This window comes from Sciurus carolinensis, chromosome X (genome assembly GCF_902686445.1).
Source record: "Sciurus carolinensis chromosome X, mSciCar1.2, whole genome shotgun sequence".
NCBI lineage: Eukaryota > Metazoa > Chordata > Mammalia > Rodentia > Sciuridae > Sciurus > Sciurus carolinensis.
Window position 1 is genome coordinate 3,469,400 of NC_062232.1, and position 288,358 is coordinate 3,757,757.

At 51.6% G+C, this 288,358-nt stretch overlaps 2 protein-coding genes across 6 annotated transcripts; one reads left to right on the forward strand and one right to left on the reverse strand.

Annotated features, from left to right (window-relative positions):
• Nucleotides 1-6,381: 6,381 nt before the first annotated feature.
• Nucleotides 6,382-76,598, reverse strand: Pudp (pseudouridine 5'-phosphatase). Of its 2 annotated transcripts, none has more exons than XM_047536364.1 (4): nucleotides 76,466-76,598; nucleotides 52,469-52,687; nucleotides 20,988-21,217; nucleotides 6,382-7,065 (listed from the first exon to the last, which is right to left on the reverse strand). In XM_047536364.1, the coding sequence occupies exons 1-4, from the start codon at nucleotides 76,539-76,541 to the stop codon at nucleotides 6,889-6,891; spliced, it is 702 nt and encodes a 233-aa protein (XP_047392320.1). In that variant the 5' UTR covers nucleotides 76,542-76,598; the 3' UTR covers nucleotides 6,382-6,888. The 2 variants fall into 2 exon arrangements, with proteins under 2 accessions (XP_047392320.1, XP_047392319.1); XM_047536363.1 differs by lacking the exon at nucleotides 76,466-76,598 and adding an exon at nucleotides 72,394-72,710.
• On the forward strand, nucleotides 75,225-219,512 carry Sts (steroid sulfatase). Of its 4 annotated transcripts, none has more exons than XM_047536361.1 (11): nucleotides 75,225-75,334; nucleotides 104,815-104,936; nucleotides 141,650-141,790; nucleotides 145,331-145,452; nucleotides 145,560-145,682; nucleotides 147,674-148,097; nucleotides 159,516-159,652; nucleotides 183,771-183,908; nucleotides 197,196-197,355; nucleotides 205,248-205,369; nucleotides 218,372-219,512. In XM_047536361.1, exons 2-11 carry the CDS (start codon nucleotides 104,872-104,874, stop codon nucleotides 218,746-218,748), a joined length of 1,809 nt encoding a protein of 602 aa, XP_047392317.1. In that variant the 5' UTR covers nucleotides 75,225-75,334; nucleotides 104,815-104,871; the 3' UTR covers nucleotides 218,749-219,512. The 4 variants fall into 4 exon arrangements, with proteins under 4 accessions (XP_047392317.1, XP_047392318.1, XP_047392315.1 ...); XM_047536362.1 differs by lacking the exon at nucleotides 75,225-75,334 and adding an exon at nucleotides 75,912-76,095; XM_047536359.1 differs by lacking the exon at nucleotides 75,225-75,334 and adding an exon at nucleotides 76,265-76,496.
• Nucleotides 219,513-288,358: the final 68,846 nt, after the last annotated feature.

The window sequence follows — 288,358 nt, forward strand, 5'->3', positions numbered from 1 at the left end:
AGCTTGGCGGTTGAACACACCTGGGCTCAATTCCCAGTACCATAAAAAAAATGAAAGGAAAAGAAGAAGAAGAAACGGCCAGGTTAACTCTCCTCCTCATGGACCTTACCGTCTGCGGGGCGCCGTCTCACGCATGGAGGAGCCGCACCCAGCAAGCAGGCCTCTCAAACTCGTTCCAGCTTCCCGAGGGGCTGAAGACCAGCTGTGGCCGGAACGTCCTCCATTTCCAAACTCCGCACAGACTCAGCGCTCCCAAGACCCACCTGCCCCAGTGGGACTGTGTCGGGAAGGTAACGAGAGATCCTGCCGTATCTCAGGTCTGCAGTGGCCCCCAAGCACCCACGTGCTCAGGGTCTGTCTCCAGCCTGTGGGGCTCTCGGGAGGCGGTGGAACCTTCAGGAAGCAGGACCTCAGGGGAGGAAGTGAGGTCACTGGTGCCGTGCCCTGAGGGGGACATGAGACCCTGGCCCTGTTCTTCCTCTCTTTTGCTTTCTGTTGGCATGAGGTACTGCGTTGCTATAGGCCCCAAAGCAATGGGGCCAGCCCATCCTGAACTCTGAGTCAAAACAAACCTTTCCTCTTTTAAGCTGACGGTGTGTCAGGTGTTTTTATCACAGTCACCGAAAAGATGCCAAACTTTTTTTTTTTTTTATATAATTCTAATTGCCAAGAAATCGTCTTCCCTCCAATGGTGCAAGATGCTGATATCGGGATATGGTCATGCTTTCTGGCGTGTGAAGTAGATACACGCCGTGACTTTAACTCTGGGTACGCTGGGTAACCGCACTGAGCCTCTATTCCTCGAGGGTACACAGGGAAAGCTCAGCTACGATCAGGGGGGCAACTGAGACACGAGGGTGAAGCCAAAGCCAAAGTGTCAAGTCCAGTACTGCAGCAACCTCCCGGGACCTGCTTCTGCGGAAATTGAGAGTCTCGTGCAGTTTCCCGGTTGATCAGCGCGTGGCAGTCCATCTATACTGATTAAACGTGTTTTCGGGTTTCCACAGTTCAGCCGTCGGCCTGCGCTCGGCCTTCTCTTCTCTGGTGAGCACTACCTACCAGCAGAGCTTAGCGAATCTCCATTTGGCTTCCTGGAAGACACAGAGCAGGCCTCCCACCCAACAAGGCGGGAGGTTCCCCTCGGGGTGCAGACCGCGCGGGGCTCTGTCCTGGGGCGCGAGCGGGTGCCTGGCTCGTGGTCCCGGGGTTTCTAAACTCCGATGGCTGGATCCCTGGTGGGGAGGGCATCCGTCCACACTGGCTGGAATCGGCCTGCTGGATTCTGGTGGGTTTTAGCAATCTGGCCATACTGCAAGCGCCCAGGCGTTCAAGCTTCCCGCCTCAGTGGTCTCGCTTTGTGCGGGCTCAGGCACGTGGGGCCTGGCTCAGAGGGGACAGGGACTGCTACTGGGACATTCGGACAGACGCTGACAGGTTTGGTCCCTCATAAAACGAACCGCAGGCTCATGAAGATCCACAAAGTCAACACCAGGCTGGGGAAAGCCAGAGACCAGAGAGCAACCGGAATGTCTCAGGAGCGGCTGGGCACAGCCAGACTGTCCTCCAAGGTGGGAAGGCTGAGACCAGGGCTCACTTTAGGAACGCTCGAAAGCCAGACAAGGAAGCCAAACCATTAGATGGTGAGAGTGAGGTCCCCAGGGTGGTCTGACCCCAGGACCTTGGGACATGCCTGTGTATGGAGGACAGGTCTTTACAGAGGTGACTGAGGTGCAGTGAGGTCCCGGGTGGCCCTGACCCCACAGGACTGCGGTCCTTGTAAGAAGAGGAGGTGAGGACACAGACGCACACAGAGGGATGACCCTGTGAGGACCCAGGGAGAAGACGGTGTCTGTAAGTCCAGGACAGCGGCCTCAGGAGGAGTCACCCTGCCCACACCTGGACCTCGGACCTCCAGCCTCCAGTGCTGGGGACAATATATGCCTGTTGTTTAAGCCCCAGGCTGTGGGACTTTGCTATGGCAGTCCTAGCAAACTAATACAGTTTGCTTCCAACCTTTGTTTTGTTTTTGTTTTAAATTATTTTTGGAGACAGGGTCCTTGCTAAATGTTCCAGGTTGGCCTCAAACTCATGATCCTCCTGCCTCGGCCTCCAAGGTAGCAGGAATTACAGGTGTGTAGGACCCTGCCCGGCTCGTTTCTGACTTTTAAATGAAATGTGTGTTTTAGGAGCAAGCTCCGTATTCACTGTTGGTTCATGAGGAAATAGATACCCGTTATCGTCACTCTTGATCCAGTGAGACAGCGAAGGCGGAAAGCACGCTGTGTTCTGAAGTGGACTTTGCTGAGTTACTCTGCTTAACGCGTGAACCCCCAGCTCCGTGACCAGGCTTCTAAGGAAGGAGTGGACGTCTATGTTGTGGGCTGGCAAAGGCTTCATGAGGCTGGGGCCAGAGGTTCCCAGGTAGAGTGCTTGCTGGGTGTGGTGAGGCCTTGGGTTCTAATTCCCCGCAGCACAAAAAAGGGGAGAGGAGAAAAAAAGCAGCCAGGTTCCAGCCCTGAGGAGAGGTTAGGGAGTATCAGAATTCGCCGGATGTGGACTTCTTTTCTAAAAGTTCTGTTCCCTAGAGGAAGACATTTTTAACCTCCTGTTAAATATCTGGAAACAGTTTAACGACAAAATGATTGTTTCTGAGCGAGGTCGCAGACACCAGGTCGCCCTCGGGAATCGGGCCCATTTGCCGTTCCCAGAGAGCAATGCTGGGATATAAGGTGACAGCTAGCTGGCTGGCTTCCTGGCCTGGTGACCGGCCCCTGTCGCTCGGTGGGGAGGAAGTGGACTTTGCTTAGCACCTCTGGAGGCGATGGGTCATCTTTCAAAGGCGACTGGGGCCGCCGGATGAAGAGGACACCTGGTCCGCTGGAGTGCGTCGTGGAGTCGGGCAGCACATCCATCTGCTTCGACCTTGAATCCGGACATTTCCTTCCGCTGACGGCGCTGGCCTGATGCCGACTCCTACGGGAGGGACCTGGGACGTCCCCCGGGAGTGGAGGCCGGTCCCCGGGGCAGCAGGGTTCAGAGGGAGCCTTTGGGCAACGATCGGACGGTGCGGGCGCTGCCCTTGCCAGCGGATGGATCCACTCGGCGGGACCCGCAGTGGCTGGGCGGAGTCCTGGAAAGCGGGACGCGGCTGAGGAAGCAGCCCAGCGCGCCAGGCGAGGGCAGCAGCCCAGCGCGCCAGGCGAGGGCTGCCCCTGCCCCTGCCCCTGCCCCTCCGCTCTGCTTCTGGCCGCGGAGCTGAACGGGGGCTCCGCCCGCCCCTCGGCCTCGTTGGTCTGCCTCCCCCGAGGCCCAGGCCCCGAGGGCGAAGCCTGGACTGAGCCACGGGCGGCGGTTTGGGCTGCCGACTCGGGCAGCTGGGAACGCAGCCACCAGGGGCGTTGAGGCCAAGTCCCTCCGCCGCCCTGACCGAGGAAGTCGCGCTGCTGAACGGGACAAGCTTAGGGCAGTTCTGGAAGGCGGGGGTTCGAGGGCCGGGCCCGGGCAGGTCGGTGCTGGGTCCGGGGCCCATCTCTGCTCTAGGGTGTCATCCTGAATGCTGGGACCTCAGAGGAGGAGAGGACACGTCCACACTAGTCCCTGAGTCCTGGCTGAAGGCACAGAGGCATCCATGAGAACAGGGTCCTCGCCCGCAGTCACGTCCCCGAAGGCCCCCTAATGTCACCACGGTGGGGACCAAGCCCCCAGCGCACGTGGGGGGCACGCCCTCCGACCCCAGTGGGCACACCTGCCAATCATCGTGGGGCACACCTGCCAACCATCGTGGGGCACACCTGCCAACCATGGTGGGGCACGCCTCCGACCCTAGCGGCACACCTGCCCAGCACAGCGCCAACCCCGCCCTCTGCAGCCCCTGAAGGAGACCCGTTCCCCCAGGCTGCGTGCCCGCGGTGGCGCGCAGACCAGGTGACAGCGTCTTGAAGCAATTCCACTTTAGTGACAGGTTTTCTGCTAAGGAGGGGTGCGGCTCGTGGGGAGCCCGCGGCTGACGGGAGATAAGACTGCGCTGGCGTGCACAGGCGTCTTCTGCTCCAGAGGCGCAGGGACGCACGCCTGGAGGCGTCCTGGGGACCTGCCTCAGGACCTGCTGGGAGCTCTTCAGTCTACACCCGTAGAAGGCAAGTCCGCTCAACCAGCGAACGGCATCCGGGAGCGCCCAGGGCCGCGGAGAACCACACGGGGTCCGCTCCCCGCTCGGCGTGAATCAGGTTCCGGTCAGAGAGCAAGGCTGGAGGACCCACCCAGGAGGAGGGCTGCGTATGTCTGATGGTCGGGAGGGCCCAGGGCACGGTCGCCTGCCCCCTGCTTTGGGTCTGTGGTGGGGACTCCGCGGCGCACGGCCTCTTTCGGTTTGCGGCACCTTCCAGAGTGCCCCCGGGACCAGACCGTCAACAGGGGGGCCTGTGTGGGGCAGCCCGGGTGCAAACCAGGGCCTCCTCGTCCATAGGAGGAAGCCTGGAACCGTGCACGAGAGTGAACCCGGAGGGACCCTGTTGCTCCCGGCCGTCCGTAAATATGACGAGGCTGAAGCCGTGGATCAGGCCCAGCAAGAGACTCTCAGCAACCCAGGTGCTCGGGAGCTCCGTCCACGCCCACGTTCAGCAGGGCCTTACAGGGGCGGCGGGCTCACCGTAGGTGTCACGAGGTGCACACCAGCTTCTTCGGGTTTCGAGACAACACTCAGAGCAAGCCAGGTCTAGCTGGACGCTAACCCAGCTGCCCACGGGCTGCACCCCAAGAATCGCGAGCTGCAGCACCTGGAGAGGGACCCCATCTCAGGTGGGGCTGGCGACCGTCCTTCCTGCTCCTAGCGCGTGCAGCCCTTCTCCGTGGGAAGGGCCCTTGCAGACGGCTCTTCTCTGAGACGCATCCTCGACTCGCCCGGGGCTATTCGGTGGGGAGATCTGTGACGGGGGCAACCGGTAAGCCCTCAGCGGGGCGGGGCGTGTTTCCCAGAAGGAAGGGAGGAGACCGAGGACGCCCACTCTCAGGCGCTGCCGCAGACACCCGAGGACCCACGGCGCCTGAGCGAACAGGAGCTGCGAGCCGGGGCACAGGCCTGGTCTGGTCTCCTCTTCGCGCATCCCAGGCAGGACACGCTGCCGGGGAGCTGAGACTTGGCGGTCGTCGGACTCTGGGGGCCTTCCCGGCACTAGCCCCTCCGAAGACCGCGCTCCGCTCCGCACCTCCGGAAGTCGGGGTTGTCAGCGGAGTGACCCCTGAAGGGCTCGGAGCTCGACTCGGACGAATAAAAAGGGTCTGCGCGCTGGCCAAGCGCCACGTCCTGGGACTTCCCGTCCCTCCGAGGCTCCAGCCTTGGCCAAGGCCACCCCTGAGGCAGGATCTACCAGAGGGAAGCGGACCCAGGGTGACCGGCTGCATTTAAACGGCACCACCCCGAATGCCAGGGACCAGGTGTGGAACCCCTGCAGGAAGGCCGGGTGGTGTATGACTTAGGGCGCGAGTTGTGAGAACCTTAACCGTGCGACTGTGCGGACCGCGGTAAGAATGGGAACACAATGAGTGACAAGTCGTCAAACATCATAACAGGTAAGCCCTGGATCATGATTTTCAGAGCATCTGCACGTGCCTGCGTGCATCTGGTTAAACATTCACGGAACGAAAACCTGGGGCTTGCCTGGTTCCAGCCTCAGTCCTGTCGGCGGGGACGGCGTAAGGATTAGAAGACGCTCTCGGGACGTGCCTGCGTACAGGGACCAGACACCCAATCAGACAAGTGCCCGATATACCCGGGCGTCCTCCTACGGCAGCCAGGGCGCTGCGGCTCTCAGGAGCAGACGAGTATCACTCGACAGGCGGGGGTTGGAAAGGAAAGGGCGGCGCGTGAGTCAGGATCCGGGTCTGTATTCGCGAGGGCGCAGTTTTTAAAGGGGAGGTCGCCACCCCAGGCGCGGACCCCAAGCACCTGCGCGCAGGGTTTTATCACAGTAAGCCGATGGGTGAGGAAGCCAGGAAGGCGTCACCGCTGCGCTGAAGGATCCCAGGGGCGGGCCGGCCCCACCCCAGCTGCAGGAGGGCCGCGTGGACGCGCTCACCGCGGAGCCGGCCAGGCCGGCCATCAGCAGCGTCGCTCCTCAGTAAACGCGCCTCTGCATTTTGTCCGCAAGCTGCAGCGCTGAAAATCAGCTTCGCCGGATGGAGGACGGGGACCTTGGACAGGAGTGTCACCCAAAAGTGGGCACTGCTCCCCTCTTCCATCTCAGCGCTTCAGGGCGTCCCGCCGAGGATTGGCAGCCACGTTCCTCGACAGGGCAGAACGATCTAGAAAAGGGTGCAGGCTGCCCGGGCCCCGGACCCGCGGCGCTCAGGTTTCCCAAGTACCGACTCGGACATCCAACTGTCTCCACCAGAGACGTGGAAGGACACGTCGTGTGTTTATTAAGGGGAGAAATGACTTCCTGAGGTAGAAAACAACCAAGGTGGACAAGGATGCAGACACACGGGCGGGAAACGGGAGGACGGGGAGGATGCGGAGGCCGGGCTCCGGGGAGTCAGCCCGGAGACGTCCAGGAGGAACGCCAGAGGGACTCGTCCCTAAGGCTCGTGATGCAAGGCCTTCCCGCTCGGGCATCAGGGCCTGTTCACCTGGACCCCAAGAGGGAGCAGAAGCAGAGGGGGATGCACACGCACGTGCACACACGCACACGTGAAAGCACACGCACGCACACATGAGAAAGCACAAACACATGAGAAAGCACACACGTGCACACACACGGGAAAGCACAAACACATGAGAAAGCACACACGCCCACGGGAAAGCACGTGCACAGGGAGCTGACGGTTTCCAGCCGCCAACGTGGGGGCGGGGCCGCGTGGCATTGCGCCTGCGGGGGAGACGGAGGCTGCCCCTCACTCGAAGGGCGGGAGGCCGAACAGCTCGGGCCGCAGGTCCTGCAGAGAGTTCAGCACCAGGGTGGCCTTGGTCGTCAGGTCGCGGCTGAGGTTGGCGTCGGGAACCATGACCACCTGCATCCCGGCCGCCAGGGCCGCCTCCACCCCGTTGGGCGCGTCTTCTAAGACCAGGCACTGCGGGCAGAAGAGGAGAGCGTGGGTGCCTGGGGGCCATCCTCCGCTGGGCTCCGCCCCGCCCCGGCCACTGGACAACACGGTGGGCGCGGCTTCCGGCTCACAGGGAGCGAGAGCGTGTGCCAAGGACCCCACAGGGACAGTGCGGGACGGGCTTGTCACCACCTGCTGAGTCTCTAGGGGTTTTCAGGTGGAAACTTCGTTTCATTTGGATCCTAACAACCTGCTGGATGGGTGGCTTGACACACGGGGGTCAGAGGTCAGAGGCCAGAGGGCGTCAGACAAGACGAGAACACCACGTCCTGCTCTGCAGGCGCCACCGCTTCAGAGCGGCTGGGGTCTCGGGTTCTGTTGTGGACAATGGACGGCCGGGCCTGTGAGCGCAAGCTCTGCCCCTGGGTGCACGTGCTGCGCGACGGGTCAACCTCAGGGACACTGAGGCTGGATGGCCGTGTGTCCTCCTGGAGGATGGGACGGCCACTGCTCGCCCTGCCTCGCGCCCTCCTCACGGTGCCCAGTGCTGGCCCTGGGTGTCCGTGGGGGGGCGAGCACAGGCCGCTTCCCTGCCCCTCCTTCCTGCCCTCTCTTCTGTCCTCCACGCCTCTGGCCACCACTGCCCATGCGCCACCTGTGTGAAGCCCGCCCTCACAGCGCGCTAGGCCACAGGCGCAGCCTGCGGGGGCGGAGGTGGGGGCACAGGGCCTTGCTGCCCCGTCTGGGCGGTCCCGGGTGGCCTCAGGTCCGCCTGGCCGCCTGCCTTGGGAGGGCAGGAGGTGCCCAGCGAGGGTCACCAGGTCTGCTGTCCCAGCTGCACTGCCTGGCTCAGCCTCTCCCTGCTGTGTCCGTCCCCAGCCTTGCAGCATCGCGACCTGGCTGGATCCTAATCTGCGGCACCTGGGAGCACCCAGGCGCGGAGGTGTCTGAGGACAGGGCGGGTGGATGCCACCAACCCGGGGACCTGGGGGCGGGTGCCATCTGCTCACAGGACGGGGCAGGGAACGCTTGTGCCCATGCCCGGTGACTCGCTCGGCTCAGGTCGGGAAACGGCCTTTCCCGCCACCTGGCCTGCGGGAGCGGCTTGGAGCTCGGCGGGAAGGGAGGCTGAGGGCGGGCCGCCCAGGGAGCGGGTCTGGCAGCCCTGGAGCCAGGCAGCAAGGCCCCACGCGGCCTCTCCCCGCGAGAGCTCGCAAGGCTGCACTCGAGGTCCCGGGCAGGACCCTGGGCACGCCCACCCGTCAGGAGAGGGACGGACCCCGCCCCTCAGGAGCGCCCAGCTTCCTCGCGGCCAGGAGCTCTGCGGGAGAGAGAACCTGGCACCCGGGAGTGTCAGGCACGGCCAGGGCACGGCCTGGCCCCTGCGGAAGCCACGGCCAGTCTCCCAGTCCTGTGGAAGGACTGCCTGCAAATCTCAGGACGTAGGGTCACAGAAAGAAGCACAAAGCCAAGAGCCCAGCCCACAGCCTCTGGACAGGACGCCAACACAGCAGCTTGGGTCTCACACAGTCAGAAGCAGGAGTGTCTGTCCACCCAGACCAGGCCTCTGCCGCGGCCTCTGGCTGACACACCCGGCCTGGGACCGAGCTGCGCCTGGCTTCACCCTCGGGGACCAGCCTGCTCCTCCTGCGCTCCACCCAGTGGACCTTAAACGCCTTCCGTCCAGGACACGCCCAGTGAATCGGGCCTGTCACCTTGGCATCTGGGGGAAGGAACCTTTCCCCCTCCGCAAAGGGACTGCAGCCACCACCAGGGGACAAGCTGGCCTTCGCCTCCCAGGATCTGGGGAAGAGGCCTCGGAGGGCGGCCTGGGCGGGGGTGGGAGCGCCCATCCACCTGTGCTTCGTTCCACGTGGCCCTGCAGAGGGACGGGCCACCTGCTCCCGGAGGCTCTTCCTCGGGAGACGCCCTCTGGTTCCGCTGCTCGGCTCCCGAGGCAGGACCTGCGCGCCTGGTGGTCACGTGGACCTCCTGGGGCGGCGCCTGGTGAGCGGAGCGCAGGCACCCCCTGGACAGGCCTGGCGCAGCCCGGTGACCTCGGAGTCTCTTCTGCCGCGGGTGCTGCCTCTGGGCAGCGCCTGGCGGCCACGGAGCCCTCTCAAGGTGCCAGGCCCACCGCTGGCGTCCCGCTGAGGCCTGTCAAGGTGCTGGGTGGGGCGGGCGTCCAGGTACAGCCGGCCAGGGCTGCAGGCTGGGGCGGGCGGTGGCCAGGCACCTGTCCTCTGTGTGGCCAGAGCGGCGCCCGGGGAAGATTCGAGGTGAGTGCTGGGTCCAGGCCCTCGGGCCATGAACAGGTTCCAGGTCTGCGGAGGTAAGCGGTGTCCTGCCCCCTCTCCAGGCTCAAGGCCGAGAGACCTGCTTCCCAGCTGCCGGAGGGGGCGGAGCTTGATCGACGGGCAGCTGGAGGGACCTGAGGTGGAGAGAAGGACTTCTCTGGCTGGCAGGGGAGACGCACCTGGGCAAGGAGCACCTGGAGGGCTGGACTTGCCTCTCCAAAGCAGCTGAAGGTCCGCTGTGGCCTCCGGGCCAGGCGCCGTCCCTGAGCGTCACCTGGTCTGCTCACCAGCTCCACCAGAGTGACACAGTTCTGTCCTTTCCTCCTCTACAGGTGAATATCACAGCTGGGCACTCCTGTGATCCCAGCCACTCGGGAGGCTGAGGTAAGAGGATCACGAGTTCGAGGCCAGCCTCAGCCACCCAGCAAGACCCTGGTCTCAAAGTGAACAACAGGAAGTGCCGAGAAGCACCTCGGCTAACAGTGGCCGGGGGTCTTCATCTGTGGGTGTGGTCACGAAGCTCCACAGCCGGGTGGCTTCCATGGCACCGTGGCTCGTCCCCCGTTCCCAGGCTGGGGCGCAGGGCCCAGGCCGGGCTGAGTCCGAGTGGGCTCAGGGCTGCTTCCTGGTTCTCTGGAAGAACTGGCTTATTACAAGGACTTGAATGCGGGACTGTAGAGCGTGGCCATGTGGAGACGCCTGTCCACAACCTTCCCACAGCGATGGGGATGCGATGCCGGGCGGCTGGCCAGCGCCCATGCACGTACGTGGGCTGCTGTTATGAGGACGGCCAGATGCAGCGTGGACGCTGTGGAAGGTTCACTGGGGGCTGTCAGAGTGTCCGCGCAGGGCACGGCGCCAGGCCCTCCCCACTGAGCGTCTGCACCACAGCGAGGGCGTCAACAAGCTGCGAATGGACGGCCTGTGGCCTCCGGGGTCCACCGCCGTGAGGCTCTCAAGAATGCACGTCCCCGGGACGCGCCGGGCTGTGTTCCCAGCCATCGGCAGCTGGGGCCACTTGCTGGGTCCCGCCGTGCCGTGGGGGAAGGAGAAGACGGGGAGGAGAGCGGACGGCCCTGGGCCTCCGGGCTTTCCATCCCAGCCCGCCTGGAGGCAGCTCGTGAGCGCGGCTGAGGGCGTGCAGGGGCCCTGAGTCCATCCCCAGGGCCCGGAGGTGTGTCTGCAGGGGCTGGTTTGGGAGGACGGTCAGAGGTGTTCCCTCAGCCAGGCCAGCGCTGCGGGGACAGTCCCGCCATGGACGCAGCGAGAGCTGAGGTATGGCTCCGGATTCCAGGCAGAGGAGGGCGCCACTGAGCTGCGGACGCAGCTAAGGCCCAGGCGCGGAGAGGCTCCTCCGGATGTGACAGGCACCTGACAGAGCGTCTGAGGGAGGGAGGAGAGAGGCTAATGGGGATCCCGAGGGCATCTCAGCCACTGCTTCTTCCCGGGACACCAAGCGGGTGACTTGTAAAGAAAGAGCATCATGCAGCTCATTCTGGAGGCTGGAAGTCCACCGTGACGGCGCGGGTGCTGGCTCTGGTGGGAGCCCGGCCTCTACCCGGTACGTCCCATTGCGGTGGACAGCGCCCCATGGGAGTGCCCTTGAGAGGCAGAGGCCTGTGGCCAGGCAGGAAGCCAGAGCGGGTGGAGGGGCTGCTTTGCTCTTTCACAACAACACGCTCTCGCAAGAAGATGCGGAGGGTCCTGTGGGATCTATCTGATTCCCGCCTGCAGCACCACCCCACGGACACATCAGCTGCCAGAGGCCCCGCCTCCGACACCACCAAACTGAGGACCAAGCTCCAGCATGTGAGCCTTAGGGGACGAAGTCCAGTTGCATCGTGACCACAGCAGGGCACAGAGAACCAAGCGGCCAGGCCAGGAGAGGGATGGATGGATGGATGGATGGATGAACAGATAGATAGACACATACATACATGGATGGATGGATAGATGATGATATGGGTTGATGGGATGGATGGATGGATGGATGGATAGATATATACATGGATGGATGGATGGATAAATGGATGGATAGATACATACATCGGTGGATGGATGGATGGATGGATAGATAAGATGATGGGATGGGTTGATGGGGTGGATGGATGGATAGATACATACATGGATGGATGGATGGATGGATGGATAGAGACATACATGGATGGATGGATGGATGGATAGATACATACGTGGATGAATGGATGGATGGATAAATGGATGGATGGATACATACATACATGGATGATGCATGGATAGACAGATGATGAGATGGGTTGGTGGAATGGATGGATGGATAAATGGAAGGACAGATACATACATACATACACATGGATAGATGGTAACCCTCACCCCGTCCTAGGGTCCTGTCTACACCTCAGAGATTGTCTGAGAGCCGGGCTCCTCCACTAATGATGGGAAACCCACACGTGGCCCCCGTGCGTCTCTGGCGTGTGAACATCTCCTTCTGTGACATGGGCTGGACCAGGCTCCCTAGACGGCTGTGAGGACGACCTAACGAGAGCCGTCCTTCTCTGGAACCAGCACTGGCGGAGACGCCAGCTCATGTACCCACATGGAGAGCAGAGGAAGCACTCGCAGGTGCTGGGACGAGGCCTGAAGATCGAGGAGGGAGCCCCGGAGAAAGGCGGGGGCAGGAGAGCAGAAAGCGCCTCCGGTTCCTCTCGCTGGCGACTCTCATCCTGCTGGGTAAGTGTGTCTGCCTCTGAATCCGAAGAAGGAGAAAGGTTAATTGCTCAGCAGTCTATTCCGAGCACGCACGGAATTAGAAGGAAGCGAAGCGTCGCCAGCAGAGCAGGTGGGCAGCTGCGTGGCTCCTGGTCTCTGCAGGTGGGAGAGGCACGGCCACTGCCCTAGGGGTGCGTGCTCAACTCTGTTGACCTGGGCAGCGGGGAGCGACGGGGACACTGACGGGCTACACTGACTGTGAAGCAGAGGAAGGCCGCCAGGCTGGTCTGCAAGGAGGCCGTGGAGCTGAGCCGACCGCCGTCCTCGTGCGTTTACTGCGGTGGACACAGGAGCTCCCGTGTCACACACCCGAGCCTGGTACCCACTGCTCCGTGTGAATCCCAGGCCCAGGAACCACAGCACAGTGGTCACCATCCGCTGTGCATGTGAGAAAATGCAAGGGAGCTAGAGGAGAGGTGACGGCTATGAGCCTTCACCTGACCAGGGCAGTGACCCCTGGCGGGGACTGACCGTGAGGTGACCATAGACAGCCGGGGTGTGGCTGGAGGAGGGTCACGGGGCACCTGCCTTTGGGGTTTATATCTGGTCCCTGGTGAGCAGAGCTCTCTCTGCTTCCTGGTGCCACATCCTGAGCTGCTCTCCTCCTCCAGGCCCTTCCGCCATTTTGTTCTGCCTCACCTTGGGCCAGAGCCATGGAGTTGGCCCACCCTGGACTGGACCTCTGACACCATGAGCCCCAAATCAACTCCTCCAGCTCTACAATGTTCTGGTCTGGTCTTTGGTCCTAGCAGTGAAAATCTGACTAAAATAACGTGCATTTCTTAATGGCCACCCCAATCCTATGAACAGTCAACCACGACCACAGGGTGTGTGCTCTGGTGTCCACCTCAAGGACAGGAGAAAGCAGATTGCACCTCTTCCTGGGAAGCACTGGCGCCTCCTTCTCGCGGCGGACGGAAGGTCCTTATGAGACAGAGAAGCTGGATATGGCTGTAAGGTCGGCATGAACTCAAGAGCGAAGCCAGCGCACACGGCCCAAGCACACGGGTTCCGGACAGGCGAGGTCCGCAGCCGCAAAGCGCCCATCAGCAGGGCCACGAGGGCATGCCACACGCCAGGGTGCGGCGTGGGGTATTCTGCTGAGGATGGAGCGGCCTCGGCGCCTGCAGAGGGGCCTTCTGTACCTGTGGCGCAGGAGCAGGAGAGGGGAGCCGACTCCTTGCCCGTCGTGCTCCCAGTCAGCTGCACTGGGTGGGAGATGTGCTTCAGTGGCCGGGTGCACACCCAGGCTACGCTCTGAGAGACTCCCAGAGGTCCCCTGATGGCACTGCATGGTCCAGAAATCCTTCTGGAACTTTCTTTCCATGGAAGGTTGTGTTTGCAGAGTGCACACAGAGACCTTGGGGAGTCTCTGACTCCCTGGCTTCCAGAATCTCCCAGGCCGTCCCCAGAAGGTCCCGATCCCTCAGGTTGTAGGAATGAAGCTCACACCAAGGGCCTGCTTGAGCCACAAATGGTGCCTTTTGACAGAAGGAGGCTTTCTTGGCTCTTGCCAGAGCACCCAGATACAGGAGTAGGAGCTTTAGGTCCGTCAGCCGAAACCCGACTCATCCAGGGAGCAGCCACTAACGTTTAGGTGTTTACAAACAGACCAGTCCTCCCTCCATGTTTTTTTCCTTCCTTTTTAAACAGCACAGGGTCTGTCCTGCCACTCGGAACTCTGAAGAAGGGACCAGCGTGCGAACGACCACTCACCCCGCCAGCTCAGACGGCGGGAGCCGGCAGCCCGTCCTTCTGCAGAACACAGCACCGTGCGGGGCAGCCGTGGCCCGGCCCACGCTCAGGTCAGAGGTGCTGGAAGCGCCCACCCTGCAAGGCCCTCGCCTCTGCTGCCACCTGCACCCTGCCGGACACTCCAGCTCAGGGTCCCAGGCCCATTCCCGGGTCCACACGGTCCCAGGTCATTCCCCGGTCCACACGGCCAGCTCTCCGCCCATGCTCCTGCCTCTGGTGGCTTTCACGCCACGCTGACGTCTGCAGAAGCCTGTGGAGAAGCAGCTGGGCCCGTGTGCCCACAGGCTGGGTGCCCAGCCGTGATGGAGCCCGTCCTGCACAGGCACGGTGACAAGGTGACAGCGTGTGACATTGTGGGCTCCCGGGTTGCAGCGGGAAATCCTACCCTGGGAACTGCTCTGCGGGGACTTCAGGACAAGTGACTGCCTGGGGGAAACGCTGCGGCCCCTTTCTGTAGCTGCTACCTCCCCTCCGAGGCGCCTCGCTTGGCCCGAGCCCTGCAGAGACTCCGCCGAGGAGTCAGGCCCGTGGCCCCCGCTGCTGGCATTGGACGCCCCCACCCCCACGGTGGAGGCCACTCTGAGGCAGGGAGGACAGATCCCTGCGCACACACGCTGGTCCTGTGCCGGCAGGGACCCTGCTTCGGAGCGGCCATGTCGTCACCAAGAGGCCAGCCCAGTATGCCGGTGCAGGTCCCGGTGACGGCTTCTCAGGACGCTGCGGACAGGAAGACCGCAGGCCCTGGGTGAGCCGCAGGGAGGCCAGGCTGGCAGCCCGGGAGACCACGCCCCTGGGAACCCGCCTCCCGCACGCGCCCTAAGACACAGGCGGGCCGCAGAACTTTTCCCCAGAATTTGCTGCGGGGCCAGCTCGCCGCTGGGGGAAGCAGACCAGGAGCGCCTACTGCCAAAAAGGACGCCCGGGTTCACGCGGGAAAATCAGAATTCCAGACAACGGGCATCGCCGGCCGCGAGGCTGGCAGCGCCCCCGGATGCGGGCTCCTCCGAGGACACGGTGACAGGGACAGTGTGCGTTTCTGATGTGGTCACGATGAAAGAAGGCGTCAGCAGTGCGGGGACCTCATTCTTCAGTGAGCCAGGATTTCGCAATGGACACCTAATGTCACCAGGCCAGGCCCGGATGCCGGGGAGCAGAGGCCGTGATCAGTTCTGAGGCCTCAGTGTCCACCCTGCGACGGCCGGAAACCACGGCGGGCTGAATTTTAATGAGACGTCAAAGAAAAATAGCTTGAATTGCCTGAAAGTACTATTTGAATACCTCTCTTCCAGCTCATGATCTGCACCAGGCCAGACTTTGGCTGGACACGTCCCAAGGCCAGGGCTCAAAGAGACTGCACGCGAAGAGCAAGACCAAGACGTGGTCTCTTCCGTCAAGAAAGCGCAACCAGGACTGTGATACTACACACGTGGAGAACAAGTGAGTCTCAAAATATGCTGTTTATACTGCCATGAAATCAGTTTCTTATACTTCTTTTAAAATGAGTACTTTTAAAATGTCAGCTTAACTTTTAACTCAGTAAATAAGAAGATGCCTAATCCACATAAACCAAAGCTCTTCTGTGAACCCTGCAAAATGTTCAAGACTGGAAAGAAACCCTGAGATTCCAAAATGCCGGAAAAGTGCTGTTCTTCCAAGCTGTACACAAGCGAGACGCCCTGACCCCTCGAATGAAGATCATGGCTGAGTAGCAACTTTAAACTTTGCATTTCAAGCAGCATAGTTTCTTTTTCTTCTTAATTACAGCAAGATTTCCTCCCTGCCAGGCGTAGTGGTGCACACTGCAATACCAGCTGTTCAGGAGGCTGAGGCAGGAGGAGCACAAGCCTGAGGCCAGGCTGAGCAACGCAGAGGGCTGGGGCGAGGCCCAGTGGTCGAGAGCTCGCCAGCGAGCAGGACCCCTGAGCCAACCACAGCCCTGCACACTCGAACCTCACATCTGCCTTTAAAACTCTGCACACACGGGTACACCCGGAAGCACACGCACGCTCATGTGTGCACACAAGTGCAAGGGAACTAGGGACGTAGGAAATCAACACGCTCTGCAATCCTGCCTCCGCTCAGAGATGACCCAACAGCACCAGGGCCATTTTTAAAAAGCTGCTTCAGACAACAAGTCCTTTCTGCTGGTACACAGATGGCCTCACTGGACAGCCATCGCCCTGAGATCGGCTCTACCGCCTGGGGAAGCAGAGGCAGGAACGCGGGCTGTCCTCTAGGTCCCAGCCACGCTGCATGGAGGTGGCTGTGCAGCCAGCTCCCGCAGGGACAGGGCATTTCCGCTGGGTCCTGAGAGCGAGGGGACAGGCTTCCTGCAGGCCTGCGCTCCCGCCTGGAGGGGCACACGTGTCCCCTTCTGTGTCTGGGCTCCTCCTGGATGTGAGGTCTGGGGACGGCCATGCCGGCTCAGGGACCTCCCTGCTGCAGGCCTGGGCCTGCCCGACGTCCTTGTGACACACAGATGACAACGGCAGGCTCTGCACCCCAGGGCCTGCCCCCTACGCTACCTGCACTGCCACCCGTCGTCTCTGCACCACCACGTCTACCACCTCACACAACTGTCTTCAGTATCCACCTATCCACAGGAACCCTCCACCTGCCACCTCCATCTTCACATCTGCCCTCCACCCACCTATCACCACCTGCCACCTCCATCTTCTGCATCTGCCCTCCACCCACCTATCACCACCTGCCCACCCTCCATCTTCTCCATCTGCCCTCCACCCACCTATCACCACCTGCCACCTCCATCTTCTCCATCTGCCCTCCACCCACCTATCACCACCTGCCCACCTCCATCTTCTCCATCTGCCCATCCACCTACCTATCACCACCTGCCCACCCTCCATCTTCTCCATCTGCCCATCCACCTACCTATCACCCACTGCCCACCTCCATCTTCTCCATCTGCCCATCCACCTACCTATCACCACCTGCCACCTCCATCTTCTCCATCTGCCCATCCACCTATCACCACCCACCCACCCTCCATCTTCTCCATCTGCCCTCCACCCACCTATCACCACCTGCCACCTCCATCTTCTCCATCTGCCCTCCACCCACCTATCACCACCTGCCCACCTCCATCTTCTCCATCTGCCCATCCACCTACCTATCACCACCTGCCCACCCTCCATCTTCTCCATCTGCCCATCCACCTACCTATCACCCACTGCCCACCTCCATCTTCTCCATCTGCCCATCCACCTACCTATCACCACCTGCCACCTCCATCTTCTCCATCTGCCCATCCACCTATCACCACCTGCCCACCCTCCATCTTCTCCATCTGCCCTCCACCCACCTATCACCACCCTTTCTTCCTCGTTCCTCATACCTGGCGCACACAACCCGTGTTCTCTTGTCAACCGCACCTCAAGCCCCCACCCGCAACCCAGCAGGGCGAAGGGCATGCTTGCTTCCCGACTCTGGGGTTGGGTGAAGCGTGCAAGCCCTTGCGTGCGGGGCACTCAGGAGGACCAGCCCGAAGGCCAGTTCCAGTCACAAAGGAAACGCGCAGGGAGTCCACGCCCAGGGAACATGGATCTTTTCACAAGGACGTAGGCGGGGCTGCTGGGAGTGGACCAGGAACTGGGCCAGGTTCGGGCTTGCTCAGGGGCTGTGAGCGGCAGCAGCAGCAGGAGGGGTCCGGAGGCGGGTCAGTGGGGACAGAGCAACAGGTGGGGCACGGCGAGCCTCGCCCTGCAGAGGCAGCTGCACCTCGCCCCCTCCTGGGGGAGGACACAGCGCAGAGGAGCGCAGAGCGCGGGCGCTGAGCCCCGTGCACTCGCCCACCCCTCGCCCGGCCGCCTCCCTTCTGAGCCGCGCTTCAGCCCTGTCCTGCTGGCTGCGCGGGTCTCCCCCAGGGTCGAGCGCCTGGAGCCCCCAGCCACGCCCGCCCTCACTGCTGAGCCGGCTCCTGCTGCCAGGCGCCTCTGGGTGGCTCAGCTCCACGGCCGCACAGGGGCCGCTCCCCTGGCAGGTCCTCCCAGAGCCCGAGTGGCCCCGTGTCTGACTTGGTCCACGTCCTTCCTCGGCCGCCTTCCTGCAGAGACCTGAGCCGGGCCAGGCCCCGAGATGGCCTTGCACCCCGGCACCCAGGCGTCCCTCCCCAGGGCTGTGCTCTGGAAACTGTGGACAGCACTTGGAGGATTCCCCGGGACACCGAGGTGGGAGCGTGTCGGGTGAGCGTGACTCCGCGGGCTGTGTCTGAGCCCCTGCGAGCCGCCCTGCCTGCGAACACGTCCACACCCGTGCAGGCCCAAAATGAAGAGGCCAGCGCCCCCTGTCCCATCTCAGAGGGCGGCCTCACCGATTCGGCTCGGGCCGCACAGAGATGCTCAGTGCACACTGGGTCCTGCCTGAGGCCCCCAGGTGCGGGGCTGGGGCACAGCAGCAGAGTGCGCTCGCACAGAGGGCGGCCTCGCAGCTGCTGCGTCACACGTAGGACTGTAAGAGCGTGAGAGGGCAGGTAAGGGGCATGGAGCGCCATCTCCACACAGACACGTGCACCGGCATGGAGACAGCATGGAGAACGCGCCACCTGTCCAGGCAGGCGGAAACCCCGTGTCTGACGCGCCTGGGCTCCGGTGTTCAGGATCTGGGAATATCTGCACATACACCCTGAGACTCCGAGGCGGCGGGACCCAAGGGCGCACCTGAAGTTTGCTTTGTGCACGACCTGGGTATGTGGGCTGGTGAGCCTGGGCCCTGGCTGTGCCCCTTGCGGGAGGCCAGGCGTGGGGCTTCAGCCTCAGGTGCCACCTGGGCGCTCCAGAGGTCTCAGCGTGTGGATCTGGGGATCCTGCCACTCAACCCGTGTCGGCGACATGCAGGCGGGGCCCAAGTCACAGCAGGCTGTCTGCAGACACGGCCCGCACCCTGTCCAGGTCAAGCACATCTGGTATCGCACTTGTTTTGCTTGTTTAACTGAATGAAAGTCTCACGTGCGGAGTTTCCTGAAGACAGAACAACAGCAAAGCCAAGTCCGTGACTGCGATCCTGAGACCCAGAACCGTCTGGGAGACAACACGGGTGGGAGACCCCAGAGTGGAGTGTGGCTGTGCTGGGCTTTCCCAGCCCGTTTCCGGGGTGAAGGGCACGTGGGACAGCCACAGGAGGCACCCGGGAAGGACGCCCACACTGGAAATCTACCACACAGACATGTCTCTGTGGCCCGGACCTCGGCTGTCGGAGGGGACACACGCAGCCCGGGAGAGGCGCACCTGCTGCAGGACCGGGGCTGCCTCAGGCCGGCAGGTCACCAGGACCCCAGGCAGCAGGGCTGAAGCCCCAGCTCCACCCCAGGGCCACTGAGATCAGAGGGGTCAGCGCAGAGCTGGGCACAGCAGGAGCCCCCAGGCCGGCTCCGCAGCCTGACAGGGGCTTCCGTGGACTTCTGCCGGAGGCGTCCCGGCCCCGGCTCACGGAAGCACCAGAGAACGCGGTGCCTTGGGACGCCCAGGGCTGTCTTCAGGCCTGGACCCACGGCCTTTATCTCTATGCCGTGCTCAGCAGCGAACGCAGGCCTCCCACGTGCTGGGCAAGCGCTCGGCCACTCAGCCACCGCCCAGCCCCAGGCTGTTCAAAGCGTGACTGGAAAGAAGACACTCCCAGAGAGAACGCAGCTCTCCCGGAGGCTCCGCCGGCCACGCGAGTACAGAGGCCATCACCAGTCCCCTGCTGCCCCTTGGCTCTGGGTATTTCTTCCACACCCAACAGGCCTGATTCCGTGGCTCCCTGTGTTCTGAATTCTGACTCCCCTGGGGAAGCCACAGGACAAGAAAAGGACCGGTGTTACCCACCAGTCCTGCAGCCCTACCCGGGGACAACCCCCAACACCCTGGGAGCCTCAGGACCAGGATCCTGTGAGACTCTCCTCGGACACCTGCAGGTGAACGGCACAGGGAGGCCCAGGCTGCGGGCTGTCCAGGAGCCGGTCACCACAGGCTCTGTAGACACCTCCACCTGCAGGGCACAGGGAGGCCCAGGCTGCGGGCTGTCCAGGAGCCCGTCACCACAGGCTCTGTAGACACCTCCACCTGCAGGGCACAGGGAGGCCCAGGCTGCGGGCTGTCCAGGAGCCGGTCACCACAGGCTCTGTAGACACCTCCACCTGCAGGGCACAGGGAGGCCCAGGCTGCGGGCTGTCCAGGAGCCCGTCACCACAGGCTCTGTAGACACCTCCACCTGCAGGGCACAGGGAGGCCCAGGCTGCGGGCTGTCCAGGAGCTGGTCACCACAGGCTCTGTAGACACCTCCACCTGCAGGGCACAGGGAGGCCCAGGCTGCGGGCTGTGAGCACACAAGACACCGGGTGGCCTCACAGCTGCAGCAGAGACCTGCTCATGGCCAACACAGGTGCCAACAGGGAGGCAGGAGCCGGGAGCTGGTTGCTCTCCATACGGGAAGGGCTGCTTTTCCTGTGGGCAGGAGCCACCTCGCCCTGCAGAACAGAGCCATGTGCAGCCCCGCCTGTGGACAGGGACCGCCAGCCACCCCAGCTTCTGCACCTGCAGCCAGGCCTGCCCACCGCCTCCACTGCCCACAGAATGTGGACTCAGCCCTGAGGACCCTACCCTGAATGACCTGCTGGACCCGTGGGAAGGACCTTGGAGTGGCCACAGCAGGAAGTCACAGGCCACGCAGCCCTGGAGGCCGTGCTGGGGAGGAGTCACAGCCCTGTCACCAGCTGTCTGTCACCAGCTGTCTGTCCCTGGGGAAACAGTCTCAGGCCAAAACTTATGACGGAAACACCTGGTGCGGAGCTAAGCCCCTGGCCCTGCGGCGTGTGGTTTGCGAGCAGCTGGGGTCAGGGAGTCCTGCCTGGCGCCCCTGCAGGACCGGGAGTGGCTCTGACTTGCTGGGGTGGCCCTGGTTGGAGTGGGGATACCGTAGCCCCAAGTCACCCAGCCTTCCTCTGCAGTGTCCCCTCAGTCGCGGGCTGTCCAGCCTGGGCCTCTGAGAGCCGCTCTGCCACCAGCAGAGGCTGGCCCAGGGTCACTGGGGACTGGGCGCAGGGTCACTGGGGACCGGGCGCAGCTCTGGCCCCGCCGTGCCTACGCTCTGTCCAGGAGAGGCGCCCGCTCGGGTTCAGCGGGTGCCGTGTGGCCCTGCGGGGCAGCCACTTACCTGCTGCACGGGCGGCGCCGGAGAGAACCTGCGGGCACAGGCGAGGAAGATGTCGGGGCTGGGCTTGCCGCTCCGCACCTCAGGGTCGTCCCCCAGCACCACGTGGTCAAACCGCGCGAAGAAGCCCTTGTGCCTCCTTGTCTTCATTTCGAAGGACGCGGTCCCCGAGCTGGTGGCCAGGGCGAAGGGGATGCCATGCTTCTGCAGGTGGCGGATCAGCTCCTCAGCCCCTGGGAGAAGGAGCGGGGCCTCGTGAGCGGACCGGCCTCCTCCAGAGTGCGCTCCGGGGGGGCTGCGGGCCACCGGGGTGAGGGCGGGTCCCCAGGCTCCGCAGTGGGGAGGAGGCCCTGCAGGGGGCGGGGCCTGGGACGGTGGTGGGCGGGGCTGGGGGCGGGGCCTGGGGCGGCGGTGGGCGTGGCTGGGGGCGGGGGGCGGGGTCCTGGCCACGAAGGAGAGGGGTCGCCAGCTTCTGCTCCTTCTCTGCCTCCTCTGGGCCTCCTCAACCTCCTGCTCCACCCAGTGACAGGCGCCGGGGCCAGGGACCCAGACCTCTGCATCTGCGAGGCCAGGTCACTCTGTTTTCCTTAAAAGCTGGCTTATCTCGGGTGTTGGGACACAGCGGTGGGATGTGGCCCAGTAGGCGGCACCAGGCTCTATTGACCTCTCTGATCTGGGGGGACTGTGCAAGAGGGGCCACCAGCTCGGACACATCCCTACTCAGAGGTGAGGAAACAGAAATCAGAGGAGCGGCTGCGGCATCCCGGGGAGCAGAGGACGGTTTTCCTGGAAAGGAGCGTGGCTGGTCGTGGATCCGCTGGTGCCTAAGGCCCAGGACGGCTGGACGGCGAGCTGAGGGAGGCGGGAGACGGCCTGCGGTGGCAGGGCGCGCGGGAAGGCGTGTCTCTGACCTCATCAGTGGCTGGGCAGGGACCGCGCTTTGGGTTAAACTGAGAATGACATACATGTGACATCGTGCATCACACAACTCGGGGACTCCCCACTGCTGGGGACACGGAAAGTGCCCACAGCGCCAGCAGAGGCGGGAAAGGTCAGGCTGAAGGTTAGCTGCAGTGCCCAGCCAGCAGGCACCAGGGAAGAAATAAGCCTGCTCCCTTAACAACTCAGGAGCAGTGCCAGACACGGGCACCCACGCAGCCACTGAAGGAGCGCCAACCACAGGACATGGGGACACAGGGGTCCGAGGGGCCAAGGAAGACAGGTTGACCCTCGAGAGGTTCTCAGATCACAGGTGCACCTCCCACCGGCACTGAGACCCAGAGCACCAGGAAGGGACCCCAGGCCCACGGAGCCACAAGGGCTGACCTGCAGGTGTTTCAGACAATTGGTGTCACTGAACGTGGCACCAGGCAGTCCCTCCAGCCTGTCAGCAGCGACCCAGAGACAGCCACGCTGCAAATCATCCTGCCAGGGGACAGATCTGCAAGAGGTGACCATCGGTTCCCAGTCGAGGGGGAAAGGCAGGCGCGGGAGGTGCCCTCCATGCGGGGCACAGAGTTGAACCAGGCAAATCAAGAGACCCTGCACCCGCCGGAGGTGAAAGGCAGCGCCCAAGACCAGCCCACAAACCAGTCTCCCAAAAACCGAGGACCGCGACTGGGCCCAGAGGAAGACAGGGATCAAGAGAAGCAGCCCCAGGACGAGCCAGAGGATGGGCTCAGCAGAACCCGACCTGGAAGCCTCTGGAAGGTCCCAGGGCGCCAGCAGAGACGGGAACCCAAGGTGGAAACCTAGGACCTGCTGCTACAGAACCGGACTCAGACGCAGACACACAAATGGAAACAATGACAAGTACAGATGCCGCGGCTCCTCCTGGGAAGAGCTGCACTCGTGACAGGCCAGGGGACCGCAGAATGATGAATGGCCATTATCAGAGGGGACACGGGGGACACTGCACGGTGATCACACGCAGTTCATCACAGCAGAGAGCTCTTGATGTCCACGCGCCACACGGCACGGCTTCACATCTTCACGGTATGTAAAGCAAGTCACTGAAAAGGGATGGGGACACAGGCAAGCATGGACGGAAGTCTCTCTTTCCTGTCCTGATGATTGACAGGAAGTCAGCAAGGACAGAGCAGACCCCAGGGACCTGGCCTCATGTGCCTTCCTGGAAGACGACCTGAGCAGCAGACCCCGCGCTACTGCCGGGCTGCACGGAGCGTTCAAGAAGACAGGAGGTCCTGGCACCCAGAGTACCATCCTCCAAGTCTTAATCGTCGAAACCACGGGAAATCTGTCCCCTGACGGAGACAGAGGGAAATTGATGTCGATCATAGGAAGCCGTTTGGAAAAGCACGAACGTGGATGTGAACCAACACACTTCCGGTTAAGACGGACGCCAGCAGGGAACGCAGAGGACGGTCTGCAGAGGCCAGAACCATCAGACCGCGCTGGATCGCGGGCACAGTGGCAGCCGAGAACCAGCAGCGCCCAGCACCGAGGAGGAGAGCCGGCCGGCGGCCCAGCTCCTCAGGTGGAGGAACGGGACCCAGGGCATCAGCTCCTTAAGGGAAGGGAGGCCATTATCCCAAAGGAAACAGCGGGAAGGCAGGAAGGAGGAGGAAACAGTGAACGAGAAAAGGGAAAACGAGCGGAACCGAGAGCCGGTTCTTCGAAAAGATCAAGTTAAATGGTGGGCACAGCCAGACTGGCCGAGAGAAAAGGAGGAGGATCCCAAGTCTCCAGGGTCAGCGGAGTCACCGAGAGGATGACAGTGGCATCAGGAGCCACTTAACGCCAGCGGCCCGGAGCACCCCTAGCTGGCCGGCGACAGACTCCAAGCCACTGAGAAGACAGGGGGGCAAGGCCGGGTCTGCGGAGGGGCGTCCCCACCCAGGACCCCACGGCCTCATCCGCGGATCTGCCAGCGGCCACGGGGAGACGTGCGGCCCCCCATCAGGAAGCTGCGGTCGCCCCTGCCCCGCACACGCAGGCCCCGCCCCCGGGAAGAGGGCCCCAGGACAACGGTGCACACACAGGAGCCTCCAGGGAGCCGCGTCCCGCCCTGAAGACACCAGAGGCCACGCGCAGAGCTGGCCGCCAACCCCTGCGGACCAGCCTCCTGCCTGACCCAACGTGTGAGCGGATTTCCCAGACAGACCTCGGCGGGGCCGGGTGATGTGACAGAATGGCATCCCAAGGGTCGGGCAATAATGTTCTTCCTTCTGGATACACAGCGGTGACAGCTGAGGACCAGAACCACCCCGCTGAGAAGGAGATGCACCAGTTACTACTTTATACAGCCTTAACCAAGTTCCCGAGGCAAAGGGCGCGCGCTTGTCCTGAAATACACTATAAAAACAAAACAATTGTTAAAGTTCTTCGGTGCTACGAATTCTTAAAATGTAACTGTGACTTAGTTTGTTTCAGCTTACGCCAGTCACGTTGTTCTCTCTGTGACTATTTTGCAAGGAACCTAACGTGGTGGCAGCATAGTGATGATAGCGCCGTTTGTTTGCTGTGACAGTTCTGCCTCCTCAGGTGCTGAGTCTGAACCCTAGAGAGGCACACGCCCAGGCCAGCGTGCGAAGCAGGTTTTATTTACAGGTGACAATACAGTCTTCTCCCGGAGGGGACAAGGGGCAGTGGTTGAAGTCCTAGGGTCCCAGGAAGTGAGTCGCCTTTGTTCTGTTCTTTGTCCCCTTATCTCTGCTTCCTGCCTCCGTGACTGGGCCCAGGAGTTGCTGGTGACAGAGAGAAACGGTGAGCAGCAGGTGGCGGGCAGGGCCGTGGAGGATCCAGGCAGCAGGGTCCAGGGGGCATTCCTTAGCAACGCCCTGCCTGCAGCACTGTGGGAGGGGTAGTTGGGCAGGTCACCCTGGGGACCAAGAGGGCACTGGGGACACCACAGTCCAATCTCCCCGGGGCCGCCTCCAACTTCCCAGACCCTGGTGGCTGGCACGGCCTCCATGTCCTCCATTTGATTCCCTAGTCTACACTACCTGCCTGTCCCCAGTTGTGGCTTCAGTAACAGCCACAAAAGCAGATCCCACTGCAGGGCAGCCCGTCCCCTTGCAGGGCAGCCTCCCGGGTGGGGCTCCAGGTTCCTGCTTCCTTTCGGCGGTGTGGGGGGAACTGGCCAGGCCACCTTCCACAGCCATTCCATTTAGCACGGCCGCCGAGCCTTCGAGCGTGGCGGGCAGTGTGAAGGCCCGGACAGAGGTCGGAGGGCGGTTGGAGGGCTTGGGACAGCGGATTCCCTCCTCCGGCCTCGCTTGTGCCAAGGGTCCAGCGGCGCTGGCGGGCTTCCCCTGGAGCTGCCGAGGGGCGTGCGCCAGAGGACACGGCCGGCCCCTCCAGCACGCAGGGAGGCCTGTCCACGCCAGCCGCGCCCTCAGGAGCCAGGAGCCTGCCTGGTGTCTGCAGAAGCCCCGGGACGGGGACCCAGCATTCCCTGGGCCGCCCCCTCGGAAGGCAGGGCTGCAGAGATGTACCTGAGCTCAGTCCCAGGGAGGAGCTGGCCGGCGGCCGTGCAGAGGAGCCCTGCAGCCCCCAGGCTGGCGAGCAGCGGGCTGAGGGCGGCCGCTTCCAGGTCCTCCCAGGGCAGGGCACGGGAAGAGCCGACCGCCATCCTAGACCAGGAGGGGAGAGCGGGCTGCTGCAGTCACAGGGCCCCGGGGAAGGAAGGGAAGGCGCGGAAGGCCGAGCCGTCAGCAGGTTACCGTGTGCTCCGGGGACCCGGGAGTGACCTGTCCAGGCAAACCCTGCTGGCTCGGGCGCCTGCTGCAGTGCCCTGCCCTGGGCCCCGGCCCCGCAGCGAGGAAGGGGAGGAGCACAGGCCGCGGGAGCCACACGCGGGAGCCTGGGAGCATTGGCACGGCGTCCACACCATGGGGGAGCTCAGGGTGACGGCTCGCGGCCAGAGACGTGGAGGGGAGCCACTGTGGAGGGACCATGTGGACGGTGGGCCAAAGCCACCCAGCCACCCAGCCACCCAGCCACCGGACGCCCACAGTGCTGTGCAGGGACCTGACCCAACGGTGTCTCTGCCGACTGCACCCCTCTGCTGCCCCAGAGCACCCCACCCAAGCTGCTAGCACACCTCTGCCAGCAGCTTGGGGACGGGGACCAACGCCACGCACACCTGGGGACAGGGGACCAACCCCACGCACACCTGGGGACGAGGACCAACGCCACGCACACCTGGGGACGGGGACCAACGCCACGCACACCTGGGGACGGGGACCAACGCCACGCACACCTGGGGACGGGGACCAACGCCACGCACACCTGGGGACGGGGACCAACGCCACGCACACCTGGGGACGGGGACCAACGCCACGCACACCTGGGGACGGGGACCAACGCCACGCACACCTGGGGACGGGGACCAACGCCACGCACACCTGGGGACGGGGACCAACGCCACGCACACCTGGGGACGGGGACCAACGCCACGCACACCTGGGGACGGGGACCAACGCCACGCACACCTGGGGACAGGGGACCAACCCCACGCGCACCTGGGGACGGGGACCAACGCCACGCACACCTGGGGACAGGGGACCAACCCCACGCACACCTGGGGACAGGGGACCAACCCCACGCACACCTGGGGACGGGGACCAACGCCACGCACACCTGGGGACAGGGGACCAACGCCACGCACACCTGGGGACAGGGGACCAACGCCACCCACACCTGGGGACGGGGACCAACGCCACGCACACCTGGGGACGGGGACCAACGCCACGCACACCTGGGGACAGGGGACCAACGCCACGCACACCTGGGGACAGGGGACCAACCCCACGCACACCTGGGGACAGGGGACCAACCCCACGCACACATGGGGACGGGGACCAACGCCACGCACACCTGGGGACAGGGGACCAACGCCACACACACCGGGGGACGGGGACCAACGCCACCCACACCTGGGGACGGGGACCAACGCCACGCACACCTGGGGACAGGGGACCAACCCCACGCACACCTGGGGACAGGGGACCAACCCCACGCACACCTGGGGACAGGGGACCAACCCCACGCACACCTGGGGACGGGGACCAACGCCACGCACACCTGGGGACAGGGGACCAACGCCACACACACCTGGGGACGGGGACCAACGCCACCCACACCTGGGGACGGGGACCAACGCCACGCACACCTGGGGACGGGGACCAACGCCACGCACACCTGGGGACGGGGACCAACCCCACGCACACCTGGGGACGGGGACCAACGCCACGCACACCTGGGTACGGGGACCAACGCCACGCACACCTGGGGACGGGGACCAACCCCACGCGCACCTGGGGACGGGGACCAACGCCACGCGCACCTGGGGACGGGGACCAACGCCACGCACACCTGGGTACGGGGACCAACGCCACGCACACCTGGGGACGGGGACCAACCCCACGCGCACCTGGGGACGGGGACCAACGCCACGCACACCTGGGGACAGGGGACCAACCCCACGCACACCTGGGGACAGGGGACCAACCCCACGCACACCTGGGGACGGGGACCAACGCCACGCACGCCTGGGGACGGGGACCAACGCCACGCACACCTGGGGACGGGGACCAACGCCACGCACGCCTGGGGACGGGGACCAACGCCACGCACGCCTGGGGACGGGGACCAACGCCACGCACGCCACAGAGGTCACAGGACCAAGAGGGGTTGCATGGTGACCGTGAGACACCCGCCAGCCCTCAACCTGGCACTTGTCCACACGACCTCATCTGGAGACGGCGTCTCTACAGACGCAGGTAAGTGAAGGAGCCTCCTGGTCAGGTGGCCCTGAGGCCACGGCCGTGTCCTCACAAGAGACAGAAGAGGAGACACGGACACAGAGGAGGAGCCACGTGGAGACGGAGGCAGAGGCTGGAGGGCTGGGGCCACCAGCCCAGGGCCACCCGGAGCCCAGGAGCTGGAGAGGCAGGAAGGAGCCTCCCGGAGCCTGTGCAGGGCTCAGCCCTGACTCAGAAGTGGGCTCCGCAGGCTGGGAGTCGGGGAGCGCATGTCCTGACAGAAGTCCCCGTTTCGGCGGCCTCAGGAAAGGGGTGCACAGGTGCCCTGCTACTGAACGTGAAGGAGCCCAGCACGCGCTGCTCCAGCGTGAAAGTCACGCAGGCAGGAGAGGAACCTGCTGGAAGCATTGACAACCCAGGGGAAAAGCTGGTCACAGGAATAGTCATCGTGACGATCAGGGCTCACAGGGACGTGGACATCGCGGGGTCCCTAGAACAAGAACAGAAAGCTACAGAGGAGGCACCCTCAGAACCAGAAAGAGCTCTTGAAGCTCAACGTGGAGAAACGCTCCGCTGTGGTCTGGATCTGCAGTGTCCCCCAAAGGCCTGGGCACTGAGGGCTGGGCCCCAGTTTGGCACAGGAGGAAGGGGAAGGGACCCTCAGGGGGTGGGGCCTGGGGCAGCTCTTTGTGTTTCCAAGGGGACTCTGGGACCCCCGTCTCTTCTTCGCCCTCCACTTTCTGGGTCACCCTGAGGGGAAGGCTTCGCTTCCCCATGGACCCTGCATGACACGCTTCACTGGCCATGGCCTGGACCCTGGACCGGGAGCCAACAGAGACTCCTCCTAAGCTGATCATGGCAACACCGGCTCTTGGGAACACGGGCAGAGGAGAGGTGGAGCAGGAAGTGTCCGTGACAGGGGTCCACCCAGGTGAGTCGGGCGGCGTTCCTTCTCGGAGGCCCGTGAGTCACCCTGGACGTCCAAACAAGAGACAATGCTGAAAACAACCTGCGCAGGGCCTGGCCGCTCCCTGGCTCCCGGGAGGCAGAGTCACTTCCCTGCTCCCAAGCCCGCTGTGGACGCCCCTCCACTGCCCTCCAGACCCTGCCCGCTGGACGCTCTGGACCCGTGGGTTCCTGCTTCTGCCAAGGCCCCGACAGGTCCCTCTGCCCGCTGTGCCCTGGGAACGAGCCCCGGGCTCACATCCCTGGAAGCTGCCGCCCTCCCCACCAGGCCCAAGAGGACAGTCCCACCTGGGAGGCCTCAGAGGCTCACGGGAACCTGGCAACATGGCTGCACCGCGCAGGAGGCGGCTGAGCATCATCAACCTTGTTCAGGGACGAGGAAGGGTCTCCATCCGCAGGAGTCCAGGCTCAGGCATACCTGGCGGGTTGCTGTGCTCCCTCCTATGAACCCAGGTGTGCTGTGCTCCCTCCTCACTATGAGCCCAGGTGTGCTGTGCTCCCTCCATATGAACCCAGGTGTGCTGTGCTCCCTCCATATGAACCCAGGTGTGCTGTGCTCCCTCCATATGAACCCAGGTGTGCTGTGCTCCCTCCTCACTATGAACCCAGGTGTGCTGTGCTCCCTCCTCACTATGAACCCAGGTGTGCTGTGCTCCCTCCTCACTATGAACCCAGGTGTGCTGTGCTCCCTCCTCACTATGAGCCCAGGTGTGCTGTGCTCCCTCCTCACTATGAACCCAGGTGTGCTGTGCTCCCTCCTCACTATGAACCCAGGTGTGCTGTGCTCCCTCCTCACTATGAACCCAGGTGTGCTGTGCTCCCTCCTCACTATGAACCCAGGTGTGCTGTGCTCCCTCCATATGAACCCAGGTGTGCTGTGCTCCCTCCATATGAACCCAGGTGTGCTGTGCTCCCTCCTCACTATGAACCCAGGTGTGCTGTGCTCCCTCCTCACTATGAACCCAGGTGTGCTGTGCTCCCTCCATATGAACCCAGCTGTGCTGTGCTCCCTCCTCACTATGAGCCCAGGTGTGCTGTGCTCCCTCCTCACTATGAACCCAGGTGTGCTGTGCTCCCTCCATATGAACCCAGGTGTGCTGTGCTCCCTCCATATGAACCCAGGTGTGCTGTGCTCCCTCCTCACTATGAACCCAGGTGTGCTGTGCTCCCTCCTCACTATGAACCCAGGTGTGCTGTGCTCCCTCCATATGAACCCAGCTGTGCTGTGCTCCCTCCTCACTATGAGCCCAGGTGTGCTGTGCTCCCTCCTCACTATGAACCCAGGTGTGCTGTGCTCCCTCCATATGAACCCAGGTGTGCTGTGCTCCCTCCTCACTATGAACCCAGCTGTGCTGTGCTCCCTCCTCACTATGAACCCAGGTGTGCTGTGCTCCCTCCTCACTATGAACCCAGGTGTGCTGTGCTCCCTCCTCACTATGAACCCAGCTGTGCTGTGCTCCCTCCTCACTATGAACCCAGGTGTGCTGTGCTCCCTCCATATGAACCCAGGTGTGCTGTGCTCCCTCCTCACTATGAACCCAGGTGTGCTGTGCTCCCTCCATATGAACCCAGCTGTGCTGTGCTCCCTCCTCACTATGAACCCAGGTGTGCTGTGCTCCCTCCATATGAACCCAGCTGTGCTGTGCTCCCTCCTCACTATGAGCCCAGGTGTGCTGTGCTCCCTCCTCACTATGAACCCAGGTGTGCTGTGCTCCCTCCATATGAACCCAGGTGTGCTGTGCTCCCTCCTCACTATGAACCCAGCTGTGCTGTGCTCCCTCCTCACTATGAACCCAGGTGTGCTGTGCTCCCTCCTCACTATGAACCCAGGTGTGCTGTGCTCCCTCCATATGAACCCAGCTGTGCTGTGCTCCCTCCTCACTATGAGCCCAGGTGTGCTGTGCTCCCTCCATATGAACCCAGGTGTGCTGTGCTCCCTCCTCACTATGAACCCAGGTGTGCTGTGCTCCCTCCTATGAACCCAGCTGTGCTGTGCTCCCTCCATATGAACCCAGGTGTGCTGTGTGCTCCCTCCTCACTATGAGCCCAGCTGTGCTGTGTGCTCCCTCCTCACTGTGAACCCAGGTGTGCTGTGTGCTCCCTCCTCACTGTGAACCCAGCTGTGCTGTGCTCCCTCCTCACTGTGAACCCAGCTGTGCTGTGCTCCCTCCTCACTGTGAACCCAGCTGTGCTGTGCTCCCTCCTCACTGTGAACCCAGGTGTGCTGTGCTCCCTCCTATGAACCCAGCTGTGCTGTGCTCCCTCCTCACTGTGAACCCAGCTGTGCTGTGTGCTCCTCCACGTGAGCCCAGCCGTGCTGTGTGCCCCTCCATGTGAGCCCAGCTGTGCTGTGTGCTCCTCCATGTGAGCCCAGCTGTGCTGTGTGCTCCTCCATGTGAGCCCAGCTGTGCTGTGTGCTCCTCCATGTGAGCCCAGCTGTGCTGTGTGCCCCTCCATGTGAGCCCAGATGTGCTGTGCTCCCTCCTCACTATGAACCCAGGTGTGCTGTGCTCCCTCCTCACTGTGAACCCAGCTGTGCTGTGCTCCCTCCATATGAGCCCAGGTGTGCTGTGCTCCCTCCTCACTGTGAGCCCAGCCGTGCTGTGTGCCCCTCCATGTGAGCCCAGCTGTGCTGTGTGCTCCTCCATGTGAGCCCAGCTGTGCTGTGTGCTCCTCCATGTGAGCCCAGCTGTGCTGTGTGCCCCTCCATGTGAGCCCAGATGTGCTGTGTGCCCCTCCACGTGAGCCCAGCTGTGCTGTGTGCCCCTCCACGTGAGCCAGGAGGGACAGGCGTGCTCGTAGAGCTGCCCCCACTTCCCTCGGATCGCACGCCTTCGCCTGTCCTACTCACTCGCTGACCTTGGCCGACCTCTCTGCACTGAGGAGAGGATTCGCCAGAGCAGGGCAGCATGTGGTCCTCCCTGCCCACAGGCTCCTCCGGCACCTGCTTGACCTTCACCTCAGACTCCAACTCGCACTAACCTCGAGGCTGCCTTTGCAGGTGAACAGAGCCCCTGCGAGTGACCCAGGGAAAACTCACGGCTGCCAAGAGAACCCACCTTGCTCCAGCTCAGACCTCCAGACAGGGCCCCTGTGCCTCGGCCTCCCTGGGAGGCCAGGAGCCTGACCTCTACAAGCTACAGCTAGTAACCGGCTCACCGGGACGGATCCCCTCACCTCCAGCAGGTGGACGCTGGGGGCCCAGCTCACTCCTTCCTACCCCCTCACTTCCCTTCACACGCCCCCGGCTCCTCCTGACAAACTGAAGCCCACGCTGGACGCGTCCCCCAGAGCCATGCTGGAGAGCTGAGGGACATCTGTGCTGACCACGCCTGTTGGCTCTGTTCATCTTACACCAGAAAATACTGGGACTCAACGCCCCAGGACAGACGGGGCAGTCGGGGCACGCAGAGGCTTTAAAGTGGTAATCGAAAGCTAAAGGAAAGGGCGCGTAATTCACAAGTGGGGCTGGAAACAGATTTTTTTTAGAATTCTTGCATATTCAACCAGGAATATGGAAATGTCCTGCCAAACACCAGCTGCTGGGCTTGCTGGCCCCTCAGGCCTGGGGGGCACACTCACTGGTTTGGCACAGGGCCCCCTTCTGGTCCCCAGCTGTCCGAATGGAGCCTGGCTCTGAGAAGGAGCCTGTGGCCACAGAGCAGCCCTGGCGGGGTCCAGGCCTCGGGCGCAGGGACAAGGGGCTCTGCGGGGAAAGTGCACAGGTGTCACAGCTACGGGTGGAACGTCCCTCCTGGACCTGGGGCCTGGCTCTGGCAGGTGGGGCAGGTGGTGGGAAAGGGGTGGACCAAGGGGGAAGAGGGCTGGGTGCAGAGGGGGCGTGCGACTCGGCAGGAAGGGCAGGAGCCCCGGACCCTCCGCAGCAGGCCCGGCTCGGGGCGGAGCGAGGGGCGGCACCCGGGTCCCGCCAGGCGGGCTGCAGTGGGAGCCCAGCTGGACGGCCCTGCTGCCCTCTGCACTGGGATGTCCCCACAGCTCCTGGGAACCACGTGGTCCCAGCCTGCGGTGCTACTGTAGGAGGTGGGCCTGGGGGGACAGGTCACCTAGGAGGTGGGCCTGGGGGGGACAGGTCACCTAGGAGGTGGGCCTGGGGGGGGGACAGGTCACCTAGGAGGTGGGCCTGGGGGGGACAGGTCACCTAGGAGGTGGGCCTGGTGGGGGGACAGGTCACCTATGAGGTGGGCCTGGTGGGGGACAGGTCACCTAGGAGGTGGGCCTGGTGGGGGACAGGTCACCTAGGAGGTGGGCCTGGGGGGACAGGTCACCTAGGAGGTAGGCCTGTGGGGGGGGACAGGTCACCTAGGAGGTGGGCCTGGGGGGGGACAGGTCACCTAGGAGGTGGGTCTGGGGGGGGGACAGGTCACCTAGGAGGTGGGCCTGGGGGGACAGGTCACCTAGGAGGTGGACCTGGGGGGGACAGGTCACCTAGAAGGTGGGCCTCGGGGGGAAAGGTCACCTAGGAGGTGGGCCTGGTGGGACAGGGGCCAGGCTGTGCCTTGAGGGGCCCTGGGACCCAGCGCCTCCTGTCCCCTCACCGTGGACTGGTGGGGACAGGTCGGCTGCACTGCGGGCTCCCCTGGCGCTGTGATGGGCTGCCAAGCTCGAGGCCAGCAGAGACCACTGGCCATGGACTGAGGCCTCTGCTCCTCACCGGGCTTGACCTCAGGCGTCCTGCTGCAGCCAGGGGCCTGACCGCTCAACTGTGCTGCCCACAGGCTCAATCCACTCAGCATCTGGCCACAGGGTCTCTGCAGCGGTCACCAAGTTAGCCTAGCCACGCTGGACTCCTGCACACACTCCCCTCTGCCCCCGTCCAGGGCTGCCTCGGGACACCTGCACCGCCGCAGGTCCTCTGCCACCCGTGTTCCAGTGCTGCCTCCTCAGGTGCTGAAGCAGGCGGAGGGAGCCCAGGAAGCAGGCTTTAGTTAAGGTGACCAGCCAAGGGCCGCAGCTGACCCCCTAGGGTCCCAGGAAGCAGGCTTTAGCTAAGGTGACCAGCCAAGGGCCGCGGCTGACCCCCTGGGGTCCCAGGAAGCAGGCTTTAGTTAAGGTGACCACCCAGCCAAGGGCCGCGGCTGACCCCCTGGGGTCCCAGGAAGCAGGCTTTAGCTAAGGTAAAGGCCCAGCCAAGGGCCGTGGCTGACCCCCTAGGGTCCCAGGAAGCAGGCTTTAGTTAAGGTGAGGGCCCAGTCAAGGGCCGCGGCTGACCCCCTGGGGTCCCAGGAAGCAGGCTTTAGTTAAGGTGAGGGCCCAGTCAAGGGCCGTGGCTGACCCCCTAGGGTCCCAGGAAGCAGGCTTTAGTTAAGGTGAGGGCCCAGTCAAGGGCCGCGGCTGACCCCCTGGGGTCCCAGGAAGCAGGCTTTAGTTAAGGTGACCAGCCAAGGGCCGCAGCTGACCCCCTGGGATCCCAGGAAGCAGGCTTTAGTTAAGGTGATCGCCCAGCCAAGGGCCGCGGCTGACACCCTGGGGTCCCAGGAAGCAGGCTTTAGCTAAGGTAAAGGCCCAGCCAAGGGCCGTGGCTGACCCCCTAGGGTCCCAGGAAGCAGGCTTTAGTTAAGGTTAGGGCCCAGTCAAGGGCCGCGGCTGACCCCCTGGGGTCCCAGGAAGCAGGCTTTAGTTAAGGGGACGGCATAGACCAAGGGGCGCGGCTGACCCCCTAGGGTCCCAGGAAGCAGGCTTTAGCTAAAGTGAAGGCCCAGCCAAGGGCCGCGGCTGACCCCCTAGGGTCCCAGGAAGCAGGCTTTAGCTAAGGTGAAGGCCCAGCCAAGGGCCGTGGCTGACCCCCTGGGGTCCCAGGAAGCAGGCTTTAGTTAAGGGGACGGCATAGACCAAGGGGCGCGGCTGACCCCCTAGGGTCCCAGGAAGCAGGCTTTAGCTAAGGTGAAGGCCCAGCCAAGGGCCGCGGCTGACCCCCTGGGGTCCCAGGAAGCAGGCTTTAGTTAAGGTGAGGGCCCAGTCAAGGGCCGCGGCTGACCCCCTGGGGTCCCAGGAAGCAGGCTTTAGTTAAGGGGACGGCATAGACCAAGGGGCGCGGCTGACCCCCTAGGGTCCCAGGAAGCAGGCTTTAGCTAAGGTGAAGGCCCAGCCAAGGGCCGCGGCTGACCCCCTGGGGTCCCAGGAAGCAGGCTTTAGTTAAGGTGAGGGCCCAGTCAAGGGCCGCGGCTGACCCCCTGGGGTCCCAGGAAGCAGGCTTTAGTTAAGGGGACGGCATAGACCAAGGGGCGCGGCTGACCCCCTAGGGTCCCAGGAAGCAGGCTTTAGCTAAGGTGAAGGCCCAGCCAAGGGCCGCGGCTGACCCCCTGGGGTCCCAGGAAGCAGGCTTTAGTTAAGGTGAGGGCCCAGTCAAGGGCCGCGGCTGACCCCCTGGGGTCCCAGGAAGCAGGCTTTAGTTAAGGGGACGGCATAGACCAAGGGGCGCGGCTGACCCCCTAGGGTCCCAGGAAGCAGGCTTTAGCTAAGGTGAAGGCCCAGCCAAGGGCCGCGGCTGACCCCCTGGGGTCCCAGGAAGCAGGCTTTAGCTAAGGTGAAGGCCCAGCCAAGGGCTGTGGCTGACCCTCTAGGGTCCCAGGAAGCAGGCTTTAGCTAGGTGACCAGCCAAGGGCCACGGCTGACCCCCTGGGGTCCCAGGAAGCAGGCTTTAGTTAAGGGGACGGCATAGACCAAGGGGCGCGGCTGACCCCCTAGGGTCCCAGGAAGCAGGCTTTAGCTAAGGTGAAGGCCCAGCCAAGGGCCGCGGCTGACCCCCTGGGGTCCCAGGAAGCAGGCTTTAGTTAAGGTGACCAGCCAAGGGGCGCGGCTGACCCCCTAGGGTCCCAGGAAGCAGGCTTTAGCTAAGGTGAGGGCCCAGCCAAGGGCCGCGGCTGACCCCCTGGGGTCCCAGGAAGCAGGCTTTAGTTAAGGTGACCAGCCAAGGGGCGCGGCTGACCCCCTGGGGTCCCAGGAAGCAGGCTTTAGCTAAGGTGACCAGCCAAGGGCCGCGGCTGACCCCCTGGGGTCCCAGGAAGCAGGCTTTAGCTAAGGTGACCAGCCAAGGGCCGCGGCTGACCCCCTGGGGTCCCAGGAAGCAGGCTTTAGCTAAGGTGACCAGCCAAGGGCCGCGGCTGACCCCCTGGGGTCCCAGGAAGGGAGTGCGCCCTCCCTCTGTACAGGTGAGGGCCGTGCTCTCCAGCGCCCCGTCCCTCTCCTCCCTGCTCGGCGACTCGGCCGGCTCTGTAGGTGCGATGGCAGCTGAGGGGACATTCACGAGCAGCTCCCGCCTGCAGTCCCTGGCCAGTGCATGAGACTTGGTGACCAGTGGGCTCTGGAGGTCCTTGGCACTCCCTTCTCCGGGGCGGGCTCACTTCCAGAGGCCGAGGCTCCCGTGGCCTCCCTTTCCTCCATCTGACGTGATGCCCTACTTCTGCGCTAACTGCCCGTCACCTAGGAGGTGGCTCCCCTCGGACTCCCGCCCTTTGACCCTGCGGAGGAGGGAGCCTGGCCCTTCCCCACAGAGGCACTGTGAGCAGCGCAGGCCGTGGACAGCGTGCTATTGGGGTGGGGCTCGGACAGCCGCCCAGGAGGGGGTCTGCCTCTGTGCGTCCTCTGTCCCCCACACGGTCATCTCCCTAGTCTGCGTGGAGGAACCCTAAGTCCCCTCCTCTGTGCGTCCTCTGTCCCCCGCACGGTCATCTCCCCAGTCTGAGTGGAGGAACCCTAAGTCCTGTCCCTGGGCAGGTCATAGGAAGCACAGCCCTTCGGCCCCACAGCCACAAGGCCCGCCACCTCCCTCCGCCCCGAGCGGCAGGAAGGACTGAGCGAGCAGGCCGCTGGGGCGGCTCCCCGCCTGTGAGCACACGCCCGGAGCAGCTGGGAAGAGGAGAGTCATTCTTCGTGGTTTCCGAGGTCTCAGTGACCGGTCACCTGGCTCCACGCCCTGGGCCCCAGGGGCCACAGCACTGTGGCGGAAGGAAGCGGGCGGGGGCAGCTGCCCTGGCCGCAGAGGGGAGCGGGCGGCCGGAGAGAAGAGGGCTCCTCCAGGAGGCGCCCCCTGCAACCAGGAGCCCCAGCCCGGGCTCAGTCAGGACGAGGCCACGGCCGCCCGGTCCAACGCACCCCGTGTGGGTCGCTGCTTCCAAGGATCTGTCACCTCAAAGTCAAAGTCTAAGCATCCACGTGCAGGCGTCAGCAACCGCCAGAGAAGAGCGTCCGCAGAAGACGTCCGCAGCTCCAGGGTCTTCAGGACCCTGCTCCGCTCCGCCAGGCCCGACAACCCAAAGGCGGTGCCAGGAAAGCACAGGAGCCCTCGGCGGGGATCCGCGCAAGGCACCGGCCCGCTGTACGGAGAGCCCTGCTTGATTCTCTCGCGGCTCCAAGCCCCTCAGCCCTGACCCTCTCCCTTCCCCTCCCTGCGTCCTCCCTTCGGATGCAAGGGGACCAACCCTGCCGCCCCCTCTCAAGCCCACCGCACACTCCCTGGGCAGAGGCCCTCCGTGGGCCCGCGGAGCCGGCTTGCTCCCCCTGCGCAGGGCTCAGTGGAGGCGGGAAAGCCGCAGGAGAGCCAGGGCCTCCACTGGGGCAGGGCCGGGCAGGGCCCCTGCAGACACGGGACAGGAAGGGAAGGAGGGAGTCTAGAAGGACAGGACACCCGAGCAGAGGGCGGGTCCCACACACGCAAGCAGGAACACCCTGGGGACAAGCCGGCCAGCAAGCAGGAACACCCTGGGGACAAGCCGGCCAGCAAGCAGGAACACCCTGGGGACAAACAGGACCAGCCTGCAGGGCAGCACTGGCTCCCGGGCCTGGCTGGCTGGGTCCTCCGGTGACGCTGGGCAGGGAGGACGCCAGCATGGGAAGGGGTGGGGTTCGGAGCAAGGGCCGGCCTTCTGGGGACCACCCGGGCCACCTGCAGTGGGCGCCGGGCACAGAGCTCCACTCCGGGTCTCGGGCAGTGCCAGGTCTCTGTGCTGCTGTGACCACGTCCCCGAGGCTGGGAGGCCGTGACGGACGCAGGCTCACTTCTGCAGCCCCGGGCCGTGACAGTGTGAGGTCCACCCGGGACAAGGGAAGGACCTGGCACTCTGACACACGGTGGCCTGGTGCCCGTTCACGCGTCCCCCAGGGGCAGAGGGCGCATCCTCAAGGGCAGAGCAGAGGGACGCAGGGGCCTCTCCCTCAGCCCCTCTGAGAGTGAAGCCAGAAGTGGGGACCGGCAGGTGGAGTAGAAATAGGGGCCGGGTCACATGGAGGAAAGGGAGGCCCCAAGGCCGTCTGCCTCTGGAAGCTGGAGCCGCCCGGGAGAAGGGAGCGTCGAGCACCTCGGGAGCCCCGTTACCAAGTCCGCCTGCGCTGGTCAGGGACTGCAGGCGGGAGCTGCTCGTGAGTGACCCGGGGCCCGGCCTGCCTGGACCACTGTGGCCCTGCCCGCCACCTGCTGCTATGTCACTGGCAACTCCTGGGCCTAGTCACGTAGGCAGGAAGCAGAGATAAGGGACAGAGAACAGGACACGGGAGACCCTGACCTACAGCAGACGCAGGCGGCTCACTTCCTGGGACCCGGGAGAAGCCGGGGTCACGCTTTCACATAAAACCTGCTCCGCAGGCGGCCTGGCTGCTCCTCCAGGGTTCAGCCCTCAGCACCTGGGGAGGCGGAACGGGCACGGGAGAAGTGAAGGCGGGCTCAGGGACACAGCCCAGCCCCACGGGCCGGCCCTCAGCACACACCCTGCCCTACGCGTCCCCCTGACCCAGCACCCGCGACCTCCCGGTCATCAGTCCTGGGCGCACAGTCAGACCACAGCCCTCCGCGGGGATGCCGGTGCTCCCCACCTCCTGCGGCGACCCTGACCCTGACCCCACCACCACGCAGCCCGCGCCTGGACCAGGGGCCCAGCACCCTGCTGTCCTCCTGCCGGCTCCAGGTGGTCTGCTGGGAACGGGCAGCGGAGAGAACCGCAGTCAGGGCTGCTGCAGGACAGTCCAGCCTCGGGGAGGCCCTGCGTGGCAGAGGACCATCTGTGAGGGACAGGGCAGCTGCCTGGGAGGTCACTGACCTGCAGAGCCTCCCCCCCTCCCCGGGCACCAGACACCACCCTCCATGGAAACAGGTGGGAGAGGAGACGGGCAGCAGGAGGTCCTGGGGCCTTCCACGCCACAAAGACGGAGGCAGCCACCTTCCAGGCGGCGGCTTCTGATCCGGAGCCCTGCAAGCGAGGGCAGGGCTGGGGGCCAAGGAGCAGGCAGAACGGGCCCACGCAAGCCTCGCTGGAATGCGGCCCCGGGTACGGGTCAGGGTGCAGAGCCGAGAAGGCGCGCGAGGCCAGAACAGGCAGACACCTCGGAGCCCCAAGGACGCACCTGTGTGAAAACTTGGTGAGCTGAGGCGAGGAAGCACGCGCACTGTCCTGCTGAGCGCTCCGCGGAGAAGGCCGCGTCCCGCCTCGCCTGTCCACGCTGTGCCCACTCCAGGCGAGGGAGACCCAGCAGCACTGGCTTCTCACCTTCCAGCGGGACCTACGCAGCGTCCAGGGATGAACCACTGAGGAGCAGGCGCCCACCACTCATCCCTCTGCACCCCTCCTGCTGCGGGACCACCAGGCCAGCGCCTGTGCAGACAGGCGAAGCACAGCCTGGGGACACTGCTGAGGCACAACCACGCAGACGCACCGTGCATCACAGTCAGGCACAGACACACCACTGCATCACAGTCAGGCAGACACACCACTGCATCACAGTCAGGCAGACACACCACTGCATCACAGTCAGGCACAGACACACCACTGCATCACAGTCAGGCACAGACACACCACTGCATCACAGTCAGGCACAGACACACCACTGCATCACAGTCAGGCAGACACACCACTGCATCACAGTCAGCAGACACACCACTGCATCACAGTCAGGCACAGACACACCACTGCATCACAGCCAGGCACAGACACACCACTGCATCACAGTCAGGCAGACACACCACTGCATCACAGTCAGGCACAGACACACCACTGCATCACAGTCAGGCACAGACACACCTCTGCATCACAGTCAGGCAGACACACCACTGCATCACAGTCAGGCACAGACACACCACTGCATCACAGTCAGGCACAGACACACCACTGCATCACAGTCAGGCAGACACACCACTGCATCACAGTCAGGCACAGACACACCACTGCATCACAGTCAGGCACAGACACACCACTGCATCACAGTCAGGCACAGACACACCACTGCATCACAGTCAGGCACAGACACACCACTGCATCACAGCCAGGCACAGACACACCACTGCATCACAGTCAGGCAGACACACCACTGCATCACAGTCAGGCACAGACACACCACTGCATCACAGTCAGGCACAGTCACACCACTGCATCACAGTCAGACACAGACACACCACTGCATCACAGTCAGCAGACACACCACTGCATCACAGTCACACCACTGCATCACAGTCAGGCACAGACACACCACTGCATCACAGTCAGGCAGACACACACTGCATCACAGTCAGGCACAGACACACCACTGCATCACAGTCAGACACAGACACACCACTGCATCACAGTCAGACACAGACACACCACTGCATCACAGTCAGGCACAGACACACCACTGCATCACAGCCAGGCACAGACACACCACTGCATCACAGTCAGGCAGACACACCACTGCATCACAGGCAGGCACAGACACACCACTGCATCACAGTCACACCACTGCATCACAGTCAGCAGACACACCTCTGCATCACAGTCAGGCACAGACACACCACTGCATCACAGTGAGGCACAGACACACCACTGCATCACAGTGAGGCACAGACACACCACTGCATCACAGTGAGGCACAGACACACACTGCATCACAGTCAGGCACAGACACACCACTGCATCACAGTCAGGCACAGACACACCACTGCATCACAGTCAGCAGACACACCACTGCATCACAGTCAGGCACAGACACACCACTGCATCACAGTCAGACACAGACACACCACTGCATCACAGTCAGACACAGACACACCACTGCATCACAGTCAGGCAGACACACCACTGCATCACAGTCAGGCACAGACACACCACTGCATCACAGTCAGACACAGACACACCACTGCATCACAGTCAGGCAGACACACCACTGCATCACAGTCAGGCACAGACACACCACTGCATCACAGTCAGGCACAGACACACCACTGCATCACAGTCAGGCACAGACACACCACTGCATCACAGTCAGACACAGACACACCACTGCATCACAGTCAGACACAGACACACCACTGCATCACAGTCAGACACAGACACACCACTGCATCACAGTCAGGCACAGACACACCACTGCATCACAGTCAGGCACAGACACACCACTGCATCACAGTCAGGCAGACACACCACTGCATCACAGTGAGGCACAGACACACCACTGCATCACAGTGAGGCACAGACACACCACTGCATCACAGTGAGGCACAGACACACACTGCATCACAGTCAGGCACAGACACACCACTGCATCACAGTCAGGCACAGACACACCACTGCATCACAGTCAGCAGACACACCACTGCATCACAGTCAGGCACAGACACACCACTGCATCACAGTCAGACACAGACACACCACTGCATCACAGTCAGACACAGACACACCACTGCATCACAGTCAGACACAGACACACCACTGCATCACAGTCAGGCACAGACACACCACTGCATCACAGTCAGGCACAGACACACCACTGCATCACAGTCAGCAGACACACCTCTGCATCACAGTCAGGCACAGACACACCACTGCATCACAGTCAGGCACAGACACACCACTGCATCACAGTCAGGCAGACACACCACTGCATCACAGTGAGGCACAGACACACCACTGCATCACAGTCAGGCACAGACACACCACTGCATCACAGTCAGGCACAGACACACCACTGCATCACAGTGAGGCACAGACACACCACTGCATCACAGTCAGCAGACACACCACTGCATCACAGTCAGACACAGACACACCACTGCATCACAGTCAGACACAGACACACCACTGCATCACAGTCAGACACAGACACACCACTGCATCACAGTCAGGCAGACACACCACTGCATCACAGTCAGGCACAGACACACCACTGCATCACAGTCAGGCACAGACACACCACTGCATCACAGTCAGGCAGACACACCACTGCATCACAGTCAGGCACAGACACACCACTGCATCACAGTCAGGCACAGACACACCACTGCATCACAGTCAGGCACAGACACACCACTGCATCACAGTCAGCAGACACACCACTGCATCACAGTCAGCAGACACACCACTGCATCACAGTCAGCAGACACACCACTGCATCACAGTCAGCAGACACACCACTGCATCACAGTCAGCAGACACACCACTGCATCACAGTCAGCAGACACACCACTGCATCACAGTCAGGCACAGACACACCACTGCATCACAGTCAGGCACAGACACACCACTGCATCACAGTCAGGCACAGACACACCACTGCATCACAGTCAGACACAGACACACCACTGCATCACAGTCAGACACAGACACACCACTGCATCACAGTCAGGCAGACACACCACTGCATCACAGTCAGGCACAGACACACCACTGCATCACAGTCAGACACAGACACACCACTGCATCACAGTCAGGCAGACACACCACTGCATCACAGTCAGGCACAGACACACCACTGCATCACAGTCAGGCACAGACACACCACTGCATCACAGTCAGGCACAGACACACCACTGCATCACAGTCAGACACAGACACACCACTGCATCACAGTCAGACACAGACACACCACTGCATCACAGTCAGACACAGACACACCACTGCATCACAGTCAGGCACAGACACACCACTGCATCACAGTCAGGCACAGACACACCACTGCATCACAGTCAGGCAGACACACCACTGCATCACAGTGAGGCACAGACACACCACTGCATCACAGTGAGGCACAGACACACCACTGCATCACAGTGAGGCACAGACACACACTGCATCACAGTCAGGCACAGACACACCACTGCATCACAGTCAGGCACAGACACACCACTGCATCACAGTCAGCAGACACACCACTGCATCACAGTCAGGCACAGACACACCACTGCATCACAGTCAGACACAGACACACCACTGCATCACAGTCAGACACAGACACACCACTGCATCACAGTCAGACACAGACACACCACTGCATCACAGTCAGGCACAGACACACCACTGCATCACAGTCAGGCACAGACACACCACTGCATCACAGTCAGCAGACACACCTCTGCATCACAGTCAGGCACAGACACACCACTGCATCACAGTCAGGCACAGACACACCACTGCATCACAGTCAGCAGACACACCTCTGCATCACAGTCAGGCACAGACACACCACTGCATCACAGTCAGGCACAGACACACCACTGCATCACAGTCAGGCAGACACACCACTGCATCACAGTGAGGCACAGACACACCACTGCATCACAGTCAGGCACAGACACACCACTGCATCACAGTCAGGCACAGACACACCACTGCATCACAGTGAGGCACAGACACACCACTGCATCACAGTCAGCAGACACACCACTGCATCACAGTCAGACACAGACACACCACTGCATCACAGTCAGACACAGACACACCACTGCATCACAGTCAGACACAGACACACCACTGCATCACAGTCAGGCAGACACACCACTGCATCACAGTCAGGCACAGACACACCACTGCATCACAGTCAGACACAGACACACCACTGCATCACAGTCAGGCAGACACACCACTGCATCACAGTCAGGCACAGACACACCACTGCATCACAGTCAGGCACAGACACACCACTGCATCACAGTCAGGCACAGACACACCACTGCATCACAGTCAGCAGACACACCACTGCATCACAGTCAGCAGACACACCACTGCATCACAGTCAGCAGACACACCACTGCATCACAGTCAGCAGACACACCACTGCATCACAGTCAGCAGACACACCACTGCATCACAGTCAGCAGACACACCACTGCATCACAGTCAGGCACAGACACACCACTGCATCACAGTCAGGCACAGACACACCACTGCATCACAGTCAGGCACAGACACACCACTGCATCACAGTCAGACACAGACACACCACTGCATCACAGTCAGACACAGACACACCACTGCATCACAGTCAGGCAGACACACCACTGCATCACAGTCAGGCACAGACACACCACTGCATCACAGTCAGACACAGACACACCACTGCATCACAGTCAGGCAGACACACCACTGCATCACAGTCAGGCACAGACACACCACTGCATCACAGTCAGGCACAGACACACCACTGCATCACAGTCAGACACAGACACACCACTGCATCACAGTCAGACACAGACACACCACTGCATCACAGTCAGACACAGACACACCACTGCATCACAGTCAGGCACAGACACACCACTGCATCACAGTCAGGCACAGACACACCACTGCATCACAGTCAGGCACAGACACACCACTGCATCACAGTCAGGCAGACACACCACTGCATCACAGTGAGGCACAGACACACCACTGCATCACAGTGAGGCACAGACACACCACTGCATCACAGTGAGGCACAGACACACACTGCATCACAGTCAGGCACAGACACACCACTGCATCACAGTCAGGCACAGACACACCACTGCATCACAGTCAGCAGACACACCACTGCATCACAGTCAGGCACAGACACACCACTGCATCACAGTCAGACACAGACACACCACTGCATCACAGTCAGACACAGACACACCACTGCATCACAGTCAGACACAGACACACCACTGCATCACAGTCAGGCACAGACACACCACTGCATCACAGTCAGGCACAGACACACCACTGCATCACAGTCAGCAGACACACCTCTGCATCACAGTCAGGCACAGACACACCACTGCATCACAGTCAGGCACAGACACACCACTGCATCACAGTCAGGCAGACACACCACTGCATCACAGTGAGGCACAGACACACCACTGCATCACAGTCAGGCACAGACACACCACTGCATCACAGTCAGGCACAGACACACCACTGCATCACAGTGAGGCACAGACACACCACTGCATCACAGTCAGCAGACACACCACTGCATCACAGTCAGACACAGACACACCACTGCATCACAGTCAGACACAGACACACCACTGCATCACAGTCAGACACAGACACACCACTGCATCACAGTCAGGCAGACACACCACTGCATCACAGTCAGGCACAGACACACCACTGCATCACAGTCAGACACAGACACACCACTGCATCACAGTCAGGCAGACACACCACTGCATCACAGTCAGGCACAGACACACCACTGCATCACAGTCAGGCACAGACACACCACTGCATCACAGTCAGGCACAGACACACCACTGCATCACAGTCAGCAGACACACCACTGCATCACAGTCAGCAGACACACCACTGCATCACAGTCAGCAGACACACCACTGCATCACAGTCAGCAGACACACCACTGCATCACAGTCAGCAGACACACCACTGCATCACAGTCAGCAGACACACCACTGCATCACAGTCAGGCACAGACACACCACTGCATCACAGTCAGGCACAGACACACCACTGCATCACAGTCAGGCACAGACACACCACTGCATCACAGTCAGGCACAGACACACCACTGCATCACAGTCAGACACAGACACACCACTGCATCACAGTCAGACACAGACACACCACTGCATCACAGTCAGGCAGACACACCACTGCATCACAGTGAGGCACAGACACACCACTGCATCACAGTCAGCAGACACACCACTGCATCACAGTCAGACACAGACACACCACTGCATCACAGTCAGACACAGACACACCACTGCATCACAGTCAGACACAGACACACCACTGCATCACAGTCAGGCAGACACACCACTGCATCACAGTCAGGCACAGACACACCACTGCATCACAGTCAGACACAGACACACCACTGCATCACAGTCAGGCAGACACACCACTGCATCACAGTCAGGCACAGACACACCACTGCATCACAGTCAGGCACAGACACACCACTGCATCACAGTCAGGCACAGACACACCACTGCATCACAGTCAGGCACAGACACACCACTGCATCACAGTCAGACACAGACACACCACTGCATCACAGTCAGGCAGACACACCACTGCATCACAGTCAGACACAGACACACCACTGCATCACAGTCAGACACAGACACACCACTGCATCACAGTCAGGCAGACACACCACTGCATCACAGTCAGACACAGACACACCACTGCATCACAGGGAGGCACAGACACACCACTGCATCACAGTCAGGCAGACACACCACTGCATCACAGTCAGACACAGACACACCACTGCATCACAGTCAGACACAGACACACCACTGCATTACAGTCAGGTAGACACACCACTGCATCACAGTCAGACACAGACACACCACTGCATCACAGTCAGAAACAGACACACCACTGCATCACAGTCAGCAGACACACCACTGCATCACAGTCAGGCACAGACACACCACTGCATCACAGTCAGGCACAGACACACCACTGCATCACAGTCAGGCACAGACACACCACTGCATCACAGTCAGACACAGACACACCACTGCATCACAGTCAGGCAGACACACCACTGCATCACAGTGAGGCACAGACACACCACTGCATCACAGTCAGCAGACACACCACTGCATCACAGTCAGACACAGACACACCACTGCATCACAGTCAGACACAGACACACCACTGCATCACAGTCAGACACAGACACACCACTGCATCACAGTCAGGCAGACACACCACTGCATCACAGTCAGGCACAGACACACCACTGCATCACAGTCAGACACAGACACACCACTGCATCACAGTCAGGCAGACACACCACTGCATCACAGTCAGGCACAGACACACCACTGCATCACAGTCAGACACAGACACACCACTGCATCACAGTCAGACACAGACACACCACTGCATCACAGTCAGGCAGACACAGCACTGCATCACAGTCAGGCACAGACACACCACTGCATCACAGTCAGGCAGACACACCACTGCATCACAGTCACACCACTGCATCATAGTCAGGCACAGTCACACCACTGCATCACAGTCAGGCACAGACACACCACTGCATCACAGTCAGGCAGACACACCACTGCATCACAGTCAGGCAGACACACCACTGCATCACAGTCAGGCAGACACACCACTGCATCACAGTCAGGCACAGACACACACTGCATCATAGTCAGACACACCACTGCATCACAGTCAGGCACAGACACACCACTGCATCATAGTCAGACAGACACACCAGTGCATCACAGTCAGGCAGACACACCACTGCATCACAGTCAGGCACAGACACACCACTGCATCACAGTCAGGCACAGACACACACTGCATCATAGTCAGACACACCACTGCATCACAGTCAGACACAGACACACCACTGCATCACAGCCAGGCACAGACACACCACTGCATCACAGCCAGGCACAGACACACCACTGCATCACAGTCAGGCACAGACACACCACTGCATCACAGTCAGGCACAGACACACCACTGCATCACAGCCAGGCACAGACACACCACTGCATCACAGCCAGGCACAGACACACCACTGCATCACAGTCAGGCACAGACACACCACTGCATCACAGTCAGCAGACACACCACTGCATCACAGTCAGCAGACACACCACTGCATCACAGTCAGGCAGACACACCACTGCATCACAGTCAGGCACAGACACACCACTGCATCACAGTCAGCAGACACACCACTGCATCACAGTCAGGCACAGACACACCACTGCATCACAGTCAGGCAGACACACCACTGCATCACAGTCAGGCACAGACACACCACTGCATCACAGTCAGCAGACACACCACTGCATTACAGTCAGGTAGACACACCACTGCATCACAGCCAGGCACAGACACACCACTGCATCACAGCCAGGCACAGACACACCACTGCATCACAGTCAGGCAGACACACCACTGCATCACAGTCAGGCACAGACACACCACTGCATCACAGTCAGCAGACACACCACTGCATCCCACCTCTGCGGCACACACCCCCTGTACTACACCCAGTTAAGGACACAGCCTTGCCTACAATCATGGGAAAGAAAGAGCCCGGGTGGCTGCGCAGGCGGACACGCACTGCACGCCGCTCAGGCAGCTGGGCCACACAACATCGGGGTGCTTCCCTGGGCCTACCACGTGCTCCTGCCCCAATTCACTTGCTGAAAACGCTCCCTGGTCACCGTGGGGCTCAGAAGCAGGGGAGGCAGGAGTGGCATTGCACCACCCTCCCTACAAGTCACCCTCCTTCCTAACCAGCTCCCAGCAACGTCCACAGCCTAACTCCTCCCACAGGAGGCTGCCAGAAAAAGGGTAAATCAAGTCAGAAAGGGGAAGAATGGGACCATGAAGCAGGGGCACTCTGCAACACTGGTGACCTCGGAGGAGGTCGGTCCTGCTGCAATGAAAACTGTCACCACCACAGACACAGGAGGCGCCCTGTGTCAGCAGAGGGGTTTGCTCAGGTCAAGGAGATGGGCGGATGCAGAGAGGATGGATACTGAGACCAAGGCACATGCTCAGGACAGAAGAGAGACCCTGGGAAGCTCTGTCTGTTGATCCTGGGGCTTGGGCACCACCCGTGGGTCCCTACAATGCTGTCCCAGCCCTGCACCTCCAGGCCACCATCAACCTCCTCTGGTCTCCAACCCTGCACCTCCAAGTCACCATCTCGATCCTCTGTGTCCCCAGCCCTAATCTCCAGGCCACCATCTCCTCCTTGGTGTCCCCAGCTCTGCACCTCCAGGCCACCATCTCCTCCTCTGTGTCCCCACCCTGCACCTTCAGGACACCATCTCCTCCTCTGTATCCCCACCCTGCATCTCCAGGTCACCATCTCCTCCTCTGTGTCCCAGCTCTACACCTCCAGGACACCATCTCCTCCTCTGTGTCCCCACCCTGCACCTCCAGGACACCATCTCCTCCTCTGTGTCCCCACCCTGCACCTCCAGGACACCATCTCCTCCTCTGTGTCCCCACCCTGCACCTCCAGGCCACCATCTCCTCCTCTGTGTCCCAGCTCTGCACCTCCAGGACACCATCTCCTCCTCTGTGTCCCCAGCTCTACACCTCCAGGTCACCATCTCCTCCTCTGTGTCCCAGCTCTACACCTCCAGGCCACCATCTCCTCCTCTGTGTCCCAGCTCTGCACCTCCAGGACACCATCTCCTCCTCTGTGTCCCCACCCTGCACCTCCAGGACACCATCTCCTCCTCTGTGTCCCAGCTCTGCACCTCCAGGACACCATCTCGATCCTCTGTGTCCCCAGCCCTGCACCTCCAGGTCACCATCTCCTCCTCTGTGTCCCCAGCTCTACACCTCCAGGTCACCATCTCCTCCTCTGTGTCCCCACCGTACACCTCCAGGACACCATCTCCTCCTCTGTGTCCCCACCCTGCACCTCCAGGACACCATCTCCTCCTCTGTGTCCCCAGCTCTACACCTCCAGGACACCATCTCCTCCTCTGTGTCCCCAGCTCTGCACCTCCAGGCCACCATCTCCTCCTCTGTGTCCCCAGCTCTGCACCTCCAGGCCACCATCTCCTCCTCTGTGTCCCCAGCTCTGCACCTCCAGGTCACCATCTCCCTCTCTACCCTCTCCCTTCTCTTTCTTCCCCTCAGCTTAGGGGTGACTGTCCATTACTCCTTCCCCCCACCTCCTCTCTGGTGTCATAGTGGCGTCCCCTGACCCGACCCCTGTCACAGCCTGATCCAGTCTCCCCTACGCGAGGCCACCTTGCAGCTTGTCTACACCCAGTCTTGTGCACGTGGTTTTCAGGGTCCTGCCAATACCGAGCCTCCGTGCTGTGGACAGGACCTGGGGCTTCCAGAGACCGCCCTGGCCCTGGGCGCTGAGTGCCTACTCTCTGGGGGCAGAAGCACACAGGCGCGGAATCTCATGCCGAGGGATGATAGTGAAGCTTGACGAGGACGGAGAAGGAGCTCCGGCCAGCCTCTCTCAGGGAGAGAAGGTGCGGAGAGAAGTCGCCCTCCAGGTAGCTCCAGGCCCGTGCTACACGACTTTGCAGATCCGGCGACTGGGTGGCTGTTCACCTCCCGGGTTTCCTCTGCGCGTTGCCCTCTTCATGTGCTGCCCGGCTCCTGGAAGGCCAACCGAGGGCGGAACCCGGGGAGCAGGCCACAGCCTCCTCCTAACAGATTCACTGCTGCCAGCCACGCGTCCAGACTAGCGAGCCAGCACGTTCAGGACCCAGCGGATCGGATCCCAGCACCTGTGAGCACACGGCACTGCAACTCGGGAAGGACAGGGGTCCACAGGACCGGGTGAAGGTGGGGGAGAAAGGGACGGACCTGCCACTTGCTATGGCCGCTTCATTCACGGCAGAGAGACTCCAATGACCGAACGTACCCGATGAGCACACCCTGAGCCGTTCACGGGCAAGGAAGCCGGGAAGGCTGGACTCGGAAGGGAAAGAGGAGGAACGGAGGTGAAGCCACAGAAGGAAGGAGGAGAGGAGGACGCTGTTGGAGTAACGCCAACGAAGGCCCCGAGGAAAGGGGCCGTGGAGACGCTCACACCAAGCACGCCGGAGTCGCCAGGAAAGAAACCGAGCCAGCCCCAGAGAGCAGGAGGCTCACCGGAGGCGTCTCAGCCAGCTTCCTGTGGGCAGGCTGGGAGCAGGCCTGCAGGGCAGGATCCCAACAAGTGGCAGCAGGAAACCAGGGCCCTGTCCCTCCCTGCCCAGCAAACATCGAGGCCAAAGTTCAGGTTCAAGGGTGGATCTGAGGGAACAGGCGGCTCACTCCTGGGCAGCAAGCCGAGTTCAAGCCGCTGACAGAGGGTAGCAGCCCACGGCCACCTCCTCGGGGGCAGAGAGGCAACTGCACTTCCCTCCTGACAGACAGACAGCAGCGGAGCAACAGACGCAGCTGACCATGGTCAGGAGGGAGCCGGAGCCGCCCGCCCAGGCCTGCGCCAACCAGAGGCCGTAACACGGCCACAAGTCCCCGCTACAGCCATTAGGAAGGGGAAGAAAGAACCGGAATCCCAAGTGGGAAAGAAGCCAAGTGATCTGCTGGCAGATCAGAGAGACCCGGCTGTGGAGCAGATGCTTAGGGTGGGACGCTGGGTGCGCCAAGCCGCTGAGGAAACAGACCCCTCCAGACAGGTTGCAGGACATAAAACCCAGCAGAAGGCAGCCGCATTTCACAGGCTGACCATGAACAGTTCCAGAGGGAACTGACGGAAGCAGGGCCCTTCAGGATTGCTTCAGGGAGAAAACCAGGCTCGGGAACAGACCCGCTGGAACTGCAGGCCCGCACACCGAAATCGCAGGCGGCGGGAAGAAATCACAACCAACGCCAACAGACGCACGAGTCCTAACACGGCTAACTGCTCAGAGCAGGGAACGCCGTCCAGGAATCCAAAGCAACCCTAAAGCAACACCTATCGGAATCCCAAAGGAAAGGCCTTCACAGGTAGAGAAACCCACCCGGAAATCCATCTGGGATTTTCAGGGACCAGAACAGCCACAGCGACCTGGGAACCGGAAGGCAGAGTGGAGGCTCACACTTGCTGCTCTCACCAGACCCCCGAACCCGCAGGGATCCCGACAGCGAGGTTGTGGAGTCTCGGAGCCCAGACACCCAGACACGGGGACGGACACTGTGACAAGGGCAGGACCCCCCGCCGAGGGCCAGGGAAGAGGGGCAGCACTTGGCAGGGACAGCAGCACGTTCCCACGACAGAAAAGGAGGTCGGACCTTCAAGAGGCCACGTGGGAAATTCAGCCAGAGCGGAGGCAAGTCGGAACGTACGGCCTGAAGCGACCAGACCCCTAGGCCACGGCGAGGAAGCATCAAGACATGGGTAGAAGCCGCGGTTCCTTCAGACAAGACCCGACGGGACAGGACGCAGAGGCAAACGCTGACAGACGGGTCTACACCAAAGGAATGAGCTTCCGCCCGCTTAAGGACACACCGGGAGAGTGGAAAGGGGCCCACGTCCCCTGCCCAGGAGAACCGCACGCAGGCCAAGAAGTGGCCCCGCTGGGCGGGAGGCGGGTGGCTGGGAGGGCAGCCCCTCCCAGACCTGGCGGGCCCTGGGTGGCGTCCCCAGCGCCCCTGCACGACACTGAAACACAAAAAGGCCTACCCGACACGCAAACGAACAGGTGAAAACGAACCGGCTGTGACTTTGTGGAGACCAAGCCTCTTGGGGAGACTCAGCTGCTTATCCCTCGTTAAAAGCCTGAAGAGCCCCTGAAATATGAATCCTAGGCCTGATGTTGCCAAGAACAAGGCAAAGCCACCCCTGCAGGCCACTGAAGGGGGGCCGTGGGGGACTCAGGAGAGGGGACGCGGGCAGCGCGGGCTGGGGCTCCGCGGCGCAGAGTTTGCCCGGCCGAGCCAGGCCCGGGGCTTGATCCCAGCTCTGGGAAAAGAAGGGCAGATCGCCATAGAGACAGCCCGCCGCCTGCCGGATGCCGGGGGGTGGGGGGGACGAGGGCACCACCCACCCCAGGTCCAGCCGCCTTAAGACACAGCGCAGACCGAGCCCGGCGGACCCGCGCTGGTTCCGGCGCGGCCCTGCAGGCGGAGGGCGGCGCACCTGGCATGAGCGCGGCGGTGGGGAAGAGCTCCTGCAGCCTGGCCTGGCTCTCCTCCACCAGCTCCTCCTTGGACAGCGGGAGCTGCAGGACGTCGATGATGACCTGAGCCGCCTCCAGGGCCGTCTTCCCCATGACCCGCGACTTGACATCCCAGCTGTAGGCCTTGGCGTAGCGGCCGCAGATCTCCTGGAACACCTCCGAATACAGCCGTTCCGTATCTGCAGAGGGAGAGACGGGCAGTCAGCGCGCAGGTCACTGGAAGGGCGGAGGGTCACTGCCATCGCAGGGTCAGGACGCGGTCCACCCCACAGTCCTACACACGGGGAAGGCCCGCCTCCGGGCTTGGGGGCGCCGCCTCCGCCCGCGGCATTACCTGGCGTTCCCAGCATGCTGAGCGCCGTCGGGCTTGAGGTCGGACTTGTCCCACTGGCCCTGGACGGACCCCGTCACCGGGTGCCTGGCCGTGCCTGCGGCTGTGGCCCTTTTGGGTGAGAACGCTCACGTGTGTGTGTGTGTGCGTGTCACAGGCTGGTGACAAGCTGGCCGGGCGCTGGCTCCCAGCTCTGAGGAGGGGTTCCAGGTGAACCACATGGTCCCCAGGTGCAGGCGGGGCAGGTCCACGTGGATAGGGAGCACATGGAAAGACGACGCAGGGTCCCCCACGACCACCCAAATGCCGGTGAACGGTGTTGCGTGTGAACTGCCAGCACCTGAGACTTCAGCAGGTCTGCCCCCAGGCCACCTCTCCTCCCCAGAGGCCATGCCCAGGGCCGCTGCACGGTGCCCTGTGGCCGTCTCCCTGAGTCCCGGTGACCAGGCTGCTGGCCGCCGCACGTTGTCCTTTGCCTCTACCTCACAAGGGGGCCGGGGGACCCTGTGAGGACCCAGGGCTCCAGCCACCCAGCCGCCCAGCCCCTCTGCAGAACCCAGGGCAGCGAAGGCAGAGAGGCTGTCCTGCCAGCCCGAGGCTCCTGCAGGCCCAGGCCTCTGCGGTCGAGGACTCCTGGAGCTGCAGGGCGCTCTGCTGGACACTGCTGCTGGGAGCCCCCGGCCCGGCCTCTGGCATCTGCGGAGGCCGCCCTGCAGGCCTCCCTGGGGCCGCAGAGCTCACCGCACCCTGCAGGGAACGCTCCGTCCCTCCTGAGGACGGGCGGAGGCAGCCCTGGCTTCTGCCTGGACTGGCAGAGTCCAGCGGTGGGAACGGGTCCTCCCTGGGCTTCCTGGTGGGCTGCCAGCCTGCCCCCCACCTCCTGCTCCGGTGTGCGGAGCCCCCCGGAAGCCTTCTTCCCCGTGGCGGCCCTGGGCCCTCGGGCCCTGAATGGACGCCTGGGCCTCAGCGCTGAGCAGCAACTGGAAGACCTCCGGTTGCTCTCTCTGCTCTGGGCGGCAAAGGCACCCCAACCCCACGCGCAGCGGCCGCTTGATCCTGCAGTGGGGTCTCCCCGGCTCCTCTGCTGCGGGCTGTTCTATCCGGGGCTGTGAAGGCTCTAACCACCCTCAGCGCCTCCGCCCCTGGAGTGCTGAGGCCTGTCCTCGGTGGGCCCAGAGACAATGGGACTCTGAGCCGAGGCTTCCCGGGGCTTTGTGCAGGAAACCGCCCTTCAGGTAACAACGCGAGGAACTGGAGGTTTTCTGGACGGCGGCTTCACCCCTCTGCAGAACTGACGGACAGAGAGGCGGCGCGTCCGCTGTGCTCCTCGGGGGCAGCGGAGGGAAGAGGCTTGTGGGAAGGCAGGTCGCGCACTCCTGAGCGCCTTCCATTTCCTTGGAACTTCCCGTGCCTGCGTGGAGGAAGCAGGGCTCTGGGCAAGGTGGCGGCCGGCAACCAGGTGGCCTTCCTTTGCCTTCCTCTCCAGCAGGGGGACAGCAGGGAGGGAGGGAAGCAGAAGCTTCCAGGCCAGCACGGGGCGGGGAGGGGGAGCGAGAGGAGACCAAATTCCAAAGACCGAAAAAGAGCTGCGTCCTTTGAAGAGGGTTTTGACAGTGTTTATTTAAAGCGTAAAATGTCACGGAGCTTTTAATTTAAAACACACCGCGCTGGCGGATTACAAATCTGTAGGGGACTGCGCAGACAGCCACTTTTCTTCACAATTTAGATGAAATCACCCTAAATCCTCCGTGGAACGAGGAAGGATCTAAACAAGTAATTAAATTCCTCCGATCAAAGTGCTGCTGCTGCTGCTGCTGCACCAGCCGATGACAGAGCCTGGGAATTAAAGGCGCAGCGCTTCCGGAAGGGCCACGGCGCTAAAGTAAACGCGGGCGGCCGGGCTATGGCCCGCGTTCTGCCCAGCCCAGGACGCGGCCTCCACAGCCTGCTGCCATTTCTCCCAGGAAGCTCGACTCTGCTTCCAACGTGCTGCCACTGGGTACAACCAGCTGCCTTGGGTGACTTAGAAGGGCACTTGGGTGGACCGCGGCCAGCAGGGCTCCATGCAGCCCAGGTGGGCGGCAGGCGGGTCCAGGCAGGCAGGCAGGGCCGGGAAGGATCGGGAAGGCGCCCAGGCCAGAGAGGCTGCTGCGTGGAGCCCAGCAGCAGGCAGCCTCCCGGGTGGGAGGCCAGGCCGCCCTGCTTCCGGGGAGGACAGGCCTGCAGAAGGAGCCGGGCCGAGGAAGGCCGTGCCCAGAGCCCCTCAGTACCTGGGGCAGCAGGACGATTCCGCAGGCTCTTCTGTGCCCGCGCCCCCGTCACCGGTGGTCCACCCGCCCATGGGCTGACAGCAGGGCATGCGGTCCGCCCCGCGCAGGCGCAGGGGACGCGGGTTGCCGCCATCGTCCCTGCGCACTCCAGCGTGAGAGCCGTGTCACGGCACTGACCCCCGCTGGGTGGGATGCACCCGAACACGGAGGGGACTGCGGTGCAGGGGGAGGAGGGTGGGCTCCGCTGGGCGGGAAGGGGCTCCGCCGAAGCACCTGGTCACCGCGGTCTCTCCAGGGGTCCGCGGATGCCGAGGCGACTCACGGAAGCCACCAGAGCGTGACCCCGAGCCGTTCCCTGGGGCGTGCGACCCGCGCCTCCTGAGCCCCGTCCCTCCGAGGGTGCTCCCTGGTCACACCGGGGGACGCACGCGCCTCTGCAGAAGCTGTCTCTGCAGATCGGCGTCCATGAGCCCTGTCCACTCGCATGGCCGGCCGGCTGGCCAGGTACAGTGGCCGCAGGACTGTGCCGCTCCCCACCGCCGGCCCACGTTGCTCATTCACGCTGCGCACGCAAGCGCACGCGCACGCGCACACACACGCACACAGAGAAACGGTACAAGTGGAATGTTCCGCCTGGATTCCAGTTCAGCCCGAGGTTCAGGAGACCAAGGGCCGAGGTCCGTCTGGGACAAACGCCTTCAGGTGGAAGCAGCCTGCACGGCAAAGGCGGAGAGGGAACGGGTCCCGGGAAGCCTGGGGAGAAGCAGGCGCCCAGCTCGGAACGCCAGGAAGGCGGGCGCCTGGAAGGCGAGCCCTCCGATCACACCCGCGTGGACGGGGCGCCAGCCTGGGGCTCGACCAGGGCGGACCCGGCTACGGAGGCCACGAGGGTCGATCGGAGCAGAAAGGAAAAGACGGCTCACGTTTCCTCGGACCCGAGGGACCAAGGGATGCCTGCGAGGGGTGAGACTCTCCGCAGAGTGACGGGGAGAAGGCCGGTGGCTCTCAGAGGCTGTCCTCGGTCAGTCTCCGGCCCACCGACCTGGCCACCCGGGCCGCCTGCCGCTGCTGCGCTCCGCATCACGGAGAGGGGCCTGGTCCTCGGCCACCGTCTGGCCTCTGCGGGAGCCGGCAGGTACAGGGAGCACGGCCCTGGGTCCGCGAGTCCTTCGCGCGCAGGACATGGGGTCTGGCTGACCTCTGCCCAGCGAGAGACGTGCCTGGCACATTGCCCCCTGCGGCCGCGGCCGCCCCTGCTGACTGTGCAACAGGAACCAGACAGCGGCTTCCAGCTTCCGCCAAGTCCACTCCCGGTGCCTGCAGCCTGCCAGGCCAAGGGTCACTGGGGTGGTGTCCAGGGACGCACCTGCTCTGTGCTGCCCGGGTGAGCCCACAGAACCACGGCGTGCTCCCAGGAGGAGGGCCGAGGCCACATCCAGGGCCGGGGAGCAGGGACACAGCTGCCCCTGGGGAGCCTCGGAGGCACACAGGCCCGGGACCTGGACCCACCCACGACTTCTGCCTCCCGCGCTGAGGTAAGAGACCTGCGTGGCCCAGGGCACCATGGCGGCAGAGGAGTGTCACAGCTGTTGACGAGCGGCCCACACGGCCCGGCAGACTCTGCACTCTGAGAGAAAGTGAAGCTCTCCCCAGAGGACGGACTCACGCCAGCCCGGTAACGGCCATCACGCAATCCGTGACCCAAACAGGGAAGGCCTGTGTGGGCCTGGGCTCAGGGGTCCTGGGCCCTGACCACCTGGGCCTGTTGCTGTGCACCTGAGGGGCACACGGTGGCCTGTTCACCCCTGCCTGGGTCCAGAGAGAGTCCCAGGGAGACTCGGGGCTCACCATCCCCAGAGGACAACCCTCTGGTGACCCAAAGCCTCCAGGAGGCCCTGCCTCTTGAAGGTTCTCCTAGCTCCTGGCAGGACCAAGCTGGGGACCAAGATTCCCTGCAGCATGGGACCACTGGGGTACAGTGAGGTACTCTCCAGATCCAAGGACAGTCAAATCATGGGTTCAGTACAGGATTCACAGCAGCAGGTTTACGTGGAGTAGAAAACTGGAAACCATACAAATTCAAACCGTGGCCCATTCCCAATGGGATACTATGCAGCCATGAAAAAGGATGGCAGCATTCTGTGCACACTACCCGGACGAGCTCCCAACACACACGTCATGGAATCAGAGGGCACACTGTTGTAACCAAGTCCCTGAGGCGGATGCTTTATGAAGACCAGAGGTCCTTTAAGCTTCCATGTCTGCAGGTCCAAGAGCGTGGGGCCCACAGCTCAGTTCAGTGAGGGCCCCTGGGGGTCACGCCACCATGGTGGGGTGTGCTGAAGAGGGACTGGGGGCCGGGCTTGCGTAGGACAACCCAGTCTCCTGCCCCGCAGAGAGGTGACAACACTGGTGTTACAGGACAGGCTCCCTGACCTACTGCCCTGGACTGGGGACTGGGCTCCCTACCTCACGGCTCAGCCCTGGACATGGTCACACTCCCACTGCGAGAACCAGGGGCGCCATCCCCGGGGTCCCGCCCCTGTCCCTGTCCTTCCCAAGGCCCAGGTGAGCAGCCAGGAACCCTTAGGGTGCCTGCGGCCCCGCCCACACCCGCTGGGCTAACAGCCGGCTCGGCTCTCTTTGCTGGCCGGCTAATTATGGGGCAGGTGGGCCGGAAGGGGAGGCCAAGCCAGGTGCCCGGCTCCCAGGGTGCAGACGGGCCCACACGGAGCACGGGAGGCAGGCAGCGCGGAGGGAAGACGCCCCCAGGTAGGCGGCCCGGCTGGGAGGGTCCGGGGGCTCAAGGCTCCCGCGTGCTGCGCAGCAACGCAGCCATCAGCCCCAGGAGACGGGCGGGCGCACCGCTCGCTCAGGACCTGGGCGTCCGCCTGGCTCTGGGCTCCTCTCAGTATGTGGCAGGGGACGGAAGGCCTTTGACGCCGCTCCTTCAGGGCCACAGAGCCCGAGGCCCCTGCTGGCCTCTCCCTCCTCCTCTGTCCTCAAGGACTTCGCGGTAGATTCTCAGAGCGCCTTCCGCCTTCCCCAGGAAGGGCAGGCTTGGCTGGCCCTGCGCCCTCCCTGTGAATCCGGCTCCGTCAGAAAGGGTCCCCTGCTGCAGCCGCCCTGCAGGGTGGCCCCGTCTGAGCCGCGGGCGAGGGCAGGCGTTCAGCTCGCGGGAGCGGGCGCTCTTCCCCGGTTCCGCTCCAGGGATTTCTGGGCAAAGACCTTCGTCCCAGGCCAGCCTCACTGGGGACCCTGACCTGACGGGCCCGAGTTTGACTCTGTCCCCCTCCAGCCCTGCTTCCAAAGCCAGCCAAAGCAACGTGCTGACCTGAAGGTGCAGTTTGGCTGGGATCCTCGCGGGCTGGGGCGCAGCGGAGCGCTGGACCTGCCCAGGGCAGCAGGGCCCCGGGTCCACCACCAGGACCCAAGCCAGACCGCAAACAGAAACTGACGGCTGGTTTTTTTCTTTTCCTGAATTTTACTTTACCGTTTTGGAAAATATCATCTAACCAGGTGTGAAAACACTTAAAATGGTAACGCCTTTCACACATGAGTTCTTGAAGGGATCGTCCTCCAATGAGCAAATCAGAAACACCTCTGGTGATTTTTCCCGACTGTGCCAATTCCTTTAAAATGAGATCAAGAACAGTGGTGCTCTTACACACACACACACACACACACACACATACACACACACACACACGGGCACATGGATACACGCTCCACCTATTTGTTCATGATTAGGGATCCATGTGATTATTTGTCTGTGAATCTTTTTTCTTTCTTTTTTGTGCGACTGGGGTGGAACGCAGGCACGCCCGACCACTGAGCCACATCCCCAGCCCTTTTTATTTTGAGACAGGGTCTAAGTTGCTGGGGCTGGTCTTGAACTGCGATCCCCCTGATCCAGCCCCGAGTCCCTGGGATTGAGTGTGTGCCTCTGCGCCCAGTCATAAATCTTGTTATTCTTCCTATCTGCTTTAAAAGAAAACTGCAAGAATTAAAGGTTGTAAATCTCTGTTGATGGGCACACAACGTGGAAAGGGGTAATTTGTCTGTCACCAGCACAAAGGAGACCTGAGGATGAAGCTACGTAGGAGAGACGGGTCCGCGTCCTATTTAAAATCAGCTGGCGTTAACACAAACTAGGTGGCTGTCAATCAGGACGGTCACTGTCATCTGCACTAGGGAGGTGACTAAACACTCTCGGGTGCACCCGGGAAATTCTCCAGGAGAGGCAAATGCCAGGCTGTAACAGGAGTCTCCCAACGTAAGAGAACAGAAATCCGCAGAGTACCTCCCAGTCACCAATGAAACAAAACCGGAAATCAGGGACAGAAGAATATCTGGGAGTTGGTGCAGATTACCTCACACACTTCTGAACACCCCAGGTCTGAGAAATCACAGGAGAAATCAGAAGATGCTCCGAGGAACTGGGACATACCAAAACTGATGGGATGAGGGAAGGCCCGGGCGGAGAGCAGGTGGTGGCCACGGGTGCCCGCATTAAAACACACCGGCCAGAGGGATGCGGGGGGGGGGGAGCCGTGAGCCCAGAATCCCGGTGGCCTCTGAGAGCAGAGGGAGGCCAGGACTCTCCCCAGAGCCTCCAGCCTCCAGAACCTGCCTCCTCATGTCCCCACTCATGGTCACTTGTTAGCACAGTGACAGAAATCAAGCACATTAAGAGACCGTAGTGTTTCCCCCTAACTGGGCTTCTGCACAATGACTCTCAAACACGTCAGTCACAATCCGAGAGCAGTGTTTTCTCAATGCTTCCTGTACAACCTGAGGACCGTGGAGCTACTGACCCCTGAGGACCGTGGAGCTACTGACGGGCGTGGCGACGTCCCGGCCGGGGCCTGTGATCTGAGGACAGTGCGTGCCAGCCTCCGTGATGGCGGTGCACCGTCGCGCCCGCAGCATCTCACTCGTGATGTCTGCACATGCGGGTCTCGCTTCTTCCCAAGGGGTCACCTCAGGACGCGTCTCTCAGCTGAGCTGCGTGACCTGGACTCTTGCGTGTTGGGAGATGAGCGCAGGATCCCAGGCTCCGTGGGGCATCCCTCTGCCCAAATGCTGGGCTTCAGAGCCAGACTCCCAGCAGGCCCTGGGCTGACCCTCAGGGCGCATGGGCTTTAGGGTGACCGCATCCTGCCATCCTTCCTAAGGGCCCCCGTCAGGGCCGCCTGCTACCCCTTCTGCATCTGTCTTACTGTCGGCCACCGAGGCTTCCTCTGCTGTGCACCTGGGGACGGTCACCAGGAACCTGGGCATCGCGGGGCGACGATGGCAGATGACATGCAGAGATCCTGCAGGCCGGGCCACTCCTTACAGGACCGAGGAGACGACCCGCTGGTGCGTGGGCTGCTGGCCATCAGGGCGTTTTGCTCGCTTAGGTACCGTGTCCGTGGGAACAGAGGGACGTGGAGGCGCGTGTCGAGGTGACAGCTGAGACTGGAGGCACTCTGTGAACCCTGGGCCAGGGCGGGAACCCCGCAGCCCTCGACGTCCTGCAAGCCTGCGAGGCTGGCCCAGGCGCACTGTCCTTCACAGAATCGAGAACTCTGGAGTCCCGAGTGGACGCGCCGACTGGAGTGTGGACAGATCAGTGGGTAGGTAGATAGGTAGGCAGACAACAGAGAGACAGACACAAAGCTATGAAGCCATAAGACCTGCTGTCCCCCAGTCCTGCAAGCTGAAGTCTACGGTCCAGGCGTGGGCAGGGCTGGCTCCTCCGAGGCCTCTCTCCTGGGCTTGCAGACGCCGTCTTCTCCCTGTGTCCTCATGGGGTCGTCCCTCTGTGTGCATCTGTGTCCTCACCTCCTCTTCTACAAGAACCCCATCCTGTGGGGTCAGGGCCACCCTGGGGACCTCACTGCACCTCAGTCACCTCTGCAAAGACCCGTCTCCACACACAGGCATGTCCCAAGGTCCTGGGGTCAGGGCCACCCTGGGGATCTCACTGCCCCTCAGTCACCTCTGCAAAGACCCTTCCCACATACAGAGAATTCTGAAGGACTATGAATTTGGGTGGTGCTGCTGGGATGCAGCGGGCCCTTTAAGAGATGGGCTGGTGTCTCCTCCTCCTGAGCCTCCTGTGCACCCGGCCAGGGCCCAGCGATTCTGCTCCAGCACACACTCCGCCTGATGCAGGACGTGCTACCACGGCCCAGGCAACGGTCCACCTTCACAACTCAGGCAGGATGACCTCCCCCTTTTGAGGAGCCCCTGGGATTGACCCCAGGGCTGCTGCAGCCCTGAGCCACGTCCCCGGCCCGTTTCACTTTGGTTTTATTTTATTCCGAGGCAGGGTCTCCACCTTGCCGTGGCGGGCAGCACACTGGCCTGGCGCTGGTCCTACAGGCGTGGGCGGCTGCGCCTGGTGACGCGTCTCTTCCTAGGCTGAAGATCGTGGGCATTTATCCTGGTGACGGAGAGCAGGGTGACGGGACTCGACGAGGCAAGGAAACACGTCGGCTCTGCAAACGTGGCCCACCAAGTGCAAAGGTCGTGCGAAGGTCGGGTCCAGGGAGGGTGCAGCAGCTCTCCGCAGCCCTGGTTGAGGGCTCTGCACGGCGACCCGTCAAAGGCACTTAATTCACAAGGAGAAGAGCAGAGGCAAGGGTCTCGGGAAGAGCCAAGTCTCCTAGTCCCCAGGGTGGGCAGACCCCACAGAGGTCCCAGGGGTTACCACCCGCCCAGACACTGCTCTTGGTCTGCACTCTGGTGTGCACGGCGTGGACCAGGGTCAGGCAGCCGTGGGGCAGCACGGAGCCCGTCAAGCACTCACACCTGTGTGCGTGGGTGTGCACACCTCTGCACAGGAGTGCACTCCTGAGCACAGATCCCCGTCCCGGCACCCGGAGGCGGGTCACCAACAGCCCTTGATGAAGCAGGGTGGCATCTGCACGCAGCTGCCTCTGAGCCCTGACGGGGGAATTACAGGCCAAACCCAGACCTCTGGGGCAGAGGGACAGAGGGCCCTAGCCGGGGGCTCTTCCGCCAGCCACGGCTGCGGACGTAATTAGAGAGCGGACGTGGGAAAGAGGTGCCACAGTGTAATTAGTGACGCCCCAGCACTTCATTAGCCAGGTTTAATGGCGCTCAGAGATCACAGGCCGTTCAGGTCCACGGTCCCCCTTCCTGTGTTACAGCCTCGCATGGCCTGCCCGTCTGGGGAAGGGTGTGGAGGGAGGAGGCCCCCACGCACCGCCCGGCCCAGGCCCGCCTGTGTGCGGCAGGAGCCTTCCGAACGCACTGCACCCCAGCCCTGCAGGGACCCGGGTGGTCCAGGACCCAGGGTCCACGTACGGGAGCTCTGCTCCTGGTCCCAGCAGACAGAAGCAAAGCTCTGGGCCCTCAGACTAGTGCCACCTCACTGCGCATTCCCCAAAGAACTGCATGCAGGGACTAAGCTGCAGGCAGAGACATGATCTGCATGCAGAGACTGTGACCTGCATGCAGAGACCGTGACCTGCATGCAGAGACCGTGACCTGCAGGCTGAGACCGTGACCTGCAGGCTGAGACCATGACCTGCATGCAGAGACCGTGACCTGCAGGCAGAGACCACGATCTGTAGGCAGAGACCGTGACCTGCATGTAGAGACCGCGACCTGCATACAGAGACCGTGACCTGCATACAGAGACCGAGACCTGCATGCAGAGACCGTGACCTGCATGCAGAGACCGTGACCTGCATGCAGAGACCGAGACCTGCATGCAGAGACCGAGACCTGCAGGCAGAGACCGAGACCTGCAGGCAGAGACCGCGACCTGCAGGCAGAGACCGCGACCTGCAGGCAGAGACCGCGACCTGCAGGCAGAGACCGCGACCTGCAGGCAGAGACCGCGACCTGCAGGCAGAGACCGCGACCTGCAGGCAGAGACCGAGACCTGCAGGCAGAGACCGAGACCTGCATGCAGAGACCGAGACCTGCAGGCAGAGACCGAGACCTGCAGGCAGAGACCGAGACCTGCAGGCAGAGACCGTGACCTGCAGGCAGAGACCGTGACCTGCAGGCAGAGACCGTGACCTGCAGGCAGAGACCGTGACCTGCAGGCAGAGACCGAGACCTGCAGGCAGAGACCGTGACCTGCAGGCAGAGACCGAGACCTGCAGGCAGAGACCGTGACCTGCAGGCAGAGACCGTGACCTGCAGGCAGAGACCGTGACCTGCATGCAGAGACTGTGACCTGCATGCAGAGACTGCGACCCGCAGCCGCCGCCCCTCCGGGCAGCACCGCTGACCCACAGCCATTTCATCACGGAGCTGCCTGGGCGTTTCCTCCGGAGTAGGGTCTGTTCCTCCTTCAGGGACCTGGGCTTCCACAGTACCCGTGTGTGGCTGAGCAGGGTGACTGGGACTCAGGGAAAGAGGGCACTCCTGACTTGTGTCACCACGGGAAACCGCGTCCTCAGGGGAGGTGCCACAGCCACAGGCCTGAGCAGCGAGGCTGGCGAGCACAGCCACACTGGGCACAGAACCAGCACAGCACCGTCCAGCACGGTGCGCCCAGGGTGGCCGTCTCCAGGGCACTCCAGGGGTGGCGTGGGGGGCCGCCTCCTCACCCGCTCTGGAAAAGGAGCTGCGGCATCTAGAAACATGGCCGGCCAGCCCACTGCCACGAAGTAAGCTCCTCGGGGCTGCAGCCTGCCCTCTGCCCAGGGACAGGTGCCACCACAGAGGGAGATCAGGAAGGAAAGGGGGGCCGTGACTTCCCTCCTGGGGAAGGGCCGACCTAGAGGAGGGCGCCTGCAGTGGCAGGGTGGCACGGGCAGAGCCAGCGCCTGGCCCTCCTCCAGGGTGGCACACCCTCCTTTCGGCTCACATGCCTTTCCTATGTCCAGGCAAGCAATTTAAGAGAGGAGGAGGGGGAGGAGGAGAGGGAAGAGAAGGGGGAGGAGGAGGAGGAGGGGGAGGAGGAGGGGGAGGAGGAGGAGGAGGAGGAGGAGGGGGAGGGGGAGGAAGAGGAGGGGGAAGAGGGGCAAGAGGAGGGGGAGGAGGAGGGGGAGGAAAAGGAGGGGGAGGAAAAGGAGGGGGAGGAGGAGGAGGGGGAAGAGGAGGAGGGGGAGGAAAAGGAGGGGGAGGAGGAGGGGGAAGGAAAGGGCCAGAATGACTGATAGGAGGTGGAGGTGGAGCCAGAGGAGGAGGACAATCACAGGAAGCAGAGGAGGAGGAGGAGCAGGAGAACAGCCACCCCCCCCACTGAGAGGCGGAGGTGCTGAGGCCCCTTGCCGCCCTTCCCCTTCCCCGAGCAGCCGGGAGCTGGCCTGGGAGCTCAGAAGCTCCGGGGGCTGCTGTGCACAGGGGCAGCTCCGGGGCCTCCTGGATCAGTTTTCCTGGTGGGATGGCGAGACCCAGGGTTTTGTGCTTCCGAGAGAAAATCACGGGAGGCCTCCATGCAGGATACTGACCTAGGGACACATGGCCTCCCCCTGCCTGAAGCCTGGGGCTGAGTCCGGCCCTCTCCGCTGGCCGCTTCCTCGTCCTCTGCTCCAGCTGTGTCCCCGCCAGGCCACCAGGAACCCTCACCATGTGCTGCGAAGTCAGCTCAGCAGCTGCCCAAACAGCTTTCCTCTCCCTCCAGTTCCCACATACAGGTCCTCGGCGTGGGCAGTGGTCCCCAAATCGGCTGTCCACCTCCCCAACCCCAGGACCTTATCTGGGAAAAGGGTCTCAGGAGGCCTCCTGTGGTACTGAGGCCCCACACTCACTGACTGGTGTCCTGGGGAGGAGAGAAAGGACACCTGGTGCAGGAGGGGGCGCCCTGGAGGGCCCTCGCCCGCCAGCACCCTGGTTCTGTGTGCCCCGCCCCCACCAGCACCCTGGTTCTGGGTGCCCAGCCCGCAGACCGTCAGAGAACAAGACCTGCAGTCCTAGGCCACCGGGGGTGGGGCAGGGCACCACGGCAGCCCCTGGACTCCTGCAGACCTCTGTCTCGCCTGCACAGGGAAGGGCTGCCAGTGCCGTCGCCCCCGCAGGACCCTTGCGCGGCAGCTCTGCCGGCAAGGCTGCAGGAGGGCCGCCGACGGGATCACGGGGCTCCCACCCCCTGCTGCTGCCGCTGCTGCTGGCAGTGACCCCGCCCCACCTCCGCACAGCAGTGCCCCCTGTCCCGGGACACTCGGGCCCTCCTCCGCCTCCACCTGCTGACACCCCGGCTCTGCATGGCGCTCAGGACGCGAGCTCCGAGCTCCGGGAGGCGCCCCAGGAAACTGAGGTCCCTGCAGCAGACGACTCCTCAGGAGGGAAGGCGATCACCTCCCCACAGGTTCCCTAGGTGGGGTTGCAACTGTCCCGGGGCCTGGTCACCTGGGGTTCAGGTCATGGAAGCTGCAGGGCTCGTGGGCGGAGGGGTCACCCTGCGTATCCCATGGTGCCCTCACGCCCTGCGGGGCACTGCACTGTGCAGAGTTCCCAGGACTCAGAGCCTGCCCGGAACCAGCCGTCGGCCCAGAGGGAGCCCATGTGGCCGCTGGAGGAGGGCCCTCCTTTGCCTGCCTGCGGCTGGCCACCAGCATCGCTCAAGGACCCACTGGAGGTCAGACGGTGCTGCGATAAGGCACGGCCACCAGGAGGGAAGAGGCCCAGGGCTGCACCCAGGGACAGCCTGCCTGTTGGCATTAAGGCCACAGAGCCAAGCACCGCAAAGCCTGGGGCAGAGACGCGGGGCAGAGCAGGCCACAGGCCAAGCTCCAGCTGTCTCCACACACGGCGCCCCCACCCGCAAAGCACCAGAGGGGCAGCCACAACCCAATTCCGGGGCGAAGTCATCGAGGAAAACACTGCGCTGGGAGGTGGGGATGTGAACGAGGAGGTCTGGGGAATCCTACCCTCCAAACACACCTGGGCCCAGGACGCTCAGTCATCCATGAAAACACCCGCACGTGCAGCCGCCACCGATCCTTCCGCAGGCAACAAGCACGTAGAACCACCGGGTGCGCGTGGAGCCAAGGGGCGCGCACGGAGCCAAGGGGCGCGCACAGAGCCACGGGGCGCACGGGGAACCAAGGGGCGCGCACGAAGCCACGGGCGCACTCGGAGCCACCGCATACATGCGGAACCACGGGGGTACGCGGAACCAAGGGGTGCGCGCCGAGTCACTGGGCGCACGTGGAACCGAGGGGCGAACGGAGAACCAAGGGGCGCGCAGAACCAAGGGGCGCGCAGAACCAAGGGGCGCACGCGGAACCACAGGCGCACGCGGAGCTACAGGGCGGCACGCGGGGAATCTCAAATGAGGTCACCACCCAGGAGGAGGCCTGAGAGTCTGGGACAAGAATGGCAGCTGGAAGGCCACCAGCCGGGCTTTGAAATACTGTTCAACAGGGCGGCCCTGGAGTGAGTGTAGTGGAGGCGGCCAGAATCCCGATGAGGAGACCCCCAGCTGGGGCTGAGTGGGCTCCCTGGGGTTTTCCCGCTAAGCGCTGGCCCTGGGCCACTCGGAGGGAAGGGCAGGTGGGTGCTGGGAGGCACTGAAGCACCCAGGACGCAGGCCAGGTCAGCAGCCTCCCAGCACAAGCCTCTGCTGCAGCCAGGAGCAGAGGTCTCCAGGGGGCAGAAGGGACACCAAGAAAAGTCCCAGGGGCGCCACCCAGAGGCTGAGGTCACCAGGCAGGGGCCAGAGAGGAGCTGGCAGAGCGGCCACAGGAACGGCTTCCCGGGAGAGGGCAGACGCCTCAAGAGCCACAGGTGCTGGAGCGAGGAGAGCACAGCGCCCTGGGGTTCAGGGCTGAGAAGCCACAGCAGAGAGGAGACCGGGAGGGAGCGAGCAGGGACCTGAACACAGCGGCCGGGCTCTTCCCAGGAGCCGGCCGGGAATGGAGGCGGAAGAGAGATAAGCCAGTTTCAGAAGACGCCTTCGGCAGGGACACTGGCCTCCCGCGGCCCAGCTGGGAGGCACCTTCAGTGGACAAACACCAGGACAGGTGCCGGCAGGCCCGCGTCAGAGACAGGATGGCGGAAGGACGTCCGGCCTCCCACCACGTGAGGACGCCACGCTGCCTGACCTGGTGACAAACACCGGTCAGGACCAAGGTCCACGGACGCCCTCAGAGCCGTCCCTCCCTTCTGCGAGATCCAGTTATAAAGCCCAGGGCCGGCCTGGCCAGGGGCGGGGAGACGGTCCCCGGCTGCTCAGGACGGAGCCCCAGGAGGTGGGAGTTCCGAGAGCCGGTTCTGGGGGCTCTTCCACGGCTGCCCAGGCGGGCAGAGGGCGCAGGTCAGTAAGCCCCATCCCAGCCTCGAAGGCAACCCACGCCAAAGTGCGTGTCGTCTCCACACAGGGCCTTAGAGATGATGTGCCCACGGAACGGCCCCCTCAGCACTCGGGGTCACCACAGGGAAGAACTTAGCTCGACGTCTACGCTACCTCCATTCTACGTACTGGTCACTCACGCAAAAAGAAAATGGGCACTTTCATCTCCCTGTCTACGCACACCGAACACGCTACGTGTTTACCAAGGGCACGGACGCTAGGTGAGGACCGAGGAGAGAAGACACAGCAAGGGCCGCGGAGAAGACGGGACCCACGGAGCTGCAGCCAGTAGCCAACGCCTGCTACTCAATGAAACCCGTGACCCCGTGTCCCGGAGACAGAAGCAGGCGCAGACACCACTCAGGAAGTGCAGTCCGCCCTGGTGTGCGCAGGCCGGACCACCGAGAGGCACAGGCGGCCCTGGCACAGCCCTGCAGCCCAGCCGGAGGCCACGCAGCCGGAGCCCTGCCAGGTCTCAGGCAGGGGACGGGAAGACGCCCGTAACACTAGGAAGCCCTTGTCCCTAGTCAGCCTGCGACCTTCTAAGGAAACCAGACTTCCATTTAAGACACCCCACGAGCAAAGGAGGAGGGTCTGCGAATCCCGAGGCGGCACGTGGAGGGCGGGAGCAAGCAGTGGGCTCCCCCAGAAGGCTCGCTGCGACACCGAGGCTGAGCCGTCTGCCAACACCCTGGTCCCCAGACGCTGGAGGCTCGGGGACGCCGTCCAGCTCCTCCCACGGTGCACCCTGTCAAGACGCAGGCTGCAGCTCTGGGAGGTACCAGCGCGAGGGGACAGCAACGCTCCTCCACACTGCGCCCCTACGCAGGGCCCGCGCAACGCCAGACACCAGACCTACCTACCTCTATCCCACAGGACGAGGAGACTGCACAACCAAGCAGCACCAGCGAAGCCTGGCCCAGGGACAGTTACACACCATGACCGGAAGCCCCAGGGCACGCAGCGGCTACCCTCATCACCAACCTGTCCCTTACAGACGCCCTCCCTAAAGGAAGCCGTGTCCCTTTAGCTTTCCGTTACTGTGACACCCACCTGAGGAAATCCACTGATAAAGATAAAAGGTTCGTGCAGACTCAGTTTTGGTGGTTTCCATGCGTGACTGAGAAGCTCAGCGGCGTCTGAGCAGCACGTGGCGTGGGCAGAGTGTGCTCACCATGGGGCCAGGAAGCCGAGAAAAGCAGGAGGAGACCAGGGTCCCACCGTCCCCTGGAGGGCAAACCCCAGGGACCTCCATCCCAGCAGGTCCCAACCCTTAAAGGCTCCGCCCCCTCCAAGGTGCAGGCGGGGATCTTTAAAGCCTGGACCTCGGGCGGGTTACCCGGCCACAGCGCTGCTGTGCGCTAGAGGAGCCTGCCTCCACTGTGCCCGTGACACTGGACAGCCTCAGGAACAGGCCAGTGACCCTGCCAGCCGCCCCGCGTTCTGGATCTGCCTGGCCGTTTCCCCTGGGCCACGCCACCACCCCGCGTCCCCAACTGCACCCCTCAGGAGACACGCCGTGACACCCTGGAGAGCCACTCAGACCCACGGCCCATGGGTGGCTGCAGAACGGTCCCCTCTGCCTTCCAGCCAGTGTTCCCGGCCTCCGTGGGGACGGCGTGCCCCGTTCAGGTGGGGCCTCGCGTGGGTGGCCGGCCCGCTCGCCCGTACTGTGACTGGCTTTCTTCCTCCGGGGCTTCCCCGCTGCGCCCCCTGCTCTCCTGAGCAGCCTACGGACTCCTCTTTCCCTGGCGGGATATTATGGTCTGCACGTGCGTCCACGCACCGCCACGCGCCCTGTGTGGAGAATCCACTCTACGGCAGGCGCTGACCTTCCATTGCAGGCCCCTCGCGCCTGGCCGGTGGGAGTGCCTGCGTCCGCCCGGGTGCTCTGCGCTGGCCCTGGACTGGGAAGCGGGCACTTCCCTTGGGGTCTGGCTCCCTCCCCCAGGGCAGGGTCTAGAAATCAGTGCTCCCTGGTTGCGCTTGGTGCTGGTGGGCCTGCCTGGGTCCACAGGCCCCTCAGGTGGGGCCACCAAGCCTGCCTGTCCTGAGCAGCAGCAGGCGACCGGCTTCCCGTGAACCTGTGCCTTCCAGCGAGCCGGGCCAAGGCCGCCATCCGCTGGGCGAACAGCCCCCCAGAGGCCGCTGGGCCCCCCGCCCTCCCTGAGCTCCCCAGCTCCCTCTGCACTTCTGACTGACTGTGCCCACCGCGCGGCCATTCCTGTCCCCGCTCCTACTCGCCCCGACCGCAGCTGTCCTCTCGCCTGACCCACCTCCTGAGGTCTGGGTCCCTAATGCACCCTGGGACCCTAACAGACTCATTCGGAAGCCCCCAGCCCCCTGCACGACGCTTTCTGCACAGACACAGGGCGAGTGGGTCTGTAGGACTGGAGTGGGTGGGTGGCCACTGGCATCTGAGTCCAGGTGAACAGGATGAGAACTTCCCTTCCCTGGGGCCCCAGGCCCTTGGCCAGGCCTGTCTGCCAGCTGGGCCCTGCCTGGGCAGCGCAGGCTGGAGCACGCCCGCTTGGCAGAAGGTCCCGCCAGCTGGCAGGTGCCAGTCTGCAGAGAGGTGGGAGCAGAGTTCGCAGGAGGAACACCTTCTCCTGGTCCCGCAGGAGGGTGGCGAGGGAGGCAGGGAGGCCCGGTGCTTATGTGCCTTTGGGCTCCAAGCCCTCCAGCGAGCTGGGGCATCAACTGGGTGCTCTGCCTTCCCTGCCTGGCAAGGCAGGCCCTCGTGGGCTCAGGCAGACTTTGGTTTGCTCTGTGACCCATCTGAATGGCCCGTCACCTGCAGCAGATCTTAAACAGGTCACTGATGCAAGAGAGCACGTCACTCAGTCCAGGTCCCAGAACTAGGGACGGAGAGTAAAGGGGTGCGGAGGGCCCACCAGGGTCAAGGGCAGCAATGCTGGGGACGTGGTAGCTGAAGGTCGGAACCACAGGAAAGGACCAGGGAGCCGGGGACGAGGCCTCGGGGGAGTGGGAGATCTGCGCCCAGACCTGGCTGGACACTGGCCTCCGGGGCACCCTGCAGAGCCGGGAGGGAGTTTCCCTCGGAGCGCTCTCCCAGGCACAGACGCACGCAGAGGGTCTCACTGTCCATTTCAGTCCGCGTTTTCGCCGCTCTGACTAAAAGACCCGACCAGAAGAGTGTCGGGGAGGAAAAGATGGAGGGCGCACGGTTCCCGAGGCCTCAGTCCAGAGACAGCTGGCTCCGTTCCTCGGGACTGGAGGTGGGTGGATCAGGGCGGAAGAGGGTGGCGGAGGGAAGCAGCTCACGTGATGACCAGGGAGCGGACAGTCCACTCCCCAGCCACAAATACATACCCCAGGCCACAGCCACGGCCCACGTCCTCCAGCCACGCCAGCATCCCAGGCCCCACTCAGCGAATCCCTGCGGGGTGGAAGCTCTCGCACCCCAGGCGTTTCTCCCTAAAGCTTCTTGCACTGTCTCACACGTGAGCTTCACATCCAAACCCTAACACTGTCCAAGAAGGCTCCTGCTAAGAACCAAAGGGGCCATTTTAAACCACAAGTATCTGTACCAAGATCCCCCGCCCCAACACAGAAACCCAGCCGAACGAAGCTTGCAACAGATTAGATGCTGCGTATGTCCGTCACTGGCGATCACCGACACTTCATGTTGGAAACTATCTGAAAATGCAGTTCATTCCGACAGGACACAGGCTGCCGTCTCGGCTGCTATGACAACACGCCTTACGCTGGGTGACGAATAAAGACGGGAAAGGGACTGCTCACGGTTCTGGTGTGTCCAGGCTCAATGTGTCAGCGGACCGGGTGCTGGAGAGGGCCCGCTCTCTGCCTCAGGGATGGCACCTCCTTGCTGGGTGCTCTTGAGCAGGCAGGCAGGACCCGCAGGCCCCAGGGGACTCTCCCAAGAGGCCAGGAACCCCATTCCTGAGGCCGGAGCCCCCCTGACCTGATCCCGTCTCTTCACGCTACTGCACTGGGACAGGTCTCGAGAGCCGCTGGAGGGGGCAGTTATTCAGGCCACTGCAGCGGGGTATCCACAGCTTTTCAAACACCTCGCGAAAAGGTCACCTGGGAATCTAGAGAGTGTCTTCGGCAGACATTTCTTAGGTGGCCTGCCCTTCTGCATGGCTATATATATCCAAATACTCCGAAAAAGGACAGAGTGACTGAAACTTCAAGTACAGAAGTTGAAAAAAAAAAAAAAAAGACAAATGATCAGAATGACACAAGGACCCAACAATCCCCAGCGTCCAGCTCTTGCAGGAGAAAGGGCCAAGTAAGACCTGTCCCCAAAGCACCGAACGTGGCAGCCACGACCACGGTGCCGTGATTCTGCCCCGGTCGCTCAGCTAGAGTCCAGATTTCGCCAAGGGGAGGAAGAGGAGCGGAAGGGAGGGGTCCTCTCCACCTGCGAGAGCAGAAACGTCCCAAGACTCTACTCACACGGCCAGCGGGACAGGAGGCCCATCGGCCTGCAGAATTCTGCCACTGAAACCGCCACCCTTCTGCATGACTCCAGACACGAGAGCAGCTGGCTGGACACTGTGAGCCACTGCAGGACGAACCCTGGGTGGCCGAGGTCCAGGTGTGTGAGGAAACCGAACTCCCGGGGGCAAGACCTTCTGTGCCAGTCCTTCTCCTACGCTACTGACTCCAGGGCTGGCTGCATCCTCAACAGGGACACGGGTCTCCAGAAACCACAGACCCTGAGTCGCTGATGACAGTCAGATGGAGGCCCCTTGCTGGAGGCTGGCCTCCATCCCAAAGCCTCAGTGTGGCCTCCACGTATCACCCAGCAAGGGGAAATGAAACCCCGGGTGCACACAGCCCTCGGGAGAACCAGGGCAAAGACAGAATGTGAACCAACCGCTGCAGTCGCCCTGACTTCCAAAACCTCACCCAGCACGGCGTGGCCAGGGTCACCAAAGCAGAGAAGAGGGCGAGATCCTGCCTCCCTCCAGAGAGCACTCCGCAGGTTCCCAGGAGGGACGAGAAGCCAGGCAAAGGCGCGCTTACCCTGAGAAACACGCCTAAAGGAGCGGCCCCAGGAACGAGCCGGTGACACAGGGACAGGCGCCTTCAACATCCGGAGCTCCTGACCGCCCCTCTCAAGCCTCAGCTGCATCGGGTTAAAAGGAAGGAGGTCTGCGCTCCTCCAAACGCCAACCCAGGGCCCTGCTGCTGCGCCTCGGCTGCATAAGGGGAGTCTACGTCCGTCCTGGGGTCTGAGAAGGTTTCAGGGTTGACAGGCCTGTGGGGTGTTGACCACAACTGCCCGCCGCTCAGCGAACCCAGTATTCCCCGGGGCCAGGACCCTGCCTCCAGGACCTGCGGGTGTCACCTGGGACCGTGTCAGTGGGGTGGTGCTACGGGAGGGCGAGGGGCAGAGAACAGGGCGGCCCAGCACAGTCTGCTGCCACTCGTAATCCCGCCTCTGTGGACTTTGGGAGGTGTGACCTAACAGGATCGAAACGCAAATATTTTTACTTCCCTCCCAGACTTCTTATTTCCTGCAGCTTCTCTCTCTCACTCACACTCACACACACACACACCAGCGCACACGTGTGGTACTGGGGATAAGACTCACCACCACCTTGTGCGTGGTAAATGCTCTACCACTGAGCTACAGCCCGGTCCCTGCTGCTGATTCGCTTATATTCCCTCCCTGCGTCTTTGGGGTCTTACCTAACTGCTGGAGGAGACTGCTAGAAAACACACCTCCCACGTCGCTGTACACTAACTCTGTGTTCTTGACCTCCACCCCGGCCTGGCCTTCCCTCCTCAGCCTTCATGCGGACCAGACTCCAGGGGCTGCTGTCCCCAAACCTGGGCCTGTGTTCTCCAGCCAGTGAGCAGCCAGTGAGCCCTCCAAGTGGGGCTGGTTCACACTGAGATGTGTGGAGTGTAAAACAGACTTTGAGGACCTAGGATTAGAAACACATGTAAGAAACTCCACGTTTTTTATGCTATGTGCTGATTTCTGGGGCATATCAGGTTAGACAAAAGCATCAGCATCATCCGAATCAGTTTTTTCTAGATCCTTTTGCGTTTCTAAAGCTGCTCAGAAAACACTGTGGCTTCCCTGCATTCCTCTGAGACCGAGCCTCTCTGGACAGCAAAATTCCTCCTCTTTTGAAGAAACTGGGGTCTTGTCTTCTCCTCCTTTCAGCAATTTACAAACTAGACAGTCTTTCCTGCCCTCAAAATCCTGTCCCATTCACACATAACTTCAGTTCCCTCTTCCTTCTCTGAATGTCATTGGAAAGCCAAAATGACTACTTAAGTCACAGCTGATGCATTGCTACCTGTCTCAACAACAGCGACAAAAAAAAACCAAAAGTGTGCTTTCTGTTTAAAAGGACAACCCACAGCCCCATGCACTGGAAAAGTACTGTGAAGTGCCCCCGCGTGTCCTTGAGGACATGAATGACTTCCTCATTCTTGGATTCCAGAAGCTAACCCTGCAACACAAGCATTCCCCAGGAAACTTCCCTGGGAACTGCAGTACCCGGCCGGGCTCCCTGGACAAAGGCAGCCTCCCAAGGAAATGCATTCAAAACTCCAGAGAAAAACAGACCCTCAGAGAGAGGAGCCCTCGGGAACTGATGACAGACAGTTATGCAAAGGAGACACACTGAAGTCAGGCACTAAAGGAGGAGAGGAGGCAGAATTTGGTCCTTGAAAGGGCATGAAAACTGTGCACTTTGGAAAGCTGTGTTTTACTGGAGACAGTTTATGAAAGAAGAAAAAAGCAAAGGTGAATTTCCAGGTTCTGTGAGGTCTAAGCATTCAAAGGAGAGTTAAAGACCAGGAGGAACAGGACAGAAAACAGGGAAGGCTAAAAGGGTTAGTTAGGTCTTATCTCTCCAAACAGCAGGAATGCAACTATCTGATCACGGGGGATGGGCTAACAGTGCAGGTCAAAGTCTGATAAACCATCCAGCTGGCCCCAGCTGGCCGAGACCCTGCTGGTAATTCCCTAACACAGCACCCCCACCCCCACCCCCACCCCCACCCCAAGCAACGCAAGGAACCACTTTCATGGTTTCAGGGTATATGGCTCTATGTGCACCTAGGGTCAAAACCAGGCATCAAGCTAATTTACAAGTTAAGTTTAATGAGACACCTTAGTTTGCATTTAAAATTCATGAGCCTCTTGGAACAGGTCACTGGACTCTCCACCAGGGGATAAGGAATTTATTTGACAATTAAACTTCTTGACCACTTGAGTAAGAAAATTCACATCTAGGAACTATACTTATGAATCCCAGAAGGCTTTTGAAATTGAGTCATTTCAAATTTAGCACCTGCAAGACACTGCTTGTTCCAATTAGGGACCTCTGTGGGGATTTCTTCCCCTTTTGGAATTCATCAATTTACATCTGTGTGCCTAAAACGAACAGACTAGTTTGTGTGTCTTAAAAAAGAAAAAAAATCAGTCTCATTACTACTGAATACTCAGCAGTATGATCACAGAGACCAAGGTCACATTCAAAAATTAAGAGGAGCTAATTATCACATATATTTAGAAGCAAAGCAATTCAGAATCGGTCTCGGCTCTCTTCTGTACTAGCTGTGAGACCGTGGACAAGTAGTTGTAGGTTTCTTAGGAACCCAAGGGTTCCCATACTGAAATGTGGTCCCCAATGCACCAATGTCCAGAGGTGGGGCTTTGGGTAGCGGTTGGATCCTGAGGGCTCTGACCTCAGTGGATAAATCCACTGGTGGATTTGAATTTAATGGCATTTTCGGGAGGTGGTGGAAACTGCAGTAGGTGGGACCTGGTAGAAGGGAGTGGGTCTCTGGGGGTGTGCCCTTGGGGACTATATCTTTCTCCCCACCACTTCCTCTCTGTCTGCTTCCCAGTGGCCACCAGGTGACCGGGTCTGCTCCGCCATGGTGTTTGTCCGCAGCACAGGCCCGGGCCAGTGGAGACAGCCCATCGTGGACTGAAACCGTGAGCCAAAACAAATCTCTCCTCCTCTAAAGTTGTTTTTCTCAGGTGTTTTATCACAGGGACAGAATGCTGACTTGACACCTCTCTGAGCTTCAGCCTTTGTTTTTAATTAGTCAAATGCAAATATTTCCTCCTACCTAGCAGTGTTCTGAGATGAAGCAATCAGCTATGCACACGGAGAGGTCAGCAGTCTCAAGAGTCTGTGGGCTGTTTACTCATCCCGAGGAAGGCGGGAGATGTGAGCTGGGAACACATGTTTCACAGTGTTGGTTCTGCTGAGGTTTTGGGGAGGGTTCGGCACCCTCCTGTCTGGAGTTAGCATTAGTGAACTTCCCCCTATACCGCCGCTGATTGATTTGGGTACGAGGTGGAGGACCTGTCCAGCCTCAGACCTGCAAAGCTGCACTGCTCAAACTTTCAGGCGGTTGGGTTCAAATGCTGATTCTGATCGGCCAGGGGCGGGCAGGGGCACCGGCCTCTGCATTTCCCTGGTAATGCCCTTGGTGCTGGCGAGGCTGGGCGGCCAGGCCGCTTGGCAGGGCTTCCCCACCTCTGCACCACAGACACCTGGGGATGGATAGGTCCTTGTCATGCTTGCTCTGGGGCTGTCTTGTGCAACGGGCTGCAGTCCACTAGGTGCAAGGAACCGCGCCTCCCTACTCCGGCGGGGACATTCGAAATGCCTCTGAACACCACCAGGTCCCCAGGGGGGCACGGTCACCGGGTCCAGCACCTGTACCTTCCGGGGCAGTGCAATCAAGGTGCGCTCACCTCGGCGGGCAGCCCGGGCGCAGGCGGGCAGGTACCCTCGGACGCTTGTGCAGATGGGGAAACTGAGGCCGGGCGCCGGGGCGGGTGGCGGGAAGGCCAGGGGGTCCCCGGGGACGGCGCCTACGTGCTCCGGCCCCGCCGGAAGCGGGCGCTGGGGCCGCGGAGACGCGGCAGCTACGCGCGCCCGGCAGCCTGGTCATGGGACCGCGGGCTCCGGCCGCCGCCCGACTTCGGGGACGGCCCGGGGCGGAGCGCGCGGAAGCCCGAGGGTCCCGGCCAGGCGGCCGTGGCGCCGCGGGTCCCCGGCCCTGAAAGACCCCGCCCCGCCCCGCCCCCGCGCCCTGACCGGAGGCTACCCACCCAGAAGCAGGCCGTCCATGTCGAAGATGAGGTGGGTGACGGGCCGCGGCGGGGGCGCGGGCGCGGGCGCCGCCATCTCTGCCGGGGAGGGGGCGGGGAAGAGGCGCGCGCGCCCGACGGCCCCGCGCACGCGCACCGCGCGTCTCTCCACGCGGCAGCCGCACTGCGCACGCGCACTGCCGGCCGCCCGGCCGCCGCGAGCCTCAGGCGCCCCCGCGCACGCGCGATCCCGGCCGGACTCGCGCCGCTCCGCGCACGCGCGCCTGGGCCCTGGGCCGCCGCAGCTTCGTCGGCAGCCGCCACCACCAAACGCCCAGGCGGCGCGTGGGGGAGCAGACGTTCACCGGTTTCCAGAAACCGGCTGAGCCTCTCGGCCCCAGGCCGCGCAGAGTCGGGTGCCTTCTCTGCGGGGGGAAAATGCGTGACTTGGATGTGAAAGGGAGTCGAGGAGGAAGGAGGAGGGAGCGGGCAGGGGGCTGGGGAGGGGGCGAGCAGAGACGCCCCGAGTGCCGTCACCGTCCGCCACCCATTGCACACTAATGTCCTCGCCCCCGGCGCCCCGCGGTGAGCTCATCCGAGCCCCAAGAGCAGACCGACTCCGGGACCTGGGCGAGTCTCCCTTTGGGTTTTTCCCGCCCGCTTGCCTGCGGCCCTGGACCAGGTCCGAGGGCGTGCGGCGCATGCGCAGTGCAGCGCCTGCATCTGAGCATCTCTGCGGTGCCTGCCCAGCGCGAAGCTGCAGCAGAAACCTGGGAGTTAAGCAGCCTGCCCGACTGACAGCCCTTTCTGAAAAAGCCCTGCAGCCCTCCTCCCGCTCTTTGCCTACTCTGTTCCTTTTTTTCTTTTGTAACCTTTCAGAGGGCAACCTGGAAAGCTTCTCCCAAGCCCCCATCCTCAGGGAAATACCATGAAAGATGGGATCATCCGAGAAGCAGAAATAAGACAGTTACCGAGACTTTAAAACGTGAGGGTGTATTTCTAGTCAAGGGCATAGACACCCCAGCATTCAGCTTAAAGATGATAGAGGCGGCAGGGGTGCATCTAGGCCTTAACCTTCCTCCAGTATCAAATAATGGTGCCAAATGAGAAGAGGCGAGGGAATCCCGTGGTACTAGGGAAGAGTATATGTTCGATAAAAGTGCATCATTTTATAGCCGCTGTCCACCAGGTAATGCAAACCTGATTTCCCCTTGAGGATGCTGGACCTCAGGGAAGACCCGGGATGGTGACCCTAATGCAAGCATTCATGGATTCCGTGAGTTTACTATGCCCACCGTGACACAGTACTACCAATCAGGGGATCTGAACATCAGAAATGTCTCGTCTCTCTTATAAGAACCAGCAGTCCTAAATCAAGGTGATTTCAGGGTTGATTCCTTCCGAGCACTGTTGGCAAAGAATCTATTCCAGGCCCCTCTCCTTGGCTTGTGTGTGGTTGTTATTTCCCTGTATCCTGGTCTATCATATTCCCTCTGTGAGTCTCTCTGTCCAAATTTGCTCCTTTTCTAAGAACTCCTATCCTAGCAAGTCAAGGTCTACCCAAATACCACATTGCAACATGATTATCTCTGTAAAGACTCTACTTTCAGATAAGGTCACTTTTTTGAGGCACTGGTGGTGAGCAATCCAACATCTCTTTTTGGGAGATACAGTTCAGTCCACAGAAAATCCATTGCAGAAACGTTGATGGGCTTTCTACCATGTGCCAACACTCACAAGCTGGAGTCTTTAGAGTCGTCCTCAATTTCCTTCCGTTCTCTGGAATGGAAAAAAAAAAAAAGGATATCCAGGTGGGAAAGTTATTTTTGAGTGTTCTTGTCACATCACAACGTTCTTATTTGTTAGTCTTGTCTTTTTTTTTTTTTTTTTTTTTAACGTTCGTTTAAAAAGGAAAAAAAACTTTCAATGCCAGGACTAAGAATTAAAAACCACAGCAGGAACTAGCTGGTGTGTTGTGAAGGGTCTCTGTGTCAAGGAGAGTGTCTTCCTAGCTGTGAGCCCAGGGAGCCGCCTGTCTTTTGAAACCTCCTGGAGATTTGCTGCAAAAATAAGTCAAGGTTTAGAAGAAGAGCTTGTGAATGGCCGTGTTCCAAGGACCTGAGATACTTGTGAGGGTCACGCTTGCTAGAGTTCCTCCACTTCATCCCAAGGCGTGAACTGCGGGAGACAATGCAGTGTGTTCCTTTTTAGGAATCCCAGTGCTAGCAAGGAATTTGGGTGCACTGCAGCTGCAGGGGCAAAGCGGCTGGTGAACTGCAGAGGAGAACACCAGAGAACCTCCTGGTCGTGGGCTGCTTCTTTATTGCTCCCCAGATGTGAAAACGCGGTTGGTGATTTTTAGGAGTTTTTTTTTTTTTTTTTTTTAATTCATCCTTATATGCTCAGAAGCTAGCATATTATTGGGAAAGGCTCATTTTCCACATTGTTTTGAAACATCCCTTGCATGCATAAGATGGGAGACAGCTCTTGAAAATCAAATACAGCTCGGGTTGCAGTGGTATATTCTTGCAATCCCAGTGGCTCCCAAGGCCGAGGCAGGAGGTCGGAACTTGGAGGTCAGCCTCAGCAACTGAACCAGGCCCTGAGCTACTCAACAAGACCCTGTCTGTAAATAAAATATTAAAAGGGTAGGGATGTTGCTGAGTGGTCCTGTGCCCCTGGGTTCCATCTCCAGTACCGTCCCCCAGCCCCCGCCAAAAAAATTCAAACAATCCAGGAAAGAGGAATGCATGCCTCTTGGACACAAGCTAGGTTGGAGTGATTGGCCTTGTACAAACAAGCAGCTAGTTACGCTTTAGCTCCTTTATGATTCTGCTAACAGCCAAACACAGACAGCTCCTATGGAGAAGTTGTAAGCTCACAGCCCACCAAGGACAGAGGCAGGAGACAGAGAGCAAACCTCCGATCAGCAAGCTTTCCTTGATTCTGCAGCAAGGTCTGTGGATCAGGCAAGGGAGAGTTCATTTTCTGGGTGTGGAACTGGTCCCTGGGTTTCAGAAGGAGCCTGGGTTTTAGGGTTTCATTGGAGACTGCGGACGTGCCATTGGACAGTCCGGCTGGTGGTGCAGGTGAGAACTTTAACTCAGGAAGGTCGTTGTTAAAAGGCCTAAGCTCATTGTTCTCTGGGGAGCTGGGAGTCCAGATCCTGAGGATGGGTACTCAAATCTGGCCCGTTGCTTTTCTTTCTCTGGGATCCCTTGTTTCCCAGAGTTTCAGGATTTGCCGGGTCTCCATTTAGGGCTAATTCGCAATGGGGGAAGGTCAAAGTTCAGGGCCCAGCATTCAGTATCCACCCCTTTTCTCTAAGGCCTATTGTTATTGGGAAAGGATTTACTGGGAGAGGTTTAATGTTTGGCCAATTTCCCCCCCTCCTCCCTGAGCCACACTGACCCTCCGTTTTTCTTGGGGAACTGTCTTGTAGGAATATAATTTTCCAAAATCCTCCAGAAGTAGGATTCATTTCCTTCTGTGAATTACAGTATACATTTGCAAAATGATGTTTAGCCCATGGGACCAGGTCTAGCTTCTCCGGATCACTTTCAGATGCACCAGATAAGATCCAGGCAACTGCGTGTGATACCGTCACAACACATGAAAGGCTGATGGAACGGAAACAGGCGCTCTTTTCTCTCACCATAAAGTCAAACGTGCCGCTTACGACGTGGCGTGTATTTTTATACATACACCGCATCCTTCGTAGAGTCTTGGTTTATCTCAGCTTCCTTACTTTGCTTTCTTGGGGCAGGAGTCTGGGTGCACGCGTTATCTGTTGTGTTTGGAAGGCTGCGTGAAGCCTCCGTTATCTTTGGATGCCCTCCTGGCTCTGAGGTTCACCAGGGAGAAGCTGGGAGCCAGCTGTGTGCAGGAGGAGACTCAGCCAGGGTGTCAGCTTAATAGCCTTCGCTAAGGATGGGGGAGGATGGCACTGTTCTAAAAGGCAATTGCAAAACAAGGGTGGATTCTGCAACCTGAGACTCTGCCTTCCAATTCCTTGGCCTAGGGGGATCCTGCATCTCCCGGGCTCAGCAGGAGCTGTGTTCACCAAAGCATTGTTCTGGGGAGCTCCTGAAGCCTCTCTCTGCAGCCTCCTCCCCCCCAGCCCTGCTATCCTCTTCCCTGGGCATGCTGAGGGCCCTGTCTGACAAGTGCCTTGCAGAGTTGCTTCTGATGAAACCTGGCTTGGATTCTGCGTTTATATCTAGAGTTGCACCAGGCCACAGTACGTCTCCCACAAAGGGGGACGGAATCTTCCAAATCGTATCGTTACGTTGCGTGCACGTACAAATGTGTGACCTTGAATTCCACTATTATGTGTGATTATAATGCGCTAAGAAAATTTTTTTAAAAAAGAAATATTCTAAAGATAAATGAAAGATTAGTTGCTCAAGGTAAAAATTGTCTCCTAATTTCAGAACTTCTGTGGAAGCAGCCACGAACTCTCAAAGGGCTGGGACTCACTACTTTATCAGCCATCTCTTGTTCCGTCAACCACCCCACACAGTAGGTAATGCGGTGCTTCTCATAGAAATAAGGAGCTTCCGAGAAGTGAAGTCCCCTGTCATGGGGGGTAAGACCTCTGGAAAGGGACAGGGCAGAGAGTTGGAACTTGGTCTTCCTTTCTCTAAATAGCAAAACTGTTATTATATTTTCCTATACGTTTAAAAAAGTCCTTAGGTTGTATTTAAGTAATCAAACCCATAGCCTGAATGGGCAATTAATAGAAAAGTAAAATCCAATAATGAGTGTACCAATAAAGGAAAAGTACTCTAGCAACCACCAAAAAAAAAAAAACAACAAACAATAAAGCTTCAACAAATGAAGAACAAGGCACTTTCTAACCTTCAGCAACTCAGATGGCGATCCTGCGTGGCGAGAGCCACCAACCCGTCCCATCCCTTGTAGAACGTCAATGAGCCAGGCATGGTGGTGCCCACCTGTAATCCCAGAAACTCCGGAGGCTGAGGCTGGAGGATGAGGAGTTCAGAGCCAGCCTCAGCAACTTAGGGAGGCCCTGTCTCAAAATAAAAAATAAAAAGTGTTGGGGATAGGGCTCAGTGGGTTCCAAAAAGAAAAGAAAAAGAAGAAAAAGAAATGCCAGATGATTCTTACACTGGGAATCCCTTCTGATTTTCAAATTTTCTCTTCCTTAACCAAATACCTGGAAGCAATCAGTTTGTGAGAACTCAGGATCTGGTCCAGTAACACAGGGAAATAGCCCAGTAAATTTATGTAGTAAAATCCACAGATTCAGAATCTTTTTAAGAACCTCAAAGAATTGAACATTTGAGGATATTAAGGATAGTAGGATGCGTACGTATATGGAGTACGTGTGTAGACGTGCATCCACGTACACGTTGACTATAGAAGCAGATGAGAGATCGATGTGGTGACTTTAAGAAACTCACAAGGGGGCATGCCTTTGTGGGTGATTTAAATATATTTCATTCATGTGCAAATACCGTGTTATATGTTATATGAAATTTGTAATATATATATTAGGTAAGGCGTGCACTTTTAAGAAAGTTAAGAAAAATGTCAAATGCAAATTCAATTCATTTGTGGTGTGTATTTATGCATATTATTTATGCTAGTAATATATGTACTATGTATCATATGCTAATAAGTATATATTACATATAATATATAAGCATATATATAAAATATATAAGCATATAAGTATATAAATGTACATTTATGTGATACATATATATTTTGTATATATGTATTGATTTTAAATTTTAACTAACTATTTATTCCAATTAGTTGCACATGACAGCAGAAGGCATTTGCACATTTTGACAGATCAGACATAAATGGAGGGTCACCTCTCATTTTTCTGACTGTCCATGTTGCAGGATCACATGGTCATGCAGTCACACATGCACATGAGTCAGCATGTCTGTTCACTCTTCTGTCCTTCCCGCCCCACACCCTTCCCTCCCTTCACTCCCCTCTACCTAATCTAAAGCACCTCTATTCTTCCCTAGCCCCGTCTTGTTGTGAATTAGCATCCACACATCAGAGAAAACATTCCACCTTTGGTTTTTGGAGTTCCGCTTATTTCACTTATGATATTCTTTAACTCCATCTATTTACCAACAAATGCCATCATTTCATTCTTCTTAAAAGCTGCATAATAGTCCATATATCTTACATGTACATTTAATATGCATTGTGTTCATATATACAAATATACACCACATACCAGATATATATGTTCCCCAACTATGATGGGATTACATCTCTAGTCAGTTGGAAATGCATTTACTGCATTTAACCTACCAAATGCTCACAGGCTCTCCTAGCCTATTTTTGGGGGGTAGGGGTACTGGCGATTAAGTGCTCAACCACTGGACCACATCACCGGACCTTTTTATTTTTTTATTTTGAGACAGGGTCTCACTAAGTTGCTTAGGGCCTCACTAGTAGCTGAGGCTGGCCTCCAACTTACGATCCTCCTGTCTCAGCCTCCTGAGCTGCTGAGATTACAGATGTGTACCACTGCACCTGGCTACCCAGCTTATCTTCAATATGCTCACACCCCATACCTGAGCCTCTCCTCTACTGTGTGGGTTCTGTGATCCTGGGGCTGATGGGAGGCTTCCTGGCATTGCCAGAGTCTCGCACACCATCTGACCAGCTCGGGAAGAAGATCACAATCCAGCTTTGGGGGTACAGTTTCTACTGAATATCTATCACTTTCACTCCATTGGACAGTTAAAAAAAAAAACCCAAGTTCAAGCCTCCCAAGTCAGGGGCCACCTGGATATAGACACACATGTGTGGTTATATAAGACACTTAAAACTTGGCCTGTGTGTGCATATATATATATTTAAATATAATTGCATTGGTTGTATAATAGGTAAAATTGCATAATAGGTAAAAGAAGTCCATGCATCAGACAGGTACAATTTGTGTATCTTTGTTCTTTTGTGGGTACAATGTGTGTATTTTGTGTTCTCTAGTTGGTCTATTGGTGGGCTGCTGGGGTATTAATGTATGAAGAATAACGTTTAAGAAACATATATTTCAGCTCGATTTCCTAGGGCTATTTAAACGACTCTGGAAAACCGTAGAGGCAATCAATTTCCCTGGCTCTTTCCTCCTGGAGTAAACTCGAAGGCTATTTAAAGAAAGGTAATTTACTAGGACTTAGTTTTTGCTTTAATAATAAAGCTATAACTTCAGACGGCAGAATGCAATCTATCAGGGAGGAAAGCCATGACTAGGCCTGTATAGAACAGGAGCGGAATGCTAATTAAAAGTCACAATACCCTAAAACAGCCACACTGAGAGTCCTCGGAATTTCCCATCTTCCTTTTCTGATCTGCCCAGTTATGAGTAACAGGTGGAGGCAGGTTTCTGGGAGGGAGGGAGTTTCCTATGACTTTTTCCCCCTGTGTGTGACCTTACAAGCTTCATTTCAATTGCTAAGGAGGGTCCCAAGACCAGAGGCAGGACAGTTGAGATGCTGTGTTAGCTTGATGTGACTGTAACAAATGCCTGGAGATCATCAACTTATAAAGAAGAAAGGTCCCTGTGGGCTTGCAGTTTTGGAGGTTCCTGTCCATGATCCATCGGCTCTGTTTGCTTTGGACCCGTGACTAGTGAGCAGATCGTGGTGGGAACAGGTGGCGGAAGAATATTTCCCACCTGAGGGCCAGGGAGCCAAAGAGAGGAAGAGACCGGGGTCCTTCAGTCCCCTTCAAGGACCTGGCCCCAATAACCACAAGACTTCCACCACCCCACAGCACGGCCCCAGTGACGGAGCCTTTACTAAGAGGGCATTATAAAAGGGACACTCCAGATCCAAACTGTAGCAGGTGTTCAACATTCGTGGCTTGGAGAAGAGCTGAGTCTCTGCCGGGCGGGTGCAGTTCTCTGATGCCGAGTCTGTCTGATGCACATGGTCCAGTGGGGGGCGTCGTGGATTGCATTCTGGGGCTCTGGGCTGCTGCTTCCCCTGTGGCTAAGAGAAGCCCTTCTCTAAGCTCCGTGCTGCTCCATCCCCATGGACCGGGTTTTCAGGGAACCTCGGGTGTCTTGCGCCAGGGCCCTCCTTACCAAGCCTCAGTCTGTGCTCCTGGAGAGTGAGTCTTTCCTTGCTGAACTCTGCTGCTCTCATTCCCTGGGACTCCGATGGGATTTCCCGCCGGCAGCCTCTACGTTGGTAAAGTTTAAGGAGATGGTGACCAGGGTCGCTCGTGGGTTCCTGAGTGGTGATCGGCGTGATCACAGGAATGTCAATCACCAGGCAGGTTCGACCCTGGGCGAGTCCGCGGGGCGCCTGCGTGGATTCCTGTAACGGACCCCCCTCTGCTTTATCAAAGCACAGCGTTTTTCGTCTGAATTGAGATCTCCTCCCTTGGGTGCTATTAAAATCGCCAAAAAGCAGCATCTAGGTCTCTGCCAGGTGCAAAGGCCTGGGCGGTCATGGCTCATCAATAACGGTGCCTGAAGTGTGTCCTCCTGCCTGCCCCCCAGGGCGGGCGCTGGTGTCCAGCAGATGCAAACCTCCCTGGAACCCAGGGTGCTAGGCGGTGCCGGAATCGAGTCAGGTCCGTCTGACCCAGCGTCCTCCTTCCTGAAATAGGAGCAGGCTTCTGAGTGAGCACTTGTCAGAACAGGATGCTCAGTGGACCGCGTCATCAGCTGAGCGGAAAGACACGGTGTTGGAGAAATGTCTCCGGAACCCTGGGGAAGGCGGACCTCCCAGAAGGCGAGGGAAGAGACTCGCCAGCAGCTTTCGGGACCACTGGAGCCCGGCCAGCTCTCTCTCGACCTCAGATCTGGGAGGAGGTCCCCGTCTGACTGCACCTTTCTGGGGACACCAGAAATGACCATGCCGGATGCCCGGCCAGGGCATGTGTCGGCAGAGACCTCATTTCCAAGCATCTCTCAAAGAAGTGTGTGAGATCAGAAGACGCCCAAGACCAGCCGGGGACCGGCAGGGAGGAAGCTCGCGGCCCTTTGGATTTGTGCTTCAGGGACGCTCTTGGGGGGCAGTGTGGCAGCCCCCGCCTGCAATCCCAGCCACTGCGGAGGGCAACGTCGGGAGACCCTTGTCTCAAAATAAAATAGAAAGCAGATACGGGTTGGCTCAGCGCTTGCTGAGTAGGTGGCTTCAATGTCTATGCCCCAAATAAAACAAGAATAAAGAGAAGAAAAGCATTCCTGGAAGGAGGCCGGAGAGAGGCCTCCAAGAGGGGAGAGAAACCCGGGTGCTGCCGTAGGCACGCAGGACGCACCCAAGCACGCTTCTGCCGGAGGTGGGCCGGGGAGAAAAGGAGGAAGTCCTACCCCCAAATCAAAAGTGCAGAGGTTTAATATCCCAAGGGACGGTCCGTCTTCAAGCTTGAACGCATTCCGCACGTGGAAGCCGCATGGCGCCCTGGCTGGCACAGAGCATGTGTGCAAGGAACAGGTTTTACTGAGACCCCGGGAGACAGGACGGCGCCTCTGGGTGGGGGTTCCTTCGGGTGGCATGAGAGTCCCTCATTCTCGTGCACGCACGTGGCAGGGGTCAGCGTCCTCTGATCCCTCCAGGCTGGGAAGGATGTCATGCCACGTGCCGGGCATGGCCACCAGGGGCACACAGAGGCATCCCACAGAAGCCGGGTGGGCCACGTGGCAGAGAAGCAAGGCGAGTGATCTTCTGAGGCTCCGGGGATTTCGTCAGCGTCGCCTGGCACCCAGGAAGCTGCCTTCCTGACACCCTAGCCTCACCCGGGCGTGGCGAGCTAGAGAATGAATTCCTCCGGGCGTCTGAACTGGGGCCTCTGGAACTCACTGAGGTGCCGATCACGGGCCACGTCACCCTGGCTGCGGCCGCCTCCGGTCCTTCTGTGTGCACCGCAGGTTACCAACCTCTGCCCTCCTGCTGGACGCCAGAAATGCACACTGCAGGGTGCTCGGGAAAGGTGCCCGGGGGCCTGGCGTCCCTCCCGAGGTCCCCTGAGGTCGGGGGTCACCAGGTGAATAAGGATTGCGGGGAGGTATTTGGAGCTGGTACGCTGAGCCCCCGGAGGTGACTGCGCCTTATCTCTGACTGGTATCTGAAGCACGTGGGGCACGGGGGCAGGCAGGCGGGGAGGCTCCGGCAGCCGCATAACTTCTCCATGATCGCCGGGTCCGTGACCCCGGATGACCTCTGCTCCAGGGACGGTCGGATATAACTGCCAGGCTTGTCAAGTCCAGGTTCACACCCGGCGAGCTTCTGTCCGGTGAGACGATGTGACAGCCTGCCCCGGATCCTGGAAGGACAGGTCCAGCGCGCCGGAGCCTCCCCGGGAGCAGCCAGATCCCAAAGCCACACAGCAAGGCAGCCGGTGAGTTGGATGGGACGGTGGCTCTGAGCCGCTCTGCCCAGCAGACACTGCGACAGGGCAGAGAGAAAGAAGAGAGGCTTCTGCATCTTGACTCTTCCCAGGAAGCCTAGCGGCTTCTCGGTCGCCTTGTCTTCCTGCAACGGCTGAGGAGCACGTGGTGGGGGAGGGTTGATAGAAGAGGGGGAGAGCCATGTCTTGGCCCCATTGGGGTTTTCAGCTCTCTTGGTGGGGCTCAGGGAAAGGTGGGGAGTTTTCGTCTGGGGAGTTTTCATCTGTGGCGTTGAAGGAAATCAGGGGGAAACGAAAGAAGAAAAAACTCCAACAATGTATCCATAGGATGGATCTTGTTATCTGCAGGTTTAAAGGAAATCACTGGGAAGAAGGAGAAGGGAGAGGAGGAGAAGGGGGAGGAGGGAGAAGAGGAGGAGGAGAGGGAGGAGGACGGGGAGGAGGAGGAGGAGGAGAGGAGGAGGAGGAGGGGGAGGAGGAGGAGGAGAAGCAGGAGGAGAGGAGGATGGGGAGGAGGAGGAAGATAGGAGGAGGAGGGGGAGGAAGAGGAGTAGGAGAAGGAGGACAGGAGAAGGGGTGGAGGGGGAGCAGGAGGAGTAGGAGAAGGAGGACAGGAAAAGGGGAGGAAGGGGAGCAGGAGGAGGAGGGGAGGAGGAGGAGGAGAAGAAGGGGAGGAGGGGGAGCAGGAGGAGGAGGGGGAGGAGAAGGGGAGGAGGGGGAGCAGGAGGAGGAGGGGGAGGAGAAGGGGGGAGGAGGAGGAGAGGAGGAGGAGGAGAAGAAGGGGAGGAGGGGGAGCAGGAGGAGGAGGGGGAGGAGAAGGGGAGGAGGGGGAGCAGGAGGAGGAGGGGGAGGAGAAGGGGGGAGGAGGAGGAGGGGAGGAGGGGGAGGAGAAGGGGAGGAGGGGGAGCAGGAGGAGGAGGGGGAGGAGAAGGGGGGAGGAGGAGGAGGGGAGGAGGAGGGGGAGGAGAAGGGGAGGAGGGGGAGCAGGAGGAGAAGGGGGGAGGAGGAGGAGGGGGAGGAGAAGGGGGGAGGAGGAGGAGAAGAAGGGGAGGAGGGGGAGCAGGAGGAGGAGGGGGAGGAGAAGGGGGAGGAGGAGAAGGGGGGAGGAGGAGGAGGGGAGGAGGGGGAGCAGGAGGAGGAGGGGGAGGAGAAGGGGGGAGGAGGAGGAGAAGAAGGGGAGGAGGGGGAGCAGGAGGAGGAGGGGGAGGAGCAGGAGGGGGAGGAGAAGGGGGGAGGAGGAGGAGGGGAGGAGGGGGAGCAGGTTGAGGAGGGGGAGGAGGAGCAGGAGAAGGAGGAGAGGAGAAGGGGAGGAGGGGGAGGAGCAGGAGGAGGAGGAGGAGGAGGGGAGGAGGAGGAAAGGGGGAGGAGGAGGAGGATAAGGGGGAGGAGGAGAAGGAGAAGGAGGAGAAGGGGAGGAGGGGGAGCAGGAGGAGGAGGGGGAGGAGAAGGGAGCAGGAGGAGAAGGAGGAGGGAGAAGAGGAGGAGAGGAGGAGGAGGAGCAGGAGGAGGAGGGGGAGGAGGAGGAGAGGGAGCAGGAGGAGGGGGAGGAGGAGGAGGAGAGGAAGGAGGAGAAGGGGAGGAGGGGGAGCAGGAGGAGGAGGAGAGGGAGGAGGAGAAGGGGAGGAGGGGGAGGAGGAGGAGGAGGAAACAACTACAACAATGTATCCATTAGTTCTTTTCCCTGAAACAAGGTGCTCTTTAAGGAGAAGGAGGAATGGCCAAATGCGCTTTCTGGATTAGAGCAGTAGTCTGGAAACACAGGCTTTAGTGAAATACAGTCACGGGAGCTCAGAGGAAAGACGCTGTCCGGCACGGCGCAAAGGAAAGGTGCATTTGCATTAGAGCGCATACCAAGGGAAAACGCGTTGGTTAGCCTGACGGATTAAGGGTTAGATCCACTGCTTCCCAAGAGGATATGACCAATATGAGACAGACCTCCTCTCCATTCAACGTAGGTCGTGCAAGACTGGGGTTCTTCTAACTCTGTCATCTGTTGCTTTTCTGGGGGAAAAAAATTGTAAATAGCAGTTGATAGTACTTCTACTTCTTTTTGGTTTTTCTTTTCACTTTGCAAGTTTTTCTTCAATGTTAAAGATGCAGATTCCAAACGTATTGTAAATACCCTGAATCTGTATTCTAAAGAAAAATAAAAAAGAGCAGAACTTTCTCCTTGATTAAGAGGCTCCTGGGTTTATAGCCAAAGGACTTAAAATCAGCACACTACAGTGACCCAACCACATCAATGTTTACAAGAGGTCCACTCACAATAGCTAAACTATGACCAACCTAGGTGCCCTCAATAGATGAATGGATAAAGAAAATGTGGTATATATACATGATGGAATATTACTCAGCCATAAAGAAGAATAAAATCATGGCATTTGCTGGTGATTGGATGGAACTGGAGAATATCATGTTAGTGAAACCCAGAAAACGAAAGGCGGAAAGTTTTTCTGATATGTGGATGCTAATTCACAATAAGTAGGGGCTAGGGAAGAACACAGTTACTTTAGATTAGGTAGAGGGAGTGAAGGGAGGGAAGGGGTGTGGGGTAGGAAGGACAGTAGGGTGAACAGACATGTGCATGTGTGACTGCATGACCATGTGATCCTGCAACATGGACCATCAGAAAAATGAAAGATGACCCTCCATTTATGTCTAATCTGTCAAAATGCATCCATGCCTTCTGCTGTCAGGTGCAACTCATTAGAACAAATTTAAAAATCTTAAAAAGAAAGAGGCATACACATAAATTGCTGGATGTCGGCCCAGGACTATGGAGCCAAGTGTTTGGGAACAGGCTGTGTTGGTTTTCTTGTAGAAGCCGGTCTCTGTTTCTGAGCATGACTTGGTTGATCTGCTCTGTTCCACTTTTCTTGCGATCACCTCTACAGAAGGACTCAGCTTGCTGATGAATGAGTTTGTGGCTCAGAAATGTGCCTGTTTTCTAAAAATTCCTAAGAATTCCGTGAAGTGAGCGTAGGAGACACGTTCACGTTCGCAGCCTGTGCCGGGCATGAATTCCGAACCAATCGAATGCGGGGTATTTTTCTGCAAGGAGAGAGGCTGAGACACTATTGGCCTCTATTCATTGATAATGCGATCGTGACTTAACAAGTGGTAACGTCGGCAGACGGAAATCTGAAGACAGGACTTTCCCTCAGAACCTAAGTGGTCAATGTCAGACATCCCTTAAAACTCAACCGCAGCAAAGATTTCATGTTCGTAGGAAAGCTAGGCACACGCCTGCGTTCCCAGCACCTCGGGAGGCTGAGGCAGGAGGAACGCAAGTTGGAGGCCAGCTCAGCAACTTAGCAAAATAAAATATAAACAGGGCTGGGGATGTGGCTGGGCGGCCACGCGTCACGTGGTACCAAAAGAAAAGTTTGCAGGGCAGCGATGTTTTTCCCCCTTATTGTGCATCAAATTAACGCAGGAGTAAAACTATGATTTAAAAAGAGGAAAAAATAATGTGTGAGCTTTTGGTCGTGGGCTCTCTCCACCAGATTCCAGAGAAAAAGAAAGAAAGAAGGAAACTGCAGGGCTGAAGGGTGAGCTCCGTGGCAGGACCAGGCTGAGCGCGGAGGAAGGAAAAGAAGGAAGGAAGGAAGGAAGAAAGGAAGGAAGGAAGGAAGGAAGGAAGGGAAGGAAGGAAGGGAGGGAGGGAGGAAGGAAGGAAAGAAGGGAGGAGGAAGGAAGGAAGGGAGGGAGGAAGGAAGGAAAGAAGGGAGGAGGAAGGAAGGAAGGGAGGGAGGAAGGAAGGAAAGAAGGGAGGAGGAAGGAAGGAAGGGAGGGAGGAAGGAAGGAAAGAAGGGAGGAGGAAGGAAGGAAGGGAGGGAGGAAGGAGAGAGAGAATAAAGATGGTCTGCCTGCTTCGTTTCCGGCCTCTCTTCTCAGGCCCACTGCAGCCTCGTTAGGACTCAGCCTCGTGGAGCTGCTGTGCGTCAGGGCGGCCTCCCGTGGCCCCGATCATAAGTAACAGGATGGGAGGTGTCAGGACAGGTGAGGTCTCACCTCCCGGGACTGAGAAAAGAAAAAAAAAAAAGTGCTGAGTCAACATAGTTGAGGCGCCAATGCCCAGGCTCACGCCACGCCGCTGGGGCACAGGCTGGCCCCGCGTGACTGGGAGCTGCTCCCGGCGGGGGATCTGCTGCAGAGGCCGGCGCGCCTGCAGCCTCTCTGGATGCAGGTGTCTCTCGACGGCCCGAGTTTGCGCTCTCCGCTCTTCTCCGCCCGCTGCCTGGCTCATTAGGCAGGGCTGCCCCGGGGGTCCCTTCTGGCCTCTGCTGTCCAGGCCACTCCGCTGACGGCTCCGTGGCTGGCTTTGCCCACGCGGGACATCTGCCCTCCTCCTCTTTTGCACAAAGAAAGCAAAAGGGAAAGCCGGCCACGGAAGACGGTGTGCTTTCCTGGCTCTCGGCCGGGTCTGGAACCCAGGGATGTCAGACGGCCGTCACGGTGAACCGGCCTCACGCTGCTGGACGCCGGGCACTGTTTTATGTCACTGCCGAGCTCTTTAGGGTGGGTTTCTGTCCATGCCAGTCTTTTGCATCAGAGACTCAGCCCTGCCTTTCAGACACACAGAAGTTCTGGGGCCTGCCGTCCAGTTGGCCCCAGCTGTATGCATTTCAGCACCCTGTGGACTCCGGGTTGTAACCGCAGGTGTGGAGCAGTGTGTTTTGGCCCAACGGGGTTTGCTGGTTATTTAGTCGGTTTGTATTTTAGGACTGGATATTGAATTCAGGGACGCTTAACCACTGAGCCACACACACCTCCGGCCTTCAGTATGCTGTAATTAGAGACAGCGTCTCCCTGAGTTGCTTAGAACCTCTCTAAATTGCTGAGGCTGGCCTCCAATTTCTGATCCTCCTGCCTCAGCCTCCCGAGCCGCTGGGAGCCACCACACCTGGCCTCATTGGGGCTTTGACTTCAAACAGGGACTGATCCAGTTTTCAAGTCACATCTCTGTAACTTTGCCACCTTATATTTCTGCAGAAAGTGACTTCTCCTGCTTGGCTTCATTTCCTGTTTTTTTTTAAATTTTCTCTGTGGGACCCCATGAACCTGAGTCCCATTCTGCAGGTGGGAAAAGTCACCCTGAGCCTCTCTAGAGCGTGTCAGCTTTTGCAAAAAAGGTCATTATCAAATGATCTCCATATCACGAGGCAAAGTCACCGCTGTCGGCAATCCGGAAAGGATTCCAGGAACTTCTGATTGCTGGTAAGACCAAGTGACGGGCGAGCTCATGAATGTCGGGGTTCTAGATCCTGGTGCCTCCGTCTCACAGGCCGCCTGACTCACCGGGCGTTCGCGGGCGGTGGCAGAGAGCCAGGGCCCGTCTTGCTCAACTCCAGGAAGGGATTTTTCAGTTGCAAAAGGGAGAAGTGCACAGGAGGGGAGGAAGCGCCCTGGGCGAGAAATGATCGCCTTTCCGACGGGCTGTATGGAGGCTCCCGCTCAGAGCCGTCCCTGCAGTGGAAAACACCTGGGTTTGCATTCTGGTTGGGTTTCATGGATTCACGATGCTATATCAAGTGGGTTGAGTGGTGCACACCTGTGATCCCAGCGGCTTGGGAGGCTGGGGCAGGAGGATGGCAAAGTGGAGGCCAGCCTCAGCGTCGTCCCGAGGCCCTAAACAGCTTGGCGAGAATTTGTCTCAAAATTTAAAAAACAAAAAAATTAAAAAAGGGCTGGGGATGGGCTCAGCCGTGAAGCTCACCTGAGTTCAATTCCTGGGAGTGGTGATCCACTGCCAAGTGCCAAATGGGCACAAAGTTTGGGAATTTGAACAGCAGATTTTGATCAGGAATCCTGGCATGGAGTCCCAAGTTCATTCCAGTTCTTGGCAGAATGGAGTTCCTTACGGTTGGAGATGGAAGTCCTCAGCTTCTGGGGACCATCCCTCCACATGGGTATTTTGTTGTCGTAGTAGATGGACAGAGTACCTTTATTTTACACATAAACACACACATTTTTAATGTGGTGCTGAGACTCAAATCCAGTGCCTCACACGTGCTAGGCAAGCACTCTACCACTGGGGCACAGCCCGAGCCCCAATGATGACATTTTTACAGCACAACTCTCTGCTCTATCAAGACCAGCAGGAAAGAGACTCTGGAAGTCACTTTTCAAGCACTCACCTGATTTGGTCAGGCCCACCCAGGATCATTTCCCTTTGGGGAGAAATAGAGTCAGCTATTTAGGGCCCACAATGAAACAATGCAAGACCCCCTCACTGTTGCCAGGCGCTGTTAGTTAGAAGCAAATCAGAGTTTCCAACTTCAGTCAAAAGGGAAAGACACAAAGGGGTAGGGACCAGCGGGTGCTGGGAATCTGGAAGGCGGTCACAGGATCCTGACTCCCATGGTTGCTTTTCGGTCAGGGGGTTTGGCAGCTGAATAGCCGCTCAGGCGAACGCATTCCTACCTGCACGCAGGCGCCGGGCACCCCGGGAATGCCCGTCTCCACTCTAGTTAGCGGGTTAGCGGGTCTACACTGGAGGAAAGGAAAGAGTGGAAAAGTCGCGTCCACCGCTGGCTAGATCCTTCACTGTCCGGCCGGGTCGCCTCCTCGCAGGAGAGCCCACCTGGCCGACTGGCTCTCTCGTCCCTGAGCCTCCTGCCCACGCGGCTGTCCGCAGAGTCGCCGGGCCTCTTCCCGGGTCCCCCTCGTGCCCTCTTCCCGGGTGTCGATGGTAACAGGGGCCCGGCCCCTGGGTCGCTGCTGGCGCGGGGAGGCTCCCCACACCTGCCTGAGTCAGTCTGCCTGTTGGCGCAGATGTCCCTTCGGGGGCGGCTGGTCCCGCTCGGGGAACCCCAGGTCCTGGCGCTGCAGCGATGCCTCCCCTTCTCTCCTCTCTGAACGCGCAGGGATTCACTTTTTTAAGTGCGCCGCCCAGAGGCTCCAGAGTGGGCTCACAGTCTTGATAGACCCTCGCCCGTCCCTGAAGGCCACCCGGTATCCCTTAGCGGGCGGGCCTCCTCACCTGCCTCCTGCCAGCACCCCGAGGCAAGCACTAAGGGGCTCTCTGCCTCCGCGATCTGCCTTTTCTGGACGTTTCCTGTAAAGACCGTCATACACGCTGTGGCCTCGCGCGTGGATATCTTCAAGCCTCGTCCTCCGCACAGCCCTTTACCGAGTCCTCATCCTTTTTCATAGCTGAATACTATTCCATGGTGCGGGTGGAATACCTTCTTTCTGTTCCTCTCTTGACAGACACTTGGGTGACTTCCCCCTTTTGGCTAAGGTGCATAGTAGGACTATTGTTGTGAGTGAATTTACACTTTTGAGTCTGTGTTTTCCATAACTTGGGAATTATGCCTAATCATAGAAAGTGGGTCATATGGTGATTCTATTTAATTTTATAAGAAGAAACCATCCGTGCGTTTTCCACAGCATGTTACTATCTCTTAAAGTTTTTTTTTTTTTTTTTTTTTTTTTTGGTTGGGGGAGTACCAGGGATTGACCTGAGGTGCCCTCGACCCCTGAGCCCCCTCCCCAGCCCTATTTTGTATTTTATTTAGAGACAGAGTCTCACTGAGTTGCTGAGGGCCTCGCTTTGGCTGAGGCTGACTTTGAACACACGATCCTCCTGCCTCAGCCTCCCTAGTCGCTTGGAGGACAGGCATGGGCCACCGGGCCCTGCTTCTCTTGAAGCCCACGTCCTGGGGACTCCTCTCTAGTTTGGTTCCAGAGACAAAGGCATGGTGGCCTGCGGGACTGGTTCCGTCCGCCCCGCAGGCCGTGGGGAAGGGCGAGGACCGAGGCAGCTCTGAGAGGCTGGGAGCACCAGAGGGTGGGTCCCATGCCCGGAAAATATTCAGGTTCACTTAACGGGGCGCTCTCATCTCTCTGGCTTTACTCACGCACGCAAAATCAGAAGGTTCTTCATCCTAATTGGACATTAGCAGAAAAATAAGTGTAGAAATAAGTTCGGCCCTGCTCTTGGTTTTGGAAGCTCCTGAGCTCTGGTGCTGAGAGGTGCTGGCTCTGTGGTCTTCCAGGCTTTGCCCTTTGTTCGTTGAGCTTTCTTGGAGGAAAGGCTCCTCCGCTCCGGGGCTGTGAGGGACATGTCACCCGCCAGCGTCCTGCCCCTGCCCTGCGTCTGTCGGGAGGAGCCGGGCGTCTCTCTGGGAAGCCCGGGTGCTGGCTTTGCTCCCCTGTGCTCTTTGGTCTTCTCTCCTGGTCGGGTGGCTTGCTGCAGGCTGGGCGTGTCCAGTCTGCGACCCCCTCCAGGGCTGGCCTCCTTCCCTTTCCCGCCCAGCTTCCCGAGAAACTCATCCCCAGGCCTGGCTTTCAGTGATGCTTCAACTCCGGTTCCCCAGTCCCTTAGATCTCCCTCTGCAACACCCGCAGGCCCTGAAACCCCGGGGCAGGTCACTGTTTCCACCTGTTAATTTCCGGACAGCCGCCAGGGACCTGGGTCAGTGGTCTTGCCGTCGGCAGCCTCGACTGGCCACCTCTGGAAGCGTCAGCATTTGGCCTCCAGGGATGGAGGGCTGCAGAGGGCGGACCTGTGGTTTCCCGGGCCCGAGGGTGGTCTGGCGAGGTGGCCGGGGTTGCTCAGAGACTAGAAGCTTCGCTCAGACGGGAGCAAAGAGCTCAGGAGGTCTGTGGCACCAGTTCCAAGTGGTTCGAGTCGCTCAGAGCTCTCTACGTATGTACGCTCTCCCAGAACGAAGAGATGCACCATTACAACGGTCAGGACAGACTTGAAAACATCAGACGAAAGAAGTCACGCCCACCCTCCATCTATGCACCCTCCTCTCTCTGCTGCAAAATAACACTTGAATTTGCAAAGATGTGGAATTTGGTATTCAATTAGAATTTAGAAAAGAAAAAAAGAAAGAAAGGCTAGATGTTATCTCCTCCTTTCATCTGCTTTCTGGGATGAGGTGACATCGTTTTTGTGGATTCGGGGACCTGAGACCTGCCCTATGTCTGGACCTGGGCATGAGATGCTATGCTCTTTCCTCTACAGCGATGCCTGTGGATTATAATCCCTACACAAGCTTTGTTTCTATTTCTTTATTTTTTTAATCGCCGTTGCTAGATCCCCAGCCCCCACTTGCTTCTGAGCTCTGGGGGGAAACAGTGAGATGGAGGGTCCTGAGGTTACCTGCAGTACAAGTGCGCGTTAATTTAGCCAAGGTGAGTGCACTGGGCGAGGGGTGGGGTACGATCCAGGAGCAGCTGACTTAGGGGAGTCGTCACCCAGCGAGGGGCAAGCTCCACGGGTTCCCTCGGCTCGCCAGCATCCGTCGTTTCCCCCCCAAACAAGTAATTACGAATTTGCCTCTAAATCACATCTTTAAATCCACCCTCCGAAAGTAAACGAGCGGTCCTCCTAAGTACAAGGCCTCTTATCAACCTGTGTCCGGCAGGGAGACCCCCCCTCAGCCGTCTCTCTTGGAAGGCACCTTGCCCAGGGCCCTCAGGACGTGCTCTGTTAACGAGGGGTGTTGAACGCACATGAAGGAAGCCCTCCTCCTGTTGGCAAGCAGATCTGCTGCTGTGTCTGCCAAATCCAAGGAGGTGGACTTTATCCCTGGGCACAGCGATACAGCACCAGCAACCCTGAACTGCTTTTCCTTTTCAATTCGGCCATGCACATGTCCATTCACTGGATTCTCTCCTCTCCTTTTCAATTCGGCCATGCACATGTCCATTCACTGGATTCTCACCGTTAGCAAAAAGTGGTAGGAATGCAAACTCCACTTTGGCACCATTGGGTCCCTGGGTTAAAAATAAAGCATATGAGGTGAAGCTGTGCTGGTGACCACCTGGAGTCTTAGTTTGCTGTGAGAGAAGAGCCATTTCAGAGGCAAACCATCACAGCAGGCTGCAAAGCAGAGACCCTAGCAAGAAGGTAAAGGTGCAGAATAACCGGCAGTCTTTGAGGGAGCACTCTGGGAAAGAGTCAGGAGACACGTCCTAAGGACGTCATTCCAGCCAGGAAGTGAGTCCCTGAGGGCCTGCCGGTGTGCAGGGCCAGGCCCCGGATGATCTGTGCAGGGTTTCAGTGGTCAGGACGGAGAGGATGGTCCCTGCACCTGCACTTGCCAACCAGGAAGCTCAGACCGACATCCGCGACAGACCCTGGGTTTCGGGTGTCTGCTAATTGACCTCTGCCTTGAGCGTCAGCAGCGGCTTCTCCTGGGGGGCTGAGCTGAAACTCGGGGTCCCCCGCACGGACGCTGGAAAGATGAGTTTATCTACCGATCACAAAGCCAGCGAGGGCTCTCGCGGTCTTGTGTTTGATGGGCACCTGATAACTGTACATGTTTATGGCGCGCAGCGTGGGCCTGCAGCTTTGCAGTCAATCAGGGCCGTCGGCATCTCCGTCCTGAATCTCGGTTGCGTCTGGAAGTGCAGAACACAAGAACGCCTCCCTTCCACTCCTTCGTGAAACGCGTTATCCTAATCTGCGGCCGACCCTCCGTTCTACGGAAAACTGGAAGCTATTCCTCCTAGTAATTTTGTTGTTGTTGTTAAGCTCAGTCTTTAATAATTAAAAACGTAAGAAAAAAGAAGCTACCACCCATGGAGCATGAAGTCTTCAGGAAGCATTTGCTCACCTTGACAGGAAGGCAGGACAGAGTGATCGTGTTGTAAGATAGCGTGAGTTAGAAGCCAGTGACACAGGGACTTTGGCTAACAAAGAAGCCCACCTCGAATTTGGCCAAGTTCTGAAATATTCCGCCTTCTCTAACTGAGAGTCCAGTCTCCAAGGATTCTATCAACCGAGGTTCAAACATATTAAAAAATAATAATAATAAATGTTACGTTGCTGCTGGGATCAAATGTCGTTGGGTCCGTGATGCTCGGGTCTCTGCTGAACAAGCACAGACTCTTTTCTTGTTGTTATCCCACAAATGATGCAGTTAATAATGCCAGTTTATGAGGCTTTTCTGGCATATTAGGTGTTATAAGTAATATGGAAGTGATGTAAGGTATACAGAAGGAAGTGTGTGGGACATTTGCAGTTACCTACCTCTTTTGTTTGTTATTTTGTTATTTTTTATTTTTACAGACTGCGTTTTGATGCATTGTACACAAACGGGGTACGACTTTTCATTTCTATGGTTGTGCACAATGTAGATTCACACCATTCATGTAATCATACATGTCCATAGGGTCATGATGTCTGTCTAATCATACATGTCCATAGGGTCATGATGTCTGTCTCATTCCACCATCTTTCATACCCTCCCCCCTCTCATTTCCCTCTACATAATCTAAAGTTCCTCCATTCTTCTCTCACCCCCACCCCCCAACCCCCACTATATATCATCATCCACTTATCAGAGAAAACATTTGGCCTTTGGTTTTTTGGGGATTGGCTTATTTCACTTAGCATGATATTCTCCAGCTCCATCCATTTACCAAGAAATGCCATGATTTCATTCTTCTTTAAGGCTGAATAATATTCCACTGTGTATATGTACCACATTTTCTTTATCCATTCATCTGTTGAAGGGCACCTAGGTTGGTTCCATAGTTTAGCTATTGTGAGTTGAGCTGCTATAAACATGGATGTGGCTGTGTCACTGTAGTGTGCTGATTTTAAGTTGTTGGGCATAAACTAGCTGGGTCAAATGGTGGGTCCATTCCAAGTTTTCTAAGGAATCTTCATACTGCTTTCCTGGCGGTTTCTCCAATTTGCATTCCCACCAGCAATGGATATCTTTTCCCCCACATCCTCGCCAACACTTATGGTTGCTTGTATTCTCGATCATTGCCATTCTGACTAGAGTGAGATGGAATCTCAGTGTGGTTTTAATGTGGTTTTAACTCCACATGACGTACAACCACAAGGATGGGATCCTAATTCGAGTAAGTTACACTCCATGTATGTATAATATGCCAAAATACATTCTAGTGTCACATATATCTTAAAAAAATTAACATAAAAAGAATAAGCAAATGATACCAGGATACCAGTTGCCTTCCATACATGTTTTGAAATATCAAATCACCAACTGACCCTTTGAAAGGTGTTAACACACTTAACCTAAGACAAAGGCAATTAACACTCTTCCATCTCGAGCAAATCCAGAGTGGCCTTAGTTCCTGAGCCAGCACAGGACAAATCCATGGGTACACATCATCTGTGGTCAAGGCCAGGGATGGCAACCGAGAGTCCGTGGGATGGGAATTCTTTTCCCTGAGGGGTCAGCGTTAATATGGCTAGATGATCTAAACCATTGGTTTTCTGCTGCAAATCTGAATTCAGGTATGTTAAGGGCATCAAGTGCTATTTTATAGTCGGGCTCCTATCCTGAAAATCCCAGCCATTTCCACTGTGCCCTGGAACTAAAGTCATCTCCCTGGCGGCAAGAACAAGTCTCCACCGTGTGGATCAGGGAACTGCCACGTGGAGTTGGTTCTTGGATGCCCTCTGAATATTGACAGATATCCAGAATTTCTTGTCTAAAGCTCTTAGAACCGGTGGGTTTTGGAAAGATAATGTGCCTTTCCTGTATGTCACAGCATACCCTCAGCAGGTGGGGATCAGGAGTTGGTGGTCAAATGTATTTATGCTTCTGCAGAGAATGATTGAATGTACCCCTCCCCACCCAGCAGCATGCACGAGGGCAGCAAGTGGTATAATCGTCCCTTTCAAGTGGTATTTAAAATCGTGCAATGGTGGACCTGGGTACTTTCTCTTTTGACATCTGTCAAACATCAGACATAGCAAATTCAGTAGAATCTAAGTAGTGTGATACATGCCTGCCATATGCATTATGTTCCTGACCTTTGAGAAGAGATTGCATCAGAGCCAGCAGAACTCTGACGTTGGGTGTGCTTGACCTTGGAATGATGTTCAGAGATCAGATTTTCTAGGGACAAAATATTAGTGTGAAAAAGGAGACTTTCAAATACTTCCATTAACGGAGGATTGTTGGCCACAGGAATAAGAGATCAAGAGTAGAAAAACATATTCTGCATGGAGTTTTTGACTTCATAGAGTGTACTGCAATCAAGTCTGCAATTGCATAAAAGTCCCCAGAGACCAGATAGAAAGGAATGGACAAGGGTGTTTTCTAATAAAACTTTATTGACAAAAGCAGATGGCAGCCATCTCTGGTGGCTCCTGTTCTACGGAATTGGTTCATAGTTCCATCAGAGGCACCATTACTGTTATTTTCATGCATAATCAGTATGTAGCAAATATAGAGTGGCTGAACATGTGTATCTGCTCTTTATGGAATTCTGAATGCATTGGTCAGAAGACTAGATTATGGGTTTCCCAATGAGGAAGAGATTAGCAAACAGTACATTTCCAGAAATTCTATAGTAAGGAAAGAATGCAAGAAATTCTATTATTTAATGGCTTTCTTTTAGCCCAGCTTGCCTGCTGGCATATGCTGCTCATTGGACTACTCAAAATACTAGTCAAGAAATTCTTCTTCTTCTCATGATAACCAGTGGGTATATCGAATCCATATTTCCATCAATATACAGGTTGGCTTTTTCCAGTCCCCAAAAATTCTCTTGCATTTTCCCAAAGTATTGAGGCACCCTTTGACTTTCATGACCTTGAGGACTTCCATCCCCCCAGCCTTTGTTGGGATTTCTCTAGGATTGTAGCTTAGTGGTCCAAGGATGCTATTTCTTCTGCACCATATCTGTGCTCAGGACTAACTTTTGTTATTTCATCAGTGGTTCTTGGGTTGAGTCCAGGAAGAAGATTGTGAGGTTGCGTCTGTGCCTGGGAGTTCACTGTGGGATACTTTCTTGGGATCCACACATGGATGGAGAGTAGGGAAAGATGGATGAGAGGCTCATGGGGAGTTGAGCTGTTATCACGGCCCAACGAGGACCGCAGCCCACTTCAGAGACGGCTCTGGAGCTGGGAAGCTCCCTCAGAGTGGTCCCACCTCGAGGCAAGAAAGACAGGTTTTGAGACCAGCCATTATCACTGGGCTAAGAAAGGGAAAGGCAACTTTCTTTGCCAAAGGACAGTTTCCAAAGACAAACTTGGTTGAGCCATTATTTGGCCATCCAAAGGACCCACCGCAGCGGGAGGGAGCTGTCTAGCCTTCCCTGAGATCCTGATTCACACCACTCTTTCCCCAAAGTTGATCTCCATGCAATTCTTGAACATATTTCCATTTCCTTTTGCAATTTTATTTCAGTCTGTCTTCCGCATATTCACCAAAGGGTTTGCTTTTACATGGACTATTCTGGAAACTTTCATGAGGATATAGGTTACCAGCCTCCTTCCAATTTGCCTGTGACGACAAAAGTTTGAAAATTCATCAGTCCCAGATGAATCGGGGTGATTGGTCAACCGATGGCCATCCACTCCACCAAAAGTTCAAGAGTCTGCTGTTTTATTAGGTTGCCATCTTCCTATACATCTTCTTCAAAGAAGAGGGCTCTTGAACGCAGACCACGGTCAGACTTCCGTAAGACCTGGACGCACATGGCTACTGCGAATGAATGTGCTTTGTTTTCTCTTCTTGTTCCTACTTATGGAGAGTCTTCAACTCTTTTATTGATAAAACACGGAGTAGTTGTTTGAAGCATCCATGGCGAAATGGCTCCCACACTTCCTGCAGAGACCAAAACCCAAGGACGCCCAAATCCTTTATTTAAGAAGGCGTCGTGTTTGCACAAAACCTACACATATCCTCTCCTATGCCTTCAGTAACCCTAGCCGCCAGGCAGGTTGTGGAAAGAGTGGAGAGAGAGTCTGTGTGCATCCTGTACGGATGCAATTCTCTCTTCCTGACTGGCTTCCATGCACCGATGGAGAAGCTGCCCATACAGAGAGCCCACGGTGTCAGTCAACAGCGGCGCCCAGACGAGACCTGGGCCTCACATCCCCTCTTGTTGTGTTTGGTGAATAAATAAAAAGATCAAATTACAAAGATTATTTGATCGCCAGGGCTTTTGTGTCTCGAATGAGCTCTGAAAATTATGGCTCACCAGGCCGAGAGGGCTAGTGAGGCACGCCCGCCATTTTGAGCCCACACACTAACCCAAACGTCAGTTCCTCCTCCCACGGACCACTCAGGCTTTCAATAGTCTTCAATCTTCTGATTTGGGGACACTACTTTGGATTATCCATTCTATCTAGAGAGTGTTATTGTTATATGTTATCAGAGGAAGAACACCATAGTCACTCCATGTCATTGTTTGAATAAAGGGATGCCAGTTCCCACTGCCCCCCGCTTTATCTGTCTGCGTTCTTGCTTACATCCTGTAAATACATATTAGATCAAGAGTCTAAGGCACAGTTCCTAAGTCTAAGGCACCGAGGACATTTGCCACCAGCTCTGTCTTTGCTGAGCGCCAGGCTGGGTGATTCTTTGTGATGGTGGTCGATTGCAGGACTCCTTTGTATCATAGGACGTTTAACAATACTCTCAGCCTCTACCCAGTGGAGGCTATTAGCACTCACCCAGGGGTGACAATTTAAAATGTTTGGAGACATTTGTCTCATGGCCCCTGTGGGGTAAAATTGCACCAGGGAGAGAACCCCTCTGATCCTACCATTTTGAAAATTGTCCTGTGACGGTAGAACTGGAGATTTTCCATTGTGCTGCTCTCATTCCGTAATTTTCTGTTCTTAGTAGCAACCCCACTGTGCCCGACACTGGGACTTAATCCGTAGAGATGTGTCTCTCCTTCCTGATCCTCACTGGGCTGGTAAGCACAGAGAATTGAGTGTGGCTCATGCTGCTATTTCAAACACCTCCTTTCTGGGACTACAAGGTGTGAGCCAGACAAAGGGAAAATGATATTTGGATCTTCCTTGGTTCACAAGATAGGGTCGCCCTATTGTTCAACTGCACGTCCGTGGAATCCCAGTCTTATCAACTGATGTCACGGTGGACGGGCAGAAGACAGGACCCTGCCCGGCGGCTGCATCTTTCAACAGCGAGGAGCTAAAGATCAACATCGACAGCACACACTTCCATTTGTGCAAGAATCTAACCCGAAAAGCCACGCTGGAAGATGGATTGCCGTTTCAAATGCCAAATCTCTGGCGGCGGGCGGGGGAGGAATGTTTCTAAGCTACTGATTGAACCTAAGAAATTGTTGCTGGGATCGTAACTTCCATGGGACGAGATCCACATTTAGGAACATCTACGCTGTCGTAATTTTTCTCTAACAGGAGGCTGTCTTGTGGATAGGGTTCGCGGAGCGGGATGGTAGGTCATAAAGCCTGGGCCATAGATGGATCCCTTAATGAATTGTTGAAGACATAGGCTTGTTTCTGTCTGAAGGTCAGCTCTTACGCCGGGCATGTCCTTAAATAAAAAAGTTCCTCCTCAAGTTCAAAGCTGCCTTCTCGGATCTCTTTGAACTTTCTTTCGATTTGTGGGGTCGGGGGCTCTGCATCAGAGGTCAGAAAACCTTTTCTGCAAAGGGCAGATAGTACATATTTCCACCTTTTCGGGCCAAGTGATCTCTGTCACAAGTACCCAACTTGGAGAGCGTAGCCCCAAAGCAGCCTTGAATAAGGTGTCACAGAAAGCATGTCACTGTGTTCCGATACCTTTCATTGATGGACGCCAAAATATGGCTTTCATTTACATTGCGCGTCTCACAAAATATTATTTCTTTGACTGTGGGAACGTGAAAGATTGAGAACACACTGCAGAAGCTGGGGATGGGATGGATTTGTCTCCTGGGCCGTCATTTGTGACTCCATGTCTCTTCAGGAAAATGTTCATGGGGGCGGGAGGTCAAGCTTACCTGCACACAGCCCTGGTCCAATCCCCAACATGCCCCCCATATTACTGGGAGCTTGCTATGGCAAAGCAAGAAAAAGTGAGCTATGATTCCTGCACCCTTCTCCTTTAATCTGGTGGAAGACAGGCTAGCCTGCAGCTCAGTGGTACAGCACTTGAGTCGCATGCATAGGGCTCTGGGGTCCACCCCAGCACCACGAGAAAAGGTGGGGGAAAATATAATGTGTATCCATATGTCTTATGTGCATCTATTTATATATTCACATAATATCACCCCACTGTTTGCATTTCCTCTATGCAATCCCAGATTTACCAGATGATGTTATGGTGGGCGGGCAGAAGACAGGACCCTGCCCAACTTCTCTGTCATCCCTGCAGCTAGAGGCTAATGATCAATGTTGACAATGTTGAGCTAGCTCTCTACCTGTCCATCCATTCATCTGTCCATCCATTCATCCATCCGTCATCCATCTTTCTATTATCTATCATCTATCCATCTGTCCATCCACCTTTCTGTCATCTATCCATCCATCTATCCTCTCTCATCTGTCCATTCTTCCATCCATCCATCCATCCATCTTTCAATCATCTATGCATCCATCTATCCATCTCTCATCTGTCCATTCTTCCATCCATCCATCTTTCTATCATCTACGTGTCCATCCATCCATTAATATCTATCCCTTCATCCATCCATCCACTAATTATCTATCCATTCATCCATCCATCCATCCACTATCATCTACCATCCATCCATCCATCCATCCATTCTTTCATCATCCATCTATCTATCCATCTATCCAGTTATCTCTTAATCTATCATCTACATATCCATTCATCATCCATCTATCCATCCATTCATCTTTCCATCCATCCATCCATCTATGCATCCGTCTATCTATCTAGATGCTATGTAGCTCTATCTCTGTCTCTCTGTCTCTGTCTCTGTCTCATGCATGCACATGCAGTATATAGAATCAATCAACGATGGCATGGTAGTGCATGTTCATTTATAAAAATGTCCAGAAAGTAAGCATCCTATTTGTAATCACATTCTTCTACCATCAAAGGGAAGATAGGTCACATGATGGTTAACAATAGTGGACTCTGATTTTATATGGATTTTGGGGGGACACTTCTTGGAGGCAGTGGCTGTAAGGCCAGGCCTGTGGGCGGTTGGGACAGTGGAGAGAAGAGTTGAGGCAGAGGAACCTTCTGTGCAGGAAAGAGCTCATCTCATTTAAGCGCCTCAGCACACGGTGGTAGAGTTCATGATTTTTCTTCTTTTGAACGAATTCGCAGGGTGAGCCTGGTGTCCCTGGCTAATCGCCACCAAGAGCTGAGCCGCTGCAGCAGCACATGGTGATCTTTCCTCTCGCTCTTCCGCAGGACGACCCTCCAGACCGTGGGGAATCCATACCCGGGTGAGTGAGAGGATTGCACGCTGGAGTTCCTTCCCCCTGAAGGTAGCACGCGGTGCTCAGTAAATGCTTTACTCCCCCTGAGTGTGGTCTTCTGCAGTAGGCAGTACAGTGCTGGACAGCGCGGGGAAGGAATGCGTAGTGCTTGCTGTTCAGAGGAACTTTCCAAAGAAAGGTCGCCCTTGCCAGAGGGGAGGACCCGTAGCTGCCTGGGGCGAGCGCACAGCGGCACCATCTGGCACCTGCAAGATCCTGACCTGGCACGTGGGGGTCTCCAGGAATAGAAGGGTGGCAAGAGACACGGTGGGGTATCTCCTGGGTCTTTGGGGGACTGGTTCGGTCAGCAAGGTGGCAGACCCCGGGTGCAGAGGGCGTGCCCGTGGTGCGCGTGCGCTGCTTCTCTCGGGCAGTGCCGCAGGGGCAGGGCAGGCTCACTCCTGCAGGGACAGTAACTCGTGTGACCGAAGCTCCTGTGTGCAGGGTCAGGGTGGCATGAGACCGGCAGACCTGGCGGAGTGTCCAGCTGTCGCCTGTGCTTGGCACGCATGAGGCTCTGGGTCCAGCCCCGGAGCTCCCGAATGCAGACGCACGTCAATAACGAAATCAGGGCTGGGGTGCAGTTCAGTGACCCAGCGCTCATCCCGCCTGCGCGAGGCGCTGGGGCCATTTCCCAGAACTGCAAATATAGACAGAAATGAAGTCCTCGGGCCTCTCCTTGAATATAGTCTGCCGCCCTCGGGGTGAGCCTCCTGGGCCAGGAGCGGCCAGCTCAGAGAAAGGCGCAGGCGGATGGTTTCAGAGGGAACAGGTTCAAGTCTGCACGGAAAGGCTCCCGGAGATGGAACCCGGCCTGCAGTCGGGGAGCCCGGGCGTGGGGGTCTCCTCCCACCCAGACACTGGGTCTCTCGGGTCTCGATTTTGGTTCTCAGTGAAAATAGGGACGAAGAAAGAGGAGAGCGCATCAGGATAGTTGTGGATGAGTCTTGCCAGCCAGGGAGATGGGAAAGGAAAAGAGGGTGATTTTAATGATCCCCAGGCGGCCGGGAGTTCGTGGGTCACTGGTCATGGGTCATTCTTTCTTTCCCACCAGGAAAATATCCCATCTGGAGATGTTTTGGGGTGTCACAGAGTTGGGGTGGGCAGGCCAGGGTGCGCCAAGCCATTGGTGAATTCCCCCTACCAGCTCAGTAGTGCTGAAGCCAGGTGTCCCTGTTCTGTGGGGCAGGAGGCTGGTCCAATCTCCTTCTTCCTGGGATCCCCAGTGCACTTTTATCTGGAGGGATCTGCATTTGAATAAGAATGAAAAGGAACAAAAAGAGCACAATCTTTTAGCATATTTTCCCCCCTATTAAATCTAAGCCCACAGCTGAGGATTCTCCTTCTGGAAGGGGTATCGTCTGCAGCTTCCAGCTTCGGTTTCTATTCCTGCCTAACGCTGAGCAGCTTAACACTTTCATTGGCCATTGTGATGCCTGTAATTTGTTCTTTGAAAGGATCCCCTGTTCCTTTGCTCTGTTTTGGAAACAAAAACTTTTCAGATATCTTAAAGGGTAATTTATTTCCTAAAGTCGTTGATAATACAGGAGCCGGATTTGATTTCTGACCTAGCTTTTTAAAGCCTCTGGTGCTTGCTAAGTAATTTTCTTTCTATCCATCTGGAAAACAATGGTAAATTTTGCAGAGAAATGTATATGTATGTATATATATATATATGGTCATTTACATATGTGGTCATTTTAGCCTCCAAAGGAGATTGACATTCTTTAGACCCAGCTGCAAGAACCCTGCAAAATTGACAGACTCTGTAGCTAATTAAAAATATGTGGCTGAAAAGGTTCATGATTAATTCATGATGAACTAGTACAGCATTCATTATCCTTCCTTAATGTCGGGATAGAGAGTGGGAGTCTTTCAGTGTACAGAATAAAATATCCGCTCCTAAATACCTAATAACAATACCCATTATATCTCCCCGACATAAAGCCATTCTCATGGGGTGTTTTAATGTGCTCCAAAATTCAGGACTCAGCGTTCTCCAACACCACGGATTAAACATTTTTCCCCTCTGCTTAAGTGGATGAAGACTTAGAGATAATCAAGAAAATGCTTTTATCTCGTCTCTGGATTTTCTAATTTGTTTCCCTCTTAAAAAAAAAAAAAAACAGGTTGAATGGTATTAAAATATAGGTTTATGACAAATCAAAAGACAATGACAATTTTCCACATGATGTCCTTTTATTTGAATAAATCAGTGGGTAATTTCCTGACTTATTCTCCTTAGACATACACTACGATACTCAGAATTTTTTGTTTGTTTGTTTTCTTCGATTTTTCAATGGCAGTGAAAGGTTTTTTTCCAAGTAGACTGTGAATCCCTGGTAAGAGATTCAGAAATGCACCTAACAGGAAGCATATCTTAGAGTCAGTATCTGAATTCCATTCTCGGAAATGAAGGTTGATTACTGTGCTGTGTCTCAGAAAAATATAAAGGAGGAAAATCAAATAGAAGCCAATTGGGGAGGAGGAAAATGAGAGCCCAGGAACTTAACTACCGGGTGGTGCTCGGTGCCGGGCCTCTGGTCCTCTCTTCATTTGGCTGGGCACTCATAAGAAGGACTTGGGAGCACCTGTCTTGTGTCCCTGCCAAGACCCTTCAGCCTGAATCTGATCACAGGGAAATTCTGAGGCACTCCTGATACAGTACGTGATTTTAAGGCAGAGACCCAGGGTCTTCCCAAACAGTGTTGGCCATTCTGCAAAGAATGATTGTAGAACTGTTCCAGATTTTAAAAGACTTGAGAAATAGAATAATCATGCTGGGTCTTTGAATGAATCCTGAATTGGGGGAACACAATGGTACCATTATTTGGGGTCTGTCTGGGAGTTGTGTTGATTGAATCCATGTTCACCTGACATTGCTGATCATGGTAACATGGTTATAAAGAGAAGGGACCTTATTGTGGGAGTCTTGTGCTGAAGAGTTGGAAGGGAAGGGTCAGAATCCATGCATCTTTCTTGGTCTAAAACATCACAGGGACTGGGGTGTATGTAGCTCAGGGGTAGAGTGCTTGCCTACCATGTGTACTGTCTTCGGTTCCATCCCCAGCACCAACAAACAACCGAAAAATCATGAAGCATGAATGCAAACACATTTCTTATCATTGTATGCTGTAATGATGTAGAAAAAGATAGAGTGTGTGTATGTGTATTTATCTGTGTCTATACATGTGTATAGTTTTAGTCAGCTGTTTTGGTCCTGGGAACAAAAGACCTGATAAGAACAATTTTAGAGGAGGAAAAGTTTATTTTGGCTCATGGTTTCAGAGGTTCAGTCTATGGTGGGCTGACTTCATGGCTCTGGCCCAAGGTGAGGCAGAACAAAATGGCGGAAGGGCCTGCAGGAGGAGAGCAGCTCAGGACGTGGCACCAGGAAGCAGAGAGAGCTCTGCTCACCAGGGACCGGATATAAACCCATAGAGCCAGGGACAGGATATAGTCCCCAAGGGATGACCCCAGTGACCCAGCTCCTCCAGCCACACCCCACCTGTCTACAGTCCATTCAGGTGGATTAATCCACTGATTAGTGGATTAAGCTCTCATAACCCAATTATTTCACCACTGAACTTTCTTGCATTGTCTCACACATCAGCTTTAGGGGGACACCTCCTATCCAAACCACAATATGTATGTACACATAAAAACATCTTTAAACTGAGAGGACGGAAGGGGGAGAGAGTGAAGGAGAGAAGGAAGAGATCATTTTCCTCTACATTTTCTGAGTTCTAGGACAGACCATTGTGAGAAGAGAGATTAATAACGAAACAACAAATGAAGTTCATTAGCATCTATGCATACCCAGGAGATTCCCAGGGAAACATGAGTAAATCTCAAAAAGGTATGACATCATGTGCATGTGTGACTGCATGACCCATGTGATCCTACAACACGTACCATCAGAAAAATGAGAGATGACCCTCCATTTTTATATGATTTATCAAAATGCATCAATGCCTTCTACTGTCATCTATAACTGATTAGAACAAGTTAAAAAAATCTATGAGAAATAAGGGTAGCTTTGCATTCGGGATTAGATACCATTGTCCTCTAAAACAGGAAACAGGGAGGAATCGTGTAGAAAAGGAAATAAATAGCACCTAACGCAGATTTAAGTCAGTGTCTTCTTCATCCGTAAGGGTCTCTTCCCTCATGTGTGTCGATTTTCCTGACAAAAGAGTGACTTTTATTGTCTTCTGAGCTTCTCCTGCTTTTTCTCAAAACAATCCTTATGCCCAGCAGGAGTCTTTTTGGGGTGACGGATTCTTGTCTCCTCCACCTTCTTGCCATGTGATTCACAGCATCACCAAGAACAAAGACAAGAGGCACGTGGATTATGTGGAACAAATTATTTTTAGACTCAAAGATCTTTAATGCAAAAGATCCGAAACCCTCTTGCTGTCTATCAACGGCATATTTTTCTCTCCATCTCAGTCTTGGGTGCTGGGGTTGAGCTGGGTCCAACTCTCAGGCGGCCAGTGTACCCACCTCGCGGTCTTCTTGCATCCAGCAAGTGGTCTCCACCACCAGCATCTGGTGGCATCTACTCAAGACCCACATCTGACCCCAACACTAATCCTGGTGGATTCTAAATTATATTCTTGGATTTCAACCAGAGAGGAAGACTATGTTGGAAAACAAACAAGCAATCATGAAAACAAGAAAGAAAACTTTCAAATTTCTTTCTGATATGATTTCATGGAAAGCTGATACCAAAGGAAAGAATGATGGTTAAGCCAGTCTAAAGTTTCTCAAACTTGCTCATTTTTCGTTTGAATTCAAATCCTCAAATATGAAGAAGCCTAATGCTGGTTAAAGATGATCTCCAATTTACCTATCCAAGATTCTGGCTGGAAGCAAAACTCTGATCCTTGGCAGTCACAAATAATATTTCTTCTGCCGTATTCTCCTGTGTGTACTTCAATAGTCTTAAGGACAATAATTTTAAAAGTGTAGCAGTTCCTTAATTTATCCTGCATGGGAGATATTTGTGTTGACGAAGAGATTCTATCTCTATTTCTATTAAACCTTCCACTGTAGCGTAGACTCAGTGGAAAATTCTGCGGAAATCTTCCATTTGAGAAGTGACCTCAGTCAATTTCTCCATTTTAGGACTGCCTTCTGGAAAGTTCTATGGGAATCCTCCATTTTAGGAGTGCATTCTGGAAAGTTCTGAGGGAGCCCTCCATTTTAGGAGTGGATCTGCAGGACAGTTTTCAAATATAAAATATAATCTTATGTGAAGTTAATTAGGAAGTGATCCATCTACCCCACCATGTCAAATTATTCAGCATATTTTAGTATAAAATGCTGGAAGGCAGTAATAAAATGTCATATATTAGGTTGATCTCATAATTCAGGAGCAGATTCTTCTAGGTTTAAAATAATCATCCTTTGATATGGTTGATACAGTATTTTTTTTAAATCTCTTCTACTTTATATCTCTATTTTTCTTAAACTCTGATGACATAATGGAAATTCACCATTTAGTATCAGGTTTTCAAAATCTTTTCATTTCATGGCTTAAAACTCAAAGGTTTTTTTTTTTTTTTCCTTAAATATTCTAAGTTTAATGACTATTTTTAGAGTCCAAGGATCCTTAGATATTTTCCACTTGTTTGTAGAGCCGGAGGGGATTTTCCTTGCTTACTTAGTTGTATATCATTTCACTTGAGATGAATGGAGAGTCAATTGAGTTTAAGTTGTTATTTTCAGTTTCTAACAATTTGGGTGGGGGTTGAATGAGTCCATGGTTCATTTACATTTAAAATAACCAGACATTGATTCCTTGCTTAGTCACTTACATTCTTTGCTTTTAAAAATGAGCAACAACCAGGCATGGTGGCACACACCTATCATCCCAGCTACTAGGGAGGTTGAGACAAGAGGATCAGGATTTCAAGGTCAGCCTGAGCAACTTAGCAAGACCCTGTCTCAAAATAAAATTTAAAAATGACTGGGAGGGTAGCTCATTGGTAGAGTGCCCCTGGGCTCAATATCCAGTTCAAAAAAATTGAAATAATAAATAATAAATGAGCATTAAACTAGTTATTCTGAGAACAAAACTCTGAATCCAGAATAAATGTATCTTCAAAGGTCATTTCTCTTTGCTAGAAATAGGAAATTGCCTAATAATATCCTTAGCTTTTGAGGACATTACCATACCAATGCAAAAGATAAGCAAGTTAAGCAGATTTAATAACACTGAATATCATAATGAGAACTCAAAGTCATTTTGATTCCATATTCAGAAACCGTGCATTTGTAGTATTAGAGAACTTTGCGAACTTTAATTTTTTTTTTTTTTTTTTTTTTTTTTGTATAACAGTGTTCTATAGTTTATTTTAAAGGTTCCACTTTTTAAGAATATCAAGAATGAGTTTCCAACCCCCAGTTTCCTTCTTGGTCCCTTGAATTTATTAATTAACTAGTATATTTGTTGCTGTGGCTCTTTGATAACAGCAGAAAGACTCAACCACTGTGGTATAATTCCCTTAAGAGAAATGTTTACAAGACTTGCGAGAAGATTTGAAATTCTGAAGGGTAACTGTGGATTCTCAGATCTCGATTTGCGTGCTGTCTCTGATGTAAAAACACCCTTCAGCTTTCTCCGCCATGGTGATGTGACGGACAGCCTCAGATTCTCATGTCAAGGGGCAGAACCAGGGCCCTAGGACCAGGGTTTGGTCCTTCTTTCTTCTGCTGTCTTGGGATGTCCATTGGCCCAAGCATGAAAGTAAGTGAAAAGAAGTGCTAGGTAGTGGGAGGAACCAAGGTTAGCTTTAGTTGTGTGTTGAGTGATGGGAATGAGTCTTCCAGGATTAAAATGGAAGCCCTGGTGCCTTGGCCAGCACGTTTGCTTAGCTCAGAGTCTCATAGTGGAGGTCTCTGGGTGTCCATGCCAAGAACGGTGACTCCAGAGTATTTTGTGACCTATCAAACTCCCTGAGCACTACATCTCCTGGACCTCAGTATTCTTCCAGCCATTGTGTCTCCTCTCCACCATCACCTCCAATGCCCCTGTCACCCATGTTCCATGGCACTAGCTGGTATTCCACACGTACCTAGCATTGAATTAAGCCACATGTACAACCATAGACTGGTTGTGGATATGTTTATGTTAGATTATGAGAAAGAAAACTGAAGGGTTGATAGATACGTGGATAGGTCCATCAAATGGTAGGTAGGTAGGTAGGTAGGTAGGTGAGTGGGTGAATGGACAGACAAGTAGATTGAATAGGTGGATTCATAGGTAGCTAGGTGTTAGATTGATAGACCCAACAAATAAATAGGTAGGTATGTAGGTAGTTTGTTGAGTAGGTAGATGATTAGGTGGATAGATAGATAATTAGATATATGATAGATGGATAGATGAAATAAATGGATAGCTACGTAAGTAGGTGGGTGACTATACCAAGGGAGAAGCAGATAGACTACATGGATAGGTAGGGAGGTAGAGAAAGAGAGAGAGAGAAAGAGGATAGGTAGGTAGGTAGGTAGGTAGATGGGTGAGTGAACCAGGGGACAAACAGGAATTTAAGGATAAATAGGCAGGTAGGCTAGATGATAGGTAGATAGATAGATAGATAGATAGATAGATAGATAGATAGATGACTAGGTGGATAGATGTAAGTAGATGATAGGGAGGTAGATAGGTGATAGATTACAGATGGACGTCTAGGTGGCTAGATAGATGTAGCAGATAATACGTGGGCAGGCAGATGGTAGATTACAGATGGGCGTCTGGGTGGTTAGATGGATGTAGTAGATGATAGGTAGGTAGATGGTAGATTACAGATGGACATCTGGGTGGTTAGATGGATGTAGTAGATGATAGGTGGGCAGGCAGATGGTAGATTACAGATGGACGTCTAGGTGGTTAGATGGATGTAGTAGATGATAGGTGGGCAGGCAGATGGTAGATTACAGATGGACGTCTAGGTGGTTAGATGGATGTAGTAGATGATAGGTGGGCAGATGGTAGATTACAGATGGGCGTCTGGGTGGTTAGATGGATGTAGTAGATGATAGGTGGGCAGGCAGATGGTAGATTACAGATGGACATCTGGGTGGTTAGATGGATGTAGTAGATGATAGGTGGGCAGATGGTAGATTACAGATGGACATCTGGGTGGTTAGATGGATGTAGTAGATGATAGGTGGGCAGATGGTAGATTACAGATGGACATCTGGGTGGTTAGATGGATGTAGTAGATGATAGGTGGGCAGATGGTAGATTACAGATGGACATCTGGGTGGTTAGATGGATGTAGTAGATGATAGGTGGGCAGATGGTAGATTACAGATGGGCGTCTGGGTGGTTGGATGGATGTAGTAGATGATAGGTGGGCAGATGGTAGATTACAGATGGACGTCTAGGTGGTTAGATGGATGTAGTAGATGATAGGTGGGCAGATGGTAGATTACAGATGGGCGTCTGGGTGGTTAGATGGATGTAGTAGATGATAGGTGGGCAGATGTAGATTACAGATGGGCGTCTGGGTGGTTAGATGGATGTAGTAGATGATAGGTGGGCAGATGGTAGATTACAGATGGGCGTCTGGGTGGTTGGATGGATGTAGTAGATGATAGGTGGGCAGATGGTAGATTACAGATGGGCGTCTGGGTGGTTAGATGGATGTAGTAGATGATAGGTGGGCAGATGGTAGATTACAGATGGGCGTCTGGGTGGTTAGATGGATGTAGTAGATGATAGGTGGGCAGATGTAGATTACAGATGGGCGTCTGCGTGGTTAGATGGATGTAGGCAGGTAGGCAGGTACTAAGTCGTGGGTACATAAACAAGTTGTTCTGCGCCTCCTGGTGTCCGTGTGGAGACCACTCTGAAGGAACGTATCTGTGATGGGTTACCCGAGCCCACAACAACCCCTTGAGAAAGCTCGCCGCATAAAACCCACACCTGTTCTGCATCCTAGACCCTTAGATGCCGCCTCTTGGCACACAGGCCACTTGGATTGGCTCTGATGACAGAGTTCCTGCTCCAGGAATCCTCTGGGTAACTGTGGAGCAGAGTCAGCAGACTCTTGGCGGATGGTCCAAGATCCGTCTGGCATCCTCTCTCCCTCCTGCTGTGCTGGCGAAGGACGTTCCCTTACCTCTCTGTTCCTCCAGCGCGTGACCCAGCCTGGGGCTCTTCCTGTCCCTGCCTTGTGGGTGAGTTTGGGGGACCCAGGACAGCGGGCGATGTGATGAAGGGGCAGGAAAGAATTTGGGGATCCTGCCCCTCCTGGGGGTCCCTGGCCCTCTGGTCTCCTCCTTTGCAGTCCACAGGGCTCTTAATTGGAATCCCTCACCCCACCTCCCTTTCGCAACTGAACTCTGAGGTGGTCATTTTTCTCCGGTTGCAGATAAAGAGGTCAAGTTGGCCAGCTATTGACAAGGGGTCCCCCAGGTCTTGCCAGAGACAGGAGTTCAGAGCTGGGGTGCGCTGGCCCCCCATCCTGTATAATCAGAGCCTTCTCCCACCATGGGAGGCGCCCGGGATTAGAAATCAGTTCGTTCGGTTCTCTGCGAGGGGCCATGATCAGGCATCTTCTCCTGCTTGTGGGGAAAAGAAGAAGGACTTAACAAACTCCTCTCAAAGGGAAAACCTATTTACTTGTTTATTTATTTTTTGGTACTTATCTGACGAGTGGTAACAGCTCACCAGACTGAGGTAGTCAGCACTAGGGTCTCTTCCAGACCATTCCAAGCCAGCTTCCTTTTCTCTTTCTTCCCGTAAGTACGGATGATCATGCTGGGGACGCTTTGCCATCTACCTCTGTCATGGTCTCATCCACTGGAATACAATACAACTAAAGTGTACTTGGCCATCTTTTCACCCTGATTTTGAAAATAAGTGGAAAATCTGATAAATGTAAGAATGTATACCAAAAGAATCTCAAAATACCCGTTGGGGGCCCAGCTATTCCCAGATCAATTATATATAAAACCAGTCATCTTGCACGCACACCTAGAACACAGATCCACACGACTTTTTAAAAACTCGTCATCGTTGACCTTTATGTAATGATGGGTTCTAACTCTTCCATCCTAAAACTACACCGTGAACTTTTTGTGCAGGAGAAAATATCTTTAAAGGTGACCTGGCGTTCCGTTATGTGATTTATTTAATCATTGCCCAAGTCGTAGAGAGGGAGAAGTTAGAAACATTCTCTAATGTTGGTAAGGATATACTGATAAAAGGCATAAAGCTCACTGCGTCTCTCTCCATAGAGAAGAAATCCTGAGAAAGCAAAACACTGAGAAAAAGAATGTGAAAATGTCCAGAGACGTGTTACCCTCTGTCTAAAAGGCTCCAGAAAACTGCCCAAGTTTGCATTTTTACTACCATTGACCAAAGGTCTCTGTCTCATCATTTGCTGAGTTAAAAATACCACCTGCCTTGTACTTTTTAAGTTAATTTTTGATCCTCAAAGAGGTTAGACAGTTTACATTTCACAGTAATACATAATTTTTTTTTCTGATTCACCTTGTCTTTTGACATTTTGAAACTATTCATCTTACTCTAGTCAGAAGGGCAATGATCAAGAAGACCAGCAACAATAAGTGTTGGCGAGGACGTGGGGAAAAGGTCCACTCACACGTGGATGGTGGGAATGCAAAATGGTGCAGCCACTCTGGAAAGCAGTGTGGAGATTCCTCAGGAAACTTGGAATGGATCCACCATATGACCCAGTTATCCACTCCTTGGTTTATATCCAAAGGACTTAAAATCAGCACACTACAGTGACCCAGCCACATCAATGTTTATAGAAACTGAATTCACAATAGCTAAACTATGGAAACAAACTAGGTGCCCTTCAACAGATGAATGGATAAAGAAAATGTGGTATATATGCATAATGGAATATTACTCAGTCTTAAAGAAGAATGAAATGATGGCATTTGCATGTAAATGGATGGAACTGGAGAATATCATGTTGAGTGAAATAAGCCAATCCCAAAAAACAGAAGGTCAAATGTTTTCTCTGATATGCAGATGCTAATTCACAATAAAGGGGCGGGATAGGGAAGAACAGAGTTACTTTAGATTAGGTAGAGGTAGTGAAGGGAGGGAAGGGTGTGGGGCAGGAAGGACAGTAGAGTGAACAGACGTGATGACTCATGTGCATGTGTGACTGCATGACCATGTGATCCTGCAACATGGACAGTCAGAAAAATGAGAGAGGACCCTCCATTTATGTCTGATCTGTCAAAATGCATCCATGCCTTCTGCTGTCAGGGGCAACTCATTAGAACAAATAAAAAATTGTAAAAAATTGAAAATAGATATGTAGGTAGAATGTGTAAAATGCATTTATAAACCAAGTATCACTCTCTCAGGAATTCTCTCGCTTTGGAGAGAAAAGCATTTTCTTTACTATTTGTCCCCATTTTATTCGTCTTCTGTTGTTTGAGAACACACAGTGGCGTGAAGCAACACCCATGTGCGACCTCCCGGTTCCCGAGGGTCAGGGGCCCGTGTCAGGGACAGACGGGTTCCTCTGCTCACGGTGCCACCAGGTGGGAATCGAGGTGTCCATCCGATTTCCTCCCCACAGGAGGTTCCGTTCGTTGACGTTGACAGAATTGACTTCCTTGTGATCTGGGAACAAGGTCCTGGTTTCCTGGCTTCTGAAGATGGTCCTACAGACCATTCACGAATCTTCGGCCAGTGGACCCAACGGGCAGTTTTCCTGGTGGCCATTGACGTCTTCCTGGACACCAGCGGGAGCAGATCTCTCTTCCTTTCTGGAGGCCACCACATTAGGTCAGGCCCCAGGAAGGACAAGCTCTTTGGTTCCTCTCAAAGTCACCCGATCGTCAGGGTGCCCAGCAGGTGGCCAGCGTGCCCCGCAGGCGGCCAGCATGTCGCGGGCTCTCTCCCCATCCTGCCTACCACACCCACCCACGGTCGTCTGGATGGGAGGGACCTGCGTCCTTGGAGAACGTTAGAAAGTTTGCCTGCGTGGAAATGACCCTCTGTCTCCCTCCAGCTGCACCTTCTCATATCCCATGATGTGGGAGTATCCGCAGGCCCTTCCCGTTTCTTGGAATACCCATTCCTTCACTGAAATTCCCAGGAGACGTCCAGGTCTCTACTGGTGGCCCGAGAGGAGAAGGCTGTCCTGCCTCCGCGTCTCTCAGTGGCGCTGCTGATGTTGATTCTCCGGGCTGGACCACTCCTACCGGGCTTGATTGACGTCTCTCCACGGAGATCAGAGCCAAGTCCGGAAGCCACGCTGGGACTGAATCCCCAACCCTCCTTTCTTCCAAGCCCCCTTCCTTTGGGGACCTCCCTGCTCTGAATCCGTCAAGTGGAAAGCTGATTCTCATTTCTTCCCATGACCCTTGATATCAGTGTGGACCCATGAGGACCACCCAGTTACACATCAGCCAAGAAATGCGAGGTGGGTCAAGAGAAATCGTCTTCAGGTGACGATGTGGCTTCATGAAAGGTGTGGACCAAGCAGGGCCCGGGGAAGAATCTCGGGTCAAGACGGACCCAGCGTCCCGGGGGTGATACCCATGTTGAGACTCCCACGTCTAAAATGATCGGAAGCACAAGGAATTTAGGTGTCAGACTGGGGATTGGTTTCAGATTTTGGAATCTTTGCAGGTACGTGCAGAGGCATCCTGAGAGATGAGAGCCAGGTCTCTCTGAGTGTGGAATGAATCCACGTTTTCCAGAAGCCTTGCGCGCACAGCCCGGAGGTGATTTTATACAATCTTTTTAGTGCACTTCTCTGCATTTCCATTATGAGCCGTTACAGGGGGTCAGCTGTGGAATTGCCCACTTGTGTCCTCGCTCTGAGAGTTAATTGCTCATCCACCCATCCGGCCGCTGATCCTTCTGATTTGTTTGCACTTCCTCCTTGTTTACAAGACACGTGCGCGATGATTATTGTCTATTGGTGCACATGGTGGGGGTTGGTTCTCAACCAACTGCTTCCTTTCTAACAAGTGCGGTGCTGGAGTGAATTTGCATGATTTAATTGTAATCAGCACTGCACTTAATGCTTGATGTTGGGATATCAACTCACGGGGTTGTTTTTGGAAATCGCACCGTCTCAAGGAGTTTTAAACAACATCTTTCCTAAAATGCGGAGTACTTTCTGACTGAGCTACATCCCCAGGCCTTTCTAATTTTTAATATTTTAATTTAATTTTTTTTTTTTTTTTTTTTTTTTTTTAGATAAGAGTCTGGCTAAGTTGCTGAGGCTGGAAGTTAGCTTCCTCCTGCCTCAGCCTCCCAAATAGCTGGGAGTACAGGCGGACACCATTGAAGCCAGCTCCTACTGCCTTTGTTTTTCATTTAGTCATTTTTTTTTTATTGTTCTGATTAGCTGCACATGACAGTAGAATGCACTTTGACACGTCAAACATGAATGAGTCTGACTTCTCATTCGACTGATTGTACGTGATATAGAATCACACAGGTCATGTGATCATATAGGAACCCTTTGACCAGCTATCCACTCCCCTGTTTATGCCCAAAGGACTTAAAATCAGCACACTACAGTAACACAGCCACATCCATGTTTATAGCAGCTCAACTCACAATAGCTAAACTATGGAACCAACCTAGGTGCCCTTCAACAGATGAATGGATAAAGAAAATGTGGTACATATATACACAGTGGAATATTACTCTGCCCTAAAGAAGAATGAAATGATGCATTCACTGGTCAATGGATGGAGCTGGGGAATATCATGCTAAGTGAAATGAGTCAATCTGAATGTTTCCTGTGATGTGACGATTTTTTTTTTTTTTTTGGCTTGTTTGTGTGTTTGTTTTGGTACCAGGGATTGAAATCAAGAGTGTTTAACCACTGAGCAACATCCCTAGACATTTTTATTTATTTGTCTTTCTGAATTTTGAGACAGGGTCTCACTTAGTTGCTTAGGGTCTCCCTCAGATGCTGAGGATGGCCTCCAACTTGCCATCCTCCTGCCTCAGTCTCTCAAGGAGCTGGGATTACAGGCTGTGCCTGGTTTCTATTTTCATAATGTAAATTTTTTTGTAGGTGACACTTTTTAAACATCTCTGAAGTTAGGGAAGGAACCACACACCACCACCATCCAGGCAGCTTCCTGAATTTGTCCATGTTCCTGATTGGCTTGTCACCTCTCCACCCATCTCATTATCTGAAAAGAAGGTTATCTAGCACCTTGGTTGATAGCATAAGCGCCCTCTGACCTGACTGCGTAAAACACTTCTAGAATCACACATTGCAGAATAGAGGATGATGGGAAGATTTGTGGGTGGGATGAGAGACTCAGAGACAGAACTTGAAGAGTTTGGACTCTGATTCTTTTGTGTCTTCCCTTCTTTTGTGGAAATCGCTTCCCAGCTCCTGAGACCTGGCACTGAGCACAGGAGGGACTGTGGTTTAGAAGGGTCCCCAGAAGCTCAGAGTTAACGTCTTGGTCCCCCAGAGTGGTATTATGGGATGGTGGTGGAGCCTTTAAGAGGCGGGGCTTAGTGGGAGGAAGTTACGCCATTGGGAATGTGTCCTCCTAGGAGATATTGGTCCCTATGGTCTCTCTTTTTGCTTCTGGTCACCATGAGATGAGCCCCTGTGCTTTGCCATGTACTCCCCACCATGATGTGCTGCTTTGCCACAGGTCCAAAGGCAACAGGGTCAAAGGATCCCTCCAAAACTGTGAGCTGGAACAAACCTTTCTGCTCTTTAATTTGGTGGCCTCAGGTATTTCTAACAGTAATGGAAAACTGACCATCACAGGATGTTGTTCAGGTTTTTACCTCAGTTGTACCAGGAGCATTAGTGGTACAATTGTCCCCTTAGTCCATGTATGTCAGACTGCGTTCTGGGATGGATGGCCCACAAACCACGTTTGTCATCGATATTTTGGATTTCATGGGACATTCCATGATGGTGCTTTTCATATCTAAGTTAAACCCAAGGAGGCATTTCTAGAAACCATTTTGAACACCAAGGTGATGACCTGGCCAACATTTAGGGACTGCGTACTATTCCCTATGGGTGTTGAGAGATGGAAACAGAATTATGGAATAGTCCATATGTTTTAGCAGACATTTATTTTGATGCATCCCTAGAAGGGGAAAATTATAAAAGTAAAAATAATTATTTTCTTCTCATGGATGGCATTTCCTGAGTGGAGAATAATTTTATCTTTATTCATAATATCCAGCCTCCGTGAAGAGTCTGAAAACTAATAATAAATCATGGGCAGCCTCACACTGGAATTTAATAGTGTGTGTTTTCTGCAGCCTGAGCCTATTATCTTCGGTTCTCCTTTGCACTTTGTTCTTAGGCGGCTCATGTAGTCCCTGCAGCCAAACATGATGCCTTTTGAAAAACAATATCTTTATCATGCATAGAATCATTGCAAGAGAAGCCCACAAGTATATAAAAAGCTGGTGCTGGCTCAGACCCCATCTGGCACATGCCACCTCCTCATTCTGACAGTGAAAGGAAACACCCTCTGATCTTACTCCCTGGGAGTTGGGCAGAGTCCTTACACCTGCCTGAAGGCAGACCCCAAGTGTTGGACTAATCTGATTCTGAAAAAGGGCTTCTGAACTTATTGGCCGTGTGAGCCTGGACAAGTCACTTCATCTGTAACTGACCCAGATTTCCATGCAAGTAGAAAGATGTTAAGTCTGTCTGTCTTAGTGCGTTTCCATGGTGATAGTGAGTTTCCGCCCTTGTCCACCCTGGAAGATATTCATTGGGCTCCATCTTGTGCTTTGGCCATGGTTGTGTTTGGACAAGCAAAGCCGACAGATTGGAGAGTGATATGGGCGTATCTGTCCCCCCTCTTCCTTCTCTGTCCTTGAGTTTGGACCCTCAACCTGCTGGCTACTCTCCTCCTACCCTCACCCCTCTCATCCATCGTTTCAGGAAATTCTCTGCTACTTTGTCTATTTTGCCCATGCCTACTCTTTTCCGCTGGGACCATGTGACCAATATTGGACTCACCCTCGCTGCTTCCAGCAGCCCGTTTCTAGGAGATCAGGATGTCCACCAAATAGAAATCACACCTCCTCAGTTGGAGCCCATATGTGTAGCAGAGCTAATGCAGTAGGTGCCCCTTCGTGGCGACAAGAAATGAGTAGTCCTGACTGGGATTATCCGCCCTGTGACTTGACAGTTGTGTAACTAACATCTCAAGCGATGGATGCACCAAATCCCATGAGAATGAACTTGGGTGAGTGCACGTGGATTCCTACAAGTCCGCGCCACCAGAATGCTGCGCTCAGGCTTGGCGTATTCTGCAGTCCGGAGGGTCACTCTCAGGAAAGAAGGGTTTATTGTATATGGAAACGCAACTCAAAAAGGGATCCAGCCTGCCTGGTCTGAGAGTCTCCCTACCAGCTCACCTGTTAGGCAGGAGTTCAGGTGTCCAGTTAAACAGGAAGAGCAGATGCAGCGAGGAGAGACTTGTGGGAAGGGATTATGGCCAAAGGAAAGATGCCCTGGGTGCAGGACAGCAAGCGTTGCAACGCCGAGGCGAAGGGGGTTCTTCGTTTAGAGAGAGGAGGAAACACCATTGGAAAACAGTGTGCATGGAATGAATGGCAGCCAGAGCAGACTGCAGAGCAGGGAGTATGGATCCTGCCTGCTGTCGGCCTGGGGTGTCTCTTGCTTGGGTCCGTCAAAGGTCAGGGCTCCAAAGGATGGAGACAAAGAATGAGATTTGGAGGTTTTGGCCCTGGGTCTGTCCTAAATAGACAGGGGAAATCCCTTGTCCATACTGGGGAGGGAGAAGAATGTGATCGGATATCAGGGTGCTCAGGTATCGCCTGGGTCAGGTGGAGACCAAGGAATCCAGTTCGATATTGGTGTGATCAGACGTCACCTGGAGAATCTGATCAGCTATCAGGAGTGAGCAGATACGGGCGGGGGGTTCTTGTTCAAACTGAATTCTGCACAGAGGTGGTTCAGGTTGAGCTTGAAGACAGGAGGTGTTGGATGTGCCCAGCAAGAGAAGCCTGCTGAGGCTGGGATCTTGTGGTATAAGAAGGACCGTGTTGGTAAAAAGCAGCCTAAGGCCAACTCAAGCCTCTGGCAGGGCCAAGGCTGACTGTCACTTAGCAGCACGGCACAGCCAGGCTTGGGGGATTTCTCATCCCGAATGGGGGCATTTCCAAAAAGTGAGGCCCCCTCAGTACAAAGGCAGAGTTTATAAGCCTTGAATCGGAGCTTACTCTTGCCAGAGTGGTTTGAATTTCCTCTATAAAAGAGATGTCTGGTAATTGACCCAGACTGAGTGCATAGAGAAATAGATCTATATGAAATAAATTGATAGAAGATAGATAGATAGATAGATAGATAGATAGATAGATAGATAGATAGATAGATAGATAGATAGAGTGGATGGATAGACAGATAAAGTGGATGGATGGATAGATGAAAAGATAATAATAGATAACCAGATAGATGACAGATAAATGGATGTATGACAGATGATAGATAGAGATGGTAGATGGATGGAATGAGATGGAAAGAGAGAGATACAGTGGATGGATGGATAGATAATAGAATGAATATAGTGGATAGCTTGATGGACAGACAGGTAGGGAGGTAGGTAAGTAGATAGATGGATGGATAGATAGATAGATAGATAGATAGATAGATAGATAGATAGATGATCGATGATGACCAGGCAGATGGAAAGAGGAATGGATACATGGACAATAGCATTAACAAATCAATGATAGGTAGGTAGATGATAAAGAAATATACATAGATCAGTGAGAGAGATGATAGATAATATGAATAGATGATAATGCCTAGATAGATAGATAATGATAGATAAATAGATGAAAGCCAAATAGGGAAGTAAATATGGATGACAGATAAATAGGAAGATAGATTATGATGAATAAGAGATACAAATAATGAGAGATGATGGATAGATGGTATGCTGATCAATGGATGGATAGATAACACGAGAGAAAATAGACTGGTAGATATAGACGGTAGGGAAGTAAATAATGATAGGTAATGATAGAGGATGGATGGATGGAGAGAGAGAAATATGATAAATAGATAAATCAATGATGAAAACATAGATGATCAGTGACAGATACTTGTTTTGATGTCAATCTGTATGTGTCTATCATGTATCCACCCAACTATTATCTATCTCTCTATCTATCTATCTCTCTATCTATCTATCCTATACTCACCCAGCTATCATCTATTTATCTAATTATCTATCTACTCACCCATCCAACTATCTATCATCTATCCATCCAGCTACCATCCATCCCTCTATCCAGTTATCATTTATCTATTTATCTATCTATCCATCAATCCAGCTGTCACCTATCCATCCATCCATCAATCTAGCTATCATCCATCTATTCATCCATCAATCCAGCTATCATCTATCTATCCATCCATCAATCCAGTTGTCATCTATCTATCCATCCATCCACCCATCCATCCAGCCAGCTATCATCTATCATCTTTTATCTATTATCTATGTATCTGTCTATCTATCCATCCATCCACCCATCCATCCAGCTGTCATCTATCCATCCATCCATCAATCCAGCTGTCATCCATCCATCCATCCATCCATCCAGCTGTCATCTATCTATCCATCCATCAATCCAGTTGTCATCTATCTATCCATCCATCCATCTATCCATCCAGCTGTCATCTATCTATCCATCCATCCATCCAGCTGTCATCTATCTATCCATCCACCCATCCATCCAGCTGTCATCTATCTATCCATCCATCCATCAATCCAGCTGTCATCCATCCATCCATCCATCCATCCATCCAGCTGTCATCTATCTATCCATCCATCAATCCAGTTGTCATCTATCTATCCATCCATCCATCTATCCATCCAGCTGTCATCTATCTATCCATCCATCCATCCAGCTGTCATCTATCTATCCATCCATCCAGCCAGCCAGCTGTCATCTATCTATCCATCCAGCTGTCATCTATCATCTTTCATCTATTATCTATGTATCTGTCTACCTATCTATCCATCCATCCACCCATCCATCCATCCAGCTGTCATCTATCTATCCATCCATCCATCCATCCAGCTGTCATGTATCATCTTTTATCTATTATCTATGTATCTAGCTGTCTATCATCTATCTATCTATCCACCCATCCATCCATCCAGCTGTCATCTATCTATCCATCCATCCAGCCAGCCAGCCAGCCAGCTGTCATCTATCTATCCATCCATCCATCCATCCAGCTGTCATCTATCATCTTTTATCTATTATCTGTGTATCTATGTGTCTATCATCTATCTATCCATCCACCCATCCATCCATCCAGCTCTAATCTATCTACCTATCTGTCCATCAATCCTGCTGTCATCTCTCTATCTATCTATCTAGAGAAAAGGGTGTAGTTAGCTTGCTCTCCTGGGGGTTCAAGATGGTGCCCACCTCAACATGCTCTCCCCAAGGTCCCAGGTAGGTTGTGTCCCCATGGCAGAAACCTGTGTGACAGGAAGAGATCCCACAGACAGGAAGCCAGGGCAGTCACATCGCCCTTGAAATCAGCCAGGTGGGAAGTTCAAGAGAGCTACCCCTTGGTGTCACGCACTCTCCCAAAATGTGCTGTCTCGTCCTTGTTTCTTAAATTCGTTGTTGCTGGGTCATTTCCATTGACTATAATGATTTTCCGCGAGTGTGCCCAGGGAAAGCTCAGGAGGGGTTATATGTGGGGCTAATTAGGAAGATGCAAATCGCTTTTGTGGCTGTTTCAAAACATTTCAGTGACCCATAATTAAATCATGTTGCCAAATTGTTGGTTAATTATCATCTTCCTGACGAGTGTGCTTCGGAGGCGCTCTCATGCACCGTCTGCGGGGTCGAGCCGGGAGCTTTGAGCCAACCCCTGGCGAGAGGGGCTGATGGTGGTTCTTCCCCTGGGGTTCTCTGCCCGCTTTTCTGTTCCATTTCTGTGTCCATGTGTCTGAGATGACGATGTTGATTAGGGACGGTTGGAATTGTCTGGTTGCGGAGGAAGAATTCTGCAGTTCTTTGTACAGTGATCCCTTCTGCTGTGTCCTCCACCCACCCGGAGGGGCTGATCACTGCAGGCTTGGGCGGCTTTTATCAGATCCCGTTCGCCTCTGTGTATGCTGCCCTTGCTCTGGTCTCTGAGATGAGAGAGGAATCCTGGCTCTTCTGCAGACGCACATTTGAACACACCGAAAGACAACTCAGATTTACAGATCACCTAACACTGTTTCCTGTCCTGAGTGAAATGTGCCTAATTCCAGAGTGATTGCATCTATCATCTTCTATATCCAATAGATGTATTTTGTATGCACAGCATCCCGATTAGTCTATCCTGATATGCCAATTATTAACCTCCTTAAGAGGCTCCGTGGAAAAATATTCAACCCCTTTCCGAGTCATCTTTCTTGTCTTCAAAATGTCTTCCTATTAGTGGATCCAAAGTAGCATTAACTTAAGTCTTCCTAGTCTGCTAAACTTACATCGTATCCAATTAAAAATCTTCACGTGAATTCAGGTGGACCACATCACACCTCAGCTCCTGTTGCTGCTGATAATATTTAAGTATGTAGTTGATGCTTTTTTCGGATTGCATTATAATTTTCTTAGTTTTCTTCTTTGGCTCCACTTATCAGAGTCTTTCTGGATCTTTCTTTTCTTTGTCCTCTACGTGTTGGGTAAACGTTAAATAGTCCTTTTGGACAAATCGCGGATATAAATTGTTGCAGAGCTTCCTGGGCACTCTCAAAATCCTTTTGCAAGTGATGCACTCAGCACTCAGCACCCTCGGAGCATGTACATGTCCGGGTACAACTTGTAGGTAAGACAGCGTGAGATTTCCAAATTCCATGCCAGCAAAACTGATGGTTCTACTATCCATACCTGAAGGAGGCAGCACTGGCGTCCACCGCTGGCTCCAGAGAGTTCAGCATGCTTCCTGCCCGCCCCAGTTAGTGCCCACCACCATCTGTAGAAACGATTCTTCAGGAATCTCGTGGAGACTAAACAATCCAGCTAAAGGGTCTCTAGTCTCTTGTGTCTTCTGTGGTCTCCTGCGAACGATATGGTAATTTGTTATTGGACATGGCACTGTGTGCCTCTGATTTTTAAAAGTGTCAGAGGACATTGATGTGATGACACAGTGCATTCTGTGACCCAGTGGGCACTTTTGGCTTTCCTTGGCATAGGCACCAATGCGATGCTGTAACTGAATGTGTCCCGCCCCACCCCACCATAAGTTCCTGTGAGGTGAACGGATGTGATCGCCAAGATTTCTGTGTTGAAACCTAATCCCCAAGTTCTTGAGTTCAAGCGAGGAGCTTAGCTCATGAGGGAGCAGCCCAATAAATGGGGTGAAATTCTGTATAAGAGACCCAGAGACTCCCTGCCTTTCCACCCTGTGAGGACCCAGGAGCAGGAGCCCCAGGGGCTGGTGTTGGAGGTGGGGCTCTGGGAGGGGCTGAGCTCATGGGTGCAGCCCAGGAGGGGGACCAGGGTCCTTCTACAGAGACCAGAGAGCCCCTGCCCGTCCACCCTGTGAGGACCAGGAGCAGCGCCATCTGTGAGCAGGAAGCAGCCTCAGCAGCACCGAGTCTGCCCCGCCTGGACCTGGGCTGCAGCCTGTGGAGCTGAGAGTGGTCAGGTCTGGGGTCCATCAGCCCCGGGCTGTGGGATTTGGTCACAGCAGCCCAGAGACTCACACAGTGATGCACCAGCCCTCTGAGCAGGGCAGGGACCTGAGTGTGTGTCCCCAAGTTCCTGTGCTGAGTCCTCACCAGGAGCTGGTGTGGGAGGTGGGGCTCTGGGAGGGGCTGAGCTCATGGGTGCAGCCCAGGAAGGGGATGAGGGTCCTTCTACAGAGACCAGAGAGCCCCCTGCCCTTCCACCCTGTGAGGACCAGGAGCAGCGCCCTCTGTGAGCAGGAAGCAGCCTCAGCAGACCCGAGTCTGCCCCGCCTGGACCTAGGCTGCAGCCTGCGGAGCTGAGAGCAGTCATTTGCGCTGCACTAAGATCTGAATTAGTGAATTAAGCCTGTCATGGTTCAGGTGGTTGCAGGTACTGACTGTGTATTGCATTTATAAGTGGATGTCACCGGCCTTGTACGACATTGTCCTGCTACCCAGCTGTACTGTGCCTGTTCTGGAGTCCTTGGCTAATGTCTCTCTTCCCGTTCCCGCTACACATGAACACCAGGGAGGTCAGGACTCTCTCTCGAGACCTGAGTTCAAGCCTTTTGGGTTGAATAGTGGGAACGCCAGTCATCTGTGCCACGTGGCAGTTCTGTTTTTAATTAACTTAGGAGCCTCCCTCTGGGGTCCCAGGGGGCTGCACCTTTTTACATCCCCAGCAGCACTGGGCCAGGGACCTCCCCACATCCTCCCCAGTACCCTCTTCCTCTTTCTGTGGTTTCCTTCTTTCTCTTCTGCTACGGTTTTGATTTACCTTTCCCTGATCATTAACCACGTCGAGTATCTGTCCGTGCCTTTGTTGGCCATGTTTATGGCTTCGTTGGTAAAAGGTCTAGTGAAACCTGCCCATTTTTAAATCAGGTTACTTCTTATTTTATTATTATTTTATGTTACTGAGTTATAGGGGTTCCTTACATAAACCTCATGAAACCGTTCATTCATTACGTGGTGGATTGGTCTATGAGCGCTAATTGCCCTTATTTATTAATTTACTTCCTGGGGACTGGACCCGGGAGTTGCTCTACCACTGAGCTCCATCCATACCCCTTTTTACTTTGGTTCCCTTATCACCTCCTAAAGTATCACCTCTTCCACCTCTTGATGTCTCGTAGTAGGGATTAAATTCCAGTATGAGTTTTAGAGGGGACCAACCATATTTGAAGCATGACAGGTGACATGAAGGTATTCTGTGGTGTCTTGGCCAGTGTGTTCTGAAAGATGCAACCATATTCCCGTTCTGTCTTGACCCAAGCTCTGTTCCTCCCTGTGAGGTCCCCAAGGAATCCCTACTTGCAGAAATGACCACAGTAGGTAGAGGAACTCATATTATTATTTCTAGGCCCAATCCTCAGAGACCTCTAGCAGAGTAGAAGAAAGTCGGCCCAGATCTTCTTTCCTGAATACTGTGTGCATCTTGCTATCCTTTCCTAAGGCCAGGTGTAACATTGAGTTAATGTGGATATGCGAGGAAAGACATCTTTTGATTCAACAGGAAAGGAAATAAAAGGATAAAGCAAATAAAAGGGGAGTGGATAGAGTTATAGGGCTCAGACAGAGGCTGCAAGGGAGGAGGAGATGGTGACCAAGGAAGGAGAATTGACACTACAGTCAGCGGCAACGCTTGACCCTTAGCTCGTTATCGCTCTCAAGACAGTCTGCAAGATCCTCATCTTCCTTGAAAGTATCCCCTCTGGATTCTGTCACTGAATCAATGACTTCAAACCTGAACATCCCTTAGGCACTATGAGGATTGGCCTTCATAGGGAATTTTTGGTTCTTGAACTTGAGTCTGTTGTAGGAGAAGTTAGAGAGAAGAGAGTAATTGCAAGCTTACCCTGTGTTAAATGTCAAACTTTCAGTATGTTTTTACATATATTTTTCTTACAAAATCCTTCTTCAATTCCCTCTTATCAGTAAAGAGGTCATCGAACCTAACTTTCTCACCCTTTCCTCCATATCCTACCATGATGACCCCTCTGTCCACTGTTCTCCAAGATCAGGAATATTCCAAATGTAGGATGCTCTTCACATCCCTGAGAGGATATGTTAAGGTGTTCATCCTCTTGGATGTTGGAGGATGGCTCTGTGGGTGATTCCTCTCCATTGAGCTCCTCCAATGTATGCCAGGTGTATTTGGAGGGGGAATGTACCCTGTAGTAACATTATTATAACCAGACAAGATCCACTGTGTCTTTGCAAGACATCACTCACACTCAGATAGGAACAGACTTCAGGAAAAGAAAAAAAAACAAAAAAACAATTTGAACAGGAATCAGTTTCCTAAAGCAGAGGGACACTAAAGGAAATGGAATTGCTTATGGGAATATCCAGTGTTTGTTATTCATATTTGCAAATGTGCTGCCATCTTTGGAGGGTACCATTCCATTCAGAAATGAGCTTTGCTCTTGAGTTTGCTAAAAGGAGAAAAAGAAATGTAGGCGGCATGTCGTTAAGATGACTTCCTGTCTTAAAAGGCAACCGCTCAATACACAAATACAATTTTAACGATCTGATGCTTTATCAAGACTCCATGACACTGCGTCTCTTCTAGGGAGCATGATAATGTGACTAAATATTTGCATATTATAATTATGAACTGTTAGGCACAGAGTGGATGAATTGCTAAGCATCTTTTGCCTTCCAAGGAGGCCATGAGATATAAACACAGAGCTCTGTGAGATTCAACTCTTTAGTAGGAAAATCAAAAGACTTAAGCTAGCTTTTATAAAGCATTGATATTCATAGACCTCTAAAATAATTGTATCAGGAGTGTTATGGTTTAGATAAGAGGCATCCCCAAAAAGCTCGAGAGTGAGACCATACAAGAATATTCAGAGGTGCAATGATTGGATTATGAGATCCTTAACCTAAACAGTGCATTAGTCCCCTTGAATGGATTAATTTGGTGGTGACTGTAAGCAGGTGGGGGGTGACTGTAAGCAGGTGGGGTGTGGCTGGAGGAGCTGGGTCACTGGGCACCTGCCTTTGGGGTTTATATCTTGTCCCTGGTGAGCAGAGCTCTCTGCTTCCTGGTGCCACATCCTGAGCTGCTCTCCTCCTCCAGGCCCTTCCGCCATGATGTTCTGCTTCACCTTGGGCCAGAACCATGGAGTCAGCCAATCGTGGACTGAACCTCTGAAACCATGAGCCCCAAATAAACTTTCCCTGCTCTAAGAAGTCCTCATTGGGTCTTTGGTCACAGCAATAACAAAGCTGACCAAAACAAAGTGACATATATGCACTTGTGTATCATCTATGCTTATGTCTAGATCTATGCTGTATTTATCTGTCTGTGCCTATCTCTACATAAACAAAGAAAGCTGTATAGATTGGCATATGCTGTTTTATATATATATGCACACGCACATAGATGTAGTAACACACACACATTTTTCATTTATATCCATAGTGCGCCAAAAGTGCATGCTTTCACTTATTTAAAATTCAGTGATAAATTGTGTGTTGAATAAAAGTTTTCATGTTATATATAAACAGTAGCAAGGAAAGCAAAATACAACTCAGAGTCACCAAACATGTCATACAGCTTCTTCGAAAGTGTCTATATGTTTACAAATTTTAATCTTGCAAATAGCCTAGATAAATAATGCTGTAACAGTAGTCCCAGACTGAGATTACTAGCAGTTAAGTATCTGGCTTCTCATTTCCTACAATTTTCCTTTAAATTTACAGTCAATGCAAATTTTTACAGCAAGTACTATTCATTATGAATATGATGAATTATATATACATTTGTTGCTCACGATTCACACAATGCAGCCACATGCACGATACATTAGAGACTCCCTCCAGTCAGACAATGCCCCAATGCTGTCCAAGGCTGCCATTGCTGGGTGCGTAGTATCCTCCCCCTTTTCTGGGAGTGGATTTAGAGTCTGGCAGAGCCGGACTAGGACCTCCATTCCATCCTTCTCCTGCCACGTATTCCTGAGCATCTGATTTCACCTCTCGGTCTTACTTTCACCATCTGTAAAATGGCAGTGGTAATCATGTCCGCCATATTGGTTGCACGACCCATGTGATCCTGCAACATGTACAGTCAGAAAAATGAGAGATGACACTCCATTTATGTATGATTGATCGAAGTGCATCCATGCCTTCTACTGTCATGGACAATTCATGAGAACAAATAAAAATTTTTTACAAAAGAAGAAGTGAGTCTACAATGGCTATCTCTTGGTTGGCGGTTCACGACTAACTGAAGGCTCTGTGTTACTAAGATCGTTGCCTTTGCTACTGCTGTTCACGCTGCCTGTCTGAAACCTTTTCTTCCCACCATGGCTTTGCTGACCGAGGTGGAATTTGTGCTAGTCTGCTGCTCTGGAGATCAAGGGAGGGCACTTCCTGCCGGTTGGTTGGGTCATCGGGAGACGACAGAACGGTTAAGTTGAGAAATTGCCCCGACTTCTGGACTGGACTGAGAGGTATCTGTCCTTGTGACAGATTTAGTCACCTCTGTGCTATCCATCAAGCAGAACCCAGTGAGGGTACCTGTCTTCCAGCGACTCAGTCTCAAAATGAGCCTCCGGGCTCGCTCAGGTCATTAGGGCAGGTTGAGACAGGCGGAGATGCACCTGGAAACACGGTAATGTCAGGAACCCAGGGGTGTCAAGTACCGCTTCGCCTCCGGGTTGCACAGTGCGCGCTGAACGTCTCACTGTGCGCGGTTCATACAGAGTCGGCCCCCTTCCTTCCTTGTTAGAAAGTAAGAGTCACTTCCAGTTAGACTCAGGAAAGCCGTCGGATGATGGCAGCAGATGGTGGACGTGGAAGGGGCCCTTTCGTTGTTTGATGGGAGAAACCAGAGCTGAGAGTGGAGAGGCGAGTGCAGATGGCGCCAGCTGCCAGGACGGGACGCATTGTCTCCGGACGCCGCGGTCCCGGCGCCCCGACTCGGTTCTCAGCCCGCATGAGCTGCACCAGCCCGAACGACAGCCAGGTGAGGCCAGGAGGGTCTTGGAACTTGCAGAATGCAGTCGGGTGTAACGGAGTCTATTTAAAAACACCAAGTCCCAGGTACTGGCTCGGGCTGCAGAGCCGTCGGCATGGGCTCTCAGAAGCAGAGGGACATTGTCGTCTGTCTTGCAAAATCAGGGATTTGACGAGGCACGGAAATCTGTAGAAATACCTGCGGCAGGTGGGTTTCTGCCATCTCTACCACAGGCTGGTTTTCTCTTCCTTTTTTTCTTTTTTCTTGTTACAACAAAATGCAGAATATGTGAGTGAATATCTGCTGAGTTTTGACAAATGTCCTCAGCAAATCAAGGTAGAGGACATTTTCCTCAACCCGTCAAATTCTTCGTAGTCGTTCTAACCTCCACCTGGGGCCAAGGTAATCCCTCGTCAGATTGCTTTTTCTAGTTCTAAAATATATTATAACTGAAACCTATTTTTTTATTCTCATTCATCGTACACAAGTGGGGTACCACCGTTGTTCCTCTGGCTTAGGACCAGACTTCCTTAACAGAACTCCCATAGCACAAGAAATAAAAGCAAGAATCAACAACTGGGATAGATTCAAACTCAAAAGCTTTTGCTCAGCAAAGGAAACTATCAGCAAGGTGAAGAGAGAGCCTACAGAGTGGGAGAAAATCTTTACCACACGCACTTCAGATCACTAATCTCCAGAATCTATAAAAAACTCAAAAATCTTTACACCGAGAATACAAATAACCCAGTCAATAAATGGGCTAAGGAAATGAACAGACACTTCACAGATCTACAAGCAAACAACAGATACACACAAAAAATGTTCAACATCTCTAATAATAAGAGAAATGGAAATTACCCTAAGATTCCATCTCACCCCAATTAGAATGGCGATGATCAAGAATACAAGCAACAATAGGTGTTGGCGAGGATGTGGGGAAAAATGTCCACTCATACATGGCTGATGGGGTTGCAAATTAGTGCAGCCACTCTGGAAAACAGGATGGAGATTCCTTAGAAAACTTGGAATGGACCCACCATTTGACCCAGCTATCCCACTCCTCAGTTTATACCCAAAGGACTTAAAATCAGCACACTACAGAGATACAGCCACATCAATGTTTATAGCAGCTCAACTCACAGTAGCTAAACTATGGAACCAACCTAGGTGCCCTTCAATAGGTGAATGGATAAAGAAACTGTGGTATATGTACACAATGGAATATTACTCAGCCATAAAGAAGAATAAAATTATGGCATTTGCAGGTAAATGGATGAAGTTGGAGAATATCATGCTAAGTGAGAAAAGGAGACTGGTTTTCCTTATGGTTAAAGCAGAACCTCTCTTACAGGATCACACGTCACCAGCCAAAATTCACTTAGCTCCAAGGGAACAACAACATGCCTTTTCTTTCTCCGAAATTGCTGTTGTGTCCTGGAAGTTCTTCTCTCTTCTCTGTCAGTCCTCTTCCCTGAAGAGAAAACCCATCAGGAGCATTTTCTTTACCGAGGTGAAGTTTCCATGATGGAAGCACAATCTTCATTTTCCTTTAATGAACAAATTTAATGTAATTGCCTCTCTAGTTATGAAAATGTTCTTTTATCTTCCTTCATAATAATGGTGTTTTAGGTATAGCTACTTTCTCAAAAAAAAAATTTTTTTTCTTGCTCTTCTGCCAAATTAAGGGTGTTCAGAAAAAATGACTTAATTTTTAAAGGGGAAATCATGGAGTTTTTCTGCGAGTGAATGTGCTGTGCTCTTAATATGGTACACTCTTAATATTGTGGAGCAGTAGACTTCCATTTAATTTGCAAGTACTCTTACCTCGACTAACTCTGTTTTAATGGTTTCAAACATCTTTATAAATACTTTCTTCTAAGCCTTGCTTGGAGGGAAATGAAAAAATAATAAGCAGTCTTCCGGTGACTTCAGGTGGTACCAATTTACATGCGGCGAGGCTCTAAGTGCCTCTTCACAAACCTAAATTTTCACACTTTCTGCACGTGGGCTGGATGATATTTCACAGCCCAGCCCCGATGACAGCTAGCCCAGGCGCATTTTGGAAGGGTGATTAAGGGTCTGCTGTTGCTAAGCAAGATCATTCTGTGAGACGAACGCAGACATTAAAATTATTAATGGATTTTATCCTTTTGGGGTCAATTTTAGTTAAAAAAAAAAAAAATCTGCTCAGGAGCTCGGTCAAGATCATCATCAGGGCTCCCTGTCTATGTCCCTTCAGTTAGTAGGTCCTACTGATTGTGCCTGAGTTAGTAGTTCTGCTGATGGACACTTTCCCTCTCCCGCCTGCCTCCCGTGCTCCTCTGGGTACCAAGATTCTTGTGGGGTTACTGCTCTTGCCTTGATATCTGCTCCCGACTCTCTGGAACCCACCCGCCACCAGAGAGCCAGGATAGCTCTGCAAACACCCTCCGCGACCCACTCTGGACCCTTCCCCTGACCCCTACGCCTGTGAACGACCAGGTGCTGCCGGTTTCGCCCCTTCACCAACACCTAGGGCAGAGAGCACAGGAAGGAGCTCCCCAAAGTGTGGACAACCCCGTGTCGCTGGGGACCCTGCAGCTGCAGGCGCGACCAGCTCTGCACTGAAGAGTCTGGAAATATATGTAACGAGAAGTGTGTTCCATGTGATCTCTTTTTCAGCCATTTCCCTTCGACTCCCTTAAGTACCTTTTTCTTCTGCTGGTATTTTGGTTTTTTTTAATTTGCTTTTTATTTTTACAGACTGCATTTCAATTCCTTGTACACAAATGGGGTATGTCTTTTCGTTTCCAGGGTTGTGCACGATGTAGATTCACGCCTTTCATGTACTCATGCATGTACATAGGGTCATGATGTCTGCTCATTCCACCATCTTTCCTACCTCTGCCCCCTCCTCCCTCTCATTTCCCTCTACATAAAATTCCTCCATTCTTCTCTCACTCCCACCCCCATCTCCATTATATATCAGCATCCACTTATCAGGGAAAACACTCAGCCTTTGGTTTTTTGGGTATTGGCTTATTTCACTTACCATAGTATTTTCCAATTCCATCCATTTACCAGCAAATGCCATCATTTCATTCTTCTTCATGACTGAGTAATATTCCATTGTATATATGTACCACACATTTCCATTCATCTGTTGAAGGGCACCTAGTTGGTTCCACAGTTTAGCTATTCTGAGCTGAACTGCTATAAACATGGATGTGGCTGCGTCACTGTAGTGTGCTGATTTTAAGTCCTTTGGGTATAAACCGAGGCATGGGATAACTGGGTCAAATGGTGAGTCCATTCCAAGTTTTCTGAGGAATCTCCATCTTCTGGTATTTTTGACTTTTGATTGCAAAAATGAAAAAAAAAAAATTCTTTTTCTGCCTGGTTGCTGAACTGAATGAGGTACATTTCTGTTGTTTATATAAATTCTGGTGATTCATTCCTAATGAGACCTATTCTTTTTTTTTTTTTTAATTTGTTCTAATTAGTTACACATAGCAGTAGAATGCGTTTTGACACCTCATACATAAATGGAGTGTCTCTCCTTCTGGTTGTACTTGATGTAGAATCACGTGGGTCGTGTATCATATATGCACATAGGGTAATAATGTCCGATTCTAAAACTGAGATGGACGTGATGTTCAGAGGCCCTGCCCTGGAAAACTTTTTAAGCTTTCTTTGTTTATTAGTTTTCTTCTGGCCCTGATTGACAATAAGGAGCTTCCCATGTTAAATAATTGAACTTTGTATTGGTTACCAGCTATTGTATAACATCCGAAGTCAACAAGGGGTGGACCTTTTCAGGAGGGTGGAGGTCACCTTGATTTACAACTTAGAAAACATTTTTCATGTTTTATTTTCTTTTGTTTTTTAAGCAGGAATTGAACCCAGGGGCACTTTACCACTGAGCCACATCCCCAGCTATATTTTTATATTTTATTTAGAAACAGGTTCTCGCTAAGTTGCTTAGGGCCTTGATAAATTGCTGAGGCTGGCCTCCAACTCGTGATCCTCCTGCTTCAGCCTCCTGAGTTGCTGGGATGACACGCAGGTGCCACCACGCCGGGCTTCCTCTGTACTCTTTATTATAATTAAATTGCTGGGTCCAGCCCAAGACAGGAGCTGGGATTTTAGAAGAGGTGGAGATCAGAAGGGAGGTCACTGCGACCCACTTTTAAAGTGGCTCTTCCACTACTTTATCGAAAACCCTAGGAGGGTGCTTTCTGTGTGCTTCACAAAATTCTCATGTTGATGCTAATGATCATTCTAGGGACAGCTAATGATCCTATAGAGCCAAGGTCCTAAGCGTGTGGTTTTATCCCCACATACCAGTTATCAGAGTCTATTCTCATTATTCCCATTTTACAGAAAGGAAAGCTACCAGGTAAACAAGTACCTTGTGGATCTAAAGCTAGCAAGCTCAAGGGCATGAATTGAAGCATCTTCTGCAGACAGGACAGTTTCTTGGGCCCCTTGCTCGTGCAAGTGGGTTTTTGTAATGTAATGAATTCTTCAAAATTTATCTTGCCCTGATCTATCTGTTTTGAATACAAGCTTAAATTTCTTGTGCCAGAAGCCTTAGTGGACTTTCCCACCATTTCTGTTTCCATTTCTGCTCAAATGGCTCGAGACCTTAGCGGCATCTAAGGAGAGATGACTTTTGATCATCTCGCCCAGCCAGCTCAGCTCCTCCGTTATCCTGCAGAGATCTGCAAAGAACTCTGGGACTTGCTCCAGTTCTTAAACCCACTTTTCATTACCTCACATAAAATATTAGTTGCCTTTGTGCGTATGTGTGTGTGCGTGTGCACGTGCGTGTGTGTATGTGTGTGCGCTGTGGGTTACACAGGTCAGAGGACTACCTTCCTGACCCATGGCTGTTATATCCAGATCCCGACTTTGCCCAGGATCTGTACAGAAAAATCTTTGTGCTAGTTCCTTCCTAGGGTGCCGTATTGAATTTACACTCTCCATTTGAAAGACCAGCCCCACCCTGCTGGAAGCCAGGTTTTCCCCAAGACATCAGGAAAAACATAAGGTCAAAGCACCAAATTCTCTCTTCTAATTATTTTGAGATACGTAGTGCATTATTAGAAGTCCTAGCCAGAGCAATGAGGCAAGAAAAAAGAAAAAAACGGGCATATGCATTGGAAAGGAGGAAGGTAACCTGTCCTTGTTTGTAAGACACAGGATCTTTATGTAGAAAGCCCACAAGACTCCACCAGAAAACTGTTGGAACCAACAAACCAATTCAGTCAAGTCGCGGGATACGAAACCAGCACACGAGTCCAGTGCCTGAGGAATGGTCAGGCAGGCGGAAAGCGGACACAGGTCAGGCAAGTGCTGCATGGATGTCTATCAGCAAAACAAATTCCCCATGAGAGAGATTCTCCTGGTCACCATAATTAATTTTTTCCAGGTGAAACAAGTATCCCAAGAAAGGGAGGCTATGAACCATCCAATCCCTCCAGTGTGCCAGGGGAGGCTCTCTCTGAACAGCCACATCCACTTTATTTTTAGGAGGGTGGATTGCTAGCCGCTGGAACTCCAGTTGAGCTGGGCGCTCTCAGAACTGTTCTGTCCCTGTGAATTCACTGATTGGATCATGGGACCATCGTCAGACGGTTCTGTGTCTTGCTGAACCTCAAGACTGCCCAGCCATCTTCTTCCAAGAGGTGCCGCCATATGCATTTGTTGAATCGAAATGGATTTGTTTGAATTGCTGGTGAATTTCTTTGGGTGTCAGAGAAATAGGGAGAAGTAGGTTACCTCGCAAGTCACCTTGTCTCCCGCTTTATCATTATGGAAACTTTTTATTTCTGTTATCCTGGTCGAGTCCCCTGTGGTCCAGCTGGTATCTCGGGATGATAGGGAGAAGGATTCAAAAGGCGGTCATAGCTCCTGGATAAAGCCAGCCAGCTGGTGACCACACATGAGTGCAGACCGGACTCTCCATGCTGTGCTCACTCCACTAGCTCCCGATGAACAGAAAACAGAAGCTGCCAAAGAGGATTAAGGAGGAGAGGAATGAGCGAATAACTCACAAAAACAAACCGAGTGTTTCATTCTATTTTTGCAGCTATTGCAAAAAGAATTGTTCTCTCGCTTCCTTTCTCAGCCACTATTAGCACAGGGAAATGCAACTGGATTTTGTACCCTACGACTTTCCCCGAATCTGTTTATTAGTTCAACAGTTTTTGGTGGAGTCATGAGGGTTTTCTATATACAGGATCAGGCTGCCTGTAAACAAGGGTAGTTTGCTTTCCTTGTCTGTTTCTTCCTTCTTGAATTGCTCTGGCTAGGACTTCCAATGATTCATTACAGATCTCAAAATAATTAGAAGAGAGGGTTTCGAATACGTGATCGTCATTGGGGTGGATGGATATGCTCATTGTCCTGGGTTGATCATCACCGAATATATACATGAATCAAAACAGCATGTTGTGCCTCATAAATATTCATAAGTAGGATATGCCAATCAAAAACATAAAATAAGTAATAATGAAAAAAAACGAACAAAACTTCACGCATGACTTATTTCCTTGCTTGCTTATCTTTCCAGGAAGGGAATCGAGGGAAATTGGGTTTGTATTTTTATGAAGCGGAAAGTACTTCAAAGAGAGAGGTGACGGACGGAAGGGTAATAAGGAGGCTGGGAGACACAGAAAGGTCTGGCTGGTGCCATGTTTCCGTGGGCTCCCGGGGGAGGGATTTTTGGAGTTGGGGCTCAGACAGAGCCATGGTGGAGTGACGTGCTGGTACCAACAAGAGCAAACTGAGTGTTGCATTTTATTTTTGCCACTATCAACATGGAGAAATGCAACTGGATACCTGGAAGAAAGGATCTTGGATGTTCTTGTTACAGAAGCTTTCTCCATGTGGAGGGAGGTGGCTATTCTGCTAGCCCTGATCTGATCATTATGCATTGTAAACATGTATGGAAATAGCATGCTGCACACCATGAATGTGTGCAATTATTGTGTGTTAATTAAAAACCAAAAAACCAGACAAAGCTAGCTCTTACAGGGTCCCCTGCCTGGGAAACAGTCAAAAAACTGTAGGTTTATTCTTAACCTCTGCTCATTCTTTGGCCTTCCCTCACTTCAATAATATAGGATGTCCTGTACTGCGACCTTACATCTGCCCTGGTGTTGAAGTTAGCAGAGATGTTTTGTTTTGGCACTGGGGATTGAACCCAGGGGCACTTTACCACTGAGCTACATCCCCAGCCTTTTTAAAATTTTTATTTTGAGACAGGCTCTTTGTAAGATGCTGAGGCTGGCCTCCAACATGCCAGCCTCCTGCCTCAGCCTCCTGAGTTGCTAGGATGACCAAAGTTGTTCTTTTATTAAGTCACACCCAGACTGTGGTTCTAGACAGAGGCTAGGTTCATTTCTATGGATGTTGCTGTTCCTACTTGGAATTATTATTATTATTTTTTAATCGTGGAGATGGAACTGAAGTCTGAATTTACCAGTGGCAGCATAAGTTAAATAATGGATTGAAACTGAAAATGGTCTCTCGGTGGTTATTCTATGGAAGGGATGGCAACTTCCAGGAAAGGACCCTTTGGTGGATTCATCATCTGTTCAGACCAGTCTCTTAGAAACGCACTCAGAAGATGGACCATTTCTTCCTTCATGTCAACCAGGTGTGTGAGGGAGGAGTTAGGGTCTTGGTGAGAGACTTTCGACTCCAAGCTCAGTGCTCACAGCCTCCCGGCAAGGCAGCAACAGGTTTCACGTGACAGATGTAAGTTTTAGTCGGTCACTACTGTCACCTTAAGACGCAGCAAGGACAACGTAAAGGAGGAAAATGCGTTTGGGGCTCATGGTTTCAGAGATACAGTCCATGGTGGGCGGACTCCATGGTTCTGGCCCAAGGTGAGGCAGAACAAAATGGCGGAAGGGCCTAGAGGAGGAAAGCAGCTCAGGACATGGCACCAGGAAGCAGAGAGAGCTCTGCTCACCAGGGACCAGATATAAACCCCATGGAGCCAGGGACAGGATATAGTCCCCAAGGAGCCAGGGACAGGATATAGTCCCCAAGGGATGTCCCCAGGGACCCACCTCCTCCAGCCACACCCCACCTGCCTTGAGTTATCACCTGGTTTATGTTGACTCATGGTTTCAGAGGTTCAGTCCATGGTGGGCCGATTCCATGGCTCTGGCCCAAGGTGAGGCAGAACAAAATGGCGGAAGGGCCTGGAGGAGGAGAGCAGCTCAGGACGTGGTGCCAGGAAGCAGAGAGAGCTCTGCTCACCAGGGACCAGATATAAACCCCATGGAGCCAGGGACAGGATATAGTCCCCAAGGAGCCAGGGACAGGATATAGTCCCCAAGGAGCCAGGGACAGGGTATAGTCCCCAAGGAGCCAGGGACAGGATATAGTCCCAAGGAGCCAGGGACAGGATATAGTCCCCAAGGGATGTCCCCAGGGACCCACCTCCTCCAGCCACACCCCACCTGCCTTGAGTTATCACCTGGTTTATGTTGACTCATGGTTTCAGAGGTTCAGTCCATGGTGGGCTGACTCCATGGCTCTGGCCCAAGGTGAGGCAGAACAAAATGGCGGAAGGGCCTGGAGGAGGAGAGCAGCTCAGGACGTGGCACCAGGAAGCAGAGAGAGCTCTGCTCACCAGGGACAAGATATAAACCCCAAAGGCAGGTGGCCAGTGACCCAGCTCCTCCAGCCACACCCCACCTGCCCACATCACCACACAGTTAATCCATATCAGTGGATTAATCCATGTTTTAGGCTACAGTTCTTGTAATCTGATCATTTTGCCTCTGAGCAGCCTTGCACTGTCTCACACGTGAGCTTTTGGGGGACCTTCATGTCTAAACCATAACAATGTCACAGCGGATGATGATTCTCTCCTGGGGGGAGCACAGGAGTCCACCGCATGCCCTCACCCGTGTAAGCATCCTGGGGCGCACAACAGAACAGGCCCCTCCAAGGCTAGATTGTCCATCCCACAGGCCACAGTGCAGAGCAGCAGGAATCCCCCTCGTTGCCCCCACAGCCTGCTGGGTAGCTGATTATCTTCGCTGCCCACTTGGTGTGGATGTGAGCTCTTTGGCCGAGTCTCCATAAACCAATGGAGCAGATGTTTATTTGTTCACAGGAGACCTGAGAAAGAAATTGCCTCATGGCCTCACCATTGAGGATAATATATACTCAAGGGAGAGGCCAAGTAAACATGCTTGGGGGAAAAAATGTTCTGGTTCCAAACCAGAACCCTGGATGGATGCTGGTCGCTGGGTCTGTTTAACGGACAGCCTTGGCTGCTGATCTCTGCAGGACCAAGAGGTTTGGAGCTTTGGACCATGTCAGGCACCACCAAGTAGCCAAGGGCAGTGTTGGGGAGTCTTGAAGAGACCAAAGTCTTGACAAGGTGGCCTCCTGAGGAGGGCTAAAGTCTCTCGGCTCTCAGAATACCCCTAGGCAGCAGGATCTGCCAGCAGCCTCCCACCGGGTGCTTCTCCAGGGAGGAGAGAAAACCTTCAGGCCCTGGCATTTACACACTCTCAGCCTCCACCCTGAGACTCCTGGAGGCTGGAAACACATCCCCAGGGCTGACCTACAGGCCTCTCAACCAACTTCCTGGGTCTAACCCTCACCTCGGAGCAGACCGCCCGGGCCCTCAGGAACCTAAGTCAGCCTATTACCAGGACAGACGCTAAAGAGTGAAAGTTTCTATCCCGTTGGGTTGGCGAGATCTGTGGGCCTCGGAGGTATTTTTCTGGATCCAATGTCCATGTTTGGTCCAGTCTTGAAAGGACACATCATGGCCGGCCACTGTGCAGGAGGAACTGGGTGTTTTAGAAATAGACACAGTGGAGAGGGAATGAACTGTTCGCCAGCGGGTTCTGCGAACTAAGTGTCTGGGAGGATGTTCCCTCGGGCAGGCGGGGTCTCAGCAGGGCCCACTAGAAATCCCGGGAAGGAGGAAGGAGGGTCCCCGAGGAGGAGAGCAACCCCGTGCTGCCAGCTTCCTCACCTCTCTTTGCCTCCTTGCTCTTTGCAGGAAGATGAGGGTCCTTTTCCTTCTGCTGCTGTTTCTGTGCGAAACCCAGAGCCACGCAGCACCAAGGCCAAACATCGTCCTCCTGATGGCGGACGACCTTGGCATCGGAGACCCTGGCTGCTACGGCAACAAGACTCTCAGGTTGGTGTGCCTGCTCCTCCGTGAACACGTGGGTCCGTCTTTCACGGGGGTGGACGCAGAGCAGCCGAGCTCAGGCCTCACGGAAATGCGGAGACACTACAAGGGAGAGGGGTGCTTCCTGCTCACAGATGGCGCTGCTCCTGGTCCTCACAGGGTGGACGGGCAGGGGGCTCTCTGGTCTCTGTAGAAGGACCCTGGTCCCCTTCCTGGACTGCACCCATGAGCTCAGCCCCTCCCAGAGCCCCACCTCCCACACCAGCACCTGGTGAGGACTCAGCACAGGAACTTGGGGACACACACTCAGGTCCCTGCCCTGCTCAGAGGGCTGGTGCATCCCTGTGTGAGTCTCCTGGGCTGCTGTGACCAGATCCCCCAGCCCGGGGCTGAGGGACCCCAGACCTGACCACTCTCAGCTCTGCAGGCTGCAGCCCAGGTCCAGGCGGGGCAGACTCGGGGCTGCTGAGGCTGCTTCCTGCTCACAGATGGCGCTGCTCCTGGTCCTCACAGGGTGGAAGGGCAGGGGGCTCTCTGAGATCTCTGAATACATGAGATTCTCCCCCCAAAGACCCCACCTCCTAATGCCATCACCTCGGGGTTCGGTCTCAACATAGGAAATTCAGGGCAACACTAGCATAACCCTGGCAAATACCCATGAGAAGTGATGTCACATTTTTTGGTGGTACAGCCTTTAAAAGACCAGGGGTGATCCCAGCAGCAGGGAAACACAAGGGGTAGCAGATTTGGAGCACCCAACCATGGGTGTTAACAAATACTCCTGGAGGTATTGGCGAGCCCTGTGTCTGGCACTACTGTCACTCAGGATGTTATGCAAAGGCCCTGCGGTCCCTGCGTCAGGGAAGATGGGCATCCCAGTTTTGTTTCCTCTTGTGCATGGTGAATAAGCAAGGAAGCAAAAATAGCTTCTGTGTGCAAAAGACGAGTGCAAACTAAATTAAAAGTGAGGGTACAGAAATGGGCCATTTGCTTTTAGAGGATTTTTTATGGGACCTGTAGGTAATAAATACCTGAGGGTGGAGGTGGACCCTAGCCAGGAGCGGTGAGGTGTGTTTTATTTGCATGCATTTGCTCTGACTTTCCTCTTCTCTTCAACCCGACAAAGTGTCTTTGAAAGTGTCTTGCTCCGTTACATATCTACCCTAACGAACAGCATTGATTTCTTGGTTTGATGGTGCTGGGGATGAGACCCAGGGAATCACACACGGGGTGAACGCTCTTTCCACTGAGCTCCACCCCAGCTCTGAAACGGAATTATTCTTTAAAAAAAAAATCTTGTTTCTAAGCATAGCTAAGTATGACTCACGTTCCACCTGAATCTTTCCATCAAATGTCCCTTCCTTATTTTTAAATTTGTTTAGCTGTTGATAGACCTTTCTTTTATTCATTTATTTCTATGTGGTGCTGAGGATCGAACCCGGTGCCTCACGCGTGCTAAGCAAGCGCTCTACCTCTGAGCCCCGGCCCTCTGTATTTTAAAAATATAGGCTAGTCTTTGATGTTGATTTTTGAAAGTATATACAGGGATAACAACCTCTGCCCTCAGCATTCTCTTGTGATTTTAATTGACTGCGAATGTGTTTGTCTCTCTTTTTGCTGTCGTTTGTAAAAATTAAAAGTGTTCAGGTTCCTTTTGGATAATTGTGGCTCCGGGGACTCGGTTCATTCTTCCTAGCAATGTCATAATTTCTACAGATATTTTTTAGTATTATTATCACATTCTATCTATTATTTTTGAAGATCTTTCATGTCTTCCTGAAACTTACTAAGATGATAGATAACTTCCTACCGAGTGGTATGAATTTTAAAACTCCAAATGCAACCTCAAGCCGGGGCTGAGGGCACAGGCCTAGAATCCCAGGAGCTCGGGAGGCTGGGGCAGGAGGATGGCAAGTGGAGACCAGCTCATCCTCCAAGTGAGGCCCTCAGAAACTTAGCAGACCCTATCTTAGAATTAAAAAAAAAATAAAAATTAAAAGTGCTGGGGAGGTGGTCCAGTGGTTAAGCCCCTCTGGGTTCAATCCCTGGTACCAAAAATAAATAAGTAAATAAAATGAAAAATCCAACCTTCAACATTTAGTCTATAGGGCTGGGCTTGTGACTCAGCGGTGGCGTGTGTGCCTAGCCTGTTTGAGCCACTGGGTTTGATTCTCAGCACCACACATAAACAAATAAAGAAAAGAAAGGTCCATCAACAACTAAAAATATATATATTTTTTTTTAAAAAAGATTTAATCCATACTAATTACAAAAGAGAAAAAGTCTATAAAACCCTACCAAAGAATCCAGGTCACATCTTCCCTAAATCCATCTTGCGCTCCGTATTCTGTCCCCATTCTTTCTCCGTGAACTGTTCTCCTTTCATACCTATAAAAAGCCACCTCCACATGCCCAAATTCACCCACGAACCAACCTGGGCCCTAGGACATTTGACTCAAAGGTGCGGCTTCTACCTTCTCAGCACCTTCTCCTTGGAGAATGACCGACAGACACACCTGCTGAGGTGATAATGGCTAGCAACTTGTGACGTGGCAGACGGGAAGAGATGGTTTCCCCGAGAAGCAGGGCTACACTGGGCGGACCCTAGAGCAGAGAAGATGCCTTAGCAATGGACCAAATGCCTACCCCACTCCCAGGGACCTCCAGCCCAGAGGGGACCACCGTGAACCTGCCATCTGGGGACCACAGGGGACCATGGGTGGCTGTCTCAGTCACAGATCTGACCCTTGGCATGGACCTGGAAGATTGCTGGAGACCCCTGGGAATTCTGTCTAGATCCTGGAGCTGAAGGGTGGATAATAACCAGGCTGGGCTCCTGATGGAGAATGGGAGGAGACAGCTAAACTAAAGGCTCAGTTCCTGAACTAATGCCCAGGGACACCAGGTGGCTTCCAGAACCAGTCAGCCACTGCACCAAGATGGTGCCATGGATCCCCGTAGACCTGAACCTTCAACAGTATGGATGGAGCATTTAAGCACCATCAGAGGGCAAGTGAGGCAGGCCCGTGACTTCTCCTTTCTTCCCGTCCTGTGTGCGGCTTTCCCGGGGCCAATTCTTGCCTGCGTTCACGCTCCTCGTTAGGTGGGATGCTAGCATTCCCTTCCCCCTGGGGCACGCGTGGAAATTGGGCAGAGGAGACAGAAGCTGGGGTGGACTTTCCTTTGGTCGATTTTGGGAAGAGAGGCGTTAAACGGATCCCTGAGCTTCCTCCTTTGGGGCTGAGGCGAGAACATGGGTTGGGGAAGATGGAAACCTGATTGGCACTCATGCCTCTTCCTCCCTCCTTCCTGAGAGTTGGTCACCTGACCCCAGAGGGACCAGAGGCTCAGTGCCCTTGGAGGACTTGAATGGACCCACCTGGATCATGGCTGTGTTCCTATCGTGATGCTAAGTTCCACGCCTCCACTGCTCACCTCCCCTGCGTGATACCCGCGGTCACTGAGAGAGGCCCCCGGGGACAGAGGGACCAGGTTAGGGGCTTTGGAAGGTCGGTCCTCACCAATGACACGGTCCTTTTCTCCTAGGACTCCCAACATTGACCGACTGGCCAGAGAGGGAGCGAAGCTCACGCAGCACCTGGCGGCCTCACCCCTCTGCACGCCCAGCAGGGCCTCCTTCCTGACGGGCCGGTACTCCGTGCGATCAGGTAGACCAGCCACCCTCTGTGTCCCCGCGGCCGCGGGCCTCCCTGGAGTTGCCTCCAGTCCCGGCCTCGTCCTGGTTCTTAAAGATGGTTTTGTTTCCATGCTTCAGGAATGGCGTCTTGGAACAGATTTGGAGTTTACATCTTCACAGCTTCCTCGGGCGGACTTCCCTCCAGCGAGATCACGTTCGCTAAACTTCTGAAGAGTCAGGGCTACTCCACCGCCCTGATAGGTACGGGTTCCGAAGAGGGGGCCGGGAGGGTGTGGGCAAGGCCGGCAGGAGAGGAGGACAGGGCTGGGGCAGCCTCGGGACAAGTCACCCACACATTGTGCATCTTTCCATGGGGAGTAAGTGCACTCGGCTCAGGGTGAAAATATCACGAGCCCGTTGGGGCTCAGTGTGTGTGTGTGTGTCCGTGTGTGTGTCCTTACACACGTGGGTGCGTGTGCATGGGTAGATAGATGGGTGAGTGGATGGATGGATGGATAGATGCAGAAGGGATAGAGGGATGGATACATCCACACACACACACATACAATTGATGGTTAGGACAGATGAATTATAGATAGAGAGACAGAGATTTCCCGGGTGGGTGGATGGTTGGATAGATATGGCGGACGCATAGAGTAGATAGAGAATGGATGGAGGGAAAGATGAATAGACCCATCCATACATACAAACAATATATGGATGGATGGATAGATAGATAGATAGTAGATGATGGTAGATGATAGATAGATAGATAGATAGATAGATAGATAGATAGATAGATAGATAGATGATAGGTATGGTAGTTAGTTACAATAGACAGAGAATGGATTGATGAATAGATGGATGGATGGATAGAATAGAGTGGATAGATAGATACATAATATAGTGGATGGATAGTGTGGATAAATTGTAGGTGGATGGATAGAGTGAATGGATAGAAAGAGGATTGCTGGGTACATGGATGGATAGATCGATATAGTGAATGCATATAGTAGATAGAGAATGATGGATGGGTTAAAGGATGGATGGACAGACATACATACTTACATGCAAACAGTGTATGGATAGATAGATGGAGTGAATGAATGGGTAGAGAGAGAATTACTAGATGGATGGATATATATATGGTGGATGCATATAGTAGATAGAGAATGGATGGGTAAAAGGACAGATGGACAGACAAACATACATACATACAGTGTATGGATAGACAGATGATAGATATAAGGAGTGAATGAATGGGTAGAGAGAGAATTACTAGATAGATGGATGGATAGATCAATATGGTGGATGCATACAGTAGATAGAGAATGGATGGGTGGATGCATGGTTGGATGGATGGACAGACAAACGGATACATACATACAAACACGGCATGAATGGATGAATGGAGAGGAAGAGATAAATAGAGTGAATGGATAGATTGAGATTGGATGGACTAAATAGATGATAGAGTAGATAGAGAATAGATGGATGGATGAGGAGATAGAAAATGTATGGATGGATAAATGGGTGGATGGTGGATGAATAGAGTGGGTAGATAGAGATGGAGAGGGTGAATGGCTGCAGTAGATTGATGGACGGGTAGATAATGATAAATGGGTGGGCAGGCAGACGGAAGGAAGAATGGATAGAGGCATGAAAGAATTAATGAACCAGCGTCTGGTAGATGCACAATGGATAATATCGATGGGCGAGAGCGTCCTGACGGATGCTAGGTCGACAGCTAGACACACACACAGGCTCACGACCTACACGTTTGCACCATCCTATTACGTATTCCGTTCTGGGAGACATTACATCCACAGGAATTCTGTTCTGTCCCCCTGTGCTGACCTGCTTGGTTCCAGCAAATCCCAGCAAATCTCCGGGGTGTAAAAACCATCATCTTAGCTTGGTGGTGCACGCCCATAATCTCAGCCGCTCGGGAGGCTGAGGCAGGAGGATCGCAAGTTCAAAGTCAGCCTCAGCAGCTTAGCGAGGCCCTAGCGACTCTTCGAGATCCTGTCTCTAGATAAAATATAGGAAAGGGCTGAGGATGTGGCTCAGTGGGTAAGCATCCCTGGGTTCAATCCCGGGTACGAGGGGAAAACAACAGCAGCAACAAAACTCGGGGTTCTTTGCTCCGTCTGGTGGGTTAGTGTGGCGGTGGCGGTTGGGACCGGCAGATCCGTTCTCCCCTTGGGCCTGGGTCTGCCGTGAGTGACCTTGTCACCCGCTGGTCTCCTCAGGGAAGTGGCACCTGGGGCTGAACTGTCACAACAGGACTGACTTCTGCCACCACCCCTTGCGACACGGCTTCGACCACTTCTTCGGCACCCCCATGACCAACCTGAGGGACTGCAAACCGGGGGAGGGCACGGTCTTCGCCAGGGCCCACCGCTGGCTGGTGTTCGTGCCCCTGCAGGTCATCGGGGTGGCCGTGCTGACCCTGGGCGTGCTGCGCTGCCTGGGGCTGCTCCACGTGCCCCCCGGCGTCTTCATCTGCCTCCTGCTCCTGGCGGCCCTCCTCCTCCTCCTGTTCCTGAGCTTCCTGCACTTCTTCCGGCCGCTCAACTGCTTCCTGATGAGGAACTACGACATCGCCCAGCAGCCCATGTCCTTCGACAACCTCACCCAGCGGCTGACGGCGGAGGCCACGGGCTTCATTCGACGGTGCGTGGGGCCTGTGGCCCTGGGGGCGGCGGGCAGAAGCCTGGGGGCTTCTCCGGCAGAGGTGGGAGGAGAGGGTGGCTTTTCTCCACGCATCTCCCTGCCGGGCTGAGTGGGCTTGTCTAGCCGGGCCTCTGCCGGGGGCACGCAGGACCCAGGAGGCTGTGTTCCTGGAGGGGCCTCCCAAGAGCAGGTGACCAGAGAGGCCCCGGGAATCACCAAGGTCCTCCTTCCTGGAATGCAGACGGACGATGGGAATCGATCCCGTCCAGAGGTTCTCCTTGGGGTAGAAAGTGTGTAGAAAGGTCCAGAATATTTTAGGCCAAGAATCTCTCTGCGTAAACTGCGAGCGAGGTGAGCGAGGGAGTGGGGGGTGGAGGGGTCTGTGGCTCCCATTCAGTTCGCAGCCGTCACCCAAAGGAGGAGCCAATATGATTTCCTTTACACAACATTTAGGAAGCCCAAGTCGATCTGTAGGGATAGGAAGCAGTTTCAGGGTGCAGCACAGAGAAGGAGCAGAAAGAGGAACAGACTGCAAAGTTAGGTTGGAGCAGTCTTTGGACCTGATAAAAATATTCTATAATGTGACCAGGGTCCTTGTACCACAGGTGCATCCCTTACCGAATTCTTCACATTGGATTCTGCAAGCCGGATGCACTTCTTCAGACATAAGTTATACTTCATTGAAAAAAAAGGGAGTAGCCATCTATGGGTGGAGGAGCAGAGAGATATGATGGGCACTGACCAATAGATACAATGTGTCCCTACGATGATACATGATGCACCCACACGAGGGTGGGATTCATGGGAACATGGAGACCATAGAGGATTACTGGGTCCTCCAAGCAAGCACCTAGACGAACCCAGTCACAGAAGGCAGCCATGAAAGGGAGGTCATTCTGCTGGAAGGAATGCGAGTGAGGGAATTTTTGTTTGTTTGTTTCTTTTTTTGTTGTTATTTTTTACAGACCACATTTTGATTCATTGTACACAAATGGGGTACATCATTTCGTTTCTCTGGTTGTGCATGATATAGATTCTTGGTTTTTTAAGAGACCAACAAAACCAGAACCCAAAGAAGAAAGTGTGTATGGGAGGTTTGGGAAGCTGCTGGTTTTCAGGGGTGGAGAGAACTGTTCCGGGGAGATTCTTCCACGGAGAGGGTGTTGCCCCTGGTCCTTGGGTTCTCCTTTCGTGTCCGGTGTGCACAGTCGATGCTGTATGGCAGCTCAGAAGTGCACAGCAGTTGTGAGACACAGCAGTGGAAGCCTGTTGACCTCATGGTCCAACCCTGACCCGGACCCTCACTTGGGTTTTGCGCCAGGTAAACCACGAGGTGTCTTTGGGATGCTTCTCCGGTGTTGCAGAGTGTTTTATGCAGCTCTGAGAGAGACACGCTCATGGCTCGGTGGTCTGTCAGGGTTTGAACAGGGTTTGTGGGCTCTGGAGAGCCACCCGGTGGAGGCTGGATCCTCAGTCTGGCAGAGTCGAGGTGGTGGGCCCTTTAAGAGGCGGGCTCTAGCCGGAGGTCGCTTGACATCACTCCTGGAAGGCTTTGATTGGCTGGAAACAGCTGGGCATCTTTACAGTACTCTGCATTTTCCAGCAATGTCTCAGAAATGTTCAGGGTGGGGAGGAATATCAATGGATCATGGAAGGACAGTCCCTGAATGGCCCTGGGCCCCTGTGGTCAATCCTTTTTGATCCCTTGTTGTATCTTGCCAGAGGTGACTTCATGCCTTGATCATAGGAATATGGACCGATTGCAAGACATTTTTGAGGGTGTCTCGGTGAAAGACTTTAGAAGGAATCCAAGAAAATGTTTTTTTTTTTTTTTTAATTATCACAAGGATACCAAAGCCTGACCCGTGTATTGGGATTTTATTGAGATTTCTGCAATTTTTCTCCCAGACCTAGAGATTTGAGAAGTTTTAGCAACACCATAATTGGAGGTTAGCTTTACTCTGTTGTAATGAAAGGGTTTTTTCCTTCTTCTTCTAAATAAATGGTTCTAGGGTAAATGGCTGTTATCCACGTGGTCGATGTCAGGGGAAAAATCTAGCATTTTTAAGTCATGAGGTTGTTGACAAAAGACATACATTGTCTGAACAGGCAAAGATTCAAAGCAACTAGGTAGAAATTATCCGGAGATGAAATTGCCCTCTGGTGTTTATCCGAGTCACCAGAGATGACATCCAACGGTCCGGACAGAATTCCCTCCAGACGCTGCCAAAGCATCAGAGCAGAAGCGTAAACACATTGCAGTGTTTACGTAGAAGTTTTTTTTTTTTCCCAAAGACGTGAGGATACGCTCATGCGTGTTACCCCGGGACTCAAAATTTCCCGAACCATCGAGGCGGGTGGAAGGAACCTCCTTAGAAGTCAGGAGGGAGAGTTCCTCCAAAGCAAGGTGCGTGGGATCCACCCAGGTGCCTTTGAGTTCCCAGTCGCCAGGTACCTTCCTGAGAGGTGTTCAGAAGTCTAAACTCTATTTTTTTGCAAGTGTGCTTGGCTCTGCCCCCCCATTCATACATCAGAGACGTTGTCAGACGCTCTTACGTATAAAATTTCCACTCCCTCTCCGCCGTGTTGCTGGTGCGATTTATGTGCACGGGTTTGTTCCCGAGAGGCACGCCGTGTCGCTGGTATGATTGACAGGCAGGGGTCTGTGGCAGAGGTGGACGTATGTTGGACGGGGCCTAAGGACCAGGTGCTTCATGGGTCTGAGATTCTCACAAATGGGGTCCCTTTCGTCCAAGCCAGAGCGTGGCCTGGGATTAAAGGCACCCCTTCCCGGGTGCAGGAGGGTGATGGGTTAGCATATAGGAGCCCCCGCCCTCCTGGGATAAACTGGTGTGGGGCATGCTTCTGCTCCACAGAGCTGCGCGTATCCTCTGTATGGAAATTCAAGATTCATTCCTCCTTCATGCCCCCGCTTACTAAGAATTCCACGCCGCTCCTACAGAGCGGGAGCTGCAGATTTCCTAGAGATCCAGGCCGTCCCGAGTCTTATCCTCAGAACCTGGTCTTCTGTGCAGTGCGCAACCTAGGCGCAGGTGGGCAGAGGTGGACGTGCACACTGTCCTGTGTGTGTCCTCCACGCCCATCGCCTCTGCCCTTCCATGTTGGCAGAGCTATGGCAGGCACAAGCCAGGGTTCGTGGGGCGTTGACTGGGTGTCCTGGGGCCCCTTCTCCAAGCAGAAGGTTCTGCATCCAATGCTTTTGAATAACCTAAAATGTACCTTCTAATGGTGTCATGGAACCAGGCCTCTCTTGCTCATTTCTCAGGATACCAAGCACTGTGCTGATGGATTTTGCAAAAGAGAAAAGACCTATTCTTTTTTTTTTTTTTTTTTTTTTTTTTTTCGGGTGGTGGGGGTACTGGGAATTGAACTCAGGGGCACTTGACCACTGAGTCACCTCCCCAACCCTATTTTGTACTTTATTTAGAGACAGGGTCTCACCAAGTTGCTCAGGGCCTCCCTTTTGGTGAGGCTGACTTTTTTGAACTCCCCATCCTTCTGTCTCAGCCTCCCAAGCCACTGGGATTATGGGTCTGCACCCCAGTGCCCGGCCAAAGACCTATTCTTGAGGCAGCCAAGTGAGGAGATGGGAGATCAAGTCTCAACCTGGCCTCCGCAAGGGACGGGCGTTAGGAATATTTATGGGGTGAAGAAACAGGTGTGGGGAAAAGTGGGGGAGATAAGGGAAGGGAGTATCCAGTGGAGCATGCTCAAACTTCTTGGCTCTTCACAGAAAGCATGCTCAAAACACCGTAGATCAGCAACCCTGGGTTCAACCCATAGTACTGCACAAAGAAAAACCTGGTGGCGCACACCTGTAATCCCAGCAACTCGGGAGGCTGAGGCGAGAGGATTGCAAGTTGGAAGCCAGCCTCAGCAACTTAGCGAGGCTCTGAGCAACTTAGGGAGACCCTGCCTCTAAATAAAAAATTAAAAGGGCTGGGAGACGTGGCTCCTTGGTTAAGCACCACTGACTGAATTCAATCCCCAGTACCAAAAAAAAAAAAAAAAAAAAATGAAAGGCAAAACTCTCTTGTTCAATTCAACCATCACCCTGCAAACTTTTCTTCCACTTTCAGAATATCTAAAGACTCCTCCACCACCATGGAAATGTCAAGTCCACACATTGATACTGGCACAATTAAATATCCCTGATCTGGATGCTTTGACCACTGGGGTTCAGGGTCCCAGATGTCTTGAGGGTTGATAGAGCTGATGTCCTGAAAAGCAGCTATAGGACCCTCAGGCAGGTCCAAGTGAAGAGCTGGTTGCAGCTGGTTCGAGATGGACAAAGAAGAGCCACCAGGTTCCTGAAAAGCAGCGTAGGCAGCCTGAGCCAGGAGGACCTCCGACTTAGAGGGTTCTCTATAATGGGAGGCCAAAGGTGTGGCTACATAGCTACGTGACTGGTCAAGCTGGTGACCTTCAAGGTCCACTCAAAGCCATTAACTAAATCCCACCTGGAAAGGATCATGTCCAGAGAGTTTTCAATTCTTACACCTGTTGCTCATTCCCGATCCCAAAATCCAAATTCTGAAACGCTCTAGTATCTGAAAACTGTCCACTCCTGACCGGATGCTTCGGATGGAAAATTCCACACCGTGAAACCTGGATTCCTGCACAAGATTATCAAATTATCAAAAAAGTTGCCTTAAGGCTGTTTGTATCCGGTGTGTGTGAGACAAATGAATTTTGTGTTTAGACTTAGGTCTCTTTGTATACCAGCAAATAGTTCAAAATCTGCAATAAAAAAGAATCTGGAATCCGAGATAGCTTTAGTTGCCACACTTCAGATAAAGGATATTTAATTGTGTCCACACCAGTGTGTGTAGGATCCTCATTTCCATAGTGCCAGAGGAGTCTCTGGATATTATGAAGGGAAAAGAAATGGATGACCAATAAGAGGTGAATTCAGTAGGGTTATTTCTTTCTCTTTGCCGTCCTGGGGATTGAATTAGTAGGACTCTACCATGACCCACACCCCCTACCCCCCCCTTTTTTTTTTTAATTTGAGCCAAGGTCTTGCTAATTTGCCGAGGCTGGCCTCCAACTTGTGATCCTCCTGCCTCAGCCTCCCCAGTAGCTGGGATCACAGGCGTGTGCCACCGTGCTTGGCTTAGCAAGATGATGTTATTCACAATGCAGTTTCTTCTTTAGTTCAAGTCAAGATCGAATTTTAAAAAGATGTCCTGCTTGTGGCCAGAACCAGAATCAGGTTTAAAGTCCTCTCGCCTGAAAGGTCAGATAGGTTGGTCGCTTTGCGCTCTAAATTCACCTGAGGGTGGGAGGGGCTTCCTTGCTAGGAAAATCATGGACGTTTCAGGAAATCACTTTGTCTCGTTCTTAAAAATATGCACCTGCTCACTGGGAAGGATGAACCCCCAAGAACAGTGATGACTTTATACCCCACCCTGGTGTCATCTGTGTGGCTTACGAGGATCCAACTGTCAGATTTGCAAATTCTTGGGAAGTTTTCCCTGAGCGTTCTCTTCTCCTGCTTCAAGTAAGTCCTATCGACTTAGTAGATATATACGCGTGCATTTTGTGAGATGCCGTTTTTAGAACTGAAATAGATGTCGATTCTTCTCGGTTGAGCTCTGGAAAGGCCCTAGAGCTTCCTAAATGTGTCCTTTAGCAAATTCCTACTTTGGAAATGATGTAGGAATCTGGTTTTGATAGATCTGCTTACCCTCTGCCTTCCCCCAGAACCCTCTCTTCCTCCCCCTCCCCCTTTTTCTGGTTCCAGGGATCGAACCCTGGGGCACTTAACCACTGAACCACATCCTCAGCCCTTTATTTATATTTTATTTAGAGACAGGGTCTTGCTAAGTTGGTTAGAGCCTCCATAAGTTGTTAAGGCTGGCCTCCAACTTGCAATCCTCCTGCCTCAGCCTCCCAAGCCTCTGAGACCTGATTCTCATTTCAATGACATCTGACCATCCTCCAAAAAGGAGACCTGGATGGCTTCTGAGTTACTTGGGTATTACTAACTGGCGGGGGGAAAGTAACGTGCATGGGATAAGGATGCCCTTGGTAGAGGCATGGGGAGGGATCTCTTCTACCATCTTCTACCATCTGTAGTTTTGTGCTAAATAAATACTCCTTTCTATGAGTATTGCTGTTCCATCATAATTCCCTAAAAGTTGTGACAGCTGATAAATGCGTCCTCGAGGGAGGGAGATGACCTTCCATTGCCTCTGACTGCAGCTTGGCACAGGCAGAACCCTGACATTCGCAGCCAGCGTCTCCAACAACCTTAACCTTTCCCATTCCATCTGGACCACCGTGGAAGCGGCTGAGTCGCATCCCTGCCATTTGGCCCAATGAGGGGCTCTCAGGAGAGCTTCCCTGGAGGAGGTGAGGGTTGAAGCCACACGGGGATTGGGCTGCTGATGATTGCAATTCAGAGGCAGCAAAGTCAATCAGACTGAAGCTGAAGGGCTCCAGGCGGAGAAAGAGAGATGAGGGACGAGAAGGTCCAATAATTTAAGAAGGACGGTGGAAGAATCTCAGAGGTCATGACAGTAGGTGGCCACTGGACGTGTTCGTCACGTTCCTGGGCGAACAGGAGAGGGCTTTAAGCGTGGAGGGTGTCCTGTGCGTAAGCCCCTCCTTCCAGGCCAGGCTGAGCCTGCCATGACTGAAGATGGTCCTCCCTTAGGACCTAGGGGACTCCATTGCAGGAGCCACTCCAGATCCCAAACCCGCATATGCTCAAGTGCCTTATGTAAAATGGCAGAGTGTCTGCATGCGACCCATCCTTGTCTTCCGTTGTATTGTAAGTCGTCTCCGATGGCTCAGACATGGGACCACGCCATCATTAAGTGCATGGCTGTCCCACGGTATCACTGAAGGAATAATGGCAGGGAAGAAGATTCAGGACAGGGACGATTCTTCTTTCCCCGCGATTGGCCCTAGGTGGACTGAATCCGTGGGTGCAGAACCCGTGGACGCAGAGGGCAGGCACTCATGGAAGGATGGTCTCCTGGCGCCATATTGAATCATGGAGGTGCCTAGACTTCCTTGCCGACCGTGGTGTGCCGCCCTGGTCACCCGAGCCCCAGCCGGGGGGCTGTTCATGCTCTTCCTGTTCCGGTTCGGACCCTCCGTGACCACCAGCAGGGGAGGTGTGCAGCGGGAGCCCCCAGGCGACCCCTCGGTCTCTGCTCCCCCTGACAGCCTGGGAACAGCGGTGGAATAATGAGGCCTCGCGTGCAGGCGAGGGATGCATTCGGCTCTGTGAGGAGCATCGTTCGCGCCAGACAGAAGACAAAGCCGAGCAGAGAGAGTCCCCGCCTCGGCGGCCATTCTGCCGCCGTTCTTCCGTGAGCCTTCCTTTCCGAGACGGCGATGATCCCTCGTTGCCTTCTGCCTTCTTAACAAGCGGAGGGGAGTCATGCGGCCGCTCAGAATTCTCTCCTTTCTGCACGGTGCACAAGACAGGGGCAGTGCGTTCCCGAAACGGTCGTTCACCAAAGTGCCTTGGTTAATAAAAACTCAGTTAAGCCCCGACGGAAATCAGCCTCCCCTCCGCTCACTGACGTGGCCTCCATTTTCAAGGAGGCAGGGAGACTCAGATGTCCTCTCCCAGCCTGGCTGGGAGGTCAGCAGCCCGCCCTGCTCTCTGAAAGGTGGTCACTCCGCCAGAACCCTTGGCTCGAGACTGAGCTGTCAGTCGGACTGGGGCGCAGTGAGTCTGTCTGTCTGGCCTTGCCTCTCGTGCACGGCTGATTTGACCTCTGTTCCTGGATGGCGGATCTTCTCGGTAGGATGTTTCTGCGAGGGAGGTTTGCTTTTCTGTGTTTCCCAGGTGTGTTTTTGTATATAAAATCTTAGACGCTCTACTTTAACACCCAGGACAGAGATACAGACAGTCCTGGTATCCGTGAATTCGCTACTGAAAGGAAAACCTGCACTTCATAGAGACCTGATGAGAAAGGAAGTCCATAGAATAGGCACGTGTTTAAAATAACATGAATCTCCTCCTGCCTTTAGAGAGTCCTCCTGCATGTCCCCAAGAGTCGTATTGGGTGGTCTTGATTGAACCCTGACTGGATGACTCAGAGGTTATCTTGGGCTCCCTGATCTGCTTCTTGTTCCATCTGGATCTTTTCCTTCTCACCCCATCTGGGAATCCTGCCAGTCATGTTGACAACTGGTCTGAGCTGTCAATCTCAGAGGGCGGGCCCAAGCTTTATTAACATCGGCAAACGACAGATGCATTTAGAAAAATGTACGTTTTTCAGGATAAAGTTATTCGTTGTAAAACCCAGGTCTAAATTTGGAATGTTTTGGGTTATCCTGAGGAGGGGATGTAATCAGATGTGTATTAAAGCAAAATTAATTTGGGGAGGTTATTTCTTTACAAGTCTCAGGGATGAAACCCAGGCGCGGTAGCACACACCTGTCATCCCAGCGGCTTGGGAGGCTGAGGCACGAGGATCACAAGTTGGAGGCCAGCCTCGGCCATTTAGCGAGGCCCTAAGTAACTGAGCGAGATCCTGTTTCAAAATAAAAAAATAAAAAGGGCTGGGGAGGTGGCTCAGTGCTTAAGCACCCCTGGGTTCAATCCCTGGTACAAAAGTAAAAACGAAACAAACAAACGAACAAAAAAAAACCAAACTTGTAGTGACTAGTAAAGACGTCGAACATAGAGAATGATCCTTTCACAAGGACAGCTGAGGACAGAAGTTGGGTATGATCGTTCCGTGGAGCTGGTTTTGTGTTCCCGGGCAGAGGAGAACAGCCTCTCTGAGACAGCGGCCTTGGAGACGTCTTCTGAGCAACGAACGCTCGCCAGAGACAGAGGACTTCATTTGTTGGCAGAAAGATCGGCGTGTGCAGGGCAGCGAGTCGGGGGTGGGCTGTTCGGGGGTCGCCCCCAGCTTGGGCTAGCGTGTGGGGTGTGTCTGGCCTGCGGATCGGCAGAGCACTCCGTGATTGGATGAGCAACTGCAGGAAGGCTACTATCTATGGAGCGCACGCAAGTTCACAGAGGGAGTTAAGGAAGAGCTGGAATCAGCTGCCATCCGGCCACAAGGCAGCGGCTGCCATCAAGGTGGGTCTTCGGAAGCACGGCGGTGTCTTCTGTGCGCCTAGGAGAGCTGCAGCCGCCCACCTTGGGTGGTGGACACACATCCTGTGCCAGACCTTCACCGAGGCCCCTCATTCCCTGCGAGCCAGAGAGGACCCGCCAATCATCGCCTAGAAAGCCTTTGCAAAAGCCACTCCTTGGGTATTGCTTGCGAGCCAGAGAGGACCCACCGATCATTTCGCAGAGAGAGGTGGAGACGGATCCCGTGATGTGAATCCAGAGGCCGCGGCAAGCGCTTTTCTCAGAGGTCAGCTCAAGGTCAAGAAGCCAGGTGACTCATTCATCCCATTCAGCCAACTCAGCGGCAAAGCCTCAGACTGTGGAACCCGACCTTCACTCAGGTTCGTTGTGGCCACGGCCACCTGTCAGTCAGTGATGTTGAAACCCTAACCTTGAATTGCTCTAGTCCATTCAAACCAAGTCGGTTCAGCTGCGCCGAAAACTCGCAGGTACTTCTGCGTTATCATTCCTCTCTCCGGATGAAACCAGGGATCAGGATCGGTTCAAGGAATGTTCCACTTGATTTCCAAAATCTCAGTCTTGATGGTTGAGGGGTCATTCTGGAAAATATGGTCCACAGCAGCAGAAGGGCAATATGGCGCTCCACGGAGCCAGAGCTGGGTGGGTACCGGGAAGGGTGGTCAGGAGCAGTGCACAACAGGGGGGACGTCTTTACTGGGTGGTAATGTGTGTGTGTGTGTGCAAATATAAATGGATGGGTGCATGCATAGACTGACCAGTAGGTAGACGGGTATATAAATATATGGAAATATATTGAATATATATATACACACATATATATACACATACACATCTACATATAATACATACATTCGCTTTGGAGAATACTGCTTTCAAGATGTGAATTCAAGATGAGTATTTCAGAGCGAATGCTATTTTCCTGAGGCTTGAATGCACATTGATTGCCGTCTAGAGAGGGAAGAATACAAGAAATCAACCAAAACGCAGGCCATTGTCCATTGCGTTGGTTCCTGAATCACACCGTGTCTGGAGGAACTCTGCCTTAGCTGTCTGTCATGCCACCAAAATACCTGCCAAGAACAGCTTGCAGGAGGAAAGATATATTTGGACTCACAGTTTCAGAGAATTAGGTCTGTGGTGGGCCGACGCCATGGCTCTGGCCCAAGGTGAGGCAGAACAAAATGGCGGAAGGGCCTGGAGAAGGAGAGCAGCTCAGGACGTGGCACCAGGAAGCAGAAAGACAGAGAAAGACAGAGAGAGAGAGAGAGAGAGAGAGAGAGAGAGAGAGAGAGAGAGAGAGAAACAGAGACAGAGACAGAGAGTTAAGAAGGAACCAGGGACATACATAGTCTCCACGTCCCTCCCTGTGACCTCCTTACTCCCCTCATGCCCCACCTGCCCAGCACTTACCAGCAAATGCCATGATTTCATTCTTCTTTAAAGCTGAGTAATATTCCATCGTATGTATATACCGCATTTTCTTTATCCATTCATCTGTTGAAGGGCATCTAAGTTGGCTCCACAGTTTAGCTATTGTGAATTGAGCTGCTGTAAACACTGATGTGGCTGTGTCACTGTAGTGTGCTGGTTTTAAGTCCTTTGGGTATAAACCAAGGAGTGGGATAGCTGGGTCACATGGTAGGTCCATTCCAGGTTTTCTGAGGAATCTCTACACTGCTTTCCAGGGTGGCCGCCCCATCTTGCATTCCCAAGGCTGAACGTTTTCTCTGATATGCAGATGCTAATTCACAATAAGGGGGGGGATAGGGAAGAATAGAGGTACTTAGATTAGGTAGAGGGAGTGAAGGGAGGGAAGGGTGTGGGGTAGCAAGGACAGTAGAGTGAACAGACATGATGACTCATGTGCATGTGTGACTGCATGACCATGTGATCCTGCAACATGGACCATCAGAAAAATGAGAGGTGACCCTCCATTTATGTCTGATCTGTCAAAATGCATCCATGCCTTCTGCTGTCAGGTGCAACTCATTAGAACAAATCAAGATGAATTAGAAATCATTAACCCATCCACTGGATTAACCCTCACGACCTGACCATTTTACCTGTGGACATAACTCAGTGCCTAACTCATGAGATTTGAGGGGACATTCCAGTTGCAAACCAGAACAGAGGTGGTCTCAGCCGGGCACCCCTTTTCCCACAGAGCCCTAGAGGGTCCGCTGAGCCGCGTCACAGGGACAGGACACAGAGCGACCTGCCCTGGAACCAGAGGCCCCCGGCCGCACAGAGCCCTGCGCTGGTTCTCACCGGGGCGCTGGGGATGCCCTTCTGCTGTGCTTGACTCCTCTTTTTCCCGGCAGGAACGCTGAGACGCCCTTCCTGCTCTTCCTCTCCTTCCTTCACGTGCACACGGCCCACTTCTCCTCCAGAGAGTTCGCCAAGAAGAGTCAGCACGGCCCTTACGGGGACGGCGTCGAGGAGATGGACTGGAGCGTTGGTACGTGAGGGAGCCGGTGGGTCTGCTTGGGAGGCGCTCCTGCCTCCTTCCCCTCCCCTGGGACCAGGTCCTCCCTGTGACCTTCCTGCTAGCGAGGGTGAGCCTGTTGCTTTCCTTTACGGGGCGGTAACCATAGAGACCTTGAAAGGCGTCGGGGGCTCTGTGCGCTCTGCCTGGAGGGGGCTGCTGGCTCCCTCACCCGGGGACAGTCTGGGGCTGTGGGTGATGGAGGAGATGCGGGGATGAGAGGAGCCCGAAGCCTCAGCTGTCATCATTACTCATTCGCTTACCCATTAAATATGGGCAACATCTCGTCACGAGCAAAGGCAGATAAGCGGCAGGCTTCGGAGCAGAGGAGCAGCCGCTGGCTCCGGCCCCTCCAGCGAAGCCACAGGGTCCTCTGTGGATGTGCCTGCCTTTGGTTTCTGTATCGTAGGACTCGGTTTCTTCTTGCTGCCCTTAAAGATATGCGAAGATCCCCCTGTTTTCTGTCTTTCTTAAATAAGCCTATTTCTGAGAAGCATGGTTTTGTTTTGTTTTTTTTTTTTCGTTAAGAAGCTGGGAAGACTTTCTCATTCAGAATTAGATTAAAAACGCGTGTCCTCAACTGGACGCAGGGTGTCCATCTGCAAACCCAGCATCTCGGGAGGCCGAGGCAGGAGGATTGTGCGTTCAGATTTACCAAGGCCCTAAGCAATTTAGGGAGACCCTGTCTTGAAATTTAAAAAGAATGAGATAAAAAGGGGTTGGGGATGTGGCTCCGTGGTTAAGGGTCTCTAAAAAGAAGTATGTCCTTCAAACCCATAAAGATCATCCTCATTCTATTTAGATTATCTCGCACAGCTGAGCAGCCTCAACTTTGGTCCCTTCAGTAGAGGGAAGGCCGCGGTGTGTGGATTTTGCGAAGGAACAGAAGGTCCCTGGGCGCTGGACTCCCTCTTGAGTCCCACCCAGCCTTCTCTAGTGATGGAAATCATCTCTGGGTTGCACATCGCCTGATCCATCTGGATAAAAACACAGCAGACATGACACCCAGGGTGCCTGTGTGTCCCCAGGTTGTCCGGGATGGTCACCTCTTCCTTGTCTTTCCTTTGCTTTCTCCTGACGTGCACTCGATGAATCGCTTCTGCTTCTTTGACCTCGAGGTTCTGGGTGCGAGGACGTGGCTTGGCAGTGGGTTTGGCCAGCAAGCCCAGGGTGCACACAGTCACCGGCTGTAGAGCCCAGCAGGACCGCTTCTGCGTCGTCGAGCTTTAAATCCTGGAAGGAGCACCTGCCCTCTCCAGGAACAAGGAAGGCGCGCCCGCGTTCTGGTGATGAACTTGGCGGGCCCGGGATCCCTACCATCCCCGGTTCTTCTGTCTGTCTGTGCCGAAGGATTCAGAGAGGCAGGTTCTGGCTTTCCTCTCTAGCTCTCTCTGATTCTGCAGAAGAACAGGACTGAGCACAAATGATACCTTTGTGCTAAGTTGGAAAAACAAAAAACAGAGACCAGGGGATCCACCTGGTCGAGCTCTGTTAAAAGAACGGAGGTCTCGTGCTTAGGGCTCTGACCTCCATCCAGAAAAGCCAGCAGCTCCTCTTTCTCTTTCTCCTGCCTCAACGTTGCCTGTGAACCGATGTCCATTCCGCGCACCGAGGTCCTGTGAGCCAGAGGAAGGTTTCAGCGTAACTCAGTGGAACACTTTCTCTCTTCCGTGAGTGTCAGGTTTACATGTCCTGTGACCTGCCAGGACCAGGACTTAGGCTGGCAAGCCGGCACCGGCTACCGGCATCACAGTTATTAACTTGTATTTAATTATAATGACCCAGGGGTTGCTGTCATTGAAAATCTTGCTTGTAGGTTTTTGTTTTTCCTCCAGAATATTTGGAGGGTGTGTTTCCCGCTGAGATCTGCAGTGGGCCCTGATGTGAGAGAGGGCCGGCTTCTTCCTTCTTCTCACAAAAGATAAAACCCTTCCCTCTAGAGAGGCCGTGAATTTCTTAGGCGGTACTTGTTGTCTCGTGTGCCCCATTTGCTGAGTGTTGTAAGGAACGCTTTTAGTTTCCTACGAGGGTCCTTTCTTCATGATTCACCATTGTGTGTGTGTGTGTGTGTGGTGCTGGGGATCGAACCCAGGGCCTTGTGCTTACAAGGCAAGCACTCTACCAACTGAGCTATCTCCCCATCCTGAATCATTCAGTTTCAGCTGCTCACAGGGCTTTTGATTTTTTGTATTTTTAAAAATCATCTTACATGATTGATTTAAATATAATGTTAGACGGGAAGGTTTATACAATCATCTTTTTAAAAATTTGTTCCTCGTTAGTTATACATGACAATAGAACGCATTTTGACAGATCAGACATAAATGGAGGGTCCTCTCTCATTTTTCTGATGGTACGTGTTGCAGGATCACATGGTCATGCAGTCACACATGCACATGAGTCATCATGTCTGTTCACTCTACTGTCCTTCCTGCCCCACACCCCTCCCTCCCTTCACTTCCCTCTACCTAATCTAAAGTACCTCTGTTCTTCCCTAGTCCCGTCCTTATTGTGAATTAGCATCCGAAGATCAGAAAAAACATTCCAGCCTTTGGTTTTGGGGGATTGGCTTATTTCACCTAGCATGATATTCTCCAGCTCCATCCATTTACCAGCAAATGCCATCATTTCATTCTTTTTCATGACTGAGTAATATTCCATTGTGTAGATGTACCACATTTTCTTTATCCATTCATCTACTCAAGGGCACCTGGAGGTGAACCATCACAGGGTTTTATTTTTTAAAAATTCAAGCCCCTGTAATAGCGACCTTCTGCACTCCAGGTCTCCATACCTGCAGAACCGAGAATTCTTCTTATTTGATGGCCCCCGGGTCCAGTTCCCCCTGTGATTTCGTGGTTGATCGCTTTGTGCTTCGCTGTGCCTGTTGTTGTCCTCCCTGGACAGAGTCAGGCTCCGTGGTAGAGTGAGGAGGTCTTGAAAGGACCCTGCAGGGGAGGTCGGCATCCTGGATGCAGGACCCTCTGAGCAGAATGCAGACGAGCTCCGCCGCTGGGTGCAGAGCTTGGTGCGCTTGCTCTGTGCCTGGCCCCGGGCTTCACACGCACGCCCTTCCCTTTGGGCTGCCGAGGGCCCTGCCCCAGGGAGCTTGCTTGCCCTTCCGGCTCCTCGGCTGAGGCAGGGAGGCCTGCTGAAGGTGAGGTGCACCTGTCTGAAGTGACAGGGCCTTCCCGGGCGTCCCTGTCCAGAGCCCGCAGTCTGCACCACCCTCTCCTCTTCTCTGCACATCATAAAGAAGCCTGGGGCTTGGCAAGGCACGGTCAGCCATGAACGTCCAGAGAAGACCTCCTTCATTCCCAAGCCATGGCTGCCGTCTGGGTGGCTGGCCGTTTGGTGCGGGGAGGCCCAGGCGAGGGGAGGCCCAGGCGAGGGGAGGCCCAGGCGAGGGGAGGCCCAGGCGAGGGGAGGCCCAGGCGAGGGGAGGCCCAGGCGAGGGGAGACTCTTGGCTCCAGTGGACGGAGCAGCTGCCGGGTGACTGAAGAATCCTCCCGGACAGGGTGCAAAGGTGACTGAGGGTGGAAAGAGGGGAGTGTCCCCAGGATGGCGCCCAGTGCTCCAGCAGGGTTGGCAGAGGGAGGTGGGGCCCAGAGAGACGGGTGCAGCCGGCCTCAGCACTGCGGCAGGACGCCCCCCGCCGTGCCCCGTGGAATCCCTGGGGCCAGCGTGGTGACGGGGTCAAGTGGAATTTCCAGTCCCAGTTTGTGGCAAAGCCGCCAGTCTTGGGGTGGAGAGGGGACAAGCGCGTTGGTTGCAAGGCCGAGTTCAGAAAGCGCCTGGAGGGATAGGTTCCCGCTGCCCTCCTACGTGCACCAGGGATGCGGGCCGTGGTTCTGGCCATGTGGGTCATGAGATCCGCACGTTCCTGGAGGACGGAGGTTGGAGAGAGCGGGTCGAGGGGGTGCCCGGGGTTGCCGTCTTCTCTGCACCGTCCGCTGGATCGCAGCTCGGGGGTGCGGGGCAGAAATGGCATGTGGCAACTCCTGCCTTCATTTCCAGCCTGGCCCCCCGTTGACGGAGCTGCAGGAAGGACTTGGGACTCACCCCTGGGCTCAGGATTGGCCTCGGCGAGTTCTGTTTCCTTAGCAAGAGAACCGGGAGTGGGGTGGGGTAAGCGGAGCCGAAGACGAACCCGGCTCTAACCAGAAATTCCTGCTGGGGGGAAATAAAAAATCCCGACCGCAGCTGAGGGTTGGGGTCGACTCTTTTGTTTATGTGTTTTTGGCTTTTGAAGATTTGCATTTTCGAGGGAGCACGGGGAGTCTTTCTTGTTAGCTGGGGGGACAGAGCAGCAGGCCAGGGAGGCTGCAGGAGGCCTTGTGGGGTCGGTGGTCAGTGGCTGGAATCTGTGACTTGGCACCTGTTCGGGGAGCTGTCCCACCACCTCGATTCCACCACCCTCTCCGCTCCGGGAGGGCTCCGCGCAGCGCCAGCTTCCACAGGCGCAGAGAATCAGCAGAGGACAGACGGAAGGGGCGCGCTCACCAAGACGAGCGGCCACCGCTGCCTGGGGACTGTGCCTGATGCACACATAGACTTGCAGCTGGGTGTCCCCGAAGGAGCCGAGCACCTGCCCCGTCTGCAGGGCTGGAGAGTAAATTGGATGGTCTCGCTCACAGGAGCGCAGGACGGAGACGGGAGCCCCAGGGGACGCAAGAAAGCAGAGGTAGGGTCCGGGTCCCCCAAACGTACAGTGTGATTCCATGCGGAGTCTGACTGTTGGACAGGGTGCTGCCTTTTCAAATGGACTCCTTCCAGGAGAATCGGAATCAAATTCTTGCGGAAACGCGGAGTGCAGGCAGCAGAGAATATCCCCTCCATTGATCGAGCGTCTAGTTTGGACAAAACTGCTCTGGTTTAGATGACGAGGGAAAAGGCTCCTTTTAAAACTCTATATACCAGGTGCATACTAGGTGCTCACTAAGTAACTATTAAAAGTGAAATCCTAGCGGCCGGGGCTGGGGCTCAGTGGCAGAGCGCTTGCCTTGCATGTGTGAGGCCCTGGGTTCGATCCTCAGCACCACGTAAAAATAAGTAAGTAAATAAAGATATTGTATACCTCTACAACTAAAAAATATATTTAAAAAAAAAAAAAGTGAAATCCTGTTGGGTGGAAGGGCACGTGTCTAATCCCAGCAGCCCGGGAGGCTGAGGCAGGAGGATGACAAGTTCGAGGCCAGCCTCCGCCACTTAGCAAGGCCCTTAGCAACTTAGAAAGACCCTGTCTCTATATTAAAAAAATGAAAAAGGGCTGGAGAGGTGGTTCAGTGTTGAAGCACCCATGGGTTCAATCTCTGCTGTAAAAAAATAGTGAAATCTTGGGGGGCAGGTGACCTGGTGTTTGCAAAGAACCTCGGGCCTGCTGAGAACCTAGTCATGAAGGAAGCTGAGGGTCTCTCTCCTTTCTGTGTAGGTAATGACCCTACCGCGGGATTAGATAAGATACCCTGCCTACGTGCCACATGCAGCTGAGCACCGTAGCACGCACAGTTCGCTTCCACCTAAGTCTAGAATAGAGGCTTAGAAGTCGACCTTCTTAGCTGTCCTCCTCGCAGACCCCAAGGCCTGCAGGAGGCCCCTGTTGTCTTGGCCAGCCTTCTGTTCGCCGCAGACCTCAGGGCTGTGGGTCTCCCTTGCCATCCAGCGTGGGACCTTCCTAGTCTTGGGAGTTCTGTACACGTTCCTATTTGGGGGAACGTTTTTGAAACAAGAACAACGTGGGCTCCTTTCTGATACCTCCTGAGGGTATCAGAAAGAGGTCCTGGTAAAAGTGTCAAAGGAAGATCAAAGGAGAACCACCCCCAAAGAGAACTGCAGAGAGAGCTGGAGACAGAGGCGACGGTTGCAGAGAAGGAGGAAGCGGGTGGAATTCGGGGTGAAGAGTAATTCAAGGAGGGAGGGACAACTGGCGACCCATCAGAGAGGGGTGAATCAAAGTGAGTACAGCCTCTACCAGGTTGAGCAGGCTCGTGCATGAGCCTGGAGAAGCGGCCATCTATTCAGGACAAGTGGAGGAATTTGTTGTCCATATCAGGCTGTGTCTAAGCTCAGTTGGCTTCCAGATTTGGGTGTCAGTATCCGCAATGTGCCTGAATCTCTTTTCTGTTGCTGTAATGGAATGCCGTGGACTGACGTATAAGGGATAAAGGTTTGCTGGGCGTGGTGGCGCACGTCTGTAATCCCAGCAGCTCCGGAGGCTGAGTCAGGAGGATCACAAGTTGGAGGCCAACCTCAGCAACTTAGCAAAGCCCTAAGCAACTTAGCAAGAACTTGCCTCTAAATAAAAAAATGAAAAGGGCTGCGGATGGGCCTCAGGGATTGAGCATCCCTGGGTTCAATCACCAGTACCAAAAAAAAAAAAAGAATAAAGGTTTGTTCTTCTTAAGGTTCTACAGGCTGGGAAGTTCAATAGCAGGCCTTCTTGTTGACTTCCGAGTCCAGAGATGGTGCACGGCATCCCATGATGAGACGGAACATTTTAGTGCTGGTTCCTCCTCTCCTTATAAAGCCACGGTTCCCTCAGACGAGGGCCACACCCCTGTGGCTTCTTCAAACCTTCATTGCCTCTCCAAAGTCCCACCATAATACACCATAGTCGCCTGGAGCTTTTGTGCTCTTTCTACTTGATAATTGGGATGAAATTTCACTAGGCGTTGTGGCTGGGACCTCCCCAGGGCAGCCCTGAGGAATTGCATGACTTCTCCGTCCACTGCGGGGACCACCCGTACAGCCACTAAATGGACTGATGATTGAAATGGCGAGCGGTCATCGGAAGAATGATCGGCACGGCAGAGAGTGGGAGGGAAAGATGGCGGCCAAGAGCTCTACTTAACTGGCAGCCAAGCTGAGATTCCCAAAGAGCTTGCACGGGGCGGAGAGCCAGAGCATGGAGCTCTGGAGGCATTAGCAGAAGACCGATTGACATGGCAGAGGGTGAGAGGGAAAGATGGCGGCCAAGAGCTCTACTTGGCTGGCAGCCACGCTGAGATTCCCAAAGAGCTTGCACGGGGCGGAGAGCCAGAGCTCTGGAGGCAGAACCAGTCCTGGTGCCCTGTAGGATGGCGGTGGAAGAGCGGGTCTTTGGAGAGGAGATGGAGATGGAGAAGCTGGTGCGCTCACACGTGCCTTGGTTTGACAGCGAGCCCACAGCGTAGCACGCTCAGCCACCCTGATTGTTAGGACGGGGCGGCTCTGTTCCCACGGGGAAGGTTTGTGGCCGGCAGGCAGAGGGCAGGCATAATGGGGTGCACACTGTGGAGGAAGAGAGACGTCGGCACCGCACGCTCATCAGCAGAGCTTCCAGGACAACAGGCAAACGCTTGGAGATGGTCCCAAAGCTGGTCAGCCGCCAGCGTTCCCTGGTTTTTAGCAGGCGTCGGGGAGCAAGGGAGGCAGCCTGCGCGGTGCAGCAAGCTGGCCCCCGGCTCCACGAGGCGCAGCCCATCTGTGAGCTGGGCGGCACGAGGGCGGATTGCGAGCCGGTGCTGGGCACCCGTCCCGCCTCGCTCCTCGGCTCAGGGGCACGTGCCGGTGACAGGCACAGCGGGTACTCTTGGAGGTGACAGGAAGCAGAAAGGGACGTGCGTCGTCCTGCAACCCTGAACTCAAAGCAGAACCAAGCGCACCTGCCGACTCCTGCCTGCTCCATGGCCGCCAGCAAGGAGCGGTGGGAATTCTTAACTGTGCTGTTCGTTTTCATTTTATTTAAATGTGGGCTTTGTATAGTTCTGCTAAAAATAGATGAATAAATCCATGTGCCACCAGCTCCTGAAAGGCAGAGTGAGGGAACAGAATGGGGAGCCCAGAGAGTGTCGTGTAAATGCCAAGGGGCCATTTGACGGCAGACAGTGCAAATAGATGGCACGTGGAACCCGCCATTGTTGGAGGGAAGTTAGCTGGCCCGTGTCTGGCACTGTGGTGACTGTTTGGCCAACTTAATGTTGGTGGTGATGGTGGTGATGATAGCGATGGTGGTGGTGGTGAAGATGGGGCTGGTGTTGATGATGGCGTCCATCATGATGATCATGGTGATGGTGGCGTGGTGGTGACAATGGCCATGCTCATGTTGATGCTGATGGTGGTAGTGATAGTGGTCATGGCGATGATGATAATGGTGGGGATGATCATGATGGGCATGCTGTTGGTAATGATGGTGGTGGTGGTGGTGGTGGTCATGACGAAGGTAAAGATGGTGGTGATGTGATGACGTTGGTAGTAATGATGTCGTGATATGGTATTAATGGTGGTGGTGGTGATGATAATGATGTGGTGGTAGTGATAGTGGTCATGGTGGTGATGTTGGTCATGGTGGTGATGTTGGTGATGGAGATGGTGATGATGAAAGTGGTGGTGATAATATCATGAGGATGTTGATGTTGGTGTTGGTGGTGATGGTGGTGGTGATAATATCATGAGGATGTTGTTGTTGGTGATGGTGGTGATGGTGGTGATGGTGGTGGTGATAATGTCATGATGATGCTGATGTTGACGTTGGTGATGGTGGTGGTGGTGGTGGTGATAACGGTCATGGTGATGATTATGGTGGTGATAGTGATGATGATGCTGATGTTGACGTTGGTGATGGTGGTGATGGTGGCAGTGATAATGGTCATGACGATGATGATGGTGCTGGTGGTGCTGCTGCTGGTGGGAGCAATAACGGTCATGGTGATGATAATGACAATGATCTTGATGATAATGATGGTGATGATGCTGGGGATGGTGGGGATGGTGGTGGTGGTGGTGAGGAGGAGGGTGGTGGTGATAATGATCATGGTGACGATGAGGCTGTTGGTGATGGTGGTGATGAGGATGATGTTGATAATGATGATGGTGGTGGTGATGATGGTGGTGATAATGGTCATGATGATGGTAGTGGTGTTGGTGGTGACAGTGACGATGAGGATGGTATTGGTGGTGGTGGTACTGGTGGTGATGGGGACAATGGTGGTGGTGATAATATCATGTTGATGTTGACGTTGGTGATGGTGGTGGTGATGGTGGTGAGGAGGAGGAGGGTGGTGGTGATAATGATCATGGTGATGATGAGGTTGTTGGTGATGGTGGTGATGCTGCTGCTGATGGTGGTGGTAGTGATAGTGGTGATGGTGGTGATGGTGGTGATGAGGAGGAGGGTGGTGATAATGATCATGGTGACGATGAGGCTGTTGGTGATGGTGGTGATGCTGCTGTGATGGTGGAGGTGGTGATAGTGGTCGAGGTGCTGATGGCGGTGATGATGGTGATGGTGAAGGAAACATTGATCATGAATGGAAGATGATGTTGATGAACATAAACAGGAGGAGGGATAAGGACGAAGTCATGATGCTAAGATAAGCAAGTCGATCTCATGGTGGACTGAATCACGGAAGCCTAAGAACACACCCCACATGACGGAGGCGGCGTCTGCTCTCACGCTAGGCTTCTCCCTGGTTCTGCCCTGTAGCCTGTGCTCTTCGGCTCCTCCTTGTCGATCCCAGGAAATCCTTTGTGCAGATTGAGTTTGGAAGGCAAAACCACCACAGAATGCAAGAGAACGTACTGGCATAACTGGACCCAAGGCATCGTCGAGTTAGTCTTTCTGAGCGTAAAAAATGTGGAATGCATAAATCAAAGCAAAAATCAATAGATTTAATGACAGGAAGTTTAAAATTTCTTGGAGTCAGGAGAAAAGACCAATAAAAAGTTAGTTAAAAAAAGAAAGTGTTACGTTGACATAGAGAGTCTCCAAGATGCAGAAGGAATTCATACAAAGCAAACAAAGTATCAAATGATACCTTGGTGCTACCCATTATACCAGTTCACCATGCATTTTCTAGCTTTGAGTGAATTTTTTTTTAAAATGCCAAGATGAAGGCATTTTGTAAAAATTATGTATACCATGTGGCAATGATTCCCAAAGAGATCAGAAATTTTTCTTGTATTTTTGAAAGGCTAATTAAACTACAAAGCAAAACAAAACCTTGTTACTGTTCATGAAGTGGTTCAGTCCCCGTCCTCCGGGGACGACAGAATGAACAGATAAGTCCTGCGAATCTTTGCTGAATTTGCTGTTCCTTCTCAAGTCATATCCACCCGCTCCTTGATCACACTGGCAAAAGACGGGGTTGCAGAATCTCCTTAAGTCAGTCACTTGATTGTGGTGCTAATTCCCCTGTGCACGGGCTTAGCCCTGGATCCAGTGAAATCTGACCTCCAGTCCTGTCGTGGCAAAACCCTTTTCCTAGATCAGCGTGATGTTGACCTTGCAGACAGACAACATTTTCCCAAAGAGTTTGGACAGGCGCTGTTCTGAATCCGCTCCTTCTCATAAATAGGATTTAATTGTTGCCCTGGTCACTTGCATGATTTTTTTTTACTCTTTTCCTGACTATGTATAATTCTCTTTTCAAATACTGATCTATGTTAGACCAAACCAAAGAATCCAGAAGGGGAATACCTATGTCATTTCATCCCCAACAGACAATCTCACTGACAATTTCCTGAAAAGGTTTCATTGATTCTATTTTACAAATGCCGTGTAGAAATAGTAAGATCCTCCGGATGCGGTGGTGCATACCTGCAATCCCAGCAGCTCAGGAGGCTGAGGCAGGAGGATCGTGAGTTCAAAGCCAGCCTCAGCAACAGCGAGGACTTAGCAACTCAGTGAGACCCTGTCTCTAAATAAAATACAAAATAGGACTGGGGATGTGGCTCAGTGGCTGAGTGCCCCTGAGTTCAATTTCTGGTACAAAAAAACTAAAAATCTGATGTATTTTTAATGTCATTTGACACACCCTCCGGATTTTAATTTGCAGTTTGGTTTTTGCAGTCAACGATATATCTGAGCATTTTTCAATTTCAACATTTTCAGTTTTCTTCTTCCTTAGACTACAACTTATTTAACCATCCCTATGTGAGGGACCTCAGCAGTTTTTTTTTTCTAGAAACGTTGTCGTGAATACTCTGTAAAGCTAAGTGAACTTGCGGGCACTCTTTTGAAATAAAAATTCAGCCAAATTAAAATCCTGTATCAAAAGGAATTGAAAATTCTAATTTTATTCAGTCTTGCCTAAAATAGTAGACTCTTTTTTCCCACCATGACAATTGCTAATCTATGATAATGCTAATTTGTTCATAGCCCTAGGAGCCTAGATATTATCAATCTATCTTATATTTGTCAGGTAACAACCACAATTTCATTATTTAAATTTTCCTTTTCTCTTGCACATAGAGCTGAGTTGCTATGTATTGTAGCCTGTGACTTTGTTCCTCCTCCTATGACTTCCTCTGTTCATATTCTTTGCTCATTTTTTAATTGGATTATACACGCTTTTCTTATTGATTTGTATGGGCGATTTACATATTAAGGACATTACTATTTCATTTGTGTGTCACAAATATTTTGCCTACTTCTTTTGTGTTTTCACGGTATTTATAGACATATTTTTGTGATAAATTTCCTTGACCAAGCTTGGCCATGCCTTCATGATCTATAGAGTTTAAGGTGGTGACATACGGGGTAACCAGCTAGACAGACAAATTAGCGTTCGACTCCTAAAACTCTCGAGAGGCTCCTGTGGGTGCCAGGAGCTGCAGGTGACTTCTGACAACCCCACTCTTGGATCAAACACTATAGCCATCATTTCTGGGTAGGATCTTAGGAGAAGGTTCGGTTGAAAGGTGGTTGGGGTTGTCTTGGTCCTACAGGACACTGACAATGATCAGCAGTGCTTGGAGAATCTGAGCAAGTGGGAGAGGGGCTGGAGAGGCTGTATCCAGACAGATGCTCTCAGGGAAGCCTCCGAACCTGCTGTTTTTCTCAGCCTCACCTGTGCACAGGGACAAAGCCTAAAGATCCAGCAGGAGAGGACCTTTTCTCAGTTGCTCCCAAAGGAAGCTTCTAGATCTCTGTTCTGCTCCCAGACATCTTCCCTGAGCCCTAAGGAGGGAGCAGCTGGCTGGTGCTGCTTAGCATCCTGGGGTCCCCTGTGCAGCCTCACCTGTATGATCTCACCTGTATCCAGGTGTGCAGGCGTGCAGCTCTGAGCACTGTTGAAATTTCTATGATGTTTGTGGGTCATTCTCTTTCTTCTGGAGTTCCTGTCTCATCTTTGTGCAGCGAGTTAGAACAAGGAAGGAGGCAGAAACTGTGCTATATATGTTCACCATGTTTCTAGAACCTTCTGCTGCTAACGAACATACTCATCCTCACTGACCAGCCACGGAGTCTCTGCTGGGCAATCTGAATTCACGTTCATCCTCGTGGCTTTATAGTATGATACTGCCTGACCCCATTTTACAGATGTGTAAACTGAGACTCTTGCAACAGAATTAACTTGGCCCGGGAATCTTCCATACCAGGCAAACAGCAGAGACAGAATTCGAACCAGGAACCATGGTGTTAGCTCCTCTTAAAAAAATGATCCCGTGCTACTTATGGTTTCTGCATATTGGCAGCATCCGGGATGTTGGGGATGGGCAGAGACTTTGGGGCCAAATGGTCTCAGTCTGACTGTCTGGGTAGGTTCCTTTTCTCACTGGGTCTCCATTTTTTTATCTGCAAAATGAGTTTGTCACACCGCCTCTGTTGCGGGGCATATTCTGAAAAATGCGGGTGATATACTGAGCTCCCTCCAAATGTTCACAGAATTCTCATTTCCTCACAGCTTCGAATGACTCTCTCAGAAGCCTCGACTTTTCTCTTCCTCCTCTCGGTACATAGATTTTTAAGATGCTTGGGAATGAAAGGGAGATGAATGGCCAGAGATACCTTGGAGCCCCGTTGCATGCGTCTGAGTCTTGTGACCTTCCTTTGGTTGGTCAGCTAAGCATGAGAAGAACGCAATCCATGGTGTAGGATCTGAAATCGTTTTGATCATGACCCTTCACCGTGTTCTGAAAGAGCCAGTTCCCCGAGTTTTGTGGAGGGGGGAATTTGGGATTGCTCACAGGGTGTGCTGGAGGCCAGGTTTCCGTGTCCTTGGGTGATTTCTGGGTTCACCCTCTTGGACTATATCTTTCAAGATGGCGGCAGGAGCCCACTGTGGGCCAGCAATGCATTTTAATGCTCTTCGGTTCAATTGGAGATATAATGAGGGGGAAGGAAAGCTTCTTCACAACAGGACTCTGTAACTCATTTGTATTTCCTGCCAAGAAGTAGGGAAAACATCAGGGCAGGTTGTAAAGTAGCGAATCCTACCATAAAGGACTCTTTCTCAACACAAAATGGATCTTGTTCATTGAGTAGCCGCGATGCCTTGATGCAAAAAATTAAAACTTTGCAAACCTCCGCTGTGTCTGGAATCACCTGGACGCTCGGTGTACTTAGCACAAAATTGTATTCGTTTAAGGTCACAAACAGCAGGTGCACCCCCCCCCCCAATCTGTAATTTAGTGGAAGATGATTCCCGATGCATGTCGATGACTTCAATTTGAAAAGAAATAGTGAGGTTGTAGCACCTCCTCTTCGTCAGCCGGGGCAAAATGTAACCTTTTATTTATTTTTTTTGAATTTACAGAAAAATCGTTAGAGCAACAACATTCTTATCATTATATATATAATGATATATATATAATGATATATATATATATATATTGTTTTAATTCTTAGGTGAGACAATACCTCGAAGGGGGGTGGAAATGAGAACTTTATGGCATTTTAAGTCTTGGAACTTTGATCATTCGAAGGTGCAATTGCCTGTCGGACGCCTGCGCCGACAGTCGCTCTCTCTTGCCAAGTTTCTTCAGGAGCGCATCTTGTAAAGGTGTGTCCCTGTCTGATGAAGATGCGCGAGCAAAGACACCGCAAAGAAAATGAGCATCTTTAGCTCATTGAAGCTTTGAGTTCTGACTTGGAGACCAAAAAAAAAAAAAAAAATGTGCTTTAGTTTGTTTACACAGTTGACATTTGCATTTGCTTCCTGCTGCTCTGCAGTTAAGCACAGAGGAAGGAGAGGAGCCAGTTGACCTTGGGGTTTGTTTTGAGTTAGAAAGGACAGACAGGGTGAGTGCTTCCCTGGTAGAAGGCGCGGCACGTTGCAGTGCGTGGGGATACATATGAAATCCATACTATAGAATATACGTGCACGTGCATATGGATTTGCAGGACTCTCATGCACCAAAATGCATATGCGACCAATGTCTTCCCGCCCGTCTCCCCCAAAGTCAGTAATGCTCTGCAGATGGCCTCTGCTCCCTGGTGGTAAGGGGTCTCTAGTCTGATGAAATTTCTCAGTCTCCCTGCTTGCTCTGGCTCCATAATCCCACTTGGAGGATTTCCGCCCCTGAAGGTCTATTCATTTCTGCAGAGTAAGGTCTGGGTGGTACCGGAAACCGGGACTGGCGGCAGATCTCTCTCTTCCGGTGGATGCTGTCCACACCCCAGCCTGCAGCTGGTCCTGGGTTTCTCTTTCTGCTCTTAAAGCTGCGGTGGGCAAGGTCGTCGGGCTGGCTTGCTCTGGTTTGAAGAGGAACAATGACTTCCAGGTTGGGAACCGTCCGAAGCCTGTAGCTGGATGCCTTGCCGTTTCCCCAGGACCTTGGAGACTTGTGTGTCTTTGAGCATCTGTTAGTTAAATTGCTCGTTCGACTGAGTAGCAGCCCTACAGACATGTCCATCGGGCTTCTTTACTCTGCGTGTTTTAAAGAGCAGAGGGACAGAATTCCAACCAGCACCACCCTCAAGAACTGGATGAGATTACAGGTCCGGACAAGGTAGGACCCCGGGAACCCAGCTGAGACCTGCTTCATTTCTCCTGGTCACTTACCTTGTGTGGCTGGAAATAGCAAAGTTATTTTCTGTTCCGTCCCTCCACAACCCTGTGTCTGACCCACATGTCCACGTGTTTGACAGTTTGCACCCATGACGCAGCCGCAGGGGGCTTTGTATGAGCTGCTTTGATGTTCAATGCTTTGCTCTTGCAGACAAATCCATAGCTTCAAAAATCCACTTTTCCCCTTTATTACCCTGTTCTTGCTTTGGAATGGATGCTTCGCTTACACCCAGATGGAAAGCTTACCTACATCCAGACATAGAAAACCCCATGTGAACAGGGAGACAGGAATAAGAAGAATATAGATATATATACTATATATATGCATATGTATACACATGCACCTATGTATATGTGGAGTCTTTCTCTTCTCTTCATTTTCTATTGGCCTCTCTAGTAAATCTGCATTTGTGGCAAAAGAGCAGACTTTGCTGCAGAAAGAGGATTCTGCAACCTCAGCCTAGAGATTTAAATAGCACCTAGTCAGGGCACGAGAAAGGCGTTTCTAAGTCACAGCGGCAGAACCCAGGCAGGACGGGTGAGCCACATCAACTTTGGGCCATAAAACTTCCTCGGAAATTCATTGTGTAACCTATTGATTCTGGGTCTCTCAATTAATTTCGTTCATAAATTATTAGCCTCTGACCAACTCTGTAACAATGTTTCCAAGACTTGGCTTCCTGTTCTTAAGCCTGGGACTCACATTATTCTACCTCAAAAATGTCCACCTCTCATTAAAATGAAGAAGCACTGAAGATTCTTTGGTAAAGCGTTTCCATCGGGAGCATTCCAAGAATAAATCGTCAAGGAATCCAGTTGCCTTGATGAATTTATGTTGATGATCACGGTGGCGGTAGCGGCCATCAGCTTAATAAGAGCAAGAAGCGTTTATCGGCAGACAGTAGCTAAAATGTAAATGCGCTGGGAAAATCTAGCTCTGTATCTAAACATTTTGCATGGATTACTGTAGTGCCCCAGTGATGCGATAAGATCTCTCGATCCCCACCTTTGTAAGGTGAGAAGGAAAATTTGGAGAACGTTAAATAACTCGTGTGTGGTTTCATAGCAAACAGTACACAGTCATGTTTCTCAGCAGCATGAAATGATTTCCAGGGTTGTTGAACTTAATGGAGGCAACGGACCTGGGTGGACAGGCTGGTTTTCTCTCTGCGTCTGTCTTCTAGGATCCCATCAAGCCTCAGGTTGTTGAGTTTACCTTGCATATTATAAATGTACAAACCACGAAAGGCCATTGGAGTGCACACTTAAGGAAGGATTATGGAAGACAGTTGGAGTTTGACCTGGAGGGTTTGAGAGTTCATGGGAGCCTCAGTACCATGCATTTTCCAGGACCATGAAACCCTCCCTGGTAGCACATTTAATTTGCTAGCTAACTCTTTCAAGAAAAGACCCATCAGGAGCCAGGAGTTTGGGTTAAAGCTGTTTTCAACACCAGTCCACTGAATGCCAACGAATGTGTTTGAAAAGTGAGATTTAAAGTAGGGATTGAGCAAATTATGTAATATGCATGAACAAATAGCAGAGTGAATCCTATCTTCATGTAGAATTAGAATGCATCCATAAAAATACATTTAAAAAATAGTTTTAAAGTTTGGGTTTGGGAATAGATTTGAATATCCATTGCTTTTAATCATGACCCAGTTATGGCTCAATCAAAAAAAAAAACCGATTACAATGGCCCTCCTGAGTGTGGTCCTTGTCTCCCAGACACACTTGAATCACCTGGTTGGAGTCAATAAAGTCAGGTATTCAGAACCATCTGCCCAATACCTGGGTGAGCAAGGAGTGTCCAATAATGCCAGCTGCTATCATTATTATGATCATTCATAATCATATTCTATTATCTCACCTACTATATTAGTGAACTTTTGTGTTACTGTGACCAAAAGACTCAACAGAACAACTTAGAGGAGGAAAAGTTTATTTTCATTTATGGTTTTAGAAGTTCAGTCCATGGTGGGCCGACTCCATGGCTCTGGCCCAAGGTGAGGCAGAACAAAATGGCGGAAGGGCCTGGAGGAGGAGAGCAGCTCAGGATGTGGCACCAGGAAGCAGAGAGAGCTCTGCTCACCAGGGACCAGATATAAACCCCAAAGGCAGGTGCCCAGTGACCCAGCTCCTCCAGTCATATCCCACCTGCCTATAGTCACCACCCAGTTAATCCATTCAAGTGGATTAATCCACTATTAGGTCAAGGTTCTCATAACCCAACCAATTCACCTCTCAACATTCTTGCATTGTCTCACATATGAGCGTCTGGAAGACAGCTCATATCTGAACCATCCTACCTATAAGCTAGCCATGAAGACCAAAATCACATTTCACAGATACGTAAAGTACCGTTGCTTAAAAGGTGCATGAGTCTGCATTATAACGAGTCAATGTCTTTGATGGAAAAGTCAGATATTTGCACCATCTTCTATTCCTTCTGTAATGACTGTTACATCTGATATTTGAGAGGTCCCTGTGTACCACAGAGTGGACCGTGGATGGCCTTGGTCTTGTGGATCTTGCAAAAAGAACTGAGCTAACACCCTGACCTCCCCTGGTAGCCTGGAGCAAGGGGTATGTCTGAAGGGAAATGCAGACTGGCACGCAGGAGGCAGCCCCCACAGGAGCAAACCGCAGAGAGGAGTGTGGCCAGGTGCCAGTCAGTGTGTGGGGGCGGTAATCTGAGTGGACAGGAGGGCTCAACTCTGTGATTGATGTGCCAGGGGTTAGCCAAGAGCAGCGCCTTTTCCATTTTCTCTCTTGAGCTTTCGATACGGCGTGCTCCTGTGCAAAAATCTAATCCTAGAACAGAATTGAGCATGGACCTGGTGGTAGGGCATTGTCAATAAGGAGAATTCGGGAGGGGTTGGTGTCCTTGGCAGGTGTCCCTGGGCTCTGGCAAGTCTCTCCTCTTCTTGCTCCCCTTAGGACCCCACGTTCCGGCTCCGAGGGGAGGTTGGAGGTTGCATCTCTGGTTGAGGATTGCTGGAGAAGCTCAGGCTTGCTCGAGTTTGGATCTTGAATGTTCCCAAAAGCTTATGTGTTCAAGGCTTGGTCCCCAGGCGGGGATGCTGGGGGTCCTCAGGAGCTAAAGCCTGGTGTGGGGTAGTTCATTGGAACAAGACTGGGAGGGGAGTGTGAAATCATGGCCCCTTCCCTTTTTATTTTTTCTTTGCTTTCTGCCCCCAAGAGAGGTGCTGTTTTTCTCTGCTATGTGCTTACACCATGATGTTCTGCCTCACCACAGGCTCACAAACAAAACAGGGCTGATCAGTTGTGGACTGAAACTTCTAAAACTATGATCCAGGAAGAAAAAAAAAAAAACCTTTTCTCTTTAAAAATTATCTCAGGTATCTTGTTACAGTGCCTGAAAGCTGACTGATATAAGCTGATCTGTTTCCAGAGGTCCAGTGACCTTGGTCCTAGACATGACCCACTGAGCTTCTTCCCAGCCAAGCTCGGAAACCTTAGAAAACCTGTCACCTCCCATGGCAAGATCAGCTGGTGGCCAGAACACCCAACCCTTGTTTTCTGCCAGAAGAGAGAGTCCAAGAATTGCAGCAGGCAGGAGTCGACTGACCATGTTCCCCCTGTAGCCTGCCCTTTAAAGTATTCCCTGCCAATTTGATTGCCCACAACTCAGAGAAAACACACTCTTGTGATGTTGCTGGCCCTACGGAAGCCACCATCCAAAGTGAGCTCCTGACAGACAGCCGTGTCTATGTTGGGTTTTCTCCAAGACACGTGTGTATCATTCCGGGGGGTGGATACTACAACTCTTCTTCCTCCTCTGTGCAGAAAACCACAGGTGTTCTCTGCAAGAATGGGAGCTATTGAGAGTTGTTCGGTGTATTCCCTCCCAAAATAAAATGAAACACTCTAGAATCAAACACAAGTTCTTGTTAAGCCAAGAAGATGATGCAGAAGAGCTGTTACAGTGTCCCAGGGGACAAGGGAGGAGCAATTTCATGGTGCCCAAATCACACCTTGCAACCAGGAGAAGGGCCAATCTAGACCTCAGGGAGATAGTCACAACATCATCGTCATCAAATTGAGGTCCGGTTGAGATTTGCCTAATTGAATGCAGACTGCAGCCGGTGCAAAAAATGCATTAAATTGAATGAGGTCAGGCAAAGCTCTGTGTTTTCCATGCGATCTTTACCTTTTGTCTGTTTTTCTAAGACCAAATCAACGAACTCCAAGTCACATAACAAATGAAAAGTTGCAAACAACCTTCCTGACATGTCCTTCAGAGGCAGGAAACCCTTCCCATCGCTCAGCCAGTGTATGAAATGCTGATAAAGGATCCAGTTTGTACTTCTTCCTGTGTGTATGTTATTTTCTTGTGCTTATTAATGGATGTTAATCATGCATATGAACAAGGTTCAGTGTGGTATTTCCATACATACACACAACACACACTGATCAAACACAGCCTCTGTTTTTCTATTTCCCACAAAACACCCTTGCTAATTCCTAGAAATCACTATTGTGCTGTAAGGTGGACTCTTTTTAGTTTGCCCATATGGCAGAGAACATGTAGATCATGTCTCTCAGAGTCTGGCTATTTCACTTAACATAGGGTCTTTCTAGTTCTACCCATTTTGATGCAAATGGCAGGATTTTATCCTTTTTATGGCTGTATAATACTCCACAATTTCTTCATGCATTCATTGTTGATGGACACCTGAGCTGATTTCGTATCTTTGCTATTATGAATAATTCTGTAATGAACTTGAACATGCAGATATTTCTTTGGTATGATGACCTCATTTCCTTTGTCTATATACCCCGGAGTGGGAGGGCTGGATCATATGGCCGATCTGTTTTTAGTTTTTGGAGGAACGTCCGTTCTGTTCTCCGTAATGGCTGTGTCAGTTTACAGTCTCAGCAACAGTGTATGAGAGTTCCTCGGGTTCCACGTCCTCCCTGGGATTCATTGTCGTTTGTAAAAACCATCGTAACCGGGGTGAGATGGCTTCTCGTGGTGGTTTTATCTGCATTTCGCTGGTGGCGAAAGTTAATGGAGCATTTTTATGTATTTGTTGGCCTTTTGGAAGCTTTTGAACTTGATTTTATCCTGTAGATAAATGACATGCTTGCAACTATCCCATCTGTAGGGTCCCTGGAGCCTCATATTAAGGGACAAGATCAGGGCTGCAGTTTTGCAAAACCTTGACCATTTATTTCGGGAGGAAATACCGTACTGAGTTCCGCAGCATTAAATGGACATTGCTTCTCTCTGGAGGTGATCCATCTCTGTGCGGTGACAGAGGTACCCTGATGTATGGGGTGTTGGTTGTGCTTCTGATCCTACATGAGCTAACAAAGGATTGCCTCTCCGGAGCCCCTGACAGTAGCATTTCTATGCTGCTCGATTCTAGGTCCGGGACAGCATCCAATTATGGCTGTTAGGTCCTCATGCGCGGGACGACGCCGAGCGTTTATCACCGCAGAGGGAGTCTTGTCACCAGCACCAGTGCGACAATTACCCTGCCTCTCATCTGTCTTAGAACTCCAGCTTCGGTGAGAACAGGGGAGTCCCACGGTCCCCCTCTTGAGCAGGCGAGGGACCCACCGTTTTAGGGAGACTGGAGAGGGTTTCCTGGGTCCCCTGGAATCCCGCTGGATAGGGGCAGGTTCTTCCTTGATCTCTCGGGCATTAAGGAGGGTCAGTGAACACAGTGCTTCCAAAATTGGAAAGGGTGGCTTTGTCGCCTTTGGCTTCGGTACTTTATCGGAACCTGCTGCCTTTATAGAAGTGAGAATAAGAGCTGAGTGAACCGAAATAGCAAGTCTTCCGTGGAAAAAGTTAAGGTGCGTTGAGAGCTGACTCTGGGGCTAGACCCGGCCGAGTGTCCAGCATGCGATGCTTAAGCACTCTGGCGACAAGCACTCTTGGCTAGCGCCTCTCCCGTCCAGGGGCACAGAATCCTGGGGGTGGAGCTGGGGACCGGCTTTCCATCCGGAGCCTCCATGGGAAGCAAGAACTCGGGTGGTTGCGTCTTGCGTGAGGACATCTTGCTCCCAGGGTCACCAGGCATCCCACCTGCACCCTTCGAGATCCCCGTCTCTGGTGCCGGGCTCGGCATCCTGCTAAGACTCTGAGCCGGCACTTAACGCCCTTGGGAGCAGAAGCCCTTGTGAACTCTCTAGAACCTGGCCTTCCTCTGCAACCAGGAGGGTGGACCGCTCGGTCCACGTTCCTGCGTTTCCACATTTTCTTCTTTCGGGTCAGGAAGCCCTGGCTTTAACGGGAAGCCGGCCCCTGCTGTCTCCAGTTAAGCTACAAAGTGCTCTCGAAATGGCTTATTTTCTGTGTTTGTTTTATTCAGGGAGCAAGGCGAGGAGGCTCTGGAAAGAAAACATTCCGTTTAGAAGCCAGCCGGCAGCCCGCTGTCGGTAATTCAAAGCTATCATCCTATATAAATTGGTATCATTATACCTTGAGAACCTCGCCGAAAAAAATAATATTTGCAGACCTCTGACTTGCAATCTATTGCTCTGAAGGGGGAAGAGAAAAAAGAATAATAGAGCAGAGTTTGTTCTCCTGGGAGATTTCCGTTCAGAATTTTGAGCAGAGGAATATGTGAGACCTTTTATAGGATCAATCTGATGAAAAATTAAATGGTTAATGGGCTCTGGGCTTTTATAAATGAGATTCTGGCACAAAACCTGCACAGGACAAGATCCAGAGGGTGCCTTTGGGGAAAGCATGGGCTGAAAGGAAATCAGAAATCTGACCATTTCTCAGCGGACTGAACCGAGTTCCCTCCCAGCCGCCCTTCCTCCGCCCTGGCCCCAGCAGCTCGCCCTTGTGTGAATCCCACCCAGACGGAGAAGAAGATGATGCAGCAAAGTTATGGCTCGGGGCAGAAAAGAAGGATGGGGATGCATTAAATATGTTACTAGGGTCATGGGACATCGCGGGGTTTGGAGGAAATACTCAGGGAGGGACTTTGGGTTGCAGGAGGAGGCAGGGATCTGTAAAATCTGCAGCTGGAGATTTGCATTCCGCAGGGGGACTGTACACAGGAGGGGTGTGGCTGCCACCAAGGAAGGAGTTGGGATCTCAGCTCTGTCCCTGAAGCCCTGTGGCACCCCAGCCCTGAGCTCATAGCCTGTGCAAGGCGGGTCCTGCAGGAACACCCTTCGAGTGAGTCCGGGAGGGCCGGGAATCCAAGTTGCATTTGGAAGTCTTTTTTAAAAACTCACAGTCTATATTTGAGCCTATATTGTAGGTTTGCCTAACAAATCGAATAGAAAGTACAGAATTTTCCCATAGGTCCTGTGCGCTCTCTGGGGTTCCCTACATGTCACCTCTCCGTAATAGTTACTGTTACACCTCGTTCCTGTTACCTGACGGGGTACTGGTAACAATGGGAGCAACGCTTGTGACTGTTGCTGAGCCAGATTGTTACATTGTTCTTCTCTGACGTCTTGATTGACACTAGGGTTGTTGAATGGCATCCACCACCCGAGTGTCCTGCAAACACTTGTCAAAGCCCTAAATCCCCAGGCTCCCCATCCACCCGCCATCCCACCCTCCCCTTTGCCCCTAGAAGTCTCAGGACCTTTTCCGTAAGGGGACCTTGCTGCACGTTGGTTTCCTTCACTTAAATCATGCATCGAAGCCCCCGCTCTGTCTTTGCAAGGTTTGATCCTGCGGTTCTTTAAAATATTGCAGGGACTGGATGTACCGGGGTTATGTATCCACTCGCCTTTTGCAGAGCATCCCGATGTTTTGGCAGTGACAGGGACACCTGCCATCAATATTCACATGTGGGGTGTGCATGACACAGATTCTCACAGAAGAGAATTACGAGGCTGTGGGTTTTTTTACAGCATTTTCCTGGTGCTGAGATTCTTCTCAATATACGAAAGTCGAATGTGGTTTCAATAAATGAAGGCATGTTGCTCCCGTATTGTTGTTTACGATACCAGAAAATACAGTCCTGGGTCCTGTGCCTCAGTCATTTTACCTGGACGGCTGCCATAGGAGAATAAAAGGGGGATTTTTTCTCTCACGGTAGGAGTCGGGGCTATCGCGTCTTGTTGCTTCTGTTTCAACTCGTTCAGCCAATTATCACTGTCGAAGAAAGAAGGCTTTCTTAGTGTCACAGCCAAATAACCCCAGAGCCGGATAGCGCAAGAGCCCAGGCGGTTTGCTTAGCGGGCTCAGGTAAGGCGGTAATAAAAGTCTCCCTGACGATGATTGATCCTGGGAGATGAATTACCAACGTGGCCCTGAGCGCTCATTCCTTGGTGCTGAGTGTGACATTTATGTATATGGTGTAGGATCCAGAAATGTTTATCACTGAGTTAAAAATTGAGAAAGATGGAACCTACTCCCGCCCGTGGCATTTACAATCAAACAGCAGAAAGATGTCTTTATTCTTTTACTCTTTTTTTTTTTTTTTTTTTTTTTGATACCAGGGATTGAACCTGGGGATGCTTACCCACTGAGCCACATCCCCAACCCTTTTTATTTTTTATTTTTGCAACGGGGCCTTGCCAAGTTGCTTGGGGCCTTGCGAAGTTGCTGAGGCTGGCCTCCAACTTGTGAGCCTCCTGTCTCAGCCTCCCGAGCCACTGGGATTACAGGCATGTGCCGCCGCACCCAGCTCCAAAGACTCTTCAATGTCTCTTTTGATGATTCGCACTGAGTCCACCTGCCTACCTGAGTTTCAGACTCAGACTTGACTCTTCACACTTCCTGAATGTCTGAGCTTGACAGGGCCGCTTTACAGGGTTGCTGCCTTTCTCTACATACAGAGGGTTCGGCCTGCTCTGATGCAGAGAGTAAGAAACGGGGTCCTCTGCGTGTAGAGGGCACTCGGCGGAGGCTAGAAAGGACGGCTTCGTGATGACTGTCAGGGTTATGCTCATAAAGCGGTATTTGCAGGAGGTTTGCAGCGTTAGGTTTGGGGGTGCGACTTGAACCACGGCGATAAGTCCTGACCGTAAGCTCTAGACGGGGGCGGGGTCTCCTGCAAGGTTTTAAAGTGGACGTTCATGGCCCAGGGCCACGGCCAGCTGGCGGGAGCAGAGACTCTGCCTCTCCCGGTTGGCATCTTCTTCCACGCCACTCTTGATGGATGAGGCTGGACACGTGTAGAAATGCCAGTGCTTCCCGCTGACCTCACGTCGGTGACTGAACCTTGCCAGGGTTCCCACTGCCCTTGCGGATGTCCATCCCGCGCACGCCTCGGTGACCTTGAGAAAGGAGCCCTCTCGTGGGGCGAGCACCTCCCTTTCCCTCTTGGTGGCTGAGCGGCTGTAAATCGGAGTCCTTTGTCCCCTGCAGGGCAGATCTTGGATGTCCTCGAGGAGCTGAAGCTGGCCCAAGACACCCTGGTCTACTTCACCTCGGACCACGGCGCCCACGTGGAAGAGGTGTCCGCCAAGGGGGAGCCACATGGCGGCAGCAACGGGATCTACAAAGGTGAGAGGCGCTCGGGTGACGGGCCTGGCTTCCCTGCTTCTCGGGGTCGCCTTGTCCTTCAGCGGGGGGTTTCCGTAGGGTTCCGCTGCTCCTTGGGGATAGACGCCCCGGGCACTGGACATTCACGACGCCCAAGTGGCCACTGCTGTCCCTCGGAAGTCCAGGCTGGTCTGAAGGGCGGGTCGCCGCAGGGTCCCTTCCTTCTGCGCGCTGCAGAGGAGCGCCTGGGTCCCGGGGTGCCCAGCAGGTGCAGGCTGCCCGCCCCTGGACGTCTCTGGGAGGCCATTGTTCTGCCTACCCATCGGCCACCTTGCTGTTGCCCTGAAGGATCAGGCTGGTCACGGGGAGTGTTTGGTGGGACCCAGGTGCTGCCTGCGCGGTGCCCACACGGCGAACCCAGGGGCCCCGTTGCACAAGGACTTTGATAAGACACCTCCAAGGATGTAGCTGGGCAGAGCCTCGGCCACCCAGCCGCACCCGCAGGGGACACGGTTGGAGACGCACAGAGATGGCGGCTTGGCTCCTGAGAGAGGCCGGAGGCCGTGGTCCGGGAAGCTTTCCTGCACCCGTCTGTGCAGCGTGTGAGGATGTTGGGGCAGAGACCCCACAAAGCTAAAATGCGCTTCCCGCCCCCAGGGTCTGGGTCCAGCTGGCTCGGGCTGGGGGTGAGGGGGAGCAGGAGGCCTGGGGACAGGGACAGGATGGCCCATTTGACGGGGACGTCAGCATTTAGCTTGCATAAGGTGCTAGCGATCTGCTCGGCGGGGAGAGCCGCCATCGGCCCAGGGGAACCAAGAACCGTTTGCAGGGAGGACCGGGCTGGAGGAGGTGGCCACCCGCTCTGTGCAATATCTTTCGCCTCCTGCCCCCTCATTCTGACCCCTTACCGCTGTCCCCACCGAGTGGCAGCTCTTGGAATAACGAGAAGCACCTGGATTGTTCTGGAATCTACCGGGAGCTCCCTCCGTGAGGCTGGGTCACACAGTGCCTGAGGCAAAGATGCAGAGGAAGAGGCCTCTCTGCTCTGTCCCAGTGGAGGCCCTAGGAGGCTTGGGGACCCCCCCAGGGCAGGGGCCCTTTTTTGCATTAAATGATTGTGTGAACCTAATGATACCAGGTTTTCAAGGAAGATCCCATCTTCCCACTTAAGGATTAAGGGTTCAGTTGGGCATGGTAGCACCTGTATGTAAAAATCTTGTGACTCGGGAGGCTGAGGCAGGAGGACCGCAAGTTGGAGTCCAGCCTCGGCAACTTAGTGGGACCCTGTCTCCAAAGAAGAAACTAAAAGGGCTGGGGATTTAGCTCACTGATAAAGAGCCCCTGGGTTTAACCACTCGCCTGGGGAGAAGTGATTAAGGTTTCTTCTTCTCCCTTGGTGGTACTAGTTCATTTAACTACGTTCTCGTACCGAGTCGTTAGGATTTTCATCAACAGCAAGAAAAATAAGTACACAACAAAAATCCTGCCGCTTTTACATTAGGCTGTAAAAGTAGCTATTCACTGAAAAAATCCCATCAGCGCGGTTGAAATGTTGAGGACTGTCCACACTGAGACTCGGGAGCAGGATTCCCTGCCTGTAACGCGGCGGATATTGAAGGTTTCTGTGGGATCCTGAGCTCCTGAGGATCCTGGCACCCCGGGCAAGGATTGGCTCACTCGATCCGTCGGGCGGGCGACTCTGGCAACGTCTCTTTACTCTGCATCTTGCCCGTGCCGAGGCGGTGGAACAGGCGCAGGGGATGAGGACCCCGTTAATGCAGGTCCTCTGAATGCAGGAGCAAGCGGCCCCACCCCCAGCGTCTCTACTCTAAACCAGAGTTTTTGTTTGTTGGTTTGTTTTTTGGTACCAGGGATTGAATTCAGGGGGGCCTACCCACTGAGCCACCTCCCCAGCCCTTTTTATGTTGTATTTAGAGACAGGGTCTCAGTAAGTGGCTTAGGGCCACGCTAAGTTGCTGAGGCTGGCCTCCAACTTGTGATCCTCCTGCCTCAGCCTCCATAGTCATGGGGATTGTGGGCCACCCTGCCTGGTTCCCCCGACCTTCTCTGATGAGTTTCTTCAGGGTCTCCCTGATGCTTTTTTTTTTTCCTATAGAAATCAGTTTGTGAACCTTGACAAGTATAAATGGGGTGTATTCTACTGAGTTTCCCAGGGTAACTGTAACAAAGTACCACTACCAGGGGACTTAAAACTGAGACTAAGTTATTCTGTGTCAGTACTGGAGGCTGCAAGTTCAAAGTCTGTGATCGAGGTCCCAGCAGAGTTAGGCTCCCCCGGAAGGTCCAAGGGGAGGTCCTTCCTTGCCTGTGGTAGCTTCTAGTGGCTGCAGCCATCCTTGGTGTTCCTGCACTTGTACATGATCTCCCCAGCCTCTGCCTCCAGCTTTCTGTGGCTCTCTTCCCATTTTAGAACGCTCGACCATCTTCCCACCTTCTGGGACTGAGAGCAAAGTTTGCAGCTGGCTGTTCCCCATCGAACTGTGACCTGATCCCTCTTCCCTGCCTTGTCTTCCTGGCTTCTTCTCGGGCCCCTCTCCACCATGATCTTCTTCCTGCCACAGGACCTTTGCACGTGCAATTTCCTCCATCTGAAAACGCATCCGCTTCTCTTTCTATGAACATTCATCTTTTTGTTCTGCCTTTGGGGTTCTGCTTTGGTTTGGGGGCCGGGGATCAAACCCAGAGCCAGGCGTGTGCTCAGCAAGCACTCTACCACTCAGCTGCCTCCCCAACCCCTGATCCTGGTGTCAATTTTTATTTTTTAATTGGCAAATTGACAAATGGTACTCACTCATACTTATGGGGCTCGTCATGACATTAAATTTTATGAAAACAGGGTCCAATCATTAGATCGAGCACATGAACTTATCAACCACCTCAATTGTTTATCGTTTTCTCTGGAGAACGTTTGAAATTCAGTGATTTTCAATGCACAATACAGTAGCCTTTGCTCAAAAGATGACGCACGAATGGGCCAAAGATACGTGGAGGAAACATCCGTCCGCCTTCACTCATCGTCAGGAGATGCATGTTAAACCCACCACCATGGAACACCCGTTAAAATGGCTGGAAGAGCTGGGCATGGGGGCTCCTGCCCATCACCCCAGCTGCTCAGGAGGCTGAGCCAGGAACCGAAGCAGCTTAGGCAACTCAGCAAGACCATGTCCCAAAATATAAATGAAAGGGACTGGCAGTGTGGCCCAGTGGTCAAGCACCTGCCTAGTGCTCAGGAGGCCCCAGGTCCATGCCCGGGTTTGCAGAAGAAAGGGGAGGAGAGGAGAGAGGAAAAGTATCAAGAGGACGTTCCACAAAGGGACTCTTGGCACAGGGTTACACAGTGACAGTGCCAACTAGCACCGCCATTATGATGGAAAACAGCACAGAGAGTCCTCAGAAAACTAGAAATGGAAGCGACCTATGACCCCGGAATCCCAGCCCTGGGTGCCCGTGCCGAAGGCGGTCAGCCTCCCAGAGAGACGGCCACACTCCGTTCACAACAGCCCAGCCGGGAGTCCACCTCAGTGTCCATTGGCGGGCGAGGGGATGAAGAAGGAGCGGCATCCCCGCAATGGAATACTATGCAGCCTTAAAAAGTAGTTATGAAATTTTGTCACTCATGGCAGCATGCATGAACCTGAACCACAGTGAGCTTTGGGAAAAGAGCCAGGAACTGAACGTCCCAGGTCCCATGTTCTCATGCACGTGCAGAATCCGAAGGAGTAGAGTTCTAAGCAGCAGACGCGTGAGTGACAGCTGTCAGGACTGGTGGGGGAGGGGCCTCAGGGGAGATGAGGGATCGCGTCTTTCCCTCACACCACCTCGGCAAAAACTCCCTGCCCCACACGTGGAAAGTCCTGGACGCCTGGCCCTGGAGGTACTTCCCCTGAGCCCCTTGATTTAACTTCCCTGTCTGCCTCTCATTTTCCATGGTGATTGACGGGCTTACGTTCTCTCTCCCCTGTCAATCTGGGACCTTCAGAAGCGCCTTTCCTTAGATCTGGATGGAAGACTCTGACCCCCACATCTGAAGTCCAAAATACCCTAAGACCTTTTCAAACACCAATGCGATACACAGTTGAAAAATTCCACGTCACGAACGATTGACAATATGGCCTAAAAGGAGCTCCAGCCCGTGGGATCTAAAGCGTGTGTAACCCTGATACATGTCGCATTTAGAGCTGGTTCCTCCCCCTGAAGAATGTCACTCTGCCTCAGCAGATCTCCCACGATTCCCAAGAAATAAATGACTCACCCTGAACACCCTGGGTCCCAAGCGTCTTGGGTAAGAGGTTGTCCGCCCGCACTGCCGTTTGGAGAGTTTTCCGGTTCCTCACGGGGCAGGGACTCCTGGGATCTCAGAAGAGAGTCCGTTAAACCGGCTCTGCACGGTGGCCGTCCCGCTCCCACTTCAATCAAGGTCACCTTGAAGGAGGCTCATCCCGCCCTCCCTTTCCCTCTGCCTATGGCAAGTAATAAATGTCAATGGAATCGATAAATTCACTCTCTGCAGACTACGCGAGGGGAACCATATTTTCCTAAGTGTTCAAAATACACACATTCTCCTTGGGCTGAAAAATGCTTTGAAAATTCCCCAACACTGTAACACTTTCCTCTTCTACCCTAAGTACGGATTCCCAAAGCAACCCATTGGATGAGTTTTTATCTTTTACAAGAGATTCACAGATGTTGGCATCTCTCTGCCCCATCAAATAGCACGGCTTTCGGAGAGCAATCGATATTTTATATCGAATGATGAGAGGCCCAGGTGGTTTAGGAGAAGGTAGCTGTGCTCAAGTCTGCCTGCAGAAGTTGAGAGATGTGTCCATTGGCTTCCCAAGAGCGGGCGAAGCTGCCCCTTCTGGCCAGTGATCCTCTTTAGTCTGGTCTGAGTTGCCTTTTCAATTTTGAACAATCGCATTATCCTCCTTCATTTTTGTGGTTCCATTGGATTGATGTGCATTTGTTGACTGCGGACTTGGAGCCTGGTGGACAGGTATGCCCCCCAAAGAGCACAGGGTCCTGGGTGGTGGCCCGCAGGTTACAGTCTCACCGAGACACAGATAGACAGATGCTACTTCAGGCTCTCCCTGCACAGCATCAGCTGGGTCCTCAACCCACCACGAATGTGACAGGGGCTCGTAAGTTTTTAATGGAGCTGAAGATTCCTACCACGTAGTGACTCCGTGGCTGCCAAGATGCCTCAGCCCATTGCATCCCTAAGTGTTTGTATGATGCTTCTGTAAACAAACCCACTGCGCAGTTGCTCAGAAATAGAATACGCGAAATTATGTAGGTACCTTGTACTTGGCTGTGCTAATAAGCAAAAATGTTACCAGTCCTGATTATACTAATAAGCAGCAATGTTACTAGTTGTTTGCACTAATAAGCAACAGTGTTACCAGTTGTTTGTGCTAATAAGCAACATCATCACTAGTTCTGTCTGTGCTAATAAGCAACATCATCACTAGTTCTGTCTGTGCTAATAAGCAACATCATCACTAGTTCTGTCTGTGCTAATAAGCAAGAATGCTACTAGTTTTGTGTGAGTAGACAACAATGTTGCTAGTTGTTTGTGCTGATAAGCAACAATGTTACTAGTTTTGTTTGTGTGAGTAAACAGCAATGTTGCTAGTTCTTCTGTTTGTGCTGATAAGCAACAACATTACTAGTTTTGTTTGAGTAGACAACAATGTTGCTAGTTCTGTTTGTGCTGATAAGCAATAATGTTGCTAGTTCTGTTTGTGCTAATAAGCAACAATGTTGCTAGTTCTTTTGTTTTGAGGATAGGCAACAATGTTGCTAATTCTGCTTGTACTGATAAGCAGCAATGTTACTAGTTGTTCATGCTGGTCAGCAACAATGTTACTAGTTCTGTTTGTGCCCATAAGCAACTGTGTTACTAGTTGTTTTGCTTGTGCAAATAGGAAACAATGTTGCTAGTTCTGTGCTGATAAGCAACAATGTTGCTAGTTCTGTTTATGCTGATAAGCAACGATGTTACTACTTCTTCCGTTTCCTATTCCCTTGCCGTCCATTGTTAGTTCAGATGATATTCCTACTTAGAGAAAGAGCAGTTAACTGTAAAATAGCATGCATTCCCTCTTCCTTGCATCTTGGTCTTGGTTGTATTATTTTCTCTTTGCTTGATTTCATCTCATGGTCTTTGGTTCATCAGGACCCGAGAGGAGTAGGCTCTGCACATACACCTGCTCCAGCCTAGCTGGTAACAGGCTGTGCTGTCTAGGTTTGGGGAAGTTCACTCTGGGATGTTGGCATAAGGTTGACATTCCTTGGAATGCATTCCTGAGAGTGTGTCCCTGAGTCTCAGCAAAGCACGTCATCAAGCAACACAGGGAGCATAATGGACTGGTAAGAGAATTCCTGAGGAGGACCGGTAAAACTTGGAAAGTCCTGCCTGGAAGCTCAGAGAGCCTTCTGGAGGGGCATGCAGAAGGTACGGCTCAGAGGACATCACTGGATTCCAGGGGCATTAGAGTGTGGTCTCGAGTACTGTGGGTTGCATTGGAAAGAAAGGCAGACATTAGGGAGTTCGATTCGGTAAAAATTATAGTTAATTGAAGTGGCTGCGATATGTCCCTCAGTGTTGAAAAATTCAGTGTTATGGAATAAGGACGAGGTTGGAGCCTAACCCTAAACCAAAATTCAGGAAGTTAGTGCAAAGGTGACCCGATGCTTGGCTTTATAAATAAAGTTTTATTGAAACACAATCATGCTTATTTATGGACATCTTGTGCCTTTGCTGATCCTTGGCTTCAACAGCAGAGTTGAGTAGTTGGGGAAGCCACCCACCATGCTTAAAATATTTGCAATCTGGCTATGATGCAGAGGAAAACTTTGCAACCGCTGACTTCTTGGCAGTTGGATGGACTGGTAAGGTAGTCACTCTTCGTCGTTCAAGCTGCCTCAGTTAATTTTCCAGGGGTTCTCTCACTTGAGTAGAGATATCATCTGGTCCTTTATGTCCCCAGCCCCTGGTAATGGGTGAATAGAAGGTTGGTGGGAACTACCAAATGTTGTTATTTCTCCCGTCTGCGATTTCTGGATTTAGTGCTTGGAATCCATAAATCACAGAGAGCACAGCCGCCCCCATCTTGGAGCAGGAGACATCAGAGTGAATCACGATTACCACACCCCTCCCTGTGATTTGCCTCCCTTCAGGGAATCAGCGCTATCCCGAGTGGGTAGATGCCCGCAAGAGCAGAAAAATGAAAAATAGAAATATTTTACGAAACTCTGCCCAGATCAAGTTTAAGAATGACGAGCATATGTTCTTGCCGTCGAAAGCCATTCGCCCTTGCTGCGTGACAGCATTCGGCAGGACGAAAATAGCAGCCTCGTTTGGAAACAGCTGTCCCGCAGAGTCTGGAGTAAATATCGTGGAAGAGTCTGCTCCACGCTCGTCTGCGAGGACCCAGCCGTGGTCCTTCTGTGCTGGGAACCTCGCGGTGTTACGAGTCGTTACTCGACAATCACTCATCTGCATGTTAAATTTGGACCTTGCCCTTTTTTTCTCTCTCTCTCTCTCTGTTTAGTCATTTTTAGAAGAAATGATCCAGATTCCCTAACTCATTTTCTTTTCTTCTCCCCAGAACCCTGACTTCTTCTTTGTAACCAACCAACTCTTGGTCTGCCCAGGTGGGATTTCTTGATTGAAAGACATCCCTTGTCCTGTGTTCTCTGTGGCTACCTGTGAACCATCCTCTCGGACCGAGTTTCTTGAGGGAATAATACCCGTTAATATAGCTTTGTGTTCCCCATAGGATCCCGTGGGCATCCCATCAGCGTGGTCTGTGGCTACTCTGAGTTGCCCTTTGAGGTTCTGAGCTTCCTTATGGCGAGAACCCGGGGTAGATATCTTTGTGTCCCCTTTGGTGATCTCAGAATCAATGTTGGAAAACACTAACATCTCCTAGGACAGATGCTTGAAATTCCATCTGTACCTACTCTCACTATGTCACTTGGACCCAGTTTTTCCAAACACACCGCGACGGTAAGGATGGCAGGAGGTAGTCTGCGTAATGGATGAGGCCCCTGTTTAATGAGCTGGCTGAATTCCATCACGGTTCCTGACCGGAGTCCGTGCTTGCTCTAGAAATATTTGCCCAAAGAGGGGAAGCATCCTGGATTCGCCCCCTGAGTTTCCGCGAACGCTGCTCCAGGATGCTGGTGCTCTGGAGAACACTGAGCAGTGTTTTCTCAGCCTGGCGGGTGCATTTTGTGCATATCCCTTTCCAGGTCACGTGGCAGCAGGAAGGAGACGGGAAGCCAGTGTCTGATGAGCCGGGATATCTGCCTGTGAGCACATGCCTGTGTGCAATGTGTGATCGGGCTGCACCAAACATGTTATCCTGTAGGCAGAGTGTGCTCTGATGTGTTTATCTTCTGCTGAAAAAAATTTTTAAATATATATATATATTTTCTTTTGCCATGGCTGTTGGGAAAACACTCCTGTTACAGCTTTAGAAAATGGCAGGAGATTATATTTATTGATACATTTCTTTAGTTTGCAAATGTAGATGATGAATCACAAGATGAGAGGCTCACCATGTATATGTGGCGGGTGCGGATCTTTCTGACTGCGTGCCCGGAGTTGGACAGTCCATAAGGAAGCTCGTGGTGGGTGGGACTCTGTCTAATACCATCAGGAGGAATCTGGGGCTGGGCATAGCAAAGACGTTTGCCCGCCGTGGTCTGGGGCCAGCGTTGAGGGTGCTCTGTTCCTAGCCACTTCTTTCCCTGCAGGTATGAGTGTCGTTCGCAGGTGGGTCTTCGAGGCTTGGAATTCCCTCCGGGATTTGGAATCTCTGGAGGGGGTGTGATGTTCCTAGGGTTTCTCCTGGAATTTTCTTAGATTTTGTTTTCAAAGCAGTTGCACCTGAAGCCGTGCTCTGGTTAAACTCACTTCCTGTTCCCTGGAAGTCAGGATGTTAGCAGGGTCCCGGAGTGGGGGGAATAGACCCCAGACACGTGATATACACAGACGGTGGATTTGTCTGTGGATTCCTGCTTTTAAAACAGCCGGGCTTCTTACCCGCTCTGTTACACGGCTCTGCAGCCAGATGCACGCTTGGAGTCACCTGGTGAGCCCCCGTAAAATGTCCAAGGACATGGCTGCGTGCCCTGAGGGTGATTCTCGTATTTACTCCTTGGAGGATAAAAGATTCCCTCTGTGTCCTGGTCCCCCCTTTTTTTCTGGGGACCTTCACAATTCTCCGCCTGCAAAGATCAAGTGAGATTGAGGAACTGTATAAACCCTCAGGCTTCAGAGACGGACACGGCCGGATTTGAATCAGCGATTCTCCCATTTAGACCAGGGACATTCTCCACGTGACTAAGTTGGTCTCAGTCTCAGCGTGCTGGAAACAGAGAGACTCGACAGAAGCTTTGTGGCTCAGGTGTGAGGATTTAATGAGATAAGATGTCTACTTCAATCCATGTCCCCTAAGAGGTGAGCGATTAAAATGAGTCCTACAATCACCCAGAAATAGTCCTTACACAAACTCCCTGTGTTAATGCATCCAGCAACACCTCCTTCTTCAGCTTCAACAATGCAAGCACACTCGGTCAACTTGTGAAATATTTATTTATCGAGTATATGTGTGCATGTGTATTTATACCCTCACACTTTATAAATAAAAAAGTGTGTTTATATATATGCACACACACACATATACTATATCTTCATTATTTATTTGTGTTTCATATAGACTTTATTCACATAACCTGAAAGAATCTTTTTTATTTAATTTTTAATTTGTTCTAATTAGTTGTCCATGAGAGTAGAGGGCATGGATGCATTTTGACAGATCAGACATAAATGGAGGGTCCTCTCTTGTTTTCCTGATTGCACATGTTGCAGGATCACATGGTCATGCAGTCACACATGCACATGAGTCATCGTGTCTGTTCACTCTACTGTCCTTCCTGCCCCACACCCTTCCCTCCCTTCACTCCCCTCTACCTAATCTAAAGTACCTCTGTTCTTCCCTATCCTCTCCCTTATTGTGAATTAGCATTCGCATATCAGAGAGAACATTCAGCCTTCGGTATTTTGCATTTGACTTATTTCACTGAGCATGATATTCTCCAGCTCCATCCATTTACCAGCAAATGCCATAATTTCATTCTTCTTTAAAGCTAAGCAATATTCCATCGTGTATATATATCACATTTTCTTTATCCATTCACCTGTTGAACCTGTTGGTTCCATAGTTTAGCTATTGTGAATTGAGCTGCTGTAAATGTTGATGTGGCTGTGTCACTGTAGTGTGTTAACTTTAAGTCCTTTGGGTATAAACCGAGGAGTGGGCTAGCTGGGTCAGATGGTGGGTCCATTCCAAGTGTCTTGAGGAACCTCCACACTGCTTTCCAGAGTGGCTGCACCATTTTGCATTCCCACCAGCCATGTGTGAGTGGACCTTTTCCCCACGTCCTCGCCAACACTTATTGTTGCTTGTGTTCTTGATCATTGCCATTCTGACTGGAGTGAGGTGGAATCTTGGAGTAGTTTTGATTTGCATTCCTCTAATTGCTAGAGATGATGAACATTTTTCACAGCCAGGACCTGGAGGTTCAGTGTCGGGGTGCCTGCAGGTTTGGCTGCCCCTGGGGTTTTCCTCCTTGGAGAGCTGGTGGCCACCATCTGGTTAATGTTCCTCAGAATTGCTCATCCCTGGTGGTGTCTTTCCAAATGCCAGCGACATTGAGATCTTGGGGTGATAATGTGGCTGAACCCGGGATATCTGCAGATTGGTACGATAGCAACTGGGTCGGCCGGTCTGGACCTGAAAGAACCTTTATAAAATGATTTCGGTGCCCCTATGTTTTAGCTGCAACCCATCACAAGAGGTCGTGTGTGTGTGTGTGTGTGTGTGTGTGTGTGTGTGGTTATAGATACTGAGCATCCCTCATTGGAAATCCAAGGGCTCTACAATCTGAAACTCTGAGCACCACCATGATGCTCACAGATGCAGAATTCCACTCCTGACCTCGTGGGGTGGATCACAGTCCACATGTAGGTGCGCTGAAAATGTGGTCTAAGATTGCTTTTGGCCTAGAGTGTGTAGGAAGTGGTGTTTAGATTTGGGCTCCATCCCCAAGGTAACTCATTATGGCCATGCTGATTTTCCAAAATTTGGGACACTCACTCCCTGCGGGTGAGGGAACCTGAAGCTGCGTCTCTGTGTGCTTTGGCCCCAATTCAGATTTACAGAAGAACTGTAAAGATAGTGGAGGGCATCCTGTCTGCCCTCGGCCCAACTGCACAACCGTGGGGTTTGGTTCAGCCGAGTTGACTGCCTTTGACGATATTCACATACAACCACTTTTTCCAATAAGATCTTTTTCCGTTGCCGGATCCAATGCCAAAGCCACCTCACCTTAGAGTGAACTTACAGTAAACTTTGCAAGGTGGCCATTTCTTACTTTTGTAAGAATCCCATTCATGGATTCTGATTTATTTTAACCAGCGGGGCAGGACAGAATCGTTGGGGCAGGGGACGTGGAGACCCCTGATTTCCTTGAACGTGAGGAAGGCGTGAGCTTGATGGAATGGAATTCTGCAGCTTCAGCCAAAGAGGGGGACAACCAGGCCATCCGTCCTGGGTTCAGATTCCTCCTTCAGCTCTACCCCTGACAGCTTGAGAGAATTCCGGCAAGGCGGTCCAACGTCCCGTTGCTCCGACGTGCGCTCTGTGAAGCACGCGGAAGGGTGTCTGCCATTCCATCACCTTGAGGTGATGTTGGAAAGATCAAAGGAGCGCTTCGGCTCTCCCTGGAGACCGTCAGAGACAGGACGCACTGTGGTGTGAATTTAGCCGAGAATTTCCCGTGAACGTCTGTGCGTGTCAATCATCCGAATGCCCGTCGTGGGAAGATCTTGCCAACGAGAGGTTTCCAGTCTTCAACCTGTCTTTGGGAAATGAAGACTCTCTCCAAGATCCGTGGAAACCCCAGGCATCCCCCGAATTTAACTTCCTAAATTTAAGTGGCATTGGTACCCAACATGGATCAGGCACTGTACGGCTCTCGGCTAGACTCGTCAATGAGTCGTGGGGAACTGCTCTGGGGGAACCGTTGGTTGATTCCACACACCACCTGCCTGGCCTGAGGGACTCTAGGCTGGCCCCTTGGTCCCATCCAGGCAGACCCTGCCTCCGCCCTTCCACTGGAGACGGGCACCAGATCTCCAACATTCGCTCTCGACATTGTGATTCACGCTGCGCTTGCCTGGCCGCATCCTCCAGCTCCCTGGTCCTGTAGCTTTAATTATATTCTGAGTGTTTCCTGTGCGCCAGGCTTCTTTCCCCGACGACACGGGAAGAGCTGGCTATTCTGGTAATGAGATACAGTGCTAACAGCAGCCAGTTCTTTGTCTCTTTCCTTTCTTGTTGGTAACTAGGTTGGGCACCTGGCGTGGTCATTCTGTGTAGCGCCAACTACAGAACGTGAGGCAGACACGGTTCGGCCTTGGTCCAAGGGCACGGGGCAGATGTACTCATTCCCAGCCCCAGTGTAACAACTGATCACAAATTTGATGGCTCAAAGCAACGTGTATTTTTTGCCTTGTGCTGGTGGCAGCCACAAGTCCATATTGGGTCTTCCTGGGCTAAAAAATAAAAAAAATTATTCAAGTGTTTACAGAACTGTGTGGGTCCGGGGGAAAATCTGCTTTCTTGCCAGCTTGGCGATCCTGCCCACCTTCATGAGCTTGGGATGCCCTTCTCTATGTTCAAAGGCAGTGGTGCAGCTTCTCCTTGTAACCACAACCCCTGCTCTGCAGAATCTGTTTTCCCTGCCTCCCTTTATCCCTTACAAGGATGCTTTGATTTTTTGGAGACATTCATATAACCTGGAATCATATTTCAGAACACCTTATCCCATCTTCAAAGCAACACAGAAATTTGGATACACACACTTAAGGGGTGACCTGTTTCACCTGCCACATCTGGTATTAGAGGCAGCAATAAATTTGGAAATCCCTGATTCCAGAGTCATTGACATGAGTCTTTGTTACTTTGAGATTTCAATCTTCCCAGTTGCAAAGTCATGACTCACAACCGGCACACAGTGCAGATCATGTCAAGCATGATGTTGACCTTGTTGTTTATTTTTTTCCCACTGCCATATGTAATTTTGAAGTGCTCACTGAGTTCACCCAATGAGAGTACTTGTTTCTTCCCAAAGTGATGGAGCATTGAAGAATACATGGATATGAGCTTCAAAGAGACTAAATGTTCCCCGTTCCCTCTCTTTTTGGTATCGTAGGAGGAAAATCAAATAACTGGGAAGGAGGCATTCGAATTCCAGGTATCCTTCGATGGCCAGGGGTGATACCGGCTGGTCTGGAGATTGACGAGCCCACAAGCAACATGGATATATTTCCTACAGTAGCCAAACTAGCTGGATCACCTTTGCCCAAAGACAGGTATGTCGATGCAAGTTGACTGGTGTGGTCTCCCTCTGATTTCCCCAGCTATTGTGTTCCAGTTTGCCTGACTGATGGTGTGCTCTCTCTGACTGGACTTGTTATCTGTGTCCGGCTGTGGGACTTCCTAGTTTTTGGCTAATGTGAAAAAGTCTTCTGTCTATCCTGTTATCCCAGTGGGAAATAAACTCAGAGGTGCCGAGGACTTAAAATGCTTTTTGGTAAAAATGGATACAAAATATTTATCTCTTTATGGCATACGGTCCAGTAATTTCACACATGTCAACAATGAGCCGTGATCATATGAGGATAATTAGCATTTCCTCATCCTCACATGTTTATTATTTCTGTTTGGGGAAACTTTCGGTCCTTCTTGTTTAGTTATTTTGAACTCATAAATTGTAGAATACAGTCCCCCTACCGTAGTGCTACAGAACACCTGAACTGATTCCTTCTATGTACTACACTCAGGTACCATGATCTAACCGTCCATTTCCCTGGCCCTCTATGCTTCCCAGTCTGTAGTGACCAATACTCTCCTCTATTTTTCTATGAGATCACTGGTTTTTGTTGATGTCATTTTGTTTTGTTTTAGCTTCTGCAAACGAATTCTCCCCTCGTTCCCTTATCTTTCAATCTTTGGTACCCACCATTCTCCTCTCTCTCCTGCGAGTCTTGCTTTTTTACATTGTCCCTGGAAGGGAGAGCCTTTTGGTCTGTGTCATAGAATATTCTCCATCTGTGTTGCTGAAAAGGACCGGATCCCATTCTTGTCCGTAGCTGAATAGAGTTCCATTTTGTACCTCGGCTTCATTTTCTTTATCCATCGTGGACACGTTCCATCTCTTGGCTGTGGTGAATAGCGCTGTATCCAACATGGAGGTACAGATGTAAAATCCGTACACCATACGGATTTCATTTTCTATGGATATCCCAGTATGGGATAGCTGCATCCTATGGTAAATCCATTTTTAATTTGGGGGGAAACCCTCCCATACTGTTTTCCATATCCGTTGTGTTCATTTACATTCTCATCCATGATCATTGCACATTTTTAGTGCCCGGGAATGTGAACATAAGGCAATTAATCCAGTGTTTTCCTTTCAGTCTCCCGTTTATCTGTCTGGCCATTGGGCTGTCGGGCACCTGCCACTTGGACCCCATACTTTGATCCCATATCTTTCCTTTCAGACCCACTCAGCAGCAATTTGTCACACCCAGAAAGGCAGCTGGTTCCCTATCGAGGGGCCCTGCTTCCCAGCATATCTTCATTTCACAAGTTCTAAATGAAACGTCTTTCTCTGAAATTTAAATACAACTTCCGATGACATTGCCAATGGTTCCCTTCTTCTTAAGTGTTATTACCAATCTGAGGCATCCTAAGTGAAGCCCGCTGATTAATTGTCTTCATTAGTTTGGTGGCAGACCAGGCTAATGTGATGCAGGCGGCTGCAAATCTTGTTTAAATCTGGCTGCCAGTAGGAAAGGAGAAGAAAGGGAAGATCAAAGACAAAAGCCAGGGTCCTGCCAGAGCCACGCTAATGACCTGGGTTTTCTCACCTCCCATTTCTGCATCCTTTAGGTTTCTCTTTATGATTTTCAAAGTTCGACTGTAGGTGCGAGCCCCTCCCTAACCCACATTCCACTCTTAGCACCCCAATGAGAAAGGTAGCCTTGTCCATCAAGCCATCACCCACCTCTTTGACCTTGGTTTCTCTATGTTCTCCAGTGATCAAGGATTCCAGCGTTCTTTTCATGAACGTAGTTGTATCCATCAACGTCTATACTACTTGTTAGCCAACACTGGGATGATGTCATTGCTTACCAGGTAGCTCCTAGGGAAATCCACCATAAGGATCGTAGTAGAAAAAAATGACAGAGAACATCTTCCTATTATTGTGAAAATGATTTTGGCCTCCCAGACCTTCTGAAAGGACCTGGGAGACCTCCCAGGGTCTCTGAGCACCCTTTGGGAGAAGCTGGTGGAATGGATAAGAGTGGAGATGCTGAAGCCACAGTGCTTGGATTCAGAGCCTGGTCTCCACCTCAGGCTGAGAGTTGAACCTTCCTGAGGTCTTGATTCCTTGTCTAGACAGTGGGTTCAATCCAGGGATGACCTTACAAGATTGGAATGAGGATCAGGGACATCAGCTCATGTAAAGTACAGTAGGAAGAATGCGTGAGTGATCACCACTTCTCTTTGGCCCGCCATATTGAAAGGCGGTAGTAGCGTGTACGGATCTTTCCTTTTCCACGTTTAGCAATAATCTGGGGTCATAGAATCAATAGTCAGAAGACTGATGGGGATTTTTTTTTAAGATCTATTCTAGTGAAGCTATTTTTTTTTTCCACTCTAGTGATGGAAAATTCAGCAGCACTAATTCACCAAATGCCTTTTCTTTTATAAAGCCCAAACTCTCCTCTCTTGGATTCATCTGCTCATTGGTCCCAGTCTCACCTTGAGGATAAAATATAATACTTCCTTCAAGTAACTAAAACAGAGTGTTCATGTAATCCTGTCCATTACGTCCTTTTCACTCATGGCCTATAATATTAAAAATATCCCTACTCTTCGCTTGCATAAGATCTTTGAATGGTTTTCCATCCAACCTGGGCAATGTCATGGCTAGGAAGAAGTTCAGAGGCCAAGCGGAAAACCCGTAATGGAAAATTCTGCTACTGTTACCAAATTCTGTCTCCTCCAGTCTACCGCTGATGGAATTCACTTGGTGTTCCTTATTCATTCATATTAGACAAGGAAATGGTCTCCTGTTGGGTAAACCCAGGTATTGGGTGTGAGAACCATAGACTAATTAACCAATGAATGCGTTCTCAATATCGAGGTCTTCCCTCTGGGGCAGATTCTTTCCATGGATCCCGGCGTTGACCTAAGTCAACCCACTGATATGGTCTCAGGTTCCCTCCCTTTTCTCCTTAAGGCTGAATAAAACCCATCACGTGCATAGACCACATTTTCGACATCCACTTATCAGCTGACGGACACCAGGGCTGGTCCCCTAGTTTGGCTGTTGTCAATGGCGCAGGTGTGAACACAGGTGTGCACGGATCACCGTCTAAATCAGTGGCTCTCACACAGCATGACTGTTCCCCTGGAGGTTATTTATGCTGCGTGGTGTTACATTTTGGACCTGGACGGTCCCCAAAGACTCGTGTGTGGAAGACCTGGTCCACTGTACCCTCCCCACCTTGATGACCTAGAGCTCCCTCGAAGTCTCCAGCCTGCTGTGAAGTGGAGCTTCTGAAACCATCTTTCCTCCTCCGAGTTTTTTATCTCGGGTATTTTGTCACAGCAATGGAAAGCTTCCTGACACACCTGGAGGCATTTTGATCGATTCCCCACAGGGGACCCCTTGCATCCTGTGGGTGGAGGCCAAGGATGCAGCTGAACGTCTTGGGGGGCACAAGACAACCTGCTACAGCCCTGAGTATCTGACCCAGATCCCCCTCTGAAATTTATCGTTGCTCTTTTATGGAAAAGGTAGTTGTTATAGGAACTTCCATCAAAAGTTTCCATTCAAAGCTTCCAGGTAACATCTCCATATCTGTCTATAAATTTGACACTCAAAGATCCACCCTTTACAAAGGAGTCTTCACTCTTTCCTGCTTTATCGATTCTTTTTCTTTTTTCTTTCTGTTTTTTGTTTTGTTTTGGTTTGGTTTGGTTTGGATTTTTTGGTACCAAAGATTGAACCCAGGGACACTTAACCACTGAGCCACATCCCCAGCCCTTTTTATACTTTAATTAGAGACAGGGTCTTGCTCAGTTGCTTAGGGCCTCACTAAGTTACTGAGGCTGACCTTCAACTTGTGATCCTCCTGCCTCAGCCTCCTGAGCCTCTGGGATTAGAGGTCTGGCAGGAAAGGGTTGGCGAGCTAAGGTTGTCCGGCAGAGGGTTTTGCTCGGCAGAGTCTTCCAGCGTGGAGAGAATAGCTCTCCACTGAGCCACGGCGTGCCCAGGGGACATTTCTTGTAGCTCATTTCTTTCTCATTCAGTGCTGTGACTTATCTAGAAAGCCTTTAGTGACCATCACACAGGCCTATTTGGAAAACTCATTCCCCCTCTCCTGGAGTCTCCAAATAAGCAGATTCTAGTAACACATGAAGCTGACTTTTTTTTGTGCTAAAAAACAGAGGCAGTGTAGACTTCCAAAAAAAAAAAAAAAAAATCTCTAAGACCTCAAGGTATCAGTTCATTAAAACGAAGCATCTTTCTGTGACTCTCAAGACCTCAACGTATCAGTTCATTAAAACGAAGTATCTTTCTGAGACTCTCGTCTTTGCCATCAGACACAGTATTGCCAGAGTATGATCGGCACCCCTGTTCCTAAGGTTGGTATTAAGGAGTCACAAGAAACCAGAGTTGATGAAGCTTTTGGAAAATACCTAAGTTCTGGCTGTAAGCTCTTCCGTGGGGAGGAAAGGAAACAGAACCACAGTCTCAAAAATCACATTTTGTAGGTGAAATGTTTGCATCTCATTCCACACTTAAAGTGAAATTCTATGTTTTTAAGGCAGGAAAATAAATGCACACTTTCACGGTTGGTGTGGGTTCTAATAAAGACAAGAAAGGTGATTTTTATTTTCTCCCTGTAACTCGGGCGGACTTAAATCTAAGCAAGGTAGTGACGTCTTGTGTGGCGAGCCACGGACACAACATTGAGGCTGCTGTGTGTCCTGCATAGACATCTCTGTGTGCTTTGCAGAATAAAGTGTGACCTTCTTCCCTCTCCAGCCCCGGACGTGAATGACGTTTAACTGATCTCGCTTTCTGTTCACCTGCGGCGGAGGGTTTGATGCTTATAAATGTTTTTTTCTGGGTTATGAAAGTAACTTTCTGAATACTGGTGATCTACGTTGGGACCCATCTGTTCCTTCTCCTGCAAACTATTTCCTGAACGGTTGCTTCCGAGATGGAAAAAGAGTTTCGCTCATTCCCAGTGTGGTCCCACGAACCCGTCAGGGACCATCAGTCACAGAACCTCCCCTTCTGTGTCCAAGACTGTCCTTCCTCTCGGGAGCCCCCAGACCTTCCTGGGGTTGGCCAGGTGTCGGGCAGGTGGGAAGAACATTCCAGGCGGCCTGAGTGTCTTCAAACCCTCAGAGCTGACAGCCCAGCACATCCCAGGCCAGGAATGTCACCGGAACCTGCTCCCTGCTTCCGGGAAGAGGAGTCCCCCGTGCTAGGGACCCTGACCTGGAATTCTAAACTGAGGGCAGCTTAGGAAAGTCTGGTTAATTCCGCTACCATCATTATCACCGAGGAAACCTATCTGCATCATCTCGCCTCCCAGATGACAAACAGTCAGCTAGGGACACCTTTCTCAGGGGGAGTCACCCAGGCTATAGCTCTGTGCAGATTTGCTGGGAAAACTGGAATTCACTTATGCTCTGTGTCACTTGGAAAACGCACCTGCCCCTCCTCCCAGGTCATGATGTTAGAAAGACATCTCGGCACCCACAGCGGGAACGGACATGTGCTGTCCCCCCCGGGGTTATTGTGGTCCCTGGCCACGAACCCCGCAAGTGGCTTAAAACAATTCCAAGTGTTTTGATAGCTTAGACACCACTTAAAACTTTAGCTCAATGGGGTCACTTTCAATTTTTCATGGCAGAAATGAGCTTCCCTTTGACAGGCCATATTTCTGCAGCACCATTAAACGGTGGCTTTTCAGAGCGGTGTGATTTATGGCCAACTTCTAGGAAAGAGTATGTTAGGTGCAGGATGTATCTTTTTTTTTAAAAAAAAGAGCCTGTCTGTACATACAAAGAAGGAAAAGTTTGCAGCACCAACTCTGTTCCTTTCCTGAAGGTAAACTCAAATAGTTTGCTTTTTAGTAAGACAACATTTTAAGATGTGGAGCTGAGAATTTTTAATGCAATCCCACATTATTGTTATTAATGATTATTATTATTATTATTATTATTATTATTATTTCAGTTACAAAGGCTGATCTTATAAAAGCACTTCCCTCTCCCACAATCTCAAATCACATGCTGAGTGTTGTTGGCATATGGGGGGGAAAAAAACAGATTCAAGAAGTAAAGGTTGAGCGGTTGCCGTGGTGCCTGTAATCCCGTCAGCTCTGGAGGCTGAGGCAGGAGGATCGAAAGTTGGAGGCCAGCCTTGGCAACTGACCGACTTGGCAACTTAGTGAGACCCTGTCTTAAAATAAAATATAAAAAGGGCTCGGGTACCAAAAAGAGAAAAAAGAAAAAAAGAAGAAGAGGAAGAAGTAAAGGTTGAGCTTTGTCCAAACGCTGGAGATTCACCTGGCTCTGGAGGAGTCAGGAGACACCTTCTCTCCTGGTTCCTCTCCCTCCTGTCCCTTTCCTCAGGCCTTTGCAGGACTTCCCGTTCGGGAAGGCTCCAGTCTGCCTGAAAGGGATTTGAAAGGAAGGCGCACAAGGAGGGTCATTGCCTAACTGAGCGGCTAGGATTCCGAGCGCTGGCAGTGTCTCCGCAGACCCTTCCCTCCCCGCTCCTTCCTCCTCCGCGGAGATGAGCAGGAAGGGAGCCGGCCGTCTCTGGCTCTTACTGTTGACTTCTGAGATGGAATGTTTCAGCCCTGGACTGCTGTGCATTAATAAGGAGGGCTGCGGCCGAGGAGTCTGAGCAGCCGGCTGGAATCACCTTCCGGGTTTTGAGTGGCACTAAAATAAGCCACATGGAATTCGTTCAAGGGATGGGAGGTCCCTCCATCCCTGCTTCCCAGGTGACAGAGCCTGGGCACCGCACCTTCTAAGTGCCCAGAGAAGACGGGGCAGGGACGCAGTGTTGGCATCAGACAAGACTCTCAGGTTAAGCGCTGCGTCTCGGTCCAGAGCCCTGCCTCCCAGGGCAGCAGCTGACCGCTCTCCGCGGCTCCCGTTGTAGATGCTTGTTTATGATCAACTCCAAAGAAAATTGGAGGCTTCTGGCCCTTGTTGAAACCGTCGCTAATCGTATCTGTGTCTCGTGTGCAATGGGGACGGTTCCCTCCCAGACCTAGTTAGATACCCAGTACTAAGGGGGTATATTTTCATTTGGAAACAATTCATGTTCAGAAGATTTAATAGTATTACCATTACTAACAGAATATTTACCATTATTATCATTACTTAGAAATTAGTTCATTCTGATGGAGACGTTTGCTCTCATGGAAGCCTAAGCTATTCAAGTTGCTGCATGCTACTTAGTATCTTTCTTTCTTTGTTTTCTTTTCTTTCTTATTTTTTTTACCTGCCCAGTTCCCCCCCCCCTTTTTATTTTATTTATTTTTTAATTTTATTTTGAGACAGGATCTCACGCCCTGTCTGGCTTCAAACTTTCAAACTTGGCGGTTTTTAAAACCTCATACTTATTTATTTATTTTGGCAGCAGGGATGGAACCCAGGGACACTTCACCACCGCACCACATCCCCAGTGCTCGTATTTTTATTTTGAGACAGGGTCTCACTCAGTTGCTTGGAGCCTCCATAAGTTGCTGGGGCTGGCCTCGAACTTGCGATCCTCCTCCCTCGGCCTCCCGAGTCTGATTTTCCAGGCGTGCGCCAGCACACCCGACAGACTCACGATTCTTTTTAACTGACCTATACTCGGTGCGCAAAGTATTCCTTTTGTTGAAGCGGCCATCGGGAGAGCGGGTTTGGAAGAAGCCATAGGGAGAGTGAACGTCAGATGGCCTGTGTTTCAATACCCTCGTGTGGTCCCATGGCTGCTGGGACCCTCTGCAGGCGGCGCCTGCCCCGGCTGCGCTCCTGACCTGTGGCCGGGCACTTCCTCCGAACCACGCGCCCTGGCCCGCTCCACTTGGCCGGGCAGGACGTGCCAGAGGACTTCCCGGGGCTGGGGGTGCGCCCCACCCCTGACGCCCAGCCTCTCTCCCCGCAGGATCATCGACGGACGGGATCTGATGCCCCTGCTGGAAGGGAGGAGCCGCCGCTCGGAGCACGAGTTCCTCTTCCATTACTGCAACGCCTACCTGAGCGCCGTGCGCTGGAGCCCGCGGAACGGTGAGTGCGCAGCCTCCGCAGCCTCCGTGCCTCTGGCGGAGGCCGCCGAGCCCTCAAAGCACTTCGCTCGGTCCTCTTTTCCTCCTTCCACCTCTCTCCTCCTGAGCCTTCTGGCCACACAGCTGTCCAGGTGAGGCCTCGTGGGACAGTGTCCTCCACTCACCGGAACCTCTGCCAGCCAGCGGGTGAAGGTGCAGGTTCTGGGTGGGAGGCTGTAGCCTCATCCGCCAAGCGCACTTCCTGGCAGCTCTTTCTCACTCTGTGCCAGCCAGAGTCCCGTGTGCTCCGCTTGACCTTGCGGATCCTTCCCCTCCTCCTTCTCCTCCTCCTCTCCTCCTCCTCTTCCTTCTCCTTCGTCTTCTCCTCCATCTCCTCCACCTCTTCTCCTTCTCCTCCATCTCCTCCTCCTTCTCCTCTTCTTCTTTTCCTCCTCCTTCTCTTGTTCTCCTCCATCTCCTCCTCCTCCTCCTCCTTCTTCTCCTCCTCCTCTTCTTCCTCCTCCTCTTGTTCTCCTCCTCCTCCTTCTTCTTCTCCTCCTCCTCCTCCTTCTTCTCTTCTTCTTCTTCTCCTCCTCTTCTTCCTCCTTCTCCTCTTGTTCTCCTCCTCCTCCTCCCTGTCTTCCTCCTCCTCCTCTTCCTCCTCCTTCTCCTCTTGTTCCCTCCTCTTCTTCCTCCTTCTCCTCCTCCTTCTATTTGTTCCTTTTAGTACTACATGACAGTAGAGTCTATTTTGACATATTCTTGCAAACATGGAATATATCTCATTCTAATTCGGATCCCAGTCTGTGGTTGTACATGGTGGTGAGATTCACTGTGGTAGATTCATATATGAACATAGGAAAGTGATGTCCAATTCATTAAACTGTCTTTCCTGTTCCTAGGCCCCCTCCCTTCCCTTCATTCCCCTTGTCTCATCCTATTAACTTCTATTCTTTCCCTCCCTGCCCTACCCTAATTGTGAATAAGCATCCACAGATCAGAGAAAACATTCAGCTTTTGGTTTTTTGGCATTTGCTTATTTCCCTTAGCATGATATTCTCCAGCTCCATTCAGTTACTGGCAAATGCCAGAATTTCATTCTTTTTTATGATTGAGTAATATTCCTCTGTGTATATATACCACAGTTTCTTTATCAATTCATCTGTTGAAGGGCATCTAGGTTGGTTCCACAATCTAGCTATTGTGAACTGAGTTGCTATAAACATGATGTGGCTGTGTCAGTGTAGTGTGCTGATTTTAAGTCCTTTGGGTATGAATTGAGGAGTGGGATAGTTGGGTCCAATGATGGGTCCATTGCAAGTTTTCTGAGGACTCTCCATCCTGCTCTCCAGAGTGGTTGCACCATTGTGCATTCCCATCAGCCGTGTGTGAGTGGACCTTTTCCCCACGTCCTCGCCAACACTTACTGTTGCTTGTATTCTCAACCATTGCCTTTCTGGCTGGAGTGAGATGGAATCTCAGTGTAGTTTTAATCTTCTTGCATATTCTCGTACCGGGAAGGTCTCCTTGTCTCTTTCTCCACGGAGGCTGCTCCTACTGCCTCTGAGACCCAGCCAACTGCACCGCCCGGGAGTCTCTCTGCTCTCACCGCAGGCTATTCATTCTTCTAGGATTGACAGTCAATGAATGAATGAGTGGCATTAAACCAAGTGTGCGATTTGGTTCCCCCAACCTCAGATAAAAGGGTGGATCACGACTTCTTTGGTCTGTATTTTGCCCTCACCGTGTCTATTTGCTAACTGTTGATAATTAAAGCTGATCTAAAATGCATGCATGTGATCACACTTCCCAAACCCAGTGTTCTTGAACTTGCCTCTTCTCTGGGCTGCTTTGGAGTTCAGTTCCTGGGGCCGGATGCTCGGGGGCCATGGTACTGCCCCAGCTGTTGGCCTGTATTTAAGCTCAGGTGCTTCCCTACTGCCTGCCGGCTTCCTCCCTCCTTCCCTCCTCCCTTCTCACCTTCTTTCCTTCCTTCCCTGTGCCGGGGTGGAGCCCAGGCTAAAGCACGGACTCTACCACGAAGCTGCACATCCAGCCCCTGAGACTGTTTTTCATGACATCACTCGAAAGACTTAACAAGGAACAGCCTTTCTTTTATTTTTAAAGTGCAAGATGACAAACCTGCCATTTGCCTGCAGAAATCACACCAAGTTTTACGCTTTAGCATTTAAAAAAAAAAAAAAAAAAATCTGGGTGGCTTCCTTGTGATAAGTCCTAGAAGGCAAAAATCAGGGGCTCAGGTTCATGCACCAAGGATGATTTAATGCGTTTATCTCTGCAGCGTGTCCATGACTCCTCATCTCCCTGGACACACAGTGTCCTCTCTTGGAGATCACTCTGCAGCACTTGCGTCTGAGCCCTCTCACGAGTGGAGATTGATCCCAAATTCCTTTATATATGGAGCCCATGAGGAGGCAAAGAGCCAAGGTTCTGTGATTCCCAGGGTGTCCAAAGAGTGTGACATCATATCCTCCAGCTTGCAAATTGCATTTGAGTGCGGCCATCCCCCTCTCAGAGAAGCCCAGAAAGAACATATTGGATCAAGGGCTGGAGGGACATGTTCTGTGAAGGAGTAAAGCGACGGGAGGAGAGAAAATAGGAATAAGAGAAAAACAAGACCCAGTTTCTGGTAGGCAAATGGGTCTGAGATAAAACTGGCTTCTTGGAAAAGACACAAGGAACAATTCCTTTGAGTGCAGATCCTTAAACTCTTGGGTCTCAAACCGGACACACGCAGAAAGAGGATGTCACGATATTGCAGGGCTACCCTTGGTCACCTAGCAAAAGGGATCCCCTTTGCTGTCCACAATGGGTTGTATGAATCCCAGCGGATTCTAAGAATGAGTTCTGATCTGTTTTCTCAGCGTGATGCAAAGCTCAGGCACCCGGCTTTGCCATCTTGGTTTTCGTGCCTGCCTTAGTGTTTACGTATTTGCTGTTACTTCTAGTCATCTTTTGCAGCTCTGTGGAATGTAGTGCGCTAGCCTGGGCATCTGTCAGGGGCAAAACAGACACCTTTTTCTTTCCTGAATTGCTTCCATTCTGAAGCATTTCATGCCGTAAACTGCTTGGGTGCTCGGAATATAGGGGTGCATCAGGGAAAGGTGAGTTTGCTCCATATGAGTTTTCTCCCAACCACGGGAAATGCAGATTGAACTGAGACTTGACTAGGGATTCTGCTTGGACGCTCAGTACTAGGGGATCACCAACAACCCTCAGACCGTGGGGAATGCTGTAGAGACAAGAGGGTCACCACCTCACCTCACAAGACTATTAGGAAAAAAAGAAAAAGAAATTTAGGAGCAAGGGTTTGGGCAGTGGTATGCTGGGATGGATTCCCAGTGACTCAGGAATCTTGGCAGCTGGTTATTACATCTCTTTGGTTTGCATTTGGCCCATGTTGGAAGTGTTTACACCACAGTCATTGGCAAACTCAACCGAAGAGCTACATTATCAGTAGCTCATTTTAATACCATAAACCAGAGCCACCTACAAATGTTCAGAGCTAATTACAGCTTGCCCTGGTTGGTTGGAAGCCTAACTATTACAATTTCAAACTGGATAAATGCTTCTTTCCAAACCACTAGGATTCTATTTGCAAACTTTTCTTTTTGTATTTACTTGTTTGTTTTTATGATACTGGTGATTGTAGTCAGGGATGGTTTACCACTATGAGTTCTATACCCAGCCCTTTTTATTTTTATTTTTTTAATTTTGAGACAGGGTCTGATTAAATTGCCCAGGCTGGCCTCAAATACACAATTCTCCTGCCTTGGTCCACTGAGCAGCTACGACTGCCGGCATGTTCCACCACGTCCAACCCTATTAAAACATGAATCCCTTTTACTTATTATGCACTCACCTTCTCTATAAGTATCTCACCCAGTTGAGTGACGTAAGTGAATTACAAGCCAGTGTCATTATTTCTACTCTATTTTATTTATTTATTTAAGTACCAGAGATTGAACTCAGGGACGCTTTAGCACTAAACCGCATCTCCAGACCTTCTTATTTTTTATTTTGTGCAGAGTCTCCCAAAGTTGCTTAGGACATTGCTAAATTGTTGAGGCTGGCCTTGAACTTGTGATTCTCCTGCCTCAGCCTCCTGAGCTGCTGGGATTACAGGTGTGTGTCTTCACACCTGGCTCCCGCTATTTTTCAAAACACCTGTGAAACCATTATTCTAACATGGATACATTTTCCTGCATTAAAATGGGGACTTTTGAGTTAAGCATCTATTGTCCGAAAGATAAAATAAAATAAAAATGGTCGCCATAAGTTCTGGCATCTGAATCAAGACTCTTAAAAATTCACCACAATGTCAACTTGATTTTAAGGATGAAATTTATCCTAGAAGCTGGGTAGCTATCCGGCTCTGGGATTCTCTTGCACATTTTCAAGCTGATGGTTGTAATCTGTGAAAAATAAATGTTCCTATTCCTGTAGGAAGTCCAAATCCAGGTAGACAAACCGCAGTTAGGGCACGACTACAGGCATATTCTGCAATCAATGCAACGTAATGTGTAATTAATATAATTAACATAGCTGTGTGCTGTATACTGACTTTTTATATTGTTTTGTTTTTGCTTTTGTTACTGGGGATTGAACCAGGGAGCATTTAACCCCAACCATTTTTGGTATTTTATTTTATTTTGAGACATGGTCTCGCTGAGTTGCTCAGGGCCTCACCGGGATTGATGAGACTGGCTTTGAACTTGAGATCCTCCTGACTCGGCCTCCTGAGCCACTGGGATCACAGGTGTGCACCGCCCCATCCAGCCATATGCCGGCATTTTTATCAATGATGGGCTACTGGATAATGGTGGTGTCTCCCAGTAACGATATAATTCTTCTTGGTGTGGGTAAGTCAGCTCTAAGATGTTTGCACAACTATGAAATCATAAGGACCCATTGTTCGGGACACGTACCCGTGTTATGTGACACATGACTGTGTGGTAAAGCATGTTGTGCAAACATGGATGGTATCTCGATATTTTCTACAAATTATTTATTATATTATATATTTGAAATCCCACGCTTTTGCGAGGAAACAGGCTCTCCGCTGAGCTACAAATATTAGTTCAAATTGAGCACAGTGGCGCACACCTGTAATCCCAGAGGCTGAGGAGGCTGAGGCAGGAGGATCACAAGTTCAAAGCCAGCCTCAGCAACTTAGTGAGGCCCTAAGCAATTTAGTGAGATCCTCTCCCGAAATAAAAAATATAAAGGGCTGGGGCTGGGGCTCAGTGGTTAAGCACCCCTGGGTTCAATTCCCAGAACCAAAATAAAGATGAGTTCAGATGAGCAAGACACCAACATGTCTTTCTTCATGGGGAAGAATTCTCACATTGACATGATGTTACATTTTTAAATTCAGTTTTGTTGGGAGATTTTTTCCTGTGATTAAAAAAAAAAAAAAAAAACTTCGAACAATTAGAACAAAAAGCAATAAGATAATAGAATTCATTCTGAAGGAACGTGTTCGTGTTTCTAAAAGGGACTTCTTCTTCCAACTAGGAGATAAGTAATGGTTTCCCATCAAAACACCATTAACTGGGTGAGGAAAGAAAAATGCTTGTCTTGGTCACTGTTTAAAATTCACATGCAGTTTAAAAAATTAATTTTGCCTGTGAAATTCACCTCATAACCGAGAGAAGATGCTACATTCAGCTGTGTGTGTCCCCTGGTATTGGCGTGGAATGTGGGGCTTGGTATCTGTGGTCATTAATAGTTTGGGTGGGCTTTCCTTGGAGACCCTGAATTCCTTGGACCCTTAATCATAGCAACTCGGAGTGAAGTTGCCCCAAGATGGAAGGGTTTGTTTGGTCGACCGAGGCGAAGGACTGACCAGGGGGACTGTGCCAGGGTTTCCTGAACGTGTAAAAATTCCATTTAATTAATTTCTTATCATCCGTGGCAGGGTTAAGTTCCCCAGCCGTTCAGTTCCTTAGTCGAAAGGCCCCCGTGAACGGATTTGGTTTTCTCCGACAGAGTCTGTGAGACACATATTTTCGCCTGGCGCTTCATATGACCTTACCGGCACCGTTGGACACTGCAGGAGCTGGACATTCATTTTCCAACTACCATGTTAATATGTCTGACCTAAGGTGATATTATCACTGTGGGTGGAGAAGCACCCGCCGTTGCTTTTGGTAACTGGCCTCAGTGCAAACTGACCTCCTTACACAGATGATTAAGTCCAAATAGAATATAAAAAAAAAACAGCGTTTCTGAATATTCAGACACACTCTCCGCTGGGCTCATTCCGACCTCAGCCTTCTGACCGCTCCTGACCTTTGTCTCCCTACGTTCACCATCCTGCCATCCCGCTGGTCTTCTCCGGTACTGTGTGCATCTCTCTTCTTTGACTTCAACACAGATCGGTGTGTCTGTTCCCCAACTCTGACCCCGACAGTTCCTCTCATCCGCTGTCCGACCTGGTATTTTCTACAGAATCCTATCCAGAGCTCGTGATAGTTAATAATTGTCTGTCTGTCTGCCTTCCGTTGGCGTCTTCTACCCAAAAAGGTTTTCCAGGTTGCCCTGGACACCTCTCTCTCTCTCTTTCTCTCTCTCTCTCTCTCTCTCTCTCTCTCTCTCTCTCTCTCTCTCTCTCCTTCTCCAGCTTGGGCAGCTTCTTCATGTGGCCATTGTCTATCTTTTGAACACATTTCTTGACCAAAAAAAAGCAAAGCCCGCCCCCTCTTGCCTATTGCCGTCTGTCAGCAATGATTTTGCATTTTGCGATTGACGTTTCATTCGCTCCTCCTCATTCAAAGGTGTTGTGCAAATGTTAGTGTCCGATTTGGCTGCAACAGCAGAGGGAAGTTTCTATCTCCAGCTCAGGAGTGAAGTCAAGAGGTCCTCAAAGGTGCAGGGATGTAGATGCCTTCAAGATTCCCCATACCACCTGGAGGATGGAGCATCTTCTGGTGTCTGGTCCACCCAACGGTATCATGATGGTGGGTTGGATCGAAAAGATGAAAAGGAAAAGGTTGGTGTCTATGGAACAGGGTATCTAGAGCCTCCCAGTGACCTCCTACAGGACGGGGGTGGGTCTCCTGTCCACTCCAAGCGTCCAGGAAGGCTGTGGGGTGGAGTTTTGCACTGTAAAAACTGGGACAATGACTTGGGTTCCCGCTCAATGTCATCTCTCCTCTTAGTGGGTGGAGAGAGAGATGGTGGAGGCCATATGATGGGTACATAGTGATTGAGATGGATGTGGACAGGATTAGCAGCCAACATGGTTAGCGTTCAGAGTCTGCGCCCATGCATTGGAGGATCTTCAGCTAGGACCATAATGCTCTCCTAAGCACAATCGAGGAGATGACTCGTCCACTCAGCCACCTGTCTGGGTGCCTCTGAGCCTCCGTGGACTGTCCCTGGGTTTCACCCATATCCTCTCTCTCCCTGTGTGTGCCTGCCCTGGGGGTCATCAGCCCTGGTCTTTCTTCTATGGGCTCCATCCCTGGCTGCTTTGGTTTGGATGTGAGGTGTCCCCCAGATCTCATGTTTGAGGCAATGCAAGAAGGCCTAGAGGCGAAACGAGTGGATTGTAAGAGCCTTAACCTGATTAGTGCATGATCCCCTGATGCGATAACTAAAGGCAGGTGGGCTATGGCTGGGAGAGGTGGCTCAATGGGCACGTGCGCACCTTGGTGACCTGGTGAGTGGAATCTCATTCTCTTTGCCTGGTGTGGTCACAATCCAAGCTGCTTCCGTCCACCTCACCCTTCCGCCATATTGTTCTGCCTCACCTCAGCTCCCAAGGAATGGAGTCAGGAATCCATGGACCAAGACCTGGGAAACAGACAGCCCCCAGATAAATTTTCCCTCCTCCAATTGCTCTTGTCACATCTTTTGGTCGCAGCAAAGATAAAGCTGACGGAAACGCTGACCTTCACCTGTCTGTTGACTTCAAGTCCGTATTTCTTCATGGCTATTCTCTTCTGAAGAGTCCACTACCTGTGGTGCATCTGAATTCCTGCTGGCTGTCCATTATTCAGTATCAGGAGACCCCCTGCCCCCCAAAGAAGCACTTCCAAGCTTTCTGAGTTCCTATTTCCCGTAGCCATTCTCCAGCGGTGGCCAGCAGCTGGTTGGTCCCTGCTGCAGGGAGACCATGTGCAGCCACAATAGGGTTTTAGGCAGGATGTTCCGGGTAGATCCCGAGGAGAGAGCAAAACCCACCAGATTCCTTGTCTGCCTCTCCTGGATTTCACGACGGTACCTGACTGGTTCCTTCTCTTAAAGCCCGTTCTTGCTCGTGACTGCCAATTTATCCATTTGGTAACACCCAGCACGTTTCTGTTGATCGTCTGTTGTCTGCAAGGTACCGTGCATTCGAGAGACCTAGGAGATGACAATCCTTGCATTCAGAGAGTGAGCCATCCAGCCCGAGACAGGAGACGAAGCCAGGAGAGCCGTGAGAACTAGTCATTCGCAGCTGGGATTTGGAACAGGCGGGTGGCAAGTCTGGGAGAGATGGGTGGGATGGTCACACCCAGGGGCAAGGCGGAAGAACCCGGATGTGTCTGGTATACATCATGCACCCGCTTTGTACTGGGTTGTAGAGTTCTGTCTTTCTATAGGCAAAACCGGGGCTTGGCGGAGGGAGTATTTGTCCCAGATTTTTAGCATCGATTGACTGATCTTGCATCGCTCTCAAGTCTCAGCGGCTTTGACGTACGCGCTCCTCGCTGCATCCTCTTCTTGGAGACTTTTGCCTCAAGAGGTCTCATGGAAGCTTCCCCTGGAAGCAGAAGGAGTTGGTCTGTGATACATTTTCCTGGGGCGGAGTAGACCCAGATCTGGGCCACCGTGCACAGACGGGGGTGACTCTCAGGGCACCAGCAAGGGGTCTCGGGTCCTGGGCCCTTGGGGATTGTTTGTGTGCATTGAGTCAGAAGAACCTGGTGGCCTGGGGTGGTTTCAGGTGACAGACGTCTGTGGGGCGTAGGTGCGGGGTAGCTGTCCGAGGAGGAGGGAAGGTACCGAATGGTTTTTTTTTGAGTAAGAAGGGGACCATGACATGGAAGTTCAAGCCTAGAGTCCTTCGGGTGCCGTTTCCCGCGGGGGTAAAGTAGGACAGTATTTGAAACAGTTCTTAAAGAGTCAAGTGGGAAGGAATGCAGCCAAGGCCGGACCCCCAGAATATCCGCGCAGGGCTTCCGTGATGTGTGCGAGAAATCCTCCCAAGCAGGCTGCGGGCATCTCGGCCAGGCGCCAGCGCCCCTCGGAGGGCCTCCAAATCTGAGCCCGCGTGAAGAGCCGACATGTTGGGGCCATTTAAATTTAGTTTCCCCTGTTCTTTACGAAGCCTTCCTGGGGAAAAAATATCCACCTTCAGGGAGCCTGGCAGAGGCAGCAGACTCCGCAGCAGATGGTCCCCGTCGGCTGTGCCAGGACTGGCCGCGCCCGGCGTTGCGCTAACTCCCGCCTGACCTGCCCACCTGCCCGGCGCCCCTGAGAGCTGAGGGCCCCGGTTCTCCGTCTGTGTCTCCCATCTCTGCTCATCTCTCGTCTCTTCCTACCTCTGCCTCGTCTCCCTTTCCGTCTCTCTCTCCTCTGTCTCTCTGTCTCTCTCTCCTCTGTCTCTCTGTCTCTCTCTCCTGTCTCTGTCTCTCTCTCCTCTGTCTCTCTGTCTCTCTGTCTCTCTCTCTGGCTCCGTCTGGGTCTCCCTGTCTCTGCTCATCTCTCGGTCTCTTCCTACCTCTGCGTGGTCTCCCTTTCCGTCTCTCTCCTCTGTCTCTCTCTCTCTCTGGCTCCGTCTGGGTCTCCCTGTCTCTGCTCGTCTCTTGGTCTCTTCCTACCTCTGTGTCATCTCCCTTTCCGTATTTCTCTCCTCTGTCTCTCTGTCTCTCTCTCTGGCTCCGTCTGCGTCTCCCGTCTCTGTTCATCTCTTGGTCTCTTCCTACCCCTGCGTGGTCTCCCTTTCCGTCTCTCTCTCCTGTCTCTCTCTGTCTCTCTCTCCTGTCTCTCTCTGTCTCTCTCGCTGGCTCCGTCTGCATCTCCCGTCTCTGTTCATCTCTCGGTCTCTTCCTACCTCTGCGTGGTCTCCCTTTCCGTCTCTCTCTCCTCTATCTCTCTCTGTCTCTCTCTCCTGTCTCTGTCTCTCTCTCTGGCTCTGTCTGCGTCTCCCTGTCTCTGCTCATCTCTCGGTCTCTTCCTACCTCTGTGTGGTCTCCCTTTCCGTCTCTCTCTCCTCTGTCTCTCTCTGTCTGTCTCTCTGGCTCCGTCTGCGTCTCCCGTCTCTGTCCATCTCTCGGTCTCTTCCTACCTGGGGTTGCTGAGGTCTGACTGCCTTGTTGGCTCCTCGGGCCTCTGGATCTGCCCTCTGTCAGCAGCGAGGCGAGGGACAGCGGCTCTCCTCTCGGTCTGGACTTGCTCCGACTGACCCTGAGGACAGATCCTAGGTGGCTGCGCACGGCGGCCGGCTCTCTGGCTGTGTCACCAACAGCTTTTGAAAGCCACGTCTTGTCTCCAGGAAGGAAGGACATGGACAGAGCCTGAGGTTCCTCGCAGCCGTTTTCAACTCTGGGGGGGACGGTGACCACATCCTGAAATTCTCCCGGCAGCCTGGCAGGTCTGCCCATGGGCCTGACCTTATCTGCCAAAGGCAGAAGCGTCAGGCGCCCGCGAGTGACTCAGACGTCACGTCCTCCTTCTCCGCAGACGCAGGAGTCTCATTAGGAGCCCTGATGTCTCCCTCCGGGGCGGTTCACCTTGCTGGCCTCAGCGTCTGCCAAACACCCCAATAAAACCTCAGCCGGGCCAGGTTCCCCTCCTCCAGCAGGGCGGGAGGGCGGTCAGGCCCTGTTCCGTGTCCAGTGCTTTACGTAGATTCTGCTGACCTACTTTGGGTTTTGATCCACTGATCACAAAGAGCCTGCAATTGCCAAGTATGGCCCCTGCCGTTATAAATGCAGATCATCAGAGCAGCCTAAACAGATCTGGTGGCGGAGAAGGCCTCCCCTGGGAAGGTCTCTGGTTTTCCTGTGAAAGTTCTGAAGATTAATGGAGAAAGCTGGGCACTCTGGCGAGCACCTGTCCTCCCAGCGGCTCGGGAGGCTGAGGCAGGAGGATGACGAGTTCAAAGACAGCCTCCGCCAAAGCGAGGCCCTAAGCAACTTAGTGAGATCCTGTCTCTAAATAAAATGCAAACTAGGGCTGGGGAGGTGGCTCAAGGGTCGAGTGCCCCTGAGGTCAATCCCTGGTACCAAAAAAAAGGTTGTCCCCATTCCCACCTCTACACAGCTCTTTGGTGCAATCCAGTTCTCTGTTTCTATCGGCCACGTTTTTCTTACCCAAGAAACATGCTTTCTCAGAGGAGTCCCAAGAGCAGGCTGCTCCCTAGGATGATCCGGTATTTCAGACGGAGCCTTGTCCAACAAGCAGGAAATGCATCCGGTATTTCGGATGGAGCCTTACGTTCGTGCATAGTTTCCTTCAGGGAAATTTCGGTATTGGGGTTCTTGGTGGAGCACGGAACTTGCATTTGACGAACTCACTCCTTTTTGCAAACCTCCTGCCCCACTCTGCTGTTGATGACTTGCAGTTTCTGACCGGCTTTGTGAAGGTATAGATGGCATGCCGTCCGATTCCCCTTCCAAGATCTTAATATATTCACATGGCTCTGCAGCCCTGATCACAGACTAACGGTAGAAGATGCCCTTCGCTGCCCAAAGACCCTCTCCGTTCCCCATTTGAAGCCCCTGTCTGCCCTCTCTCCTGTCCTTGCTGAGTTCTAGATCCGACGTTCTCGGACATTCTCGAAATGTGCGCGCTCTGAGGTTAGCTGAGCGCATCTCAGATGGTTCCTGATGACTACTTCAGCGTGTGTGTGTGTTCACATCTTGCCTGTCTCTTTTCTCCTTTTCGTTTTGAGCAAAAATGCAGTTTTTCCACTTGAAATGTCGACATCAGGCTGGAGATGGTGGGAAAGGCAGGTGTGGATGACGCCAGCCGCTTGCTTCTTACTGAGTGACTGCGTATTCTGCTTCCAAGCTGCACAGGTTTTGAAAGTATCTGGCCAGCACCCAGGGAATTGTGTCCTGGGTTTCCTTCTCTCTTAGGGGTTAGAAAGCACAGAGGGAGAGAGAGAGAGAGAGAGAGGAGGGATAAGGGGGAGAGAGTTGAGTGTGTAACATGTTGAACTTTGCATCTGATCAGTCACTGTTTTTAATCAGTTGCTTTTATTTTTTTTTTTTTGCTTTGGTTGCTGATTAAAGAGGACAGGTTAATTCTCCCTTCCCTCAAATGCTAGGGATCAGAAGTGTTTGGACTTTATTTTTTTAATTTTGCATTATGACCTCAGGTCCATGTGTGATTGCATGACCATGTGATCCTGCAACATGTACAATCAGAAAAATGCGAGATGACACCCCATTTATGTCTGATCTATCAAAATGCATCCATGACTTCTACGGTTGTGTACGACTAATTAGAACAAATAAAAAAAAAAATACATTGTGCAATATTGCACTTGCACACACAGAATGAGATATCTCCGGGACAGGACCCAGTCCATAATGAGATCTCTCAGTCTCCCTTGATAGAGATATCAAGTCTAAGGCAGAAGTTGATTGACATTTCCGGTGCATCTTGTATGCATCTCCTGAAGGGAATTTTATACTGTACGCTGAGCATACCTGTTTTTTTTAATCATTTTTTTCTTTGTTCTAATTAGTTGCACATGACAGTAGAATGCACTTATACATTTTGATAACTCATGCATACGATTTGATTGCCACCTGTCAGGTAAGGTCAGCAGTGGCACCGTGGATCTCTGGATTCGGGGATGCTGAAGTCCTTGCGTCTGTTCTGATCCCTCTTTGAGCTCGTGGGGGATGGACAAGAAGTGCCCGTATTTCATCCCTGATTGGGAGACAAGCCTTCGCCTTCTTCAAGCCCTGGGCTCTGCCTTCGTGTAAGGAGGGCATCATCGCGTGAGTATGGCGCGAGCTTTTCCGCTTTCCTGACTCTGTCTCCTTTCGGACCGCAGGCACGTCCATCTGGAAAGCCTTTTACTTCACGCCCAAGTTCAACCCCGAGGGCGCCAATGGCTGCTTCGGCACCCACGTGTGCTACTGCCTGGACAATTACGTCACCCACCACGACCCGCCTCTGCTCTTCGATATCGCCAGAGATCCGAGCGAGAGAAACCCCCTCACCCCGGACACTGAACCCCGGTTCCACGACATTCTGAGCGTCATGCAGGAAGCTGCAGACCACCACACCAAGACCCTGCCGGCAGTCCCCAACCAGCTGTCAGTGGGCAACATCATGTGGAAACCGTGGCTCCAGATCTGCTGTTCCTCCTCCTCTGGTCTGTCCTGTCAGTGCGACCGACAGAAAGGGGATCCAGGAGTGGGAAACTAGCCGCTGGCCGGGCACATGCCCTGGGCTGCTTTAGGAGTGCTGGGGTCAAGCTGAGCCTGTCCCTTCCTCGGCGACTCTCTCACCATCGGCCGGGGCAAGGTCTGGAGAGGCCGGTTCTCTTTGGCCTTCCAGGACCCAAGTCTCGGGGCTCCTGCCAGCGGGATGGAGAGACATTCATACCTAACACCACTTAGATGGGGACTAAGGTGCAGAGGGACTTCGCTGTCCCCTGGGCAGATATAAGGGATCCACAGTGGACAGCGCCCTTCACTTGATTATCTGCAGCTAAGCAGTGTCCAAACTCTGAGGCGGACGATCGGATTTAGAAAGAGTTCCTTAGATCTTAACTCGTGCAAGTTCGGAAGGGACGAAGCTTAGAAAGGAAGACCATCATCTTTTGCTAACGGCCAATAGTGGTCATTTCTAGTTTGGTTATGGAAAGGCAAATCAGTATTACCCGAATTAGACAAGAACACCTGATAAATGCTACTCATATATATCATAGATAATTACACATTATATACATAAGTAGATATAAATAGAAAGACACTTATAAATACATATATATTTATATATGCATATATATACGCAGTTGATTTCTTTACCCAAGAGGGTTGAGAAGTCCATGATGTTACCACTATTTAAAACCAGTAAAAGCTCACAGTTGTATTCGACAAATGTACTGTGAAATCCTTCCGTAACGTCAGTCTCCCTTGAACCTGATTTCCATTTGGGGTTCGATGGCTTTGATTTCCATCCCAACATTGAGAGTATTACATTTGGATTCCATGGCTTGTTTGATAAGTGGACACTGGGGTCCCCAGGGAACTTAGGGGGGTACTGCATTTGAGGGGATCCTGTTGTTGGAAGGGAATCCTTTCCAACAGCATTCAGAACGACCAGCTTGGAACGTGCCTGTTGTTTCGAGGGTGGTCGGGGTGATGGCTTCTCAATCCGTCCACACGGGGTGATTATCTTCAGTTCCCGGGATGAGCTGGAGAGGAGAAAGTCCAGCCGGGGCGAGGACTTCAGTGTGGTTTTATCTTGTGATTGACAGATCCGACACAGGCATGGTAAACGGTGTTTATTTAAAACTTGCAGTGCAGGTGGGCTTTCTGGAAGCACCTGACGATGTGAGAACGTCTGTCAGGTGATTAAATACCTCGGCAAGCTTTTGGAGACCTCCACAGATGCCTGACGGGTGTGGGATTACTCACTTAACCCGTAAGATGGATGCAAGCAGCGCATGAAGCACCAAGTAGACCTCTCTCTGCCCATGGGTTGGGTTTAAAAGTGCCGCAAAATAGAGATTGCCTTTATGGTCCAAGGCATTTCGAAATCCTCTTTTATTTGCAATAACTATATTTATTGTGCATTTCAAACCATTTACCACCTGAAAGCTTTGCTTTGAATGTATAACAGGAAATTTGATTTTTTTTTTTTTTTAATGTTCAGGAGAGCCCTACCTAACGAAACTTCTTGATGTTGCTTTTTTGTTTGTACCGATTTATTATTTTTTTTACAGAGCTGTAAGGCATGACTCCTTGTTTTCAAAGGATCCTGTTGATCCTATGTCTGCAGTTCTGTACGCACAACTGAGTGGGTTTTTGATGCTTTTAACAAATGGTATACAAAGAAATGTATATTCCTCGCATTGCAAAAGGGTCCAAAGTTAAGCACACAGTTCAGTAACATGCACAGAGTTGTCCGTTTCCAAGGTCAGTGCGTGGCGGCAAAAACAGAATTGCAACCTACACATCTAGGATGAAGAATTCAGAGAAGGACCTACAATCAAAAGCAGGGTTTTGTTTGGTTTTTTTTTTTTTTAAATAAGGAAGAGCGGGGGAGTGTTTGACCCATCTCCAGCAAAGGCTGCGTTCAGCATGCCGGTATCAAATGAAAAGATCGTTTTAGAACGTGTGAATGTAAAAGCTAAAATAAAATGTTCCCGGGCAGTTAGAAGGCAGCATCCTAATTCCGCGCTGTTCCTGGGGGACGCCACAGAGCAACCTGCGGAGCCTCGGCTGTTTTCTTGCTGCGGGGTGTGAAGCCACGTGGAGCAGGCCCTTCTTAGCGCCAGAGAGATGAGCTAAGAGAGAAGCAGGAATTGGACCGTCCCTGGTCTCCATGAGTAGAGGGGGCGAGGGCACATGACGGACCCCGCAGGGCCGCCCGCCAAGTTTTAATTTGTTTAAAAAGTCAGACTAAGGGTCAGGGTGCAGCTCAGCTCCAACACATACGAAGCCCCGGGTTCGGTCCCCAGCACGGCATAAATCGCCATCGATCCACCCGTCCATCAAATACAGGAAAGGAACAGGAACTTTGGGGGTCTGTGAACTTTCCTCCGACGCCGTCACAACAGGCAATTTTTGCATTCAGGTCCCTGTCCTGCTGTAGTGTGTTTCCACCCTGCAAGCCATTCTGTTTCGCAAGTCTTCCTGCTTCCCGAGACAGAGGGTGATCTTACCCCGGAGAACAATTTCCTTTGCTTTAATATTTGGAGCAGAAATCTGATAGGTGTGGAGAGCGGTGAGGGAGGATGGGACAGCCGTGGCTGAGATGGGGTCTCTGGTGGCCTCATGGCTGTGGCATGCCCGGTGCCTGGGAGCGTTCCTGTGTGTGGACACAGGATGCTCAGCTGCTGTGGCAGTGCCCTGCATGAGCAGGCTGTGCAAGAGTCCTGCAGCTCTGACCTTGACCTCAGGCACACAGCTCCCGGGAAGGAAGGAAGGAACTCTTGCGCTCGACAGCCACAATGTTTCCCCAGCTCCCTCTCCGGTTCCTGCCCGCCTTACAGTAACTTTAAAGGGTGGACTTTCTCCAGAGCCACACAGAGCTCCCAACCCCACACTTTGCAACTGTGAATTGCAACTGTGGAAAAGCTACACCGATGTCCTGGTTTCCGTAACTCTCCTGAAGACAAAGAATAACAGTGGCCCCGTCTTTAACCTGATAAGAAGACCTATATAAATGAAGATGGGTAGCGTCACTCTTTAGCTCTGTATCTCCAGCAGAGAGCAGGCTCCACCCGATCCCAGCCTCACCTTCAGGATCTTTCCAATCCCCCTTCGCCCCTCGCCAGACCCGAGAGTTTGGTTGTGCTGGTTGCGACAGGAAAATGTAAATTTCTCTCTCTCTCTCTCTCTCTCTCTCTCTCTCTCTCTCTCTCTCTCTCTCTCTCTCTCTCTCTCTCCTGAATTCCTTAAGAAAAACCAACATGACCCAGGACCAATCCAAATCTGCATTGTTCTGATATCATAGCTTCCTGGACAGAGGGAGGATAAAGAGGAAGCAGGAAGTAGGCTTGGGACAAACTGTGCTGTTGGCGTAGAGGCCTCTGGTGCCCAAGTGCTAAGTCTTGAGCACTACCTTCTTTTTAATCCCCAGAGACTAAAAGTATGAATAGAAAACAGAAAGTAGAATCCCTGTGTCGAGAATAACCACACCCATTAAGTCAGCCGAAATCCAGGGTCTGTGCCTCTCACGGGCACCCTGGGCTGCACCGATGGATTCTCTGCTTTGCCAAATTAGACTCAGCCTCCAGGACCCACCGTGCTTGCCCTTAAAGCATTGAGTGTGAGCAAGAACCCTGCAAAGTCAGCTTAGCAAACCCCCCACCCTCTGGGTCTGATACACAGTCCTCAGCCTCCACCCACCCCAGGTGACATCTGGTCACTCTGGGCCATCTTCAGCTAGAATCCAGTAAGGTCACTGTAGCCAGAATCCCCTTCTGAGTTCTCCACCAACCTCACCCTGCACCTGGGGGCTAAGTCAACACTTTCCCGGCTGTACTCAGAGTACAGTCCACCTCTCTCCTCCACTGTCCCCATGGCGATGATCCTGAATGCTATCTTCCTTATACAGCTTTAACAAGGGTCATTGGATGGTGATTTTCTTTACCATCACCCATCATGATGCAAAATCTGCCTGGGGCTGGAGCCTTGGGCACATGCCTATCATCCCAGCAGTTTGGGAGGCTGAGGCAGGAGTCTAGCCTCAGGAAGTTGGAGTCCAGCCTCTACATCTTAGGGAGATTCTCAGCAACTGAGCAAGACCCTGGGTCAAAATAAAATATAAAAAGGGCTGGGGATGTGACTCAGTGGCTAAGCACTCCTGAGTTCAATCCCTGGTATCAAAGAAAAAATAATAATAATAATCTGCCCTCCAAATGAGAGAGCAGCCTCTGAGCTCTGATCACCCTCCATTCTTCCAGCCCAACAGCTTCTAGCAACACCACGGCCAGTCAACACGACGTAGCCCCATCTCTTTGTTCAATAGGCCCCGAACAAAGCGACCTTAACTCACTGATATTTAACAGCGTCAGGTACCAGGCTAAGCGGACTCTTTCCAGTTAAGCAAACATCGGTGTTCCTGATTAGGATGCTGTGAGCTTTAAAGCTAGGCAAGTGTTCCTGAGGAGGAAATATTGACAGGTAACAACTATATCCACTTCCTAAGAAGGTAATGAACCTTCCATACCCGGAGCCCTCAAATGTGGTGCATTTCTATGATTCTACTCAGTAAGTTTAAGTCCTCTGAATGATTTTTTTTTTGGTACTGAGTATTTCAACCAGTCCTTAACCACTGAGCAACATCCCCAGCCCTTTTTTTTTTTTAGAGATGGCGTCTCAATGAGTTGCTCAGAGTCTCACTAAATTGCTGAGGCTGGCCTCCAACTTGCGATCCTCCTGCCTCAGCCTCCCGACTCTCTGGGATTACAGGCGTGAGCCACCACGCCCAGCTTCCCTGAATGATTTTTCATGCTCACACTAAGATTACCGTACAGGATAATAACTCTTTATGTAATAGTGATTGTGCTGGGTTATTAGGAATATTCTAGAAATGTTTTAAAGGGTACGGGAGGATGTGAGTAGATTCTATGCAGGTTTCACACCATTTATGTAAGAGATTTTAGCATCCCCCTGTGTTGGAAACCAATCTCCACAGTCATTGAAGGACGGCTGCGGATAATTTAGATGGAGGGATGATGGTGTTTCTAACCCTACGAAGCTGTTTTTAGAACTTATTCTTTGAATTCCCTGTAAACTTTATGAGTCCTGAAATACATTTTAAATAGTGCCTGTGTCTACATAACATGGTCCCCGTGAATGTGATTCTTTGGTTTTGTGGATCAGACATTCACCGTTGGAAAAGATGAAAAGACGATGTCACATCTTAAAGCCATCTTCTTTCCCAGCCTTGCCATCAGACTGGGGGGACTGGGGTTTAATATGTCCACTTCGTGCATGAGATTCTTGAGTTCTTGTTCTTTTCCTTCAGTCTGGTTTTTAACTCTGCAGGGAACACTAGACACAGAGTCTGGGTAGACTTTGGGGGACCTTAAGCAGACGGCCCGGAAGGTGCCGGTGTCTAGCGCACCTGCCTCGGCTTCACGTACGTGACGTCAATCGGGTTGCTGGACGCGGGATGGAGAAGAGCCCTCTGGCCCGAGGGAAAAGCCCGGGATGCGTAGCTGCCACGGGAAAGCAGGACTGAAGGGGAGGTGCCGTCCATCAGGGCTGGCCTCGGAGACTCCTGCTCCCAGCGATGGCTGAGCCAGAGGCGGGTTCCGCTTCCCACCCCAGGTGAGGCCGGGAAGGGCTCAGGACGCAGGCCCACGTCACGGGCAGGACGGCGGGTGATGTTCAGTGGGTATCCTGGGCCGTGACCTGTTTTCAATGCGGAGCTAGTTTATTTAATGTGCACTGCACGCTCCAGGGGGGGTGAGCACGGTCCTGCGTGTCACAGCTGAGAAGCCGGCCATGAGTTTCTGCGCACACAGGGGCACATTTTTGCTTGGATTGATAGAACCATCTTTCACTTTTAGAAAAAAGTCAACGGAGGGATGCATGACCTTCAGAAAGGACTGTGCATGTTTCATGCTGCAGAAATCGAGGGGCAGCCTTAAGGCAGATGTCTTTGAACTTGACCATCCTCCTCCCTCAGCCTCCCCAGCCTCGGGGAAGACAGTCGCGGGCCACCCCCACAGGCGCCCATGAGCACTTTGAATGAAAACGAAGGTCTTTTGACCTGTTATCCTCTGAATGAGTCTTCCTTTAAAACAAACAAACAAAAAAAACTCCTATCACAGTTAGTGAATTCTGTTCATGGGGCTCTTATTTTCCACGACAAGACTTTAAAGGGCAACATTAAAACCACAATGTATCTTTTCCACCGGGCAAAACAACCAGCCAGCTTTTCAGGGCTACTTTCCTGCAGGGTTTAAATTCCAGAGGAAGAAAATACAACCGAGCTTCCTTCCGTGCAGGGGTAAGGCCGGGACTTCTGCATCGGAAGGGAGAAGGATCCGGCTGGAGAGGCGGACCAGGCTTAGTCACCCCGCTTCCGTCCACGGAGCGATGCTCTTCGGAGGTGATGAAGTAGAGCCGGAGGGAACCGGGGCCCCTGGTCTCGGCGCGACAATTACCCAGTAATAGTCCATCCTCAGCCATCTCCGATGCTGAGCAAGGGCCTGATGAATGTCCCCTCTGGGCAGCTCTCTCAGCTCCCAGGCAGAAAGATGGACCGAGTTCCAGCCCCAGCCTGCCTGCCTAGAAAGCCCAGGGACCCTGTGTCTGCTCATCGCTTACCGCGGTTTAAAAATACATATATCTCTGCAAAATAAAAAAATTTTTTTAAAAAGGTGGTCTCCGGGCTTCTCTCTTCTACAGATGATGCTCAAAAATAAAAGAAATCCTTTCTGGAGATGCAGAGGTTTATTGTGGGACGTGACTTTGAGCTATGGCAGCCGAGCTGCCCCTCACAGACGGGAGGCTCCCTGCCCTTCATAGAAATTGAGGCAATGACTCAATCCTCCCTTCCACAGCCCAGGCAGCCCGGGGAAGCTTTGCTCTGTGAATGCCACGGATCCTTAACCTCGCTGAGCAATGGTGGAGAGTCGGCTGGGTCCTCGGCTTCCCCGGCCCGCCCAGGCTAGCTGATCCAAACCCTCCTTTTTCTTTTCGGTTCTATTTTTTTTTTTTTTTCCTGCAATATCCCAATTGCAAAATGTTCCTATGATGGGAGAAAAAGCACTTGGCTTGGTGAATGGATGCGGCCCTCAATCCCCGATTTTGAGGATTTAATTACAACGTAGATAATTCAATTTCCATCACATGAATCGTTCCGGCGTCCGAGAAGGGAAGATCATAAAAACCGTGGTGGTTTGAATTTGAGGGTGTCATTGTGATTAAGCACAATGATTTTATAGAACACATTTCATTTCTCCTAATAAGAGCGTATTACCCAATCAGAGGCCGTTTCCAGCATTAGCATTAGGATCCGTTTTCACATATCATTCCTACTGTTTAAATTCTGTTTCGTAAGGAAATGCAAACAGAACTATTCCTCCTCGCTATTTCCTACTTGGTGGCCGAGACCTTAAACAGCGCAAAAGCAAGGCATCTCCCCGAAGCGCTAACGATGCGGTTTGCATCTTTACGTTACATCTCATAGTAGCAAAGTTTGCTTCGTGACCATTTACACGGGCTTTCCCGAGCTTATGCTTCAAGGGACGTGCGTTCAGCCTGCGGGCGGAACTTCAGCCACGTGGAAGGAGACCTGAGATTCAAATAAGGAAAGCATGTCTCATACGACTGCTCCCATTTTAAAATCCTGCTTTATCAATGCCCTTCCAGACGGCAGTGCGAGATAGCAAGCATTGTAATTGCTCGGCCTATTTCTTAAATGATGGTGAAAATTTCAAGCACATTCTAAAGCAGAAAGGTTGCAATATGGAGCCCCCGAGACCTCGTCCCTGGGCTGCAAATGATCACGGTGTTACCAAGCTGCAGCCACCTCCGTTGTCACGAAGTCTCCCCGTTTTCTCCTGCTCATCCTTGAGCAGAAATCGAGACTCTTTATGCTTCGGGATGTCCTGCCTAAATCGCTCTGACAGTATTGTCCTTTTGAGCATCTGCGTTTTTATTTTAAGTCCAACACCAATGAAAAGAGAAATTACAGCATCTGTATTTTTAAGGAGTAAATTGCAAAGATGGCAAATTGAGTAACTCCATCAATCATATATATTACTGTGTGGTGTGCGTCAAAAAAAAATCTCAACCCGCAATGGTTTCGTGCAACACCCAAGTTGTGGAAGTGCTGGCTTTGTGGGAAACCAGGGGAATGATTTCTCGGGGCTAGGCGGAGCTCAGGGGGTCTTCGCTGGCTCGCATTTGCATTAGGTCCAGGAGCAGCTGGGGACTCTGGGTAATGAGTGGCCTCCTGAGGAGGTAGGGGCATTTTGAGTCTTTGTGCGGCTTTTGCGTTCTGCAGCAAACTAGCCCAGGCTTGTTCCCAAGGCTGCAGTACAAGGGTTTTCAGATTCAGCCGGACTGGACAAGCCCCCCCTCCCTTGCCCATGTTTTGCAAGTCTCGACGTGTCCATTTGCGGATGGCCTGCAGGCTCAAACCGGGCAGGTGGCCCTGCCCAGATGCAAGGGCTGAATTGATACACTCCAGCTCTTGAAGGGAGGAAGCCGACCAGGCGGGCGTGGAAAGGGTCTGCGTCCAGTTTTACCATCCAGGTCGCAATTTGAGATGGTAGCAGCTACCGCAAAAGGAAATCGATGGGGCTGAGCAGACAGCTGCAAAAAAATTCTCTTGTGCAAAAATAGCCAAGTGTTCTTAAGTTGATTTTAAGGAGGAGCTTCCAGAATCCACTCAGGGTCAGCCTGAAACAGGTTTTTCCAGAAGGGACACTCAAAAGAGAAGCCCGCTCCCCCCGGGAATGACCCGTGGACATGTGCAAGCTCAAAACCCCCTGCACAGAACCTGGTACCTCCCTGCCCCAAAAGGACCATGAAGAAGCACGGTGGTCATCTACGCCTGCACAAAAGAGCCCCAACGCTCTCTTCTCTCCATCCAGCCAGCGAGCAGCTTCAGGTTTGAGTATAGCACCTGTCTCTCCGTGACAGGAGGCTGGCCCTCAATCAAAGCTTTTTCATTTTTGCATAAATTCCTTGCCTCGCATTGGCTTTAGTGCACGTGGGGGTGCTGAGACTTTGCTGGGTAATCGTAGGGCAGTGAAGCGACTCTGTGTCGCCCCCCGCTGGTGGATGCCTGCCATTACGCATTTGTGCAAACCGTAAATGACCCAATGCTCCAGAAAACGCCTAAGAGTCACTTCAACGGAAACTCTGCCTACACCAGGGACAGAATGAAATATCGGTTGAGCGAGATTCCACCTCGGCCCCACCCTAGGCTGACCTAAATCAGCACCACGTCCTCCTCCCCAGTCTCCCTCTTCCCACACCATCCACTCTTGGTATTTCTTCCGCAGAAGTCCATATTGGGAAATGAGGTTATTTCGACTGCTTCCCTGATCTATTTCGGGCAAAACTCAGAGCCGGAATAGGAAGGAACCATGGTGTTCTGACTACAAAAATGGCAGAGATTTTTTTTTGTCACAGTGCAACTCTCCAATGTACCTAGCAAAATATCGGAGGATTTAAGAAACATAGGTTCCAGAAGTTTCCACTGAAAGAAGTCAAGTTGGCAAGGGGTTTGGCAAGCACTGTTGAAGCTGCTCTGAGAACCGACATCACAACGGCAGCCTTGAGAGAGTCAGATGCACCCAACACAGGCGGGAAGATGGGAGAAGAAATAAGAGACTGTTTGTCTTTAGGGCTAGCTAGATTATCCAGAAATAAATAAACAGGAAAAAGACCCCTCCATGTTTTTTTATGTGTTCTTGTTTGCACTTGGAATGTCCCCCAAAGAGGTACGTGCTGAAGGCTTGGACCCCAATGCTCTAAGGTCCAGAGGTGGGGCTGTGGCAAGTGATTGGGTCACAGGAGCTTGGACCTCATCCGTGGATGAAGCCATTGGGGGGTTCATGATTGAATGGGTGCGGTGGGAACCACAGGTGGTGGGAGTCCAGTGGGAAGAAGTCACCATGAGCATGCCTTGGAATGGTATATCTGGTGCTGTTCCCTTCCTCGATGGTTCTGTCTCTGGGCTGCTACGAAGTTACCTGCTTTTCTGTGCCCTATTACAAGCCCACCATGATGTTCTGCCTCACCTACTGTCATGCAATCAAGCAATGCTGGACTAAAATCTCTGATACTGTTAGCTGGAATAAACCTTCCCATCTTTCAGTTTCCTGTCTCAGGTATTTCGTCATAGCAATGAAAAAGTAACACCACTCCACACTAACCCTGTGGCTTTCACGGAATTGGGGAGCTTGCATTTCTCCAAGCTCCCCATCCTCCCTGGGAGGAAAGTGTTGACTTTTTTTCCTTGGGTTATTATGTGGGTAGAATATTGATCTGTTGCTCCTGGTGGTCACCTGGGATACTAGAGTCCTTGGAGACTTTGGGGTCATCACAGGAGGAAGCAGAAACGAGAGAGAGACCAAGTCATGGTGCCACGTAGCTGGGGAACCTTGCCTCACCCGGATCTGAAGCTAATGGTATCAGTCAGTGTTACTTTGCAAGATGGTAGAAAGTACAGGAGGATTGGGAGCACTTGCTTCTCCTAGGGGCTACTTGAGTCTCATTGGCTGGAATGCAGTCACATGATCAGACCAAACCACAAAGGAGGCTGGGAAGTGGGTCCTTTGGCAGGCTCGGATCTTTAAAACGCTGCCGTAATTAGGAAAGACATGCCGAGCGGACGTGGCGGGTCCCTGGGGCAGCCTCTCCCACCCTCACTGATGACACATCCAAGCTACCGTCCGTCTTGCTGACGTGACATCGTCCTATGCTCCTAGTATAGCCACGAGGGAGCCATCCTTCTTTCCTCAATTTAAAACAGAAAAAAAAAAAAAAGGTATATATGTCACTTGAGGACATGATTACTCAGCAGGTGGGTAAAGTAATGAAGAGATTCTGGGCAGAAGGTGGGAGCAGATCCAGGAGAGAGAGAGAGGGTAAAAGTGTATTTCACAGCCGAGGAATTGCACATCCCCAGATCATGAGTGTGTGTGTGTGTTTATGATTCATCTGAGGGAACCAGGCGGTCTGGACACGAGAGGCAGGTTTGCAGAGGTGAACGCAGACCGGTTCTCAGAAGGAGGCCAACACCCGTCTCAGAAGTTCAACGTTGGGGCTGACTCTCTGTTACATCCCCAGGGGCTGCGTGGATCAGCCGGGCGAAAGGAGGCATCCAGAAAAGCCCGAGGCTTCCGTATGTCACTGAGGAGCCAAGAAATCCCCAATTCTGTCTTACTCCAAGGGGGGAAAAGTGCTCCCATCTGTAGAGTGTTCTGCACGAGGCAGAAATGATTCCCTGTGTCCCAGGGAGTCTCTTCTGTGGTTCTAAGACAAAAAGGGTCCAGAAGAGGCTGGGAGAGAGGCCCCCTTGCAGAATCGAGATCGGCATCGTGTCTCTGCAACTCCTTCCTGTTTCCTGCGGGCAATGGAGACGCGATGACCCTGTGCCCACCCTGCCTTTTGCCCAGCGCCCCTCAGAGAGCCCTCCAGGACCCCATGGGGAGGAGAAGATCAGTCACGTTAGGATGAAGCCGAGGAGTCGCCGTTGCGATCAACTGCTTGCTTGTCTGTCGCAGTTGCTTCGATGCCAAGAGACCCATCTCTGAGGACAGATGGCTGTTCCTCCCTCTCCCTTATTGACTCCGAGGCACCGTATAAAATGCTCCACAATCAAACAAATAATGGCCGACCGGGGACCTGGAAGTGCCGTAAATTCCACGGCAGGCAGGCAGGCAGGCAGGCAGGCAGGCAGCGAGGGGTCGGTGTATTTGGATGTGATTGTTCTACCTGGAGCTCTTGGCAGAATGACCCCTGCAGAAGCTTCTCCTCAGAGGTCATGCCGGCTTGGGAATTAGGTAGCCTCCTTCTCTCCTCGCCTCGGGCCACCCAGCGGAACACAGCAAGGGCTCGGGAGGGGAGCAGACTGCAGATGCGTCTTCAGGGGAAGGTGGCCGAGCAGAGGCTGGGGCAGATTTCTTGCTGGGGATGGGAGATCGGGAAGCTCGGAATCCGAGGCCAAGGCAGAGAGAGCTCAGAGTGAGATGTCACAGGCTGTCGCCTCTCGGGGGACCTGGGAGGACAGCCGAGATCTGACGTCATGAGAGAGAAGTGGGTAAAATCAGGAAGGGGAGGTGGAATACAGTGTGCAGCTGATGGATGGAGAAGGGGCAGAAGGAAACTTGGAGAGCCTCTTTCTGCAAGAACAGGCCTCTACTCCGGGTCTCCTGGGGCAAGTCTGTGCTTGGTGTTCTTTCTGTGGATTCCATGAAGTGTCCATGAATTCTTATAATCTCGCGCCCTTTCCCCCTAATTTAGTTACCCTGAGAGGATTTCTGGTGGCTGAAATCATTCACAACAAAACAAAACACACTTCACTTCAAATCAAAATTACCTGACCTTTGCTGATTATTTACTAGATACCAAGCGATGTTCTAAAACCTGCAGGTATTGGGTTGGTTTTTCATTGCTTTGACTGAAATATGTGACGAGAACAAGTTGGAGGAGGAAATGTTTATTTTGGGCTCAGGGTTTCAGAAGTCTCAGCCCCGGCTGGCTGACTCCGTTGCTCCATTGCTCTGGACCCAAGGTGAGGCAGAACATCATGGCGGCAAGGCATGGAGGAGGAAATCTGCTCAGATCCTGGTAGCCCGGAAGCAGACAGCCGAGAGACAGAGAGGAAGGGACGGCAGACCAGATAAACCCTTCCAGCACACACCCCCAGTGTTATGGTTTGGATGTGAGGTGTCCCCCAAAAGCTCACATGTGAGACCATGCAGAGGAGAAGTGAGTCTTAACCCAATCAGTGGATTAATCCCTGATGGGGTTGATTGAAGTGGTAGGTGTGGCTTGAGGAGGTGGGAATCGGGGTGTGGCTTTGGGGTACCTATTTTGCATCTGGAGAGTGGAATCTCTCTCTCCCTCTGCTTCCTGATGTTGTGAGCTGCTCCCCTCCACCACGCTCTCCCGCCATGATGTTCAGCCTCACCTCAAGAACCCAAGAATGGAGCCAGCCTGCCATGGACTAGGACCTCTGAAACCACGAGCCCTCAAATAAATCTTTCCTCCTCTACAATCGTGCTGGTCAGATCCTTTTAGACACAGCAGCAAAAATAGCTGACCCCAGTACTTCCTTCTTCTTACCTGTTCCCAACCTCCTGCTAATTCATTGAGCTACCCATGGGCCCAGAGCCCAAAATCACTGTCTATAAAGCCCCATCTCTAAACCTTGCTGTGTTGGGGATCATGCTTCCAACACATGAGCTCTGGGGACATTTCAATGTACACAGTATGTATATTGGCTCCTTTATTTCTCAAAAACCGTTATTCGGTATTTTACGCACATTTTTCCAGAGGTAGGATCTGAGAGTGGGTAAGGAAATTTTCCCACAGAGTGAGACTCGCACTCTTAACCACTCTATCACGATACCGATCAGAGAGATTCATGGCAACTCATTTAGTTGTTTGTTAACCTGCAGGAAATACGAATTTTGTGGTCCCTTCATGACATAAGTTGAACATCTCTAGTCTATGAAGGAACCTACTTGTGTGCAAAACTGCAAAACCTGAAAAGGTTGAGCTTTGTCATGATGCCACAGGTAGAGAATTCTGCACCTGACCTCTTGTGACAGGTTGTAGCCAGAATGCAGATGCGCTGAAAATATTCTATGACATCACCTCCAGGCTAGATGTATAGGGTATAAATGAAACATCAATGAATTTCTTGTTTAGACTTGTGTTCCTTTCCCAAGATATCTCACTGTGTGTGTGTGTGAATTATTCCAAATCTAAACTCTAAACCCCTGGTGGCCCCCAGGATTTTGGATAAGGGGTGCTCCACCTGTATCAGATGCTGGACTCAGCAGCCTCACCCGTGTACCGACATTATCCTTACTCAGAGCTTTAGCCCTGATACTTCTCCAAGAGTCCTGCTTCCCAGGCTAGCTGTCCCTCCTTGAGTATTATTGCCTTTCCTCTGGCCACTTACTGACCTGAACACATGGAAGTCCTTTGGCTAACACATCTGTGAGGGTTCCACCCTCTGTCTCAAACATTCTGGATGCCAATGCATTTCATTTCAACTCTCTTTCACATGATTTCTGAGTGCTAGGCTCTTTGACTCGCAAATGTGTGCATTGAAAACTAATTAGAACAAATAAAAAATAAGAAAAAAGAAAAAAAGAAAAGCAATATAGAAATTCCTCAGAAAATTTGGAATGGAACCACCATTGGACCCAGTTATCTCACTCCTTGTCGTATACCCAAAGGACTTAAAATCAGCACCCTACAGTGACGCAGCCACATCAACGTTTATAGCAGCTCAATCCACCATAGCTAAACTATGGAACCAACCTAGGTGCCCTTCAAAAGACGAATGGATAAAGAAAATGTGGTACATCTACACAGTGGAATACTACTCAGCCTTGAAGAAGAATGAAATGAAGGAATTTGCCAGTAAACAGATGGAACTGGAGACTACCATGTTAAGTGAAATAAGCCAAACTCAAAAACCAAAGGCTGAATGTTCTCTCTGATGTACAGATGCAAACACACAATCAGGGTTGGGGATGGAAGAACAGAAGGTCACTGGATTAGACAAAGGGGAATGAAGGGTAGGGAGGGGATGGGAATAGGAAAGACAGTGGAACGAATCGGACATTATCTTTGTACGTATATGAATACACGACCAGTGTAACTCTGCATCATGTACAGCCACGAGAATGGGAAGTCATACTCCAGGCATGTACAATATGTCAAAATCTACTCAACTGTCCTCTGTATCTAAAAAGCACAACGACCAAAACATCAAATATGTCCACTGACATCTCTCCAGGATCTTTTCTCCATCAGAGCCTTTTTTGGTGACTTTAGCCTCTTCCCCTGCACCATCTCCTCCCACCAAATGTCCCTTTTGGCTGCATCCTATCACAGAAACCCAGGCCAATCAGGTTTCAGCATCTCCCACAAGACTCTGGTGCTTCTTTTCTTGCTAGACGGAGTTCAAGGTCCCTGGTGGTCCCTCAGCTGCCCACTGCAGCGGCCTCATTCCCTGCTCATGGTGCTAGAATCCTCAGTCTTCTTGGACCTGGTTAATCAACCCTTCCTTCTAAGCCCTCCTTTCTGGGGTCAATGGTACCTCGCATTCCAAGGGTTCTTTTTAGCTCATGCCTGACCCGTTTTCCTAGGAGGAAGTCTCTGTTTCTCCGCCATTTCCCCCTTGACCCTACTCCCTTCTTCCTTTCCATTCAGGGTAGGGATTTTCCCCCTCCATGGATTTTTTTTCTCTCCTTTTATTTTACACTCTCTCGCAGCTCATTTCCTAGCAGTGACTTCCAACCTCCCACCATTGGTAGTCGTCTTAGTCCTTTGTGACAACGCCACAGACTTAGTGAGTTGTAAGGAAAGAGGCTCCTTTTGGTGTACGGCTCTGGAAGTCCCAGGTGGAGTACTGGCATCAAGTAATGGTTTTCTTGGTGCCAGAGTCCCGAGGAGGACAGGCGTCATATGAGAAGAAACACGGAGGCTGTGTGTGTGTGTCTGTGTGTCTTTGGGTCTCTGTTTCTCTCCTCATAAAGCCACCAGGATTCAATCTCAGAGGCTCCATCCTGGTGACCTTCTCTAATTCTCACCACCTTCCACAGACCCCCCTCCAAACACCAAGACGGGTTTAATTTTTCCTTTCTTCACGTGCTACAATGGTGGCGAGGAACACCCCAACCTGAGTTTTGGAGGACACCCACCGTCATCACCCCTCACCTCTACCTGGGGTTGCCGTGAGCGTTACCGTGGCTGGGCGAGACACCTGGAACCCAACGCATCCCAGACAGAAGGGCTCGACCTCCTCTTTCCCTGAGGAACAAAGTAGGTACGGCCCTTCCCTCCTTCTCTTGGCCAATGGCACTTCCCATCTTCCAGTTGACTTCACCTCAACATATTAAAGTCGCCTTCTATTCTTTCTCAACTTTTCATTCGATTTTTGATCGAGTTCTGCTTGTTCTACTTTAGAAATATCTGCTGAACTTATATTGATTCAAATGTCACTCTCTTGGTATTGGGTCACATCATCTCTGATCTAGACAACTTCTCATGGATTGTCCTTCCTCTGTCTTCCTGTGCCCTCTAATCTGCTCCATGGGACCAATGCTAGAACTTTCTCTCTCGACACTCACGCCCCACCTTATCTTTTCTTGCTCAGCTCTCCGTATTTTTCACAGTCTAGCCATACCTAGCCATTACCGCCCCTTGGTTATAGCCATGCACCTTGGCTCAGGGTAGCGGATTCTGTTGTCGGCAATGAATTTTCTCCTTCTCCCCTTATGGATTCAGGATTCGTTTTCCATAGCCGCCATGGAAAATTACCTTGAGAGTAGCGGTGTGAAACATCACAGCTTCAGTATCTCACAGTCGGGTAGAGTTTGGGTGGTTGTGGCTTCTTTCTTTTCTCTGGATGTAATAAGGTTGAAATCAAGATGGTGGCCGGCCTGAGCTCTGATCTGGAGGCTCAGAGGGAGAATCCACGCTCCAGTGCATGCACCTGTCTGGCAGGATCTGGGTCCTTGCAGCTGTGGGACCGAGACTCCTACCACCATGAGCCGTCCACGTTCTTTATCATGGTGCCCAGTCTATCTTCCAACCAGTGACAGTGCATGGGGTCATGGGGTCCCTCGCATGAGCTCACTCTCTGAGACGTTTCCTCCCCACCAGCTGGAGAAAGCCCTCAGCTTTCCTGAATTATCCTGGTGCGGGATAATTCGGGATAAGGTCTACAGCACAAAGATCCACTTGCACGTGCAATTGTCTCATAACTTCACATATTCAGAAGTTTACTGGAGTCTGGGTGTCTGGAGAGGGGATTCCGCCCACCACTAAATTTTCTGAAATACGAATGCTCTCTATGAAGTGATTTTTCACTCACTTGCTTCCTTTAAGGTCTTAACAAACACCGTGCTTATGAATGTTCTCTGACATTTACCTTTGGCAGCCGTTTATTGCAGGAGCTTATTTAGGAATACACCGCCCACCATGCACGATCAATTATATGGGCTCGGGCAACGAACCTGATTACCTTGCAGGGTCTAGCACGCTACGTCCTGTGCGTTTCTCAAGTAAAATGTTCTGTGAGTAATATGTAATATGTAATATGTTCTGTGAGGGGCAGATGAATGTTCCTTAAACCCTTGCTGTGTCTGAGGCACCGTGATTTCCAGATCCTGAACAATTTGAAGACATTGATGAATGCTAAACGTGATAAGCAAATGTTCTAAGTTTGACCCACAGCAAGAGATTCTCTCAGGTATAGAGAGGGATAAATAACTCACTCGCTCGTTCTATTAGTTCTGCAAAGCAAAATACCGCAAAAGGAGGAGGACATTTATTTTTATTTCGCGGTCACTGGACAGCAAGATTCCAGGCACGACTGGATTGGATTCTGTGACTCAGGGTGTCTTGCAAAGCTGAAATTGAAGTGTCAGCCAGGGCTGGGGTCTCGTGTGAAAGTCTGAGTGGGGAAAGAGTTGCCTCTAAGCTGACGTGGTTGTTGACAGACAGATTGTCCCTGCAGCATTTGGAAGAGATCTTCTCTTACCCTGTGGGGAATTCCAACATGGCAGTTTGATTCTGTGCGAGGTTCCTGGTGAACTTTCCTCGGGGAAAGAGGAGGTTAACTCATTCCATTTGGGATGCGTTGAGTTTAAAGTGTCTTGCAAGGAAATTATAACTGGCTGCATCTCCAGCTAGAGATTAGGGCCATTGCTGTTGTTGAGTAAGGTTTTCAGTCCCATGCTAGGTATTCAGAAGCCATCATGCTACGCAAGCCAAGAATCCAGGAAGGTCTGAAAGCAAGACAGACGTCACTCCTCTTGGTTACCTAAGGCTGCTGTTCCATTTCTGCAAGTTACTCAGTCAGTCCACACTCAAGGGCAGGGGATTCCACAATGGTGTACCCAAAGGTAGGACCTTTGGGGGTCATCTGAGCATCTGCCAGACAGACATAGATGTTCAACCACCTGAAATCATTCGTTACGTAGAAGAACCTGTGCCTGGGGAGGTGTGAATGAGAACCAGGGACTGTAGAGTTTAGGGGATGTGATCAATAATGTAGATGGAGGCTCTTCAGGAGGCTGAGACAGGAGGATCGCAGATTGGAGGCAACTCAGAGAGACCCTGTCTCAAAATAAAACATAAAAAGACTGGGGTGTAGTTAGTGGTAGGGCACTTGCCTGGCAGGTGTGGCAACCTGGATTCCACCCCCAGGACACCCCTCCACACGCTCACACGTACATACATATCAGATGGAGAGGCTGATATTTTGAGGAAGGTGATTTGGCAGATGGAGAGAGAAGAAATGAAAGTCTAACATTACTAAACTTGAGACGAATCATCAGGGCAGATCCTAGAGGTTTATAACCCTGCCCGTCTACCTCTAACCTTACAAAAGTAAGATACAGCACGGATTTGTATGCAGGAATCAGGAGGCTGCTTCTCAAACAGTGCTTCCTGAATGGTCTGATCTCCGGAAGCTTCTTTGGTTGTAAATATTGAGGACCCCACAGAGATTTCTGTCTCCCGATGTATAACAACTTAGAAGTTAAAACCGAGATATTCAAAAACTCTTTGAAGTTCATTTAAAAGTAACAATAATGATTGTACCTGAGGTTAACATAAAAAGAGGATTTTGAAAAAATAGTCATATTTCCCAAAATAAAAGACTGAGATGCATGCTATCACTTTGCAGTTCTGTAGGTATTTTATTTTATTTTTGGGGGGAGTATGGGGGATTGAACTCAGGGACACTCCACCACTGGGCCACCTCCCCAGTCCAATTTTGTATTTTACTTAGAGACAGGGTCTCACTGAGTTGCTTAGGGTCTCACTTTTACTAAGACTGGCCTCCAACTTGCGATCCTCCTGCCTCAGCCTCCTGAGCCGCTGGGATGACAGGCACGTGCCGTCGTGCCTGGCTTTTGCAGGTATTTTAAATGTCAGGTTTTAATAACAGATATCTGAACTGTCATATCAGCAGATGCATCCAATGTCTTACGATATATTATTTTAGTTGATGTGTATGAAGAAAATGTAGTCTGTCATTGAGATGTGCTTAGAGCAGAGTTAATATTGGCCTCTGATACAATGTCAAAAGGAAATAAGCCAAACCCCCAAAACCAAAGGCCGAATGTTTGCTCTGATATGCAGATGTTAATTCACAATAAGGGGTGAACAGGGAAGAATAGAGGTGCTTTAGATTAGGTAGAGGAAGTGAAGGGAGGGAAGGGTGTGGGGCAGGAAGGACAGTAGAGTGAACAGACGTGATGACCTCATGTGCATGTGTGACTGCATGACCATGTGATCCTGCAACATGGACGGTCAGAAAAATGAGAGGTGACCCTCCATTTATGTCTGATCTGTCAAAATGCATCCATGCCTTCTACTGTCAGGGGCAACCAATTAGAACAATTAAAAATTTAAAAACTACTTAATAATGTTAGTTTGCTAAATGTCAATTAAAAGTGTAATCAAAACACTGATCAGGAAAATTTCTCTCTCTGCAACACTAAAACCTACTGTTCTATTTTGCATCGAGTGAGCCTCTCGTTAGCGAGGTCTGATTTTGGAAAATAATCTTCCGCTACATTATATTTCCACATACTTATTCATCTTACTATACAACATCAAAAACTCACATTTTATTAGAACACATAAAAAATCAACTATAAAAAGCAACTCACATTTCTTAATCTCACCACGTATTTAAATGTGGAGAGACCACCGCCCTCTTGGTGGCCAATCTGAAATCTCTGAAAATTTCTAATTTTCTCTGGAATTCTCTGGTTTTATCCTGGACAACGGATGTCAGCAGTGGTTTCCATAAAGTGACAGGCTGTTCCTTTTCATCTTTGGGAAAACGTGTGGGTCGTACCAGAACCTGAATCTCATAGACTGTCCGTCATTCTTTCCAGTAAAGATGGCAGCCGCTGGTCCCTGTGCTGCCTAAATGTCGGAACAGGTTCTTTTCCTGAAGACACACCTCCACCTTCCACTGTGCAGGAGAAGAGCCTTGGATATACTTCCCGTCTTTTTGGGCAGAATATTCCAAAGACATGTTCTCAAGAGATATTCAAGAAAATCCATAATTTCTACAGCTCCCTCCAGAGCACTCCCAAGTGAAATATCTCCCAGGGAACTAACTGGGTTCGCAAATTGATACACTATAACATAATGAGCAGCGTGCCTGAGGGATCCTTTAAGGGAAAGTCACAAAAGTTGACAGCTACTTCGTGCAGAACTCAGCTATACCCCTTTTATCAGCTCTTCAGTTAAGCTTATGTGTTCATAACCTGCCCATTACTACCCATTACTATAAGAAAACATCCGAGATAATAAACTTAGGAAGAGGAAAGGTTTCTCTTCATTCACAGTCTTGAAATTTCCAGTCCACGCTCAAGAGGCCCCATGGCTTTGACCTTTGTGCTTGGTGGAAATGTATAGAGGAGGAAACTCCTCACCTTGTGAGTTAGGAAAGAAGAGGAAGAAGAAGAGACTGGGGTCCCACAATCCCCTTGATAACAGCTCCAATGATCACAGGTCCTCCCATCTGTCCCCACTTCTGAGAGGTTCCACAACCTCCCCACAGTGCAAAACCAATACCTGGGGACAAATCCTCCAAACCCAAGGACCTTGGGGAACCCTCATCTAAAGCATAGCACATTTTTCTCCCATCTGTTCTCTGCTCCCCAAAACAAAGCAAAACTCTTTCACTCAGGAAGAAACTTAATCCTGGTGTCACTGTGACAAAATGCCTGAGAAAAGAAAACTTAAAAGGAGGAAAGGTTTAGGCTCATCTGGGCTCACGGTTTCGGAAGTTTCAGTCAGTAGTCATTTGGCCCCGTTGCTGTGGGTCTGTGGTGAGGATGGACATCAGGACAGAAAGGACATGGTGGAACAGAGGTGGTCACCTTTTGGTGGCCAGAGAGGCGATTGGGTTGGTGGGATGTGGTCTCCAAGGGTCCACCCCTCCACGGGGTCCAGTCTCCTGCGGTCTCCACCACCTCCAGTGGTGTGTTCCACCACAAGCTCATCAGTGGGTCAAGCCACTGAGCAGGTCAGAGTCCTCATGAGCTCATTACCCTTCCCCAGAGCCCCAGGTCTGGACGTGGCTGCCCTGAGGACCCTCCTTCAGCACACAAGGAGACATTCCAGAGAGAGAGTCCAGGTCCAAACCCCAACGACTGGCTCCCTCTCTATTCGTCAGAACTAGGGCTTCGGAACTGGCGTGTGGCTCTGTGATCATTGGTTGCTGTTCCTAAATGTTTCCCTTGTCCTCCTCTGCGTTTCTGAATGTCCCCCTCGCTCACCCGGACCCCGCATCTCTCGAGGATTCCATGTCCCTCCACCGCATTTCAAAACGCCAAACGCCGTAGAGATCCTCGTGAAAGACAAAGGAAGAATCGTGGACCATCCGATCGCACCGTGAAGGGAAGACCCCCGGAGATGGTCAAAGTCCTTGATTTCTGAAGAGCAGAACGGCAAATCCCAAAGAGAAGCAAATCCACGGAAACTTTCGATTCCATTTTACACAGACGCACCTTGAAAAGCATATTGAAATACGTACTCCAGGCCAGCTAGCCAGTACAAACAGAAAGCGTGGTAGGGAGAGATGAATAGAAGCCAAGATGGAAATGAATTGAATAACTTAGGAGCAAGTGTTTTCTAATGGCTCCTGTCCCTCTGGGGTTTGCACAGGGAAAATCTAAAATGCAGAGGTGATTTTAAATGTTTGTGGCCCACAGGAGTTAAAAAAGGGTCTACCTCCAATTAAAAAACTTCTGCACAGCAAAGGAAACAATCAGGTATGTGAAGAAAGAACCTACAGAGCGGGAGAAAATCCCGGCCAGCTCCTCTTCCGACAGAGCAGCCGCGTCCAGACTATCTAAAGAACTCAAAGGCTTCACAGTGTCATGCACAGTAACTTAGAGCAATTTTTTCTAAAAATACACCAAAAAAAAAAAAAATCAAATGACCCAATGAACAAATGGGCCAATGAGTCCAACAGACAATTCTCAGCGGCTCAATACAAATGGCCGACCGATACGTGACAAGTGTTCAACGTCATAAGCAACAGGGGAAATGCAAGCCAAAGCTACACTGAGAGTTCATCTCGCCCCAGTCAGAATGTGCAGATGAACATGAAGAATCCAAATAGTAATGAATGCTGCAGAGGAAGTGGAGAAAAAGAAGACCTTTACAATGCGGTGGAACTGTGACGTAGTACCACCACTATGGAAATCAGTGTGGAGGTTCCTCAAGAGCCTAGGCATGGAACCACCATACGACCCAGCTATTCCACTCTTCCTGAAGAATTAAAGGCATTTACTACAGTGATCCATGCACACCCATGTTTATAGCAGCTCAACTCACAATAGCTAAACTATGGAACCAACCTAGGTGCCCTTCAACAGATGGATGGATAAAGAAAATGTGGTACATATACACCATGGAATATTACTCAGCCACGAATAAGAATGAAATGATGGCATTTGCAGGTAAATGGATGGAGTTGGAGAATATCATGCTGAGTGAAATAAGCCAAACCCAAAAAACCAAAGACCGAATGTTTTCTCTAATATGTGGATGCTAATTCACAATAAGAGGGGGACTAAGGAGGAATAGAGTTACTTTAGATAAGGTAAAGGGAGTGAAGGGAGGGAAGGGTGTGGGGCAGGAAGGACAGTAGAGTGAACAGACGTGATGACTCATGTGCATGTGTGGCTGCATGACCATGTGATCCTGCAACATGGACAGTCAGAACAATGAGAGATGACCCTCCATTTATGTCTGATCTGTCAAAATGCAACCATGCCTTCTGCTGTCAGGTGCAACTCACTAGAACAGATAAAATAAATGAGGCAATAAAAAGTGTCCTGGGCGGGCCCAGCAGACTTCTCGTCATCAGCTTATTTTGGACAACATGGCTCAGAAATTTGCAGGAACCCTTAATCGTGGACTGTTTTCTATCTCGGCTGTGATCAGTTTGCATCCAGCTGAGACGCATCCCCAGGTGTACGTGAATGCCTCTTCAGTGTTAAGCCCAGGACAGGAACCAGAGAACTAAATAGGGCCTTTCTGACACTCCACGGAGCCTCAGTCCCTTTCCTGTGCAACCAGAATAAAACTATCTACCCTTGAGGATTGTCGTAAAACTAGAAACGATATATGTGGAATGCATTGCGCATTCTAGACTCTCAATAAGCCTAAGTCGTCTGTGCTAAGGGCTAGTCTACATCATCCTACAACCACTGTCCTGTCGTGAATGGGGGAGATACTGTTTTCCTTAGAAATTCATCTTTTTGTCTTCCTGGGAGACACTTTCTCCAAGGAGTTTCCCGATGGCTCAGGACGCATCTCTTTCCCTGTACCAACCTGTCCGTCATGGCTTCTGCTCATCCCGTTGAGTTGAAGGTTGGGGATGATTATTTCTTCTTAGTAGATTCTGCCCTGGGGCAAGGTCTCTGTTAGTCAGCTTTTCTTTGCTGTGACTAAAATATCTGGCAAGAACATCTTAGAGCAGGAAATATTTGGGGGGTCTCCAGGTTTCAGAGGTCTCAGTCCATGGTCAGCTGGCTTCAGAGCAGAAACATCATGGCGGAAGTGCATGTTGCAGGTGGGGGAAGTTGCTCAGCTTGTGCAGCTGGGACACCCAGAGAGAAGTACAGGGGGATCAGGGCATCTTCTAGTGACCTGCTTCCTCTACCTAGGTCCCATCTCCCAGTAGTCCAAAGTATTAATCCATCAAGTGGATTAATCCACTAATGTGGTTACAACCCTCATGATACAATCATCTCCCTTCCCAGCTTTGCTGTGTTGCTTAACATACACCCTTTTGGGCAGGGATGGGGGGGACCTGCCCGATCAGAGCCATAACGGTGCCTTCCAGACCCCAATTTCTCGATGACCCTCTACAGCCTGTATATCTGGAACCCTTCCCCCAAAGTGGTTCCCACCGACATGACCATCGTAAATCTTTCACGTGCACCATGTACGTTAGCTCTCCAGTTCCAGGATCACTGTGCTGTGATCCGAGGATTCTCCGGAGACTCTGCCCTGAAGATTCGCCACCCAGACCTCTCCCTGTGGCCTGCTTCTCCTTGTGCACTGCATTCTGAGAGGCACGAAAGAAATGCAGAGACGAGGGCTTTGGTTGGTTTCTGTAATTCTTATGCATTATTAATTTTCTTAACCAAGGGGGAAAAGAAACACCCACATCTGCACGTCAGAATTAATTAGAATCCATAATGGCATATTTAATTTGAGGCTTGCCACACCATGACTTCTACCCAATAGAACGGATTGTGGAGAAGGACGGATTCACCGTCGACTAGCTAGACTAATCGTCGTACATGAATATCATGTCTAATGATCTCAGACAAGCTTCCTGCTAACTTTGTGTCTACAAACCCATTTACACTTGTTTTTCTTAATGGAAATTAATTGCAATAAATATGTGTCAAACAGTTAAACTCAGTAACCTAATTTTAATGAAATGATGGAGCTCTTTCTCATACTAATGAGCCTGGCTTTTCCCTCGTCTTATACGCTGGTCCTTGGGTGTGCCTTTTCACGAGAGTGGGGTTTTTATATGGCAGGCTCTCAGTGAGCTCAGGAGTCTAGTAGGATTCAGATTCAACCCACTGATGGGAAAATAGGGACTTGACCCAACCAGGTCACCAAAGCAGCTACGGCAGAGAGGAATTGATCCGATCCTTTTTGACCTTGCCATTCTGTACTCTTGAGGACGCAAGAGGAAACCAATAAGCAGACACAGACTGCTTCGAGAGGTTTTTACCCATACAGGACTTATTCTCAGGCCAGTCTGACTTACTGCCTCACTTCAAAATCTATACCTTTCAATCACCCTCGAAATGATACTCATGATTCCTGTGTGTGAGGTGCTTAGAACTGTACTTGCTAAGTACCCTGTACTACCCTTCTCATGTGGGACAGCCTCCGTGGTCACCCAGATGTGTCCATTCAGAATTTGAGATGCATTCCCTGGGACAGGCTGAAACTCTTCTTCTACAGAGTGACAGAGATTGAGAAGCCACACATCAAGGGAAACCATCTTGAAACCAAGATATGCTTATCATGTTAAACCCTCCTGTTGACGATTTAGGGCCTCGCTAAGTGGCTAAGGCTGGCCTTGTGGTCCTCTCACCTCAGCCTCCTGAATTCCTGAGATGACAGGTGTGCACCGCCTTGCTTGGCCAATAGCGTGTCGGATGTAGCGGGCTGAAGTCCTTACCCTAAATTCTGGTCTTCACCCAGCTCTACGCCCTTGGAAGCAGGTTGCTCTTCATACAGGTTAGGATTTGTGAGCCTTGGAGAAGAATGAGGTGCTCACCACAATCTCCACAGAGTCCTTTTTCTGTAGCAATTAAGGGAGACCCTGGGGTCCAGTTTGTACTTAGAGCCTTATTTCCCACTCTGCTCAGATTCTGGTTTCCTGAAACTCACACTCTTCCTGCTACCACCTGCCTTTCTATTTGGCTGGAACCTTCTCACTCTGCTTCTCTGCTCTTCTGGAAAGACAGGAACTAACAATCAGATGATTGGTCATTGTTGGGGGGAAGATAGATGGTGTAACACCATGCATTCTTATATGCTCATCTCCCGCCCACCCAGTGCCGCCATTTTGCCCTGAGACAGGTGTCTACTGGCTTGTCCACCCTTGCTTAGGAAGGGCCCCAAATGTAATCTAAAGAGACTGAGTCATAGAATCCCTCATTCGAACTCCTGGTTGGTCATACACTAGCTGTATAATCCTGTGCAAGTAACTTCATCTGTTAAAATCTCACCTTCCTCAGTTGCAAAATCTAAATAATTTCCACCTACCTATATGAATGTGGGTACATCTCAACGAATACTTTTGAAGACTTACTCAACCACCTATTCCCAGCAGCATCTTGATCCAGAACCTCAGCTCCACATTTAGGCTCAGAGTTCCTTTTCACAGTACAGGTCCTGAGATCCAGGGGTTGACCTGAAAATTGGAGCCCACGATCTTTATTTTCTGACATTTGTTTCAACGTGAGTCTCCTTAATATTCATGGTTTTCAAGGTCAGTGGAGAATCATGTTGATCCACACGACTCTGGTTGATTAGAGTGAAGGGTGTCTGACTTCGTCACTCCCAGCTGCTTAATGGCTGGAGAATTAATGAAGGGGAAAACAGCGTGAACATGCCAAAGAGAATGGTGATTACAGTTGCGTGATTGAGAAGGTTTACAGGTGCTGGGGAAAAAAAAATCCCATCGACTGTCTGCCCTGTAATGCAGTGGTAGTGTTTCTCAAATGCATTAGCAAAACGCTATTTCTGCCAGTGGGTTTAGTTTTTCACTTGGAGGGGAAAAAATGTGTCTGTCATAGTTGGAGACCGGAGGTAGAGTTCAAAAGGTTCAATCTAATGGGTGGGTAAGAAAAAGATAAGTGCAGAGGGCAGGAGAAAAGAGAGGGAGGTTGGGAGGAGGATGAAAAGGAGAGGAGAGGAGACACAGAGGTGAGACAAAGATCTCCAAGGGGTTTTCTTCATCAGCAAACAAATGGATTCATCTCCTGCCTGCCTTTGCCTAAGCTTGTTCCTCAGCCCAATGTGCTGACACAGAATTACTGGTGAGCCTGGAACAGCATTTTCAAATATCATTTCTTCTTTATTCTGCACACCTCAAGGAGTCTCTGCTTCAACTAGAAGCCACAAAAAGGTGACAGTCACTTTTTCTTGCCAAGTCTTTGCACTGCTGAGTTCCGGTCCCTGTGATATTCCGAGCCTCTCACAGAAGTCGGGAGATCTATCTTCTTGTTTTCCAAAATATTCTATTGAAGTGTTGCGCGCAGCCCATGGAAAGTATGCCATTGGATAGACTTCGTAAATCCATCTGCTCTGACACTCTGATAAAGGTCAGCTGTGGAATGGGAGGACATTTACCAACCCCCTTCGTTTTTATCCATTTTTGTCTTCATTGCTCTCAGTCCATGAAATTGCTAAATTCTCTAGCTGAGGATGCTACACAGACATTTTTTTTAATTTATTTTTTATTTTTTATCATCCTCCTCAGTGTAAACATGCAGGGGACACATGAATACTCTGCATACCGCTAACCTTTGAGGTCCTTACGTGAGCTCGCTAGGATTAGGTTTAACCAAAGTTAGAGCCAGAGTGGATTTTAAATATAAAATAAGACCTAGGAGAAACTCAGTCTCATGCTGAGCTAGATGTCTCTTGGTCATAGCGTCCTAGATGGAGATAGTAAAGCTACCATGGAAGTTACTTGGGTGTGTCCACCGGGGAGTCTCCTCTCTGTGAACAGCAATTTGGTGATGAAAAATTATAATTATATTCTGCAGTTAAGAATCCTCTCTTCTGTAGATCCTCCAACCTCCTTTTTCTATCCTCTGTGTAGTCCCCTCCAATTTTAAGCAACTCCAAGTCATTATTAATTTTTTTTTTGAAAATCCACTTAACAAAAAGGAGACTGCCTTATTTTCTTTTACTCTTGAAGTCTCACATTTAGGAAAAACTCTTAGTATTAGCAAATTTGATCATTAGGAAAGCATAAGTCATTTCCTAGAATCTCCTGAGGGATTGGGATGGTAGAAAGAGGAAGTGAATGGAAATGTCCGGCGGGGTGTCTTAATCCATTTCAGGCACCTTATTTTCCATGTTAAGGATCCAGAAGCCTTTCCTAAACGATATGAGAATGAAGGATAAGTTGACGAAGTCTCAAGAGAGAGAAAGGACTTGTTGTGAAGAGAGGTTCTAGCTTTTGATAATAAGAAACAGGGAGGTAATGAGAAAAGGAAGAAGGGGGATATATTGGAAGACTGGATTGACGGATTCCTCTCTCTGTTTCTATTTCTCAGGGGTATTTTTTTGTTTTGGGTTTTTTCCTTTTGCATTTATTTTTGCATTTGGTCCTTCTGTTATCTTGTTAAATGCACAGACTTGATGATGCTTACCAGACACCATCTATGAAAATTTAATTGGTGCAAAATGATTTTTCTCGCTTTCAAAAGGAGAAGTAATTTCTTCCAGACCTTCTCATATGAATGATGTGCCAATAAGAGGAAAAAATCCATTTCTTCTTATGGAGAAGTCATCTATTCATTCATCCATTCATCCAACTATCCATTCATCCATCCATTCAACTATTTATCCATCCATCCATCCTCCATTCTATCTATCTCTCTTCTCTTAATCTATTTTTTAAACTTTTGAAATTTGTTCTAATTAGTTGTAAATGAGATTAGAATACATTTATACATATCCATCTATTTTTGTGTCTATCAATCCATCCACTCATCCATCCATCCATTTATCTCTATATACATAAGTTCATGTTAGTTAACTTTTTCTTACAGTTAAAAAAAAATCCTAATGAGAACAACTCAGCAAGGGAAAGTGTATTTTGGCTCATGGTTTCAGAGTTCCTAGTCCATGATCATCTGACTCCATTGCTGTGGGACCCAGGCGAGTCAGAGCATCATGGTGGAAGGGCGTGTGGAGCAGAGATCCTCAGCTCATGGCCGCCAGTAATGAGAGGGGAAGAGTAAGAAATGAGAGGCCAGGGACAGGATATAGTCCTCAAGGGGGTTCTCCCCATGACCTACTTCCTCCGGACATACCCACCTCCCTACAGTTACCACCTGTAGTCCTTTCAAATTATTGACCCATTAAATGGATTAATCCACTAATGAGGTTAGAGTTCTCATGATTAAATCCTTGCCTAAAAGCTCCACCTCTGACCCTTGCTGTGCTGAGAACAATGCTTTCAACACTACAGCTACTGGGGGGACAGTCCAAATCTAAATTATAACACATTGTTTTTTAGTGCTAGAAATAGTTGTTTTCCTCATTTTTAAGATTAGGACTAATTTCTTTTAAACAATAGACTGATCTGGAGAGATGGTTCAAAATCATACCAAAAATTTATGCTGATGAATATGTTCTATGAGAATGTTGGGTAATTAATCCACACATTGATTCATTCATCAGCCTCCTTCAGTGCCTAGAACATACTATGTCCTCAATAAAAACTTGTTGAGTGAATGAATGTGTAAGAAGATTGGCAATGAAAAATTAACCCAAGCAGGGGTGGCGTCCTTAAGTTTGATCACGGAAACCCACCTTGCAACTAAATGGCAGCTGTCGAAGACCAAGGTGACATAGGCTGGATCTGGTGGCCCAACCCTTGATCCTAGCAGCTGGGAAGGCTGAGGCAGGAGGATGGTGAGTTTGAGGTCAACCTCATCAACTTAGCAAGACTCTCAGCCACTTAGTGAGACCTGTGTCAAAATAAAAAAGGGCCGTAAATGCCCCTGGGTTGAATCCCCAGTATCAAAAGTAATAATAATAAATAAAGACAGAGATGACATACCAAAAGAGAATTCTTGGAGAAAAATATAACTCACGGGTGTGGGACCGGAAATAGTTACTGGAAGAGAAATGATTGGAATTCGATCATAGGCAGATCAAAAAGTCAAGAATCATGAAAAGAAAGACCTGGTGAGGAAAGGAGAGAAGTTTTCAGAAGAAGAGCTAGAAGCAGGAGACCCTGCCGGGGTACTTGAGAAGTCGCTGTATCATCCAAGTGCAGAGAGCATTCCCTCAAAATCTACTCGAGGAAAACTTTGAACATTCCCACCAGCATGAAAGTGATCCACAGAATAACAACCCCTTGCCCACCCCGAAGACCCCACGCTCTGACTCCCAGAACCTTGGAATCTCCTGCTTTGATTGATTCCGGGGAGGTGGGTATATCCGGAGGAAGTAGGTCATGGGGAGAACCCCCTTGAGGACTATATCCGGTCCCTGGCCTCTCGTTCCTTACTCTTCCCCTCTCATTACTGGCGGCCATGAGCTGAGCATCTCTGCTCCACACGCCCTTCCACCATGATGCTCTAGCTCGCCTGGGTCCCACAGCAATGGAGTCAGATGATCATGGACTAGGAACTCTGAAACCATGAGCCAAAATACACTTTCCCTTGCTGACTTGTTCTCATCTTTGAATCTGCTGCTTTGAGTGGCTAGGAAAAAGTGATTCAGTCCAGGAACTTGAGCTGGGAAGATAACCCTGGCTTATTGACCTGGACTTAATGGAATCACAAGGATCCTTATAAATGGAAGGTGAAGGCAAGAGGGTTGGGGTCACAGAAGCAGGCGTGACGATCAGGCGGAGGTCAGAATGATGTGGCCGTGAGTCAAGGCATGCATGGTCTCCAGAAGCTAGAGAAAGCCCTTGGAAGCCTGAGAGCAGGAGATGCTAGCGGCTGATCCGCAGGGGCAGGACCTGAAAAGCCACAGCAGGGTGATGTTCGAGACATTGAAATGTCTGAGGTAGCCTGACCCTTTGCTGTGCTTCTGGACTCAGTGGGACCCAGAGAGAATAGCCTGAATGCTTCCCCGTCCCCCCACAAGAGGAAATCTGTCAGGTCTCGTATTCCAAGAAAGAGGAATCATTCCACAAATTCGGATGTGCGCCTTTTCCAGAAGTGCCTACGCTGGAAGGGCATCTTGGCCAGTCTTCAACATAGTGAGCGTCTTTACCCTGGTCCTCTGCTTCCTGGGCTCAACACCCTTCGCCTCCCAATTGTCCCACACAGAAATGAATGAGTTGTTTCCACAGAAACATAAAAGGCATTAGCAAACGGGACGGCGTGTATCTTCTTCTCGTTTTTCAGTGTCCCTGTTGAAAAATGACTCCGTTAGATCGTCATCAATAATTATGACATTTTTGAGTTGGATAAAAACCCGTGATCAAACGTATAACCTTCAAGGATTTGTCAGGATACATGAATTCCGTGCTTCAGGTTTTTTTTTTTTTTTTTTTTTTGCTTTTTGCTTTTAAATCATATACAGAGAGAGTTAGATTCTTTGGTTGGCTGTGGAAAACATCATAGATGCTTTGGATTTCCACGCAGTAAGGGAAATCCAGCTGTGCCCCGAATTTAACATAAAGTCGTCAGGATTCCTTTCCCCCTCACTCTAAGCCAGCGTGCACATGGTGACGGATTTGAGTCAACTCTTGATTTGAAACGGGGACTTCTGACTGAACAGGAATCAGAGACTCCCTGATCACGGGGCACAAATCAAACCCCCAAATCCAGACAGTCTCATCTTTAACCTACTTTAAAGTCCAACAGAGAGGGACGAGCGAGTTTTGATCTGACAGAATCCCTCTTTTCCAAGTCCACAAAGAAATTTGTGCCCGTTGCTGATGTGACAGCATATAAATATGGCTAGAATTCATATTATCCCACTCTTTAAAATGGTCTGCAAACTGTGTGGGAAGAAATACACAATAAACAGAGAGAGAGAGAGATGATGGAGAGAGATCAGCAAGTATCCACGTGATGAAACCAGTTGTCTTGATTTTCATTTGTTCAAAAGTTCTACTGATGAGATTGAAAGACTTAAAAGACATCAGACATGAACTAATAGAAGAACTTCCAACTAGAAAGGAGAGGAGACAGCATGTTCCTTCTCATGGTTGTTTAAGTAGCTGACAGGGTTAGATGGTTAGCAGGTGTCCTGGAAATGGACAGACCCCAGGGTGGATGGCATCTTCCTGGGAGTGCCAAGGGCTTACGGGCTCGGGAGACTCCACCAAGCCAAGTTTGATGAAATATTCTGTTTTACCAAAGTCCCAGTGGAAGAGGAACTCTTGGGCTGAGCCATCCCATGATAGCAGTAGGATGTGGGAACCAACCTGTTCGATAGAAAAAGCTCAGGAGAGGCAAATTTGCTATGTCCTTCAGACGGCGAGAGCTGGTGTAGTTTTGCTAAGCACAATGACGTGCGCTCCGTGAGGAGAGAGGAAAATGGCGGTGTGCTGGGTGGATCCAGCCATCTCTGTGTAGAGAAGGTAGGTCCTGGTTTTCCTTTCTACTATCACTTCTATGGTGTGGAATCTCTCTGTAAGTGTTGTGGGCTGTGGGCTAAAGACTAGATGGACAAGAGCCAAAGATGGATGGGCCAACATCTCAGATGGTTTCCACTTCACTGCAGACAGCCAAGTCACCTGGGAAGGAGAGTCAGATGAACGTGAAGAGTAAGTGTATTTGGTGCTGCAGGAAGTATTGTGTCCCTTCTGAGTGGCGTCTCCGGGACACTGCAATACAGAGGCTCACCACAGAGCCAGGCTACCTGTTGGCTAGCGTTGTGCATCTGGTACTGGAGAGAAAACATGAACCTGTTATGTTCTTGGTCTATGTTTCTTCCACCATAGGTGCGGGAGACCCCGGTGGTCTCCAGCCCTGAATGTTCAGCAACGGTGTGATCAGGAACCAGACAACAGCTTGGGTCAGTCTTCAAGGGACTCTCTGGGGTTCTCCTGGTGGTCTCAGGATGCTGACACCTACTGTGTGGGAGGCCATACAGACCCTGCCTTGGCTCTGGACGTCCATCTTCATGCTGTCCTTTCCTGTCCTCACTCTCCCGGGGTGGGTCCTCAAGGGTTCCTGAGGATTCCATTCTCATCTCTGGAAGAGCAGATGAAATCATACCTTCCTGGTCAAGCTGTTGAGAGAACCAAATCAGAGTGAGATGGTAGAAACAAATCCTAGCTCTCCAGCACACTAGGGTGACGATAGTTCACAACCACGTAGTATGTATTTCATAGAAAACTAGAAGAGCAGAGGTTGAGGGTTTCCAGTAGGAAGAAGTGATAAATGTTCGATGGGAATGCTACTTATGCTGGTTTGGATCATTACATGTGTGTACATGTTTGCAATTATTACACTGCACCCCATAAATGTGTACGGCTCTCATAGGTAAATAAAAAATAATAACAAGGTAATAAATACTTCAAACTGCAAAATCCTGAGATGGTTCATGAGAAGCCAGTTTCCGCAGTGCCTGGTGATAGCTGTTCCGGGCCTCCCAGGACCATGGGTAGGGTTCAAGTGTGAGTTCCAATACCGTGAGCTCCATCTACGCAGAGGAGCAGCCAAGTGGCCCCCGCCGGTACTGCACCCGCTCAGGGGCTGGTTCTCCACTGTGGGTGAAAGGGTCTCCTCCCATTCCTGGACCATCCGCGGGCTTCTCTGGAGCTCCCCTGGATGCCTCTCTTTCTTCCGAGCACTGTGAGGCTCATCCAGGTGGACTCTGTCATTGGGCTTTGCAACTGGCTTCAGATGGTTTGACCCACGATGGTCCTGGTGGGAAATCAGAGTGAGAGGAGAGGCAATAAGGAGAGGAGGCCTTTCTCCCGGCTTCTCCTTCAGCGGAATCTGAAGGACCTTGACAGAGGAGACACCCAGTGTCTTCTTACAGTGAATTTCTATAGACAAATTGCTCTTAATCCAAGTGTCAGGAAAGGGCTCGTGTCATTACTGTGAGCCCTGTGTTCCCACATGGCTGATGATCTCCCTGCCCGCATTTTTAATTAGCCCATCAGTTAAAATAACAAGGACAGAAGCCTTCTCAGAGAATCCTAATTGGAGCACGCCCTTTGTTTCTTATAAGAACATCCTCTCCCTATCAGGCCGAACAAGCAGACACAGTTTGGAAGTGATGAATTCCTGAGTCACTTCACAGAATATGAGTTTGCAAGTGCCAGACTTTCAGGAGACTGCATGCCACTCTAAAAGGTTTGGTACGCATGGGCTTCTGAGATCTGCTGCCCCGTATAGTGACTATAGTTAATAATAAATTATTATTATGCACTTCACAGTTGCTAAGACAGTACCTTGCAATCAGTCTCACCCCAAGAAATAAGTCTGTGAAGTGAGGCATAGATAATGAGATTGGTTTGATTATTCCACACTGCGTAAAGTTTTTACATAATATATATATTTAATATATGTATAAATAGTCGTATCTATGTACATATGCACAATTATAATTTATCAATTAGAAATGAAAAGCACATTTAAGAAAAACAACAAAGTCAAAGACTTTATAATATAAAAGTACCAGTGAACATTGACAAGTGACCATAGTTTACCAAGTTGTGCTTCAAGGTTACACATGAGGTCCCTGCTCAGTGGGTCTCAGTTTTGACAGGAACATGTCAACTTTCATTAGCTTTAAAAGACTATAGTAGTCCTCCCGTTTCTGTGGATTCAGTTACCTGAGCTCAACCATCGTCCAAAAGACTAAATGGAAAATTCCAACAATACAGGCATCCACTGAGGGTCTTGGAATGTATCCCCTGCAAGTACAAAGGTGTGTTCCTGCACACACTAAATGCATTCCAACAGGCTTGGTCCAACAACCTGTGTGGTCACACATGTTTGAACATCACATTTTTTAAAAATTCATGATGCAGAAAAACAAAATGTGTGTTGATCGGGTACCATGCTGTATTTTGATGCATTATTGTATAATGTGTAAGTCAGGTTAAACATTCATCTCCTTAAACAGGTATCATTTCTTTCTGGTATAAAAGTTCCGGAGCCTTGCTTGTAGCTTCTTGAAATCTATTGGTTGTCTGCCACCCAGCAAGAGCATGCTCCAGTTTCTGGCCACCACCCCTTTTATGTCCATCACCTGAGTTTATCATTGCATCTAGACCTGCTGCTTAAGATAAAAATTCTCCTCTCATCATTTCATGATCGCCCATGACATTAGATGCCGGATGGGGTTGCTGGAGTAAGCGGAGACTGATCAGCCATCAGAGGTTGGGGAGAGGAAGGGTAGGGGTGCGATTTGAGGGATAGGGATTGAAACCCAATTCATGGACAATCTCTGAAATGCCTTGGGTTTGTTCTGATGCTCCAGAGAAGCAAATGTTTTGCTCTGTCTCATTGACACGTGGCCGTACCACTGCCGTCGCAGAACACAAAGATTCCTTCTGAATCTGCCCCTGTCTAAACCTAGCACCCTTCATTTATTTCTGGTAATGCATGTCTTTACCTCAAAGTCAGGAATATTAAAACAGATCCAATGAAAGCAGTAGGGAAAATCTCCTGGGACTACAGGAGAAAATGAACAGACAAATGCAAACAGGTATTTGAAAAACTGGCCATCCATCCCCGCATGGAGTATCTGATAGGCATGTCCTTATTTCTGTGTGCTGTTCAATATTTATCAAGGCCACCTAGGTGGTGAGAAATGTTTTAGGGACTGCAGCTTTGAGATTCTCCCGTTGTATTTTAACATGTGATGCAATATTAAGATTAAAGAATGGATCCCCTATTCCAAATTCACCAGAAGTTTTATAAAAGATCTTATCGGAAGGTACTAAATGCAGAAGATCCCACCTACGCACGTTGACATGGGTAGAAGATGCTTGTTTGCACGCCAAACCTTCATCTTGCATGAGAAAATATTCAGCTACATCCACACTATTGGTTGGGTGTCCCTTTGCACTCAAAGATAATCTGAGCCCAATCTTAAAAACCAAGGAACTCATAAATGTAAGACTATCTTTGGTTCTTGGTTGAGGGACCTAATAAATAATTTCTATTAATATGCAGAAGAGGTGGGGTAGCATAGCAGAGAGAAGTTCCTACTCTTTATGAAGCTATTCATTTTCCCAGTTTTGGATACAGAGCTTGACTATGAGTTAGTGCTTTTTAATAGGCGTAGAACAGCCAGGGTGGAATTGGAAGAATCTGATTCCTGAGAAAAAAAGGTTTATGCATAAGCAGGGAATGAACAGCATATTAACACTGAACCACAAATCGCCACACATTTACCAATGTACGTCAAGACCCGGCTGTCCCACAATTTCCGTGGGGGAGGACTCTGGGGGGTAACAGCTGTGTCCTCCGCCCAGGGAATTTCAAGGCTGACGTATGGGGGGGACTGAGTTGAACTCTCATTTGCAGACCAGACTGGGGAAGAATCCACTTCCAAGCCCCTTTAGGTTGTTGGCAGAAAGCATGTCTTACCATCGTAGAATTCATAGCAAGAATTCAACACTGCCAGCAATGCAAAATAAGAGAGAGAGCGACTGAGAGAGAGAGGGACAGAGAGAGTGAGAGAAAGAGAGATTGATTCTGTTGTTTGGAGATTCGAACTTCCAAACCCTATTTTTAAAGGCTCACCTGATTAGATCAGGCTCACCCAAACTACTCTCCATATTGATGAACTCAAAGTCAACTGAGAAGGAGAACCTCAGCCAGGCCTGCAAAACCACTTCCCTTTCACCATGAGGCATAACGGTGGGAGGAAAGCCCATCCCTATCTCTTCCACCATATTTTACCAGTAAGAAGACCATCCGGCCCACATTCAAGGGAAGAAAATGACCCAAAGGCATGGATATTAGAAGCAACCAAGATGGCGGGGCCACCCTAGAGTATGCCAATCAACTTCTGTTCCTCTCAACTTTGACCTGAACGTGTGGCCCCCTTAAGACAGGACCTTTCCACTGGAGAAGAGAAAAAGGCTCCTTCATTCTTATCATGAGGAGTGACGTCCTGACTCAGGGTGGATCCAATGTGGATAATGGTTCTACCATTTTTCGTCTCAACTCTGTTCTGCCGTGTTGTGTCAAAACCGTAATGAATTCCTTGCCGAACAATTCTGGGTGTTTTTCAACTGTAGTTGAGCCTTTGTGACATTCTCGGTCCTTCTGATTATCTGTTTATACCATTTTCACTTTTCTGGATGTTCTCAACACAACCACCAACCAAGGCCATTTCCCCTTTCCCATTCCTTTTTATTTTCTTTCTTCTTTGTTTTTTAATACTGGGGATAGAACCCAGGGACACTTTGCAACTGAGCTACACTCCCGGCCCTTTTTATTTATTATTTTAAGACAGGTTCTTGCTAAGTTGCCGAAGCTGGCCTTGAACTTGCGATCCTCCTGCTTCAGCCTTCCAAATTGCCGGGATTACAGGCACGGGCCACTACTCCTGGCTCCCTTTCCCATGCTTAAGCATGCACTCTAGAATTATCAGATAGATACTTCTTCTCTCTGTCTTCTAAGATGTGATCTTGGCTACATCTGGAGGCATTCAGTACCTGATTCTTGAAGGTCTTTGTCCATGTTCCAGCTGTTGGTGGTATATGTGTGGTTTCTTATTTAAATCTCACAGTGATCCTTGAGAACCACTTATTTTTTTACTTTATTTAAAAATAGTTGATGCACACCTAATATCCGTACATATTTAGGAGGTACGATGTGATGTTTTAATTCCTATATACATTGGGTAGTAATCGACGGGGTAATTAGCATATCTGTCTTCTTCATTTTAATCATTTATTTATTATGAGGATATTCAGGTTCCTGTTGTCCAACTATTTGGAGAATATGATGCATTCTGGTTAATCATTCACCCTACTGTGCCATTAAGCACCCAATTGATTCCTCATGTCAATCGATACCATTGTACCTATTGACAAACTCTCCTCTTCCGTCCTCCCTGCTACTTCTCCCTGTTACTGGTAACCACTGTTCTTCTCTCAATTTCTGTGAGGTGAACTGGGTTGGATGTACCCCATCTGCTTGGTCCATTCATCTTGACCCACACTATCAAGTTCTGTGAGGTCACCTCTGTTGGCTGTACCCCATCTGCTTGGTCCATTCATCTTGACCCACACTATTAAGTTCTGTGAGGGCAACTGTGTTGGATGTACCCCATCTGCTTGGTCCATTCATCTTGACCCATGCTGTCAAGTTCTGAGAGGGCAACTGTGTTGGATGTACCCCATCTGCTTGGTCCATTCATCTTGACCCATGCTATCAACTTCTGGGGGGTCACCTCTGTTGGCTGTACCCCATCTGCTTGGTCCATTCATCTTGACCCACACTATCAAGTTCTGTGAGGGCAACTGTGTTGGCTGTACCCCATCTGCTTGGTCCATTCATCTTGACCCATGCTATCAACTTCTGTGAGGTCACCTCTGTTGGCTGTACCCCATCTGCTTGGTCCATTCATCTTGACCCATGCTGTCAAGTTCTGAGAGGACAACTGTGTTGGATGTACCCCATCTGCTTGGTCCATTCATCTTGACCCACACTATCAAGTTCTGTGAGGTCACCTCTGTTGGCTGTACCCTATCTGCTTGGTCCATTCATCTTGACCCACCCTATCAACTTCTGTGAGGTCAACTGGGTTGGATGTACCCCATCTGCTTGGTCCATTCATCTTGACCCACCCTATCAACTTCTGGGGGGTCACCTCTGTTGGATGTACCCCATCTGCTTGGTCCATTCATCTTGACCCATGCTATCAACTTCTGGGGGGTCACCTCTGTTGGCTGTACCCCATCTGCTTGGTCTATTCATCTTGACCCACACTATCAAGTTCTGTGAGGGCAACTGTGTTGGCTGTACCCCATCTGCTTGGTCCATTCATCTTGACCCACACTATCAAGTTCTGTGAGGTCACCTCTGTTGGCTGTACCCCATCTGCTTGGTCCATTCATCTTGACCCATGCTGTCAAGTTCTGAGAGGACAACTGTGTTGGATGTACCCCATCTGCTTGGTCCATTCATCTTGACCCATGCTATCAACTTCTGTGAGGTCAACTGGGTTGGATGTACCCCATCTGCTTGGTCCATTCATCTTGACCCACCCTATCAACTTCTGGGGGGTCACCTCTGTTGGATGTACCCCATATGCTTGGTTCATTCATCTTGACCCACCCTAACAGCTTCTGCGGGGTCACCTCTCTTGGCTGTACCCCATCTGCTTGGTCCATTCATCTTGACCCACACTATCAACTTCTGTGAGGTCAACTGTGTTGGCTGTATTCCATCTGCTTGGTCCATTCATCTGTTAGTGGACATCACCTTTGATTCCATAGCTAGATGTTGTGAGTATCATTTCTGTTAACAAGGGAGTCCAGGTGTTTTTTCAACATGCTGAGGAAATACTAGTTTTCATCTCCCTCTCTTTCTTTTGGTATTGGGGATTGAACCCAGGGATGCTCAACCACTGAGCCACATCACCAGCCCACCCCCTTTTTAAAAATTTGTTCTAAGTAGTTATACATGACGGTAGAATGCACTTCAACACATCATACATAAATGGAGTATAACTTCTCATTTTTCTGGTTGTACATGATGTAGAATCACACTGGTCATGTAGTCATATATGCACATAGGGTAATAATGTCTGATTCATTCTGCTATCATTCCTCTCCCATACCCCTCCCCTCCCTTCACTCTCCTCTGCCTAATCTAAAGTACCTCCATTTTCCCTAGCACCCACCCCCCTTATTGTGAATTAGTATCCGCATATCAGAGAAAAACATTCATCCTTTGGTTTTTGAGGATTGGCTTATTTCACTTAGCATGATATTCTCCAGCTCCATGTGTTTACCAGCTAAGGCCATAGTTTCATTCTTCTTTAAAGCTGAGTAATATTCCATTCTATATACATACCACATTTTCTTTATCAATTCATCCATTGGAAGGGCACCTAAGTTGGTTCCATAGCTTAGCTATTGTGACTTGAGCTGCCATAAACATTGATGTGGCTGTGTCACTGTAGTATGTATGTTTTTGGCACCTTTGTCCAGTATTTATGTGGGTTTGACTCTGTGTCTTCTATTGTGTACTATTGGTTTGCATGTCTGTTTTGGTGCCAATACCATGCTGTTTTTATTACTATTGCTCTGTAGTATAGTTTGAGGTCTGGTATTGTGATACCTCCTGCTTCACTCTTCTTCCTAAGGATTGTCTTGGCTATTCTGAGTCTCTTATTTTTCCAAATGAATTTCATGACTACTCTTTCTAGTTCTAGCTCATGTTCATAAGTATGACCAGGGACTCTCAAGGTCATACAGCTAATAAGGTGTTTTGAACCTTAAGAGGTTTGTCTACAAATATCAATGGTCTCTCATGAATCAATGTTCCCGAGCAGGATGTTCCCTAAAGACCCATCCATTGCCTTGTAGTTCATGCACATTTTATTCCAAAAAAAATTCCACATGGCAACATTATTTCCTCTTAATTGACACCACACAAATGGTTCTCCACCCTGGAAATAGTGTACTCTCTGCCCACATTTACAGGACATGTCTGTGGATATTGCTGGTTGTTAAACTTAGACAGTTGGAAATGCCTGTGGATATTTCTAGTTGTCATGCCTGGGCAGCAGAATTGATATTGGCACCTAGTGGGTAGAGATCAGAGACACTGCACAGCATCCTAGAATGCACAGGACAGCCCGTTACAGGGAGGGATCATCTGATCCACAGTGTCAGTAGTGCCCGTATCGATTGCAGTTGAGAAATTCTGTACTCTTCCTGTACTAGTTGAAACTCCATTTTTCAGACTTTGCTTTCAGGAAACAAGAAAATAAAAAGAACATGCCCTTTGCTATTCTGCAATTGTTCTGTGGATATAAATATTCACCACTGATGGCTGCAGCATTTAATCCAATTCATTTTTATAAATCTTGCCTCCTACTTCTTTATGATTTTTTTCCCCCCTGTGGGTAGATGTTTTGCTGCTACAAATTTGTTTATTGTTGTTTGTTATGTCTCTGTGTTTTGCTATTTATTCTGCAAGCTCTGGGATACTTCTAAGGGGCGCGGTATAGAATAAATAAGAATAATGACGATGTTTACAGTACTTATCCCGAGCAATTTCAAGAGCCTCATCTTGAAAGAAGACAGAGAAATAAATGACAGAGGCGTCTGTTTGCATCTTCGCATTTTGCCCATAAATAAGCACGGAGCGGCGTCCCCCCTCGGCGTGAGTCACTCAGAGATGATTTTTCTGGGGTAAGTTTGCGTCGAGTGGTTGGATGTGTTTTGCCCTTGGATACATTCAATTTGTCTTCATTTTGCAGTTTATTCTGTTAATTAGAAAAGGTTATAAGATTAATAACCAGTCATCGCTAATGCATTCAATGGACGGCACGTGAGCTTCGTGAGCGCTTGCTCCCCCTGCAGGGACGTGGACGATGGGTCTGTGCCCCTCCTCTCCAACCGCTGATGGACTGAGCCGCCCGCAAAGTGCTCCAGACGACAATGGTCTTTTAACGATTTTCAGAATCATCCCAACATCAAAAATGCAATTATGGCCGATGTGCATAGTTAATTAACTATCTTGCGGGGTCGGGGGGAGAGGCTATTCATTCCAATAACGCTCATGGTGCAGCAGATTCTCCTTGAACGCCTACAACCACAGTGACTTTGGATGTCTCTCCGGCAACCAAAATTTCAGGGTGGCCTAGGGTCTGGCCCTGGTCGCCGGCTTTGATGTTCCCAGCCGGGTCACCGGGCTGCTCTGGCAAGCTCCAGGGCGGGTTAGGAAGTGTTTAATGTCACCTAGGAGGCTAGGAGTAGAGGCTGGAGAAAGACTGGCCCTTCCGCCAAGCTGCAGCCCCTCCACCAAGCTGCGGCCCCTCTGCAGTCCTTGAGAGGACCCAGGAGCGCAGCAGAGGGAACCCCCGACGGTTGTTAGAGACCACGCTTGGCCCCAGACCTCTTTCCTTCCATGAGTTTCCCCAGACACACGCCCGTTAGGAAGCTTGATTTTTCTCTTTCTGTAACAAAGCACCACGGACCAGGTCATTCACGAACAATCACCTGGCCTCCGGTTGTGGAGGCTGGGGTATTCTGCAGCACAGGGGGTCTTCTTGCTGAGTTTCAACACGTGGTTGGAGTGCAGACTGGGGTCTCTCTTCCTCTTCTTAAAAAGTCTCTAATGCCACCACAGGGTCCCACCTTCATGACCTCAGCTAATCTTAACGACCTCCCCAAAGTCCAGCCTCCAAAGGGTATCAATGTAGGAATTTGGGGTTTAAGGCTCCAACCCGTGAACTTCTGGAGAACATATTTAAACCCTAACATGTAGAATGTGTCGCTTGTAGGATAATACGTTTTTTTTATCCCTGTGGGGTAAAATACTGTGGGGTATTGTGTGGGTTTTCAATACATCTGGAAATAACAAGTATATAGTATTTAATGAATACTTCTTTGAATGAAAAAAAAAAATGCCTCTGATTTGGAAGCAACCAGGGTCCAAGACATGAATACAGAAAACTAATCTAATACCTGGGCTGTGAAATTCAGACTGCAGTTTCCGGATGGTTCTGTACCACCATCTTTAGGAGGGCCTGACTTGACTTTGAGATCACCTGCGTTCAGTCATGCTCAGCTGAATTCTCCTTACCCCATGGTAGCCTGGTACCTACTGGATCGTTAATACTTAAAAAGCACCACACAGTTAACTAGAAAAAGCTTCAACATGGTGAAAAGGTGGACAAGGGTCTGCCAGTCATTTCCTGCTCCTTAGTAAAATATGATGACCATCTATACTGAACATATATCATATATCGATTTTGGAAAGACTTTTATTTCATCTCCTGGCACATGTTTTTTTTTTTTTCTTTTTGTTCTAATTTGTTGTAAGTTTTCTCATAATGGGCAATAGTCCTGCCTTCGTTGAACACTACTTTTATCTTCTTTGCAAGACTGAAATCTCTATTTTTATTTTGGTTTGTTCTTTTCAGTCACACACAACAGCGGGGTCTGTTTCGACGTGTTTTTGCGAGCGCGGGAAGCCTCTTGTTCTGATAGGACTGCAGTCTTGCGGATGGTGGGATTCACTGTGGCCTATTCATCTATGGACCTCAGAAAGCCAAGTCCGATTCATCCCGATCCCCTCCCTTCCCTTGATTCCCTTTGGTCTAGTGCAATGGACTTGAGAGAGGGTTTTGCTAAGTTGCCCTGAAATTGTGGCCCTCCTGCCTCAGCCTCCCAAGTACCTGGGATTACAGGTACCTGGCTTCCATATTCATTTTTAGCAGTAGAAAGATCTGTTGGAAAGGAAGAGGGAGGGGAAGAGAAGGATGAGGATGGAAGGAAGAAGAAAAAAGAAGGAAGGGGTGGAGAAGATCTAGAATGTTCAGTAGTTCCTCGAAGAGCATTGGATTTGGCAGGAGAGATTGCTACCCTTGAAAACCTTAGTGGCTGAAAACATTACCCATTGATCAGCAGAATTCCCCGGGGTCCAGAGTCCCGGCCCGGCTGAGCCGGTCTCTTAGGCTCAGGCCCTGGCAGGCAGCTAAGGCTGGGGTGGCCCTCCGGGCTCGGGTCTCGGCTGGGCTGGCTCCGCTTCCGAGCTCAGTCAGTGGCTCTTGTCAGGATTCGGGTTCTTGCTGGCCGTGAGCTGGAGACCAGCCTCAGATCCTTGCTGTGGGGTTGCAGGTCTGCGGGGGTCACCAGAGGCGCCCAGAGGGCCTGCCAGAGAAGAGTAAGGGGGCCGGGAGAGCTGGGGGGACGTTCTAAAGACGGAGGGAGCAGGAGAAGGAGGCTGGGAGGCAGGGAGGAGGGACAGCACAGGGGAGGGCGAAGCATGAGCGTCGTCAAATCAGCTCTGTGCACTTGTAAAGAGAGCCCGGCGAAGCCCATCCGCCTTTCAGCCCCTCCACAAGGCCCCAGAGGTGTGGTCGGAAGACCCCAGGAGGCGGGGAGGGACAGAGTGGGGACACTAGGGTGAGATGGAGAAGCACCACCCTGTGCCCGCATCATTATGTGGGAATGAAACCAACTCTTCGCACCACGATGAGACGCACGGCATTAAAAAACCAGGCATCTCTTAAAAATGGTATGAAAAGACCCGAGAGAAACTGAATCAGAAAACAGAAAAGAAAGGTGCTTCTCCTTCTCCCTATAATTCACGTATTCCGGAGTTCCAAAAAGAGGGTTTATTTTGGTAGGTCCGGGACACTCGTCATACTCAGGGAGAAAAAGGGAAAATCGAACATGACCTCCGGTCTTAAGAAGGTCTCACCCACCAGTTTTATTTGCCTTGCGTTTTGGCGGTTGTGAAATCCTATTAAAATCCTATCACAACAAGTGATTTCAGCCATCAAGACAGGGACGACTTTAATAAAACTGACCTCCATCTCTTCAGAAAATAAGTACCTTTTTAATGCTCTTTGAGGACTTCCCTGCTAGTGGTGAAGCCCCAAATAAATTCAGATGTGATTCAAAGAGAGAGAGAGAGAGAGAGAAGGCCTTAGCGACATGGAAGTCAGTCCGACGAGCTCCGCAGGAAGTTACAGGCATGACTTTTGCAAGATTCTTAGGAAAGCGCGTCCTGACGTTCCGGCCCTACCTGAGGAGAGGGGAATGCCAGCAGGTGGGAATCCGATACCTGGGGTCCCTGGGGCGGGATGGGCCTCCTCGGAGTCTGCCTTCCACAGAGGTCCACACTGGCTCGAGAAAGCAGGACCCGCAGGTTCAGGGAAGCCACCCAGGTTTCGGAGCAGAGAACAAGATGGCAAAGAACGGAGTCCCGACCGTCAGGGTGGGCCCCCAGTTCAGTGACCGCCCCCCAACTTTTGGTCTGCATGGATCCCAGTGAAAGGAGACAGACTGACGTGGGTGTGGGAGGGGGGACCAGATTCAGGGGATAGTTCTGTGAGTGGCCCACGGTGCTGACCGCACGGCCTTCCTTTACAAGGAGCAACTGGCCTGCAGCGCTGCTTGACCTGAGCGGACAGGATGGGTCCCGTTCCTCAGCCACCTACCTGGTACCTGCGGGAGAAACGCGGCCTGAAATAATATCCAGAGAGGAACCAGGTGACCCGACACAGGCCAGGTCCCAGAGCTCAGGGAGACGCGGGTCATTCCCCCGTAACCATAAAAGCTGTAAGACTGTGCGGCTCGGTCTGATTGGCAAAGGTCAGGCAGAGGACCTCCACCAAGGGAGGGGTTCTTCAAAGGCAGGGCACCCCAGGGCTCGCCAGCTGACACACTGACGGGCACATCGAGGCCTTTTTTGAACGGGAAAGAACTTGAGGCTCCTGTGGGAATCCTCCAGCCACCTCCTCTGTCCCACAGAGTCAGGGAAATGGAAATTGGGCGTGAACCCAAATGGAAGTTACGGGAAGGACTGAGACTCAGTCAGCGGGACACGGCTAATAATAAATAGCCTTGACCCTTTTTCAGTGCCTGCTTAGCAAACATGGGCTCAGTGCTCATGCAACAAGACCGCGGAAGCCCCTAAACGAGCCCACGCCAATGGGCTCCTCCCCTTAGGAGTCCATCTCTTCCCACTGAAATAAGACCCCCTGCAGGTCTTCTTCCTGTCCATTATGGTCCACGGACCTTGTTCTTCCGACAAGAACCCAAAAGGAAATCAGAAAACCGGGAAATCCAGTCTCGTCCCCGGACGCGGGTCCCGCCATGATGGAAGCCTGCAGCTGACGGCCGAGTCAGAGGTCATCATGAGCTTGTCACCTTCTGCTTTCAACCATGGACTCTGTCTGGGACATGGGGCAGGGTCCCCAGGCCTCCTTCCCGTCTGGTTTTGCCGCGTGGACCCCACCTGCATTCCTGACCTTTACAACAGAGCGGCAATCAAGAGCTGAGGGTTTCTTTTGAAACAGGCTCCTGTGCCAACTTCACAGAAGGCAGCCCACACTACCCGCCACCCTGACCTTGAAATCTCAGCCACACATCTGCCAAGCTATTCAACCCGGACGGTTTCCGGGCTCGTCTGAAATGACGACGCTTTTATTTCCCACGCTCGCAGACTCTTTGATGATGGCTTTCAAGTCCGACCATGGACACTGACCTGTTTTCTGAGGACGTTCCCTTCTTGTGTCTCTTTTGGAGTCGCCTAACGCCCCAGCTTTCAACGGAAGCCGAGTTCAGGCAAAACGGGTTGTCAGTCACCACAGAGACTCGGCTTTGAGGCCACCACGTCCCACATCCTGTCCTGGTGTGGAGTCCAACTTTCTTTCCATTTTCTTGGGTGATAAGTTCGTCACCAAGAAGATTCAGCTCCACTTTGCAGGAACCTCTGGGTATTTAGTGATCGACTTCCAAAGGAGAGGAAAGTGGGGACCCTTTGGGAATTTTATGCGGTTTTATTTTCTACCACCTGTCTCTCAAAAACAACTGTCAAAAATGATGCCCATAAGTAACATTTAACCTCAAATAACTATTAACAATCCTTCTTGCTCACATGATGGCTGCCGAGTATCCACCTCCAGCAAATCCTCATGATCCCGGTGTCTATTACTGATGCATGTCGGGGACCTGGGTGAGATCTGCAGTTACTAAGAAAAATGACCATCTTCTTTCCCCCCAAATTTCTATAACCAAGAGAGAATGCCATACAGAAACTAGCCAATAAAATGGACTTTGAGAAGTCTGAGAAAAATACCAGCGTGTGCTTTGGGAGGGTAAACTGCATTCCACTACTGCATAGGATGAGCCAAACAGTCTCGTGGGCAAAACAAACCACGTCGTTTTGTAAACTGTCAGGAACATTTTTAACAAGTAATGCAATTTCTCTATTATCCGCAAAAGCAGAGCGTGACTCATTCAAGAGGAGGGAGTCAACAGGGCTCGCTAGACTCTGTGTGCTAAGCTGAGGAGATTGGATTTCTCCTTGGCAATGATTTGGGTTGGAGACCTGCAGAAATAACTCCAGAGAAATGAATATGTTGAAAGGAGAGATGAGGGAATGGAGCCACCATGGACAAGAGGAGCAATGGATGGGTGGGTGGGGAAGTTTGCAGCTACTTCTACAGCAGCATGATCCAAAGACCAAGAGCTGAAGTCTCAAGACAGAAGGAAGGGAATTACTGGGAGGTTCTCAGAAGACAGCCTCCTCTGTGAAGACGGGTGACGGTTCAGAAGAAAGTTTCCTCCGTGGGACTAAAGACGTGACAACATCATAAGAGGGCATCTGCTCAAAACTCAAGTGGGTGAAGAACAGAAAAGACACACTTCTTTGAAAACCTGGGCTTTGCTGATGTGCTATTTAGGGGAACCAGAGCAGATGGGAAGGCTCAGGATCGCTAGGGTCCCACAGGTTGACTTACTCCACCAAGCTGAGAACCCCAAGCACTCCACACTCCAGAGTAGAAAGCAAAATGGCACTCGTGGGAATAAGGCTTCCCCCAACCCCAGCAACTAGAAGACTTCACGTTGTTTTGGTGGTGAGCAGAGGGGAGCTCATTACTGCTATGGCTTAGATGCAAGGTGTCCCCCAAAGGCTCCGTGTGAGACAATACAAAAGATAAAGACAAGAAATAATTAGGTTATGAGAGTCTGAACCCAATCAGTGGATTAATCCACTTGGATGGACTAACTGGGTGGTGACTGTAGGCAGGTGGGTGTGGCTGGAGGAGCTGGGTCACTGGGGACATCCCTTGGGGACTATATCCTGTCCCTGGCTCCTTGGGGTTTATATCCTGTCCCTGGTGAGCAGAGCTCTCTCTGCTTCCTGGCGCCACGTCCTGAGCTGCTCTCCTCCTCCAGGCCCTTCCGCCATTTTGTTCTGCCTCACCTTGGGCCAGAGCCATGGAGTCAGCCCACCATGGACTGAACCTCTGAAACCTATGAGCCCCAAATGAACTTTTCCTCTTCTAATTGCTCTTTTTGAGTCTTTTGATCACGGCAGCAAAAAAGACTGACTGAAACACTACATTTCACATTTCCCCCAAATCCATGAATATGTTGTTGGTCAATTCAATGTAGCTAATTGCAGTACCTTCGAGCCAGGAAAATTATTAGAGGTACATTTGTATTAACGGTGTGCTTTGTGAAAACTAACTAACTAAATAAATAAAAAGCAATATTGGAAGTATGTATATGCAAAGTTTTCAGCACTTGTGATTAGTATTATTTTTTTAAAAAATGCACTGCAGGAGGTATTTGTTAAATTCCCTCTTTCTTTTCTGTTCTTCCTTTTGTACCAGTTGAGGGATTGACTCATAAGTATTCTCTCCGGCACTGACTTGTCAGCTATGAGGATGAAGATTATGCTGGTAACAAAAAATGATTTATTGGCTATTTCTCCCTCCATTCTTCATAAGAGTTCGAATGAAATTGGAATGATTTGTTCCTTGAATACTTTATGCAACTCATTGAGGAAGCCAGGTGGGGCCTCGCTTTTCCTTTACAGAAATAGTTGGGCTGGAGATTCAGTTTCATTAACGAATACATGACAGGACTTGATGCTTCCTCTTTCTTCTCTCAGTTTGGAAGACACATCTTTCCACAGGTGTATCGCCTTCATGATCTTCCTGTTGTAATGCACTAAGATCTGTGTGGCCTTTGTCGTTTCTGGTATTGATTATTTCTGCCTTCCATCCTTCCTGACCCATCGATCAGTCTTGCAGATTTGTTATGTTAGACTTTTTGAAGAACCAACTTTGGTTTTGTCCTTTTTCCCTATATTTTTGCATATATATATGTGTCTGTGTGTGTGTGTGTATTCACATATATTACTATATATATTTACATATAAATATTTATGTATATAATTTACATATATTAATATTTACATATATAAATGAATATATACTTACATATGTATTTATATATTACTATATATATCTTAATATATATATGTTTATGCATAAATAAATATTTATATATGTTTATATATTACTGTCTATCTTTCTATCTACATATAAATTTCCCTATATATTATAGGGAAAACTGACAAGCCATTCACATACACATCCTCATTGGGACCATTCTCTTTTTTCTCCTGAATGCATATGGCGGTTGGGTGCATGTTTAATCACAGAAGAAATGACCAAACTCTTCTTTAGAACAGCTACTTGGTCTTAATCAGTGTATCCTGATCATAGGAGAGAAATACCTTGATTTCCAGCCCCTCCAACTGATTTCACAACCAGCACAATGTTGAGGTGAAGATACTGAGGGATTCTCATCCCGCTCCTGGCGGAGAAGCCCGGGCCTGGAGTTCCCATAGGAAACTGCTGCTCACAGCGTCATGAGCTATAATATGGGTGGAGAGGATAATCAGGTTGAAGCTCAGTTAAACTCTACTGTGTGAGCATAAGAAAGCATAACAACATATAATGCCTTATCCTAATAACTTCTATTATCTCCTCTGTTGGTAGACACTTTTATTAAATGTAGAATATTCAGATTTTCCCTTAAGATTGGCTTTTGTTGCCATGGTAAAAACATATATATTCTGTAATAACCATTTGCTGATGGCCTATTATCCCACTGTCCCCATTTAAAAAACCATATTTTCTGTTTTAATGAACAATGCTCAAGAGAGCTTCAATATGTTTATGTGTAATTAAAGACATATGTAACATTCAATCAATGCATTTCTTTCTTTTCTATTTGTTCTAATTAGTTTTTATCTTTTAATGTTTTTAAATTTTTTATTTGTTCTAATTAGCTGTACATGACAGTAAGATGCATTTATACATTTTGATAGATCATACATAAATGGAGTGCAATTTCTTTTTTTCTGATGTCTAATTAACTTTTTAAGAACAGTTTCATATTCATAGAGAAACTGAGCACACCCCATCAAGAACTCCCATCTACTCTGTTTCGATCTTCCTGTTTCCCCATCATTAACACTTTGAACGAGGGTGTACATTTTCTTACAATTGATGAGCTTATAGTGACAGATTGCTATTAGCCAAACTCCACAGCTTGCATTTGGATTTACTCTTTGCATTGTACATTTCTGTTTTGAGAAAAACACAACATTTATACACCGTTATGAATATTTTAAAATATCATGTAACTAAGGAGTCTTGAAAGAGACTCTGGGTATAAACTAAAGCCAGTCTGGAAAGCTCTATTTATTGGGAAAGAAAATACTATCATTAGAATTAAAATCAGCACACTACAGTGACACAGCTTCATCAATGTTTATAGCCACTCAACTCACAAGAGCTAAACTATGGGACGAAACTAGGTGCCTTCCAACAGATAAATGGATAAAGAAAAATGTGGTATATATACACAGATAAAGAAAATATGGTATATATACACAGTGGAATATTACTCAGCCATAAAGAAGAATGAAATTATGGCATTTGCTGGTAAGTGGATGGAACTGGAGAATATCATGCTAAATGAAATAGGCCAAACCCAAAAAACCAAATGCCAAATGTTTTCTCTGATATGTGGATGCTAATTCACACTAACAGGTGGGGGACATAGAGTCACATTAGATTATGTAGAGGGGAGTGAAGAGAGGGAAGGGTGTGGAGTAGGAAGGACAGTAGAGTGAACAGACATGATGACTCATGTGCATGTGTGACTGCATGACCATGTGATCCTGCAACATGTGCAATCAGAAAAATGAGAGATGACCCTCCATTTATGTCTGATCTATCAAAATGTATAAATGTATTCTACTGTAATGGACAACTAATTAGAACAAATTTTTAAAAATTTAGAAAAACAGTTTTGGCAAACAACCAGTTGTTCTGTTTAAAATCAAGTAGGATTTTTTTCCAGAATCTCCTTGGAAATAAAGCTCCAGAGTCCTTAGCATGGTGCTGAAGTGGCTGGCGACCTTCTTTCCTGCTGTGAACTATAGGTCTCCCTCTTGTCTTCCCTGCTTCTACACTAGAATAAAGAGCCTATATTTCTATACAGTTATCCACCTGGGTTCATTTTTGCTTGTAATTCTTCCTGTTAAGACATTTTTTTTCCTTCTGTGCTTTAGGTATGAAGTGTTCCCCAAAACCTCAAGTGAGAAACAATACAAGAAAGTTTAGAGACAAAATGATTGGGTTATGAGAGTTGTAACATAATCAGGGGATTAATCCACTTGAATGGACTAACTGGGTGGTGATTGTAGGCAGGTGGGATGTGGCTGGAGGAGGTGGGCCACTGGGGACATGCCTTGGGGACTATACCCTGTCCCTGGCTCCCTGGAGACTATATCCTGTCCCTGGCTCCATGGGGACTATATCCTGTCCCTGGCTCCTTGGGGACTATATCCTGTCCCTGGCTCCATGGGGACTATATCCTGTCCCTGACTCCCTGGAGACTATATCCTGTCCCTGGCTCCATGGGAACTATATCCTGTCCCTGGCTCCCTGGGGACTATATCCTGTCCCTGGCTCCATGGGGACTATATCCTGTCCCTGACTCCCTGGAGACTATATCCTGTCCCTGGCTCCATGGGGACTATATCCTGTCCCTGGCTCCTTGGGGACTATATCCTGTCCCTGGCTCCATGGGGACTATATCCTGTCCCTGACTCCCTGGAGACTATATCCTGTCCCTGGCTCCATGGGAACTATATCCTGTCCCTGGCTCCCTGGGGACTATATCCTGTCCCTGGCTCCATGGGGACTATATCCTGTCCCTGACTCCCTGGAGACTATATCCTGTCCCTGGCTCCATGGGGACTATATCCTGTCCCTGGCTCCTTGGGGACTATATTCTGTCTCTGGCTCCATGGGGACTATATCCTGTCCCTGACTCCCTGGAGACTATATCCTGTCCCTGGCTCCATGGGGACTATATCCTGTCTCTGGCTCCTTGGGGACTATATCCTGTCCCTGGCTCCTTGGGAACTATATCCTGTCCCTGACTCCCTGGAGACTATATCCTGTCCCTGGCTCCATGGAGACTATATCCTGTCCCTGACTCCCTGGGGACTATATCCTGTCCCTGACTCCCTGGAGACTATATCCTGTCCCTGGCTCCATGGGGACTATATCCTGTCCCTGGCTCCTTGGGGACTATATCCTGTCTCTGGCTCCATGGGGACTATATCCTGTCCCTGACTCCCTGGAGACTATATCCTGTCCCTGGCTCCATGGGGACTATATCCTGTCTCTGGCTCCTTGGGGACTATATCCTGTCCCTGGCTCCTTGGGAACTATATCCTGTCCCTGACTCCCTGGAGACTATATCCTGTCCCTGGCTCCATGGGGACTATATCCTGTCCCTGGCTCCCTGGGGACTATATCCTGTCCCTGGCTCCCTGGGGACTATATCCTGTCCCTGCTTCCTTGGGGACTATATCCTGTCCCTGGCTCCATGGGGACTATATCTTGTCCCTGGTTCCTTGGGGACTATATCCTGTCTCTGGCTTCTTGGGGACTATATCCTGTCTCTGGTTCCTTGGGGACTATATCCTGTCTCTGGTTCCATGGGGACTATATCCTGTCTCTGGCTCCTTGGGGACTATATCCTGTCTCTGGTTCCTTGGGGACTATATCCTGTCCCTGGCTCCTTGGGGACTATATCCTGTCTCTGGTTCCTTGGGGACTATATCCTGTCTCTGGTTCCATGGGGACTATATCCTGTCTCTGGCTCCATGGGGACTATATCCTGTCTCTGGTTCCATGAGGACTATATCCTGTCTCTGGCTCCATGGGGACTATATCCTGTCTCTGGCTCCTTGGGGACTATATCCTGTCCCTGGCTCCATGGGGACTATATCTTGTCCCTGGTTCCTTGGGGACTATATCCTGTCTCTGGCTCCTTGGGGTCTATAGCCTGTCTCTGGCTCCTTGGGGACTATATCCTGTCTCTGGCTCCTTGGGGACTATATCCTGTCCCTGGCTCCTTGGGGACTATATCCTGTCCCTGGCTCCATGGGGTTTAGATCTGGTCCCTGGTGAGCAGAGCTCTCTCTTCTTCCTGGTGCCACATCCTGAGCTGCTCTCCTCCTCCAGGCCCTTCCGCCATTTTGTTCTTCCTCACCTTGGGCCAGAGCCATGGAGTCGCCCACCATGGACTGAACCTCTGAAACCATGAGCCCCAGATAAACTTTTCCTCCTCTAGAATTGTTTTGTTGGATCTTTTGGTCATGGAGGTGAAAAAACTAACTAAAAGACCTTCCCTGATTCTCCACTCTTACTGTCTCTGGGGATGATTCCCTACCTCTCAGATGTTCCCACATCAGCTTGGTTTTTTCCATCCCCACTACGCCCTTGACCTTCTCTTGCAAAGCTCTTCATATACTGGGCCATGGGACTCAGTAACGCACACCGGTCTTCTATTCCACCCCAAGGTTTTGCTGCTGAGCTTCGCCTTTGCTGCATGGAAGTCAGTTGAAGGAGAGGGTGAGAGCCCAGATGTCACAAGGTGCTCTTGGACGCCGCTTTGGCTACACTCGCTCTGAGTTCATTTCATTCTGACCTGGATCGTTCCTACTCAAGAACCTGTAAAATCGTCCTTGTCTACACAAATTCTGTCACGAAGTATAAATATTAATAATGCACCTCCTCATCATTAATGCAATGAAACCAGGTACTCAACTCCTAAAATAGAGACTCCCCTCTTGGTGCTTCGGAAGACATTCTTCTTTACTGACTGATAAACGTCCCTCTGGTGGAGATTCTCCCTAAGCTGCCCCGTTAACAAAAAGTCTTGTATTTTCACCATCCGCACCCGATTCCTCGCGTTTCAAATTAGCAATGCTTGAAGGAGACCCGTTCACACGAATGAAATTTGAATTGCAGATCGAGCGACACTTTGGAAGACCGAGGTCCCGTGCTAACTCTCCAACACCACCAAGACTTAATTTATGTAGCGACATCGCAAAGAGAGAACACTAACGGATGTGTGATCATCCTCAACTTCAAAGAGGAAACGGGAGGGACACCAGCTCCCAGATAGAGGAGGCCCTAATAAAAGTGTCTTAGGACACAGGAGTGTCCAGCCCCTACGGTGGGAAAGAGCCCTGATCTTGGTTCAGGTCGTAATGTTTTGGTCTCAGACATGGGAGACCACAGGTAAAGTCCCGGAAAAATTGGAAAGCTCTGGTTTAAATGTCTAAGCAAGCTCCTCGGAGCCGTGCATGACAGGAAATAGTAGCAATTTGCTAGGTCCATTGATGGGCACTGAAGACAGAGTGACTTTGGCACAATGACTTCAGAAAATTCCACAAAGAATAAAATATCGCAAATACCGCCTGATAACAGAGAAGCTTTTTAAACAGATGTCTGTTTGAGCCTCTGTGTGGAAATCATTTTGACCTTATGTAGCCATGTGAGAGTGAAGTGCCCTTCGGCTCTAAAATCTCTGACCAGGGTTGGTACACTGTGACTTTCAAATGTAGTTGCTTAGGATTATTATTTTTTAATTTTTAAAATTTGTTCTCATGAGTCGTCCGTGACAGCAGAAGGCATGGATGCATTTTGACAGATCAGACATAAATGGAGGGTCATCTCTCATTTTTCTGAGTGTCCATGTTGCAGGATCACATGGTCATGCAGTCACACATGCACATGAGTCATCATGTCTGTTCACTCTACTGTCCTTCCTACCCCACACCCTTCCCTCCCTTCACTCCCTCTACCTAATCTAAAGTAACTTTGTTCTTTCCTATCTACCCGCTTATTGTGAATTAGCTTCTTCATATCAGAAAAAACATTCAGTCTTTGGTTTTTTGGGATTGGCTTATTTCACTTAGCATGATAATCTCCAGCTTCATCCATTTACCAGCAAATCCCAGAATTTCATTCTTCTTCAAGGCCAAGTAATATTCCATCATATATAAAAATAAATATATATATACATATATATATATATACATAGTATTTTTTAAATCGATAAATGTTCTTGAGGATGTGGGGAAAAAGGTACGCTCACCCATTGTCGGTGGGAATGCAAATTGGTGCAGTCACTCTGGAAAGCAGTGTGAAGGCTCCTCAGAAAACTTGGAATGGACCCACCTTTAGACCCAGCTATCCCACTCCTTGGTTTATACCCAAAGGACTTAAAATCAACACACTACAGTGACACAGCCACATCCATGTTTATAGCAGCTCAATTCACAATAGCTAAACTATGGAACCAACTTAGGTGCCCTTCAACAGATGAATGGATAAAAAATAATGTGGTGTATATATACATACACACAAGTGTCTTTTGATGTCCAGTTATTATATCACCTTAACCCACTTCTAACACTTAAGCCGTGTTTCCCTCTCTCTCTCTCTCTCTGTCTCTCTCTCTCTCTCTCTCTTTCTCTGTGTGTGTTCATGCTTTCTGTCCCAGGTAGTGAACAGAAATTCCTTCTCATGCAATCATTGGCCAAAAGTTCAACGTCACATTTTTTTTCTTTAAGTCATTGAGCCGAAACCCTTGGTTTCAAAAATGATAAGTCAAAGTTCAGATACTAGAAACTGCCTACATTGATATGGCCTTAAAGTTACATATACAGCCCTTCATGTAAGCCGGAGTGATTTTTTCCATATTTTTCATGAGTGCATTGTAGTTCCACATAGGCTGGGGTGTATTGCTGTGTATTTCTGCATGCACACAAATTAACAATATAACGTGGCCCATATTGCTCCCCAGTGTCTCCCCCTTTCCCTCTGCTCCACCCTCCCCTGGTCCCTTGATTTCTGAAACCCATTTTAGTCCACATCCGGTGTTCATTACCACATCTGGTGTTTATTACCACATCTGGTGTTTCTTAACAGATTTCATTACCAGGCAAGATGAGAAAATTGCAGCCATCTTCGCGATAAGTTCGTAAATATTTATTCATTTTCCTATTGTTTTTCTTCACTCTCTTTTCTTTTCCTCTATTTCTAGTAAGTTAGTGTTATACCCTTTCTTCTTCAGTCAGAATCCATTTATCATAATCCTTCATAATTTGTGTGCGTGTGTGTGTGTGTGTGTGTGTGTGTGTGTGATGCTGTGGATTGAACTTTACCACTGACTGAGCCACATTCTCAGTCCATTTTATTTTTTATTTTGAGACAGGGTCTCACTAAGTTGCTGAGTCTGGCCTCAAACTTGTGATCCTCCTGCCTCAGCCTCCCCAGTTGCTAGCATTAGAGGTGTGCCTCTCTGCGCCCAGCTTGGTACTTCTCTGGAAAGCAGTGCACACTTGCTAAGCAAAGAACTGTGTAAAAGCTCGTGTTAGTTCATCCTCTGGGGAGATTGGCAGAAATGTACAAAAGTAACCACCTCCCTCAGGATTGTTAGGACGATGTTGAGAAAGGCCACCCAGAGCATTCAGAGAAAAGGAAATAAGGAAATATCAGCCTCTTGCATAGAAAACACTGTAGAAACACCGCAAGATAAATAAAAAAAAACCCAAGGGGGAGAAAGTGAGCCTCTTTCAGATGGTCTCCCCCGGTCAAGGCAAACACAACTTTCCGTGTGGTTTCTCAGTCATCTTCTTTTGCACCAGGGATTTGAAAACGGACCAGTGGTGTTCACTTATGAAAAGGCCCAAGTTCCAAGAGATAATGACCGGCCTAGATTTACGAGCCATTGCGAACTCGGGGAGTCTCTAGGGCACCCGTAGAGAATGTCTCCCGCTTGCCGGAGAACTTCGTCAGAGACAGCGAGCATCCTTTATTTTCCACCAAACTTTGGCTACTCTCGAGAAATTTGGAACGTGCGCTTTCTACATTTTTTTTACCCGAAGAATGCCAAGATAACCAAATGATGAATCCGCTCACCAGGAGAATATCCAGGAGCCATTAAGAATCATCTTTTCATTCCACGATTAAATGCTCTCGTTTTATGTCGGTGGATTATAGATTATGCACGCCCGATTTGCCGTTGCTTTATGTGCATTTCAGCGTTAAATGACAAGATTGAATGGCTGTTATCAGATACACAGATTAGAAGCAGGCTGCTCCCTCATCTGTGTCTCCTATCTCCTTATCCAACACCTACCATTTTGGTTATCTGGAATTAAAATCAGATCTTTAGGTCCTACTCACACGGTTGGAATTTGGTGGATGCATCTTATCTCTAGAAAAGCCACACGAAACCCTCCCATTGTTGAGGGTTTTGTTCCCAGTTACCTGCCCCGTCTTGATTTATTCAAATTCTGCTTAGAATTAGGGACATAAGTCATTTGGATCTACGGCGAGGTCTCCCCTGTGTGCTAAGTGACTCTTGGTAACTTATTCTACTTTGTAACTTTTCCTAAGTCTGTTTTGCAATTATACTGCAATATTTTAAGTGGGTTCCATGTCTTGTTTATTCCTTCCTTTATTATAATTAGTCTAGTCCCCAACAAAACACATACCGTGGACTGAAATAAAACAGTCCCCAATCACGGAGAATAGGTTGCTTGGGAGATGTAGAATCAGGAAAAATCCGTGCCCTTATTGATAGATTCCCTTTTTTTTGTCTTTCTGTAAGTTGCTTTCTATATTTGGAAGTGATATTAGGGACCATACATTTTTAACCATGGGATCGTACTTCAAATTTCTTACGTTAACAAATGCCGTTTAATTAGTGGTTTATAAGAACATGCATCTTTCCTGGAAGTTAGGATCCAAATGGATGCTCGCTTAGAAGGAAAGAAAAATAAATGCTAATCCCTTAAAAATTCATCAGCTGAAGACAATGATCGAAAGTAATGTCTATGCTAATTCCAGGCACTTGGCGATTAAATCTCATTTTTTAAAAAATAAATAAAGAGCTTGGAACTCAAGGTGCAAGAGTGATCTAATGGTCCTTAGAAAGCCTTTCCAGGGAGAGAGCATGCTTACGGCGTTGGGAGAACTCACGGGGATGTCTGTCATTAAGCAGCAAGACGAGGAGAGTCATCCGAATCATTCAGAGAAGATTCAGGGACTTTAGATGGTTGCTGTGGTTTCCATGAGTGTGTCCCCAAGACCACCATTCAAGGCTTGGTCTTCAAGGGGGTGGGACTGGAAGCTGATGGAGCTCTTGAGAGTTGAGAGGTGTTTGCGTGTCACTGGGGACCTGTTCTCATGAGTACTGTGACACCCTGGTTCCTCCCTTGCTGAGGAGGTAAGCTGCTTGCTTCACCGTGTATTCCAGCCATGATGTGCTGCCTCACCAGAGGACCAAGTAATGAAGACACAACGTCATGGAGTAGGACCTCCAAGAGCACCAGCCCCAATAAACCTTTTCTCTTTATAAGCGAATTTCTTCAGGCATTTTGTTATAGTGATGGAAATCTGTTATCACTAGAACAACTGCATTCGATGAAGGACAGAAAATCAGAGGGTGAGACTTTGGGTAAGGATGGATTGAACAAGGACAGCAGCAACATCTGCTCCTCTTCGGTAGAGACAGGAGAGAGGATAGCCAACCCCAGATAAGAGAGTGAAGGAATCTGAATGTTTGGTTCCAGTTTTTTGGCATCAAAAATTCCTTGTGGGGCTGGGGTTGTGGCTCAGGGGTAGGGAGCTTGCTTAGTAAGTGTGAGGCACTGGGTTTGATCCTTTGGACCACATAAAAATAAATAAATATAATAAAGGTATCATGTCCATCTACAACTAAAAAAAATATTAAGAAAATAAAAACTTCCTTACAAAACACTGAAGGTGAGAAAGGAAGTCCCCACCTGATATAGAGTCTACTTCCAAATTTCTTGCTCACTCATCAGCTGAGAGTTACGTTGGGTTTGGATTCAGCCAACGGGAGTGGGCAGAGGCCCTGCCTTTATGACCAGCTGCCACATGATGCTGATGTTGCTGGTTTGTGACCCACGATTTGAGAAGCAAGGCATCAGGACACATTTCTATGAGACGTGGTGCTGAGCCAACCATCCACTGAAGCATGATGGAATTCGGAAGCGAGACCACTGGTTCTGGACGAGAAGAGCCACACTTATGGACACCAGGTGCAACAACTACACATACGTTTCTTTATGGGCAAAAAAAAAAAATAGCCATTATTCATGCTATTATCCCAAGTTAGGTCTAGGATACTGGAAATTTCCAAAGGGAGAAGGACAGGAAGGGTTAAAAAATGACACATGATGATATGTTTATCACTCTTCGATGGATGGATTCTCCCTTCCGCCATGATAGTCTGCCTCACCTCAGGCCCCGGGCAATGGAGACCTCCATCCAGTAACCAAACCTCTGAAACTCTGAGCCCCAAACAAATCTTTCCTCTTATGAGTTATTCTTGTCAAGTATTTTGGCCACAGTGATGTAAACCTGAGAGACACAACTCAAGATAAAGATGTGGGTGTTATCTCCACCACTGGGTAAAATTGAGTTTGGAGAAGGAGCATATGGTCTCATAGCAGGTGGAAAGAAAGCAACTCAATTCACAATAGCTAGATTGTGGAACCAATCTAGATGCCCTGCAGCAGATGAATGGATTAAGAAACTGTGGTGTATAAACATGATGGAATATTACTCAGCCATAAAGAAGAATAAAATGATGGCATTGGCAGGTAAATGGGTGGAGTTGGAGAATCTCGTGCTAAGAGAAATAAGCCAATCCCAAAAAACCAAAGGCTGAATGTTTTCTCTGATCAGTGGATGACGATACATAACAGGGCCAGGGGGAAGGTAAGAGAAGAATGGAGGAACTTTGGATTGTGTAAAAGGAAATGAAGGGGTGGAGGTCAAAAAGACAGTGCAGTGAGACAGACATCATAACCCTGTGCACATGGACGATTACACGAATGGTGTGAATCTGCACCAGGTACAACCAGAGAAACGAAAAGCTGTACCCCATGTGAGTACAATGAATCTCAACGCAGTCTGTAAAAATAAAAGTAAATAAAATTAAAAATAAGAAAAAAAAGAAAGAAAAGAACCCTTCAGAGGAAAGGGAGCAAACCAAGATTCCTATAGGGCTGAAGCCACGGGAGGAAGGGAAAATAAAAGAGGGAGCAAAAGGTGGGAGCGGGGCGGAGAGGGACGAGAAGATTTGTGGGTTCTCAAGTCACACGTGGGCCCTGCGGCCATGGTCTGGCAGAGCGGCGAGAAAGGCATTGGAAGCCAGAGGTGTCGTGCAGGGTGTGGGTCCTGACAATTCCCGGGCCCGGGAAGCACACCCCCTTCCCATGGCGTGGCGTTCAGAGGCCGGCGAGAGAGGAAATTGGACAGATGAGTAAACAAAGCAATGAGATCTTTCTCTTGCTGACAAGGAGAGGCCTCCATCTGAATGTGCCCAGCAAGCAGGAATTCTGTGGAGTGCGCTTTGCAGAAAGATAGAGACAGCCACGGTGGTGTGGGTGGCTTCTGGTCTCGTCTCACGAGCTGTGTTTCCATGCATAAATGAAATGGTAGCCTCATTCGCTGGTAGGGCTGATTTCTAATGCATCCTCTAGGTCTTGAATGACAGGCTGGAGGGATCACATGGACCATGCATCTTGGTTCTTTTGCTCCCAAGCCTTTGGAACCAGACTCACCCTTTCTTTTTTCTGGCCGCGATTTTCTCGAGTTTTCTTTTCTTCTTTTTTTTTTTTTTCCCATTCTACATTCCTTCTGTGGACACATTCAGCATGCCAACACGCCGATCACATTCAGAGATTATGTGCTCCATCTTTCCTCCGCATGAAGGAAAAGATGTGTTGCTGGGTTTTTTATTTCCTTGAATTCATTTCTTCAAAATTCCCTGATGATAGCTGCTTTCCTTAATTGCCCTGCAAAATGAGTCTTTCCAAATCCCAGCTCAGCAATCATTTTGTGTTCACCAGATGAAGGATGAATAAAAGACAGCAAGACATGGTTTATGTTCTCGGCAGGTAAAACCGTGCCTAGCGCAGAGTAGAACCTCAAAAATATTTCTTGTGCTGTGAGTGAATTTATCGGTTTACCCAGCCTGGAGCCCTGATGATACTGTGAATCCCAGAAGAAAATAACACAAAACCAGGTGTGGTGGCACATGTCTGTCATCCCAGAGACTCCGGAGGCTGAGGCAGGAGGATGGTGAGTTCAAAGCCGGCCTCAGCCAAAGCGAGGCCCTCAGCAACTCAGTGAGACCCTGTCTCTAAATAAAATACAAAATAGGGCTGGGGAGGGGGCTCAGGGGTGGAGTACCCCTGAGTTCAATCCCCGGTACCCTCCCCCCAAAAAGGAAAGAAAAAAACATCAAACTTTCTGTCCTGTGCTCTGTGAGTTTACCCTAAGACACACGTGCTACTATGATCTGAATGATGGTGTCGTTCCCAGAGTCTTGTCCTTCGGGGGATGTGGTTAGGAGGTGGGGCTCTGGAAGATGCTGAGGTCCCAGAGTGTTTCCTCAGGAATGGAAGAGTGGCTTTATGAATGAGACCCAGAGTGCTCCCGGCCCTTTCCACCACGTGAAGTCCAAGCGAGAAGCCGCCATTTGTGAACCAGGATGTGGGACCCCCACCAGACCCGGCATCTGCTGGTCCCTTAATTGTGAACTTCCACTCTTTCGAATAGTGAGAGATAGATTTCTAATGATAAGTCACCCAATTTGCTATATTTTATTACAGGCGTCTGCATTTGTCAGCTTTGTGTGGCTGTGACCCTCGTACCCGGATAAGAGAACTTAGAGGCAGACAGAGTTATTGTGCCTCATGGTTTCAGTCCCTGGTCTGCGGGATCCATTGCTTTGGGCCTGACTTGGGGATCCATTGCTTGGGGATCCATTGCTTTGGGCCTGACTTGGGGAAGAGCGTCATGGCGGAAGGACATGGCAGAGGAAACCCGTCAGCTCATGGGAGCTGGGGAGCAGAGAATGAGGAAGGAGCCAGGGACATGACATAGTCCCCAAAGTCCTGTCCCCAAGGACTCACTCCCTACAAATAGATCCTACTCCTGCAGCCTCTACCACCTTCCACTTGGGCTATGAATCCATCACTGGATGAATCCATTGATGAGTCTATAGAGCCCTCACCTCTGACCCCAGCTCACTGGGGACCAAACTTTCAACACACAGGAGCCTTTGGGAGACAAAGCATATCAGAACCGAACACCCTCCAAATGGACTAAGAGACATGCTCTTCTGCCTTCTTGGGCTTCTCGTACAATTTCTCCCAGGAAAATCGAGTGCATCCATTAGTGGGGATCGTGCAACATCATGTACCAATCTTCGTTTCAAAAATCCAACAACTTCATCTCCCTTGAGTGGTTATGACTGTTGGATGTCAAATAGTGCACGTCTATACTATTTGGAGTATAAAAATCATAAGAATAATTGATATTTTTGAGACTTGTTGATATCAAGTCAGGAGGAAAGTGAACTTTGTTTTGTTTACACCACTTGGTATTTAGAATTGTCACATGAGATAGGTTCCTCTATCTAAGCTACCACATTGCATTAAGGACATTGCATTCATCACAGCTATTGAAAAACTACGAGGAGAAACAAAAGCGTGTTAAATTGTTGTGGCAACAAAATCGATCCTAAGAAAGGATAATGGAGTCACTTTAGATTTGCCTGTTCAATCAGCAAGATCACTTTTTAAAATTGTTCTCATGTTTTAATTTGTTCTAATGAGTCGTCCATGACAGTAGAAGGCATGGATGCATTTTGACAGATCAGACATAAATGGAGGGTCATCTCTCATTTTTCTGATGGTCCATGTTGCAGGATCACATGGTCATGCAGTCACACATGCACATGAGTCATCATGTCTGTTCACTCTACTGTCCTTCCTGCCCCACACCCTTCCCTCCCTTCACTCCCTCTACCTAATCTAAGTACCTCTATTCTTCCCTATCCCACCCCCTTATCAGAATTAGCATCCACATATCAGAGAAAACATTCAGCCTTTGGTTTTGGCTTATTTCACTTAGCATGATATTCTCCAACTCCATCCATTTGCCAGCAAGCGCCATAACTTCCTTCTTCTTTAAGGCTGAGTAATATTCCATTGTGTATATGTACCACAATGTCTTTATCCATTCATCTGTTGAAAGGCATCTAGGTTGGTTCCATAGCTTGACTATTGGGAGTTGAGTTGCTGTAAACATTGATGTGCCTGCAACACAGTAGTATTCTCTCTGTAAGTAGCACGATCACTTTTTGAACTTATAAAAGGGTATTTTAGACTAAGATGAATCATTGATCCTATATTCTCAGAAAGGTATGCAATTAAGGTCAAGAAAATCAGATGAACAAAAGCCATAAACATGCTGACAGGACAAAGAACGGGGGTTAGAGAAACATTTCAAAAGTCGCCAACTCTTTGCAACAAAGGACTTCCAAAGGGTGAAACTAAACAAAAATGTTTGCTCTCGGGTGTTTTCTGTTCGCATTACCTAGTTTATTCATGGATTCTATTTCTGCAAAAGGACAGGTGCTAGAGACACAAGAGAAAAGTCCAGTGGACGAGGAAAGGGGGTGTTGGTTTGTCCGACCAAATCCAAAGTGGGCGCGGCCATTGCCTAAACCGCACTGAGAAGTGTTCCAAGTCAACGAGTTATGACAGGAAATCTCTCAAGTGGCTGAATGTGCTTTATGTTTGCAGAGAGGAATCGCACCCAGAGCCGGGCACAGTGGCATGTGCCTGTCATCCCAGGTACCGGGCAGGCTGAGGCAGCAGGATTGCAAATTCTAGGCCAACCCGTGCAACTTGGAAAGAACCAGTCTCAGGAAAAAAAAAAAAAAAAAATTTATAAAAGGCTGAGGGTGTAGCTCAGTGGTAGAACTTCCCTGGGTTCAAAAACTAATATTGCAGAAAAAAAAAAGAAAGAAAGAAAAGGAAAAGGAATGACATCCACATAGCTTTGACAGGAGTCAGTACTTCTTAAATACAAGCAGAATGTGTATTAATGAAGTGAGACTAGACACTGAAACCCTCACCATCTGCAAAGTGTGCAGGTTAGTATGTGAGGAGAGGAAGGCAGAGAAGGACAGATGTTGGCAGACCACTGTCCTTGGTCCCACCCACCTTGCTTTTCCCTGCCGTGGCAATGGATCTGACCAGAGTAGCTTGCTTGTTCTTCCACTCTGTGTTTTCCGTGGCTGCTTCCCTTTTACGCCTTCAAAGCTACCTACTTAGTATCCGCCGCTGCTCGCCTCACCTACGCGAGACACCTGCTCGATAAGCTGATGGATTTGTGCTCCCTTGAGATTCGTGCTGGCCACGCGTCCGTCGAGCACAGCACGTTGGACATGCAGCATCCAGCACCCCCCCACCCCCCGGAAGATGCCGGACTGCAGGATTAGCTCGGCAATCTAATTTGCATTTGTCCAGCCGCCATCTCCTGATCCGGGCACGGGGACTCTGTTTGAATACCAACATTTTCATTTCAAAATGTTCACATTCAGAAGGAGGAAATGTGAGCGCATTTGAATACCAACATTCTCCTCTCGAAATGTTAGCATTCAGAAGAGCAAAGCCAAACTTCTGCTTCACACCCTGTGCTGAGTTTTTTTTTCTTTCTTTTGAATTTCTTGCTTTTATTCTTTGCGTTTTAGCCACCGTAATGTGGGCAGTTGGTGAACAAAAACAGGCAGTTGTGATTCTGATTTGAAAAACTTTGGAAATATTTGGTGCTGTACTTTTTCAAAAGAGAGGGTTCCATGATATTGAACTTGATGGTCAAGATTGTAGTTCGTTCTTTGCCCACGGATCCTGTAATCTGGGCTCTACTTTCTCCTGCAGGGAAGGTACCCAGGCTGTATCCTGTGAGAGTAATTGGCTTCCTCAGGACCACAGCCAGTCTCGACACAACTGGGCAGAGCACTAACATCCTACTGGGACGGAACCTGTCCTTGTGAGCCAAGAGGGACTCCATTTGCTCTCCAAGCCAGAAGAGATGAGCTGGAAAGAAGCAAAGGAGGTCGCAAGAGAATCAGCCACCTGTCTCTACACTTTGGTCCTCTTTTCCTCTCCGTTTTCTGGGGCCAATACATCTCTGCATGTCAGTTGGAGTCACAGGGAGACTCAGGTCACATCTGGTCACTCGTTGGCATAAATGACAGATCTCAGAGAAGCGGAGAGCAGAATAAGGGTTACCAGAGGGCAAGGGGATCAAGGCAGGGTGGATAATGGATGTGAAACACAGCCACCAGGAAGTCACCAAGAAGGAATTAACTCTAGGGTTCCGTAGCACAGTAGGGTGACCGTAGTCCACCGCAATTCCTTCTATATTTTGACATAAACAGAAGGGCATTCACCCGTTGAGTCTTCAGGGGAGAACTTCCATGTCTCTGCAAAGCCTGGAGACTCCACCAGACATGCATTTCTACAGGGATAAGCAGGCTTTCCATGCCAGACTTCAGCAGGAACCAAACCTGGGCTGTTTCCAACCAATAGGATTTCAGAGCACTTAGAAATTGTGATCAGGGGCTGGGGAGATAGCTCAGTTGGTAGAGTGCTTGCCTTGTAAGCACAAGGTCCTGGGTTCGATTCCCAGCACCCCAAAAAAAAAAAAAAAAGAAAAGAAATTGTGATCAACTAGCTTATTCTGACTGAAACATTTCTGGAGAAAGGCGTTAGGATGGCAGATTATACTCAATAATGCTTGTTGCTGGTGATGAGTTTTGAGGCAATACTTTCCTATTTAATATTTAGAATGTAAAAGAGCCATACCCCACTCTCAAAAAAAAAAAAAAATATGGTGGCTGAATTCCCACCTATTTAGAAATCTTTTTCCCCCCAGTACTGGGATTTGAAATCTGGAGCTCACGCATGCCAGGCAAGTGCTCTACCGCTGAGCTATACCCCCAGACCTTTTTACCTTTTTCTTGTGAGACAGAGTCTGGCTAATTTGCCCAGGCTGGCCTTGAGCACGCCATCCTCCCTCCTCGGCCTCCTGAGTATCTGGGATTACCGTTGTATGTCTCCACTCCTCGCTTTCTAAATCTTACATGCAAAGATCTTTTCTTGGGGGATTATCAAAACTGTTCACATGCAGAGCGCTGAAGTAGGTGAAGGCTCCCCTTCCTACCTAATAGATGAGTCTATTCGTCATCTTTGCATTTCTGGGACACAATCACCAAGAAAAACAACTTAGAGGAGGAAAGGTTGGCTTTTCACAGTCCCATAGTTGGTGATTCATGGTCAGCTGGATCCACTGCTTTTTGGCCTATAGGGAGGCAGAGACATAATGGCAAAAAAGCTGTGGTGGAGCAAACTCATCCACCCCAAGGCAGCCAGGAAGCTGGGAAGGACCAGGATGGGCCAGGGACAGGATATAGTCTCCAAGGGCATGACCCCAAGGACGGTCTCCCTTCAAGCAGATCCACCTCTTACGGTTTCCACCAGTTCCCAATAAGGCATCCATTCAGTTATCTGTGGTTTAATGCACTGAGGAGATCGGAGCTCTCATGACCCAGCTCAGCACTGCTGCGTTGGGAACCCAGCCTTAACACCTAAGCTTTCAGGAAACATCTGAGATCCAAATTATAATTGTAGGTCAAGGTCTTTGAAATGGCAAGTGCTCTCATTTTTTTTGTCTGAACAAGAGGGAACTATAGAAACATTTCGAGTGTTAACAAACACTCCTAATATCTCTGGCAATTAAGATTAAATGGCACTCAGAATTGACAATCCAAAGTCAACATGCGGAAATGTCATCTTTTTGGAGTGAAGCTGTTTTGACATGTTAAATGCCAATAATTTTAAACATCTGTCACTTCAGAGTCTGTCATGATGACTTGGTTAGCTTCAATTGAAATCTTGACCACTGGGAAAAATTAAAAGACAGACTTGACAGAAAGAGGGAAGGATGGTTCTCAGTAGAAATCAGAAGGAAAATGTGAATTTATGCAGTGCATATTCTCCAAGAGTTGTTTTATTTTTAAACCCCAAGGGAAGAAATTAAAAAAAAAAAAAAAACCTTCAACCAATATATTTATAGGCACAATTATAAATGCAGTCAAATCCTCTTTTCACTTTTAAGAAACCTCGTTGATAAAATCTGACAACAAACACAATAGAAATAGGCTCGGCTCCATAGTTGGGGGATAGCTAAAACCCCTTTCCACAAAACACCCAGAAATGAACAACATAGCTTTGCGACTATTTTTGTCTACTCTTTTTAAGCAGGCTGTAGATTTCACAATCCACTTTTGTTCCCGTTCCTGCTTTGTGACAGCAAAGCCTATTGACAGCATCTATTCTGCAACCCTGTGTTGTCCCAATCTAATTTAAAATTAAAATAATAGTAATTAGTAAAGGGCAAAAAGAGAGAGAGGGAGAAATAAGGCATGAGATCAGTTGGAATTGTTTGGTCTGGACAATGAACCTGGCTTTCTTTTTCAAGACGTCTGGTTTTGTACAAAGAAAATTATTTGCTTCTTTGCACAGAAATAATGGTTGCAATTGCTTGAGTTATTTGCAGTGTGTTGACCAAAGAGAAAATGGTTTAGATGAATCAAAATTTTTTGTTCATGCAAGTTAAACTCTGCCTTAACCCAAGGCAGAGACGCATTTTCTGTTATCTTAAAGGTCAGTGTGACGCCAGGAGCAGAATTTGTCTTTTCGATCATCTCCCTTCATGTGGCTGCCCAGGTTTGCACCTTAAAGCATCGTCCCTAAAGATTCCAGGTGCACTCAAATATCATGCTTTTTTTTTTTTTTTCTAGTCCTCTAGAATCTTCCTTTTCTCTGATCTCTATCATTCCTAGGTTTCTTCAGCGTCGTCTTTCTACTAGGATGGTGGATGGAATTAAGATTACAAATGACTATATGCACAAATACTCTGCTCCTTCCAGGTCACTAAGTCTTCTCTCTGATGGGATCTGTCAGCCTTCGCATCTCTGAGGTTTAACAGGATGCCCAGCTCACTGTTCCAAAGGTTCCAGGGCTTGGTTGGCCAACTCCATCGCTCAGGCAGAACATCATGGCGGAAAGGTGGGGTGGAAGAAAACGGCTCAGCTCATGACAGCTGGGAAGCAGCTGGGTCCAGGGACGAGAGCTAGTCCTCAAAGTCACATCTCAGTGACCTCCTTCCTCTCGTCACACCCCACCTGCCTACAGTCACCACCCAGCTGTTGACTTGAATTATAAATCCATCCAATGGATTAATCCACTGATAAAGTGAGTCCTCAAAATCTAGTCCTTTCCCTAGGAGACACAACTCTGATCCTGGATGCCTTGGGTACCATTGCTAGACCCTAAGAGTGTTGGAGGGGGACGGGGGAGTCAAGGAGGAAGAACCCAGGTGACGCGCCAAGAGGTTTGCAAAACGCCTGCGCTTAGCACCTGACCGCTCTCTTGTGTTGAATCCACCTAACTGGGAAATCATCGCAAGGTGCTTTATTGAACCAAGGTAAGCACACGATTGCTTCTAACTCACCTGGAGGCAAAGCCGATTCCAAGCACTTAAAGCACCATTTTCTTCCACATGATGTTGTGTGTGTGTGTGTGTGTGTGTTTCCTTTCTTCTTTGCTCTAATGAGATGAACTCTCAGTCAGTTCTTTAAGCCTCCAATTCCCTCTCTCTTCTTTGATTTTCATAAAAGAGACCGTATGGGCTCTTTGGAAGCAATGGCAGCGAGCATCCTATAAAGGTGTAACCTTTAACCAGTTAGACCCAAGCCACACGGTACAAAGATTCTTGGGTGGACAGGCTACGTCCCATCTCTCAGTCAACTACCTGTGACCTGCAGGAGGAACGCGGGCCCTAATGGCTGATAAGAGGAACCCAAGCGACCCCCAAGGAAGAGACTTTTGTGACCCTGACACAGACCAGATCCCAAAACTCAGGAGGTAAGGATCATTCCCCCTAAGCAGAAAATCTCTACCAACAGCTTCCAGGGAGAACCAGTCCGCCTGGGCCAAGGTGACCCAGAGTGGTCGTGTCCCTGGGGACTACAAAGTCTGAAGTCATCCTGCTGTCAGTCAAAAGTCAGGAGGTGGACCTGGGTGGGTCTCTCTGGAAACTTCCCTGGGATCCCAATAAAACTGAGGTACAGGAGAGGAATCTGTGCCCTTGCTGTCTGAGAGGATCCCTCCCTCCCTTTCCCCATGCCTTCAAGAAACTCATGCCTGCTGCTCTGAGCGCCACGTCTGAAATCTTTCTCCGATGCTTTGCAAGAACTGGGGTTGACTTTGTGCTGCCTCAGTTTCCCAGAAGATCCCAGCTCTGGAACACACCATTCTTTCTCTTCCTTGGTTGTTACCAACATTCCAAATCCTCTCTACTCCCTCTTTTAAAATCCACAATCCAATGTCAATCACAGCTTTGGCTCTGGGCTATAGAACATGAGCGGTTGTTCCTCCGGTGCCCACCAACCTCCAGCGAGTCTGGAGGGTTTGCCTCGCAGAGGGCTGATTCTTAGGTTGTGGGAGGACTGAGCAGCTGGCTAGTGCACTCCCGGAATGTCCCAGGTCAAGCGCCACTGACCTCTGAGTTTTGGAATCGTCTTCAAACGTACAGCTGAGTTCCCCGTAGGTAGCACAGTGCCACCCCAAAGGAAAGAGTTCCAAGTTCTCACCCCCGTCCAGGGGGCAAAGGTAGCCCCATTAACAGGAAGGACAGAACCAAACCAGCCTGTTTATACAGAACCCTAAAATCCCCGGGAGCAATTATGCAAATCCGCCCATTGTTGACAAAACACACACACACAATCCCGTGTTGCTGGCTGGACTTTGCATTTGAATACCTGAGAGTGAGTTCCTCTTTTTTATTTTTAAATACCTACCTTTGTTCCTCTACGCTTGCTTTCTCCTTGGCCTGTTCAAACTAATTGCTCTACATATCCTGTAATTTGACATCAGAGAATAACTCAAGGAAAAATCACCCCCTTCTCAAGAAATGTGCGGCGCGGTACATAATTGAAGCCATTTCGAGTCTTTTGCAAAACCCATTATGAAGCTGTGAGGTTCGGTCGATTTTTATTTATCGCTAAGACCAGCTCTAAGTACCTCCTGTGCCCCCCACAAGAATGAGCGAGCATTTATAAGAACAGAGAGTGCAGATCCCTGGAGTGTGGGTGGGGACCGGGGACAACTCTCTCCTCCAAGGGAACAGCTCAGCCTTAGAGGTCAGTTAAAAAGGACAGAAGGAACCGGTACCCTCCCTGCGGGGGGTGGGCTGTGTTGTCTTTCCAAATTCCTGTGGTGAAGCCCAATCTTCAAGACCCCAAATGGGACCGTGTTTGGAGACAGGGTCTTTCAAGCGGTGATTATGTTGAAATGAGGTCCCCAGATTGGCCCTGACCCCAGGACCTTGGGATGTGCCACTGCGTATGGAACGGGTCTTTACAGAGGTGACTGAGGTGCAGTGAGGTCCCCAGGGTGACCCTGACCCAGCAGGACTGGGGTCCATGTAGAAGAGGAGGTGAGGACACAGACGCGCACAGAGGGACGACCCTGTGAGGACCCAGGGAGAGGCCTCGGGAGGAGCCAGCTCTCCCCACGCCTTTACCCAAACCTGGGTCATTG

Coding starts and splice junctions, on each gene's coding strand:
- Pudp (XM_047536363.1), bottom strand. CDS start 72,502: ATGCAGCTGAGGCTTGAGAGGGGCGGTCAGGAGCTCCGGATGTTGAAG. Junction 21,218..52,468: donor CACCGCCGCGCTCATGCCAG/GTGCGCCGCCCT, acceptor TCCTTCTCCCAG/GGGCTGAGGAGCTGATCCGC. Junction 7,066..20,987: donor CGGCGCCGCCCGTGCAGCAG/GTAAGTGGCTGC, acceptor TTCTGCCCGCAG/TGCCTGGTCTTAGAAGACGC.
- Sts (XM_047536361.1), top strand. CDS start 104,872: ATGGTGATCTTTCCTCTCGCTCTTCCGCAGGACGACCCTCCAGACCGT. Junction 145,683..147,673: donor CTACTCCACCGCCCTGATAG/GTACGGGTTCCG, acceptor TGGTCTCCTCAG/GGAAGTGGCACCTGGGGCTG. Junction 148,098..159,515: donor GCCACGGGCTTCATTCGACG/GTGCGTGGGGCC, acceptor TTTTCCCGGCAG/GAACGCTGAGACGCCCTTCC.